The sequence below is a fragment of the Argiope bruennichi genome, chromosome 8, assembly GCF_947563725.1.
Source record: "Argiope bruennichi chromosome 8, qqArgBrue1.1, whole genome shotgun sequence".
Lineage (NCBI taxonomy): Eukaryota > Metazoa > Arthropoda > Arachnida > Araneae > Araneidae > Argiope > Argiope bruennichi.
In genome coordinates, this window is record NC_079158.1 from 6,258,483 (window position 1) to 6,546,840 (window position 288,358).

Genomic DNA, 288,358 nt, shown 5'->3' on the forward strand with positions numbered 1-288,358 from the left:
AGGTAATTACTTACTCTTCTGCTTGCGCACATTCCACCAAATAAAAACTGTAGTAGGTGTCCAAATTTTTTTACACACTGTAAATTAAATATTCACATCTTTCTAATTATAAATAGTGGGGATTTTTCGTTTTTGCATGAAAATAAAGAAAAAATTGTTAAATAAAACCTTTCTAAGAATCTATTAGCCAGGATAAAAATATAAAAGAAAATTTACAGAAAACGACTGCCCTACTTTTTTTCCGCAGTGTATTATTATTTTGTAATATTAATTTTGTAATTTTTAAAACATTATGCGGTTCTATTCATTGTGCAATGCATTTCACTTATTTTCTATTGATATCTTTATGAATTTAGTAGCATCAGAAGAAAAACCGTCAATGTTTAAAAATGGGGCCACTTGAAATTCTTTTTTACCATTGCTTGCTTTAGAAGCTTTGTAAGTATTTAAAGCTATGTAAGCTATGTAAGTATTTATTCATTGTAAGTATTTTAAAAAAAACCCTTTTTAAAGCAATTGTTAAAATCAGGCCTTACACCGAAGCTTTCTTTCTATACAAATAATGGAGAAGTAAATTCGTTCAGATACATGAGGTTCCTTTAACTGGAAAAGAAATTACCCGCTTAAATATTTAATGAAACAGTGAAAATGGATTAAGTGTCATTTATAACAATAAAAATATTGCTATAAAATATCACATTCATCTTTTCTATTAGTAGTAATTACAAAAGTTGATCTTAGAATTTTTTCCGAAAATTTCTTCTATAAATCTATTGTTTTTAAATTTTATATTCGAGCTTAAAAGAATTTAAATACAACTTTTACCTTCTGGCATATCTTTAAATTTCAAAAATTAAATATTCAGCTGAAAGTGATTTCTGCGAAATTCAGCAGAATATTTTTTCCCTTTTTATAGTTTCTTATGCATGAATTGTTCAAAAATATTCACGTAATATGCGATTCTTTAACCATTTTTGCAAAACTGTATCTTAGATTTAAAATTTCGCCTTTATCAAAAAGCAACTAAATAAATCTTACGATTTGTGATTAAATTAACATGTTGAAGGTGTTTATGTCCCATTTGCGTATAAAGCACAATTTTTCACAAATATTAAGTTAAAAACTCTTAGCTAAATAATGTAATAGAAAGATAAATAACTATTAATCACATTTATTTTTACTTTTTAAAGAATTTATTTTATAATTACAGTGACCAGAGTTATCATTTATAAGCTTAGTGATAAATTTATTTTCTGAAATTAACTACTAGCTTTACTCATGAGGATAAAAATGTTCACAATTCTAACATCAGATGCAGATTATTACATGAAATTTTATAATGCTAGCAGATTGAAAAGTGAAGGAAAATTGTTTCCAAAATTCCAACTTCCCATCCTTATAAGTTAGCTACCATCTAGTAAAAGCAATCATTTGCTCATTTTTACCAATATGTTACTTTGTTCTGTAATTATTTCAAATATCCATCCCCTAATGTGCCGTAATATAAAATAACATAAACCTGAAAAGATTATTTTCATCTAGTTTATCCACAAAATTTAAAACTTATAGAATAGTATTTTTCTTTAAAACACGAAGCGAAATATTTCAACTTTTATCTATATTATTATAGATTTTAACATTTTGGAGGCCAATATGAGAAATGAAGCCAATAAAATAAATCCTTTATCAATCTTACTTTCCTTTCTCATCAACTGCAAAACTTTTGTCTCGAAACATTTAGACTTGGATATAAAAAGAAAACTCTTCTCTCTTGAAATCTTAACATTAGATTAACATTCAGTTGCTGCCATTGTTACATAATATAAAGAAACATGAACAACGGAATTGGGCTGGAAATTTTGTTTGCTGCTGGAACTGGAAAATCTCTTTAAGAGGCGTATGTAATATGTATGAAGTCGGCATGAATTTTTCATGGCTTGTCAAAACTTTTACGTTTCCCTGTTCAAACCGTAATAGGTGGATGGGTACAATTCGTTGAACAATATTCGTAAACTATTGAAAACACGCGATCATATTTTTCCGCATGTCAATTTTCCTTTTATCTCGAGAGTTCTTCGGAGATCACGTTTATCATAAATGACGATTTATGTTTTGTACTTACGCATGCGATTGTTATAAAAATAAATGCCGTGCCGAAAAAAAAATGAATACAATTCTAAGTAGACTCTATTGTATTCCTTTTACTCTCATAAACTTGTTTGTAATAAAAGTGAAAACAGAATAATGGTAAATAGGCTTCCTTATATTCTACTTGTTGCTGAATAAATCTGTGAATAAACAAAATACACTGCTGTTTTCTACTAGTGAGTACACACTTTTCATCTGTTTACTGCTCTGTATAAATACGTTTAGTAAAGGTTTACAGTAGCAATATCTGTGCCCATTGGATGCTACATATTTTAATACTTTTTTATATGAAATCTTTCCATTAATGTCAAAATATTTTACAAGACCGTTAGCATATAAATTCGATTCCGCGATTTAATATAAGTTTTGTTTTAATATAAGAATTATGGATATGTTGCTGCTAAAATAAAAAATTCATATAGTGTGCAGATTATCTGTTTTTGTAGATGGTCACTGTTCACCATATTACTTAATTGATTCGCCGATTACCTGGATAATCTGAAAATTGGTCACAAGGTACATACAAATGAGCAATAAAATGAATAGTATAAGGGTTTTAGACATTTACATTTATATTCAAACAAACAGTTCCTTAAAATTAGGTTGAAGCAGTAATGTTATTAGTTAAAAAAATTAATTCTTTTAATTGTTTAATAATGTTTTTATAATAATCTAAGTATTCTAAATAAAATACCACACAAATTGTCGAAGGAAAATCTATGTTATTTATTACTAAATTTAATTAAAAAATCAACCTATTGCAAAAGATTTTTATGACAAATTTTGGTACATTTTAAAAAGGAAGAGAAAATCAGAGAAACTATAAGAATCTACTGAGTCTTAATAAGCGAATCATTACTATTACTCAAATAGATTTATCTGCTTTTGAGTTGTACTGGCTGAAAGCATAGATAAAACAGAATAGTCTAAATTCTTCTATTCATATTCCAAATTCATGCCTTAATTTACCAGCCATTATTGACGTTACAAAGTGTAAAAGTATTTATGGCCTCATGAAACAAAAAAAATATTTATGTTGATGCTTGTTTTAGAAATATATGATAAAACCTTTTTCTCCTTTTTTGCATTTTGATATCTTTTAATTCTATATAATATCTCTGACAAATAGTTATAATAATAATGTTAGTTTCTATCATTAACTGTACTTTAATGAACGATTTCTTAATACTAGAAACTGTATTGAAAGTATGCTGAAAACAAAATGTTTGACTTCCATCATTGAGCGATTTTAGATAATGCGCCTTTTTTGCATCAATAGCATTCAAATTCTTGCCACACAGTTCTGATACACGAATGATGGTTCACTGTGAAAAATTTGGAATTGCTAGGATGACCGCGAAACAATCCCGATTTAAACCCCTACATACATTTATGTTGCCGTGAGAAAACACTTGTAAAAATGAAACATCCACGAAATAAATTATTATCAACAGATTATTGCCTTACTATTTCACTTAATAAAGAAGAAAAGAGATAAGATCATTAGAACCACTTTATGCTGCCGATTTTAAAAATAAATGTGCAAAAAATGAATACTGGAATGGTAATTTAAAAACGTAATTTTGCTTTAAGGGTTATTTTCATCTCGCAGCTTTCATTGAAATCTAAATAATTCCCTTTTTTGCTTTCAATTTAGCATTCAACGTCTTTTAAATAAATGTACAAGACATTACTATGCATGAAAACTAATGTATTTAAAAGCGTCCGAAATTTTTATACCAATGCATGTAATAGATGAAAAACTAAATTATAATTAAGAACATGGTGAGTAGTTTTTGTCTGTAGATTTTATACAAACAAATATACAAAAAATTATCTTTCTTTTTTTAAATAGACGAAAGTTGCAATAAACATTACAATTCTGTAAATTATTTTTCAAAATTATTTCTTTAGAATATAGATAAAAACTCGTAAAAAAATTTGAATTAGGAATGAAAAAGGAATCTTGATATTAAAATGACTCAAAATTCATCCATTGTAGAATTACATTTGTTGTAGTCATACATAATAATACACATAAAAGATGCATTATTGACTTACTATTTTTCATCGATAAATATGACGTCAAGACTTGATTTATGGCACAGTTTGCTATCTGAAGGGGTACATAATTCATTGCATAATATGAATAAAGAACATCAGATCAATCGTATCATTTTCTTCGAAATACCCCAATGGGTAACTCATTCCTTCTTGATACATTTACTAAAATGGCAATATAATGTATTGAAAGAATATGAATTTGATAACAGGAAGAGAGAAAAAAACTGTATAGAATGAAGGGAAGCGAATAGCGGATAATAATAAGATTTTTTTTTATATCTGACAAATGTAGCATTTTTTCCAAGTGTTTTAAAATAAATCTTTATTTTTTTATATTTCTATAAAAAAACATAAGCAAAATGTAATAATTGCAAAATTTGAACAGATTTTTTAAGAATTTCCAAGTTTTAGAAACTAGCAAATAAAAAAAAAAATTCTTTGGAATTTTGTTTAGCTCTCTGTTTCTATGTATATAAACATGATAATTCGGAATCAGAACATGCTATATCTATAAAATATGTCGCAGTCTTAACAAATCTTTGCAATTCATGCATATAAAGAAATCTGTCAGCCCACATGAAATTTTAACATAATGGTTTAAATATACAACAGGGTGAATGTCATGCTGTTTCTTGTTTAAAATCGTTCACAAAAAAGAAGGACCTGGTGTGTTATAATACATTACTATTATGATTTTTTTTTCATATTTGTATGTTAAGCATTCATGACTAAATAACGGTAAACGGGAACTTAGCTAGCAAAATGTTTTCAAATATAAAATCAGAATTTTTAGAAGAAGCGACATTTTTAAGGATGTCAACTATTATGCAGGAGATTTCAATTTCAAATATTTAGTCGTGATAAATTTATGCTTTGGTCTTTCATTTTCACTGCCTTGTGGAGGGCGTTATGGCATGGAATTTAAATAGGTGCATTAAGGATTTATTCAATTAAAACAATCCACGACACAAAATGTCGAACGCTTCATAGAACATAAGTAGAGTTGCTTGACATTTGTTATTTTGTTATTTTCTCTCGTCTTGGGTGATCAGACGATAATTCGCAATAAATTCGCATATATATTTATATATACAGGATGTCTCAAAAACTTTGACCGCAGCTTTTATTCCTTAAATATTGATCACAGACATATACTGTAAATACAAAGTTGCTTAAAAAAAAGGCGCAAAATGTTATGATATGGATTAAAATTTCCAGGATTAACTTCAAAAAATACAAAATTTCAATTTTTATACGGACCCCGTACAAAAAATTCCCAGTAAGTAAAATGTGTCCCATCCTCTAATGAAGGTGAAGGTTTTTGAGACACCCTGTATATATTCATTTAACAAAATGATAATTCCAGAATCCCCTCTATTCCTTCAAAGCGTTACATTAAATTCAGTATCCAATGCAGTGAAATAGAGTTGCGTTCTTTTTCATGCCTTCTGTCCTTTCTTCGTGCTCAACTTTTGAAATGCAGTTGTAGATTAACCGTTCTTCTTTAACCATTAACGTTCGATTTGGTATTGATGGCATGGTAACGAAATCAAATGACGATCATTTTTCAGGCCAAATATTTAATTGCTAGTTGGGTTGGCATAAAACGTTGTAGTATTACTTGTGGGTGCCCTCTTGGCGTTACTTTTGGAATTTTTTTTTATGATGGAAAAAAATTAAATATACATCTATGCATATTTTCCCAAACCAAAAATTTCCTCAAGCATTACTTTTTTTACTTAAGAAATTTTTAAGTATGCACAAAATCAGGATGCACATCCTTTTTATGTTAATTCTGGATAGAAATATTTTAAAAATCATTTAACGTAAGCAGATATTTAAAAAAGGTCTTTTTGCATACACTATAGGACTGTAACCACAGCTTGCCATTTTCCATAATTTTGGGGGGGAAATTCAATTAAGTCAAAGAAAATCGAAAAGAAAAAAAAAAATTCTCCTTATTTTATCTCCGAGTCTGTTCTAAACAGAATGAAGGAAAGGGAAGTGGGTGGGGAGCGAAATCTCCACCGTTTTTCCCCGCACGAATCCGAATCTTTTGCTATTCCACAAAAGATCGAAAAAGAAGCTTTAATCTCGTTCGAAAGCAGAGAGTGTATTTGGGTTCTTCAGCTCAAACGGTGACTGCGGTTCATTAACGTAGCGGCCGCGAGAGCAGCTGCTCTTGAAATTACAATCACCTGGTTACAACAACCTGGTGAACTTGTCTTTTCGATTACTTTCGCTTTATTTGCACCTCACTTCTTTTTTTTTCTTAGATGAGATTTGATTTCCACAGAATAGGAATTTTCTTTCATTGATTTCTTTAGAGAGCTTACTTTCTTGGACTTGAAAAAAAGAAACAATTTATCCTTAACGTTTTTGGAGCGACGCCGTTATTTTCGACATAATTGGAGTGAAAATAATTTAATCCTGTTTTTAATCTTATTTTTTAAAACATATTTGATATCTATGTTACTTGTCTTTATAATATATCATCCATTATTTAATGATGGATACATTTTCTTTATTGCTTTGTATCCATGTATATATTCAGGTTCATATGTATGTATTCATTTCGAAATGTTTCTTCTATTCTTTTGTGTCTTGTTCTTATAATCTCTGTCCGTTTGTATTTGTGTTTTATTTTTGCTTTATGCATGTATTTTTTCCTTATAAGTATTTTTTACTTTATGTCCCTGTCTTTGAAGTCCACATACATCCTTTTTTCGTTCAGTTTTCTGTATACATTGGCTTCATCCACTTTATGCCTATTCAGTAGATGATTCAGGATCTGAATAATTTTATGTGAAACTATCCTCTCTAGAAATTTTCTCATACGGAATTCCTCGGGTTATGTTATTAATTAAAAATATATTTCTCTAACTCTTAGGGTATTTATTAATGTTATTTATAGTTTTCTGTCTTACTTTCCTCCTCAAAAAGCATCCATTTTTTTCTCCGACTTTTTTTAGTGCAGTGACTTCTTACAAACGTTCATTTATTTTTATGACGCAACTAATATAGTTTATTAAAAGAGAGTTAGACATTTACGGCAAACATCGATTCTCTCATCTTATTACTAATATTAATTTGTTCCTATTAACTCACTTTGATGAGCTGTATTTTATTAAAATCAAGAAAGCACTATTTGAAATTATGCTTGCGCAATAAGCAAAGATCATTCTGATTGGGTAGCTATGTTTGCAATCATGAGAATTTAAGTGCCAATATCGGTTTAGTGTTTAAAGTGTGAGGCTCGCTCTCAGTTTTATATTGATACTCACTCGACAATGGGGCGAGTAAGACTATCATCGGTAATGTATCTAGGAATCCTGAGCGTTTCTATGAAATAATGATTGCCTAAATGGGTGCAATGATCGTGGCTTGGGGAATCTGTCAAAGTCATAACCCATCGAGAATTTACAGTGAAACAACACTTTTGAAATTTTTCTCGAGAGTGGTGATGAGGAGATCTTTTGAGCATTCTTAAATGAATTCAAAATGAATCGAGTGATCAGCATTAACATTAACAATATATATACTCAAACACTTTAAAAAGAATTCACCCGATCCAGTCCACTACGATGACACATACTCTACTACAACGGTTTCATATTTTGTTTGAATTCTGTTTATACATATTTTTAGTTTATTTTTTCATTACTCTGCATACTTCAATTCTCAGCAATGATTTCCATGAAATGACATTGGATTGACTGCTGAAGAAAAATGGGATTCTTACCATTGATTAATAGCCAAGAAAAAAATGGAACTATTTATGTCTGCTGTTAGAAAGAATTAGTTTGTCACCTTTGACTATCTACTAAGGGCAAATGAAACAGTCACCTTTGACTATCTACTAAGGGCAAATGAAACAGTCACCTTTGATGAATCGTCAAGTAAAATTATAGTGTGTCTTTTAATTATTTAAAAGGATTATTATATGATGTCAAACCGGATTGACAGTTGTGTTTTTATTTACTTTTTACAACTAAAAAGATTGATATCGAGGGACAACAAAGACGATATATGCGTAGAGTTCTAATAGTTACCTTTTACTATCTTCTGAGATCATCGTGCTGGTCATCTAAAATCATATCTTGAGAGACGGCAAGCATGTCGTTTTTTGTTCGTCTGTTGAAAAAATAAATGGGCTACCATTGAGTCTAATTCTTCCTCTTAAATTACTATATCATTTTTATCTATCTAAAAATTTAACACTTACATGCAGTTTTAATCAAAATAATTAGCTGTCTGATCATGAATGTAGTGCCGGGTACACTTGTTAAAACTGATTGTCGGATAACATGTTATCATGCTGTTTGTGAAACAATATGTGTTAAAAATTTGAAATACATGTTTTCGGTTTAATATTATGTAAAAATATCAAAAATGTGCAAACAAAATTATTATAATGTAATCATCATTTCTTTACATGATATCCAATTATTAAATTGAAAAAATATGACCATGTGCAAACATAAATTTGTATGAATTTTAAAATAATCAGATAATAAAATCAGAAACAGCCAGAGATTACAGTTAATCTCTTTTGTACAAAGTGATATTTTTTGCCTAGATATTGTTTATGAATTTTTTTGCCGAAAATGTTTGGTTATTTTCGTTATAAATTTTATTCACCATAGAAAATGAATTAAAATTTTTAAAATTCAATTATTAGAATATCTTGCTAGATTAAAAAATTGGGTTGTTTTCTTTATAAAAATAATTATGGCTTTTTCTTTTGTTACTTTCTCTTTCTCTGTTGTGTCCTGAAGCCATTGTGACTATTTTCCAATGAGAATTAATTAGTTAGTTTAGCAGGAAGCGTAAATGTTGATGGAATCCTAGAAAAATTAGTATAGGTTGCTTCCAAACTATATTTTAACATTTTTCCAAATAATTTAGCCTATTAATGTAATTTTATAAATATTTAAGTCTTATGAGTATAAAGTATGCAAAATATGTTAACGTTTTAGTAGTAAACAGATTCAAAGCAATAGTAATAGGCATAATAGATGATTAAAATTTTATGAAAATATTAAAGCATAGAGAAGAAAATCTTCATTAGAAATTGAATTTTGTGTGACGCAATTTTTCTTTTAATTATGTATATTTTATTTTGTTGACTAATAAATGTTAAATAATAAATGACAATTAAATCGTTAAATAATAAATGACAATTTTAATAGAACATTAAAAATTTCGAAATTAGGATAAGTAATAGGAATTTTTATTGACATGTAAATACAATGAGTGTCTTAAATATAAATAAGTAAGATAGTGATATTAGTATGCAAATATAAGTCACTTTTTTAACAATAAATATTTATTCATATCAAATAAAAATGTATATTGAAATAACTCAGTGAAATGCTTGTTGTCTGATTCACTGTTGTAGGGCAAATATAACCAATAATTGAGAAAATGCTTAGAACTCTTCCCATAAAAGAGTTTATATAATAAACATCAATAAGTTAAAAAATGCTATTAAAAAGTTTTAAAAACACACGTTGGACACTTATTTTACACGAAGAATTGGTTACTTAAGGATTCATCCGAACTGAATGTACGTATCAATAATTAAAAGTAGTTTTTGATTTAGAATGTCTCGACCTTCAGACCCATTATTAACGGGATCCAGATTACGATATCTTTATGTGGTATAAAAACTGTTGGGTAGGATGACGGTTCAGGTGTTGTTTCCATTATCTAACTGTGATTGAAAGCTATGATAAAATTTTAAAACATGAAATGAATCTAGCAAACGACATCAATAGTTATTACGTGAATAATATTGAATTGAAATTGATAGCGGTAAGAAAAAAGAAAAGTAATGTATTTTGTTATTATTCTTTCTTTGGTTTATTGTAAAATACTGTTTTAATGGCTGAAAATACTCGGGCCAGGTGCCTCCCTTTCGCAGTACCATTAGAACATCTTTAAACCTGGGCGAAACATTTACCAGAAAGAAAATCGATTTTTCTGGGGGAGAAAATAATTTACAAACCTATAAAAGCAAACTGAGATTGAAGATTTCGGTGGAATTTCCAGCAATCCATCAACATCATTGTTCAGTTCTTTGAAAAGAAAGCAAAAGCAACTTTGAACCTTGATGTTTTTTTGAAAGCTTTACTAAGCTTTTTAAGATTATTTTCGATTAAAGCAAAGTTTAGAAAGAAATCCCATTGAACAAAAATTTTGGTAATAGGAAAACCATGTGACGTGTAGATCTCATATATTCGTTCCATTCTTTTCAAAGTATTTTAAAATAAGCATAAACAATTTTAACATGATATTGTGTTTAAGCTCTTCCGTTTTCGGTACATTGCATGTGACGAAATACAAATACCGCTCAAATAGTTCTATACGCCCGATCATGGAGCCTACAATCGTAAAATAAGGCACATTGTTTCTTCTTGGGTTACAATTTTTAGTTATATTTTTAATGAAATAAACTTTTAAGACTTTTCTTTAGTCCAAATATATAAATGCCCAAAAACATTTTAAATCACTTTAAAATTAAAAAAGGAACTTACATTATTTCATTATTTCTATCCATTTTTCTTTACTTTTAATTGATTTTTCAAATATTTCAAACCCTATTTGAAACAATGCCTTTCATCGTTATACATTCCCATTGTTAACGTTACGATAAAATGTTGCTTTCTTTTGGTTTTAACTTCAAAACAGAGTTTTCACCTTCAGTATTATTAGCCTGATAATAGTTTACTTTGCCTTTCTTTATATAAATCATGACAAAATAGTTCCGCAAATAATGAAAAGCTCCTGTAATCAGGCGATGTATCAAATGTTAAACATTGTAATTTTATGATGTTTGCAATTATAGAATCCTTATCCTTCGTATTTCAGTTGTAATTTTATTTTAAAAAATTATGAATGCTTCAACTGTTAAATTAATTAAAGTAGGTGCCATTTCGATGTGCACGTGAGGCGGAAATTTTGTGGAGATATGAATATCATCCTCTCCAACTTTTCACACCACATTACGGAGAGGATTTTCAACATCCTGTTAAGCATTCACCCGTCTCACATAGTTCTTATCTTCTTATGGAATCTATCTCTTGGTTTGATTTCAAGAATAAATTTACTTTTTAATGTTTTCGTCCTATTAAGATTCTGTTTAGAAAGAATGCAATTTGTTCTGTTGCATTTTACGAATACGAGTTTAATGATAATGAAGGAAAAATTTTTTTAGCTATTGTTATAAGATATTTGCACTTAATTATTTCAAAATGAGCGTGCATCAGCTGCAATTTATTTTCTTATGTGCAGTGCATCATACAATCATAACTGAATGTTTAATGCTATTTATTTGCAGATATCCTAAAAAGTTTGAATGAAATTAAAGTAAAAATCTAAAAAAAAAAAAAAACAAAAAAAAAAAAAAAAAAAAAAAAAAAAACATCTTCTTAATGACTGGACTCTTTTGAAACTATCCTTTTATCATGCATTCACTCGTTGCAAAAAAGATCATTTTATTATTTTTTTTTTTTTTGTAGCCGTGTTTAAAGTTGAAAACAGCGCAAAATGAAATTTGAAATATTTAATTTGAATGAATCTAAAAGAACAGAATTTCGAAAACAAAGATAAAAAATTGTAATGAATCATTATTATGAAATCAGAATTCGCTTCCGTTAACTTTTAAAAATAATATCATATATTCCTCTGTTCAGCTTTACATACATTTTTTGATTTCCATATGGTTCTTTTGAACTTTTCAAAATAAAAAGGAGAAAAATTTAGTTTAAATTTGAATCAATCATTCAATAGATGCTCCTATGAATTTCACCAAATTTAAACATGAAATGCCTTTCGATACATTAATGAGTATTGGATGGAGCAAGCTATTTTATGCATAAGAAAATATTTTATTTATCATTTTAAAGATTCATTTAAATGCTTAAATAATTTTAAATATTCGCACTTGTAGGATGATTTCTATTTTTAAATTACTACATTCTGTTAGCTTTATAAATAATATTTGATTCAAAACTGAAAACATTAAGCTATTACATTTTACACTATCCACAGGTGACCAACTAGTTTGCCAAGAATATTGGGTATATTTGTTTTTAGATAAATTTTATCTATGATATTGACAAATTTTTTGGCATTAAAATCATGTTATTTTGTCTTACTTAAAATTGTCTACGTTTTCTGCGCATCGTGTACGTGGAATTTTCTAATAGAGTAAACCCCATAACACCATAGCGCAATTAAAATCTAAATATTCGGTTTGTCTATCTGCAGACTATTGTTACTTCACATTTTTAATTGCTTTGTAAATTTAGAAGATATTAAACCTAATCTTTCTTTAGCATTCAGAAACAGAAAAGAAATTAAGCAATAAAATATTTGATCAAAAAATGAATATTGTTGGGCATTAAGCAACGAAAAAATATGTTTAGAAGATTGCCAAATGTTAGAAAATATTCGCAAGTCTAGAAAATATATCAATAAAAAGATATTTTTTTTAATATATATATATATATATATATATATATATATATATATATATATATATATATATATATATATATATATATATATATATATATATATTTAATTTGATGTCGAATAAAATGAATAAACTGAGTTTTGGGTATCAAGGGAAAATTGTTCACATTTCTGATGCATAAATAATGAATGGAGAAATGCAATTTCATGCAGAATAAGTTTTTATTCCTTATTTTAAATGTAATAGTCTTCGAAATGTGTACTCGTATCTTTTATTATTTAATTCCTACTTCTTAAATGAACGTTCTCGCTCTATTTTGTACTTCGAAATCATTCAGTCATTTTCCTATGTAATTAGTATGCGTTTCATTTGAGATTTGATTATCAAAGGACAGATAAAATGAATTGGATCATAAAGGTATCTGTTTCCTAAATATTCAGAATAATTTCTTGCTTATTCATTTGCTATACTCTTATTTAACATTAAACATGAATGTTGAGATTTAACTATATCATGCTCAATAAATCTAATTCTAATTCAATCTAAAATTTTGTTCTAATATGCAAGTTCTTTTCATAACCAACACAGTATATTACCGTTTTTTTTCTAATCATTTGTTTGAATCCTGTTTTCAAAATTTATTAAATTTAGTTTATGAAATGTCAGAATGACACGATGAAAATAACTATGCTTGCCCAACCGCGTCTCTTATATCTTTGAAACTGAGACATTGACTTTTACCATTGTTTGGCGCAGCTTCATCATAAAGGGTTCTTGAACCAATGAATCCTATCAAACAACCACACACCATCCTAAACTTCGTTGTAACGGTATATTATTTTCTATTTTACAAGATGGTCTGTGAACGCCAAAATTTAACTGCCCGGTTCATTTTAAAATGCATAACTGAAATACTATTTATGGTAGTGAAGTTTTACCTTGAAGATTGCTATTTTCTGTCTGAATAGATAAAACATGATAGAAAATATTTCTTGGAGTAACATTTCCCGTCTGAATAGATAAAACATTTGATTTAGGCGTAATCGTTCTTATACTTACTTATACGTTTACAGAAGGTCTCATTTTTTGTTTAGTTTTCTGAATGTTCTTAGTTTAAAACATCTGAATTCTTATTTGCTATCTGAACTATTGATTCTAAGCAAATATGCTATTTCAATGACACGATCAGATACCAGATTTCATTTACCTAGCTTTTTAAGTTTTTTTGTTCATCTGTGCTGAAATATAATGACCAACAAACATGAGAGTTGAGGCCCCATGTCATTTAATTCATTTGTCTCTTCCTTTTTGAATTATCATATTAAAAAGCAAACTGACATAATATGAAAAATTTGGAATATATTTTTGGACTCTACAACTTGGTGAATTCATTAAAATCTTGAGGTCGAAATTTTTGACAGTTCCAATCTACCCGAAAGTAAAAGTTGATTCATTTAGCTGTATTCTAAAATCAACTGAATATCGAATGAGAAGCCACATGATTATAATGAATACACATTTCGTTACAGCTGTTATTCCGAAATATTAATTGTAATAAGACAAAAATGCAATCACTTTATTTTCATTCTCAATTATTTTGCGTCATTATTCAAACACTTGCTAGTTTAAAAGCAAAGGAACGTATCCCAGTTAGGAATATATTTATTGATAAATGAATACTTTTTCATACATGGATTTTCGCATTTTTTCAAATCCGGGCGCATTTAACAAGACTTCCTATTCGATTTCGACTCTCTCACGTGACTGAAGAGAGATCTCAACATTCATTGTCCTAGAAAATAGACTCGATCTTTTTATAGCACGCCGAAAATGTAGACCAACACAGAAAAGTATGCAATCGATTTTTGGCGTCTGCTATGTTTTGAGAGGTTTGGGCGTTGACTGAGCGAGATTTATTTTTTAAAGAATTATCAGAAAACCAACGAAAAATAAAACCTCCAGCAATAAACGGAATGAATCGCAGTAGATTCAATAGCTCATTACGACATTGTTTGAAATCAGGATGAAAGACGGTGATGATTTAAAGAATGTGACATGTCTCCACGTTGCCATGACAACCGATGACGCTGTTAAAAGACCTTGGAGTAGAAATAATACATTGATGTGGGATTAGCTGCTAGATATCTACCTATACATGCCTAAAGAGGAAATAATGTAAACAAACAAAATAGTATCGATTGTTTCAGCGTTCCTAATATCTAATTTATTAGACAGCTAAATATTTTCATTTGGATTCATTTCCCATGGACTAAGTGAAGTAAGTCATTTTTGTAATAATGCGACTTTTAATGATATTTTTGAAAATTCTTTAGGCTATTAAACTGAATATGGTGTTTCAAAGAGTATCTTTTTGTATAAAAAAAATATGTTTAAAACTAGACAAGCATTTAAAGGACTGTGGTTTCCCAGATATTTTGGAAATGGATTTGATTACCTTTAATGGAATGAAAGTTATTTTCCCAATGTATTATGAATTTTATTCTGGTTACGTAATATATCAGTTTGCATACAGATTTAGATGAAAAATTATTGCTAATTGTTATTTATCATTTTATAACAGCATTCAGATTTGTTTTCTGGGTATTATTATACAGAGAAAGCTCTCCATTATTAATAATAATTCAATTCATTGGAAATAAATGAGCGATATAAAATGATGCAACAATGTAACTAGCTACATTCTAATGTTACTAATAACATGAAACAAATAAAAGAAATCTCAAAAATTAATTGATTCTATTTATTGTCAGAACGTTTTTAGAAATTATCAAAAAAGCAATAGCATCGAAATAATAAAATTAAAAATGAAGTTAACTTATTAAATTTATATTTTTCTTTTTCATGACGTACTCGATTATGTTTTGTTAAATATTCAGAATTTTTTAAAGGCATTTTTCGTTACTTCTACTCTTGCTCTAACTATATTAATCCGGTTCATTTTTAAAATTTTTATAAAAGTAAAAATTCAAACTTTCCTGCTATGACTTTGACGCGAATTACCGAGGAGGCCCTCTATGTTTGGCATCGAAATTATGAAAGAAGAAATGTCATGTTTTCGCACATGCGCAGTTAAAATTATTTCCTATACAAACTTTTAACTTCCTTTTAATTCAAAAAATTTTACCTTCAAATTCTAATGTAAAATTTTGTTAGTATACTGTTTTGTATCCTGTAAGTTTTGCCGAATTTAGTGAAAAATACTTGCATGCCATGAAGGAAAACATTATCAAAAAGCATATAAACTGATAGAAGTCAAGAAGCAATTCGTCCTGCTCTTTCTATTTCGTTTTCTTTCTAAAAAATTAGAAAAAAATGGATAAATTGGAACTTTTTTTATCATAATTGCACTTTCACTAAAAATTGCATGTAGTTAAATGAAGCATTTTAAAATCAAAATAATTTCAAAAAACAATAATAACCAGATTTTTTTTCTTCAAAAATCTGAACAAAAAGTATTTTTTATTGTATTGATCTACGTTGTTTATTTATCTAATTTAATCTTTATATTTTTTTAAAAAAAAGAGAAAATTTACTAAATTTCAGATTGTAATAATTTTCAATAACAGAATTTTTTTTATGTTTTCATTTGATAAATTGTCTAAAGGATGTTTCTGTGTTTGGTTGTTTTGTGTGTGTGTGTGTGTGTGTGTGTGTGTGTGTGTGTGTGTGTGTGTGTGTGTGTGTGTGTGTGTGTGTGTGTGTGTGTTTATATTATATTCTTCTGGAATAGTTAAAAAGAAAAATTCTAGGATTTCTTCTTATAAAGAGGATTTGAATTAAATGTAAATAAATTAAGCTTTGAAATAAAAGTAAATGTATTTTTTAAAGTATTGTTCATTTAATATGTTAGCTCATATTTACATTTTCGAAAAATCCGCATTAAAAAATTATTGGAAGAATTATTAAATGGATGAAATAAATTGAATATTTATTTATAATTTTCTAATAAATAAAGATATTTATATATTGGAATCCATGGAATTTATCAAAACAAAATGCAGTAAAAGTTCAGATGATTTATTTATTTTCAAATGAAGCAAAAATGAAATGTCAAATATTTCCAACTCAGATAAAGAAACGGATGAAACTATCAAGTTTTTTTTCTGAAAGAAATGTATTTTTATGCATGCATTTTTCTTGGAGGGAGGAGGGGGGGCACTAACAAAATGAAGAAACGTGTTTTCTTCTCATCTCAGATCACATTTGGAACTATCAAAATGTTCTTTATTTTTATCGTTTGCAATCTACTTTTCACCGAAAAAATGTTTTGTCGCCTTAATTTTTTTTCCTGCTTGAGCTGCTTTCATAGATAAAAATAAATAGATAAAGCAATATGCTTCACTTAGTGAATAAATACTAAAAGCAACAAAGAAAAGAAGTTCGTAAGTGAAAGAGAAAACCTTTTCTCTCTTCAGCTTCCTGCTATTTCTTATTGTTCGATTTGTTGTCGCCCGATGAGATAAAATGGAGTCAGCAGAGAAAAAAATCAGTCTAGAGACACGTAACTGATTTCTTTCATTTTTATTATTTTTTAAAGAGAACTTCTTTCGAGTTCATATTTTCTCTACGTGCTTATACTCTCAAGGAAATACTAAGAACAATGAACAATAATTCTTCCAAGAAAATTAAGTAAGGAAAATTCTCTATAGATGCTGCAAATCATTGATTTGAGAAGAGAGAAATGTGTGAAGATAAAACAGGAAGCCAGTGAGTTTGGAAAACAACAAGGAAATAAAAATTGTTGACGTAGTTAGGTGAGAAAGAGGATGAATAAAGTAGCAATGTTGACTAGGGACAGGAATAAAGTGGATCCCTCGACTATTTTTTGAAAATATATTGGTCAAAGAAGTTTTAGTCAGGAACTTTATTATTATTTTTTTTTTTGAGGAACAGTCTCCTGGAATTCGTGACAATTATAACTAGTTAGTTGCGATAAGTTGGGATTATATTTAGAATAAGATGTTCAATGTTTGAAAATGAACATTTAACATTTTTTTAACTAAAGAATTTTCTTAACTCTAGAAGATGAGACAAGCTTTATTATTTTATTAAAGAACAGTTCATTTTAAAGAATAATCATTTCCATTCTTTTCCATTTTCCATACTTCAGTAAATTTACTTTAAAAGTTATTTAAATATTTATATGTTCTTTATTCGTAAAGAATGTATACAAAATTATTTAAATGAAATAATAATTATTAGAATGAGACACATTTGAAAAAACTGCAATATAACTTATGCATGATTTAATAATATCCATTAGAATTTGCGTTACATATCAAAGATGGTTATGTGGAAGCATTTTCAAACTGATCAATTACTTTTTTTTTTTTTTTGTCGTTTTCATTTGGAATTTCGAGTGGAATGAAATTCACCCTATTTTTTATCCGAGTATTTTTTTAAATTAAAACCTTTATCACCTCCTATTTCAATCCTCAAAAGTTTTCATGAAAAATATTCTTATTTTTTATTAATATTTTAGATACCATCGGTTATTTTTCAATTAAAATGTTTTCCTATTTTATAATTCAGAAATGAATTAGTTATTAATTTTACAAAAACGAAAACCAAAATCAAATTATGTTCCCTAGAAATGTTATGAATTTTTAAATGAGCCGAATATATTTATTCATAACAAATATCAAGCGAAAAAAAAACTAATAAATAATGTTTCCATTACAAAATCGACAGAGTAAAAGTTTTCGTGTCATCGATTTAAGGAAACCTAATTATCTTTAGTAATGCCAGCAAGAAGGGATAAAATATGGTTCGAATTAGGTAAAAACATTTAATAAAGGAATTTTATAGCAAAGATAAAAGGAGCAACATCGTTGAAACAACGCCTACAAGTAATGGAAACATGCATAACGTGATCTTTCTTATTCAACCAGTATAAAGTATTTAAAATAACTAAATTATAAAAAGCAGGGTTAGTAAAATCATACATTTTTCATGGATGTTAAATTCCAAAAATTTTGGATTTTGTGGATTTGTGGATTTTTTTATCTTAACAAATGATGAGAATTTGTAAGGTTGAGTCATGCAAGGCGATAGATTACACCAGAAGATCTATATCCAATCCTTCCGCGCGCTTGCATGCAAATTATAATAAAACTTTTTTTTTTTTTTTGCAAACTGCGCAGATTTTTTATTAGCCTATTACGCGTTCCATTCTGGAAAAAGAGTACTCAAGCAAATTTATAATGATGTTTTTTTTTATATATTTATAATAAATGCTCCTTTAAGAATCTTTTTCAAAGGCTCTTCTTTTAAGATAGCAGTTTTTCAAAAATTAAACGAAGTATTAAAATTAAATAAATTTGTAGAGTTCGCAGCTTCTTTTTATTCAGGTGAGTCCTCTACGATGGAGCGGTTTCCTCTAGTTTTAACATATTTTTTTATTTCACCGGAAGTTGATGCTATACTGAGTCTATAATCTCCTCTCCTGACGAAATGTTAAGACAGCATGAATGTGCTCCTGCTGTGACACAAAACGCTACTGACATATATGCTTGCATTTATCCTCGCATGCCATTGAGATGCTTCCCCCCTCATGTCGGAGTATGAGATCATGCCACTTACCAAGTACCTTAACATATTTTGACGCTTCAGTTAATTATATATTTTATAATTTCACTTTTAATTAAAAAAACATTAAATAAAGACCAGCCAAAATATATTCTGCATATGAAATTATGATTCCTTTTGCGGAACAACATTCACTAAGAGAATTTATTTTTACATTTTATTTTACTCGTTCAGGGAATAGCTAGTTGCGAGAGATGCTCGTTAAGCGAAGTTTCACTTTAATACTTTATTTCACATTATTCTTTTTCATTTACAGGAATTCTGTTCGAAGCTTATAACCTATTGTCACAAAGCAACCATTTTTCGAAGCTTATATCTTGTCATCTACGAATGTTTGCAATCATAGAGTTGAACTTTGATCAGAGGATAAATAGGACAGCAATGTCCCATGATGCATGAACTAATTAACTTCACTCGCGCAACATATCAAATGTTTAAGAAGGCACATCTATAATAGAACCTTGTCTTTTGGTGGCAAATGGAAAAGTCATGTTAGTTCTGTAGTTGATTTTTAAGTCTGTACTTCCAAAAAAAATGGATCCTAGTGGATCCAGTGGTTATGACATTGCATACTCATGCTAAATATAACTGCGCTTGCAATCAAGCTTCATAGTGTGTTATTCATTTCATCAGTTCCTTTTCCTCTAGAATGCACAGTGGCTCTAAAACTCCGCTTTTTATATTGATCAAGAAAGCATTGTTTCATCTCATATGTTTTCAAAATGTTGTTTTGTGAAAGAACATGCAAAAAACACAAATGTCTAATTATTATATATATTCATCAAAAATGTCCTTGTTTATAATCAACAATAAAATTAATTTTTGTGGCTAATCAGAGTGAAACATTCTCACATATTTATTTTATGAGTTGTGAATTGTAATTTCACTCAATGCAAGGCATCATGTATGAACCTTATAATGCTTTTCTGTCCACCTTACGTACCATTATTACTGACCAACTATTCAGTCTGTTGATCGATACTATGCTGTCACGGTGAGAACACAGGATTAATGGTTTATAAAGCGGTCAATATTGTTGAATTCGCATTATATGTCATTACGTATAAGAGCGCTTGACCACAGAACTCGTTCCCTCATCTGCGAACGGCTAACGACATTATATTATGCATAACGTAATACAACATTACCTTATTTGTAATAGCCCTGTAATAAATAATTTCAAACACCCTTATGAAAATCTTAAAAGATTTTAAAAAATGTTATCATTAGAAAATATTAGTGCTGTATGAATGTGTGGAAAAATGCTATTCATATGGATAATGATAGCATTAATATGCAAATGAGAGAGACATTGCAAATGGCAATAGTGCCATGAAATTTAATGGGCTTCCCTTCAATTATAAAATATATTCTACATAACTTTCTGCTTTTTTTTTAATTTTCAGCTACTATGCAGATAAAATAGATGTCACATCATGTAACTTTGGTATAGTTTATTCTTTGAATATAATGCTATGTAATTGCACGAAGATATATTGTATTAATTAAAATGGTCCCTTAAAGAAATTTTTCAGTGTATGGCAGCTAAAGATGCTTTAATTAAATTATTTCATAAACACAAATAAAGTGTTGATTTTAAAGTTTAAATGTTTAAGCCCAACTTAGGGGATAAATTGATGAAAAATTATTTGAAAATAACTTAACACGTCATTTGATTAATTATTAATGATAAATAACTTAATGCTTTTGATAAATAAAAAGTTGTCTAAAAATCTTATAAGAAAAAAAATTGGTTCGTTCTATCGAAAATATTATATTAAGTAATAAATTCAGTTCCATTAGAATGGAAAAAAGCATTCAATGCAACACTCTTGATAGTGCAATCTCAGACTCTTGCAAAAATTACAAATTGGTTTCACGAAAGAGCTCCTCAAGGTTTGACCCATATTTTCTTTCTTTTTTTTTATCTCTTAGTTTATCTCTTAGTTATCTCTTTATTTATGCGAAGTTTTGATCAACTGCTATTTTTAATGCACAGCAAAACTGTTTTACGAAATAAAATAAAACCGTTGAAATTCTTGTTAAACAGATATTTATTTCCACCATAATTGAATAATATAAAGTTAAAATGCTTAAATTTCCAATTCAAAAGAATTTATTTCAGTAGAATAAAAAAGGCAGATTTCTTAGTAAGTTCCAAGAGGGCGAGTTCATTTTCAACAAAATAACGCACGAAACAGGATTTTATGAAGGAATTGTCTTAAAATTTATCACATTGCTCGGTACTTCTTTACACGTAAGCATATAATATTTAAGACGTTTTCTGATTAAGTATGCAGCACTTTCATGCAAGAAAAAATAATTACTAACAAGAAACATATTCAAGAAATGTTTCTGAAAACTTGAAAAAATTAATTTTTCTTAGCAAAAGATTTGTTTTCGGCACTCTTGAATCTAAAGGGAAAAAATCATTTGCGTTAAAGGGGTCTTTTAGATTACTTTCTAGATTCTAACAAAATATGAAACAAAATGTTGAATTATAAATTTAAACTAGAAGAAGTTAAACGTATACTTTTGTTTAATTTAATTTCATGCGTTCGAATAAAATGCGCTGCATTATTCTTCATTCTTTGATTCTTATTTTTGATTTGTTTCGAAGAATTTTTCTCCTTTCAGTCTTCCTGGAAAGCTGTAAAATTTCTCTTTCGTTTCATATTCTGATGTCTTTAGACTTTATTTCCTGAAGAAAATGAAGGAATTTTCCTTTCTCGAATACATTGGACTGCGAAAGAACAAAGCGATGATTCTGTCTTATTTAACTAAGGAAAAATGTTGAATATTTCTTTTTCAAATACTTTCATTTATTTTAAACAACGCATCAAGAGTTCTTGCATCTTAAGAGTCGAATTATTTATTTCATAATCAAGTATATCCGTGCTCTTCCCCATGGAAAATGAATAGTTTGCTCCATTGCATTTCATGTAATATTCAGCAATCGTGGTTCTACAAATGAGCTAGTTTTTTAAAAAGAGATTTTGAAAACCGCTGCTATTTATTCCTAACTTATTTTTCGGACAAAAAAAAATGTTTTTAATCGTCAAATTATTTGAACAAGGGGATTTGGAATATCTAAACGTTATTGACTGCTTTCACGTCCCAAAGATTTTGGAATGGGTATTATTTGCCTGTATTTGAACACAATAATGGAAGAATGTAAAGATTTAAATGGATGGCCAGTCGCCCAAACTGTAGATGTCTGTCAAATTTTAGAGAAAATCAAACTACCTATCCATCTCCTCTCATGCGAACATTATGTATGTATAACCGGCTGGAGGGGTCTTCCCAAACCTTTCTCGCATAATAAAAGTGAATTTTAGTTTCAGTCGCGTTTTCTCCCACCCGCATGAAACCGAAATTTGACACAGAAGTACACAAAAACGCATACCAAATTCAATAGATTCATGACATTGTAGAATGATCTCATTTACATGCTTCTGAAAGGAAGGGCATTTAAACCGTAATTGGATTTAGCTCAACAGTTTTGGATGTTTACATTATAGTTGTTAAATCTGTGTTAATTCGATTTGTAGTTATCATGTTAAGATGGACATTCGGACAGCTGAGCAGACGGACTTTTTCTGAACAGATTTTGTTAGAAATGAGATAGAAATCTACACATGTCGTGTAAAGTTTGGCTTTCATCTGCCTAGCTAAAAGCATTTTAAAATTATTTTTCTTACAGGTGTATAGACAGAACATTTTTAAAACTGTGTATTTCGATTTCAGGGAGGTCTAAAACGTGGAGAGTTGACAAAATCTTAAATTAGAATTTTTTAAAGATTACAATACTTTCACTATACTTCGTTTATGAGAAAGTAAAAAGAACTATCAGCATGAAATTTGATTGATTAATGATTCATTTCATTTTTTCTTAAAAATCCTAGATTTTTATCAAATTTTAATTTGAAAAAGTCGATTTTCGCTAAAAGTGGTATTTTTAAAAAATTCTTTTGTTGGATAGACCAGTCTTTCAGGTACCCAAAACAAGTTTACTTTTATCTATCTCTACGTTAAGAAGTCAAGATATTAATATTTTCGTAATGATCAGTAAACCCGGAAGTGGGCATTTAAATAACCGGAAGCGCCGATTTAAAAAAACCAAAAACACATTAAAAATTTGTCTAAATACAAATTTAGTTTTAAATATGGAAAATGTTTTGAGCAGAAAAACTTAAAATGCCAATGAGAGTTTCAACGGTGTTTTGTGGAAATGTGTGCCTAAAGATGGCCTTTTTTGACTTCCGAACCTTCAGATTAGGGACATTTATGTCTGTAATACATTTTTACGAAGGTTTTTTAGATTTAATGAATATCCTTTAGGTTATTGGAGTATATCTTAGTGCAAATGCAATTAGAGTATTTGCTGATCTCGACAAAGTCAGAATAAATGAATCTAGACGGCATTCATTGCCAAATGCTAAAATTGCCAGAAAAAATGATTAAAAATTGAAATTTTTTAAAGAATTTGTTTAAATTTAAGCGATTTAATACCAATTTTCAAAAAATAGTAATGTTGATTTAAAATATTCACATTCTATTGCTAATCTTTATTAGTCTTAAATTCAGAAATATGGCTAAAGTCTGTCTACACCATGTTTTTCTAGAAAAAAGTGCTAGAATGGGAATATTTGAAATAAATATATTCCGTTTTGAAAGGTAAGATAAAGTAAAAATAGTGCATTCATTTTATCTCAGTCATGCAGATATTCTCCTTTCAGTGTTTCTTTGTAAGCCTCATCATCTTGGTTCAAATGTAAATAATCATTTGATTAAAAGTGATATCATTCATCTCATTTCATTAAAAATATAAATATTTGTGAATCTTTTTTGGCATATTGGATGAAAATTCGAATTTATGAAAGCAGATATATTTATTGTATTCAAATTTCACATGGATTTTAAAGATAGCCTAATACAACATGTTGTGCAGTGTGATACAATAATGTTGGGTGTGACAGTCGGATGTTTGGACAGTCAAGAACGCAAGTTATCCAATCAAATTTAAACATAAGTTTATTTAGAAATGATATTAATCTTTATGCTATGGACAAAAATATCATTCAATTAAAAAAAACATTTAAAGCATTCCCCATGCATTTATGAACTGCCGTATGTGAATCACGATACACCCTTATTGAAAATCGAAATAATTTATAATTGAATAAGATTGTTTCAGATTTTAATAATCAAATGCTTAAAAAGTTTTCATGCTTCACTTTTGTTTGTTTAAAAATATCTGAATAAAAGCTGCGAATATAATTATCATGAAATCAAGAAAAATCAGCATAGTTATATGAGTCATGATTACTTCTCAAGATTAAAGATTGAGAATCATCCATCTTCTAATTTTATCGATACCAGCATCTGCCTGAACCGATAGTTGTTGCGGATTAAATGAAGTAAAGAGATTTCGATTCGTGCCAACATCTACACCAAACGGCAGCAGGCATAGCTGCTTCCTCCTCTAATGTTCGCTGCGAAGCGACTTGACAATTTGGAATGCGTAGTAAAAATGCAGACTCCTCTCAGATTTCATATTAATAAAGCACGCAGCGATAGAAGCTCAATGAAACGCTAATGGCGTGTTTGTAGTCATTAAGTGCTCTCTTTAATCTCTTTCTCGTGTAACTGTTTGCAAGATTAATTTAGCCAGAAACGAAATACTCTCTCTGGTAAATAAGCAAGACGTATCTGAAGTTCTCTCTTAAGTCGGGATCATTACTCGAAACCAGAAATGCGAAACCAACTTGTGCTGCAACTATTCTCTGTGAATCGAGTCAACTGAATGGAGGAGAGGCCTTTCGCGAAAAGCCATTCCTTTCCCTTCAGCGTGTTTAAAGGACTTCGGACGATGTTCTCAGGAAAGGAGATTTCAGAGAAGTATGTGATAAAGAATTTTTTTTTTTGATAACATGTATTTACTACACTAAGAATGGTTTCAAAAGGAGCCAAACATTTTTAAATTATAAGAACATCAAGGTGATATTTCAGATGGCACCTCAACATCCCAATCGTTCGTGGTATTCAAAAGTGTAATAATATCTCGGTTTCGGAACTCCCAATTCAAAAGCTTTTACCAACCAGTTACTTCATATATGTGGACATGTGGCAAGCTAAATTTGATGCCCATGGTCATATGTCCTAAAGTGGAAGTGTTGTATAAGTTTCGGAAGGGGGTGCTGTCCCATGTGCCACTTTTTTTCAATCTGAATTAATGTATGAGTTCCGTCTCAAATGAGTCGTCTTATTTTAAAAACGGAACAATACTTCATAACTAAATTAAATACATCATTCAAATGTGGATGCTTGACCTTTGAATTTGAAATTCTCCAACATGGAAGACGAGAGACTACCACCCATCCAGTATAATAGCAAAAGATTTATGAAAAAAATAAAAGAATTCATTATAATTCTTGGCTGTTAAGGAAATACACATATTTCTAACAGTTGAAATAAATGCCCTAGATTAAAGTGGCATGAAAACATTTAACATAGGACATTGATTTAACCCAGACAGCTCAATTCTTTGCAAATTTAGAAATAAAATTTAACAGTGTGAGTACAACAGTTGAAAGTTTTTAATTGTAAAAAGCAATATATCTTTTGAAGATAATTAAGGAGTAAAACTATTGAACAAAAGACTATTGAAAAATGAAATGAACTGTTCTGTTTTAAGAAATAAAATGAATGCGGATTCTTTTCCTAGCTGGGTAATTGGATGCAACTTTCGAAAGCAAAGAATGGCCGAGTGAGGATTGCCGTTTGGGAAAATAGTAAATAATCTATTTCGCGTTATGACTTCATCCCTACTTACTTACCATTTATCAACATGACATTTCTCAGAAGATTTTTGATAAAGGGTTTAGGCAATTTAATATTGATATAGGAACCATATGGGACACAGATTAAAATAGAATACAAGTTTACAAAAATGCAAGAGCCTAATTGCCATGAATAATTATCGGGCGTATAACTTTCTTTTAACATATTATCTACCCTGAATTATTGAAAAAAGCCTTTGAAGACATCTTGTATAGTTAAATTGAATTTTTTTCCTTCTCTGATTTAGTTATTCATATCTCAATAAAAAATAAGCTATCTGTTAAGCTATTTTTAAGCAACAAATTTTAGAAAGTAAGCTCGTTAGAACTTATAACGATTTAATATGTAAACATTAAAAATAGTTTAATTTTTATGTTTTTCTACCTATGCAAAGAGCTGATTTTCACATCTCGAAAATTTTATTATTTCATACTTTTCAGAACGTCGAAATTCGTTGATTTTCCATTTTCTAGGATCACGAGAATTAGTTTTCTTTTTACTCTTTCTCCGTCAGATGATGCAACTAATATTATTGAGTCATTATTTTAGTTATGTAGCATATCTTTTAAACAAATAATTTCATATTTTATCATTTCAAGATGAGAGAACAGATTTATTACCAGATGATTCAAACTTCCAATATAAAAATAATTCATCTTTTTCATTTCCTTTTGTTTCTTATTTTTCTGCTTTCCGATTTTAACCAGTAAACGATTGTTAGAATAAAACTGAATTTATTTTTAAAGCAAAATATTTTTGTTGTACTTGTTGTATGCTACTTCTGATAAGGATTTAATTGTCCATGCACACCTGCCATCGAAATCAAATATCACATCTTCTGGCCCCAAACGATAAAAATATGAAACCTCCCAACCCATCGAAAATTAATGGTGCCAGAAGACGTATTATCACAGGCAGTTAAAGGCTCAAATGACCAATGGCGTTTTTCTTTTGACTGTTTTTACGCATGCTTTGCTTTATGTATGGTATTTTTTCAATGTTAATGGCTATCCGTGGTGATGGAATGGCACCTCTTAGCCTGCCGTTTATGACGAAATGAGCGTTTGATGCCGGACTTTAATTCACGGATGTGAAGCTCGGTGCTTCACTGAAACTGCGTAGAAATGTTTTTTCCATTGATGTTAAAGAGGCACTTCGCGCTACGGCCCTTCTTAAGGATATGCGGTATCGCCACCAATCGAATTATTGTGAAAACATTCCAGCAGGGTTTTAAGTTCTTGCACCTTCTCCTAATTAAACATTTTAAGCGCAACGAGTTCTTCAAAGAATCTTTATTTCAATTTTTCACAAAAGATTTATATTTAAAGTATATTTACGGGAAAGTTTTTTTTTGTATCATCAAAGCATATCCAACAAAATGGTAAATGACAATTAATAAAATAATAATTAAAAAATTATAATGATTTTTAAGACTCATTCTAACCATTTCGTCTAAAACGGATTTAATTTATGATCACATGATACACATCCATTGCGCCATTATCAATTTAATTTTATATTCCATTACCCTTCTGAAAGAAGTAAAAAAACTTATTTGTTGCAGCATTACAACTGGCGTCAATATCATCACTGAGATTTATTCCATTGGAACATAATAATTGGCTAAATAATATTTTGTCATCATTTTACTAACACACAAGCAAAATATTAATTCACAAATGTAAGAGTTTTGAATATTAATTTATCTACTGCACAGGAATTCCAAAAAATTACTGTTTATTGAAAGAAGCAAGAATAAAGATTTTTTTTACTGTATTTATTTATTTTCATGGTTCAAATTCTTTGTCATGTTTCAAAACTAATTATTAGAAATTCATTGTTAAATTCAATGAAACTTTAATTTTATTTTCTTAATTATTGAGTGAAATGTATACTTGCATTTGCAAAGTTTCATTAAATAAGGTATCCAAGTGTTTGAAAGCATTTTTTATCTGTACTGAAAGATACTAATTTGCAAAAATTAATTTTTCTATGGCTAAAGAAATTTCTATGGCTGGTAAACGATGGCAATGAGTAGAATATGTTTTTACGCTCATCTATAAGCTCGCAAAGTCTCATTTATCTATCCTTAAAATTTACTGTGATTTAATATTAGACAATTTTTCCATAAACTTGGGCTTTTGTTGCCTTTTTCAGGGATAATATAGATATTCCAAAAATTGTTAAAAGGATAGCATTTGCAAAATGTTACATTTATTAACTTTCATTAAATTTTGGAAAATGGTTAAATGATACCTTATTTGAAATGGTTGAAAAATGTGTTCAAAATAAACACCGTCAAAGCCTATACCAAATTGAATACTTCTAAGAATGCTTGCGTACATGTGATTCGGTTCATAATTTGTATCATCATGATGGGGTTTCGAATTCATCGGCAATGAACTGTTGCGTATGCAGGGGACGGTTTATGCACAAACGACTCACATGAAGGAACATCAGTCGTCGCCAAGTCAGTTGATGCAGGGTGAAACTGATCAGTGTTTAGCTAGCCTGCCCATCAATCGAAGGATTCAGCACCTAACCATTTTCTTACAGCTGACGTGTAGTGAGGAAGAGCGAAATCTAGCAGATGGGCTGTCATAGATCAAAGAGTTCAGGTACAATACCAACTGAACTGAAAACATCGATCAGTAATCGGTAATCGATATATCAACTGAATATATCGATTACCATCCTGCATACTGCTGTCCATGGAGGCAACCACTGCTGCTATTTGGATAGCCGTAATTAACTTGAAGTGTTCTGTGCACTATCGTTTATAAAATGATGAATTCTAAACTAACTGTTTGTGCACTAAAATGAAGATAACTTGGCAAATAAATAAGCTAATATTACAAATTCTGTTTAAATTGTATAAATCCTCGTCCTCCTCAAGAAAATAAAAATTCAGTCATTTGCAATAACTGAATGAATGTATTTTTTTCTTGAATGATGCTGAAAATGACATCTTTTCTACAAGTAGGCCAGCAACACAATTACATGCAATATAATCATCAACATTTCAAAACTTTCCTTATTACTAAACTTATCATTCCTTTGAGAAGTTAATATCACACGCACAATTACAAGCAAAAAATTTTGTTTTTCGGTTCCACATTACTTCTTCGCGATAACTTAAATTCTGAACTTGTCAAATTTCAATATAATGAGTATTTATATTGAAAATTGCATCTGATATATGTTTCCAACTCATTTGAGATAACTCCTAAATTTGAAATAAGCATATCTCAACAAATTCTCAGGATAAAAGCGTGAAACTGGGTGTGTTTATAAATAAATGTAACATTGAAGATTTTACTATTTGACATTATTGTACATTTCGGCGAAATAAAAATTTAATTTTAAAAAACTTTTTACTATCCATTTTTCTCACAATGCAAAGTGTTTTCATTCAATTGCTTACTAGTGTAATACTGTATTTGGAAGTATATGTCTAGATGCGTTTGTTCTAATTTTTGGGGATACTTTGTATATAGTAGATATTTATTGAATTCATAAACTAAAAATTGCATTTGATATTGAAGAAATAAAAAATTTAATTGATAAAACTTTTTTAAACAAAGACATGTACATAAAATATGAAGCGTATTAACTTAATGATGACAGTTTCGGAGATAAAGAGTTTATCAAGGGGCCAGGAAATCGGTTTCGGTGTATAATGTTTAAGGATTTGAGTCTTTCATCTTTCGCCAGTAAAACAGTCTTTTGAACTAATTAATTTTTAACATTTATCATTTTTTAACATTTTTAACATTTAATTATTAACATTTAACATTTATCCTATACCTTTGATAAATGAACATTTTTTTTTTAAGTTCCAATATTATAAAAGAAAATTTTGTCTTCATTTAGAAACAGTAAAAAAAATTACTTGTATTTTATATATAACACACTTAATATTAAAGTCATAATAATCACAGACCTGTTGTATACATATATGAAGAAATAGTAAAAGATTAATGTAAGAGTTTAGTTAAAAAATAATGTAACCATAGATAAGTTAAAGATATATTTAACTGATCAATATGATTAGATGAAATTTTATAGTAAATGGAATAAAAATTAAAATTGGTTTACTGAAAGTATTTTTTAAAATTTTCAACGAAAATAGGGCAGTTGTTTCAAAGAAGCATTATGAATATCCTTGACTGACAGTAGAACATTTATTTGACAAATCCCATCTAAGTGTGCAGTGTGGTTCACAATTGAATGATTTCATCTTATTAATACACAAGCTCTTCTGACGTGAAATATTTGATTGCGACTGCAATGATGACGAATCTTTCATGGATGCGAACTGCTGATTTTTGCAGAGAAAGAAAATGACCGTTTCTAGGCATTGAGGTCCATTAGTAAAAAAAGGAATAAAATAAACTATGCCGATATTGGTATTAATTGTTATTAATATATGTTGCATAACAAAAATGCTTCTTTAGAACTTTATCTGGTTTAAACTATAGATTTTTTAATTGTTTTATCATGTGATCGTATAATTGTTTTAATTGATAGTGAATAGCTTTTGAAAATAAGAAAGTAACCAAAGATCTGCAACACGTTTTCGAGTATAATGGCTATCTTTTTTCTTTTTTTATGAGTTTAATTTTGAATTTTAGTGTGCAATATGTTGGAAAAGATGGTAAGAGTAACAGCAGTCTGTAAGCATCGTGTATTAACCAGTCAGAGTGTTATAGCCTTATTCAAAGCAATCATTCTAGGGAATATTTATGTTTATATTATCATGGCCAAAATTGTTGTCAATATCACATACCAAATTTCATTTCTCTCACGTTGCTTGTTTTGATCATCCCATTCATAAACAGCTCGTTGTGCTTTAACGTTATCGTTTTTCTATAGTAATACAAACTTATCGATGACGTAAGTTTAATTCTATTCATTACCATTTTGGTGTGTATTTGAAACTTAGCTATAATGACCGCATATCCAATTTCTCTTATTTAGTTCACCCCCACTAATCCCGAGAGATTTATCAGAATACTACTATTAAGTTGTCATACTTATATAAAGAACTATCGAACAAATTTTGGGATTTAAAATATTCATCTCTTTTAAATCCAAAACCTGTCAACAAAACTGGAGATTCAGAAACATATTAAGGAAAGAAAAAAGATTTTTAAATCATTCGGGAGTACAACAATATTTAGAATGGAAATAATACAATTTTTCTTCTTCATACAGTAACAAAAATTCCAAGTTAAAATATTTTTTTAAGAATGCAAATTAATTTCCTTATGTCATTTTTGTGGGTTTATTTATTGCATAACTTTTGTTGATTGCGTAAAATATTGCTAGCAAATATTTTTATGAAGTTACAGGACTAGTTTAAAAGCAATTGTTCTAATTGAATTTTCATTAAATAATCGAACAAAGCCTTGTTAGAACATCAAATGCTGTTACATTTAATCAATTGTTCTTTATATCAATTTTTCAAGCAATGTAAGATATTTTTGAATTATAGTCTGATGATAAAAGTGGTGGCCAGCCCCTTTCGTGGAAACCCGATTATCCTGAAGAAAAGATTACTACCTGACAATTGCTGATGTTGATCCATATAATTTAAGATTTATTAAATTTTTACGGTATGTAATCGAATGTTGAATTAAATGCTGTAAACAGTTTGGCTGAAATCTTTATCCAGAAAAAAACTGTACATTTTATTTATAGATAAATAAACTTAAGAGACTTGATTTCGCTTTAATTCTTCAGCAATGAAACTGCTTTTAATGACAAGCATCTGATTGCCCGAACCTTTATAGTAGATATATGTCGCTGATTTTCGTGAATTCTTTCAACCAACTTTCTTTTCTTCACTGATCAAAATGACTGAAAGACAGTTTTCCTATACAAAATTTCAATGTATATATAATGCATATAATCTAATGCAAGCAGTGAAACCATCTCTCTGATATACTGAAATATGTTTCAAGTCTTATAAAAATGGAAAATGTTGTGTTTAAGGCACATTTATTTCAAGATTTTCCTGAAATTTCTCTTCCAATCTATCAGGAATCACCGAGTTGATAAAAGGCGTTTCTACGAGATGGGATGAGATTTGCCCGAGGATCGGCGGAGTGCATCTCATCATCAATTGCTTTCGTTGGAAGTTGCTTTTGCTGTCGCTTTTTGTCCAGCAATTTTATCGGACGTGAATGCGGAACAAAGAAAATATGCCTCTATTTCTCCTCTTTTCTATCTGTTTCCTAACTGAGAAACAATTTTTATTTCTTAAGAGAGATTATTTAGTTCAATATTTAGTTTTTCTAATATAATTTATAAAATGAATTTGACTAAGTGAGCGAACCGAAAAATTGCAAAACTATATGCTTTTAATTTAATTATATTTCGCTTCATTTTTTTATTTATGTGTGTACGTGTAAACAAAATTTTGCAGATGCTTGGCGGAAAAAAAGAACACTTTCAAATTAATTTATTTTACACGGGAAACATATTATGGACAAGAACGAAGTTATATGACGATGCGTCAGTCTACATCACGATACCCCAGCGAAAGAGTGAGCAATTTGACCCTTTACTGATTTTACTATGCGATGTATAAAAAAAATAATATTTATATATATTATTTATATATATTATTTATATATGTTAAATATATATATCATTTTGTTAAATATTGTGCACATTAGAAATAATTAAACAAAAGTAGTGGAAAGTAGATCAGGAAATAATAGAACATTTTAGATTGAAGTTAACATATGCTAATTTAAGAAGAAAAAAATTAAGAAATTATAGTTGAAATTTAATTAAGCGATATCCTTATATATATGTATATATTGAGAGAAAGAGGCGTCCAATTTTTATATTTTTGCTTGTTTATATATATTTATTTTGTTTAGTTATATGTATGTCCCAAAACATAAGTCGGCAGATCCTTCCCCAAGCTCCCGCGCCATACTAAGGAAGAATAATATATTATATTGCATTCTCTCACGTCTTCTATGCTTAAATATCATGTAGGAAACAGTATTGGCATTAGTCGCATGCAAGATACCACGAATTTCAGACCTAAAAGCGTAATTGTCGGATATCATAAAAATGACCGATTCTTAAGGGACATATCTAGCGAGTTAAACAATACAAAAGCAACAATGGATTTTGTGAATAAGAAGTTGAAGGTGAGTGAAGATTGTCGGAATGTGCTTCGACCCAACAGATCCACTGAACTAACAGATAGAGACCGACGAGTGCTGTCTAAAGAAATTCGGAAAAACTGCACCGAACCGATGGTCCACGTACTCCAAGAGTTCCGATAAGCATCAGGGGCTAAATATCATCCACAAGGAAGCACATTTACTTGGTTTCCACAGTCGTGCAGCTTTCCATAAGCCTTTGATTACAAAATCCAACCACATTGCTCGGTTAAGTTGGTGTAAGTGGCCAGTCGAAATTGGATCGTAGATGAGTGAAAACAAGTTCTCTGGAGTTATGAATCAAGTTTCCGTCTCTACTAGTCGGATGGAAGAGTTCTGAGTTTGGCGGATGCATGGAGAGCGCCTATCACCAGAATGCATTTTGTCTACAGTAAAGTGTGGTGGAGGTGGAATTACGGTCTGGAGATGTTTCTCGTGGTATGGATTAGAACCCTTGACACCAATTAATGGTAAGCTCAACACCGACTTCTACTCCACTATTCTAAATAAAATGTGCTTCTTACGACAATTTTACGAGTTGGATCACTGTTATTTCGAGGATGACAACACCACTTGTCATGTTGCGAGGTCCACCATGGAGTGGCATGATGACAATGGAGTAAATCCACTGGATTGGTTTGCTCATAATCCAGACTTGAATCGTATAGAAAACTTCTGGACGAGTTGGATTGCCGAATTAAGGGGTGCAGCAACTGTCTGAAATCGGTGAAAGAACTTGCATGTCTTCATGCAGAATGGTAGAAAATACCATTGTTCATCGTTTAAACACTTTTGGAAAGCATGCGCCGGAGGGTTAAGGTTGCCTCAAGTGGAGATTCTACCGACTATTGAATACGAATAAATTGTGTTTATCTTTTTTATCACAGGTGTTCAAATACTTATTGGTAGATAGTATATATATATATATATATATATATTCAAACTTAATTTAATCCTAATTAATTGCCTTATTTTAATCCTAAATAAATCCAACAAGAAATGTGCTTCTTCTGCCCACAAAATACGTAGTCTTATCTTCGTCATAGAGGCTGATGAACTGGCTAAAATATGCAACCGTAAACACATACTTCTAAATACAATGGAGACAGGCAGAGACATGAAGAACAGAGTACCGAAATACTAGTGAAATTCACCGTGCGTCTGCAGCACGATCTTCACTCGTCATCAGGGGCGTTTCTATAGCATTTTTAGTAAGAGTAGGAGACCAGAACTATCACATGTAAAATCAGTCCCTTCAAATTTATATACAAATCCCATGTAACGCGAGCGTCCTCATATCTGATGGTTAACGGTAATCCAATGCCTCTGCGGCTTTATCCATTCATGTACTAAAACTGTCCAATTTTTTACATTATATTCAGCAGTAAATTAATGTTGTTTTAGTAAAAGGGCAAGAAAGCAAGATTCGGCACTCAAGTCATGGTGCCTTTTTCTTTTTAGAGCGGTGACATGAGCCATGACAGTATTCTACGAGAGCTAGAATTCTGCATTCTTTCATACCTTTTAAATAAGAAACAGAATTTTAAATAAGAACTTGACTAGTTTCAGAGCAGTGAACACGGTGTGAACTGTGGCGTCAATGTTTTATTGACTGTTCACGGTTTCTGTTTTTGCTTTATTGCACTCCATTCAAAATTTTTATTTTTTACAATGAAAATTAGATGTTTAAGAAAACAAATATGCGTTGCTTTTGTAAAATTTCGACATTTCTCTGAAACCGTAACTTGAGAGCTGGAATAATATTTTCATAATATTTTGGAATGCGTATTGTAGAATACTCGCATTATTTTTTTTTCCTTTTACCTAGTATGGTATATTAGGTAGTCGTGTTATATACCCGCGGATTTTTTAAAAATCAATAGATATAATCTTATTACACGCAATTACTGAGATGCTATCATATGCCCTTTTCGATAGTCGACTATGCTAACTATCGCACGTTTTTATGAAGAATTTTTCAGTTCTGCATTCTATCACTTTTGGGCCATGAATTTTTGGGTACACTTTAGAAACGAAGCTATAATTTCTATTTGCACTGTTTGATACTTATGGATAAATTGTATTCTCCCCCTAATTGTATCTCTTTTTTATTCTTCGGGTTTTCAAGTTATTTTCTATAAACTTCTCAATCGTATTGAAAATTTTCGGCATATATTTCTTTTAAAATTTCTTTCCCCTTTGATGTAATAAATAGTACGACAACCCACTATTAACAATTTATAATAGAAGATTTATTTCACACCTTTGGTGAATTCAGTGTTCTTTCGGAATATTTTTAAGATGCATATTTTTTCCTGCGCTTTTTCTTGTACGCAATCATTACAAGCCATTACAATGTTATTTTTTTAATTTACTAAATCGTGTTTTAATATAATATCTGTTTAAATTTGCATCGAAAAATTCATTTTGTTTATTATTTTTAAAAAAATTGGGCTTTAATTTGGTAATATTCTTTGAGTATCGTAATTGTTCTCATTGTGATTGCTTTTACGAAGCTATTTTTTAAATGCTCACAATTCACAAACCAATAAAACTCTGTGGTTTAGATTTTAAATGTTACCATTTACCTTCTTGTAAACAAAAAAAATAAATCTTATTTAATAAATTTAATTATAAACTGATTCACTGTTATGTCAATTATTTGTACTTTATTTATGCTTGAGTAATATTTATAACTCAACATTACAAAATATAGCTTTTCTAAAGTTTTGAAGTCTATTTTAAAGTTTTTTTCCTCATTTTTTTCTGCTTCATTCATCTTTTTTACAGAGGCAGGTGCATCTAATGTCAGCTATAACAATACGCATTCACACCTATAAATATTTAGGAGCTTCAAATTTCACCCAATTTGCAAAGCGTTCCTCTGTGCCATCTGGCAGATAGATTCTGTTCCACGAAAAACACAAGGCGCGCAGTGCGAGCTTAAAGTATCACGAATGTTACGGAGTTGGATTTTATGTTTATTGCCTGCTTCCGAAATTGTTATGAATAAAAAGGTCTGCAACATTACACACAAAATAATGTTTTCTATCTCATGTATCTTTGAATTCCACTATTGAATGATGCTGATGGTGGATCCGAAATGCAGAATGGCGCGTTTCATAGCAAATAACCATTGTAATGAATACATTTCATTTTCAGGGAATATGATTCGGTGCTACATATTCCCATTCTTCCATATGCATTGTCGCCGATACAGAAATTTTAATAGCATAGTAAAAGTTAATGTTAATTTCATGTTAGAGCATAATGTTGTTCGGTGTAAAGAAGTTACGCAGACAATAAACTTTCGTAATTGTATGGAATACGAATAACGCGGAGAGTAAGACAAGTTTTCAAAATGTTTTGAATGGAAATTCTGCAGTAAAATGGGAAACAGGAAATCTGCAAATTATTCATAAAATGGAAGTTTCGTTTTCATTCCAAAATTTTGTAGAAATGGAAAACTAAGATTTATTATTCGCTTACGATTCTTTAAATATTTATTTGTGGTTCTGAAACGGAATAAAACTATTCTACTTTCATTTATAAAATTTCTACAGGAGAGTTCTAAAGATGAGTTATTTTTTTTTCATTCATCTCGCTAAATTTTCGGACAATAAATCCAGTATTTTATACTGAATATTAGAAAACACTTCTGAAATTTCGCTTTTTTTTACTTTTTACTTACTAATATACTATATAATAAGCAAATATTCTGTCAAAAACTTGGAGTCTTTTATTGTAACTGAACATCTTAAATAACCACGAGAAGGAAGTACCATTTTTTGAGCTATGTCTTTCTGTCTCTTAAGTATTACATGATCGTGATAAAATGCGGGTGATTATCGGCATCGGGAAGCGCATTCCATCAATGCGAATGTGAACAAAATAACTGGGAGACAAAAATAAATAGAGTAGATGAAATGATGCGCGTGCTCTTTAAATTATCGGTGTAGACTTCTGTCAAGTGTTAGAGAAAATTGATCCAACTTCTGATTGTTAGTCCGTGCATCTGTTCATGAATGAGACAATTCAATAATAGAATAAATTTGGAACATGACATTGTGTTCGTTGATTTGAAACAAATACCATAGATCTATTTGAAATTTTGATTCGATCCATAGGAGGTGGTCAAAACTTTAAATCATTTTTGTTTAGAAATGTGCCAGATACACAAACGTTTCAAAAATGACACATAAAACGGTAAGCTGTAAACTTCAATAAATATTTCTTTAAAGATTATTCTCAGGATATAGTAATAAATATATTTTCACAAAAATTTGAAACGAGTAACAAAAAGCAGTTTCAAAATTTAAACATGTGCATTTATTATCATTTTTAGCAACAAAAAAATTTATGTATTGAATCAGAGATATTTTTATAAATATTTACGAATAGGTTTGTTTTTTCGATCTATGTGACTAGTGAAAAATGTATTCGTTTTAATGTGTTTCTCTCGTTTCAGGTGGTGTTTACCTCATTTTGAATCTCTCTCTGTGTGAAGTCTGACATCTTGATGTGTACGGCAGCCGAAAAGAAGTTTAGTAATCGGGATGGCCACTCAATTCACGAAAGTAGGTCGCTTACGTTTTTTTTAAATCTGGTTCTACACGTTACGGGTTTATTTATACTGCAATTAAAATATTTTTAAATATTGCAAGGTATCAAAAAACAATTTAAAGTGTTATATATTTTGTGTCATAAACTTCAAAATTAAATAATAAAGCAAAATGTATCCTGTCTTGCTGTTCATCAAGAGCATTCTTTTTGATATATCAGAAAATTGATTTGTTAGAAAAATAAACATTCAAAACTAATGTATCGTCTTAACCCCATTGTTTAATCAAAAATTTAAAAAAAAAATTAAATGTTTTGGATACTTGTGTAAACTTGAGGAAATCATATGATAGGATACTATAGAAAAAGTAACTGCAGTGAGTCCATTCCATCCATGGATCATTTATTTACGGATACGCCATTTGTCAATCCAAGAGAACATGGGATCAGGAATGTAAATGTAGAACAGAGGCTCTTTGTCGGTAACAATGAAATAAAATAAAATAAGTCTTTCATGTATAAAAATTATAGCACAATTTTCATTTAAGAGTACATATTCATTTATTTGATACTAGCCGCCTTTGGCGACCCATTGGCAATTCGTTTTTGCGTGCCAGAAACACACAAGCGGAACATTTTCAACGATATATTTAGGCATTTATTACAAACTAGCCGCATTATAGACCAGCCGGTTCGCCAGTCTTAATGTTAATGTGTTATTAACGGTTTTATATTTGCTATCAAAGGTTATACCAAAGCCTTGCATGGTATGGTATGTAACAGTTATGAAATATTAACCATTGGTATGAATTTAGCTTTTTTTGCTGAATCTACAGTGTGCTCCTTGATGAATTTTGGGGCGAAATATTCGTGACATGCATTTAATAATATCGGAAAATCTCATTTGTGTTTGAGATACGTTGCTCCAACCGATTGAAACAAACATTTGACACAGAACCGTACTTGTGGTCACAAAATGACCTACCAAATGTGATATATTTAAGTTACTGCTTATTTGGAAATACAAACTGGCAAACGGCTAAACCCTTTTTGGATTTGGCTCAAAATATGATAGCTGTCTACATTACAGCTCTTAAGTCTGTCTACTGAATTTTATTCATCTCACTTTCTTCGCTTTATAGTTATCTTGTTAATTTATATTCGGTCATCAGGAGAGGCAGACTTTTTCTGAACGGGTTTTGCTCAACATTTTCTAAAAATCTACAAATTCAGTATAAAGACCTACATTCATTTTCATCCTTGTAGCTCAATGGACTTTTCAGCTATCTCTGTCACAGACGAAAAGAGAGGAATGTTTCAAAATTTTGCTTTTTGAACTCGGGGTGGTCTAAAACGTAGAGACTCTTCAACATTTCGAGTTCGAATTTTTTAATGATTGTATTACTTTCTTTATGCTTCGCATACGAGGAAGTAAAATCTATTGATGACCTTCTTTAACGAACTTTCCTGTGTTAATATGTTTTTATACGTATCCTTTTAAAAGTCCATTTGTCATTTAGTTGTACTACTGGTACACAAAAATATAAAATATAATCTAGGTTGTTATAATACAGATGAACAGTAATTATAATTTATTCAGCAACCTCAGTTTATTAGAAAAATCTACTGGAATGCTTGTTATCTTAATCAGAACATCGCTGTTTCTGCACATCTTTCACTGCGCTTAACATTCGATTGTAATCTCCCGCCTTATCAGTCCATCTCGAAAGACAGGTGCTCGAGACATCGCCTTTTGTACATACAATGGAAATATAATCGATACAATGGAAATCAAACTCCTTGGTTTATTTAGTTTTCATATATTTTTATTAAAATTGTCTTGTTTCAGTTATACAAGTGATCTTTCATAACCGATTTTCTCTCATTTCGTAATGTTTTGTCTTGCCGAGAAGAATACATAACTTTATAACTTTCAGAACTTAATAGATTAACGCATTTAAATAAATAGATCAATCGATTCAATATCTGACAATGAATATGTTATAAACGAAATTTAAGAATTCACAATATTTGCGTGTGCGTTTTTAAAGCAGTATTTATTTTATCTGTTTTAAACCAATTATTCGAAAAACAAACATTCGAAATTTTGATCGGAAATTATATGAAAAGGAAGTCATCAAAAATTAATTTACAAATAATTTATATCTGCACAGTTATCTTCTTTTAATAATTTCTATGTGACGGGATTTTTAAGCTGACTTTATTTCAATAAATTACATGATATATTAATCATAAGCAGAATACTTCTATTTAAAAGCAAATCTTTAAAGCCACGAACTTACAATTTGATATGTTGTTACTTCTTATTTTCCCGGGCGCATCTCAAATATGGGAAGGAAATTTTCTGGAATGGTAGTTTGCTTGTCTCCTAAGCTCCATCGGTAGTTACCCTCTACCGAGGATGGGACGAACCTCATACGGGAGAGGTTGTATCGTGAGGTCTCTTAGGATTCAGCCTCAGTTACCGCCAATGATGTCCTTGCGATCCGGTCATTCAGACTCTTCTGTGCGCCTTTGGATGAGTCTGAGTAAGTTAGTTATGATGCAGTTACTTCTACGGCAGTAAGTTCTCATTAAAACATGATTTTTGAAAGTTTTAATGAATTTAAATTTTTTACAGCTTTTCCTCCAAAATCTTTCAAGAATAGTTTTCTCTAAAAATCTATTTCTACCTCACCTGGAAAAAAAAGAAATTTTTCGTTTCTCAGTAATATTCATTTTACTTCCTTGCAATTCATAGATTCTTAAAAATTTATTTTAAATGTAGTTTTTAATAATGCTCTTTTTTTTTCTTTACTAATGTTAAAGTTAAAATAAAATATTACTTTTTTAGTCCACGAAGTAAGAGTGAAATTTTAATTTTTATCAACATAATAATATTTTCAGGGTGGTGTGCGTCCTGCAAATTTCACGATGTAAAAACTGCTGCGCATAAAATACAACACCTTATGCAGTCAAGGCAGACGAGATTAGGATAGATGAATCATGTCCAAAAGAAATATTTCTTCCAGTATCAGTATCAAATTTTCGATTTAGTAGTTGGCGTAGACTGTTTACTGTTTGAGTGGAGGAAACACGCAGATTGAATAATTAAAAAATGTTATTTGTCAAATTATTATATAAATGGATTATTTGTAAAAGAAATTCTATGAATTATAAAATACAAGGATAATATTAACACTTTTTTAAGCATATTTGGTAAGATTCCTGTTGGTTTCATTACCTTCCATTCATCATCCATACATAATACAGGGTTAGCAAAAAATAAATTTCTCACATCAAATTGCTCTAGAATGCGTTCTACTGATCTAAGTATATAAAGCCTGAACTATATAAAATTCAAGTAATACGAATGATATTTATTAAATAAAAATATTTAATTCTAAAATGAACCAATAAATAGCGCTTTAAAAAATAATATTTTTTTGCATGTATTGAAAAAGTGAAAGATCACTTACGTTACAACGCCTACCTACTAGCATTATTTTTTAGATAAATAGAAAGTATGTCCTGCACGAGTATGTGTTAATTCTCTGCAAATCATGCCTACGTTGCAAGAAAACACGGTATGTGTAAAATTGTTTCACTTGAATCAGCAGAACTCTGTTGAACCGTAAAAGAAATCTGCTGTGTGAAGCGGATGAGAAGAGGTTTAATGAAAACATATGTCCTACTCTATAGGATACAGAAATTTGAAACAGCTGGGCAATTTGTTTGTCATTCTTCCAGGTAAAGGACAAAAGTCTGTAGTATGTATGCTGTATGGTAGTGTGAGTATATCAATTGTTTCTTGTGCATTAGGTATGCTGTATGCCCTTGTACGAAATATTTTAGGCTGATTTTGCATTTTTGCCTTCATCCCTACAAAATGAAACATGTGAAACTATTACAGGATGGGGATTCAAAAGGTTCGTAAAACTTTTGAACTTTAGTTTCTAATTGGAATGCTGGTTTACGTCTTTTAGCCATGGAACATTTTTGAATGGACGAAGTCTGTTTTTGCTCCAATGGGCAAATTAACACATATATTTATAGAATTTTGGCAGCGGAAAACTCTCAGCTATCAAGAAAATATCCCTTGTATCCTGGAATGCTATCAGTATGATTGTGATTTTATCGACGAACCAAATTTTTTGAAAAGATAACCTTCTCATATTAATCATCGAGTAAATAATTGCTAAGAGAGCAGTTCGCAGATACAAAGATGTTCAGCCATCATTTTCTAATAGCATGGCCTCATACACCCCCTCACCGCCTGCGGCCTTTAGTTGAGGGATTTTTTAAAGGACAATATCTAACGTCCAATTTCAGAACTGTTTCAGCGCTATTTTATGGCAGATTTACTCCGGTCAACTAAGGAAAATAGGGTTCTGAGACTAAAGAACATTACTGAATATGAAGGAGGACATGCAAAACAGTTTTAATGCTTCTTTTTTACATTATTTAACACTTATAAAGCATATTAAAAGTTTTAGTGTGTGTGACAGTGCCACTTTTTAGCAAATTTTTGTATTATTTTTTAATAAATTTCTAGTAATTTTTTTTCAATTATATATAGTTTAAATTTTACCTCATTTGGACCGATAGGACGCATTCTAGAGCTCTTTGAAGTGGAAAACTTATTTCTTGCATACCCAATATTTATAAATACAAACCGCCTGTTTAGTCGTAGTAGTGTACAAACGGGATTACAACGTAGTCATGAGTTATGTAAATTAATGAATACTTTTACAAATTTGACAGAATATTTCATGTGTTTATTGCTTAAGTTAAACACGTATTAAAATTTGGAGCTGATTTGGCCAATTTATTAAAAAAGGAGTCTCATAATGTGCACTTCTTAGGGTGGATGCTTTAAATCTGCAACTTCAAGAGGTTAGGTCTTCTTTAAAAAATTTTTTAATTCCACTTTGCAGTAGGGATTCTCAATAAAAGGTAAAATGACTGCTCCTTTTTTATTTTCATATAAATTTATTTTTTATTCTAAATATTAAAATAAATATGGCATAAATTCTGATCTGATGAATATATTCTGTAAAATAATATTCAAAAGTAGAAAGTAGTAAAAGAAAAACAAAAATAGAAACAAATGAAAAAAAAAATCAAGTAATAAAAATTGCATGTTCTTGACAATAATTATTTAATGTCATTCTCAACTATGATATAACAAAAAATGGGCCATTTGATTGAAAATTAACATTACAAAAATCGCGTTTTTTTTTTTTTTTTTTTTTTTTTGCTTCACTCGATGTTAAAACGTAAAATACCAGAACAAGTATCTGAAAAGAAATTTAAAATTAAAACTAAATGATCTCAGGAAGGAAAGAAACTTAATTAGTTCGACTTCTCTTTTAAATGACATTGCTTAAATCTTTCATTTTGACTTTTCGGGAGTCTTTAAAGTGATGCACGCCTTGCACCGCATCTCTGTCTTAGATTCGGGATTTCGAGAGCATTCTTAACAAAGGAGCCCCTCTCCCTCTCTCTCGTTGATATTTAAAGGAAAAGCACTTCTTTCTCGCATAGGAAATCGATATTTGAATCCATTCATCGCCCATCATCACCAGGAATCATCGATCTTATTCCTTTCGAAAGAAAAATTTCAGCTAACTTTTCTGAAACTTGGATCATCCTGTCTGGAAGTCTAAACAGTGTCATTTCAGACCAACCGTGATGACGTCACTGAATGGAAATCGAATATCGGATAAAATGCTCCCCTCCCCGCTTTCCTTTTCTTTTCATTGATCAAAGAAATAAATAAAGTTTTAGTCATTAGTTTGAAATTAGAAGTTCCGAATAATGACATATGTTGTGCTCTCATTAACTGGATTCCAATTAATGGCTTCCTTTAGTGAGAATGCGAATACTAATTCTGATTTTTTTCATCATGTGCATCGTAAATAATTTAATTGTGAATTATTTTTATAATTTTAATAAGAAATATTCCTTATACAAAATAAGATTCTTAAATTTGCAATAAGCATTTAATAATAATGAGAAATACTGTTTCGAAAAATACTTCGGGGGTCGGTGAATTTGTTTTGAAAGAAAGTTAAACAAAAGTTTAGTCAAGAAAGAAACAAAAACTCTTGAAAACTATTTATTGTTAAAAAAAAGCGAAAAGAAAAAATAAGTTTGAATAAGTGCAGAAGCCAACGATTCTTTAACAGCGAAGAATTCACAACTCAGTATTCTCAGTGACATCACGCAAGATCCAAATGTCTTCAAATATACCAGTAACATCTAAATGAATTCTGTTAGCGAGCCATTAAGATGAGATATGTGACATTTTTTCCTAAGTTAAATTTAGAAACTTATTTGCATGCTTTATAACATAGCCATAATATATTGCAAAATCTTGGGCGGAACATTTCGTCAGACAAATGTGCCGTTTTTTAATTCTATAATTTATGCAACATACCAGCGGAAGGACATTTAGCCTTGAAAGATTTTAGATGCATCAGGTCCTTATACACGGTATGGGATTTTTACATATGGTTCATAAACAACCAATAAATTATTCCCTGCTCATAAAGAAAAAAGATTAAGGTGAGATTAATGTATTTTACTGAACTCTGTAGCTTTTGACAAGAATATTTGGTGATCAGAAGTGGAAAGAAATGCATTAATATCTGAATTATTTTTGGATACTTAAGCATTTAATGAATGAAAATGTGATGAAAGTTTACTTTTTAATAAATTTAAAAAGAAAGATCTGCTCATTCGACCACATAAATGAATAATACTAACTTCCGTTCATTTAAATTTAACAAACTCTCTATTTAATTTTAACATATCTATAAACATATAAAAAAAATGTAAGAGATCTCAAACATTTAAATCTTTCGTTAGGAGTCAAAACCGTTACAGTAATAAACGTTTAAATGATAAAAAAAATCATCTGAATAATTTTACTATCACAGTCATAGGCGAATTAAACGTCTATTATAGTATTTGAATCGTTCAGTTTATTGGAAAGTGCATTTAATTAATAATATATAAATGATTGAAGAATTTAGTAGCTTAACAATTGTTCAACCACATATGCTATGTGAGGAGGGGCCTCATCTTGTCGGAATATTAGTGTAATGACGCATCCAAGTTGCTGGAGTTTTAGAATCACAAAAGTTGGCGTGTTAAAAAACGTGCTGCGGTTACGGAATGGATTGTTGGTCCAAAATGGACCAACCAATGAAACCGATCCAAGCAGTAACATACAGTTATTGCAAGGTCATTTTTTGAACCTGGTGAGGATTCGCAGTGGACCAGATACGACAATTTTGGATGTTCACTATTCCTCACATGTGAAAGTGAGCCTCATAAGTCCATTGGATGTTTCAAGGCCAATTCTGTTCTATTACCATCCGTACCAAAAAAGTTAAAACGAACGTTTTAACTTACATTTTCGGCTGGTTTTAACTCCTGCAAGAGATGGATCTTGTACGGATAGGCTTCGAGTGCTTTCCGCATGCACCTCCAAACTGTAGTGTATGACAACTCCAGTTGCCTTGATAAGGCGCGAGCACTTGATGTCCCTGCTGTGTTCGAATTGGCTTACTCAACGACAGAGCTTACGACGTCTTCAATCACCTAAATTATCCGTGTTTTACGTCCACGGTCTGCTTTAATATGAAAGCTGCCTGTTCCGGAAAAAATCATTCGCCTCAGAGCCCAAAGTACGCAAAAATGTCTGCCCTCATTATAAGCAAAGCGTTTTGGCAGCGTAATGTGTAATAAGCCGGAGCGTGCATTGTTTGGCAGCAACGCACGCTCCGGCAAAGAGAGAACCATCGTCGTTGCCTAAGAATGTTCGGAACCTATACGCCCAGTTTTTTATCCGTTTTAAATAACCTTTTGTTCGCCTATTATGCATTTTTTTTTCTCCCGTGCAGCTTGCAATATCGAACATTCGAATTTCCATTTAACTTGCGAAATTTATGACAGATACCTCGCATTCTATCCTTTATTGTTGGTGTCATGTTTCATATTCATTGCCTTAAAGAGATCACAGCTCCTCATTTCACCTAGTGGTTTTTTTAAATAATTATTTTTGTTACACCAATCAATTTCCAATTGCCTTTAATTGAATTTAATTTGAACTTCATTGACTTTAATTTGAATCATCTTGTATGTAGACAGATAGAAATGAAAAGCAAATATGCTAAAAATACAAAAAGAAATTATGTATTTTTTATTATTAAATTATCTAAACGTCTTAGAATATAATATATTCATAATTATTATAACTTTCCAAATGATAACTCACTTTTTAACTGATTTTAATAAGAAATTTCTATAATTAGCTTTGATTTCCATATGAATCAGTTGCTCTAGATTACCCTTGCAACCCTCTCCTATGAAAAGAGCTAGTTTTTTTCAAAAGGAAATCTACAGTTAGACCACCAACTAATTCCAAGTATTGTGTTTTTCATTATATTTAAAAAATTTTAATTGTCCATGCTGGAAAGAATGAATCAGAGATTATCCTTTATGAAAAAATAAGCTGTTGGTTCATATTTTCATTATCAAACATTTAAGAAAAATCTAGGAGGACATATTTTTAGTAAATAATAAGAAAATTATTTTACTTGCTTATGGCAGTAAAAAATACTCTGTAAAATAAGCTTCAAAAATTTTTGTTAACTAAAAATGGATTAATTGCTTTGCAATTAAATTGTTATCATCAAAAAATAACTTTTTGATTTTTAAAATAATCTAAAAATTTATCCTTACATTACAATTGTTTCGGAAGTGATAATGAAAATTCATCAAACTTTTGTGGAATTTTTAATTAATATTTCTGTAATAATTATTCTGAGTGCTCATTTCCATCTCCCAAATATGGCATACACATTCGCGTACACATTCATCTTTATTCCTTGTTCAGACGGTCTGTATTTACCATTCAGGTTCATAAAGATTCTGAAAATTATTTACACCCCCTCAATAGATACTACCATAGCTACAATAAATTATTCTGATTCTTTTTTTTTTTTTTTTTTTTTTTTTTTAATGTTCGACCTACCTGCTGTGCTACAGACGGCGGGAAGCCTTTCCCAAAGATTGGGGAACTTTGTGTGCTTAAGAAATCTGAGTGAAACAACGAGTATTGTAAATAATGGCAAAATGTTAAAAATATAATATTGTGAATACATTTTTAAAAAGAAAAGAGTCTGTTCCAGAGACAATGACCAGAGAATATTTGCAGAAAATTTCTGAAAGTCTTGTTATGAAAACCGTTACATCATCTTAGACTTCATCATAGGAGTCTGTATATTTCTGAGTTAGAGCTCTTCCCTCGTCAGTTTTGAGCACGCATAGTTTGAAATGGCTAAATCGTTTTCTGAATATGGAAAAGATGTACGATGCCTTGTGAAAGAGTTTCAGATTTCGGACAGATGCGTCAAAAACTAGATACTCAATTCCGCCAAGGATTAGCAACACATGTAGATTTAGCACACTTTATCGAGATACAAATATGTGATATTTGGTGTAGTGTGAAGAAGGGCTTTGTGATTCAGATGTCATTTCTCTCACCTGAATAAAGTTCCATTTTCGTGTCTATTATATCCATAGATTTTGTGGTGTTTCTGAGGAGGAATTTAATATCCTTGCAGCATTGAAAAGAAGACTGAGAAATCGTTATTTGAATTTAATCATCAATAGCTCTTAGCAAAAATCACAAATCTCTTTATTCTAATCAGTTCAAATATCTCTTGCAATGGAACTAATATCTATTCCTCTGATTATTAGGTAAATAGTTTTATTCTCTTGTCCGGTCACCGTATACCCTGTACCCAAGTCATTCATCTTGTGTATGATGGATTGAATCGTTGTCCTTGAAGACCTAATGTAAGCAGAATTTTGCTGCTGGTTTTAGAAAAATGTTTCCGTATGTGGAACTTTGCCTAGATTGGTTCAATATTGTAATGTGAATATGATAAAGCATTAAGGCCAAAAGGTGGCAGGTTAGTCACAATGATGTTTATAAAATTATCTTTCACAGTAAATTATCTGGGGTTGCAATCCAAGAAAGCATATTTACATTTACCTGTCATAAATGAAATTTTAATAATAGTTCTTAAACTGTTTTAAGAAAAGTCGCAGTGTCCTGAGAGACTAGAGGTGTTTGGCTATAATTTTAATTTAATATTTAGCTTAAGCAGTAGTCCAGAATGCAATTCTAATCATTAGTAGCTCTAATCCATAAGAAATGGAAAGAGTAAGACAAAACAAAAGCAATAAAACGATCTTGAACGCAGCAAATGTTGGTTCAAATAGAAAAGATATTTGGCTATGTCTCAAAGGATATGGTTCATAAGGATTTCTTATAGAGGATAAGAAGAGGAGACATACAGTACTTAAAATACTATACTTGGTTCCCTATATAATGTGCTGATTTGAATTTTATAATAATATTGGCAAATACAATAATTTGTGCGCAAATATATTTTTTGGTAAATTGGATCGAAGAAACAATTTTTATGGGTTTTTTTTCCCTCTTTCCTTTAAAATTTAGTTTTGCGAAGTTAATCCAGATTGAAAAAGTTAAATGAATTATCAATACTCTATTACAAACCTATTAACATCATTTTTTAACCACATGCATTATTAAATGTATTAACTGTTCAGATTTCTCAACTTCGCCAACATTTTGATTATTAGAAAAATAAAATCATATTCTTGCTTCTTCACCAAAATTCCCATTTTAAGAATTTTCGTAAGTGTTTTTCTGCCATGTCATCTAAAGATCTAAAAAATTTGTTCTAAAGATCTAAAAAAAGCTGTTATTTGAATTTGTTATGAGACTGTTATTTGAATATGTTATGTGAATGAATTGAATTTGTTATGTGAATGTGAATTTGTTATGTGAATGATTTTGTGAATTTGTTGCTAAAAATTTAAAGAAAGCTGTTCGATAGCTGCCATGAAAAAGAAATTTTCAAAAATATTGAATGTCATGTCAAGAAAATGGTAACTACAGTTTTGCAGGCATTTGGACTTTATCTTGAACTCGGGTGCATTCAAAGTGAAATGATCATAAATAATTTATTTCTCTGCGAGATGACAATATTACATAAAATGAGCAGAAAGAAATTATAAAGCTTTTCAGTTTTTTGTCTTATGCAGATTAATGTTTAGGTAAGCAAATATCCTTAATATAATTTATTGAAATAAAAGTACAATTCCGATAGTAGATGAAATCGTGTATTTATCCTCCAATTCAGACACGATATTGCACATGTAAGTACATTTATATGGTTAACAAAATGTCATTTTTAAGAAACTTCGTATTTTAATATTTTACTCTCAGCTTCAAATGGTTGGATTTTAATATGGCATTAAATTTCTATTTGGTAATTTTTGAGTTTACTTTCAACAATAATTTAAAGAATCATTTTTGAAACTATCTTCACCGTAATGGCACTTCTAACATGAAATGCATAACATGCCATCTGTTATAGCAAATAATGAGACTGAATGTAAAAGGGCCCAACATTGAAGTATTTGTAGTATTTTAAGCAGTAAATCCATACTAAATACTTTTAAAATTTAATCTCCTCCTCCTTTTAAAAAAATCATTTTGCTAAGTAGCTGAAATCAAATACTCAGCAAGATGGCGTAAGTAAAACAACAAACATAAACACAGCAGCGGTTTATTGATTGTGAACTTATTTAAAATTCGCAGCATCTTTTTATTTACAATATTTGATATCAGAAGGTAATCAACTTTTCTTACTCATTTATATGTAAGCGACTCAAAAATATTTGACTCTGGTAAAAATTAGGTTTATTCATGAGTAAATACAATATAATCCTGAATTTTGAAGCACTTATTCCCTATAGCTATTGATAATTATTGTAAATGAAAGTTGCTGTGAATATCGACTGCTTAGAGATCAGACAGGTACGGTTGGTTTGGATGATGTAATGTTAATTCGTGGTGTGACAACAGATTCGATGAACTGAGCGCTGATAACGAATTCATGGAAACGCCATTCTTATCTCATTGCCTTTTTTCTGCCTTGCATTTAAATTTCTGATGAAGTTTACTGTCGATAATTCATTTATGTGTTGGCAAGTCTGATAATAAGAACTATTTAAGATTTATTTCTATTCTGAAAAAGCAATTATTATTAAATCCTCCACATAAATTCCTTAACTGTAACGAGCTTTCTTGTCGCCTCTTGCACAATGTTTGATTTGTTTTTCCCCAGTTTCATTTTACGACCATAATATAGCTGTGGGGATGCAATTCGGTGATTGATATTATTCGCAGTGTTTTAATTTTTCTTTTAACTTAAAGCTTAAATTAGCTTTAACTTTCGTTAAAAACAATCTGCTTTAATGTATACAGAGTATGGTATATCAGAATTTTGTAAAAGTTCACTAATACTTTATTCACTTTTGCAGACCTCGTATCAGTTGAAAAAAGTGACAACAGAAGTACTGCACCTTGCTCAACGAGTGTAAATTCGTTCCCGAATCGTACTAGTAATACGTAAAGCATTCGTTAGGTGAAACGGTTTTTTTCCATGTTAAATAGGAAATTGAATTGCGTCTCATTGTAAAACAAATACTGACACAGATTTACAGTGATTTAATTTGTTATTTCTATTTCTTGCTTTTTTTTATAAGAAAATGGTCTAAAGACATATGTCTAACTATGTTTCAAAATTTGGAGAAAATGAGATGCATCATTATCGTTACATGAATTTACAGTGCACATAGCTACTGCCTTATTAGGATGATGCTTCTCAGAGTACCATGTAATAATTTCTCATGCTTTGAGCGTTTCCTTATCTCACCGGAAGTTTGCTGCTCTGTGGCATCTTATTTATTCCTCTCCTGACCAGATCTACTCCGCAGATTTATGCTGTGATACACAATGCAGCTCCATAAACTCTTCGGTAGTTCTGGTTATGATTTTTCACTAACTCATCGATGCCATTTCCATCCATCCCTAACCCCATAATTTTGTCCAGAGACAAAATCGCGTTGATTATGGCTAGACAGGCAATTGCTCAAATTCTTCAGGGTCGCATTCGACGACTTTATCCGGCCAAAACTTCTTCCACATAGATATAAGGGTTCTTTTTAAACAAACGCTCACACAGACAAATACAAGCCAATCCAGCAATGTAATGTTAGGGAGTCTCCTCGTCGTTTGTAAATTATTGAAGAACAATATCGCTTCTTAATCTTTATACTTCTTACATTTTGCTTTGCCCGCTGTGCGAGATTAATGCCAAGTAAGGTTTGTTAGCATGCGATAGTGACAATTGGGAATTTTTCAGCGCTTCGTTAGATTTTCTTTTGGCTGTTAATTTCGACCAGCGATTCTCAAGATCAGATACGCACATCTCTAGGAGAAATGAAGGATTAGTTATGGGTGTCAGAAAGCAATGTTGCTGGTGGTAAAAATTTCAAAATATAAAAAATGAAAGCGGCGAAAAAAAGAGTAGAAATGTTTGGTTTTTCCAAGTTCATTATACCCCCTGGGGTTACTTGTGTTAAGGGAATGGAGAATTTCTAGTGTGGCAATTGGTTCTCGCTGCCCGGTAGGACAAAAATAGGGAGTTGGCTACCCTTTATACAATATGGGCTTCTTAAGTGGAGATTGTATCGGAGCTGGAGCTGTTACTGTCTAGCTATCGTAGCCCCCGGAAATTCAGATTGTTTCAGTATGCCTTCATGCGCGTCAGAGTAGTCAGCTATAATATCCCAAAAAATGTCCCTATAAATGTAAAAGTTGTGCAAGTTTTGAAATGTGTATATTGATAACATGTAACATAGAAAACTTGATTCCAGCCAAGACAAAATGTTATATGTTTGCAGGGATATTTTTAAAGTTTGCTTCTAATTTTACAAAATTAGAAAAAAAATTTTTCAGCTCTATGAAACAAGTTCAAGCTCATTAAGGTTGCTTTTTATTCATACGACTGATTATCACGAGTCATATTTGTCCGATATCAGTTTAAATTATGAGAAATTATTTCAATGTAACTTTCTTTTCAATTTTTACATTCATCTAATGATATTATTAAAAAATTGAAATGAATTTTACAAATGCCTGTTAGTTCATCCTATTCATTTGAGCTTTTAGCTAATCTAAACAATTAACATTTAAAGAAATTTTAAGCAGAGTCATCCTTGAAGTGTGGAGAGATATGATTGCGGAGAGTATACTTAAAAATGACTTAATTGAAATCACTCAACAGAGAGTAGGTACTTAGTAAGTAAAAGGTGTGAGAGAAATAAAAAAAGGAATTCCGCTGATATATATGAATATTACAAAATTCATTTTACTCTTTACCATCTTTAAGATATAAGAAAATTTCATCACCAACGCGTAGACGTATTTAAAAGCTTGGGAAAATTAGCTAACATATTGTTAAAGTCAAAATAAAATACTAAATTATTTTTACTGACTAAATTAAGTTAACATTAAATCGGAATTATTCCTTTCATTAGGATTAGTGATGCAGTTTGTAATTAACATTTTTTAAATAAATTATTGTTTTTAAAGTCTAAAGAGTTTTGGTTTTATTTCTGTTAAAACTAATACATCCCAAATATATATTATGCTGAAAAATCTGCTTTTTTATGATATTCAACTCTTGTCCTTTACCTGGTATTATTTTTTAAATGATTCGGGTTGACATTTTATTTGATATTGTGATCAGGTCGTCAATGTTGACTCTTTTCTTTGAAATGATTTTTTAGACTTTTTTCTGTACAAGAATAATGAAAGACACATTTTATACATTCACACATTTGAAAGAAAAGTACGATATCAAAAGTAAATAATCAATTATTATAAAGAATGAGCTTGGGCTCGTAACCTTACAGAATTCATGATGGACACAATATAACATGTATTTGCATTAAGGTTTTTTTTATCTTTCAATGAATCTTTTCAGGATCTCACTAGGAAATAGAAATGCAGTCATTTGAATTCTCAGAATCGGAATATTTGGATATGCAAATAAAATCAATAAAGTCTTTTCAAATTATTAATTTTAAGTAATAGAGTTACAGATTTTTTAAAACCAATAATACATCCCTGAACACTGAGCTACTGTTTCAGTGAATTATTTCATTTGACATCTGCGTACCATCTGTATAGAGAAATATCTTAGTAAATGCGGAATACATGCTTATTTTTATGATTCATTTCAATAACGCAGGTGTGAATTTGCTGAAAACAGATTGCTACACGCTGCAAACAGAGAAAATGCTTAATACATTCCATCGCTTTGCATTTTTCTGCAAGAGTAAATTTTAAGAATTATCTTATGCTGAAATGCATCGTATTGGTAGTTTTTTAAATATTTCCGGTTTTTTGAAATATTTATGTCGCTTTTGAATACTTTTTATGGAGCTCATTAGCATGGTAAAAGTATCTATAAAGGATTGTATGCCATTTTTTGCAAAAGAAAAAAAATCTTGTTTGTTGTATGGATGTTTTCGATGTCATTTCAGAATTGAATACGATTCTGATGATAGTTGTAGATTCTACAGAAATTTGCTTAAAATGTGTCTTTCAATCCATAGGCAATAAAGCAATCTAAAATTCTGTTTGACATTCTGCGTTTCTGAAGAAAAATAAAAAAAAATACTTTAATTCTGGAGAATATGTAGCAGATGAATATAATTGGATACCTTGCGGGGAATTCAAAATTTTATCCGTGCTATTTTGTAACTAATTGGGCAATATGGAATATTTCTTCTTTCTTTGGTTATGGGACGGTGCGAATTATAAAAGAGAGGAAACCTTATTGGCAACAATTTCAGTCGTTTTTTTCAACCTGAGTCATGAATAGTATGGACTGGTTTTAAAACCGGTTAGCTTTTTTTTTACTAAATAATGCAATTAAGGAATCATCGAAAGTGAGAATAACAAAACTTAATGTATTTGCACATTCCAGACGTTCAAACTGAGACTATTCATAAGACTTACAAAAAGCGAATGACAAAGTGAATTTAAAAAAAAATTTTTTTTTGGTGATTCCGAAATGCTTGGAAAATGGGTTTCAATGAAGCATTCTTCTTGTCATAACGCTGTTATTAAGAGTTCTAAGTGCTTATTGAAATCTTTATTATCTCTTCACATTCCTAACTTCCACCTCCCCCAGGCTATAATAATCGCTGATACCAACTCTAATACTATTTCCCTTTAGAAACTTCAGTGATATGCAATATATAACTAAGCAAGAGTATAAAGAATTGTTGGATAGAGTAAACCATAACATATTATTACACATATTAATTTGAATAATTATATTCATAATGTCATTCTGAAGAGGGCTGTAGAAATGGAACAACGTCTTTTTGCATTGTAAATCTTCGAAAAATTAAATCTCACGAGTTAAAAAAAGAGCTTCTAAAAGCTATAAAAATACTAATACGCCATTTTTTTTTTTTTTTTTTTTTTTTTTACGTAACTACTAAACATCGATAACTATAAATTTTCTCTTTTTTTATATTTTATCTTCAAAATTTCTTTTGTATTTTGATTTCCACTCTGTCGCATTTCATAAAAGTAATAATTTCTTACTGCGTTATGCACTCCTTTTCAGCCGGCTTGTATTTATAAATCTGTATATTCGATACTTAACGCTGACGAATCCCTTTCTGAAATGTGGCTCTTATTTCATTAGAAGTTTCAGCCATGAATGTACAAGTTTTAGTAGGCAAATGAGGAGATAAGGATGATTGTTTTAGGTCTATAATGCAACTGCTAATGATTGAATGAGAGGCATATGATTGAAAAGTTTTTCCTTTTCTGATTTATATGCCACATAAATGTGCAGTTTTTAAAATTTTTTGCATACATAACACATGTATTAAGAAACACTTGTATTATAATACAGAAGAATTTATATCAATAATTTATCATAATGTCCAACAGTAATTTACATTAAAACAATTACATGGTAATCAAAAATAAAACAAAATAACTGATTTAGTTTCTTTTTTTAACATATTAATAATGAAATAGTAATAATAATAAATGATTGATATTATGGAAATAATTAAAAATTATTAATTTCGTAATTTTTTTTGTCTTGGTGAAAATTAAGAATACAATAATATTTTTAGGGATTATATTTAATAAAAGTACCAGATTTATTTCGATTTTTTTTGGTTGTTTAATGCATATTAAGAATAGAAGAAAAATACTGAAATATAATGTTCATGCTTTTCATACACTTTCCCTTTAGTTCTTATGAAACAATGAATGATCCGAACTCTCCATGATTCCCATTATCAGAATAATAGAGCTCTGTGAAGAGATCCCCATCTTCAAATCTACCAACAGGATTAGATGAATAATCGTTTACCTTCAAAGGAAAAGTTCGAGCACCTCGATTGTTTACGAGCTTATCATTTCTTTTTGTTATTGAATAGCTCAGATAAGGATGTAAAGGATGAACTCCGAATATAATTACCCGAGAAGACAAACAATAATTCATTTCGCTTCATTCCACATTTATACAAATTGGGCAATTAGCCTAAATACACAAAGATCCGGTACAAGCATTAAATTATTCATTCTGTAATGAATGCACAGCGTACCGGATAAATTAAATTTTAGTGCACCACTCTGGGGTTGTGATAGCCTATTTCATATTTATAATGCATCGGAAGGCTCGCGATAGATCGTGTTTAGAGCAGTTTACAGTTATCAAATATTGGAAAATGCTGATTTATTGAATTTTCCCTCTCTTCCAGCAGAAAGGGGAAATGTGTATTAACTCGTGCATCGCTGTTTCAGCATTGGTGGTGAACTAGGAAATTCCTTATCGGAGGTTGAGACTGATAACACTCTATTGATGAGTAAGAATTAATTGAAGAGAGTGTAGGTTAGTTTGGGACAATATTAACTGTTCACTCGCTTTATAGCACCTGGAAATTGTAGAGAGTTTTTAAATCAACAATATGCAGGACACACTTTTTTCGAAAGTCTCAAAATTATGTTTAGTGTCTATTTTTTTTCCTTCAAAATTCATCTTGTTTGTTGTATTTCTACGTTTATAGACTTTCCTCAAATCAAATTTTTAAAATTTCAGTATGTTTAAGTTATCTTGACGGTGACAAAGATAACTCTGAAACACTTTGGCCTAGATAGAATTATGTATATGGTTTTTACACCATATTGTTCAACTTTTATCAAAATTTGAGAAAAATCTATTCAGGGCTCGGCTGTTCGAATATAAGTTAATGCGATAACGATAAAACGAGAGAGGCAAGATAAATAAAATTCTACATGTATAGATTTAACATCTATACTGTAGACAGCTATCAAATTTTGAGCCAAATCTAATAAGAGGTTGATTTCTCGTCAGTTTGTAATTATAGAAACATGTAAAGGTGATGATTTGAACACTCAATGGCTTAAATATTATAAGTTTGGTGTAGGATTTTGTGATCCCAAGTGTAGTTTTGTGTCATACTTTTTGATTTTGTCGGTTTCGGTACAAGCACATATTCAATTTTCTGATACTATCAACCTCATACCAGAAATTAATCGCCAAAAAATTCAGTAAAAATGCTAAATTCAGCCAAAGGTTAATGTTTTGTGATTATTGTACGCCAATGCCATACAAGGCGTTCACTGCCTTACTCAAAGCCCACAATTTTTTGCCGCAGGTGAAGGATGACACTTTTTTCAGAGAGCCATTTTTGGGGAAACCAAAATCCCGCTGATTTGAAACGATGCCTGAACACCATACTTGAAAATTACAACAATCTGATAAATAAAATAATAACTTGAACTTCATACCAAATTTATAGATTTCTTTTTAATCTTTGATGAAACATGTCTGTCTTGGGAGTAACTGAGGGTTTATGTACAGGTGAAGACAATGAAATACAATCAGCACCATAGATACTATAGTACGTAAGAGTTTTGAATACTACAAAATTAAATCCATTCAATGAGTTATTGGCCTGTCGATATTATCATTCTGCTTGTCATGTATAAGCAAACACAATAGCTCGAAAATGCAACAAGCTTCAATGACAAATTTTAGTGTGTGATCCCTGAGACCAAACTGATGAGCCGTGTTTCATTTTGAACTATTTTTTTTTTCAAAAGATAAATTGTCTATTCACGTCGTATGAATACCATAATTGAAAAAAGAGTGATTAAAATTTCGCACGTGGTCAGTCTTGGTGCCGAAACTTTCTACTTTGCCTGCAACCAGTTGGACGAGAAACAGCCCAAAACATTCATTCGATTCCTTTAAGAATATTTCAATGCCGAAGGCATCATATCGTGTAAAGTCAAGTGAGAACACTCCCACTGATTTTCTTTTATTTCATTTTATATGTATATGTTTGTATCTCCTGTATATCTAACTTGATCGACTATTTTCCTAATGATGATAAATTTAAAAATAGACTTGTAAGTATATTTTGTATTGCTTTTAATTGTTGCAATGGCATTCGAATAGTTCTTGTTGTTCAAATATTTGATCTCATTGTTAAGAACCAAATATGAACATTTGACTCCCTTTTTTGAGATTTTAAGCAGTTCATTTTAAAAGCATACTTTTATTGAAATTTTTAATTAAAAAAAATAAAAACTGGAATGACATAGCTTAAGAAGCAAACCCGTAAAGGAGATTTTCTTTTATAATTCAAATATTTTTAAACCCAGTTACTCTTTCCTGTAATACATTATTGTTTGTATGAAAAGTAAAATTCTTAGCTTGAAATTTTATTTTATTATTATAAAATACTGATTTTTTTGTGGTAACAAAACCCTTATAAGATATTATGTAAAGTATGAAACATATTTAGTAGTATATGCAAAAATGAAATGCTAGCAATTTTATTTGATATTCTTATATTTTTTATTATTAATATGTTATACTAAAGCTTGATTTATGAATTTGAAGAATTTTAATCATTTTCTGTTTCAAATGACTGGTAAACTGACAGAGATAGAAACTAATTATTTGATATATTTTAAATGAAACAAACTTCATATGTGAATTTGAAATTTAAAATTTTATAATATTATTGGATAAAATGATTTTTGTAATTGCAGCCTCTTAATAATTATTTCTTCATCACGGCTAATTTCTAAGTTGCCCTAATTTCATATTGTTTGGAAATGCAGGAATAAAGATTAAGATCACTTACTGATATGCACGAATAGAATGCATTTCAATGTTTCTGTTCTTCAGAGTATGTCAAGTTATTGGCTAATGATCGAAACATCTGTCATATTTTGAAAATTAATCCTTTTAAAACCGGCCAAAATACGCAGAAGCAGTAAATATCAATATTTAATCATTGCTATATCACCAAGATAGCAAAATATATTATTATGTCAAAATTAAAATTCCATGAATAATTGGTGCAAATATCGGAAGATTTAATAAGTATTTATAAATTTTCCATTCAAAGTAAATAGCTAAATATTATAAAAACATGTTTTAATATTTTTTTTTCTTCGTCGCTATAAGAATTTATCAGAAATAACTTAAAACTTTGAGCTAAATTTCCTAAAACGATTATATTCATTATTCTATGAATGCTCATTTTGGAGATCACCGAAAATAACAGAAATTCCATTTTAAGCAGATTTAGCTGAATCTCTTTCTCTTTTATAAATTTATAATTACCTCTGAATATTTCTTAAGACTTTGATACTTTTATGACTTATATTTAGCTTTATAAAGTCTAAAAATATATAGACAATTATTATGAGTAGAAAGTGAGAAAATTAATTATTGAAAGTAGTAGATAAATTGTGAAAGTAACTAATAAAATCTAATAAACTAAAATAACTAATAAACTAATAAAATCTAGACACACGTAACTGACTTCAATGAAATTGATGACATCATATACCGAAAACGAAATACCACAAGGCAAAAAAACATAGGGATTTTTCAAAATATAGCCTTTTTTTATGTGTTTCTATAAATTTCTTGAGTTACATAACATATATTATCTAGTGATTCTCTTATGAGCCGTCAGGACTCATAAAAACTGCGATATAATGAAGAGGATTGTGACGTTTTGTAGCTTGTATTAGCCATCAGCAAAATTGGACTTAAATTATCTACATGAAATTGAATCTTACTTGTCACAAACATTCTCCTTTTGTTTTCTTCTTTTAAAATGACAACGAATCTTTGCAACATGAATAACATCCTTAGGATTTCTATTTTAACTTTTCATAGAAAAAATGTAATAAAATTTTGAATCTTTGTTGTCGATTCCATTTATTCATTACTGCAATGAGTTAAGCATCAATGCAATTATTTTTTTCTTGCTCTAATACAAAAATAAGTCGTATAGAAGAATATTTAATTTTAATATTCAGAAATGAGAAAATTTGCATTTAAATAAGAATATTTAATCACTCCTTTTTTTATAGTTTCAATACTAACAAATATCGGAAGACTTCACGTTAATATTTCTGATGCGACGTCTTCAATTTTGCACCCGTTCTGCATATTTTGTATATGTTTTATTTATTGACGTTAATTTCTAAAATCTATTTATTAATGGAATTGATCTCGAATCTTTCCTCTTCCTAATATTTTGTGAAAGAACGAATAGCACAGTAGCTATTTGCTGAAAGCACTATCTTTCTAATAGCCAAAATGAGTATGCATGTATATATGCAAGCGTGCATGCATGCGTTCTCGCGCGTGTGTGTAGGGGCTCTACAGAACAGGACATTTGAATGAGAGCTATCGAATGTGGTACAAATACATTTTGTGGAATAAAAATGTATATTTCAAAATATGTATTTTTTAAAATTTTAAAGAGAATTTTAACTTATTAAAAAATTAAGTGAAGCTTTGGGGAATATTGAATGCATTTTTCGGTGACTATTCCAGAAAATATTAATCCACAATAGGGATTTTTACTCCATTTTAGATATCAATTGAATTTGAGTGTAATATTTTTCTGTCATTTAAGAATCATTTTAAACAATAGTAAACATAAATATAAAACTCATTTCAATCAGCAAACTCTTTAATCATCCCTGTATCTATCGTCCTGAACGGGAAATGCGCGATGCGTTGTTGATTCGAAATCAGAAGTGGCATTGCTCATTTTTTTTTATCGTGCGATAATCAATGGAACGATTTGTTACAATATATGTATATGGTTCCTCAGAGCGTATTAATAAATCACAAATCATTGTTTCCTCTAAAAAGTATGAATTCTATAGCACGAATAAATATAAATATTTTATGTGTGCATTTATGTTTTCCTCCTTCATTTTCCGGTAAACATGTTTTAAAGTGAATTTTTTCATTTTAGGAGATGTTGATGCTCTCTCTGTTGCTGGTCCTTCCTTTCGGTTACTTCAGTTTAACGAGTGCAGTCAGTGCAGGTGAGGCTTTTGAGTCTTTATACAATAAAAGAATCTACTCGTTTAGTTAAATGAAGAGTTGAATGACTATTTTACATAGAAACAGTTTTTAGAGGGTCATTTTTCCTTCATGCCAACGGAAAATAATTCTAAAGAATTTGTTTTTCTATGCCAAAAACTTTAAATATTCGGGAGAAAGTCGAGTCCTCAGCTGAATCCATGTATTTATTTTAGAGTAGAGCAAAAATTCCTATGAATTTAATACATTTTCTTCAAAAATGAAGACGCATGGAGAATTCAAAAGCTATGCAAACCTAAAAAGGCTTGCTTTTTAGTTAGAGTCATTTAAAACACTTTTATTCTTTTGAACCTTTTAAATATTCTTTTTATTTTACAACACATATGTTGTATGCTTTATCTCTTTCCCTCTCTTGACATTAATTTCTTAACCCTTATTGTGGCAAGATTGCTTTTTTGAAGAAAAGCAAAAAAAAAAAAAAAAAAAATGTATATAGGTAACTTCTTTACGCTATTAAAAACATAAAAAAAATTTTTAAAAATCGTTTAATAAAACTAAGTTAAAAATTATTTTATAGTGGTAGTGTATTTTTTGTGTAAGTTGTATGTATGGTATACTATACAAAATGAACATAAGGGTTAATGAGGCTTCATTTCATAAATGTTTTGATAGTAAGTAAAAAATGAATCGTGAAATAGTTTGCTATAACACTTTTAGGAGAATACTGTCTTTGAAAACCAAATAATTTTAGTTTCTAGTTTGCTTTCCTGTCTGTATTAAATTTTAGGCAACTGTTAGTAGTTCGCACTGATTACATTCACTTCATTTAACAGAAGAATAAAAAAGAATTTTCAGAATAGATTTCAAACATTTTTTTAGTTCAATTTGCTGCTTTATTTCTTTATTACTCCCAGATTCGAGAAACAAAAGATTTTGAAAACCCTATTATTTAAAGTTGTATTGGAAAATAGTAGAAACGAGGAACGGATTGCATTCTCAGTTCATGAAACTTCATTGCTTTTATTTAAGACTTAAATAATTCTGAAAGATTCTAAGCAAGTACTAATATTTTAGATGTCAATCAATGAATATACTAAAACTATTCTTTTGTTCAATCAAGGGATTCTACCTGTATTGTCTCATTTTTAGAGACTAGGCGAAGGAAAGACGAGGAAGAAGAATTTCATATCACCCATTTTATGCGTTCAGTGTATTAAAATTTGTAAAACTAAAGTGTTTTAGCCTGAAAAATCGATATAATCACATGGTATATATTCAATTTAAGTTCATCACCTCTCTGGAAGAGGCCACAGTTGTTTTTAATGCCGCTATGAATAACCCAGAATCAATGAATGATCTTTTCAGCCATTTTCATTTTATCAACTCTTTAATACCATTGATTTGAAAAGTGCAGTAAGTTGACCTGAAACATATTTTTCACTCTCCTATAATTTTGTTTTAAAGTTGGCACATAGTATGCTTTTTTTTCCTAAATTCTTGTTTTCTATCAGCATTATGATTTTGATCCTTTTCAAAGTATTGGCCTACACAAAAGAATTTTGAAAGACCGTGCTTGTAAAATAATAAGAAAGGATGCCTCTTTTTTTTAAACCGCAGTAATGTATACTGGAGAAGTATAAAAGATGAATCCTTCATTGCCTGTGGTTTCTCTTAATTTTTTGGTGTAAGCCAGTGCTTTGAGAAAGAGGATTAGATAACGATAATAAAGAAAGAAAATGAAGTATTGGTGCCATTTTATTTATAAAAAAAATCTGGATACGGATTTTTTCTCTTATTTACGTTTTCCTTTTAATAAATTACAACACATTACACTGCTATGTTAGTTAATGAACTGAACTATACATCTGCGTTGTCAGATAAGGCTGTTATGAAATACAGATGGCAGTTGTTTTAAAATATTCGAAATGCATCGGTTTTAATTTTCACTCAAATAATCCCTTTAAAGAGAAATAATCTTATAGGAAACATACGAAATACGCATAAACGTACCCGCTTCAAGTCGAAATCATGTCATGTAAACCAACGGTCTTCCCAAAATCTCCCTCGACGCCCTCTTTTAAAATGGTGGATCATCGGATGGCATGAACGTTATAAGTGTTCAGATTTTTATCTTCCGAGTTTTGTGCAGGAATGTTTTTGCGCTTCGTAGTGTAACGAAAGTATGATTTGTTCGCCATTTTTTATTTCCAAAATTTGATACAGGACTGCCATTTTAATAATAAGATCACATAAAAATCCCATTTTCTTATTCCATTGCGTTTTTGAGTTGTCGCATTTATATGCATGTTAGACCAGATCGAATGATATATTCTATATAGTTCAAATCGTTTTATATCTATGTTCAAAAACGACACATTTCCGAAAATGTGTGGGGGTCGCGATGGCCTGGTGATAAGGTCTCGGCTTCGGAACCGGAGGGCATCAGGCTAGAGACCCGATTCCACCGAAGAACCGTCGTGCAAGCGGATCTGGTGCCCAATAAATCCGTCGAGGCCAAACGTCTTCCCTCTGGTGTGGTGTGGTGTGGAAGATTGGATAGGGGTGTGCCAGCTCAGGTGTCACAGTCGTCATTTGACCGCGAAATGACGAGGTGTTGCTTTTAAACGGGACGTGAATATAACTAAACTAAACTAAACACAAAAATTGTGGTTTTGGAGTTGTCTGAAATATGGAGATTCATCAAACTGTAGGGTTCGCATTTTTGATAGTTGTAAATGTTTTCTCTTTATATACTGCATGAGAAGTACAAAAGGGCGTGATCTTGAAACACAACATAAGACAGCATGAAATGAGATGACGAGCCACATCAAGTGAACTCGGTGTACCAAAAAATAAGAAATGCTTTGCTTGCTTTCGTTAACAATTTCTCCGCCGACATTTCAATCTATTTTGTTTATGCTTTGCTTTACACAAAAATACCAAGAACCGTCATCCGGCAGCCTTCTGAAGGGCATCGAGTCAGTCTGCAATTGTACTTCCTTTTATTTGCTTTGATTGTCCAAAAATGAAATAAGAAGTTTTCTTAGGAAATTCCGAAGCGTTTTAATGAAAAATTCATTTTAAAATATTCTAATTATAAAGTATATCTAACTAAAAGAATTTTGCACTATTAAATCCATAATCTGTAAATTTAGATGAAAAGTTTAAATGAGTGAAAAACACGTTTGGGACAGTATATGAATGGCATGTTTCATTCTGCGAGAGGTACTGCAACTGCATCATTCCTCGATTCATTTTAATAAAGTTTTGCTGATGCAGTTGAAATGGCAAACATTATTAGCACTGTTTACGTATTAATATATATTGTCACATTTTTCAGGAACTCTAACACTGAATGAGGGGTTATTATTGTTACTAAGAAGTTACTATTTACCTCGTTATTTCGCGGAAAACACTTTCAGGATCATTTTTTCGATTATTTAGGAATTGATATTTTCTTAATAGTGCGTGACAGTTGAATTTCCAAAAGGAATTGATTCGTCTATTACATTTAGAAGGGTCAAATTTTAACAGAATTTTGCACAAAACATATAGTTTTATTAATATCACTAAAATTATAATATTTTCCTAAACGCTGATATCATTTTGAATACAGTTTAATTTCTTTTTTCTCAGTTTTTATTTCTGAAATGCTTTAAGTGTTAGTGAGTGGTTTCTATTAGTTTATTTATTGATCGTTAGTTAAGTAATGAATGCACATTTATAAAATGACAAATGATGCACTATAAATAGAAAAAAAAGAGCATAAATGGATCTCTTATTATTCTCTTTAACATTCATTTAAATTTCATAAAATTAAAATATCTCGATACTTTCGATGATTATCTTATAAGAAAAATAGAAACCAATCCATTCACTTGAATATCATATCGAAAAGGATTTTGGCTTAAAGGGTTCCTTGCGAAAATATGTGAAATCTGAACTACGATGTGACTTTTGGAGTGAAGAGGGACCTTGATAATGAAGTTTCACTAAAAGAATTGGTTTAGTTTTTTGCGTCCCGTTTTGAAGATACATAAGGCCTATTCCAGAATGAACCTCACCATTTGGAATCGTCGTTAGATAATGAAGTTAATACCTGAGTGGGCACTGTCTACTGCAATTATCAACACTGTTTCCACAAGAATTAGACTCTTTACGAATTTAACGTGGAGCTTGGAATCGGGTCTCAAATTGGCGAGTTTCTGACTACGAAGCTGAAACTTTCAAGTCGACTGCGGAACTATTTCGAAAGCTGAATACGGAATGAATTATAAATTCTTCATAAAAGCAAATGACTAATATCATCGGCCATTTTTATAGTCCTTCCAGCGGTTCAATTCGGGAATTTCTTATATTTTATGATGTATCTTATTCAATCAATTTTTTTTAAGTTTATTTATATCCATTAAAACAGATCTAAATAAAAAAAAGAAAATGTAAGCCTGCTTTTATAAAAAAATTTAGCTTTATTTTTTTAAAGCAGTTACAGATTATCTTTTTTAAAGAACTTTTTCTGTAATTTAATTTTTTAAAGAATTTACTACTGCTTAATTCTTTTTAAGTTTATTGCAATAGCAATTTTTTTTTACTTTATTCAGAATATTTATTTAATAAGGATTAAACAACAGCCAAATTCGGGCAAAATTATTCTTATCTAATGCTTTAAGAATTTTACTTACTTCAGACTTTTAGAATCATACTTAATTGAAGAATTTTGTTAGATTAGCTGACAATAGTGTGCTCACTTTTCGAACACGATCAAAAAGTAATTGCAAAGATCTGAACCCTTCCAGTTCCTTTACCTCAACCCGTGCTGCCTTTTGATTCAGAAGAATCTTGAAAGAGAGGAAAGGGTGCGTGAAAAAATCGATATACGAGACGACTGTCAAGGTCGTCGGCACTAAAAAGTAGGACGGCGAGTTTAGTAGTACAACGACGAAGACCAAGAACCATTAGCCAGAAGTCACGTGGCCACGCGGTTTTCCGGACAACTCCTGGAAAAAGCCCAAGAGAGCAATTTCGCAGAGATATTAAATTCATAAGCCGAAGACTTCGCGAAATTGTTATTAAATTTCGATCGAATTGTTTCTAGAGAAAGCAGACTCAGTAGTACTTCAGCGGGCTGCGTTATTAAAGATGCGGGAGGACTTAATATTGGACGACGGGCATTTGTTTATACCTTCCGTCACTCTCTCGGAGCTGAAAGGAATTGAACAGTGAAGTTAAGAGTGAGGAAGCGACGGAAATGTATTGCTTTACCCTCAACGGAAGTTTGGGATTGGATTTTGGTTCGAAATCGCATAATAATGGCGCCATGTGGGGAATAAATTTGGTATTAAAGAATCTTTAAATGATTTTCAATATTACTCTGCTAATTTGGTGGATGAAATGTTTTAAGTTTGTGGCACATTTTTCTGTGCTCCTGCATTTTATTGATTTTTTCGTAAAGGATGCTAATTATAATCTCAATTTGTTTATAACTTCTTGAAAGAGTTTACATTTATTTTAAGAATTGAATGTTGCAGACGAGAAGACTTCTTTGGTGTTGTAATGCTCACGGAAATAAAAATGTTGTTAGTTTCTTCTTGCAATTACATTTTCTTTAAGACAGTGCTATTACAATAACGTTAAAAAAATAATTTTGGAAGATATAATAGTAATTTCAAGACAGTCTTAGAAACTGTTTAAAAGTTTCTATATATAACTTTTATTAATTCTATGCTATATTAAGCTGCATGTACATTTTATATATAAATTTCAATCTATACTTACATAAAGCTCGGGAGGGGGTCGGGAGGTCAGGAATGTGCACATGGGGTCCCTTTTTTTGAATTTTTAATTAGAATTTTAATTATTAATTAAGAACTAACTTTCCCGCCAAAAAATTCTTTTCATTTTCCCCACCGCCAAATGAGTAAGCGTCAGTTTTTTTTCCCACGCTAATAAGGCTAGGCTTGATATTTTTTGGCCGATTATTTCAAACGATTCTGTTTATTTTCTTAATGTTTGATGCATTTAAAATTAAACATTGTTAATGAATCGATCTTTCAGATTCATTCTGAAGTACTTTTAACAGAATAAAAGAAATTAAAAATAAATAATAAATAAATAAAGTAATAAAACAGAATAAAAGAAATTAAAAATTTCTAATCTGCATAGCGTTACCCTAACTGGCGTAGAAAAATGCACGCATTTGCGTTACCGTAACTGGCTATGAAAATTCACGCATGAGCATTCTGTTCTGATTGTTGACAATTATTATGAACGGATGCGGACTTGATTTAAATTATTTTTAGGTTAGTTGCATGCTTTTGTAATTAAATTGTATTAATGTTAGTTATATATTTTTTATATATGCTTATAGTTTTAAGTACATCGTTTTTTAAGTAGTTTTTTTAACCTGTTTTCAACCGATTATTTTAAATGATTCGTTTTATTTTCTTAGTGTTTGGTAAATTTAAAATTAAACATTGTTAATTAATGGATCTGCTCATGATGAATCTGAGAAAATTTTGCTGACAAATTCTTGAGATATTACATAAATTAAGAAAGATATTCTTTAGTGTCCATAAAGTTTAAACGCTCAGTGACTCTGTTTTCAGTAATCATTATAAAAAAATGCTTTGTTTCAGTAAAAAATATTATTATATTAATTGCAGATTAATCCTTTCCTATTTTAATTTAAGGCATACATTCTACGGGAGCTAACAGAAAATTAGAGCGATACATATACATATACATATTAAGATTGACGAACCGGCTGGTCGCCAAAGGCGACTAGTTTATAATAAATACCTAAATATATTGTTGAAAATGTTCCGTGTGTGTGTTTCTTGCACGCAAAAACGAACTGCAGACGATTCGTGTTTTGCATTAGCTTACCATATGGCAAAAACGTAACTGCTTTCCCACTTTCATACTGTTTCTCTTAAAATACGCGCACCTAAACGCTATTAGGATTTCAATCTCTGTATTGATAACGAAATTCACCACGCAAGAATGCTTTAAAAATGACAATGTTGGTCTTACAATGATGATACATAATTTAATATTCGCTTATCAATATATATACTGTAGCAGTGTCATTTATCCATTATCCATTTATTGTTAGATTTTCAAAATTGTTAAATAGAAATGGAAGCTTTTCTTTTATTTCAGTAAATGTTTTAGTGCATTCATCAGATTTAGACAAAAGTACGTATAAAATAGATAAAATTATAATTAGTGAGCTTTGAGAAAAAAATTGTTAGCTTTGAGAAATAGTATTGCGGTTTTTTCTGGCCACCCTAGTGGATAAAGAAATACAATGAAGTCAACTTCCCCCGATTGGTGACGGGACACGCCTTCTACTGGAAGGGCTGTATCATAGACGGTGATGACCCTTGTGACTCAATTTTAGTTCCCGCCAAATGCTGACGCGGCATCCAATCATTCAGATTTTTCCGTGTCTCTTCGGACGAGTCGGAGTAGCTGACTATGGTTTCCAATTTGAGTTTTTTCTTTTGAATTTCTACAAATGGACGATGGAATTTCTGAATTCTATCCAAGCTATTGTGTTGACCAGGTTGGAGGAGTGGACCAGAGTATTAGATTTAATATTTCAAACATATGCTTCTAAACATGAACTGAAATATAGAGAGCAACAGAAAAAGAAATGGAATTGCATTAATTATTGAAATGCATTTTAGTTAGTTAACCTCAAGTTAGAATTTAAACACTTAATTCTATTATTGGTAATTTTGCTACATTTTCCTTTCAGGTTACTTATTTCAGGTATGCGGTTCCAGTTTCAAATTAGGCTGAAACAAACAAAGTCATATGGAATTATATCAATCTGGAGGCTGTCGCACAAAATCAGCATTTTGTGGGACTCAATATTGTGAAGCAATTGTTAAAATGATCATTGTGTACTTTAATGACACTCATCCCTTATCGGTTTCTCGTTGTTAATAAATGAATTGGTTGAGGTTGCTTTCAAAACAATTTTATAATTCGACTATAATCAATAATTACAATAAATTATATTTTATCATTTGTTTTCCGGTATATACTAAAAATGAATTCATTGTTGTTTTTTTTTATGCGTCTACTCTGTTTAGTGTTTGTTACACGCCTATTGATCTCAAATCGTCTATTTATTCCTAAATATTAAGATTTGGAATCAATTTTTTTTAATTATCACTTTATCAAATGATAATGAGACTCATTTTTCCTTTTCATAGATAATACTGTGTCTACTGCGGGCATCGAATTAAAAAAAATTATTTAATGGAGGACATATTTATTTGGACATTAAGTATTTGAAGTATCTTTTGCATTGTTATATGGGTTAAATATCTTAAAAAGACTTAAGAGGTTAACAAATCTTCATTCCTATTGATGCAAAAATGAAATAATAATTTGCAAAGAAGGGAAATGCATTTAAAACAAAGTAATTATATAAAAATGTTATTAAATACTTAATCATTTGAAAATAGAAATACTCTCCTAGTATGCTCCAATAAATGTACAAAAGTTCCAAAAGTGTTTTGATCTTCATTATTTGAAATTCAAATGATCATTTGCAGCAATGGGTAGGGCATTTCATCCAATTTGCTAGAAAGCGCGCAATTATATAACGAGCGAATCATTTTGGAATATATATAATATGACATGTTTCTTTATCGAAATCACATAGATGAAATCATGAGCATACTCTCTCCGGGTTTAATTCTTAACATTACTCATTCTGCTTCGTATTCCCCCCAAATAGTGTATAAAATGTTTATTTAGTGTTACAACAGTGTGCACATACTCATGTTTCAAGAGTCCCTGGCCTTGCTATACTTAAGGTGCGGCAGCTGACTAATCCTCCTCACTTCATAAAACGGGTGGCGTGGAGAAATTTCATCGTCGCCTCATCATCCGAAAGTGTGAACAATCATTAAATTTGCGACCCATCATTCATCTGGAGTAACTTCGCAATCCAGTCCTTTTCATTTCAAATTAAATCATTGTGAGATGTTTCCGTTTGGGGATGATTATTAGGTGTCTGAGTCATCGTCGATAGACTTACATTGACTTTTTAGATCGAACAGAGCAGAGCGCAATATTGAAATATTCGCATTGACGTTGGGACGTTGATGCTGAAATGAAACTTGATTGGGTTTTAATCAAGAATCAACCCTATTTGGGGATTTTTGTTTACTCATAAATGATTGGCAATTAAGAGGAATAATATGGGTCACTGCCAACACAATACACTTGTGTCATTTTTGAAAGTGAAAATGAACTAATTATGATTGTTACAGGGAAAATATTACAGACTGATATTTCATTTCATGGAAGGCTATACTTTTTTATATGAATCGGGCCGAATGATGCTTTATAGCATATGTAAGTTGCTAAATGGAGTTGTTAATAACCTTTTAGAAAATATCTATTTATTTGCATTTTAAATTGTATTTCTGAAGAATTTATGAACTATGAAAGAATGAAAGGAATTGAATGACTATAGTAGACAAGCTGTTTATAAATCGATCAAGTATTACTATTCAGTTTACAATTTGATAAACAAGCTCAGGTTTCGAATCTTTACACATGCTTCCTGATTTTTTTGTTTATATAATAGAAGAAGAAAGGAAATCGAATAAGAGAGCAAATACGTTGAAATGAATAACGTATGAAACCGCATTTATGCCGAAGTCTCTTTTATAAAGGCAGAAACGGAAAAAGGATTTACAAAAATGATTGATATTTTATTGTTTGTTTGTTTGTTTCTTATGGCACTTGCCACTGACAAGCCCACTGTTACGAAGACAGCGATTTAAGCCTGAGGGGGAACGTCTCTTATTTTTTTATAGCAGCGCCAACTAGGGCCAAGAGTACGACTTTGCCACTCACGCATCACTCATTCGCTTGCACAACCCCTTTTTACAGGAGGGCACATTCACACATCTCACAGATAGAACAACAGAAGAACAACCATGCCCAAACCGGGACTCGAACCCGGGACGCCCAGATCACGGGGAAGACGCGCTACCCCTATGCCAGGACGCCGGCTTGATATTTTATAATTTGAATTAATGTTATCGGAGGGAAGCCAAAATTCTAAGAAGAGTGATACCTCAAAATATTTCCGACGTTCTGCTTCACATTTCTTCTACTTTAGAAGGGTGGTGGAAAGCAGCTATCTGTTAGCAATCTGAGAATAACAGTCCAACGACAACGGCATATTCAATCTTAAAAAGGGCAAAAATAATAGTTTAAAATCATGTGGATCTGCGCAAAAGTTCTGCTTTTCCAACTTGAATAGAAGAAATAAAAGATCAAAATATTAAGTTGCGTAACATGGAGTTTTGTAATGAATAGATATTCGTATAACTATGTGTTAAGCACGTTGGAAATAAATCCATGCATGTAATTGAATCCCAATAAAAGAGACCGATGTCATTTCTTCAAGAGCTCAAATTCAAAGTGAAAATCGATAATGAAGAAATTCTTTGCTACAAGGCCCTTCTCCTAAAAACTCAAACACTGCGATGTATGATTTCTTAAGGTTTCAATCAGTACCTTGTTTATTGTCATTCTTCAAGGAATATGGAATGACATTGAAAATATTTGCTTAAAAATTATTTTTTGAACCCAGTTATTGACGAAATTTACTGTATTATATCTTCAGAAGGCATTGTACATTTTTTTAAAAATTTCTAATATGCTAGGCATATAATTTCCTAATAATATGTCCTAATTTTTGTAAGTATTAATATTTATTATCATTTAGTAAGAATACTATCTTTCCGTCTTTACTTTGGAAAATTATGAGAATATTTTATCTTTTAGCATTCAAAAAAGTTTCTATTGGGATTTATTTTAAGGGTTTTTTTATATTAACGTTCCCCTCTCAAAAGAGATGAGAATTATTTTGTGACGAATATCGAAATTTTAAACCGCCGTCAGATGATGGGAGATAAAACATGGGCTGATATTCCACCGTAAACTTCCATAGGACACCGACATGAAGACACGTGTTTCTCGATGTCATATTTCATTAGTACTATGCCCACATAAACTATGGATATTTCACGGAATCGGGTTTTGAATTTAGAAGCTTTCGACACCGAAGCTTAGACTTTCTAACTAAGCCACCGCGACCTTGTTACGGCTACTTCAATCAACAGAATATCTATTTGAGAGAAATACTCGACGTCAGAATTTTGTAAATAGAAAACTGAGACGAGCTTTCAGATAGGGTTCCCATCGATTCTAGAAGTGCAATGTTTCAGCTCTGTCTAATACCGAGACGTAACTTATGAACTTGCTCAAAGCATTCTATCGTCTGAGGTTTTGAGAAAATAATAGTGATTTCTTTCTGCATGTTATTCTGCTTCCTCTCCGGGAGTGAGTGAAACGCGACAGATCAATTACAACTGAAATCTTAGAAAAGTGCTCATTTCCATTGAGAAAAATAGTGTGACGCTAATCATCAAAAAGTACAACTGAGATTTTGTTTCACCATTTCTGTTTAATTCTGTATGATATCCGTCATTTAGAAACAAATAATTTTAGAGTAAATAGGAATTTGGCAAAATTAATTTTAATGTAGTTTTCCTGAATATATAGTAATGACGACGTCTGTAATTATTTTATTACGTTATTGTGCATTAGAACAATATTTTGAAAATTAATTCCTTTTCTTACATCTGAAACATAGTTAGGAGCTTTGATTGTTGAATTTAGTTATATTTAATTCAAGAAAATGCAGAGTTATGATATACTGCAGGATTTCTGTATGGTATTACTTTTTAATAGCTATAAATAAGCAGTAGTAACAATTTGCTAACGGTCGTAAGCCATATTTCTTTTTTATGGACATTTCATCTTTCATTAAATCTAATATTTAAGAAACCACATGAAATTAATTTTATAAATCTATTACTTCGGAGTTTTTGAAAAGTCACCTTAAGTTCGGTTTACTGCATAAGAATTAACAAATTCTCAATTCCTAAAACCGAAGTCATATCTCGACATATATCTTATATGTCATCAAACTCTTATATGTCGGGGACGAAGAAAGGGTTAACATTCATTGAATTTGTGACGGATAATTTGTTATGAGTCTCTTCGGAATTCTACCACTTTTCGTTCCAGAACTTTCCTAAATTGATATGTTGTGGGGCTTCCACTTGGTGAATAATGAGATCATTAAAAGTAGGTCTCCTCTGGCTTTTCGCAGGCAGCGACCAGTGAGCAATATTAAAACGTCCACGGAATCTAACGGGACAATGAAGCTAAAATACGGGCTGGGAATGAATCAATTATTAGCCTTCACGTTTCCACTGTTTCTATTTGGGAGGGTGTGAGCGGAATAATGTGGTAGCCTTTCGCCAAAACCTGCAATCATTTAGAACGGAGAATGACAAATTGTGACCATTAAGGTGGAAACACGGAAGATTAAACACTTTATTTCTTTAAATTGTTGCTTGCTGATGAAGAGGTTTCTGCATTTGGATATAGACTAGTGCTTTTCTTTTAAAGATTTATGTTTGTAATATTGCAAAAATCTATCTAAAAGGCTTTCTTAAAAAACACTCAAGAATTTAGTTTTCTTTACTTATCCTTTACTTATAAAGTTTATCCTTTACTTATAAATCCTTAAGTTTATCCTTTACTTATAAATTTCTTTGGAATTTTGAAGCTCTATTCAAAAATAGACGACTGATTTTTCTTCACTTGAAGAAGTAAATATCAATATAGGAATTAATTATTCAAATAGCTGTTTTTACAAACTAATTCAAATATATTTGTTGCATATATTTCTTGAAACATCTCCGAATATTAATCCGTTAACTTCCAAATTAATTAAAGAAATAGCTTTCTATAATATTTTTAATTACCTTAAAACTCCAAACTGAAAATAGAGGAGAAGTAAAATATTATTTAAAAATAAAACTTTTGCCTTTGGTGGAAACAAAACATACTATTCAAGATACGGGGTGACGGATTGCGTGAAAAAGAAGTAGTTCCAGAAACACCGGTAGATTTCGCTGTACAACAGAAGATATGCTAAAAAGAAACAAATAATCACAAAAAAATGTGGCATGGATTTTTCCTCTCTAATTTCTTTAGCTGAAATGAAAAAAAAATGATATAAAAAAGTGTAGAAACTGAAACTGTCATTATAATTGCCATTTCGGACTGTAAGCACAAAAATTCGCATAAATCCTTGGTTAGCTGATACTGTTCTAGGCATAAAAGAGGTAAAGCTGGGAAAATGTCATTCTTATCAGCGATGATTTCGCGCTTTGCTTGTGAAATTATATTATGAAAACCAAGGAAATACTGCAGTTGCATTTCGTGAGTTTCGTTGACTTGGGAATTTACGCAAAGCACCAGCAGGGACGAAAACATGCTCGAAAATTTTGCTCTACCTCAAATAAAACAGAGCCAATGTCTTGATTCAATTACCTTTCTGCAAGATGAAGCGCTTCCACACGTTGCACTCAGTGTACAACAGTTTCTTCGGTAACATTTTACTAATGATCAAGTAATTAGTCGTGCGTTGTCGACAACCTAACCATCTCTTTCTACACGTCTTAATCCTTGCAATTTATGGCTTTGAGGATACTTAAAAAATCTTGTTTATCGAGGACGTCTGGTAACCTTGGCAGATTTGAAAGACAGTATCACTTTGCATGTGAGAAGCATCTCAATCGACCCATTAGAACCCGCAGTTGAACACGCTGGAAAGCTTCGGTAAGGCCCTTGTGATTGATTGTTTGATAAGTTCGAATAAAATGTGTTACAAATGTTTATTTTGAGTCTTTTCAGCCTATTTTTTGTAGTATAGCGCCATCTATCGTTTCGTTCTTTCTGCAAATAACTTTTTTTCGGGTAATCCGTCTTCCCATGTCTTGAATGGTATGTTCACCCATTTTGGAGTAGTTCGCTGTATAGAGGGCTCAGAGTAGGGGTGTTTTAATTTTGATCACCTTGTACATATACAGAATTTTGGGTTCGGCACATGTTAGAATAATAATGGAAAAGTAAGCGTCCTCGCAACTCTGAAGTTAAAGTGAAACCGGAGTTCTAGTTATTAAAACATAATTATTTTTATTCTACGGATAAATTAAAATTAGTATTTTTAAAAACGTTGCAGCTCACTGGCGAAGCCCGCATTTTCAATTTAGAAACAGGTTTGAACTTCCGATAAATCATATCCACTAACATTAATTTCTAGTAGCGGAGGGCATTGTGCGAAAGTCTGTTTCACATTCCCTGAGCAATGGGCACAAATCTTGCACATCCCTCGGCCTTACTCATCCTATATATAATCCAGTGTTCATGAAATTGCCAGTTATTGCCCATTTCGGCAGACTTACAAGTACGCTATCTTAGCGATTTCCCTCATCCACTGCTTGCCATGTAACAGCTGACGGTTTCTCGCTCTCTCAAACAGGAAGCCATGAGAAGTTTCGTCGTCATTTCATCATTTTAACGTATGGATAGTCCTTAATATTTGCGACCGATAACTCTTTGGAATCACTTCACAAAGCTGCTACTGTTCTTCCCAGGGTGCTTTTAAATTAAGTCGCCGTGAGAGATGATGTCATTAGTTGTGGGCATCTATTGGCTCCTATAATCAACTGGTTGGAGCGAAATATACAAACGTCCACGGAAACTCTCTCTCAATAATGAAGCTAAAATAGGGTATTCATTAAGTATCGACATTCGGAGCTCCTGAATTTTCTATTTGGTCAAATGTGAATGGCAATATGAGAATACTATGGCGGTCTGCCAATAAGTACACAATCATTGTACGCAAATAATGACAGGCTGATTTTGTTTCAAGGGAAATATGGCCGATGAAATTATTCTTACTTTGGAATCTACAAAATTTCTATCTGCGATTATTAAATTAAAAACGTGAATTTTCTTTTACAACTTTTGTTTTTTAAGAGTATAAATTACCTTTGAGAAGAATTTACTTTTCTTTTTCCGGAATAATAGATTTTTTTAACATATGCTTTTTCTCAATTGATAAAATAACCATAGTTTTTTTCTTCTTATTCACTGAGCATTTCTCTTATACTTTGCTGGTCGGATCTTTTAGTTTTATGTACCCGCTAAACAGTTCCTTTTTGTGGATTCATATTTAAAAGCATGAATATATATCAGGGAAAAATATCTTATTTAATTTATGATTTTAAATCGGCAGACGTAAATGAAATGGCCATATGCTTCAAACTACAGTTTTAAATTACTGTAAAAATATGAACAAGTCTACTAGCATAAAAATACGACGATGCCATCGTTGTAGATGTAGAAAATTCGATTTTGTCAAGGCAATTCAATGTGCGTTATTTAAAGTGTAAATTATATTGGTGGAATTCAAACTTAACATATTATATATAAGAAAATTGATGTAAAAAATAGCAAATCGCAAAATGCTAAACTTTTTTCCCCAAGTTAAAGCAGTTGTTATTCTACAGGCTTTTAGAAAATATTTAAATAAATTATACACTTATGAAACGAAAAGGATTTAAATTGTGTCTATTTTTTTTGATATCATTGAAATAACATCTAATAGAATAACATTTTTGTATACTTTCTATATAATAACATCTTTTGTACATTTTCTATATGATAACATCTGTTGTGTATAAATAGAATAGCATAACATCTTTTGTATTCTTTCAAAATTTTGCTCCTTCCACCCAGGCCACCAATCCACCCATGCTCTAGTAATCACTTATCCTCTGTCCATCATGAGAAAGGTAAGGGGGGGATTTCATTGTCACTTCATCACATGTAAGTGTGAATAGTTAGCTTAAAAACATTATTCACCAAGAAACCAATTCTACTACTTTTCCTTCCCGGGCGCTTCCAAGAAGAGTATTTAATAAGCTAGTAAGCGTACTCAGTAAGCGGACTTAAATAATGATGATGTCACTATCAGTATGCACCACCTTAGAAGACCAATCAGATCTTTCCGATAGACCAATGGTAATAGAAGATCCACTGAAACTGTCGGGGCATTGAAACCTAAATATTGAGTAGACATTCATCAAGAATTAGCGCTTCTAATTTCATTCTTTAATATGTAGCATTTTTTAAGCGTTTGTTGAGAGGAACCGTCCATGAAAAGCGCAACAGAACGCAAAAAAATCGTAAATTATGACATTCATTATAAACATCTTGTACTTTTGGAAAGAAGTTCTGTTTTGCATACATGCTACTCTGGTTCCTAGAAGGATTCATATCATTAACATTTAGAAACAGAATTATAAATTTAATTCTAAAAGCATTATAAATTTCCATTTTTTAGAAAGTTTCGACCTTAGAAAATCGAAAGATTTCAATAAATTGGAGTTGTTGTTGGTTGAAGAAACTTGAAACATGCACTCTGAAATTGCTGTTGTCAATACACTTTTGGACTCGGAAGTTTAAATCAAAATAATCACCATGTTTATAAATTCAAAAATGAAAAAGTTCTGATCATTCCAAACACCATTTGACGTCACTTTTGAAATCTTCTGAACGAAAATTTAATTTTTCCCTCTAGTTTGATGTTTGATAAGAATGTTTTAATGAGTACTTTTTTCAGTCAACTTTTTGAAATTGCTATGTAGTGATCGATTATTGAGTATTTTTTAATGTTTAAATGAAATATAATAAATGTATACTTGTAAAGTTCAAAAACCAATCATTCCACTATATTCCACTATTTCCTGGAAATAGATGCAAGTATCAAATATTAATCTTTTGAGTATACAGGATGTTGCCGAATTCGACCGACAAATTCAGAGAGGTGATAGTAGGAATCAAGAGGATACACTATCACCATTCAACATAGGGCTCCAAATTACGTTTAGTAAGTGAAAATCGCAAAAATGTAGGAAGTCCGAGAATTGTTAAAAACTGTAAAAAATTAATAACAAAATAACAAAAGATGGTTCAACTATGATTTTTTAAAATTAAAACCATATTCTTAAAAGTTTTATTTCATGCACGTAACATACCGGTTTGATGTTTCAGGGGGTCATAGTTTACAGAAAACGAAAAAGTAGTTTAGAATTCTTCTCTACAAAAATATTAAAATTTGAAGAAAAATAAAAGCTTGAAAATGTAAGAAATTTTATACTCTTTAATTAGATATAATCATGTAGTAGGAAAACTAAATAGTTTTTAAGATGTTCAAGAAAAACTAAAATGAACACCAGAAAACATCTCTGCAACATCCGTACCAATGCTTGCAACCGGTTTTGCAAAAATTCGAAAGATAAATTTAGTGAGGTGGTAATAGGCATTAAGGAGATGAAAAATTACTAGGAAACATAGAGTCGCAGGTAACATTTATTCAGTACAAATCGCTAAAACAGACGGCGAGAAATCAATAAGCCTGGCGAATAGAATGGCCCTATGAATTCAAAGAGTAGGAACAAGGTAGTCAAGAAAAAGAAGCCTTTTCGTCCGTAAAAATTTTGTTCTTTCGAGGAAAAAAAAAGCAGCGAACAGGTACTCATTAATGAGTATTGCAGAATTGATAATCTTTAAACTTCATTCACAAACAACATGCCATATTTCATGAATGCAACTGAAATCTGCTGGTGCACCATCATGCATTAACCAAATGTTCTGGCGTAATATTGTCGATATTCCCTGCAGTAAATCCGGTGGGACGTGCTGCAAGAAAACAAGGTACTTTGAGCCACTGAGAGGTTCAGGCAGAAGATAGGGTCATAATATATTATATCTGAGAATCCCATCCCAGATGTGAATATTAAACGTGTGCTGTACGTTCGATTAGGTAGTGATGTGAAGATTTTTAGATTACTAAAATGCACATTGTGCGTGTTGAAGATGCCTTTTCTCGTAAAGCAGGCTTCATTTGAAAATAAAACTATAGCTGAAAATTGTGCATCTTCCTGTGTGGCATCAAGCATACAGCCTTCGAAATCCACTCGAAGTGGGTAATCATCATCGCATAGGAGTTGGACTTTCTGAAAGTGGAGGGGGTGCAGGTTTTCTGCACGCATAACCTTATCGTTTCGTATCGAATACCCAATCCAACTGCAACTGATCGTGTGGTTGTTGTTGTGTTGGTAAAGCTTTTCAAAACTCTATTTTATGAGTCAGGTGTGTGCAGATTGCGATCTTTTCCTGCTTTGGCCTCGTTATATTGAAGGATCATATCTCCCATAGCCATCGATCATTTTTTTGCAAACGTGGTATGGTGTGACAACGTCTCCTCGGATATTGCCCTTGGTACATTGTTTGTACTAGATCTCCATTGCCCTCCTCTTGGTCGTAAGTTAAATGTATATTCTTCATTCGTGAAAACTGACATGGTCTTTGCGAATAAAATTTAACGACCATCAATTCTACAATGCTGATTAACGAATACTTTCACGCTGCTTTTATTTTCCTCGAAAGCATGGAAAATTTACATACGAGAAGGTTTCTTCTTCTTGACTACATTGTTCCTAATACTTGCATTTGGGTTCTTCTACTCGACTATCGTGTTCTTAATTCTTGCATTCATAGGGCCATTCTCTTCACCAGGATCATTGATTTCTCGACGTCTAACCGATTCTAATTCCTACGATTATCACCGAATATACGTCATCTGCGCCCTTATGTTTTCTGGTAATTTTTTATCTCCTTAATTCCTCCTATAAGCTCTCTGAATTTATATTTCGAATTTAGCGACATTCTCTGCAAAAATCGGTGCCGATGTTGCAGCGATGTTTCCTGATCCCCCTTAAAGTTTTTGTTGAATATCTTAAAAACGCCTCAGTTTTCACACTACATGTTTATATCAAATTAAAGAGTATAAAATTCCTTACATTTTCAAGCTTTTATTTTTCTTCAAATTGTAATATTTTTGCAGATAAGGGCTCTAAACTACTTTTTGTTTCCAGTAATTTATGACCACCTGGATCATCAAATCGTCATGTTATTTACATTGAATCAAACTTTTAAAAATGGGCTTTCACTTTAAAAAAAATTATAATAGAAACATCATTTGTTATTTTTTTTATTAATTTTTTTACAGTTTTAGAACTTCTTAAATTTCTGCTCTTTTCACCTAAAAACGTCATTTGGGTTGTATGGTGATTTTTTATCCTCATGTTGTCATCACCTCTATCGGTCGAATTCGACAATATCCTGTATAGTATGTCCATACAAGTAGTAGAAAAATGCTAATACCTTTGAATGTTAATAAATTAACATTCAAAGTTCAATAAGGAAAATGTTAAGAATGGAAAGATTAGTTTTCTTAATTATCCGAAAAAATAGTATTTCCCAAAACCGGGTAAAACAATAAATTGAAAGAAATAATGTAAAATGTTTGATGGGAAAACTAATTACAGGAAACAAAATCAAACAAAGACATTAGTCTTAGAAAGACTGGGAAATAAAAGAACAGATCAAATGAAAATGGAATAGCAGCTACAGAATGAAATACCGTGATTAATTTTTTTTAAAATCGTAAAAATTACATATTCTCTTGATCCATTAGTTTACCAAGCAGTGGATACTTTGATCGCATACGAGTGAGTTTTTAACTGAGATTAAAACCAGTTTCGAATAGTAACATATTTACTATCGAAAGAAAAAAGAGGATATTTCTCAAGAAAACAAACGCCACTGTTCGCCAGAGCTTTGCCAACTTATTCAGTAGGCGAGTTGCAAGCATTATCATGAAACGAAATCCCTACACAGCGCGCGGAAACGTTTCTGCCACTCCTGTACACGAGTCAATGACAGTGAGTGTTTTCCCGTAGGCATCTTTATCTAGCAATACCATTTTCGAAATCCAGCATTTTTAGACCTTAAAAATCGAATGGCATCTCGTTACTTTTATTTAATTGCAAACATGATGCAGATGTGGATGAAATGACGATTGGTTGCCCGCTCGATGATTGTCGACCGATCATTTGTGCATTTCATCTGGTTCTAGGGTAAGTCTATTCCATGACTGGGGTTGTATTTTTTGACATATTTACACAAAATCCGTTTTTGACATATTTACACAAAAATATACTAAATTATAATCATTGTTTCTTTTTCAATTCATTTCTTTTTTACATTAAGCAAGTAGTTAGAAAACCAAAACGCTATTCGAATTTCACCTGTTCATTTTTTTAAACAGGAAATCATTTAATAACTTAATAAAATCATTAAAATAATTAATATTAAAATTGATTTATGGCAAAAAGGATAAAAATATGTAAATCATCATTTTATTTAAAGGACCACAGATCGGCAGAAATAAAAGATATATCTTTTCAAAAAACCTTTTTATTTGCTATACACTATAGACTAGACGGAAAGAAATCGACGTTGTTTACTCTTTTAAATTTATTTATTATTTCTGTTTAAAATGCAGAATTAGGAGTATCGTGCAAAATATTTCGTACGAGCTGCCAGGCAACAGCTCTTACGAAACACCTTCGCTTCTGTGAGGAGAAACTATTTATCTCACGACATCTGATTAATCCTCCATTCATCAAATTGCAGGTGATGAGAAATTTAATCGCCGTCTCATCATCTGGAAGTGTGAACAGTCATTGAATTTGGGGCTGATATTTCGTGAGGAGGCACTTCTCAACTCCGGCACTTTCCATCCCGGCGCACTTTCATATTAATTTGCCGAGAGACTTCCACTTCGTGAATGATAACTTCATTATTGGCGGGCGCCCACCGGCTCTCCGAACCGAAATGGAGGGCACTATTAAATGCCCACAGAAAATGTCTGGACGGTGAAATACGTTCTCTGAATCAATCAAGTATCACTTTCAGAGGTTTTCTGTCGGGTCGACAAATAATAGTGGAAACGAGTCATAAATAAGGGAGATTTCCATTGCGAGCCGAAGCTAAATAACGAAGGCTGGGACCGTTTGAGGGATGCACTATTGAATGGACTTACCATTTCTAGTTGAATGATATTTTGAGGGTTTATATTATTGAATTCATTTTGTTATTTTATCATTTCCGAGGCTTTTAACTTGATGTTTGACACCCTTTACAACACGATCCAGTTTTCAGAAAGATTACTTTTTAGTGGATGAACGACTTTCTGCAGCTTTTCTTTTATGAAACGCAATTTTTTTGTCTTCATTTTGATTATGTTCGCTTGGAATTTTAATTAATTAATTATATAAACATCTTTTGAATGGTGTGCGTATTATTAACTTTGAATCGGGACATTTCTTTTCTTTTTATATATATTTTTTATTTTATTCTGTTATAGTTAATAATTTGTAACAGTAATTAATTATTTTTATTTTTTGATGTATTATCCCTTTTTTTATTTTAACCCTCCCGTTCTTGTTTTATTGTTCTTTTTTTTTCTTTCAACGAGGTTAACCCTTTGCACTCTGATGTCTCCTCTCAGGCACCATTTAAGACGGTGCATCATTTTGGCGTTTTATTTATTTATTTATTTTGATTATTAAGAATATCTACAGAATGGTAAGAAGATGTAGACTAATTTTACGGGGAAATTCAACCCAAAATAATTATACATATTTATTTTTCATGGCTTTAAACATGTCTCTCTATTACATTAATAATTTGGCGTCGAATGACTTCTCCGAGTTAAAAGGTTAAGTTCCACAGATTTTTAATCTTTGGATTAAATGTCGTTTAATGGAAATTCCTGAAATATTTATCTTTGATGAATTTGCTTGGAATCGGTTGTTGCATTCATTTATAAAAGTTAATTTCTTAATGAAAAAAAGTATCAAAGATTTTGAAATGAAACAGAGAATCAAATAGCCGACTGAAACACATTTTTAAAATTTTCTGAGTTGTTATGTAATTAGTTTACTAAGCATTATTGGAAATGCAGATGTAGACACAGTCATGCATGCGCGCATACAGTCTTTTTTATATCATACCTGATAAACAATTCGCAACCAGTGGACAATAATGTATTACTTATCTGAGGAAAAACATTGAGACGCGTCTGACTTTTCACTAATTGATATGGAAAATATGTATTCCGAATGGCGATTGGCGTGAGAATTTCTGTCATAAAAATATTTTTCGAAGAGTAGAGAGTAGAATTTGCGCAATTCATATTGGATAATTTCAGTCCAACAAATATCTTCTAATAAAATGACGAATTTTTAAGTGCATGATGTACTGTTTAGAAAAAAAAATTGTGGTGTTTGTTGCATAAATAGTTACCGTCCATTAGAGGTTGTAACACAAATCACAATTCATGATATCAGCGCTTTTCAGTGCTTGACGAAATTCACGGTTATTTTCAGTTATAATTAAATCAAAGAAGAAATTAAATCAAAAATTTTAATTCCTCTTGAAATAAATAAAATGAGTTGTAAGAATTATTTTGAGAAAAATAATAATAAAATACTACCTAATATTTATTTGTTAGATATATACTTCAATTTGACAGAGTGCTCTGGGGCGATATTCTTGAAATTTTAATTAATTATATATTAAGCAAAGCTTTAGCGTTCCTCCGCGATAATTTGAGAAAGTATTACAGTCACAAAAATGATTTGTTGATTGGCGTAAAAATCAAAAATCTTATTCAATAATGCTAAATTTCTGCCATATAAATTTATTTCTCTTTTTAATTAATTTTTAAATATTTTAAGCGCATTTTACAACAATATATTTCCCTATTGATCCGTTTTTATTATTACTACGAATATTTCAATTTTGTTTTTTTTTTCCTTTGTTGATGATTAGGATACGAAGAGTCGATTTAGTTCCCCTTGTTGAGTATGTTTCTGTAATAAATATACATTTAATAAAAGCTCTGAAATTTTCTTGTACCTGCAGCTAAGGTTTAACTTCAGAAACAACGAAATGTGAAACTCTTTCGTAGCGTGCCTGTTTTTCGAACACTGCTGTTCTTTTCTGTAATGCTTTTGTCAGTTCACATAATTTGCAGGCTTCACAATACTTTTACAAGTTTCTACATTCAACCGCGTTTTCTCAATTAAGTTCGAAATTTCGCGGATGGCTCTACAACATATTTTCGCATTCTTCACCTGAGCGGAGGTGCTTCGCTTAATTATCTACGGAAAACTAGATGGTATTCTGAAACCCGTAAACAAATGTATCGATTTTGCTGAGGTAAGGAAAGAACGTTAATGGCTTTGAAATCTTAAGGCTCAAGAATTTACTGATTATTTTAGGGCTTGTCTGGAAAAGTTTCATTCAAATCAATGAAACAGTTCTCTCTGACTCACTCTCAAAGTAATTCATTTAATATATAAAAATCTCGTGTCACGGTGTTTGTGTTCGTACACCTCCGAAACAGCTTGCCCGATTTTTATGAAATTTTTATGTGTTTTTTATGTGTATTTTCTAGGTATGAGAATAGGTCGTAAAGTATGTTTCATAACGCTAGGTAATTATGGTGTCCCTATACCGTCATTCCACGCTCAACGTACGCTGATGAGATCAACGCTTGCTTGAAATCATCGCCAATGTGGCGTAATGTTGTAAAAGTCCAGCTAAAAATAAACATGCGCGTCCAAATGCTACAAGATCCATCTGCTGACACATTCTCGGACCAACTTATAGATATCGGTGATGGAAAAGTTGCTGTCTATGAAAATACTGGATGCATAAAATTGCCCACTTATTTCTGCACTATCGTCGATTCGCAAAATGCTCTCATTGACCTCATATTTCCCGATGAACACATACAATACATAAATCATGTGTGGCTGGCAGAAAGAGCCATTTTGACAGCAAAAAATATGCGTACGTCGAAGATTTAAAGATACAGAGTAGTTGCCAGGCGACTTGGTATCATACAAATCCATCGATACAGTTTGCGATGCTAACGAAGCTGTGAATTATCCAACAGAGTTTTTGAAGTCACTGGATTTGCCAGGTATGTCAACCACACCTTCTATAACTGAAAGTTGGATCTCCGGTTATCTTACTTTGGAATTTGAACCCATCACAGTTGTGCAATGGCACGCAATTGGTCATTAAAAGAATTGATGAAAAACGTTATCGAAGCCACCATTTTGAATGGCAAATTCCGAGCTGCCACGAATTCCAATGATTCTCACAGACGTGCCAATTGATTTCAAACGAGTTCAATTTCCTATTCGATTGGCATTCGCAATGACAGTCAATAAGTCGCAAGGCCAAACGATGTCTATTTGCGGCTTAGATTTGGGCACACCATGTTTTTCACACGGGCAATTATACGTGGCATGTTCTCGCGTTGGCAAACCATCGAGCTTATTTGTATTGGCTAAAGACGGACTGACAAAAAATATCGTACACTCAATTGTTCATCAAAATGAATATTGATTTTCTTTATTTCATTTTTATACTTTAGGATAAAAATATATATTACTTTTTTTCACTTTACGTTTAACTTTTAAGAGATCAAACAATATATATGTGCGTTACGTTAATGAAATACATTGTATTGAGAAAAAAAAAAGGTTAGTGCTTTTTTTTTTATCGGCGATCATCGTCTACAGCTCTCCCTTCCTCTTTCTGTCATAGATCCCATCTCCACACACTTACAATACACTCGTTATTTTTTAATAACAACCAAAATATTCACTAGAAATAATTTATATGGCGGAACAACGTTTGCCAGGTCAGCTAGTTATTCCAATAAAATACCTCTACTCTCACTTAGAGGTGTTCACCACCAACAACATAGATTTCGAAATACATACATTCCATTGATTAATATTTAGCAAGCGAGTCAGCATATTTGTATAGTAGGTATTTTTGGGTCTTATGCATATGATTTCAGAAAATATTTTAACGAAAACGAAATTTTTAATTACATCATATCAGTCAGCATTTTTCAATGTGTAGATGAAAACTCTAAATAAGGTTATTGCAATGATTTTCAAAATGTCTTTTTTTTCATAGTTTTTAATATTTATAAACAAATAATAATTAAATATCTTATTTCTTTTTGTGTTGGAGAGGTATTTTAAAGTTTTTGTCGCAAATTGAAAGTTATGCTATGCTTATGTATTTAAGTGTAAAATGTTAAATGTAGGGAAAAATATTTTTTTATTATATTTGACTATTATTATTATATTTTGACTATTAAATTACTAGCTTCCTGAAGGTGAAACGTTGAGATTCTCTACAACTTTGGTAGATTTTATTTTATCAGCTACTTTATCGTTATAAGCTACTGGATGAGTAGCTCAATGAGTTGTGAGATGGAATGGGAACTGAAATGTTTCTTTATAACGTCATTGTGTTATTGGGGACTTTTTTAAATTGTCGGTGAGAACTTCGTGTGGTGTCACGTGAAAGAAAGTTTATGCCCATCGATATGTGTATTCCAAGAATGCATCTTCATTCCTTAGGGGGATATTTTTTGATATGATCACAAAATCTTGAAAATACATTACGAAAAGATAATATAATAAACTACATAATCATTAATCATATAATCAATTTATAAGCCATTCAATTATTATTACATGAATTCAGTACGCTAATTTTATCCATCAAATGCTTAACTGCAACTTTTAAGCCCTAAAATTATCCGTGATTTAAGCTAAAAAGACTTCAGTAGCAGCTTTTATAAAATGATGTTTATTCGGAAAGAAAACTGCTGGCATTAACGCATTATTCGTAATAGTATCGACTTCAAAAGTTAAGAACATTACAACAAAACGGAAGGGGGGGGGGAAACCAAAACCAATTTTTTGACTTCAGGGAAAATAAAATAACCAGCCCGATGTTTGCCTTCTAAAAATGTTTACGTTGCGCTTTATTAGCACTTTCTGTCATTTTAAGGGATGTGTGTAAACATTTAAAAATGAAAGCGTCGCAGCCACTTTTTTTTCATGATATTTCATATTAACATTATATCAAAGATGAAACAGGCGCTATTTGGTGTTAGAATTTTAACACAAACGTATGCATCGCTTTTTTATTTTATTTTTTACTGACGGCCTCTTTTCTTCTCATATTACAGTATTTCGTCATAAATGTTTTATTTTGTCATTATACGTTAACTTCCAACAATGCAAATAGTTATTCTTATGATGACTGGTTATGATTAATCCCTTTTACTTTTACTTCTTATTAAAATTATTTATATTTTCATTTGAGATGGATTGCATTCTGTGTGTGCAAAGAATACCATAGCATTTCAATACCCCCATTACCCCACCCTACCCTAAAAATGCGCCTTCTAGAATGGGTGAAGGGCTTCTTGTTTCTCAATACAATCAATTGTTTCTTTTCAGCCAAAGTTTTAAAAGTTTATCAATACTTTATTATTAATGGTTTAAATGATTCCATCAATTTATAAGCGACTCAGTTTGACCATTTACTAGCTCAATTTAATTTAATTTCCCGAATATTTCAATTAACATGTCTGTTCCTCAATGTATATTTTATTGATGATATAGTGCAATTCAAACTGAATTCCTTTGTAGAATAGTGGCCTACCGTGAATGCAGGTATGGAATCCAAAATACTGTTGTGCACGACTAAAGTTGGATATCTCTCTGATATTTATGTGTTTGTATCTGAACAGGGTTTAAATTATTTAGGTTTCATATAATCAAATCTAGTATAGCTTTAAAAGCTTAAATGTTTGACTAACCACTCCCGAAATATATCCCAAAATCATGCTATACCAATGTGAATTCGGGGGATGCAAAGTTCATGAAAATGAAATGATTAGTAAAGGCATTTGTCCATTTACGGAACGGTAAAAATTCAAACATTCGCTCTTGTCTTTCGCAGTCATTTAATCGCTGCATCAATTAGCATTAGCAATATTATTCATTATTAATAGCAACATGAGCAATGTAAGATATGAAAGGAAATTCATTAAGTTTAAAATATTAATAACTATTATAATCTCAAATGAAACGAAAAGCGAGATGGTGCGTGCGACTCTTTTTACATAGTTGCTGAAATTTCGAGGCTGCATTTTCCTCAATGATTGAGATGATTTGCAATTCCCACGAGGAACATCCTCGGTCGACTGGAAATTTTATTATAACCCACCTATCAACATTTAGAAAATGGTATTTGCAAAATTTCTAAACATAATTGAGTTAAAAAATATTAAAGAAAGTAAAATTGAATGATCTTAAATTTCACAGAAACGGACTGAGGCTATCTAAAAATGAAATTGGTTTGGCAAGATTTAGAAATCTCAACCATATTGTTTTTTATAATAGCATGCCAAGAAGCCTGGGTGACTGCTGAGATAAGCAATGCCTTTATTGTATAATCTTAATTGAGTTCAGTATAATCTTAATTGTATAATCTTAAATAAGTTCTAAAATTTTCAAAAACTTGTTTCCAAAATCAAAATTTTTCTATTATACAATGAGTGCGATATTTTTTAAATAACTCGCTGTGGGATAGAATTGAAGATAGCTCTTTCTAACAAAGGGAATATACTTTTATGGAAGGACAGATAACTTTATTTTTTAAGGAAAAAAATAATTAAATAATAAAATAAGGAAGCTTTAGCATGATTTATGACTCTGGTGTACAATATGTCCTTGACATCACACGACCGGAACTGACAGTGAAACAGTTTAATTGCTATTGAAATAGCTGAAAGTTGAAATTATTTGTATTAATGACTTGGAAGCAATAAAACTTTAACGCCACAGCAACAAACCCAAGTTTTAAAATGTTGCGTTATCTTGCAACCGTTCATATTCTGCTTCTATTGCAGTGATTTGTCTCCATGCCACAAAAAGCTATTTTTCGCACATTTAAGTGGACGGAACGGTGGTGGGAAATTTGTAAATCAGCTGTCTAATGGTGGGTAATACCCTTCATAAACCTCTAAACAATTGCATTAAATGAAACCAACTTCGAAAAATCAGATTTTATTGTGGATTTTTAAATACGGTGAGGGCAACATAGACAGGATAATGTGATCCACATCTGTTCAACACTTATGATTGGTAGTCTGGCGCTTGAAATATATAAAATGTGTCTCCATTTCTCTTTTTCGAGCAATTTTACAAGAGAAAATTGAATTTCAAAAACGATTAACTTGGAATAGTGAAGTTACGCCACTGATCCTTTTTCTTGCAAGGTTTTTCACGGAATGATATCTATAGCAAAGTAACTGTCGACATACTGAAAATGGAATATATTAGAATGTCGAACCATGCGATAACGGTATAGATTGGAATGATCATAATTTGAAAAACTAAATTAAGTGTAAAAGAATATCTAAACTAAACATAATTTATTATGCAGTTTTGTAGTTTGCTTATGACGCATGTAATCCTTTGCGCTCGGATGGATCCTCTCAAGCACCTTCATAACGATCCCGCATGCTGAAGTTTTATTTATTTACTTTTGATTTTATTATTAAAATTATCTTCAGAATGGCAAGAAGATATAGATTCATTTTTCGGTAAAATTCAATTTAAAACAATTATATTTATTTTTAGGAATAATAAAAAATTCCTTACATTAAGGGAATGATTATCCCTCGAATTACTTTTCCGGGTTAATAAAAAATCAAAACATGGTAAAATTCAATTTAAAAAAATTATATTTATTTTTAGGAATAATAAAAAATTTCTTACATTAAGGGAATGATTATCCCTCGAATTACTTTTCCGGGTTAATAAAAAATCAAAACATGGTGACACTTTTTTTGTGTCACCTTGCAGTTTGAGAAATATCTACATACTTTATCTGTTGTTTAGGGCAAAGAAATATTGCAGCTTATCTTTATTAATTTTTCAAAGTAATAAATATAAATCAAAGGTTGGAATGATGAATGGAAAAATAAAAGAAAATTACTTGGATAGTTAATGAAACGTTGAAAATAAACTACTGCTTACGTTTGATGAGTAGCATGATGGTGTACCAATGAACTCTTATGATGACCCCCTCATTTCTTGGTTAATCATGCTGTGAATATTTTTCTTTCATTAACAGTTGGACACCCCCATATATATTGGATGTAGAATGAATGATAATAAAGGCACCACAGAATATGTAATAGCATAGGAAGGTTCATTCTCTGTCTCCGAGTGACTTGAAATGAGAATTACTTATTTTAAATCCGTATTTAAAATAATGTTTTAAATCTCATTTGATAGTCACGTTAAGATTGCGATACTTTCCTGTTTTTATTTAACTTAACATCTTTTACGGATATAAATGATTCTTTTTTGTTTTCGTACTGATGGGCTAAAGTTCCGAAATTTTGTACTGTAGCGTTCTAGAAGACAATAAAACGGTTTAATATTTTCAAAATTTAATTATCACTTAGTTGATTATTTTTAATTAAATAATAATTCTGAATAAGAAATAATCCCTAGCAGACAATCTGAAAAATATTTACCAGATTCTTCATTAATTATAATTATTAATTGCGAAACTATAAACTAAAAATGTTTTAAAAACATAATATTAGCTCATTATTAGCTCAAGTTGAAAGTGTCTTTTATTAAAAACTTGGGATTCAAAACAAAAACAAAAACATTGTATTACTGAAAATTAAAAAAGAAAATTACGCCATAAAGAATTTCACAAGAGAGAAAAATTATAGGCATTCATTAAATATTAAAATAATCTATGATTATTGTTAAAATTAAACTTGACGTACGGTTTTACCATCAGCAACTGCACTTTTACGTTTATATTTTTCCACGATTTTTACTAATTTTTTTTCTTTAAATTACTCTAATTAAAATGTGATTTTTATAAAAATTTTAATTATTTCATAATGAAATTTAATTTTTACAATAATTACTACAACAAATTTTTAAGTTTACAATTATTTAAATTTGAGAATGTCTGAAAATTATATTGAAAGAATTGCGATCAAATAATCATTTTATATTTTTGAAAGTAACAGATATTTTCATTATTCGGACTTCAACTAACGTTAAGAATAGATATTTTGAAATTAAATTCTATTTTTGAATGACTTGGAATTTTTGAATGACGTATATGACTTGGAATAATTCACTTTAACTGTAGGAATGATGGAGAAAAATGGTTATAATAAATTTAAAAAAAAAGAATATTTAACGTCAAAAATAGAATTTAATTTCGAAAAATTTCTATATTTATTCGAAATTTTAATAGTTAAGTTCATGCACATGCGCAGAATTCATTCGTATTCTTAGCATTGAGCTTTTAGACCAGATTGACACCGTATATAAAATTTTACTGGACAGCCGTAATAAGAATCTTAGACCTTTCAGAAGCGGTCGGGTTACGAGGCTTGGTGGCTGGATCGGCAAAGTGCGGAACTTTCTTTTGCAGGTCTTCAGTTCGAGGCTCAAAGAGGACAAATATTTTTTTATATTCTTTTTTTTTTATTTGTTATAACCAGTTTTCTCCATCATTCCTACAGTTAAAATGAATTATTCGAAGTCATATACGTCAAAAATAGAATTTAATTTCAAAAAATTTCCATATTTATTCGAAATTTTAATAGTCGAGTTCACGCACATGCGCAGAATTCATTGGTATTTTTAGCATTGTGCTTTTAGAGCAGATTGACACCGTATATAAAATTTTACTGGACAGCCATAATGAGAATCCTAGACCTTTCAGAAGCGATTGGGTTACGACGCTTATTGGATGGATCGGCAGAAAGTGGCACTGAGTTTCGCATGTCTTCAGTTCGAGGCCCGAAGCCGACAAATATTTTTTTATAATATTCTTTTTTTTAAATTTATTATATCCAGTTTTCTCCTTATTCCTACAGTTAAAATGAATTATTCTAAGTCATATACGTCAAAAATAGAATTTAATTTCTATATTCATTCGAAATTTCTATTGTCGAGTTCACGCACATGCGCAGAATTCATTCGTATTCTTAGGATTGTGCTTTTAGACCAGATTCACACCGTATGTAAAATTTTACTAGACAGCCGTAATGAGAATCCGAGACCTTTAAGAAGAGGAATGGTTACGAGGCTTGGTAGCTGGATCAGCAGACTGTGTCACTTAGTTTTGCAAGTCTTCAGTTCGAAGCTCGAAGCCGACAAATATTTTTGTATATTATTCTTTTTTTTTAATTTATTATATCCAGTTTTCTCCTTATTCCAACAGTTAAAATGAATTATTCTAAGTCATATACGTCAAAAATAGAATTTGATTTCTATATTCATTCGAAATTTCTATTGTCGAGTTCACGCACATGCGCAGAATTCATTCATATTTTTAGCATTGTGCTTTTAGACCAGACTGACACCGTATATAAAATTTTTCTGGACAGCCGTAATGAGAATCTGGGACATTTTAGAAGCGATCGGGTTACGAGGCTTGGTGGCTGGATCGGCAGAGTGTGGCACTTACTTTAGCAGGTGTTAAGTTCGAGGCTCGAAGCCGACAAATATTTTTATGTATATTTCTTTTTTTTAAAAAATTATTTTGGTCAGTTTCTTAATCATTCCTACAGTTAAAATGAATTAATCCAAGTCATATACGTCAAAAATAAAATTTAATTTCAAAAAATTTCTATATTTATTCGAAATTTTAATATTCCGAGTTCACGCACATGCGCAGAATTCATTCGTATTTTTAGCATTGTGCTTTTAGACCAGATTGGCACCGTATATAAAATTTTACTAGACAGCCGTAATGAGAATCCGAGACCTTTCAGAAGCGATCGGGTTACGAGGCTTGCTGGATGGATCGGCAGAGTGCTGTTCTTAGTATTGCAGGTTTTCAGTTCGAGGTTCGAAGCCGACAAATATTTCTTAATATTATTTTTTTTTAATTTATTATAACCAGTTTTCTCCCCCATTCCTCAAGTGAAAATGAATTATTCCAAGTCATATACGTCAAAAATAGAATTTGATTTCAAAAAATTTCTATATTTATTCGAAATTTTAATAGTCGAGTTCACGAACATGCGCAGAATTCATTCGTATTTTAGCATTGTGCTTTTAGAGCAGATTGACACCGTATATAAAATTTTACTGGACAGTCGTAATGAGAATCTTAGATCTTTCAGAAGCGATCGGATTAAGGGGCTTGGTGGCTGGATCGGAAAAATGTGGAACTTTGTTTTGCAGGTTTTTAGTTCGAGGCCCGAAGCCGACAAATATTTTTTTATATTATTCTAATTTTTTTTATTTGTTATAACCAGTTTTCTCCCTAATTCCTACAGTTAAAATGAATTATTCCAAGTCAGATACGTCAAAAATAGAATTTAATTTCAAAAAATTTCTATATTTATTCGAAATTTTAATAGTCGAGTTCACGCACATGCGCTGAATTCATTCGCATTTTTGCATTGTGCTTTTGTACCAGATTGACACTGTATATAAAATTTTACTGGACAGTGGTAAAGAGATTCTTAGACCTTTCAGAAGCGAGCTTGTTACGAGTCTTGATGGATGGATCGGCAGAGTGTTGTTCTTAGTTTTGCAGATCTTCGAAGCTCGAAGCCGACAAACATTTTTTTATATTATTCTTTTATTTAATTTACTATAACCAGTTTTCTCCCTCATTCCTACAGTTAAAATGAATTATTCCAAGTCATATACGTCAAAAATAGAATTTAATTTCACAAAATTTCTATTTTTATTCTAAATTTTAATAGTCGAGTTCACGCACATACGCAGAATTCATTCGTATTCTTAGCATTGTGCTTTTAGACCAATTGACAAGGTATATAAAATTTTACTGGACTGTCGTAATGAGAATCCGAGACCTTTCAGAAGCGTTCGCGTTACGAGGCTTGATGGATGGATCGGCAGAGTGTGGCGCTTAGTTTTGCATGTCTTCAGTTCGAGGCCCGAAACCGACAAATTTTTTTTATAATATTATTTTTTAATTTTTGTTATAACCAGTTTTTTCCCTCATTCCTATAGTTAAAATGAATTATTCGAAGTCATATACGTCAAAAATAGAATTTAATTTCAAAAAATTTCTATATTTATTCGAAACTTTAATAATCGAGTCCACGAAAATGCGCAGAATTCATTCGTATTCTTAGCATTGTGCGTTTCGACCAGATTGACACGTTATATAAAATTTTGCTGGACAGCCGTAATGAGAATCTTAGACCTTTCAGAAGCACTCTTGTTACGAGGCTCGGTGGCTGCATCGGCAGAGTATGGAACTTTGTTTTGCAGGTCTTCATTTCGAGGCTCGAAGCCGATATATAATTTTTTATATTATTCATTTTTCAAATTTATTATAACCAGTTTTCAAAAAAAGAATTGCATTTCAAAAATTTCTATTTTTATTCGAAATTTTAATTGTCAAATTCGCGCACATGCGCAGAATCCGTTCGTATTCTTAGCATTGCCCTTTTAGACCAGATTGACACCGTATATAAAATTGTACTGGACAGCCGTAATGAGAATCTTAGACCTTTCAGAATCGCTCGGGTTACGACGCTTATTGGATGGATCGGCAGAAAGTGGCACTTAGTTTTGCATGTCCTCAGTTGGAGGCCCGAAGCCGACAAATATTTTTTTTATAATATTCTTTTTTTTTAATTTATTATATCCAGTTTTCTCCTTATTCCTACAGTTAAAATGAATTATTCTAAGTCATATACGTCAAAAATAGAATTTTAATTTCTATATTCATTCGAAATATTTATTGTCGAGTTCACGCACATGCGCAGAATTCATTCGTATTCTTAGGATTGTGCTTTTAGACCAGATTCACACCATATGTAAAATTTTACTAGACAGCCGTAATGAGAATCCGAGACCTTTAAGAAGCAGACCGGTTACGAGGCTTGGTAGCTGGATCGGCAGAGTGTGGCACTTAGTTTAGCAGGTGTTCAGTTCGAGGCTCGAAGCCGACAATTATTTTTATATATATATTTTTTTTTTAAAAATTATTTTAGTCAGTTTCTTTATCATTCCTACAGTTAAAATGAATTATACCAAGTCATATATGTCAAAAATAGAATTTAATTTCAAAAAGTTTCTATATTTATTCGAAATTTTAATTGTCGAGTTTGCGCACAACCGCAGAATTCGTTTATATTCTTAGCATTGTGCTTTTAGACCATTTTGACACCGTAGAAAATATTTCACTGGACAGCCGTAATGAGAATCTTAGACCTTTCAAAATAGCTCGTATTGCGTAGCTTGGTGGCTGGATCGGCAGAGTGTGGCACTTAGTTTTGCATGTCTTCAGTTCTAGGCTCGAAGCAGACAAATATTTTTTGATATTATTATTTTTTTAAATTTTATTATAACCAGTTTTCTCCATCATTCCTACAGTTAAAATGAATTATATGAATTCATATATGTCAAAAATAGAATTTAATTTCAAAAAGTTTCTATATTTATTCGAAATTTTAATTGTCGAGTTCGCGCACATGCGCAGAATTCATTCGTATTCTTAGCATTGTGCTTTTAGACCAGAATGACACCGTATATAAAATTTTACTGGACAGCCGTAATGAGAATCTTAGACCTTTCAGAAGCGACCGGGTTACGAGGCTTGGTGGCTGGATCGGACGAGTGTGGAACTTAATTTTGCAGGTCTTCAGTTCGAGGCGGCTCGAAGCCGATAAATATATTTTTATATTATTATTTTTTTTTTAAATTTATTATAACCAGTTTTGTCCCACATTTCTACAGTTAAAATGAATTATTTAAGGCCTTTTACGTCAAAAATAGAATTTAATTTCAAAATGTTTCTATATTTATACGAAATTTTAATTGTCGAGTTCGCGCACATGCGCAGAATTCATTCGTACTCTTAGCATTGGGCTTTTAGACCGGATTGACACCGTATATAATATTTTACTGGACAGCCGTAATGCGTATCTTAGACCTTTCAGAATCGCTCGGTTTACGAGGCTTGTTGGCTGGATCGTCACAGTGTGGCACTTAGTTTTGCAGGTCTTCAGTTCGAGGCTAGAAGACGACAAATATTTTTTTATATTATTCTTTTTTTTTAAATTTATTATAACCAGTTTTCTCCATCATTCCAACAGTTAAAATGAATTATACCAAGTCATATAAGTCAAAAATAAAATTTAATTTAAAAAAATTTCTATATTTATTCGAAATTTTAATTGTCGAGTTCGCGCATATGCGCAGAATTCATTCGTATTCTTAGCACTGTGCTTTTAGGCCAGTTTGACAAAGTATATAAAATTTTACTGGGCAGCCGTAACAAGAATTTCTATTCCTTTCAGAAAAACCCGAGTTACGAGGCTTTGTGGCTTGATCGGCAGAAATTGGAACTTAATTTTGCAGGTCTTCAGTTCGAGGCTCGAAGCCGAAAATTATTTTTTTATATTATTCTTTTTTTTAAATTTGTAATAACCAGTTATCTCCCTCATTCCTACATTTAAAATGAATTATTCCAAGTCATATACGTCAAAAATAGAATTTAATTTCAAAAAGTTTCTATATTTATTCGAAATTTTAATTGTCGAGTTCGCGCACATGCGCAGAATTCATTCGTATTCTTAGCACTGTGCTTTTAGACCAGTTTGACAAAGTATATAAAATTTTACTGGGCAGCCGTAACAAGAATTTCTATTCCTTTCAGAAGAACCCGAGTTACGAGGCTTTGTGGCTTGATCGGCAGAGTGTGGAACTTAATTTTGCAGGTCTTCAGTTCGAGGCTCGAAGCCGAAAATTATTTTTTAATATTATTCATTTTTTTAAATTTGTAATAACCAGTTATCTCCCTCATTCCTACAGTTAAAATGAATTATTCCAAGTCATATACGTTAAAAATTGAATTTAATTTCAAAAAATTTCTATATTTATTCGAATTTTTAATAGTCGAGTTAACGCTCATGCGTAGAATTCGTTCGTATTCTTAGCATTGTGCTTTTAGACCAGATTGGCACTGTATATAAAATTTTACTGGACAGCCGTAATGAGAATCTTAGACCTTTCAGAATCGCTCGGATTACGAGGGTTGGTGGCTGGATCGGCAGAGTGTGGCACTTAGTTTTACAGGTCTACATTTCGAGGCTCAAAGCCGAAAAACATTTTTTTATATTATTCTTTTTTTTTTTTTAAATTTATTATAACCAGTTTTCTACCTCATTCCTACAGTTAAAATGAATTATTCCTAGTCATATACGTCAAAAATGGAATTTAATTTCAAAAATTTCTATATTTATTAAATTTTAATTGTCGCGTTCGCGCAAATGCGCAGAATTCATTCGTTTACTTAGCATTGTGCTTTTAGACCAGATTGACACTGTATATGAAATTTTACTGGACAGCCGTAATGAGAATCTTAGACCTTTCAGAAGCACTCGGATTACGAGTCTTGGTGGCTGAATCGGCAGAGTGTGGCGCTTAGTTTTGCAGGTCTACAGTTCGAGGCTCGAATCCAAAAAATATTTTTTTTATATTATTCTTTTTTTAAAAATTTATTATAACCAGTTTTCTCCCTCATTCCTACAGTTAAAATGAATTATTCCAAGTCATATACGTGAAAAATAGAATTTAATTTCAAAAAGTTTCTATATTTATTCGAAATTTTAATTGTCGAGTTCACGCACATTCGCAGAATTCATTCGAATTCTTAGCATTGTGCGTTTAGACCAGATGACACCGTATATAAAATTTTACTGGACAGCCGTAATGAGAATCTTAGGCCTTTCAGAAACAGTCGGGTTACGAGGCTTTGTGGCTTTATCGGCAGAGTGTGGCACTTAGTTTTGCAGGTCTACCGTTCTAGGCACGAAGCCGACAAATATTTTTTTATATTATTATTTTTTAAAAATTTATTATAAACAGTTTTCTCCTTCATTCCTACAGTTAAAATGAATTATTCCAAGTCATATACGTCAAAAATAGAATTTAATTTCAAAAAGTTTCTATATTTAATCGAAATTTTAATTGTCGAGTTCACGCACATTCGCAGAATTCATTCGAATTCTTAGCATTGTGCTTTTAGACCAGATTGACACCGTATATAAAATTTTACTGGACAGCCGTAATGAGAATCTTAGACCTTTCAGAAGCGACCGGGTTACGAGGCTTGGAGACTGGATCGGCAGAGTTTGGCACTTATTATTTCAGGTCTTCTGTTCTAGGCTCGAAGCCGACAAATATTTTTTCATATTATTAATTTTTTATTTTTTATTATAACCAGTTTTCTAGATCATTGAAACAGTTAAAATGAATTATACCAAGTCATATATATTTAAAATAGAATTTAATTTCAAAAAGTTTCTATATTTATTCAAAATTTCAATTGTCGATTTCGCGCACATGCGCAGAATTCATTCTTATTCTTAGCATTGTCCTTTTAGACCATATTGACACCGTATATAAAATTTTACTGGACAGCCGTAATGAGAATCTTAGACCTTTCAGAAGCGACCGGGTTACGAGGCTTGGTGGCTAAATCGGCAGAGTGTGGCATTTAGTTTTGCAAATCTTCAGTTCGAGGCTAGAACACGACAAATATTTTTTATATTATTCTTTTTTTTTTAATTTATTATAACCAGTTTATTCCCTCATTCCTACAGTTAAAATGAATTATTACAAGTCGAATACGTCAAAAATAGAATTTAATTTCAAAAAGTTTCTATATTTATTCGAAATTTTTGTTGTCGAGTTCCCGCACATGCGCAGAATTCATTCGTATTCTTAGCATTGTGTTTTAGACCAGATTAACACCGTATATAATATTTCACTGGACAGCGGTAATGAGAATCTTAGACCTTTCAGAATCGCTCGGGTTACGAGGCTTGGTGGCTGGATCGGCAGAGTGTGGCACTTAGTTTTGTAGGTCTTCAGTTCGAGGCTCGAAGCCGACAAATATTTTTTTATATTATTATTTTTTTAATTTATTATAACCAGTTTTTTCCCTCATTCCTACAGTTAAAACTTATTATTTCAAGTCATATACGTCAGAAAAAGAATTTAATTTCAAAAAGTTTCTATATTTATTCGAAATTTTAATTGTCGAGTTACCGCACATGCGCAGAATTCATTCGTATTCATAGCATTGTTCTTTTAGACCAGATTGACACCATATATAAAATTTTACTGGACAGCCAAAATGAGAATCTTAGACCTTTCAGAAGCGCTCGGGTTGCGAGGCTTGGTGGCTTTAGTTACAGTGTGCCGCACCTAGTTTTTAGGTCTTCAGTTCGAGGCTAGAAGACGACAAATATATTTTTATATCATTCTTTTTTTTTAAAATTTATTATAACCAGTTTTTTTCCTCATTCCTACAGTTAAAATGAATTATTCCAAGACATATACGTCAAAAAAAGAATTCAATTTCAAAAAGTTTCTATATTTATTCGAACTTTTAATTGTCGAGTTACCACACATCTCAGAATTCATTCGAATTCTTAGCATTGTGCTTTTAGACCAGATTGACACGTTATATAAAATTTTACTCTACAGCCGTAATCAGAATCTTAGACCTTTCAGAATCACTCGGATTACGAGGTTTGGTGGCTGGATCGGCAGAGTGTGGCACTTAGTTTTGCAGGTCTTCAGTTCGAGGCTAGAAGATGACAAATATTTTTTTATATTATTCTTTATTTAATTTATTATAACCAGTTTTCTCCATCATTCCAATAGTTAAAATGAATTATTCGAAGTCATAGAAGTCAAAAATAGAATTTAATTTCAAAAAATTTCTATATTTATTCGAAATTTTGATTGTCGAGTTCACGCACATGCGCGGAAATCATTCGTATTCTTAGCATTGTGCTTTTTGACCAGATTGACACCGTATATAAAATTTTACTGTACAGCCGTAATGAGACTTTTAGACCTTTCAGAATCGCTCGTGTTTCGAGTCTTGGTGGCTGGATGGGCTAAGTGTGGCACATAGTTTTGCAGGTCTTCAGTTCGAGGCTCGAAGCTGACAAATTTTTTTTTATATATTATTATTTTTTTTTAAATTTCTCATTACCAGTTTCATCCCTCATTCCTACAGTTTAAATGATTTATTCCAAATCATTTCCGTCAAAAATAGAATTTAATTTCAAAAAATTCTATATTTATTTGAAATATTTTTAGTCGAGTTCAAGCACATGCGCAGAATTCATTCGTATTCTTAGCATTGTGCTTTTAGACCAGATTGAAACCGTATAAAAAATTTTATTGGACAGCGGTAATGAGAATATCAGACCTGTCAAAATATCTCGGGTTACGAGGCTTGGTGGCTGGATTGGTTAAGTTTTGCAGGTTTTCAGTTCGAGGCTCTAAGCCGCCAAATATTTCTTAATATTATTTTTTTTTAATTTATTATAACCAGTTTTCTCCCCCATTCCTCAAGTTAAAATGAATTATTCCAAGTCATATACGTCAAAAATAGAATTTAATTTCAAAAAATTTCTATATTTATTCGAAAATTTAATAGTCGAGTTCACGCACATGCGCATAATTCTTCCGTATTGTTAGCATTGTGCTTTTAGAATAGATTGACACAGTATATAAAATTTCACTTTACAGCCGTAATGAGAAATTTAGACCTATTAGAAGGGATCTTGTTAAGAGGCTTGGTGGCTGGATCGGCAGACTGTGGCACTTATTTTTGCAGGTCTTCAGTTCGAGGCTCGAAGCCGACTAATATTTCTTTATATTATTATTTTTATAAATTTATTTTTACCAGTTTTCTCCCTCATTCCTACAGTTAAAATGAACTATTCCAAGTCATATACGTCAAAAATAGAATTTAATTTCAAAACCTTTCTATATTTATTCGAAATTTTAATTGTCGAGTTCACGGACATGCTCAGAATTCATACGTATTCTTAGCATTGTGCTTTTAGACCAGATTGACACCGAATATAATATTTTACTGGACAGCCGTAAAGAGAATCTTAGACCTTTCAGAAGCAGTCGGGTTACGAGGCTTGGTGGCTGAATCGGCAGAGTGTGGCGCTTAGTTTTTCAGGTATTCAGTTCGAGGCTAGAACAAGAAAAATATTTTTTTATATTATTCTTTTTTTTAAAATTTATTATAACCAGTTTTCTCCCTCATTCCTACAGTTAAAATGAATTATTACAAGTTGAATACGTCAAAAATAGAATTTAATTTCAAAAAAATTCTATATTTATTCGAAATTTTAATTGTCGAGTTACCGCACATGCGCAGAATTCATTCGTATTCTTAGCATTGTGCTTTTAGACCAGATTGACACCGTATATAAAATTTTACTGGACAGCCATAATGAGAATCTTAGACCTTTCAAAAGCGGTCGGGTTATGAGGCTTGGTGGCTTTAGCGGCAGAGTGTGGCACTTAGTTTTGCAGATCTTCAGTTCTAGGCTCGAAGCCGACAAATATTTTTTTATATTATTATTTTTTAAAAATTTATTATAAACAATTTTCTCCATCATTCCTACAGTTAAAATGAATTATTCCAAGTCATATACGTCAAAAATAGAATTTAATTTCAAAAAAGTTCTATATTTATTCGAAATTTTTGTTGTCTTGTTCGCGCACATGCGCAGAATTCATTCGTATTCTTAGCATTGTGCTTTTAGACCAGATTAACACCGTATATAAAATTTTACTGGACAGCGGTAATGAGAATTTTAGAAATTTCAGAAGCAGTCGGGTTACGAGGCTTGGAGACTGGATCGGCAGAGTTTGGCACATAGTTTTGCAGATCTTCATTTGTAAGCTCGAAGCCGGCAAATATTTTTTTATATTATTATTATTTAAAAATTTATTATAAACAATTTTCTCCATCATTCCTACAGTTAAAATGAATTATTCCAAGTCATATACGTCATAAAAAGAATTTAATTTCAAAAAGTTTCTATATTTATTCGAAATTTTAATTGTCGAGTTACCGCACATGCGCAGAATTCATTCGTATTATTAGCATTGTTCTTTTAGACCAGATTGACACCATATATAAAATTTTACTGGACAGCCAAAATGAGAATCTTAGACCTTTCAGAAGCGCTCGGGTTGCGAGGCTTGGTGGCTTTAGGTACAGTGTGTCGCACATAGTTTTTAGGTCTTCATTTCGGGGCTAGAAGACGACAAATATTTTTTTATATCATTCTTTTTTTTTAAATTTATTTTAACCAGTTTTTTTCCTCATTCCTACAGTTAAAATGAATTATTCCAAGTCATATACGTAAAAAACAGAATTTAATTTCAATAAATTTCTCTATTTATTCGAAATTTTAATTGTCGATTTCACGCACATGCGCAGAATTCATTCGAATTCTTAGCATTGTGCTTTTAGACCAGATTGACACCGTATATAAAATTTTACTCTACAGCCGTAATCAGAATCTTACACCTTTCAGAATCACTCGGGTTACGAGGTTTGGTGGGTGGATCGGAACAGTGTGTCACTTAGTTTTGCAGGTCTTCAGTTCGAGGCTAGAAGACGACAAATATTTTTTAATGTTATTCTTTTTTTTAATTTATTATAACCAGTTTTCTCCATCATTCCAACAGTAAAAATGAATTATTCGAAGTCATATACGTCAAAAATAGAATTTAATTTCAAAAAATTTCTATATTTATTCGAAATTTTAATTGTCGAGTTCGCGTACATGTGCAGAATTCATTCGAATTCTTAGCATTGTGCTTTTAGAACAGATTGACACCATATATAAAATTTTACTGGACAGCCGTAATGGGAATCTTAAACCTTTCAGAAGGAATCGTGTTTGAGTCTTTTTGGCTTGATCGGCAGAGGGTGGCACTTAGTTTTGCAGGTTTTCAGTTCTGGGCTCGAAGCCGACAAATATTTTTTTATATTATTATTTTTTAAAAATTTATTATAAACAGTTTTCTCCATCATTCCTACAGTTAAAATTAATTATTCCAATTCATATACGTCAAAAATAGAATTTAATTTCAAAAAGTTTCTATATTTATTCGAAATTTTTATTGTCGAGTTTGCGCACATGCGCAGAATTCATTTCTATTCTTAGCATTGTGCTTTAAAACCAGATTGACACCGTATGTATAATTTTACTGGACAGCCGTAATGAGAATCTTAGACCTTTCAGAATCGTTCGGGTTACGAGGTTTGGTGGCTGGATCGTCAGCGTGTGGCTCTTAGTTTTGCTGGGCTTCAGTTCAAGGCTAGAAGACGACAAATATATTTTTATATTATTATTTTTTTAAATTTATTATAACCAGTTTTCTCCATCATTCCAATAGTTAAAATGAATTATTCGAAGTCATATATGTTAAAAATAGAACTTAATTTCAAAAGGTTTCTATATTTATTCGAAATTTTAATTGTCGATTTCACGCACATGTGCAGAATTCATTCGAATTCTTAGCATTGTGCTTTTAGACCAGATTGACACCGTATATAAAATTTTACTCTACAGCCGTAATCAGAATCTTAGACCTTTCAGAATCACTCGGATTACGAGGTTTGGTGGCTGGATCGGCAGAGTGTGGCACTAAGATTTGCAGGTCTTCAGTTCAAGGTTCGAAGCCGACAAATATTTCTTTATATTATTATTTTTAAAATTTAGATATAATGAGAATCTTAGGCCTTTCAGAAGCACCCGAGTTACGAGGCTTGGTGGCTTGATCGGCAGAGAGTTGAACTTTGATTTCATGTCTTCAGTTCTATGCTCGAAGCCGACAAAAAATTTTTTATATTATTATTTTTTTAAAAATTTATTATAACCAGTTTTCTCCATAATTCCTACAGTTAAAATGAACTATTCCAAGTCATATACGTCAAAAATAGAATTTAATTTCAAAAAATTCTATATTCGAAATTTTAATTGTCGAGTTCGCGCACATGCGCAGAATTCATTCGTATTCTTAGCATTGTGCTTTTAGAGCAGTTTGACACCGTATATAAAATTTTACTGGACAGTCGTAATGAGAATCTTAGGCCTTTCAGAAGCACCCGAGTTACGAGGCTGGGTGGCTTGATCGGCAGAGAGTTGAAATTAGTTTTCAGGTCTTCAGTTCTAGGCTCGAAGCCGACATTTGTTTTTGATATTATTATTTTTTAAAAATTTATTATAACTAGTTTTCTCCATCATTCCTACAGTTAAAATGAATTATTCCAATTCATAGAAGTCAAAAATAGAATTTAATTTCAAAAAATTTCTATATTTATTCGACAATTAAAAAGTACAGTTCACGCGCTTGCGCAGAATTCATTCGTATTCATAGCATTGTGCCTTGAGACCAGATTGACACAATATATAAAATTTTACAGGACAGCCGTAATGAGAATCTTAGACCTTTCAGAATCGCTCGGGTTATGAGGCTTAGTGGCTGGATCGGCAGAGTGTGGCATTTAGTATTGCATGTCTTCAGTTCGTGGCTTAAAGATGACAAATATTTTTGTATACTTTTCTTTTATTATAACCAGTTTTTTTCTTTATTCCTACAGTTAAAATGAATTATTCCAAGTCATATACTTCAAAAAAAGAATTTTATTTCAAAAAGTTTCTATATTTATTCGAAGTTTCAATTGTCGAGTTACCGCACATGCGCAGAATTCATTCGTATTGTTAGAATTGTGCTTTTAGATCAGATTGACACCGTATACACAATATATAAAACACCGTGACACAATATATAAAATTTTACTGGACAGCCGTAATGGGAATCTTAGACCTTTCAGAAGCAATCGTGTTTGAGACTTTTTGGCGTGATCGGCAGAGTGTGGCACTTAGTTTTGCAGGTCTTCAGTTCTGGGCTCGAAGCCGACAAATATTTTTTTATATTATTATTTTTTTTAATTTATTATAAAAAGTTTTCTCCATCATTCCTACAGTTAAAATGAATTATTCCAAGTCATATACGTCAAAAACAGAGTTTAATTTCAATAAATTTCTCTATTTATTCGAAATTTTAATTGTCGATTTCACGCACATGCGCAGAATTCATTTGAATTCTTAGCATTGTGCGTTTAGACCAGATTGACACCTTATAAATAATTTTACTGGACAGCGGTAATGAGAATCTTATACCTTTCAGAAGCAGTCGGGTTACGAGGCGTGGAGGCTGGATCGGCAGAGTTTTTCTCTCAGTTTTACAGGTTTTCAGTTCTAGGTTCGAAGCCAACAAATATTTTTTTATATTATTATTTTTTTCAATTTATTATAACCAGTTTTCTCCATCATTCCTACAGTTAAAATGAATTATTCCAAGTCATATACGTCAAAAATAGAATTTAATTTCAAAAAAATCAATATTTATTCGAAATTTTAATAGTCGAGTTCGCGCACATACGCAGAATTCATTCGTATTCTTAGCATTGTACTTTTAGACCAGTTTGACACTGTATAAAAACTTTTACTGGACAACCTTAATAAGAATATTAGGCCTTTCAGAAGCACCCGAGTTACGAGGCTTGGTGGCTTGATCGGCAGAGTGTGGCACTTAGTTTTGCAGGTCCTCAGTTCAAGGCTCGAAGCCGGCAAATATTTTTATATATTTTCCTTTTTTTTTAAATTTATTATAACCAGTTTTTTCCCTCATTCCTACAGTTAAAATGAATTATTCCAAGTCATATACTTCAAAAAAAGAATTTAATTTCAAAAAGTTTCTATATTTATTCGAAATTTCAATTGTCGAGTTACCGCACAATTGCAGAATTCATTCGTATTGTTAGAATTGTGCTTTTAGACCAGATTGACACCGTATATAAAATTTTACTGGACAGCCGTAATGAGAATCTTAGACCTTTCAGAAGCGCTCGGGTTAAACGGCTTGGTGGCTGGATTGGTTAAGTTTTGCAGGTTTTCAGTTCGAGGCTTAAACGCCGCCAAATATTTCTTAATATTATTTTTTTAAATTTATTATAACCAGTTTTCTCCCCCATTTCTAAAGTTAAAATGAATCATTCCAAGTCATATACGTCAAAAATAGAATTTAATTTCAAAAAATTTCTATATTTATTCGAAAATTTAATAGTCGAGTTCACGCACATGCGCATAATTCATTCGTATTCTTAGCATTGTGCTTTTAGACCAGATTGACACCGTATGTATAATTTCACTGGACAGCCGTAATGAGAATCTTAGACCTTTCAGAATCGTTCGGGTTACGAGGTTTGGTGGCTTTATCAGCAGAGTGTGGCACTTAGTTTTGCAGGGCTTCAGTTCAAGGCTCGAAGCCGACAAATATATTTTTATATTATTATTTTTTTAAATTTATTATAACCAGTTTTCTCCATCATTCCAATAGTTAAAATGAATTATTCGAAGTCATATATGTTAAAAATAGAACTTAATTTCAAAAGGTTTCTATATTTATTCGAAATTTTAATTGTCGATTTCACGCACATGCGCAGAATTCATTCGAATTCTTAGCATTGTGCTTTTAGACCAGATTGACACCGTATATAAAATTTTACTCTACAGCCGTAATCAGAATCTTAGACCTTTCAGAATCACTCGGATTACGAGGTTTGGTGGCTGGATCGGCAGAGTGTGGCACTTAGTTTTGCAGGTCTTCAGTTCAAGGTTCGAAGCCGACAAATATTTCTTTATATTATTATTTTTAAAATTTATTCTAACCAGTTTTCTCCCTCATTCCTACAGTTAAAACGAATTATTCCAAGTCATATACGTCAAAAATAGAATTTAATTTCAAAAAAGTTCTATATTTTTTCGAAATTTTAATAGTCGAGTTCACGCACATGCGCAGAATTCATTCGTATTCTTACCATTGTGCTTTTAGACTAGATTGACACAGTATATAAAATTTTACTGCACAGCCGTAATGAGAATCTTAGACCTTTCAGAAGCGCTCGGGTTACGAGACTTGGTGGCTGGATCGGCAGACTGTGGCACTTATTTTTGCAGGTCTTCAGTTCGAGGCTCGAAGCCGACTAATATTTCTTTATATTATTATTTTTATAAATTTATTTTTACCAGTTTTCTCCCTCATTCCTACAGTTAAAATGAATTATTCCAAGTCATATACGTCAAAAATAGAATTTGATTTCTGTTACAGCTTCACTCTGATAGATGGCATATCTGTCGAGTATAAAGTTCCTATTAATTCTTTCTTTGTATCTAAACGCTTAGAGTGTGTAAGAACGATTCTGTGAACTAGACGTGGCACCAATTGTGAGAGGTGTTCTAATCTGTAATAGTCTACATGAAGTGGCACAAAAATGTGTCCGAAAATAAAATGGTGTTCACCAGAAGGAAATGAGTATTATTTGAAGAGAATTACATTAATTGGTCCGTCGACTACGCAGTATTGAACCATCGAGAGTTTTGAGAAGTCTTCAAGTGTTTCTGTTTTGCCGCGTGTGTTTACTTGATATTGTTCTCAGTGATTTCTGAATCGTTAGAGTGATCTCCAATGGATATAAAGTGTAAATTCCTATGATTGGACTATCCGATGATTGGATTATCATGTCCACTTTGGTTTCAGGGTAACTGTGAGTACACTTTTGTTTTCCAAATTTGTGTATTAGTTTCGTTTTTATGAGTTGCATATATTCAGAGTTCTCTTTTCAAAATGCTTTCAAAACTTAAAAACAGTGAATTAATTGAAGTTGCCGAGGAACTAGAAATTGATATTCCTTCGGGTGCCAAAGTAATTACTATTAAAGATATAATTAAAAAGAGCGAGATCTATAAAGATAATTATGAATTCGTAAAAACTGTGGTTGAGTCAATAATTGAAAAGAAAAAAGACTACTAGAAAAATGAAGCACATAAACTAGAATTGGAAAAACTTAAACTCGCGCAAGTAGAAAAACAACTTGAGCTTGCAAATTTACAAAAAGATGTAACACAAAAGGTTGATGTGACAAATAGTGATTCCGATTCTAATTTTAGTTTAGAAAGTTTGATAAAAAGTGTCAAAACTTTAACTATGCCAGTTCCTACACGAGCAGAGTCGTATAATTTATTTTTCCAATCGATTGAACGAGCTTTCAAAACCAAAAATGTCCTAGAACAATTCAAATCAGAGATCCTATTAAATATTTTAGGCGAAAAAGTTACCAATTTAATTATATATTTAAATGAGGATGAATTGTGTATGTATTACAAATTAAAGGAATTATTGTTAAAAGAATTTCAATCCACCCCACAAGAAGTGTTAAATAATTTCCGTAAAGCGAAGAAACGTCCAAACGAAAGCTATATCCAGTTTGCATCGCTACTCAGTGCAGCATTTGATTATTATTGTCAGTTAAGGAAGGTAAATGATTTCAAAGGAGTTTGTGAACTCATGATTTCCGAAAAAATATTTGATTCATTAGATCGTGAACTACAAATTCATATTGGCGTGAAACAAGGAGAATCTTGGTATGTGCCACCAGATTTGGCCAGGCATTGCGATATTTATGTATCTTCAAAATTCAAAAACGATAGTAATGTGTTTTCACGACCGCAAGTTGTAAACCACTCTCAAAAATATCGTAAAGAATACAGTCCACAAAAAGCATTCGTAGCGGAAGTTAAAACTCCGAAATGTGTAATTTGTAAATCTAATGAAAATCATTCCCTAAATATATGTCCTGTGTTCAAAAATATGCTTGTTAATGAGAGAATTGAGGTCGTTAAAAATAAGTAATTATGTTTTAATTGTTTAAATCACCATAAAATATAACTGTTATTCAAAATCCAATTGCTCCATTTGCAAAAAACGACATAACACTCTTTTGCACTTGGGAAATACTCAAAGCGAAACTGAAACTCGTTCTCAAAATGCTAACGCGGGATTAAATCCAAGGTCAAATGTATTCGTTCCGAGAATTAAAAATCCTAGTCATAATTCTTCACAACTGACAAATGAGTCACCTGCGAACAGTACGTATTCATTAACTGCTACCAACTTAAATCTAAACAAAATGGTTTTATTAAGTACTGCAAATGTGATGATTCAAAATAATGTAGGAATGTTTATGAGTGCACGTGCGTTACTGCATGTTGGTAGTATGAGTCATTTCATTTCAAAACGGTTAGCCGATAAACTGAATTTGAAAAAAGAAAGACGAAACATCGTGGTTTCTGGACTAAATCAATCTTCTTCTGTTATTAACTCGATCGTAAAAACGAAACTTTCGAACGTAAGCAGAAGCTTTGAAAAGGGAATTGAGCTATTGGTAGTGCCGCATATAACAGATAGTATCCCCTCCAAACAATTTGACATTGATACGCTAGAATTAGATAGTTTCAATTTAGCGGATGTGAGTTTCAATGAACCTGGAGAGGTAGATATTTTATTAGGTGCCCAAATATTCTATGAACTTTTGAGATTGGGTCAAATTAGGTTTCCGGGAACAGACATTGTTTTTCAAAATACTGTATTTGGGTTTGTTGCTACCGGAAGTGTTCCAATTGAAAACGAAACTACTGTTCATTGTGGGTTGGTAATAGAAGATTTGGATGCAAATTTAAGGAAATTTTGGGAAATTGAAGATGTTGAGGGGGATAAATTACAAAATGATGAGAGTTTAATATGTGAAGATCATTTCATGAAAACACATTTCAGAAATGACGATGGAAGCTATGTTGTTAAAATGCCGTTTAAAATAGACCCCCCCCCCCATGTTTAGGCGAGTCAAAAAGAATTGCTACTAAAAGATTTAAATCACTTTGGCAACGTTTGAAGAGAGAACCAGAGTATAGGCAACTACACAGCGAATTTTTAACTGAGTATGAGAATTTGGGGCATATGCAGGCAACTTGCGAAACTCCAAGGTATATTATGCCTCATCATGGCGTTTTTAGGCCAGAAAATAGTACTACAAAATTACGCGTTGTTTTTAACGCAACAGAGGCAACGTCATCTGGACAATCGCTTAATGATAATTTGTATTCAGGATCTGTTGTCCAAAATGATTTGTTTGCTATTTTGTTGAGGTTTCGAAAACATTCTATAGTTTTCACCGCTGATATAAAAAAGATGTATCGTCAAATTTGGATACATCCGGATCAGTGTGGTTTACAATGTATTTTATGGAAGGATTTAGAGGAAGAGAAATTACGTGCATTTAAGTTGCTCACTGTTACCTACGGAACCAAATGCGCTCCTTACTTGGCGACCAGAGTACTAAAACAAATATGCTGTGATGAGCAGAACAACTATCCTTTAGCCGCTGCTGCTGGCAAAGATTTTTACGTCGACGATATACTCAGTGGTACCGATGATTTATCTTCTGCCATTGAACTACAAGACCAGTTAATACATTTGCTAAAATCAGCTGGTATGGAGATTCACAAATGGAGCTCAAATAATTCTGTTTTGTTACAAAATGTTCCAACGTCGGACCGAGAATACAATTTCGATAATCCTAACTCAGCAACTTTAAAAACTTTGGGATTACTATTCAATCCTGAAAAGGATACATTTAGTTTTAGTGTTCAAAAAATTGTGAGTCCTGCAACAAAAAGAACAATACTATCGGACATATCCAGATTGTTTGATCCTTTAGGCCTCTTAGGACCTTTGATAATCACAGCGAAGATGTTCTTGCAGAAGGCGTGGATTTTGAGAATTGATTGGGACGATGAAGTTCCCTTACACTTAAATAGAGAGTGGGAAAAATTTAGTTCTGAACTGAGTCAATTGAAAAATTTAAACATAGATCGTCATGTGTTATGTTCTGAAGCTCTGAAAGTAGACCTGATAGGCTTCGGAGATGCTTCGAAAAATGCATATGGTTGTGCTGTCTACACCAGGTCTTTGTCAAGGTCTGGTGAAATTAAGGTGTCACTCTTATGCAGCAAATCTCGAGTGGCTGCCATCAAAGAAATTAGTATCCCACGTTTGGAGCTGTGTGCAGCGGATCTGCTTTCCAAGCTTACCGTTAAGGTTCTGTCATCCTTGCAACTAGACATTCATGGAGTACATTTGTACTCGGACTCCACTGTGGTGCTTGCTTGGATCAAAACTCCACCTACATCGTTGAAAACTTTTGTTGCTAATCGAGTCACTAGGATTCAAGAGTATACTAAGAACTTCCAATGGCATTATGTAAATACTGCTGAGAATCCTGCGGACTTGATATCACGAGGAGTTTTACCTTCAAAGATCCAACAGTTAGACATTTGGTGGAATGGACCGTCTTTTCTTTCATCTAGTAGCTGGCCAAACTTCAATGACGATCCTGGTGTCTCAGATGATGAATACTTTCTTGAGGTGAAAAGAACTGCAAAGAACTCTGAACTGAATAATGATCCTATGATTAATCTTTCCATTTGTAATAATCCTAGTTTTTTACAGTGTATATTAGATTTAAGTAATAATTATAGTAAAATTGTTCGTGTTTTGAGTTATATTTTCAGGTTTGTCAAGAACCTAAAAGAAGCAGTGAAGACAACAGGCCCACTGAATGCTGAGGAGTTCAACTACGCAGAGATATTTTTAATTAAAAATATCCAAATACAAGAGTTTTCTAAAGACATCAGTAGTCTCCAAAAACACCACTGTGTGCCTCCTGGTAGTAAATTAAAAACTTTGAATCCTTCCTTGGATTCTAAAGGATTATTAAGAGTCGGAGGACGGTTGGGTAATAGTAATTTTAATTTTAATAAAAAGCATCAAATAATTTTGCCAAAAGGCCATAGATTAACTCTGATTATAATAGAACATTTCATAATAAATATTTACATGTTGGTGCTTCTTCTTTGCTATATCTTGTTAGAGAAAAATTTTGGCCTCTAAATGTACTTAATAGCTGCAGAAAAATCGTTCATCAATGTATCATTTGTTTCAAAGCCCAACCAATTGCACCTACTCAAATCATGGGCAATTTGCCCAAGGAAAGAGTGTCTCCAGATTTTGCTTTTAATTGTGCTGGTGCCGATTTTTGTGGGCCGTTTTATATAAGAATAAGGCTCAGCGTAAAGGTGCTTTACAAAAAATTTATATTTGTATTTTTGTATGTTTTTGTTTTAAAGCTGTTCATATAGAAATTGTTTCAGATTTGACTTCTGATTCCTTTATAGCGACTTTAAAACGATTCAAGGCTCGAAGAGGTAAATGTGCGAAACTGTTTTCAGATAATGCTAAGAATTTTGTAGGAGCTAATAGAGAAATTAAAAAACTTCATGAAATGGTTAGAAAACCAGATGAAAAGCTGGCAGATTATTTAGCTGCAGAAGGCTTTCAGTGGAAATTTATTCTTCCTAGATCCCCACACTTTGGCGGTCTTTGTGAGGCAGCTATAAGGTCATTTAAATAACATCTAAAACGAGTTGTTAAGGGAATAAACTTAACTTATGAAGAGTTCATAACGGTAATTGTGCAAATTGAGGGAATTTTGAATTCTCGACAACTTTGTCACTTATCAGCTAACGAGGACGATTTTGAGGTTCTTACTCCTGCACATTTCTTAGTAAACATGTCTTTAACCTCTTTAAATGAGCCTGATTTAAAAAACTTAAAAGAAAGTCATCTCAAGAGATGGCAAAAGGTAACTAGACTTGTACAATATATGTGGAAATTTTGGCATCGTAATTATTTAAGTCAATTACAACAGAGATCGAAATGGATGTTTGACAAAAATAATGTAAAATTAGGAGATTTAGTGTTATTAATCGAAGATAATTTGCCTTGTTATAAATGAGCTATGGGTAGGATAGTTAAAATTTATTTTGGTGATGATAAGAAAATTCGTGTTGTTAAGATTAAAACGCAGTCTAGTACTTGTAAAAGTGCCATTTCTAAAATTTGTGTATTGCCTATGGAACATAATTAATTTGTTATATTTAATTTTTTTGTAAGTTTTGATTTGTTATTTCTTAGAGATATTTATTATTATGTTTCTTGTGTGTTTTTTACTAGATTTGTCTAAAAGTTGTAATATTGTTTATGTTATTCAGCATTGTAATCTCTTGAAACCCTGGGTTTCAATGTGGAGAGTATGTTACAGCTTCACGCCGATAGATGGCGTATCTGTCGAGTACAAAGTTCCTGTTAATTCTTTCTTTGTATCTAAACGCTTAGAGTGTGTAAGAACGATTCTGAGAACTAGTCTTGGCACCAATTGTGAGAGGTGTCCTAATCTGTAATAGTCTACATGAAGTGGCACAAAAAATGTGTCCGAAAATAAAATGGTGTTCACCAGAAGGAAATGAGTATTATTTGAAGAGAATTACAATTTCAAAAAATTTCTATATTTATTCGAAAATTTAATAGTCCAGTTCACGCACATGCGCAGAATTAATTCGTAGCATTGTTCTTTTAGACCATATTGACACCGTATATAAAATTTTACTGGACAGCCGTAATGACAAACTTAGACCTTTCAGAAGCGATCTAGTTACGAGGCTTGGTGGCTGGATCGGCAGAGTGTGTCACTTAGTTTTCCAGGTCTTCAGTTCGAGACTCGAAGCCGACAAATATTTTTATATATTTTTCTTTTATTTTTTAAAATTTATTATAACCAGTTTTTTCCCTCATTCCTACAGTTAAAATGAATTATTCCAAGTCATATACGCCAAAAATAGAATTTAATTTCAAAAAAATTATATATTTATTCGAAAATTTAATAGTCGAGTTCACGCACATGCGCAGAATTCATTTCGTATTCTTAGCATTAATGACTTGGAAGCAATAAAATTTTAACGCCACAGTAACAAACCCAAGTTTTAAAATGTTGCGTTATCTTGCAACCGTTAGTATTCTGCTTCTATTGCAGTGATTTGTTTGCATGCCACAACAAGCTGTTTTTCGCACATTTAAGTGGACGGAAAGGTGGTGGGAGATTTGTAAATCAGCTGTCTGATGGTGAATAATACCCTTCATAAACCTCTAAACAATTGCATTAAATGAAACCAACTTCGAAATATCAGATTTTATTGTGGATTTTTAAATACGGTGAGGGCAACATAGACAGGATAATGTGATCCACATCTATTCAACACTTATGGTTGGTAGTCTGGCGCTTGAAATATATAAAATGTGTCTCCATTTCTCTTTTTCGAGCAATTTTACAAGAGAAAATTGAATTTCAAAAACGATTAACTTGGAATAGTGAAGTTACGCCACTGATCCTTTTTCTTGCAAGGTTTTTCACGGAATGATATCTATAGCAAAGTAACTGTCGACATACTGAAAATGGAATATATTAGAATGTCGAACCATGCGATAACGGTATAGATTGGAATGATCATAATTTGAAAAACTAAATTAAGTGTAAAAGAATATCTAAACTAAACATAATTTATTATGCAGTTTTGTAGTTTGCTTATGACGCATGTAATCCTTTGCGCTCGGATGCATCCTCTCAAGCACCTTCATAACGATCCCGCATGCTGAAGTTTTATTTATTTACTTTTGATTTTATTATTAAAATTATCTTCAGAATGGCAAGAAGATATAGATTCATTTTTCGGTAAAATTCAATTTAAAACAATTATATTTATTTTTAGGAATAATAAAAAATTCCTTACATTAAGGGAATGATTATCCCTCGAATTACTTTTCCGGGTTAATAAAAAATCAAAACATGGTGACACTTTTTTTTTGTGTCACCTTGCAGTTTGAGAAATATCTACATACTTTATCTATTGTTTTGGGCAAGGAAATATTGCAGCTTATCTTTATTAATTTTTCAAAGTAATAAATATAAACCAAAGGTTGGAACGATGAATGGAAAAGTAAAAGAAAATTACTTGGATAGTTAATGAAACGTTGAATATAAACTACTGCTTATGTTTGATGAGTAGCATGATGGTGTACCAATGAACTCTTATGATGACCCCCTCATTTCATGGTTAATGATGCTGTGAATATTTTTTTGTTTTCGTACTGATGGACTCAAGTTCCGAAATTTTGTACTGTAGCGTACTAGAAGACAATAAAACGGTTTAATATTTTCCAAATTTAATTATCACTTAATTGATTATAATGAAGTTGAAAGTGTCTTTTTTAGCTCAATTAGAAAGTGTATTTTATTAAAAACTTGGGATTCAATACAAAAACAAAAACATTGTATTACTGAAAATTAAAAAAAGAAAATTAAGCCATAATGAATTTCACACGAGAGGAAACTTATAGGCATTCATTAAATATTAAAATAATCTATGATTATTGTTAAAATTAAAGTTGACGTAGGGTCTTACCATCAGCAACTGTACTTTTAAGTTTATATTTTCCCACGATTTCTACTAATTTTTTTTCGTTAAATTACTCTAATAAAAATGTGATTTTTATAATCATTTTAATTATTTTATAATTAAATTTAATTTTTGCAATAATTACTACATCAAATTTTTAAGTTTACAATTATTCAAAGTTGAGAATGTCTGAAAATTATATTGAAGGAATTGCGATCAAATAATCATTTTATGTTTTTGAAACTAACACATATTTTCATTATTCGGACTTCAACTAACGCAGAAGACTTTGGCCATTAAACATTTTACGTCGCCTTCCACCAAAAAACACTAAAAAAAACTCATTTCTTTTTCCTTCGGAGTTGAATCTGGAATTCACTGTGATTGTAACTTCCATTCGGTACATGATCATATCTGAAACCGGAATCAATTTTAAAGCGGGAACATGCACTCGCTACATTTGTTTCCAAATGATCCAAACACTGCTCTTGGTTTTCCTTTACAACCTACACCAAAAGAAATATTTGCTGTCAGTCCCAACGACAAAAGGGATTAGGGACAATACTTCTATCTACTCGGGAAACGCTTTCTCTTTTTACGGTCTATATCCTAACTCCGAGCCGTAAACTTTTATGGTCGCTTACACTGGGAACAAAACAGCACGGTGCTACTGGTTTTTGTTTTGTTGCAGGGTTTTCTTTCCCTCCGATGCTATAAAGCGGGCAGGAATGCTTCCATCAAAGGGAAAGCCAGACACTGGATTTGCAGCTGGGAATAGAAGTATACTGTGATTGCAAGAAACCCGTGCAATGTATATCCTGGCCCACCGCTTTGGAGCATGATTTTGGTGATTAACTCGACCTTACGGACCTAGATGGCGCTCTCTGTTATCGACTGCCAAAATAGATCCGCTCAGAAAGGGATTATTATGTGGATATCGGGTAGAGGATGGATTGGGGCGGAAGGACAGGGTAAATCGGTCATTTTCTTTTACGGATTCATCTCCCATATCCATCAGAGGAGATAGGAGGCAAAATATCGGAAGAAAGAAAACCTATGCTTTTATATTCCGCTTTAACGGCACGCTGTTAAAACCCGGAAGATCAATAATTGTAAAATAGTTTGCACTCTGTTTCAACTCTTTCCCTTTCGCTCTTTTGAAAAGACATTTGTGACACTATGGAAAAAATTAAAAATTTAAGGATAAACATTTGTCTGTGAAGCTCTAAGATTTTTTTTTATTTATTGTGTCTTAATTCTACTTCTTTAATATAATATAATCATTAGATTAAGGATTAGAGAAATTAAAAAAAAACTTTCATTAAGGGGCTGAGAGGCTGGAATTTTTCTCTATTCGAGTCATTGAACAGTAAAGTCTGCATTTGACTTGAAACTAATCCTTTCTAATTTCTTAATTAGCGAAAACAGAGATGAGATGAAGCGATATAAAATGAATGGTTAATAAAACGAACAGTCTTGTGATTAAAAGATTACAGCTCAAATTAGATTTACGTAAACGCTTCTAAAAATACGAATTATTTTAATATGTAAGTTAACATTTATATAAAAAGGTTTTGACTGCCTATATAAAAATTAGACTGTGTTGCTTAAGAGAATGTGAAAGAAACAACTCATTTCAGAAGAAAAACAATTTCTATTTAATAAGTGTTGTTAACAATGAATATATTCTGATTCATTATATTACACATTTAATGAAATCTATTTACAGGATTAGTAGTTAAATACTCATTGGTAGGCTCATCGAGTGGATACTCAGCGGTTAAGCATAGAAAATCTTGAATCGATTTATCCGCTGCACTTCCGTATCTTTGGAATATTTATTCTAGTATCTTCCTTCTAAAATGAGTGCAGCAATGGAATAGGTCCACTGCTCAAGTGTGAATAGGTCATTAGCGACAAAATGTCTGAGAAACGATTATAAATGTGTTTAATAACAGTTACATAGTGCAGCCATACCTCCTGCGGAGCTGAGGTGGCCGGTGAAATACTTAAAAACATTTTTTATCATACTCTCTCAAAGGTTGGAAGGATTCTCAAATAATAGCTATCATTGCAGTACCATCCCGCTCATCCTTCCGCGGCATTTAGTTACTAATAATTTGTCAAAAAAAAAAGATGTTGATAAATTCCATTTCCTGTTATTATCTGGAAACTTTACCATTAAACTTTCTTTTCCACCCACGAGTGGCCATCTGACTCAATGTCATTCTGATTAGCCCATGCAAGATGCCCTGTGGATATTAAATTTGAATGATGGATCGAACTTGACTGTGACATCCCGAACGGAATTCGGCATTTGAAGGAAAAAATTCAACACAAGAAATTCCGCTTCTTAATAACTCTGAACTTCATTAGATAGCTTCATGGTAAAAATGCATTCATTTTTCTGTCCTTTTGCCATTTTTTTCGATTACGAAAGAAAAATATTTTAATCGCAAGAAAGTCGATCTCGAAAATTCGATGAATTTGCATGCTTACTTCATTGAGTCGGAACAAGACAATCCCTTTTTGGTTATTTTGAAACTCTTTCAGTTCATTAGAACAAACTAGACGGGTGGAACTTCAATTTTCAGTGAAATTGAATCTCTCGATGAAGCGCTGAACGGTATCCGCCAACGGGAATTTTGCCTCTCTATCCTTATGCTAAGAATTTACGCTGTCTGTACAACAAATAGGGCACATAGTTATAAATACAGCAAGATACAACGCAATAAATACAATAAGAGAGGTCAATATGCTTTTTTATTATAAAATATATTTTCAAAGAACAAGTAGCTCAGTTTTATAATTCTTTTTCCTTCTGTCTAAGAAGACACATTCGAAATTCGATCTGGTACACTCTAGAGGGAAATACAAGCTGTCGGTCCACAGTTGTCGAAAAGTTTTCTTTCTATTTATTTTATTTTTATCCTAGAACTTCCTAAATAACACTTCTTTTGGAATGATCTGTTATTAGTTCTTATCTGTGTTTCCGTATAGATATTGAACTATACACAGTAACGAAATAAACAGACAGTATGAGCGGCAGTCATGAAATCCTAGTAAGAACCTGAAGAAAGTCAAAACAAATTAAAATATTATCTAAGTATAAAGTTAAATTAAAATAAGGATATGAATATGATAAAAAAGGCAAAATATTAGTAGTGAGTATCAAAAGGCTGTATTATTGATCATTTTTCCAACGTTAAATAATTTGTGCAACATCAAATATTCTTCTGAAACTCATTTTCATTAGTCTGTGGTTATTTTTCATTAGGCTGTGGTTATGAGTTGACAGCTGCGTCAACTCATCGGTTTTAGCAAATAAGCACTTATTTCGTGTCAGGTCCGGTTACTTTCGGTTGTGAGAATTCTTTTGTTTGTTTTAAAAAAATAGGTGAGAATTTTTTCCTCCCGTTTTTAGTTTATAATATATTCTGTCCCGCTTTCTTCAAGTGTTTGCCTCCGTGAACTTGCTTCTGATTTATTTCTGCAAATAGTATTCAACGATTAGTTAAATCTTTTTATTTCTTTTTATAATTACAGGGCAATCAAAAATTAAGCAGAATTTCTTTAAAAAAAATAGAAAATCATGTCTTTTTTTTAAAGAAAAGATATGATTCTTTTTGATTTACAGAAAAAAATAAATGAAGTTTAGAATGAATCCATGTTGTAAAACAAATCATGAAATATAAGTAAGTTAATTAAAAACAATATGGATCATCTCGAGTTTCAATAAAATATGTTCAATAATACCTGATAATTTGTATGGTTGTTCTTTTTTCCCCAGCTCTGCTTTTCAAGGAATTTTGAGTCCAACTACGATTATTATTTTAATTTTATTTTTTTAGTTTGTTTGGGGGAACTAAATAATTGCAAAAACACTAACCAACAACAAATTTCTTTTCCTTTTCATTTAATAAACCAAGAAGAATGTAAAATGTGATATGGATTTTAAGGCCTGTTTGGGGCAAAAGAACACCAATAAAATTGTGAATTGCGTCATGGAAAATCACTTCTATCGACTAAAGTTCTTCTGTGTTATATAAAATGAATATATGATATATAGTATGCTAAACATATGAATTTAAAAATATTTCTGAATTACGGCTTCCTTTTTTAGTGAAAAAAAACTATATACGTAGTTTAAAATTTCCGTTGTTGCAATCGGATATTTACTGCAATTCCATTGAAGTACGTTTATATTTAATTATTATTCAATTTTAATATTTTAATTATTATTATTATTAAATATTGAAACATTCAGTGAATTTTTTTTATCTCAGTTTAACAGTGTGAAAGAATGAATAATGTCTTCAATTCAATTTCCTTTTTGTTTTTGGCTCGAACTTTTCATTTATAAATAAGCTTAAATAGTTTGAAGTGGTTTCGTTAAAATTTGTATTTCCCAAGTTTTCATTATTTAAAATTTTAAATTGAAATTTGAGTGACTATTAAATTAAAAGCGAAAAATATGTACTTAAATATAGCGTGAAAGAAGTTAATCCATCAAATAATTTTACCTTTTTTTCCCCAAGCGAAATGAAAAGGTAAGCTACCAGAATAAATCTGTCATTGACAGTTGGCGAAGACTAACTGAGAGTAATTCTAAAGAAACGCAGGAAGATGAACTATGCAATTCTGGTTTGATGCGGTCTTTACAGCCTTTTCTGTATTGTCATTTGATCTGCATTAAGGTGCGTTCACCCGAGATCAACTGTTGCACGCAGTATTTGTCACTATTCTACTGTCGGCATTGTCTTATTGTGAACAGTTGAGACAACATTGTCTGGACAAAAGCAAAAAGTTGTACCAACGGGAAATCATTAAAAGGTTTGACTACATACCGATCTGTTCATTCAAGTGCGATCACTCAAAAACAGCGGCAAAGAAAAATTCTGGATCTTCAAAACTTATAGATGCTTTGAAACTTAAATCCAGTCTTTAAAATTTTCTTTACAATGCATCAAAGATAAAGAAAACACTGACATTGGGGATATATTCTCAGTAATCTTAAAATACAGTGAAACTATTCCCATATAAAACTGTGCAAAAATTGCGAAAAAACTGCATCACCGTACCAACCATTTAATATATCTCGATTTTAAAAAATATTAAATATTTGAATAGAACGAAATTTTTAATCCTATTGATTATGAAACTAAACTTTTAAACTCCGCTTTACACGACTTCGATGCGACGCGCTAAATCAATCATGAAGTAAACCATTGCTTATAATTTTTCTTCCAAAATCTGAGTTCTAATCCTGCGTGATGTGGGCTTTTTTTTTATCGCCACTATTCAATAAAATCTAGATTAAGAATGCTCTAATAGCTTTGATTCTGAATAGAGAAAGAAACAAAATGCCGAAAACCTTATTAGTGGTCACAGCTTACGTCGCAAGAAAATTTCCAGGAAAAAAAACACTTTTTTAATAAGAAAAGAAGTACAAATTTCATACTCTTGCCCGGTATGTATTAAGCATAGTGAGAAAAAGTGTGTCAAGCAGACCATAAAAATAAGATATAAACTCATTATTTTACGCGTTTATGATCACATAGAATTTGGGGAGAGGAGGATCTTTTTTTCTCCCTATGTGGGTTTAATTAAAGAAGCCCAGCCGCAAACTCGGGTAATATTTAGTTCAAACTCGTTATTAAGTCTTTTGTCAGCGAGAAACTCAATAAGTTTCCATTTCCTAGTAAACACACAATTGTTTTTAATTAGCGAAAAAAGCTGTGAAGTTGACTTTTTTAGAAATAAAGCTTCTCTCATTCTTTATCCTTTATCTTTCACAAGTTTTATGAGTAAAAATAAATATGCAGAGAAGATCCTTACAAATAAAAAAGAGTATTTTTATTAACAACTCATTTAGCCATATTTAATGATTCAATTTCTCTTATAGGAGAAAGTATCATTATCTTGCGAAGAAAATTTAGAAATGAATGAATGCGAAAGTACTTTTGCTTTCTTTCGCTGTTGTCTTTCTCGGTTGTTTTTGAATTGATTTAGATCCACACTCTTTCCAAAATTTCCCATGAATCGAATGAAACGGAAGATTTAAGAAATGACATTTTGGTGATTTCTATCTCTTCTTTGTGCAGAGTGTACACCTTTAGTAATAGTAATAGTAAATAGTAAGTATGTTAATAGTAAAACGTTCCTTCATTTTTGAATATGGATTAGTTTGCCATGCATTTCCTATATTTTGCTGTAAAATACTATAAAAACTGATGTAGTAATTTTTGAAATGAGTCAGATATTTTTTTTCATCTTTGTTAATAACAATGAAGTATGAATATTTTCAATTTCTTTTTTATAATTACATTTTTAATAGAATTATAAATGCCTTTCTAAACTAATAAGGATGACAACCGGAATGGTTTTCAACTCGATAGAGAAAAAATAGAGAATGAAAAATATTTTCAATAAGAAGATTTTCATTTAAAAATAGAATTGCCCGTTATTTCACTATAATTGTTTTACACGAATAAAATTTGTGCAAAAATAATGAAATAAAATAGTATAACTTTCTCATACATTATCATTATTTAATAATTATTATAGTTCTGTAATTATTTGAATAAAAAATTTTTATTGTTGTATAGTCAAAATATTGTTTTGCAAATTTTAAATTATTTTAATTTAAGAACGAATATTAGTACTTTTGTTTTATTACCTTGTTAGACCAAAATTGCATCTAGGGTATCATAATCATAATTTTCCATTTTTATGACTCTCAAGTTGCAACAATTTAGAATGTTACTCTGTTATGAACATCATATTAATTTTTTTCCGCTTTATTCATCTTAATGAACAATAACCCTTATTATTGAGGGCAGCGGACTTAAAGCTAAATAACCTTTCACCTGGTCTAGGAGTTTGAAAAACTTCTTCCTGGAGCGTTCTCCTTCACGCATGTTATCATCAGTTTTAGTTTGGGAAAAGAGCTTTTTTACCAGTCAGGATCGCTTTCGACGCCGCATTCACATAGTAGCCTGCTAATTATTGAATTTTCCGAATCTCCGTCGTGACATCACAGGTAATGATTCTGAAAATATTAAATAGTCAGGTCAATAAATAAATAAATAAAAATAAATTATCATTTCAATAATACTGATTTTGTTTTATTGGATTTTAATAATTTTTTTTACAAATGTTAAGTGTATTTTCTACAATACATTTAATCTTTAAAGGGAAACTCAAATTGTTTCCATTACTGCTATGAATATATCATCCTGGCTTTTGTCTCCATTGCTGTCCCCATTGTCCCCCCCCATCAAGATACGAAATTTCAACTCATTTTCTCATACTGAAATATGCCTCAATTTATAGTTAAACTTTCGCTGCAGAATCAAGCAAATGCGAAAGGTTTTTTAAAGTTTGCTCATTTTTTTACTGCTTCTCTTTTCTGAGATATAGCCAAAAAATTACCAGGAAATATTTAGCTCAATGAGCAGAGTGATGTAAGACTTTTGAAATAGTATGAGTTACATGACTATCAAAAATTGAAAGTAAAAATATTTTGCTGAGGAAGCCATAAAAATCAAGTTGGGTAAAATATTTAATTAAAATTTTTAGCTATCTATAAGCCCGACGAAACAGCTGTTCGCCTACGTGGCTAATATAAAAATAAAGCGAAATTTCAGTTCGTGCAGCAAGTTCACTCGCATCAGATTCAGGTGCACATCCGCTTCGTAAGCTATAATTTTTCGTTTTAAATTGTATGATTCACATCATTTTAGTTATTCGTTCATTTCTTCAAGCTCTATTATTTTCGCTAAACAGTAAAACTGAGGGGGTAGAAAGCATGTATGAAATTATAAACTTGTGATTACATTTATATGATATTGTGTTGTACAAATTTCAACTTATTAAAATAAATCGTTCGCAGTAATCGGTTACACTTAACGAATTGCTAAATATTTGATTTATGATGTCCCTGTGTGTTTTCTTTTATTATTAGCTACTCTATTGTATAGCCTATTTTGATGTTTTAAGTTTTATACATTCCTGCTCCATGAATTATCAAAATGATTTCAGCCATGGGAACAAATATTTCATCCCTGGCAAACTTGAAATTATGTTCTTTACGTTTTTGTATTTCAAAATTAAAGAAATTGAATGCTCTTCTTTTTTTAAAAAAAAAAATCTTTAAAAAGTTTTCTTCAATTTGATTTAAAACGATTTCATGTTCATTTGATCCAAATCTTAAGCGATTGTGTCGCCATCTTTTAGATAAAATATCAACACTATAAGCTTGAGTAGATTGTATAGAAACCACAAGAAAGGGACGAAACATATTATAAATCCTGTAAAATTAAATATTACAGGATTATAATATGTTTCACATATTATTCAAGAATTAATATACGAATTCATGAAATGTAATAGGAAAACAAAATTATGTGAAACATTTACATTATTTGCTACAAAATCATTCGTTCTATTAATTCTTGAATTTTATTATTACCATTCTTTATATATAAATAAGAATAGTATTTTCAATTAAAACAATGATTAAGATGGATTTAATAAATATTTAAAAATCTTATCTGAAATTTTATGTTCTTATTTTATTTTCGATATTTTCTTTGTTTGATACTCTTTCGAAACTTTAACTTCAAACTGTAACTTATGTGTGTATAATTCTTATTGATATGTCCATTCTTTAAGACGATTTTGCTATGTTTCAAGTTTTTAGGAAATTCATAAAAAATGGCACTTCTGCAAACAGTTTTCTAAACATTTTAGTACGCATTCATCTTGCAAAAATCTATTTATGATACTTAATTTGTCATACTTTATTTTTTATAAGTTAAAAATGAATAAATTTTTCAAGATATTATTTTATACATAATTTTTCAGGAACTATTTTAAACTTGATCCATTCTTAAGAAATCTAAATTATTCCTTGTTTCAACTGATAATCTTTTTTCCCTTTCATTTAATAAAAAGTCCAGTAATATTTATTTTTTAATTTGAAGACGAAGATTTTGTTTTATTGTGCCCAAAGAGTTATTAAAATTCTTGGTTGGTCTAATTCCATGCGATTAGCATTCAACTATTTTTCGAAACAGACGGGGAAAATTTGATCAGTCGTCGAAGATATTCTTGAGTCAGTATTCAATTTTCCGAAGGGTCAGAGCACTTCCAAAACAAAGTATTTGACCATCGGCGGAAAATTAAATTCATTCAGCCTGTATACGGAATATCATAAAAAAACTAGCACAAGCCTGTATTTCCTCAATTATTGCAATTTGATATAAACTTCCGATTGCAAAGTTTCATCAAATAAGGTTACGAAGAAATTGAAATATTTCTCTTCTATAGATAATAACAATGAAAAGACACAAGAATTAAGTTTTTATAAGGCCACCATCGTCAAAAAGTGTCCCGTAATGAAATATTTTTCTCGCACTCATCTATATGGCCACAGCTTTATCCTTGTATCTGTAAAATGTTTTGAGATATTAAAAAAATTCTTTCACTTGCACCACTTTACCATCACTGCGACCAGTATTGTATCAAAACTGCCGCTGTAATTGTTTAAAGACAAAGACTTGACAATTATTTATATATAATAATACTTCCGTGCTGAAAAGAATATGCATTTCCGAAATAAACGTTTTCATCTAAATTTTTGATTAGCCTGTCTCAGTAAAATAAGGATGTAAATTTTGTGGATAGGAACATGAAACTTTGCACATGCAAGGGAAGTATTTTATTAATGGACATTTTTACACAAATGGAAAAGTATAAAAAGTAAATTTTTTAAAACTTCTTACTGTCAACCTCCACAAAGAAGCAATTCATAAAAATGTCTTCATTATTTAAAGAAACTTTATGTTGGGATATGCATAGGTTCACTATTTTTGGATAGATAGAGACTTGTTCTTCTTTTAGAGATAGCCTGAATATGTTTTTAAATCCATCCTATCTCGAATCCTCGAGTCTGCGTGCAATGTATGTAGGCAGAGTCTGTATCACGCAAAAAGAAATAACTGAAATTTAATGACGGTTACAAAGCAGAATTCTGAAAGAACTGAAAATCGAAAATGGTACGTGTCTATTTGTTCTAAGATAGTATCATCAGAAAAATAATAAACAAAAATGTTTCCTTTCAAAAATATCAAAATGGACTTTCGCAACTGAAAAGAAACAATAATACAAGGAGAAATTCCATTCTTTAAAGTGATTTAAAGAAAAATGAAGCTATTATATGAAATACCCTAGCAGGAAATACTTAAGGATTAGTTAACCCATAATTATTTTTATATTTAAAATTTACTCTTACTTTTATACTAGCGATAACATGCACAAATGATTGTTTAGCCAATTTGCTGTAAGAAAGACATGCCATGCACTCTGAAATGCCTTTGTCGCCGAATCATTCACTCAGGCGTGCTGCATATATCAGTAGACAATTGCCACTCAAGTAAAAATGGTATTCTCGACTCGCAAACGTAGATATTTTGCCGGAAAACCGTTTACAGGAGCACAGTCTTATGTGGAAAATAAATTAATTTAGAATATGTCAAACAATTTCCGATTTCTATAAGATATCGTATACTTTGTGCGCTCTCACTGCGTTTTACAGAGGCTCGACTGTGAATTTCTTGCCAAAGCAAGTGGATGATATCCCATAATTAAATAAATGAAAGTATTGTTACTGTATTTATGGTATATGGAGAGTGGATATATATATATATATGTATGTATATGTATGTGTGTGTGTGTGTGTGTGTGTGTGTGTGTGTGTGTGTGTGTGTGTGTGTGTGTGTGTGTGTGTGTGTGTGTGTGTGTGTGTGTGTGTGTGTGTGTGTGTGTTTTACCTTTAAAGCTCGAAAGCCGTTAATGTGTAGATTACCTATCTAATCTACAGATTAACTGATCTGCTCCGTTAAAGTGCGAAATCAAGATTAAAAAAGTCAATGTGTATTTAACCAGGTAATGTGTAAATTAGCGGCTTCCGTTCGTTAAAGTTCAAAAGTTTGTTTCTTTACTTTTAGTTTCGTTTCGTTTCGTTTATCATGTTTCGCAAATTCATTTCATTAATTGTAATGATATGTTAAACCATTTGATTCCTGATATTATAGTTTCTCAATTGATTGATGATAGATTATATCGACTAATTGATTGTTTGCATGATTGTATTAATCTGATTCTTCAGATATCAAAAAATAAATAAATAACATTAGATCAATTTCCTTAATTGCAATAATATTTTAAGCCGTTTGATTATTTGTATTGAAGTTTTTCAATTGATTTATAAATGATTCGATTGTCGAATATTCGAGTGTAGTAACTTGATTCTTTAGATATCAAAAAATAAATAAACAATATTTTATTTAAGCGTATAGATAATTCACTGGAGAGATCGGTTTACAACCAGTTCTGTTAGGTGTTGGTGGGTGCCGCGTCAGTGATCTCAGAGCTAGGCGAAAAACTGGCGACTTTGGCGACAGAATAGATATTACTAGAAACTTTGAGAATTTTAGTGATTCAGCAAATAGGAACCGAGATATGCCTGATTGGTCCAGAACCTTCTCTGCCCGCCTCCCAGGAACTATAAAAGGCCGGTAGTCTCAAGCTGCAGTGAGCAGTCGTAATCATGAAACGAGCCGTCGAGAGATATAGATCTAAGATCTCACTATATATATATATATATATATATATATATATATATATATATATAGAGAGAGAGAGAGAGAGAGAGAGAGAGATAGAGAGAGAGAGACAGATATATAGCTTTATTATAAAATTTACAGTAAAACTATGTCACAATGTGACTTTTGTGTACGCAGATTCCACGAATGGTGCTCATTTGCTCGTTTAAATAAAAAATGCGCCTCATCGCTCAGCAGAATATTCTAATGAAAAGTGTCATTTGCATTCATTTCTTTCTGTAAATCTTAAAATAGCCCTAGTGTTGCTTTACAACGGGACGTTAATATAACCAAACAAAACTAAACTCTGTAAATCTTAATAAAAATGTTAGCTGAGTTTCTTCATATCGCCCAGTGGTAGCAGTTCTACCTTTTTAATCTTGTCTGGATATTACAGAAATATGTCATGTATCGTGTTTTTATTCTGGAAATAGACAATGACTGATTTTTCACTAGGTGAAAAGCTTGGATTTCAGTATGACGACTGGCTTGAAAAATCTACTATAGCATTAACAATAGTCTCAGCTCTAAAATTTTCTACTTTTTTTCAGTTTCTTCCGGGAAGAATGTTGAGTCTTCGTGTGTCTGCAAATCGTTTTGTGAATGATGCAATGTGTTAACATCTCACATTTTCCTGTTTTCGAAATTTTCACAATGCTACTGTAGTTATGTTATTATTATTTTGATAAATCAGTTTTATGAGAAGAGCATTTACTTTCAAAGTTAACTTTTTTTCACAAAACATGTGAATGCTTTTCAGCAACAACAAACTTGTTCAGTATTAAATGAATCACAGGCACACTGATATGAAGCGCACTTCATTGTTTCGAATTTGCGGCATCACTTCCACTACGCAGTTTGTATGAGATTTTAATAAATGCGGTATCACCTTCTGTATTTTAAAAGGAAACTAATTTAAAAACTCGATTAAACTATTCAGATTTGCTTCAGTATTGAAAACAATTTTAAAAAATCGCCTCAAGTACTGACACGTCGCTGTCCATTGCTACTATTTTTTTCCAATTTTCAATGACTGAATCACTCTTATTTCATGTGCGGGAAATTATGTTTCGTTTAGATATGCAGAACCGGCTGTAGTTGCTTTTAAACAGGCGAACTTTTTTTATAATCACAACATATATTTAAAAGTGTATTAAAATTGTTTCTTAGTGATATCCAGCTGAATAATGACTCGCCTGAGTCGATAGCTATTGGTCCAACGGTTCGCACTAAAACGTATTTCCAATGAATTGTTTATTTTGTCATCATACAAGTAGCAGTGTGTAAATATTAAGCTCTAAATCTTATCCTATTTGAATATAAGTTCTGAAAAAGTAGCCAAAAAATCACTGTAAAATAATAATAATTTTTGAGTGTATTATTCCATATATCGGCTGGCACAGTCGTTTTCTTTGAGATTACTTGAAAGCCACGGCGTTTAGCTCTTCAAGAAGATATTTTCGAAAGCGTCTTCAATGGACAAACCGGAATCTCTGTGATTCCCTCAATGAAAGATTTCAGCCATCTCTTATCTCCCATTGTGAATGACCCTTGAGACATTTTCAATGTACTTCTTGGAACTAAGAAACGCCTGCTGTCCATTTACTTTTGTGCATTTGTAATATTCTATTCTTACAACCCTGTGACGCAGACTTTTCCAACTCTGTGTTGCAACATGATTGTCGTTGAGGTTTCTACATGTTGCAGCCATCGAATGATACTACGAATTCAAATCAAGTGATTATAGTTTATGAAAAGAGAATAATCAGTATTTCATTAAGTTTAATCTCGAAATGAAATATAGAATAGATTATCTGTCACTATTACCTTCAAAAGCAATTCATGTGGAGCTTTATCCGTCATTTACAACTTAGTTGAATAATCTAAATCCTCTTCTCTTGACCAGGTTGCGAGTGCGTGGTGTTTGACAACACCTACTCGAAGGAGTACGGCATCTTCACGTCACCCAACTGGCCCGTTCCGTACGACGACAACATTGACTGCTTGCTGTACACTTTCATAGCAGGGGAGGACGAAATGGTGGAGATTAGTTTCGACGAGTTCGATCTACAGAAAACGAATCTAGAGTAAGTTATCCAACCTTGCTTTTAACGAGAGCAAAAATAACGAAACGAAGTGAAAGTTGCTAGCAGGCAAATTTGCATTTCGCTCCGATGAAAGCGATTCTATTTAAATTCCCTGTCCAAAGAGATAGAATGAATCACTTCTAGTTTTGAATGGAAATGATTTTCATAAAATAACATACAGGTGATTTATATTTTTGAAGTAAATTTTAAGTACATATACATTTGAATTTTTTTCAGACAGTAATTTGTAAAGAATATAGCGAAATTTTTTGTAAAGTAATAAAAAACATATTCTTTAAGAATTTTGAACTTTTGCGCTAATTTTTCGTTTAAAAATATATTTAACTTCGTCATGCAATTAAAAAAATTCTGAAGATAATATTCTAGTGCTACCTTCTTAAATAAAATTTTTTTAATTAAAAAACAATTTTTTTAAATACCGAATTTGCTATGAAAAAAAAACGAATCAGTAAAATAGAATTCCTTTGTTAATGGCAGCAATTTTTTAAATGTGCCATTTTCTTCTGCAGAAAAACTCTGTAAAATAGCGATTTCTCGAAAGGATAAATGCCATATTTTTACTTTGATGTAGCGTCTAACCAATAGTTGAAAAGTTAAATCGCAGCTGAATTCTCACTGGTTAGTAAGAGAAGGTCATGGGTTTCCTTTTCACGCTACTCTTAAACTGGTATCATTTAACACGCTGTTAAGCGGGGTCCTTCCTAAGCAGAGGTGGAAAGTTTCGATTTTAATCCCCATTATTCTGAATCTTTACGAATAGCTTGGCGTCTCAGGAAAAGAAGTTTGCTTTCTCATATTATGTCGCCTTTGGGAATCGGTCCTGGTTTATAACAGCTTGAATAGACGAAATGATTATTTATATGCAAACTTTAATTATTTAAGATTATTAGAGAGTACATTATAAGACTACCGCGCTGTGTTAGTGGTAAGTAAAAAAACATTAAACATTTAAAAATAACTATTTTTGTGAAACCGAAAACATTCCTGATGATTTTGAACGCCCACTTATGTCATTCCGAATGACATAAGCAGGTGTGTTATGTTTTAAAATGTTTTCGAATATTGAAGAGAAATCTGTCGGTGGCATTGAATTTACTATAAGTATTACTTACTTGGCTGCGTATCCTTCTTTTCTCGAGGTTTAAAGAAATATTTTTAAGAAATTGTGCGTCATCATTATTAAAAATGTGATGTTTTTACTTACTTAAATTAGATCAGATATTTTTTACTAGAGCTTGTAGTAAAGAAACAATTGTTTATGTGTTCAGTGCAGGATAGGATGAAAAGAAACTATATTTATATATGAAGTGTTTCAGATTCTAACGTCCCTGTTAACCTTAAAGTATTTTCTGATAACAACATACATGGTCCCATACTTTGAAGACCAACAAACAATTATAGGTCTTCCTTGTCAAGATTATTATTTCCTCCTATGTTTTCATTCAGACGAATTATAAAAATTATACATAAAATGTAAATTTACAATCTATGCACACATATGTATTATTGTACATACATGAAATATAAATATAACGTATATTCTGTTCTGCTTTATGTAAACAGAAACTCACCGTATAATTGCTCTTTAGTTTGAAAACTAAAACTTATTTTTTGTAGTCGAAGACAAAAATTTGTTTCTTGTAGTCACTTGAAAGTCCCCACTTGAGTTTATCAGATGTCATATATAGATTAAAATAATAATGAATGTTTAAAACGGGATATGCCGTTTGATTAGAAGGTTAAAGAAGTTCCTAAGACAAGGAAACAGATAAAATAAAACTGAATTTAAGGAAAAATAAAAATATAAATATTTTTTGATTAAATAAGAATTTTAAAAAATATCATTAATTATTTAAAAACCTTTTGGTTTCAGGTTTAAGGTGAATTTAAAATCTTCCATTGCATAATAAAATTGGAGAATTTGGCCGAAATAAATTTCAACCCCCACCCTCGAAGTTGAAGTAAGACTAAATTGCGTTGTCTCCATTTCAGATGTGTGTTCGGCGATTTTGTGAAACTTTTTCTTCATCTCGACGAGCCATCAGTGAACGAGAAGACACAGTACAATTCCATTTTGTGTGGGAAAATCATGGATATCGAACAGACTCACTACTCGTCAGGGCCCGCTCTCATATTTGAATTCCATACGGACTGGAGGAGAACGAATAGTACGGGATTTAGTGGAACCTACAGGTTTCTCAGTAAGTCGGATTTCACTTTTTAGTTAACTTAAAATCAATACCGAGTAGTTTATATATATATATATATATATATATATATATATATATATATATATATATATATATATATATATATATATATATATATATATATATATATATAGCACTACAATGCAGAATATTCACAAAGTTGTAAAAGTTGTAGGTCGAAGTCGTCATACAAGGTCGTGTAAAACGTCTACATGACATATTATATATTTGATTTTAAATTAGAAACTCTGTACAGCGATTTGGGTTTAATAGAATAAAGTTCGTGCTGTAATTTTAGAAAATTAAAAGGGATATTCTTTACATTGATTAAATCTCTATAAGCACAAAATATCAAAAAATATCATTAAAAAATCTTCACGATATTGTTCAGAACTTGGATATATCTTAACAATATTTTGTCTAGTAGGGATATTTTTTTAAAATATATTATTAAGAAATATAATAGTAGTTAAACATTATTTCTATTTGTATATACTAGAACTACATAGCTCATTTATATTATACATTGTAGCTTTCACAGTATAATCTATCGTCCATGTATAACCAGTAATATACTGCATTATTTTTGATTGTATCATGTTTATATTGAAATTGTTAACGAATGCTGATAATGGATGTAAATTGTTGGCCCTTAGATTTGTCAATTTTTTACATTTGTAAATTGTGAGCACTTACATTTTTTTTTTTTTAAATATTTATTGTTCAGAACATAAGCTTTCCATTTCTCTTTAATCTATTGCCTATGCCTACAAGTACACCCATCACATGCTGTGATAAAAAATGTTTCAGTTCAAGAAGGATATGAGTTTAAATATTTATAGTTACAGAAATCTTATGAGTGAATAACAAAAAATAATAATGGATGCATTTCTAGGCTGAGCAGAAGATGTGGATATTTTTGCTATTAAGTGATCAAATTTTTAACTCCTTTAGAAAGTTTATATCTTTGCGAAATCTGCAGCCATGTTTTCAAGTAAAAATAAATATGGGAGACATTTTGGGCGTGGGAGTGATTCACGTTTGAACCGAATCAGGCAATTAAAGGCACGGGATTGAACGGCTGATGTTGTGTACTTGGAATGAATGATGAATGCATCAGAATAGTTATAAAGGAGTAGGTTTAATTGTTTATTATTATATTCTATACAATATATTAATAATATTCTATATATAATATTAATATTCTGCATATAATATTAATATAGTAATAATTATTAATAATTAATATTAATATGAATTGATATTAATTACTATTATTATAAATCTATATAAGGGTTCATGAATGATTACTTACTATTCATTACAATATATTGTATATTTACATTTCATTACGATATTCCTTTTCGATCCATTGATTCTTAATTGGAAATTGCTTTAGGATATTTATATATATTTTATTCTTATTGATGCAGTAAAGAATGAAACAAAGCTAGGATATCCAGCCTTAATAGTGCTCTATTAAAGATAAATAATGCCGCATAAAAGATCTTGTACTATTTCGAATGTGATGCTTATGGGTAAATCAAAAAGTTAAGTTTTGCTTATTGATATTATTCTCATATCCATAAGGGTACGATTAAAAAAAAACCTTTTTATTTGAAAATTATTAAGTTTATTTTGTTATGTATATTATTTCATTTTTTTTTTTACATTTTAAAAGGCATTATTGGCAGCTGCAACATTTCTTTCAACATCATTTATAAATCTTCTTTATTTTAATAGATGAAATAGTTTTAATATGTCTCCTCGGTTTTGATGACTTAAGATAAGAGACGAATTATAGTATTTCAATGGAAAATATACTATCTTTATATTATGAGCAAAAGGCTTTATGATTTGCAAATTCATTCATTTTCTATTTCCGTTGCGCGCTTGTTAATATAAAAAGGTGATAAAAATGAAAATAAGATAAAATGAATGGACTCAAAATAATTCCATTTTCCTGAAATATAGACTTTTATAATATTTGTGCTTTAACTGAATTTAAATTCGTCATATTGATACAAAGTTCGATAAATGAGATCAGATTATTATTATTATTAAACAATAGTGGCTTGATAGATTTTTGAGAGCGATGCGTATTCGTAAAAATATTACAAACAAATTTCGAGACTTTTCATTTATATATTTTTCTTCATGCATGTTAGTCTGAAGACCCTTCATGTGTACTCATTCATTCAGGAATACTCGAAGCACTGTGGAAATCATACAAAACGCAATAGACACGGCATTATTTCAATGTTCGTCAAAGTCATGTAAAAGAATATCTTGGAAGGAAAATAACACATGAATTTCTATTATTAAACTCCAACAGGAATTTAGAGAAAAAGACCTCTCTGCTCTTAAAATTGTCAGTTTCATTTTCATTTAAAATATAAATAGATACAGTTTCATTTTTTTTGGTGTTTGGGGGGATTTTATATTGTTGAAATCTAAGTGCAGTAATGTTGAGAAAGCGATACACGTACAGTACTTTTAAATAACAGCTACACATGTAAATAAATATTGCAATTTCATTAATCCAGTTTTATATTGAAAACTTTCTTTCATTACCATGTAATATAGCTTTACAGATTCTACAACTAAATCTTGAAATTTCCGTCTGAATAATATGGACCATTAATGAGCATATAAATTCAAAAAGCATTTTAAATATAGTTATACAGAAAATAAATGATGTACATTTAAAAACTAAAAAAGAGGGATGCGAAAGGGCAGAAATGAATGATGGATTGGATGAATGACTAAAGATACTATCTTTTGCGTGAAAAGTGTTTTCAAGTTCTTTCCTCAAAGCAGGGCATTGAAAACAAAAAATAAATACGGCAACGTTCCCGAAGAACTTTAAAATGATCCTGATGACTTCATTTCACAATCGAAGATTTTTTTAAATATTTTTAAAAAAGGAAAGAAAAATTAATCCTAGCCTCCATACAGATTATAGGGTCAAAAATATAGATCCTCACGGTATGTTAAAAGCGTTACTAATATATAATATGTGCAAAATCCATCTATATTGCTGTAATTTGTTGTATTTGCATAATTGCTTTGTTATCTCATTTTTAGGGAAGGAAACAGCATTAAAATGAAAAGCAAAGCGTATTAAAATTGGATATCTTTTGCTATTTTGCCATTAAAATTTGAAGATAAAAGACATTAAGATTTTTAACAATTTATTGCCTTTACTTTTATTACTTTAAATGTTATTTATATTTAAGAAAATGCCTTTCTTTTCATTTTTAACTTCCTTTCTTAAACATCGACGATATTTCAACAGCTCATATTAAATATATCCTCATATTAATTTTAAATTAAATTGAAATTATTTACATAATTATAAAAAAGTAAATAATTAAAAAAATTTTTTTTTAATGTATAATTGTATCCACTCAAAGAACGTCCAAATTATAATTGAAGCAGTTTTTTAAAAGAATTCACGGACTTTTTTAGTTTGAGAAAAATCCTTTAATCATCTGCTGCCATCTCGAGAGAAAAATCAAAACTAGACAGTATCAATGATTTAGCTTTCGTGCTGCCCTCTATGTGTCCACTTTTTAATTATAAAAGCAGTTTTAAACAAAAGGTTAGCGAAGAAGTTTTTAAAAAATAATGTTTTATCTGTATGTCCGAGACTTAAATTTGTAATTCTAAGCAAACAATATCCATATAAAATTTGAATAAAAAAATGAGAATCATTTATTGGCACAGAAAAGCCCAAGATGCGGAAAAAATTTCAAAACATGCATCACCAATAATTTTGAAAGATCAATTAACAATCAAATTTAAACATGCATCAAAAGAAATAATTTTTTTTTCTATTAGAAACTATAAAAGCTATATTTTATCAAATTACAGATTCATTAATATATGAGGAAAATGATATATCACGCTCAATAAAAGTCATGGCTCACTAAGAATTTTTTTCATAATAAATTAAGATATTTAAAGAAATTTATATTTTTTCTGCAATAAATGACAGTAAAATATTTCAAAAAATGAGATGTAAAATATTATCAAAAAGACACAATGTCAGGCACAAATACCATTATATTATCTATAATTAAAAACATTGTTCATAAATATTGTGTCATATTCATTGAATTTTGTACGAATTTAAGTTATAATTAAGACAAAAATTATTCATTAAAGCGTAACATTAAATAATATTTAACTGTATATTACATAAATTATACTATCCGAAGTGTAAATCATTGAAATTTTTATAAAAGCCATTGGAATATAAACATAGATGCTTCCCTGCTGTGTAACTATTTTATTAAATATTATTGTTTTAGTAAATGTTACTGTTACTGTATTAACGTTTAGCAGTTTTACTGTTAAATTGTTTTTGTAAATATTCAAGAGTTAATTATATGTATTAATAAGCAAAATTAAATAATATACATGAGAGCAAATGACAGCATCAAAATGAAATTACTGAGCGAAGAAATGACAGTAGAAAAGATGCAGCTATAGATTAAATCTCATTGCTAAATGTACGCACTAAAATGTACTATAATTTCATTAACATCCGAAATGTTCCTCTATGAATGAAATTCGAGTGTTTTCATCTATGGAGTCATTATTTGTTCTCGCTTGCTTGCACAATCAAATCATCCGGTACTTCTACAGGCACCGGTTGTGTTGGCTTTAAGCTTTCGGCAACAGTTTGTGGGGGCGGGCGCTCAGCCATCACCACCACATCAGCACTTCCAGGATTGGCAACTCCAGGTTCATTACTTTGAATGAATGCTCTGTAACCATTTTTATCTGCAATGTAGTTAACTAAACGGTAAACTCCAAACGCGTCTCTGTATCCGTAACTTCCAGTTACGACACCAGCTTCGTCTTTGCTTTCTTGTCTGTGCTGATCTGTGCCTTTCCCATCATTCATATCAAATCCGAACTCATATAGTTCCTTGTCGCCTGTGAAAACATCTCCTTGGGGCGGGACACTCTCAGGAACCGTACTAGATTCTGATACAGGAGCAGGCAAGTTTGCTGGTCCTTCGGGAGGTGGCAATTCTACGGCAGGAGGTGGTAAATCAATAGCAGCAGGTGGTGCTGGAACAATTTCTGGCATGCGATCCACTGGTGTTGCAGGAGGAACGGATGGAGGGACTACTGGTGGGACCCTTGGTGGTAAGGGTTCAATAGATGGCACTGGTGGGCTTGGTATTAATCGAGGAGGAAGAGTAGGAGGTGGAATTTCTCCTTGAGGAAGGGGAAATAAAGATGGTGGTACAATACCTGGAGGAAAAAATCCAAAAGGAAATGGATTGATTGGGAGAGGAGGTCTAGGTATTGATTCTGCAGGAACAGTATCAACAGGTGTTGGAGTACTCGGTGGCACGTCTGGGGAATTCAGATCAGCATTTGCATCGGATCGGATAGGCACTTCTTTAGGTCCGAGATTTTCAGTCCCAGGTTCCCTATCGATGTATGGTGATCGAACAAAAATGTCAACTTGTGGATTGCCTTCATCAGTAGGTATAGCTGCCGGAGGAGGGGAGGGAGGATATAATCCATAAGGAGGGAGTGCATAAGGAGAAAATGGAACAAAACTTTCTTGATTTCTGCCATCAGGTGTGTTACGTAAGGAGAATCCTGGTGGGGGGTATCTCATAAGAGGAAAGGGCATACGACCAAATCTTTCGTGAAATCCAGCATTTGGTAGTCTGTAGAAAAATTGATCAGGTGAAGATGCAGAAATGTTCATTTTTTCACTAAGGTCCTGTAGTGTTAAAGGTTGCGCATCATTCGCTGAATTACTTGGTATGGAAAAGCGTGTATCTTCTGATACCTCAGCAGGATTCTGAGCAGGATAAAACATATATGGAGAATAAGGGATGAAGGGTGCGGTCATTTGATTTCTTGAAGTATCGGTCGGCTTTGGATACTGGTCAACTTTTTGTGTCAAATTTTCTGGAGATTCTTTTTGGCGTCTCGGATTTGGATCAAAGTCACGCGTATCCTGCATTCTCTCTCTTGTGTCTGCATTCGGAATTCTAGTTCCGAAAGGCGGCTGCATCATGGGCATCATCACTGGACCCCATTGGTTTGGAAATAAAGTTGTGTAATCGGAAGTAGTTCTAGTATTTTGTTCATGTCGCCTTCGTCCGCCATTCTGCAGGGTCGTTCTTGCAGGAGAATCAGCTGTATCCCAGTCAATGGCTTGAGTTCCCGCAGAAGATCCTTCAGTCGAATACTGGGTCTCAGATTCTGTAACGCCTTGTGACGAGCATTTCAAAATCGAAACAAAACACAGAACTAGAACTACGGTGAGCTGCATGGCTCCAGCAAATTGTTAAAACACTCAGAGTCTGATGAATGCGAGCGACGTGACAGATTGCCATTGTCTTTATATACCTCCGCCTGATGCATGCGTTTTGTTTCCTTCACCTTCGAGTGGCTCCGGAATGAAGATTACTTTTAGGGTGGATGGAATTCCATGTCATGGGCGTTCTCAAGAGAGGGAAACACCCGTGAAGTCCATATATTTGGAAATTCTCTGCTTTTTTTCTTCAGCCGAGCGATCGGCGTTGAAACAAAATTGTTATTTATGCGTCGTGTTCGACGTGAAAGTGGAACGAGGGAGCATTGTGTGGCCGTTTGATTTATCGACACTCTTAGAAGAGGCTGAATTTACTTTCTGGGGCATTTTACTGTGCTTCTTATGAGTTTTTCTTCGATTTCTAGAAGGGCTCCGAGGTTGTACTTTACGATTGGATTTGACAGACCAGTTAAAATATGAATTATTCGGAATGTGTCTTAAAGATTTCCAAACAGCAAAACAACCGTCAGGAATGCTTTCAATAATTTAAGCAGTTCCTATGTGAAAAATTCAAAATAACTTTTGAAAAAAATGAGTTTCAAATGATTGTGAAAGAATCAATAAAATTATTTTTTGGTTAAAAAATAAGTTATTCGATTAAAATAAAAATAATTTTCAATTTGAAAAATTTGAAAAAAATTCTTTTTTAAAAAAAAATTATGGCCAAATATAAACATAAATAAAAAAACATATAATTCTCGAAAATTGCAAAAAAAAAGTCCTCAGATAAGCATTTTTTATGAGATTCAAGAATTTACTTCATTAATAGAGGCGCTTAACATTTTATAAAATATCTTAATATAATGTATTACTATATATGAGTAATATCCAAACATTAGTGTATACATTTAATAGATTGAGTGCTTCTTGAATTAGAATATATTTAGCACATAATATATTATTTTGAAAATTCTTCGAATACAATTCTTCCAGTAAAAAAGGAGAACGTATGCCTGTGTAAGTTGATGCTCTTCGGGATTGAACGTTTGACTTTGAGCTACCCAATTTAACACAGATGCACTTTGCATGGATACTGATGTACCTTAGTATGAATTTTTAATATTTGAGTTAGAATTTTAATTATGTATAAAAATTTCTATATATTTCTACATTTTCTGTAAAATTTCTATATTTTCTACTTATAACTGCCAAAAATATGACAATAAAATAAATTTTAGATTATTTTGAACTTCAAAAATCACCTTTTCAGTGATATAAATTTACCTGCTGTACATGCATTTTAAAGAATTTTTTTTTAATTTTCAAAATATATTCAAATTTATTTTACAATATATATTTCACTATTGTGAAAAAAAGTAAATCTTTTTTTTTACTATAATTTTTACATTCTGAATTTTTTTATCCGCTCATCACGATGAAAGCAGACTTTTTCTCACACGCTGAGTAGATTCCTGTTTAACGTATGCTCTTAATATACTTTTTGAAATTTTGTTATATTTTGAATGAAGGTTGAAGTGTGCTAGTAAGCAGTGATGAAAAAGATTAGGAAGTGGTGTGTTTCAATAGTTCCAAGAGAATGTTTTGCTGGAGGTTATATTACTTCTGTTAGAAACTATTTAAATTTTAGATGTAATTATTAAAAATTGGGAAAATGTATAACGTTATTAAAAGAACGGTGTACATTTAAAGTGCCTTCTCGTATGTCCATGAAAATTTGAAATACTATCCTTAGGAAGTTATTAAAAACAGGATACATAAAATATTGTATTGAAAAAAATATAGCCATCTTCGATTTCTCCGTACTAGGTGGATGCCAAACGCAGCTTGTTGTCTCACGTTTTTCTGAAGAATTTCATTGTAGCAAGGAATTTTTAAAAATCACATAGGTTTTTAAGTATTCGTAAACAATCTGATAACATAAATAACTATTATAACACTAAAATCGATACATTTAACAATGCAATGAAAACGTGACATTTCAGAAAGAAAAATACTTCCATTCACGAATGCGATGGATTAGAAATATTCACGAAATTGTTTTAGAGAAATGTAAACGTAATAAAAAGCAATCAAAGCATTCTCTTCGATCGAATCAGGCTCCTGTCTTTGTCATCAATGCTCACGGCACCATGTCCACGTCCAAAAAGGCAGCCATCGTGTCTGGAGAAGGGTTTTTGACCTGGAATTGAACCACAGAATGGCAACTTTCAGTTTTCGTTCTTTTGATTATTGAGTTATAATTTAAGAAACCTTGACATAACAAACAGCAAATAAAATATTTATGAGCATATCGATGCAATAAATGGCGATGTGATAGTTCATAAATGGATTTATTTTGCCATTTATATATAAATATTGATATAAATTCATTTTATTTGTTTTTATTTCAGTTACTTTTCTCCCGTGAAAGCACATCTTTTGTGATGCCATGAATATTACGAAATATTTTTAATTATTTGGTGGATTTAGAGAACTTATGATGACAGGAAATTATGTCAATTTGTCAATGTCTTAATTATAAAATATTGATCTATTTTTAAATAAGAAGACAGATTTAATATTCTAATTTATATCATTTTACGTTTTAATAAACATCATGAATCTGAGGTATCTTTCTTTTTTTTTCCCATTTTCATTTATTTTTCATTCAGATTATTTTTATTTCATCTATTATAAAGCATTAAAAAAAAGGTATTATTGTATATATATGTGTGTGTATGTGTGTGTGTGTGTGTGTGTATGTGTGTGTGTGTGTGTGTGTGTGTGTGTGTGTGTAAATGTTATGAAATGTTGATTATGTATAATTGTCAGTGTTTATTCATAATTAGAGATGAATGGTGATTATATTTAATCACCGGATTAATTGTATCTACCATACATATGAAAGTGTTATGTAATTGTAAATTCATATTCGATCGTGAATCTCAACGTTTCAGCACTTCATTGAGTTCTTTTTTTAAAACTATTTCTATTTCTGATACTTCTATATTCGGCTGTTTGAAAAAAAAATTAATTTTGAATGAAAGAATTAGCAGTAGAAGATTTATTGTATGCTTCTTCTACCAAATTGTTGGAATATGCAATATTCGAATAGAATTCATCATCAGAAAATCTAACTCTCCCTCAGTGTGGATAAAACACAATAACTAAAAAAATAAATAAATAAAACGATTTTGATGAATGAAATTTAATATAACGTTTTATGCTAACATTATAGATCTGTATTAGAGCTGCAGTATCTAGTTGATAAGGCTACAAGTTCAGAACCTTACACTTCCAGATTACAGATCAGATTCTACCGAAAAAAGGCAGTGTAAGCGAATCTGATATGCGCTATGACAGTTGTTGCAACTCAGTTTTTGTTCTTGTTATCTAACTACGGTTAAAAACTACGAAGTCCTTCGGAAAGTATCCCTGGTTTTGCTTTAAAAATTGGTATTAACTTTACAAAATTTCAGATTTATATCAAATTTTGATCTAAATCGATTACAACAAGATAGCTTTGTTCCTAGGATCTGATTGCTATAGAAAGTACATAAATACAAAAAGTGTGCAAATTATAGATGTATACGAGGGTGTTAAGAGACAAAACACACAATTTTTAAAAATTTCAATATGCTTTAAACTTTCAATGCGGAGTTGATATAGAATCTGTCGCAGAGGATTTAATATTTGTAACTAAAAATATTTGAAGGATATTGGAATATCATTTCTTTTACGAAAACCCTTTTCTGAATTAATAAAAAGCCTATATCATTGAATAAGTGCCGGTATATAAGAAGTATCAAAAACTTCTGCAAATGCGTATACAATTTACATTAAAATACGTTGTTTGTTTAAAATATAAGTTTAAAAAAAAGATATTAACGTCATAAATATTGTGATGAATAGAAAATTCAGCTATAAACGAATCTATATTGCAAGTATTTAACAAATGAGCCTATAATACAAGAATATAACACAAGCCATTTTTCTTCTTCTGTCAAATCAATCCAGTCGTACGTTTCCGGACCCACAAGAGCTTTCGTCTGCCTGAGTGCACATGACAGTTATGTATTCCGTGCTATTTGTTTTGAATATTAATAATAAATTTAAGAACATTTTACATATTACAATATTTAAATTAATTTTAACGACAAAATCTACTATTTTCTATTAAAATTATCATTTTCATAAATGAATAATCATGGCAATTTCCTGACACATTTCTTTTTTCTATTTTACAAAATATTTTACAATTTAAATTTTTAGACATATATAATTTCTTTTTAAGAATTGAATATTCTTGCATCAGTTATCATATAAATAATTAGAGGCTATATAAAGATAATATATGAGATATATAAGATAATATTTTCTAGATAATTGTTTTATATTTATAATAGATAATTATTAATATTTATAATAGATAATTATTAATATTTATAATAGATAATTATTAATATTTATAATAGATAATTATTAATATTTATAATAGATAATTATTAATATTTTCTAATATAATATATAAGATAATATTTTCTATATAATATATGAGATTAGAGGATAAGATACGTGAGATATTTACCCAGATATTTTTTCTTACTTAAATATTTTCTTCGGAATAAATTTTGTGAATGATGAGTGGGAATTTAAAATAGTAAATGAAGAAATTTCATTCGGTTTTGTTTTGTTTTAAAAAGAGTCCCATTTTTTTATTGAATTGTTAATGAACATTTAATGACAGCAATCTTTTTTAATGCAATGTCCTATGTCAAATTATTTAAAAGAATTCGAATAAAGCGGAAACAAATAGGCATATTCGCTTTCATGGCCAATGAAGTACACATTTCATCTCTTCACAAAATAATAAAAAAATAACCATTAAGCTTAGCTTCAAATTATAAATGTAAATAAATTTTCTACTGCATTTTACTTCTCTTTATGGATGATGTTAATGGTTGCTTTATATCAGTCAAAAAAGTGCCGTTTTTAACATTTTTCTGAAATATTCGTCTTTTAAATAAAAATTAGATAATTAAAGGCAATTATTTATGAATAATTGTTAATGATGCTCCAATCACGTTTGCTAAATATCAGAAGAGAATAATTATGAAGTCTGAATAAAAGACTAAAAAATCGCTGCAAAAAATATAATTTTGTTAAATGCTCTGAAGACAAAAGTAATTTAAAAAAACAACTTACTTTTGCCTAAAAGTAAAGGATTTATTGCTTAATAGTATAATCCAGGTATTAAGTAATTAATTTTCTTCCGATATTAACTTCAAATATAAAATTCCCTGCCAACGGTTTACAAAGTGTTCAAATTTTCTCTAAATTGTGTTTTCCTGCACAAATTAGTATTAATCATTTGGTAAATATTTGTATTGGAAAATTTTCACTTCTTTTATGCTATCAAATCACATTGCAGTATTTTTATTTATTAAAATACTAACAAGAAGTTTTAAAATGTCTCGGTGTTGGGGAATTCATTTTGTAATTTGAAACTACCGATGGATGAGTGAATGAGATTTGATGAGTCTTCTCTCTTGCATGCAAGAAAAACTTCTTGTTTAAAGAAGTTTTTCTTTCAAATATTGTCTTAAATTTCATGGAAAATCGCATAAAAATATTAAAATTATTTTTATGTTTAATTTGGAGTACCTTATAAATTATTTTATCTCCAGGTGTGTTTTTTCTGAAAAAATTGGGAAATGAAACAATATGAAAATAAATATGACTAAATATTAGTAATATAAGCAAATATTTAAAAAATACTTAATAAAATTTAATAGTTCACTTTAATAGTAAAAAAAATATTACTGGTCAAGTAGGGACTTGAAGCCACTACTGAATTCATCTTTATTTTATATTATGTGGCCTTTGGCCCTGAAATATTGTTTATATTTAATTTCGGTTTAACTGCTTAGAGATAATTTCGTGTCAATGATTCCAACAAATCCTAAAACTATTCTGTTTTAATAGTCTTAAACTTATTCTGTCCATTGAGTTCATGAACTTTCCTGATGATGATCGGCCCTGCGAAACCACAGCGCTGTTCAGAGGCCACTTGTCGGGTTTTCACTATTCTAATTTTAACGGCATTGCCAATTCCACTCTTCATTCGCCTTTTAGACGATGCAGATATTAAATAGAATATTTTCTTTCTTAGCCTTCAACAAGGGAAGAAACTTCCGCGATCAAAGGAAAACGGTTTAATATTCAGGCCAGAAATGTAATTCGGCAAAATAGAATTTTTTAAAATAAAATCACGAAACATTTAAGATTATTTATTTAATGCAATTACTTTTTTTAAATTTTGAAACGGTTTAGAAGCCAATTTTAAGCCTTAATATTTTCGGTAGTTATTGTAGGAAAACCTCAAAATTCAGCTTAACTTTGAATTAATAAAAAACATTTTGAATTTAGTGAAAATACATATGTGACAATCTGATAGTTCTGGATGAAATGGTGAAACTTTAGCCCCCACAGAGAGAATGACAGAGACATGCATCTTTATTTATTATTCGAAGGGGAGATCACGGCTAGAATAATAATTTTTGGAAAAATGCTTCGATTCAAAATATATTCAGAATTTTTTGATGACAACTACTTTTTATAGCTTGATGATTCATTCATACTTATGTATCAAAAACCATTCATGGAATTTATTGATTTTAACACCAGAAATATTTTTCAGAACTTGCCGGTTATAACAATAGAAACAAAAATAATTTAAATTTATTTCACTTTTCCATTATTTTATAAATTAAAATATACAAAAGGTTTGGTAATTATTATCTCTTGGCATAGCGATAATAAATGTTACTAAATGATTTACAGCAATGATAAAATTATTTAACTAATCCTGATTGCAATGAACACAATCAAATCATGTTCCGCTTGTCATTACGAACAATTTGTACCCACATTTTTCAGATGAAATATTGAATTCATTTTTATGCCTTGTCAGTATTTAATCTGCATGTTTTAAGTTTGTTTTTGATTCTTTCGTTCCGAGGTCGGAATGCCCAGGTTCAAAAACCGATTTCACCGAAGAACCGTTGAGTGATTGATTGATCATTGATGGCTGTATGAAAAATTCGCGTGTAACTACCTTTTCGGATTACAAACATTTTCGAATATTTTGCATACTAAGCAAATAAGAACGAGATATATTCTCAGTGAAAAATTTATAAAAATATCTGAAGGTTTAACAATAAATTATTCATAAACTCAGTTGATGAATACCCTTTAATATTCCTCCTATTTGAATTATCCTTATATTAATAGAACGACACTATTAAAAGCTCCAATGAATATTATTGGAATATGCCGTAATAATTTTTTAAATTTTGTACATCGATTGCTCTATACAAAATCATTAATTCTTAATTAATTGAATAATTAAAAATCATTAATTAATCGAAATTGCTTTCAACTACCCAACTTTGTTCTACTCATTTTTAAAAATCATACAATGAGTTTCATTTCAGAAATAACATTTGGATCAGTAAATTCATCAGAGCAAAGCGAAGGAATTCATTTGCGAAGAAGAAAGTTGAGAGAAGAGTGGACTCTTTTTCGCAGTTATAACTGAAGTGTTACAGTTTTCCATATTAAGAGTTCATTTACTGCGCGTACCCCATTTATATAAATTGTCAAGACCTATTGGCAATAAAAAGCAACATCTGTGTAAAACCTTTACAGCATATAAGCAATTTCAAAACATCGGAAGCAGAAGATTTTGTGTGGGTTCATGAAATTTAAATAAAATTGTACTTTGGCCTATCCAATAATCATAATGTCATAATTGTTTTCGATGCCTTATAATTGATGGGAAATCTTTTAAAATGTTCATTCGCCAAATAATGATTTGAAATCGAAAGAGTTTAGAGATTTCAAAAGAGTGCAACAAAGCTGTCTGAATCGGGACTTTCCATCTCGCTTCGAAGTGAGGACTTTGTGTATTTAAACTTTATATCTCGTTGTATTGACCTGGCATCTTAAAGTGTGAAACAGTCATCGAAAATCTTTATCTCATGAAATTTTATCTGTAGGAAATCTGTATTGAGCCAAAGATTTCCAATAACAACATAATGGTTATGGAAAACCTTTATCGATCTGGGAGGCGCGCTTAATGTAAATAATGATTTTCCACTTATTAGTGTCGTCATAATAGATCGGGCAGTTTGGCACGACCTCTAAAGGTTTTCTGCCAATTTTGCACCTTCACTTAGGGTACTCTGTTGGGGGTAATGAAGTCAGGAGATTTCCTCCCTTGCAACCGAGCTATTGAATAATGACTCTCTTATTTTCTGTTGGCGTTTATTCTGTAGGTTCATTGTTGTTGAAATATCAAGATAGCTTTTTTTCTTACTTGCTTAGAAAAGTTTGCATTCAAATCGGACATTATTTAATTCTTTTTCTCTCATAGTATGAGAAGATAGTATTGAAATGATCTCGTGACTTTTTCCAGATAAAATTTAGATTTAACACGTTAAATTTGTTTACATGAAATTCTTAGATATTTGAGTATACTAAATATTGCTGAGAATACTATTTGAGTATACTCAATACTACTAAGTATACTATAGTATACTCAGAGTTGCTAGTGCCAGTTTAGTTTTAGCTATATTGACGTTCCGTTTAGAAGCAAAGTTAAGGTCATTTAAAATGAACTTCTATTTTTAAATCACGATTAGAAGAACAAGGCGAAATTTTATCCTGCAACCCCCTTTCCAGTTTTCTGCGCCACACCCATGTGTGAACATTGACCCCAATGGGGTAAATATGAAATAAACCGGCTTCTATGGCTATCATTCATTAAAATTGGAATTCGAACCTGCAGTTCTCGACGCCAAAATATTAGCATTAAGCTACAAAGAGTTTTTGGGAGCGGACATGAATGAACAAAGATGAAGACGTCAGAGTGATATTCACATGCAATAAAGAATCCTTGCATGTTACTGGTGATTCGGACTCGGTGATTCAGTCATGTATATATACATGACTGAATGCAGTGACTCGAGGTGCGAATCATTACAGCTACTGATTATTTATCAAAAACAGAGGCAAGCAGCATAAGATGCGTATCACTATGAGTGGTGGATGCATCAAATAATCATTATTGTAATTTTTGATTCAAAATGAGTGGCCATTTCTTTCCTTTGCAATGTCCTGATGATATGTGATTTCTTGCTAAAATGTTACTAAAACATTCATCAATAAATATACTTAAAACGTGTTCATTTACGATATGCAGAGTGAATTAGTTAAATACGTAAGAATATTTGCCTGAAATGTTTACGGACAAATTCTTACTACAATGTAAATGAATGTTACAAAAATATTTTCAAACTAATACAGGACAAGCAAAATAACAGGATGCATTTGAAATAACAACAAACTTATTAGTTCTGAGAGGAAAAAAAATATTGACCAAAAATATGCATGATAGCATTTATTGATATTTATGAAAATAAAATCCCATTTTTCAAATAATATTCAATTCCATTTATGTCTTAAGTTTTCACGTAATATTTACGAAAACAGCTGCGCGGATGTCGTTACTCTAATTCATTTTATGCTTTCCGAAGTATGTTCTTTTAACCCTCCCGCTGCGTAATTCTTTTATCAAAATAGGTTCAAGTATTGCGAAACGTTTCCTGCCAGACATCTTTGAGCATTGAAAAGTACCCTCAAAATGCTGCAAAGCTGGCTTGTATATTTCGCAGAATCACGGACAACAAACGCTATCTGTTTCCCCAGGTCCACAGCTATATAGACGAAAATATGCATCCCCGCGGAAATCGCGGATGTGCAAATTTTTCTACTTCTACGTTGCCCGCGGAAATCGCGGGATACGCAGCGAGAGGGTTGATGGATAGAACTAGATAAGTTTGTTTCATTTATGAACTCATTGAACTAGATTTACTGAACTTAAGAGAAAGATGGTTTTTAGAGAGGAAACAAAATCATTTCGATGGATTTTGAATCTGCACAAGGCGTGAGCTGAAAGGCTGCAATCGTTTTGCCGCCTTCCTTAAGAAAATTTTGCCTTCACGATCGACACTTGGAATTTTAAAATGTTCAAGGCCAAACATATCTGCTTCAAAAATATCTAATTTAACAACTTCACTACATACTTGCGAAATGTCAACTTTTATTATCTATATATCTTCTCTTAAGAGTTATATTTCTTAATGAATTCTTGAAGTAGTTGCGAATGGAGATAATGATGGATGTGAATTTAGCACCATTTAATGGAACTGTTAATGAACCAGCGTCTTTCGTTCCTGTGTTTCACCCGTTATGCGAAACATTTTTATTTTTTCTATAGAAATCCATGTAAAATAGGACAATGCGTTCCATTCCGAAAAAAAATACTGAAACAAATTTATAATAATGCAATTTATTACCTATAAAGCATGTTTTTTTCATAATAAAATAATCTAAATATATTTGTTTTTGACTACACTTCAAAATTCGGCGGAAGAATGCAGCTTCACAAAGTCTCGTAGCTGTTGTTCCTCCAGCTCATCGATGTCATTGCTATCCACTTCTTACCCATAATCTTGGTCAGAGAATATCTCATCGATTAATGCTCCACAGACACTTTCTCTCAACCTCTGAAGTCGCATTCGACAACACTATCCGCCCGAAACTTCTTCCATGTAGATATAAGGACTTTCTTCAAACACGGTGCCACGGTGTATATTCGCGCTCATTCTGTGAAATGTTAACCGTTAAGGGAGTCACATTTCTGTATTTTGTTTTCTTTATTATACAAATCATTGCGAAGGCTCACTAAGCAAAATTTGACTCTATATAGAGCATGATTTTATTACAAATCAACGACACTCGATTGCTTCAGAAACCACGTTTTTTTATGTGTCAAAGTTTTCCAAACGAGACTGCTATTTCCAAAATTGGTTAAGCCTTTTCAGATTAAAACGTATGATCATTTTTTAAGGGCAGATGGCTCTTCCTCAAAATAGACTGTTTTTTTTTTTCGTTGAAATTTAGATTCGTTTAACTGGAGGCAACTACATACCTGCAGGATGCAGTTGAATCGGTCTCTGCAGTTGTTTGAGTTATAAACATCAGAGAATTGCGATACTCATTATCTGAACTAAGTTACAACAGGCCGATTATGCAGAACTGAAACTGAATTGTATCAGTTTCCAAATAAAAAAATGTGATTGGTCCAATGTACATTTTTAAATTTGTTTCATCTCAGTTTTCTAATAAAACAAGCATATTTACTATTACTTTTAATATTACAGATAATATGACAATGTTTTCTGCCACAGATGTTTTAACACTGTTTGTGGATAATAGTATAGTCACATAATGAGAGTAAATTGTCATTTTTTAATGCGTTTACTGCCACAACACACACCCGTGGATCAGATCATGATTCTAATGAGATGAGCCCTTTTTTGTTATTTCTTACCTGTAAGAATCATAGGCGAGTCACGTGAGAACCAACACGTTAAATATATTAGATGACCTCTTTTTTATCTGTGACGGAGAAGGTGGTATCTAATAATATAGGAGTGAATAGCATGCGATTCAAGCCAGATCTAACGTTTTTCATTTATATTAAATGACTCTTTTTTTTTGTTACTTCGGACCCGCAACAGAGAAGGTATTGCCTAATTAGAAAGAAGGAGTGAATCACAGGCGATTCACGCAAGAGTAAATGTGCTAATAAGCAATCAGTTGTATCGGAAAGAAAAAAAAACTAAAACTAAAATAACCATATAAATGAAAATCATACGAATGATGATATGTCATTCATATTGTAATTCATTTTTTTTACTATGTCTCTTATTATGAAAATAATTTTAAGGATCAAAAATATTTTTAATTGATTCATTTTATGTAGACTGGATTGATTTTTATTCATTTTTTGCAGAGTTGTATAATTATGTAAGCTTGAAGATTTCGTTAAATATAATTTTGCTGGTTTGATAATAATAAATATCAAAATAATTAAATCATTAGTAGTTTACAATAATTGTAACACATATCTATTATTACTTCTGTGACCTCAATCAAGCGGAAGAGAGTGATGACAGTCCATTTAGAAGGTTCATTTCAGAGTTATCAAAATATTTCAAGTATCTGGAAGACAGCTTTGTAAAATTCGAATATTTGCCATTATAACACAAAATTTATGATAACATTAAGAAAAAGGGTGATAATTAAGACAATATAGTCGTATTATTAAAAATTAAATAATTACAATTTTAGCAAGAATTGCCAGTTTTATATATATGTTTTAGAAGTAGCGATATGTCCTGTAAATGCCGCAATCCTAGTTATTATTTGTATTTAATGTATGGGTAATAAACATATAATGACTAAAAATGAAGAAGAAACACTACGAAATTTTTGAAGCAAATCATAAATTAAATTTATTAAATAAGAATGCATTCGAAGTACACGGAAAGCAATACGAAAGTGAAAATTTTTTAAGTAAACCGAGAATATGAATTGTTCAAAGAATGTTACTAAATAAGATTTCATCCAAAATGCCACAAAAATATTTCCTCCAATATTTTTATATCAACAAACAATTGCTTCGATAAGCAAATAAATAGACTGAGTGCCATACATCATCCCGTGACATGAAAAATTATTCTCCGCCATTCTCTAGAAAGAGTGCACAGTTCGAGATTCTCCAACAGTATTTGTCTTGCTTTGAGTTATTTGATTTTTCTCAGATATTTATTCGAGATATCGGAACATAATTCAAATGTTCTCCGCATTCAGTGAATGTCTGGTCCTGCATCCATCTGGACTACTCAAGATAGTAGCCATGAGATTTCACGAAAAAAGAGGTCAAATCGTTTATTATTCAAAGAAAGCCCCGATCTGTGGAGACGAGACGATATGGATATCGGTGGATATATCTATTTTTTCTTCATTTACTAATAAAGTAGGCAGTTACATTGTAAACATGAGATTCTGAAAGAAAGAATACGTTGCGCATGTTTCTAAGAGTCTAGGTTATGTTTGACATCTACAATTGAGGTCGCGTGGCCTGGTGATAGGGTCTTGGCTTCGGAGCCAAAGGATTTTTCCACATATCCGCCTCTTAAGCGAGTCTAGTGAATGTTAAATCCGTAGGAACCGAATATCCTCCTACTGATGTCGTGCGGAAGTTCGGAAATAAGGGCGCCAGCGCAGGTGCTCGTCATCTGACCACTGTTCAGAATTACCAGATCTGTCCTAAAATATTCCTAACGTTGCTTTAAAACGGGACATTAATATAACTAAACTAAATTTTCGCAATTAATTGAGGATAATTTAATTATTCTTCAACAAACATGGTCATTCCTTTTTTTATTTCGGATGTTTTATTAAAAAAATCGTTTTTAAGAAATTAATAATTCTTGATCAATTTTAATCAAAATAAGGAATTTCAGTTTAAAATTTTCACTCTTGCTTTCGTTTATAAAAATTTGTATATTTGTAGATGTACGTTAAGGAAAACATGTGTATAAGTTCATTAGTGAATGGTTTTAAAAGTGCATGGAAAGTTCATTTCGCATTTAGTTATGGAGAAAGCATTAATAATATAGTATAATTTTATTTACTGTTATTATTTTTTTATCTTCTTTTCTAATTTTATACTAGTAAAAATAATTTAAATTATGGATGAACTTTAAAAATTTACCGCAGACACCTCTGAAACAGTTATTTGCGCAAAACCTTCTTTCCTTAACACAGTGGTTCTTAACCTTTTTAAGCTGCGACCCAAATTTAAGAAATATATATAAAAAAATCTTCAATCCTACGATGATGATTTTTTTTAACTTACAAATTTTTTATTTATTTTTTTAATAATAATGATAAACAAAAGTACTTTTCGATCCAAGGAAAATGTAATTAATAATCAAGCGTTTTTAATAATTTTTATTGACCAAATTAAAATATATTTATAACTTTTTGAAAATAATTGACATTTTAATTTATTCCTAAATAAAAAAAGAAATATCAATACATATGTTAAGTCTTTTAAATTTTAGATGCAAGTCATACAGTTTTAATGAGAACCTGGTGCTTGAATACATTTTGAAAGATCTTCAAACCTCGGTTGAATGCTTGTCAAGGAGCACCTTATATCTATTTCAGGATTTAACTTGTTCCGGTAATTGTTTTTGATTACACACAGAGCCGAAAACCCAGCCTCACACATATATGTTGTTGCAAAGGGCAATAATACTTTTAGGGCTTCTTTAACAATTATTGGCTTTTCGGTTTTTAATTTTAACCAGAAAGCACATAAAGATTCAGTGTTTTTGTAGAAATTGTATCGAAATGCTTTGTCACTTTGTATTTCTATTAATTGTTCTTGAAATTGATTAATATTAACAAATTCATTTGATAATGGTATCTTTTGTAATTTCTTTGAACTTTAATCTCCGCACATGATATGCGCCATGTCAATGGCAGCAGGTTTTATAAGTTTTTCAGCAATATTATGGGGTTTCTTTTGTCTTGCAATATGCCAAGCCACATGAAAAGAAGCAATTGTAGCTAGTTTGGCAGAATTTATAAAACCACTACTACTTGGTGCATCCAAACGCTGTCTTTTTAAATGGGCTTCTTTTCTTCCGAAAAAAGTACGATCTTTTCCCTCAAAGGAAAAATTTTTATGTTTTGCATCAAAATGTCTTTTAAGTTTGTTCGGTTTCATCGATTCATTACTTAATTATGATAACTGATATTTTTTGATCTTGTTAATCACATTCATTTTCGATTTTTGATATTTATTCAAGTCGTCATTTCTAAAATGTCTGAAATTTGGTGTATTACTAACTTTTTTGGTTCGACTCAGCGAGACCCAAGAAATATGCTTCGCGACCCATTGGTTAAGAACCGCTGCCTTAACAAATCATATTATGCAAACGGATGTACATTGTGAGATTAGATTCTGAGTTGCAATGCAGCGCTGCGTCAAGTTTTCTTCTCAGCGTGAACGCAGTGGCAAATTTAATTATTTTACGGCAATATTCATTTTTAAGACTTCCTTTCTTATAAAATGATAAATTTTGTTTCGCATTTCAGCACGTGTTAATAAGTTGATTTATTGATAATAGATTTTTTTTATTTATTTAACTTTTTGAATATGTATTTCTTTATTTATCCATTATGACTCCAAACTGCTTGCGATCCACGTTTATTCACAATATTGTTTAAACGGATGTGCAGCTTTATGATTATTTACGCAGTAAAGCACAAAGGAGCTTGTCCAATTGTATTTGATAAATGTTTAATATCATGCCATTATTTTATCATTCGGAGATTTTCTTCAAAATTTATTTATTTGGAAACTAAGAAAATAAAGTTTTTTAATCGACGTTATTGCGATCCCTTTTAACATATGCAGCTGCCTCGTCTGCCAAGATGGAAACCCGTAACTGCTTGCAGAGACGCGCTCATTTATCCTGAAAAAAGAAAAAAAACTCTAAAATAATTGTATTACATTATTGATAGACTGAAATATTATGTGCAGTATTAAATAAGTCAGTAATTAGATTCAAATACTGGAAAAAGGATTGTTGGAGCTCCTAGAAGCCTACGCTTCCGATTGCCTATACATCCCGATTCATAATTCGTTGTTTTCTTTTATATGTTACTTTTAAATGTTCAGGTTTCTTTTATACCTTATTTTATATTTTATTTATGAGGTTTTCAAACTGCGGAACTGAATTTTGAAACAATTTTACAACTTTCGCATTTGTCATCTGTAAGTGCAAAAACTCTCAACGAATTATAGAAAAAATTTATTTCATAATAAAAGGAGTTTTTTTGTGTAAATGATTTTCAGTCAAGAATTTTTCGATCAATAACGATGTTGAATAAATCAGGAAATTTATTTGCCTCTTAATATTATTTTTATTTAAAAACTTGAATATTATTTTTAAATAAATCACGTCATTACTTTTGAGTGTCAATCCAACAAAATGAATAGCAATGATCTTATTTCTTAAGCTGGAATTTCTTTTGTGTAATCGAAAAAGAAAATTTCATTTGCCTAAATAAATATTTCTTAATTTCATAAAAAATGTAGTTGGCTGATTCGTCATAAAAATTCTTTACACTTATAGTTTGAAAGCATTTCCATTTTTATTGCTTAAACCGAATTGTTAAGGATCTTATTTCCAGCTACAGAATAAACTCAGAAGGAAATATGCAATTCTAAAAAATACTATCGCAAGCAATGTAATTATTTCATAAAAATTTAATGTTAAAAACACAAACTAATGTTTTGGAAAACAAAGAATTATGACTACGCTTGCAAACGATACCATTTAACAAGAATATAACGTAAAATCCTTATTATAGCTTAGAACGAAGACGAGAACTTGCTTTAAAATCAAGATATGCATAAAATCCATGAGTTGCCGAAGCGTTAACTCGCAGTTTCATATTTTTTTTTCCTCCAGACAAATCTAATTGCTCAATAAAAAAGAAAAATTACGAAACGAAATTACGCGAAAAAGGATCTTCTTTATGAGTTTAGACAGAACTGAAAACAGCGTGGAAGTTATGTTTGTTTTCAAGGACACCTGTCCTTAATAAATCTCGCGCTTCCGAATGCAAATAAGAGTTATTACTTTTGCTAAGGTCAGAATATATGCAAAAAATATGGAAGCCATTCATTTGATTCATGGCTTAACAAAGAGTTCTTTTTTTATTTGTACACATAATTTAACGATGAAATCATTTTAAGGAATAAGCAGGAAATATAAATATGGTTGATTTTTGTTTTGAACAGAGCTAGCTGCTTCTATATGCAGTGTTACTTTTTTCTTAATGGAAATATATGCTAATGATATATATAAAAGAATGAATATTAGACTGACTATAAGAATTTATTAGCCTTTTGAAGGGCATTGATTCTCTTATTTGGATTTCTCTATGCTGAAAGGAATGTTACTACACTTACCGCTCGTTATAAATTAATCATTGTGTTAACCTTGGTTATTAACTCGTATCATGTAGCGCAATTTAGACATGGCTATTTCTTAGATCGCATCAGTAGTTTGAGCATGATATTCATTATAAACTGTATACTATCCGTAAATAGCATGAAGCAGCAATCATTCAAAACGTTCTGTTTAAATTACCGAATTTGATAGAGTTACTTTTTCAGTTATATCTATATATGTATTTAGCTTATTCCCTCAATCAAAAATATTTTTTGCTAAATATCCATTTTTCCAGCTGATCGATTCAACAGATCATTCTAGTCTCAATGAATTCGGAGTTCGTTCTGCAGCGCAACTAGGATGAGCGTAAAAAGCGCCATTATTAGCGGGCTCAAAAGGCGCAATTATTTAAACTGCGTTTAAGAGAAAACACATTTTTAAAATTGTTATTTTCCAGATTTTTAAAAATTAAGAAACATACGAGAAACAGTCTTTTTAAAAATCCTCAAATAGATTTTTAAAAACAAAATTCATAAATAATTTTAGAATACGTATATCTGATGTACAAAATCCACTGATGAATTTGAAATCTCGTTGAGGACTTTTTAATAATATTTATGACTCAATGATGAAGTAGTTTATGAAACCATCTTTAAATATTGAGAGAGGAAGATCTGTTAACTTCAGACGACGGCGTGCTTCCTTTTCTCATAGAATACGCGATGGTAAAATATTACTATTTTCATATTCATATTCATTGGATTTTCATTTTTTTTAAAGCTCGAGACATATAGTTCGAAATCAATGCTATTCCTATTATCAAAGTATTCACTAAAGCACAAAAGGAAATGTTTCTACTCATTTCTAAAGTTTAAAAGGTATAAATTTGAAGTTATGCATTTTTGCTCTATATTTTCTAATTTTATAAAAGTTTTCATGCAAACTTTAATACAATTACATATTGCACAAATTTCTTATTAAAGTTTTTAAAAATGGTTAAAATAATAATGTATCAAATTTTTAAGAAATAATAAAGTTCAGTAAAATGTCAAAATCTTTCGAAATGATTTCGGAAAATTGATTTAATATTTTTTCGATATGGTCTTATGATGCATTTTATATGATAAAACCTTCTGTATTTTATGTCCATTCTATGTTATCAATAGTAAGGATGAATAAGAATTTGTGTGTCTGCTGTCTGTCTACTAGTACTTTGTAGAAGAGATCCTTTCAATTAAAGTTATCGTATTTGGCGCAAATATACTTCGGAAAGTGGGAACACGCATGTGCATTTTAAATCTATTTTTTTGAAATTTAAATTGGAATTTGAATGAATGAAAATGTAATGGACATTTTGGTAATTTTCGGAGAACAATTTTGAAAATGGTATTGCATATTAATAAGTTTTACATCATCTTAAATTTGCCACATTTTTTATTTCAATGATTAATAGAAATGTAATTATAGCGCCATTTTTCTGAATTTTTTAAAACAAACAAAATTTTATAAAAATATTTTTTAAATGAACTGCAACGTTTGCTTTCATTTTAAAAATTTCATTCAAATCTATTTCGTTGTTTCAACAAATATTTAAAACATTTACTTTTCTTCTGTAGTAAAATATTATAACATTTCAGATTATTATTTTAATTCAAAATTTAACTCTTTCCTAATAATCTATTTGAAAGTATTCATCTACGAGAGTCATTGAGTCTTATAGGTTACTGCATCTCCCTCTGTCTGTAGGATTTTAAGCATAAAGAAATTTTTTTTTTCAGGCGTAGATTTGTACTGTGTTATTTTTTTAAGTGCACATGAAGGAGACTTCCATAACTTTAGGAGGCATTCATAACTTTTAAATTGATAGTTAATAGGAAACTTCTTTATTTTAAGAAACTAATTACTTATATAAATTTATGCTATATATTTACATGATATAACTAGCTTAAATATGTAATATATGTAGGTATTCCGAATATTTTATGAATGCAATAATTATGATAATGAACGTAATAATAAAATTATAGACGAATTTCATTTTCCTACATCTATTTTATCACTCCTGGCTGCAGCAAGTCTTTTTTCATACCCGCCTTATTCTGAATTTATATCAATTGATATTTCAGAATTATAATTGGCATGCAATATATTTTCATATGAAAAAATGATACTTCCTACCGTCTGCTGCCTTTTTTATTTTCAAGTCATATTCATTTGTGTATTTCATAAGAAATCATAAGTATTTTCTAGATCTATGAGTAAAAGCATCTGAAGCAGTAGATCTGCAATTTATTTGTGGGATATAATTATCTTAAATACGATATTTGAAATTCGTCTAATAATTTGGAATAATTATAAATCAGAGTAAACTGATTCTTGACCGAAATAATAAATAATCGTATTTATATTTATTAGAAAATCCTTATGAGCAAATGCTTTTTCTAAAATTAAATATAAGAGCATACATCCATTTCATTTGATGAACATTTAGTTGCATAGTCTTATTTTATTGATACGACAAAATATAATTTTAGTGATAACGCAGTTTTATGCGTGCTGTTTTGTTCTCATATTTTTCGATTTATTCATGATAGTTTTCACTCATTACCGTTTCAGTGCATCGATAATTAAATAACACAATTGACTGACGAATCAGCATCAGTTGCTGGAGATGGTATTGTATTATTTTTATTAGTTAAAATTGCTGTATATATAATTAAATAGGTTTAGTTGCAGTTTCAATCTTAACTCTGACTGCCATATTTTGAGGGGTTCAAGCTTTGTTTAGGTATTTGTCCTAAGTGCCATTTTATGCAAATACGCTTCTCTTAGATATTTGAAAGTATGATATGTTTTGAGTTTAGCCTGCGTGATTTTGAAGAGGATTATTAAAATATTTTTCACGTGTACTTCCTCTATTAGATCTGTTTCATTGAAAATTTGAATGCTTATACTTTTCAATTTAAAATTCACTTTAATAGAATTATTGTTACAATATTGTCCGATATTTATAATGTCTTTCAATATCATAAGGATATCATAACAATATTTTAGGATATTTTATAGGGCATATATCAAATTTTATTTGTTTTGTTCTTTCACTTTTGAGTTGTTTTTTCCATGTTCTAAAATGTTTCTGTGATGTTAAGACATCATGCTAAAATGAATAAAATACCATTTATCTTCAACTTCTCTTTTTGAGAATTGTTTCAACGCACATAGATGGTCAGAAGACAAATGAATAAAATTCGAAATACATTTTCAAACTAAGGAAAGTTTGAAACACTTAAATTTTATGAAATCTCAAGAACAAATATTTTGTTAGTAAAATTTTCTTATTTACAGTAAAATTAAAATGCTCTTTTAATAGATCTAATTTAGTGATTATGAAATAACAACATTTTCATTTTTTTAGTTTTCTAATTTTTTTTTTGCATGCGTGTCGTTAACATTGATATATAAACCAATTTTCTTAATTTCTTTGATTCTTCATATCTTTTCATGTATCCGAAAACGAAGCTTAAATATTTTCTGATTGTCATTTAGTAGTATAATCATTAGAAATCATTGATGTATATACGTTATAAGATACATTTACATATTATTAGAATATATCGTCTCAGTTTCTAGTTATAAATATGCAAATATTTTACCTCCCAGTTAGACCAATGCATTTCCAATTCTTTAGTTTACTGGAGCATATCTGGTTTGTCAGGTTAAAGCATCATCCCACGAGAGTGGACGGATTATCATCCCCCCTCCCCCTCAAGATCTGAAGCTACAGATTTATTCCAAAATAACTCTCATATGTTTCAAGACGGATGTTAAAATTCAGGATGTTCAATAAAAAAATTGCTATTGAAAAAAGAAATTGGAACTGAGAAGCAACAGAGCACATTGCGAGGTACATTTTAAATTTTAATGTACTTTCTCTTTTCAGTATATCAGTTATTACATTACAGATAAATATCACTGCAACTATTTTCCACGGAAGGCACAATGAATTTTGGTACGAGAATTTTCCGAGCTTCGGTGAAGTGGATGTATGGTGAGAAGAATCCAAAGGCTCAGCTGCAAATAACGACCCATTACTCTATAAGAAAGTACATTAGCAAGAGAATTCGCAGAGGGAAGCTTCGCTCAACTATTCACGTCTCTTGAATTGTTTGCTATTCCAAACTGCCGAATCTCTTAGACTGAAATCGACTACCGACTGACCCGATTTTTTATAATTTCCGTGACAGGGCAGAGAAGCCTCTTGAAAGATCGACATCACTTGAGCTGTCACGGTTCTGTTAACATGAATCTTGCAGTTTTTAGAATCTGCGATTTTATAGTTAAATTCGTTACAAAACGATGGCCTTGACGGCAAACTTGCCCTTGGCATGCATCAGAATTGTATGTAAAAATATTTTCTTTACTAAGAGACTTGCAGCCATGAAAAACGATATTACAAATTCATAATAATAGGTTGAATATCTCATCTGATATTATATACCAATTCACTTGGCACGCAAGGGATTACTTGATATGAGATAAAGGGTTCCCCACCACCACATCTTAAACTCGCCGTTTGGCCCTAAGTCTCAGTGGGTAGGGGAAACTCGAAGCAATATTGGACTTCATGGATAGCTTTTCACAATAAATTAATCAAATCAAACCAAACGCTTTTTTCTTTTCTTTTCTTTTTTTCGGCATTTTTCAGGAAGGAGCTTTGTACATTCCTATTTAGATTATGAACTCATTTCTGGAAAAAGGATTATCTGGTTAATTAATGAGTTCTATAAAGTGCATCTGCAGGTATAAATCAGATTCCAAATATTGTATCTAAGTCAACTAGAGATCGGCGATTAGAAAAGGGCGATTTAAATAGTTTTTATAACAATAGACTGGAAAAACTGTTATTTTTTGTCTTAAAATTTATCTGTTATTTATCAACCGTTACTTAGTTGTCCTCCTGTTCTCTGATTGATGATGTGTTGACTGCGTAGCATAGAATGAACATCTTGGATTCTCATTCAGGTCACTTTGTAATCCTACCATCATCCCATTTATTTTCTAAATTGCTCATTTCGCAATGAGATTACAAAGAAAAAAAATATTAAAAGGCACTGCATAAAATCTCTTAAGAATAAAAAAAAATATGTAAAGAATTTATAATTTGATTCATCATGATTTTTTAATGATTGATAAAGGAACTGCAATCAATCGCTGAAGAAACATAATTTTTAAAGACTAATTATGGAATGATCAATTTGGAGAAGAGGTTTTCTTGTAATTATTGATTATGGGAATGTAATCCTTTGTTAATAACCATTAATCCATATATTTCATGATGATTGAATATGTAAATGTAATATTAAAGAAGAACTAACAACATACTTGGGAAGAATATTTAAATGTCCCGAGATCCATTCTCGATTGCAACAATAGGACTATTATGTAAAAAAATACTGAATATAAATCTGAATGTAATGAGTATAAATCCGAATGTATATGATGTAATATTGCAAGGTGTATTCATATTGAGTTTTTGGTAATTTCAGAAATACAAGTTAATAGAATTAATCGATATGCAATATACATAGCCATAATAAACAAAAATTACCTCAATACATAAGAAAAATGAGATATCTAACAGAAGAAAAATAAAATAATGAAATTGAAAGAGTAATTTTACGTAGACATTTGCTATTCCCTGTAAAAAATATATCTGTAACTCTGCATTGTTATTTCGTTTTCTGGGATTTTTTTTTTGTCATTTATAGAAATCATTTATCTTAAAGGAGCTTTATGCCCATCTCAAAATAAAGCATATATCAAAAATTTGCATATAATATATGCAATAATATATGCATATATTATCTAAAGATTCTCATAATTTGTCAAAACGAAGAATATGTATGGTCTTTGTTTGCCAGTTACTAGATCTAGTAATGTTTCCTCATAATCAGAATAACGTGACTACGAACAGCCGTTCCTTTCTTTTGAAATGATTACATTACATAAGGAAGAGGTCCAAATGTAGCGTCACGTGATACTCCTGTTCCAAATGTATAACTCCGGTTGCTTCGTTTTCCTTTATCCCAAATTACCCGAAACCTTTCTTCGATGCAATCCAAAAACAAATTATGTTTCCTCCAGTTATTTTGTCCACGTAATGAAAGATCTTTTTACAGCTGAGACAAATGTGAACTTTCTTCTAATGCAAAAAAAAAGAGAGAGAGAGAGAGAGAGAGAGAGAGAGAAGAATAAGGAAAAAGAATAAGAACTTTTTCCTGCCGGAATTTCCGATTCGTCACTAGGAAAGTAAGGAAGAAAAATCAAAGGAAGCGAAAGAACCATTTTTAGTTTCTAAGTGGTAAGATGAACTCCATTACGATTTCAGTCGGTTAAGTTGTTCTTAAAGTTCGTTTAAAAAGGCATTTCTTGTTCTTAGCATTAGCAATCCGACTTAAAGACAAAAGTTTTTTGAAAAATGTGTACAGCGGACTATTTCGGGAAACATTTTAAACAAAATCTAAAATTTAAGTAACCTAAGAGCTTCAGAATTTACTGTAAATGTTTACGATTATTTTCAATGCCTTTATGCTATTAATTTGTTTTTAAAAACTTATACAAAAAGTAATTTTTATAAATTATTTAAAATTAAATATTTAATAAATCAATTATTTTGACATGGCATATCTGGCATTTTGAAATTTTGCTGTAGAAACATTGTGGCAAATTCGATATTTTTGCTTTCTTGAGTCTATGGAATCGATTACTCTAAGTATCTTTCCACGCAAGACCAATAGAGTAGTGACACTTCGAAAACGATTTTTAACACTTTAATGGCGGCATGTCTAATAATTAAACGCGCGAACAGACGCGCCTATGTCGTCAGGCGTCGTCAACATTTTTGAAAAAATAATTTTTAAAACTCTATTTAAATTTACGAAATAATTCAATATGTCCTAGCATATACATAAAGCACAATGGTCAGATCATGCACATATTGTGTTAAAATGATTCGTTGTTCCGGATGTTTCACATGCTATGTGAACGACCATTAAAGTGTTGATACGAAATCCTATCAGAATTGGCATGGCCTGGAGTGGAAGGTTGGATATTCAACTCGGACTCATTCCCTCCACGTCACTTTTAATACTCACTCTCTCTTTTAATCTCACTGTATATCATCTGATGGACGATGAATCATGTATAATACAGTTTTTGCTTTCTTTTAGGAGCACATAATCATCGTATATATAATTGATAATACGAAAATTACAAAATGCGCTTCTTTCTTTCTGGAAGTATAACCTTTGAGAGTACCTTAAATCAGTCATTATAAAGGGTACTGCGATGGATCGTTTGAAAATAGATTGGATAGATTCGGATGCCCTTTTCTGTAACTGAGATGATAAAAGTTTTCTGAGTAAATAAACAAATATACGATATTTCCATGGAGCATGGAAAGTTGATATCCTTTCCCGAGTACAAACTTTCTGCTATTTCTGATGTATGAATATACAGAAACAAAATTACAGAAAGTTTCAGAAAGTATCGTGACCTTGAAGTCAAATATTAGCCCAGCATTTGAGCTCAAGTTGTTGTAACAGTTTTCTTTAAAACCAAAAGAATGCAGGTTTTCAAAGTAAATAAGTATTTAAAAATGTTTCAGGCCGTGTTCAATCTCGCAATGTAAGCAGCTTCGACATCAACACCTATAAATCAAGCTGACTCACATACTTGAAAATGTGCCACCTGAAAAAGCAAATGTCGTCTAATTATTGAGAGATAATTTTGGAAATGGAGTACCTGCATTATTATCTGTTAATTATTGCTATTATAGCATGATCTAAAACTAGGAAATCAGCTCCAAACCTTTAGCTTTGACCCTTGACACTAATAAAATTAAACCGAATTCTATATAATTTGCCATCATTTCTGAAAATGTAAGACTTTCAATGTATTTGGATTGGAAAAGCCATCTTCGGTTTGCTACGTCATCTATTTATTTGGAAAATACTATCATTTTAAGAAACTTAAATACCATTTCCATATTAAACAAAATAAATTTAGAAATTTTTATCCTGCACACAAATTTAAATGTTGAAAAATTCTCATGAGAATTAAAAAAAAAGACTCCCTTTCTTTTCATTTCGTTTTTTTTTTTAAGATATCTGACATACTTATCTTTCACTAAACATTTAGATTTTTACAAATAATTGTATTATCACTTAAGATGACATTTGCAAATTCACAAATTGTTCGGAACATTATAAATTGTTATATCTTCCTTAGTTAAAATAATTTAGATTGGCAACCATCTTATCGCGTAAAATTAATTTTGCTACTATCATGTATTGGAAAAGAACAATTTAATTAATATCTTCATTGCACAAAGAAAAGCATCATCTTTGATAACATTTATCTAAAAACTTTCTTCTCTCACATTAATAAAATGCACAGATTTATCTGATCAGTGTGTTTCGATAAACGTGTCTGAAATAAATGAGTCTGTCGAATGCTTATTGCAAAATAAAAAACAACGGAAGACAACCAACGACGTAAAAATAGATTAGAGTGATGGCTCTTTAATACGCCTTTCTCGTTAGTTTGTTGTTTTTGCCTCGGTTTCAGCTCTTTTGATTTGAATACTAGAAATTCCTTTACGGTTATACAAGTATTTGATATTCAGTCGCATGTTCTGAACATTTGCAACATTGTTATCTCTATTTCGAGATAAAATAATGTCAGTTTTATTCATTTTTTTTCTCGAGTTAATGGATTCGTAAGTCACAGCCTATACCCTATGTCTGTTCAGATCATGCCCAATAACTAATTTGCTAACATTAGTTAGAGACATTTGTTTCTAGTTAAAAAATGTTCTAAAGAATTTTAAGAATTATATTTTATATTGTTTGAAATGATAAAGTTAGTTCTGAAAAAATTAGAATATCTAAAATTCCCAAGTCTTATCAGTCTTATTTAGCAAAATACAGTTGACTCGATAAAACCTTAGAAAATCATTCTTCGGAAGCTAAAACTAACCAATTTATGAAGTCTTGAATATTATTATTTTAGACCATTTCTATTGCCGTCTCAAGAAAATTCTGTCAACAATACGTAATATTTCGAAGCGGATGTTGATTAGCCAACATTATTCAAATTGAAACTTGATATTTCGCTCGATTTTTTTCGCAAAAGTATGGCAAGGTTTATATTTGAAATTTTTGCGTATCAAAAATATTTTACAAGATTTGAATATATGTTTAAAACCCTTTTAAAAAAATATCTTTATTTTTTCAGATACAATAATTCACTTATGAAATATAAATTAGAATTCTTTACGAAATTTAGCTCATATTTCTACCTGGAAACTCAATGTTAAATTTCTTATCAAGCCAGAATGAACTTATACCACATATATCTTTCTCAATGTGACTCATTATTTGTACTAACCATAGTAATAACGCTTAATAATAGTAGTTAATATGAAGAATTATATTTCGTTATTAATAAGAACATAAATTCAACTTACGTCGGTTCCGTTTGAATCCAAATGCAAATAGTACATGCACTCAAACTGATTATAATTCTTACTGAAAAAAATAAAGTAAGATTGTATTATTATAAATTTCAAAGAAAGAAAGAAAAAACGGGAGATTCTATTGTAATATGGAAAGTCATTTTAGTTCCTAATTGTTGTAATAAATTGAGTTATAAGACCAGAATATTTCCAGATAAGAAATCTGAATCTTATTTTCCTTTCCTCTATATTTCAAATGGATGAAAGAAGGCATAAATGCATATAATTACTTTCTTGAGACTGCAATAAAAGCGTCTCATAATAGATAAAAAGATATTTATAATCTCTGATAATTAATATAATTAAAGAATAATTATTAGTATTTACATCATTTTAAAATCTGATGATGATTATTTATTACCCAGTATAATATAATGCGTTATCATTTCTAAAATGAGAATTATGGGGTCATCAAATGTAACTGCAACTATAAACTGCTCTCACTTGAGAGTTCCGAGGCAACTTTTTGCTGTTGAATAACACTGATATAATAAATAGCGTTCAGGACATTTTGGGTTTTTTTATTTAAAATTTAACTTACTTTGAAACTGTGATCTCTTTTTGCCAAAATATTTGATTTTTTAGAAAACAGATCAAATAACGTATATCTTTTCTAAAGTCGACGAAATGAATAAGCTGATAGTACTGAAAGGAATATCATTTTCCCAATTTATTCTGCCTATTTATTTAAATAAATTTATTATTTTATTCCATTCGGTTTCACTATTGTTTTCCATTATTAACAATATGATTCAATAAATATTTTCGCATGAAATTTTTAGTATGAAAACTGTCCAAAGTTGCTATGCGTCCATTTAACAACTGGCGACAAATCAGGAATTCGGAGAATAGTATCTGGCATAACTCTTTGCTGAGGAATTCATTTTTCATTCATCTTTGATTATCAGTTTTAAATTCGCGATGCAAGTGTATTCGTATTTTTTGTATTTTTTTCCACTTAAAATAGAAAATGAAGCTGCAAACATTAAAAGCAATAACTTAAAAGGAGGCTTAGAATAGAGTAACAAGTTACTTTTGACTCCAGAATTGTCACATACACAAACGGCGATCCCTTTAGGGATTCTTTGCCAGCGAATCGAAAGGGGTTTACCATATAGTTTACTACAAAAGTTTAATAAATATAAATGAATGATAATACTCTGTAATAATTGCATGTATCATCGTGATGATTATGTACTGCATGTATTATCTTTCACGATGGACTGAATCTGAAGTGAGTGATTATTCATTTCCCAAAATATGTTGGTAAAAAAAAAAAAACTAAACCGTCATTTTTAATTTTCTAAATTTTATTGAGAAAACCGTCATTTAGAAAACACTGGTTTTGATACTAGAAGTTCTTCACCTTGAATAAGGAGCGAAACTCTTCTTCTTATTCGTAAAGACGGAAGTGGTAAGCAACAATACCTTTCACTTTTGATTAGCTTGGTCAATGAAATGAATTTTTGAACGAAACATAACTTACGGTGCTTTTTCAAATTTTGCATCTCTGCCTATTTTTAAAATAGACATAAAATATTGCTTTTTATTTTTTTTAATTTGATTTAAATTTTTTAATAATTTTAATTTAAAAAATTTGCTTTTTGTTTCTATGAAGAGATTACGAAAATAAATATATATTTATCTTTAGAAAAGTTTATTATTGTAGTCAAATATAAGAAGAGAATTCTCTCAATAAAGTGTGCATTTTGACAGTAAAGGTCATTTTTTAAAAAGTTCATGTTTCGTTCCATCCACGGACTCGGATCAAAATTTGACGCGAATTGACAATTCATTTTTAAGTTCCGAATACGAAATTCTTTTTCTCTAACTCATTGGATTCAATCATCATGTTCCTAGACAGATAGACATATAGATAGACAGAAAATTGTCTTCAATTTATTAGATTTCATGGAACTTGTGATCGAAATTTAAATTGCCATTCAAGCGCACCATTCCAGATTCCACACTTTTTACAATTTAATAGTCGTGTTTTTAAATTTTTTCCAGACCCAATAAATAGCGCTAATAATGCATTATTACCGATTTTGTTCAATTGTCATCAATATGGCATCAATCCAATTGTTATCAAAATGGCACCAATAAAGAAAAAAGAATTATTATGTCCTTTGGCTCCGTGAATATCAAGACTTACTTAAAGGACAAATTGTTTACAACGCGAGTTGAAACTATTGAAGCACCGAAAATCCGGATCACATATACACTGGAATTGCATATAGTGTGGGAAATGTAAACGAGAATTGAAATACTGATTGGACAATCTTCGAAAGGGTCAATGGTCTATTAAAGTTGATCACTTTGAAATTTACTGACATAAGTGGTTTTATCAAAAACTTATTAATTTAAAAACTTATTAACTTAAAAACTTATTAATTAAACATTAAAATATTTCATGATATATAGAAACAAAATAATTTTTTATAATTATTATGGTTACAATATTTTTTTGTAAATAATATAATAATAATGTAACAATATAATGTTTTGTAATAATGTATTATTACAATATATATTATTAGGACAATTATTTTGTAATAATGTGACAATATTTTTGTATTCAGGAAAAGACTTAGCGCTTTTTTTTATTAAATTAAAATAATTAAGTAAATAAATAAATAAAATCCAAGTAATCTATTTAGTGCTTTATACTATCGGTTTTTATGCGTTGGTTTCAAAATCCATTCAATAACTTGGATGAAGTGACAAAGTTTCTTCGATTTATATATATGTGTGTGTGTGTGTAGTTCAAAAATACACTACAGATATTACTCAAAAGACCCTCATCACTCCTTTTGAAAGCATTTTATCATTCGTGACGAAAGCATTTTACAAGGAATGAAGATGAAAGTTTCAAGTAAAACTGTATTCCAAGATATATGAGGACGGCATAGGGATGGGCCTATTTCACTTCCGACCGTAATCCAGTTGTAAGAGATGGTGAGCGCGATTGCAACTTTCGATTTGCTTCTCGAAAGGCAGGATAAACTATAAATTTTCTTCGCTTTTCAGATTACGCTGCATTAGCACCATGACATTCTCCAGAGATTAATTTCTAGTTGCGTCTAAACGTTACCTATATGTGTCGTGGTATAACAGCAAAAAGCAGTCCCGCATGACATAATCCACTGAAACGGCCTTCTGTCACGTCTCCGTGGCCTTGTCTCAACATGCCACACAGAGCTACGGCGGGGGAAGGGAGTGGACCTTTTCGAAAAATCGCAAACTGCGACTGTGACTCGTAAATCTCTCACGGGTCCCGATTTTACGAGCCTCTTTACCGCGAAGAGTGGGGGCGCCACCTCACGACCTTTTCCTGGCCGATGCCAGATTACTCGAAGCGATACTTACGAAAATTCTTTCTTCTTGTTCGTTTTTTTTATTTTTATATCCTCCCTCTTTTAGTCTTGCCTTTCTTATTTTGCTTCGGTTAGGTGTACAGAGCAATTTTTGCGAAACTTTTCTTCGTCTATCTATTGTTTTCCTTTCATCTTCTGTTGTTTTTTATTTTCTTGATTCTTTTTTTAAGACCGGAGCTTTAAATATAAGACAAGACGCTTTCTTACTTAAAGAGCCCGAAAGAACTTGCCTTCTTTTATCTTTTATCTAAATATATCTCATCTCACAATGAATTTTAGTGTTTTAACCACCAGAGATAAACGAAGTGCGCAGATATTTATAGCAACCACGCGATTCTGCCTGCCATTGCATAAAGTATGTGAAGACTATAGTTTGAAAATGATACTGGCTTGTTTTATTATGAAGTAAGTCCCATGTTGGAAGCTAAAGATATATTTGGCAACATTTCAATTATTTAGCATTTCATTTTCTGGCTGTACAACCGCTGCGTCAGTCCTAAGTAGTTCCACTATTAAATAATCACTCAACTTTCCTTTTATTTACCTTTTCATTTAAATGTGATGGCTAAATTCATCTAAAATGAGAGTGTAAAAATAATTTTCGAAATTTTTTCTTCAAAATACTCATATAAAAATGTTTCTTTCTACTGTTACATTATATCTAACATGTCTATATGTTACATTATGTAGTAAAGATATATATATGTAAGTTCACGATTTTTGTTGCACATAGTGCTCAAATAATATGATAAATGGGAAATTTAATTTCGGAACATTACAACTCCAGTCTCTTCTCTTTACTTCCAATACTGATGTCATATATATATATATATATATATATATATATATATATATATATATATATATATATATATATATATATATATATATATATATATATATATTGGTTGCAGCAGAATGCAAGTTTGAAGACATAGACGATACGTTGTAATTTTAATTTCGTTTTATTCTATTCCGAGTGGCAGGCATGATTACAAGACGCAGTGTGGCACAAAAGTAGAAGTATGAAAAAAGCGAAAAAGGGACGAACAAATGATCACTTGTCTTATATAACATAGGATTTCTGGCCAGGCACCATTTCAATACGCGTGGTGACCTTTGACACCTTTTCAAGGGCCTTTGACACCTTTTCAAGATATCACTTTCTCTTGATACGTAGTAATGATGGCGCATTATTTTTGCAGAGGCATTAATTAAACCGAAAGTAGAATTGGATCACGAAATAAGAGAATATTTTAGAAAGAAGTTACGATGTGCTAAATTAAGGTAAAATCTTGGAAATTACGTTGTATTAAATAAAGAGTTTAAAATATCATTACACACACACACACACACACACACACATATATATATATATATATATATAATAGTAATAAAAACCAAGTTAATAGGGAAAAAAAGTATCAAAATTAAGCTAAATAAAAGAAAAATTCGGCCTGAATATTTTCTCAAGGGTCACCCTCAGGCAGGGATTGAAAAAAAAAGATTTTTTTCTGTGAGGAATACAAACTAAAATGCCCAACTTGATTTCTCGTGAGCTTAAAATCTCCTGAAATTAGGCCTTTTGAATCAGAAATAATTTTTTAGTTGAGATTCCGAAATAATTTCATTTCGTTTCCAAAATATTTTTAATTTTAGATTGTTTATTTTCTCGTATATTAGGTATGTGAAGAGAAAAAAAAATAGATAAGCGTAAAGAAATTTAACTTGCAATCATCACGCCGTAGACATCCTTAAATCTAAACATCATTCACATAGGCTAAATGGATGAATTGGGCGGAAAGTATTCACTTTTGAAATTCGGATGTTATCAGATTTGAGATCAAAGATGTTTTTTGGGTGTTTTTTTTTATTTATTTATTTATTTATTTTTTGTGAATATGAACGTAATAACTTAACAGTGCAATAAGCTGCATTAATGATGTGTCATGTGCAGTCGTGGCGCAAAAGTTGTAGAGTAAATTTGGAACTCGTTAAATTATCAGGATATTTACCAAATGTTTACACAGCTTTCTTCACTGTATTATATATATATATATATATATATATATATATATATATATATATATATATATATATATATATATAAACAGAGCACTTGTATTGTGGGTGAAGTATAAGAATGGTTCTGAAGAACTGTTGGCTTTCCTTTCTAGTGATGAATGTTTTATTCTACTTTTTATTTCATGCGAGTATAATGCGACGTTCTTACGCTTAGAAGTTACTATTTCTTCACATTTTTTTCAGAAGATGCGTGCTAAAGCCAAGGCTGTTGAAGTCTCTTCGCATGCGAAAAAACATTTCTTTCCAGGGAAATTTCTGAATTGAATCTACAGAGCAAAAAACCAAGCATATTTATATTCCTCTTAAGCAGAAATGAAATGAATTATCCTTTTAGTGTGAAAATGTGTTAGCGTATGTTGTTTAAAATGTTATGATCTGTTATCTTTGCGGATTCCTTCTACAGCGCGCTTATAATACAGTAATAAATTATTTAATATAGTGATGAAATGGAAAATTGTCAATAATCTTCATGCATTCAATAAAGATGAATGTGTATTGGGCGTTCTACACAACGAGACCATCTAACCTAGAGATACCGAACTTGACCCATATATAATTTGAAGGATGGAAATGTGTACCTTGGAACGCATTTTTCAATCTTTAATTTGAATTTTTTAATTAATGAAATAGTAAGGAAAATGTTGGTGTTTCCCCACGATCACGCCCGAAAATATGACACTGCAAAAATATTTTTTAGATCATTTTCAAATTCAAAATATTTATCGTTCTAATAATACAATTATTTTAACACGGACATTCCTTTTTTTAGGTTTTATCAAATTGAAAAAAAAAATATTTAAATACATTTTCTAACAATTTATCTCCCACAATATAAATATAAACCTGCTCTTAGAACGCTTTACGACCCTAGGAAAAATCATTTTTTCTGAATGTGTTTTTTTATTACGATGCCAAAAGCTCGAATCAAAAGGTTATCACTTACCGCAAACTAAACCTGGGGTCATTTTTAGCATGTATCTGCAGGGAAAGAAAGAAATAAGAAGCATGATTTTTTGTTGAAGAAAAGGTTGACGATGAACTTTTAATATACACATGTATAATTGTCGCAATAATGTTGTTATATTTATGGTAAACAAGTTATATGAGCAGGATATCCCTCTAATCCGGTCCCAATAACTCATTTTTAAGCAGTAAATATTAGATACTATACATTTAATAAGAAAATTTATTAAAAAAGTATAAAACTATTATCTTATATAGTTCGAGTTAATAAATATTCTATAAATCAGGAATTTTAAATTTTAAATTTAATTTCTTTGTTCCTATGAGTCATATTTAGAAAAATATTCTTCATATACTAACACTTTTTAAAGTTCCATTCTTTTGAGGATAAAACTGAATGAGTTATGAAAATTTGATTGTTTTTTTTATAGGATCGTCCCAATATAGACTATTTCATGGAACGTCCAGAAGAAGACCGGGGCCGATCTCACCTCATAGTTAATTGGCTTAAAATAATGATATTGTTGATTGTCCTAAAATGATGATATTCAAAGTTTCATATCTCGGTCAGATTCGGTCGCCGGTTAAAACATTTTATGGTTTAAAGGTTAGGGTGTCAAGAATATTTAACTGAATATGATTCTTCAGGACTAAAGCATTGCAAAAAAATAAGACTTTATATTATTTTCAGGAACATATTTATTAATTAAAACAAAATAAAATGTCTTCATTTTTTGTTATTTAAATCCTTTTAAAGGTAAAACTAAAAACTGAATTTTACGATAAATCAGAGAAAGTTTTGTATAATAATTCTTTGAGATAATACATAAATTCTAAAAAGTATTCTGTAATCCACATAAGTCTTCTGTGTTGAATAATTCTGTTTTCTTCTCCGATATTTTAGAAAGAAACATATTTGGTTTACACTAAAAAGTTTTTGTATTAATTGAAATCTAATCACTTCCACTTCAAATTTTAAGAGTACCATGAACAGAACGGTGTAAGGCTTCTGTAGTAGTTGTATTACTATCAACATTTGATGCCTAAAAATATCTTTTCAGTATGCTATTAGAATCACATTAGTAAGTCTAATAGCTTTCACTGCTATTAGAATCACATTTATTTTCTGATTTCACCAAATTATCTATTAATCCCTTCTCTATTAGGATTAAGAGAAAGCAAAGAAGGATCATCTAATGGGATAAGTGGCCCGAATGCCAGGCTCAAACCCTAGCAGCGAACATGTTAAAGGTTTTTCATGCTTTGTATGAAAACATCATATTTCCAACGGAATGAATTCATCTCAAATTCCAGATGAATTTACATTTCATCTGTAACTTTTTGTCACATGCATTCTTACGACTGACTAATTACGTACGCCATCTAAGATTTAACTGGTATTTGTATCGGCTTGGTGCTGCTGCGAAATACGGCTAGCAGTAAATACAAGGGATGTGATAGATTTGTCTCCAAATTAGTGTTGTGAATCTCTGGGAACTATGTTACCGTGAGCTGGACTCCTGTGGTATTTAAACGGACGTTCCTTATTTCATAATTATGTTTAGCTGAGGCCTTTGCTGATCAGGTCAGACATGCGGAATGCGCCACACTGATTTAGGTTTGGAATCCATTGTGAATTCGGCAGGAAAATAGGGATTATGATGCCCAAAACAAGACGTGATTTAATGTAAGATAGCAAGCGCGATTAGTTAACATTTTCATGTGATTACTGCGTCACTTGAATTGAGTCTATTACCGTTTGAATGCATCAAATATCGCAATTCAATCACTAGTGGGTTAAGGCATGGCCTGTCTGAGGAACGCAAATTGGAAGAAAAAGACTTAGGTTCTGTCCTTTGGCTTTGCATTTAACAAGCATTCTAGAAAAATGGACCGATTGATATGCGCTTCAGAAACGCTTGCAGCAGCCAGAATGAATGACTGAAGTTTACTTCATTTTCTTCTGAACGAAGACACAAATGCAGCTTCATTTTGTCAGGAAGGTATCTATCCCGTTTTTAGGAACTAAACCATCTTCTAAACAAGAGCTGCTTAGGTACTCCAGTGTCCATTGTGATGAATAGAAGATATCATACTTCTCTTTTCTCATGTGTCCTTGCCTTCCGCATTTGAAAAGACATTCGAGAAAAAGTAAATAACCACCATACCTTGTAGGATCACACCCTACGTACTTAATGAGATGAAATCCATGTGTAATTATCCTTTGAATATTCTGTGCCCAATACCTGAGAAATGACATAAGACAGTATAAAAATTATAGAAAGCTATGTCAATATTCATTAAGGTCATCTCAAAAAATTTATGCAGTTTTGATATATTTTATTCAAATTTTAATTTAATTCATATAAAATAATACTGTTAATATCAAACATTTGTGCTTTTTTTTACTAGAAGAGGGAAGATGCAGCCTTCCCTTTAATTAAATCGGCTAAATAATACGGAAACATTTACTCTGAAACTTTGAAGCTATGATTTCATAAAAATTCAACCGAATTTCAAATGTTTCAAGATAAAAATGTTTTTTTCTTCTAGCTGCAGCACTGAATGCAAGCTATAAATCTTCTCGGAAATATTGCGAGAAACATTTATCTCCCTTATTCATCTTGAAGAGTAGCTTTGATACATTTGTTTCTGGTTTCTTTCATTTCAAATAATGCAAGGCACTTGCAGAAATATTGTGAAAACCTATGGATATTTAAATTTTGATAAAAATACTTTATTTTACTTTAAATAATACCAGATGGAATGCGTAGAATGCGTTATTCGATGATTTATATTTAAAAGAAATAATGTGAGAGCATTTAAAAAAATGCATAAAATATTCACCACACTATTTATTGTAGTCTACCTTATTTGCATTTGAAAATTTGCATTTCTGCATAATATTTAAGATTTTTTGAAACGTGATTTTATGAATTTAATTAAACTTTCTAGAATGAATAAAAACTGTCAAGCTTAAAATGTAAATATTAAATAGAAATTCTCAATTAGAAAATATTTTATCAAGTAAATACTTTACGATACTGTAAATTAGAAAGGAATATGAATTAAATAGAACCTATATTTCTCAAACTAAAGATATGCATGTTAGTATGCTTCGAGATTATAATAGTTCCAGAGAATAATTTAATAATTAATTAGTGTTGAAATATCTAAATGTTATTTATAATGTAGTATATTGAAAGCCTAATTAAACACGTTTTAAATATAAGAATATTTATGGCTTGGAACATTTCAAGTTCTATTTCTATAATTTTTGAAACCTTGATAATCGTTATTACAATAAAAATGCTTTCTAAATACATTGACCTAACATCTAATTCTATTAAAATTAAAGGTAGAATAAAATAAATAAAAAGAGTTATCTTTTAGAAGAGTATTAGTTAAGATTATTTTACAGATTTTAAAATTAATTTTGAGTATAGTGTAAATTTAGTTATAAAATAGTTTTAAATCAAACGATTGAATAATCAACTTCTCGATACATTTTTCCATCTCAAATGTTTTTAAATTCATACGCAAACGATTTTTCATTCGAATCATTAGAAAATGTCAAGCATATTTCATAAGATCATTAGTCAATGTGGCAGAATATTTCAAAATTTAGGAACTGAAATTATCATTCTACTAACTAATACAGCATAAAATTAGGATAAAATTTTAGATTGCTGAGATGCAGATTGATATTTGAATGAATTAAGTTTGATTTTTAGTTCTTTCATGCCAATTGCTTATCTTCGGAAATTAATATTTTAAAATAAAAGAGCCTTTAAATATGTAAATATAATTTCTGGAAATTTAATTTGCTAAAACTAATTATTAAACTGTACTGATAAGCTTCATTTTTTACATTTTAAGAAAAGAGAATATCCATTTCATGAATGAAAATCATTTTTCTATTAGTAGAATAAGAATTTTATTTATGTGTAATCTTCCTTCACCTATGCCTTAACAGGCGAAATATTTTACACGCACATTGATTCCTTAGAACACTGGAAAAATATCGCCCAGCAATAATTGTAATTACAATGTAAAATCTTTAATAAAATTCAAAGACATCGATACTCATTGGAAAACTTTATATTTAAATTTTGTTAAGAAAATTTCAGTGAAAAGGTTTCAAATTTTCATTGTAAATTTCAGAGTAGATGTTTCAATTTTATTCCAATTTTACATCAGTTCTGATACAACATTTTCTTTAAAATTTATTTCATATTTGGGACTATGTTTAAAATTCTTTTGCTACTGAGTGAACGCTAAAAAAGAGTGGAAATATTACAGAAAACTGATGAGTTACTGATATTTTTTAAAAAAATAATTCCTCTCTGCAAGCTGGAAGGCAAAGGTAGATTTCCTTTCATCAAAGATACTATTTCCGAATTCCTTTCGTTCTTCAGACAAAAACTATTGGGAATGGTCTTTCCGAAACGTTCTCGCATACCTTCCAATTGATTCCCCTTCTTCACTTGGACTTTCAGATAAGGTCCCGAATATCTTGAATAACGTTTACTAATGCCACTTAAAGTAATTACAACTTACAGATCTGGAAATAATTACAAAGCGATCTTTGATGTGAGTCTACTACTTTTACTAAATCCATATTGAAAATAGTCTTTTTGCAGACCTATTCACACCAGAATTTAGCTACAATTATAACCATGCGACAATATAATGTCCTTATTTGTTTAAATCATTCCGTTTATGAATGATCCTATTTAATTGCATGATAGAGTAATAGAGTACTGGCAGACAGATAGTCAATTTCTTGACAGATTTGGTTCAAAATATGATAAGAATCTTTTTTTCAGATGCCAAACTTGTGCACCGAATTTTATTTACATAGCTTTTTTGCATTTTGTAATGATTGAGTCGATTTGCACTCAAACAGCCAGAAAAACCGACTTCCTCTGAACAGATTTTGCTCAACATATGACGGAAACTTCAATATTTGGTGGGAAGACTATATAAAAAGTTCCATATGCCTACTTCAAAGTGTTTTTGAGTTATCTTTGTAACTTACAGATAGCCTGACAGATAGCCATAATGGCAAAAATATGTTTTTCGGACTCATGGAGATCTGAAACGAAGAGTTTCATTAAAATACTTGAAGTTTTTGACTATTACATAATCTTCTCTATATTTCTTATGCGATAAAGTATTGAAACAATCTTAGATATCGCTTATATTACTATCAAACAATTTGGTATTTATTGTAAAAATAATAATATTGAAATACAAATAAAATAAAAATTATATACGAATGAAGTCTTGTTACAAAATTTATATCATTGAAAAGCTTTGAAGCCTTTGACAATTGTCAAAAGATAGTATTATTTGGCAAGAACTAAAAACTGCACTTTAAATATATTTGAAGAAATTAAATATCGTTTGCAAATGTTCTACTTTCAATTAAATGCAAACAATAACTTTTCATGATAAAAATTACAAATTAATTTTTTATTTACAAATTAATTAATTTTTTATTTATATTACAAATTAATTTTTTATTTATATTGGAGGGAAAAAATCGCCTACTTTTCTTAATTCATATTGGATGTTAACTTACGCTCATTTAAACATTTCAATTATAATTATTACCTGGAGTAAAAAGAAATATATCAGCAGTTTTTTTTAAAAATTCTTCGATATTTGTGTATTGATTGCATGTCATTGCAAACTTTAAGTTTAATCGCAAATCTTTGACGAATATAGTCAATAGACTAATATGATATATTTGGCGATCTCTTTTGGAAATTAGACGCTATTATTCAATGAATAAAAGTATCCATGCATGAATTAAAGCCATAATGATTGTCTTTCATAATTACAACATTTTTTAATGCAATATATTTTCAACAACGAGAGAGGCATTAAACCAAATAACCATCAAATGAACAAAAGCTCTAGAATAACAAAGTTCATTTAAAAAATATATATAATGAAATAAAAAAAAGATTTTAGAAATTTTTAAGCTGATTGTTTTTACGTAATGCTACCATTAAATCTTTCTCTTCTTTGTTTTTATTTAATTAGCTTTATTCAAGCCTTTTATCTTTACTTCATGGGCATTTGAACAATTTCACATTGTAAAAACGAAAGAAAATATTTTTTTTTCAAAACTGGCAACAAAAATTGTTGATGTTAGAAATAGTCAGGCCTTGAAAATCTGCAGAAATTTTCTCAAAGTCGTCTTATGAGAACCATTACAATAGGTAGTCTTCCTGGAAGTAATCCACCTAGAAAATGTTTTTCTTAATTTATTCATAGAAAATCGGATTTTCGTTATAATATTGTCTCGATCGTGCTAGCACTTCAAAACGAGTTCCTTCCATATTTTTAAAGGGTATGCGTGAAAGGGATGCTTGTTATGTTTTTTTCTGTAGCGATAGTTCAATTCATTATGGTTTAAGCTACAGTGGTGTAAATCCTATTTTCTTTATTTTCCAGAAAAGAACGTATTTTAAAAGTACAATATAATTTTGCAATATTATTGTTTTAGGGGATCTCTTGGATCCAAATTTAACACATGAGTTGAATTCGACAGAATGTGTGTAATCAATTATTTTAAAATAATTTTTTTCTTTGAAAAATGGCTTACAACATTATAACTTTAATCTTTCTATAAATTAATATTCAAATTTCTTTCTTGGAATATCAGCATTGAAATAATATTATTTAAGAAAATTATTCATGATTTTAACTTTCTTATTATATCCGAAAGATATAAGTGCAAATAACTTATTTTAAAATAAAAATACATTAGAGCAATGTAATTTTTACTTCTTCTGCCGTACGTTTTCTTACTGCAATAATTAAAAAAATTTAACCGCATTTTAAAATAATTACTTCCTTCATTTCATATGTACATTGCTATTAATGAGATCTAAAAATATTGAATGCCATTACAATTTCTCACATTTTATATTAATTAAAGGTTTAACTAATTAATTTTTTATATTATTTTTCTGTATAAATTTTTATTACAAACAATGCAAAACAAAATCAATCACATATTATTCAAAATTTATTTTTGCGAAATTTGAAATTGTTATAAACAGGCGGTGTTGACGTTTCATGGAAAGTCCAATAGATGGCAGCAGAGCATACTTCGGAAAGCTATGGATTGAATTTGATTTTGCTTAAGAACAGAAGTATTTGACATATGAATAGTAAATAAGTAAACAAAATTCTGATTGAAATGCGTGACAAGAAAACTTGCCATTGTGTGGAGGATGCAAAATTTTGCAATCATAAAAAGTAAATTTGTTTGGCTCGCTTGAAGCAGATGTGAAAACGCAAACAGAAATTCAATTTATCATTCTGTCTATGTCTAGCTGTTTTCGCAATATATTTGGAATAATTGATAGAAAAGTGGAAAGGAAACTATTTACAGAGTTTTTTTCTTAAAATCTGTAAATAAAATATGTAACTGTGTTCTTGAAAATTCGATCCCTTTCATGGTTTTTAAATCGGTTGGTAAAAATAACAGTAATTATAAAATTTGTAATTTAACAGTTTTTGAATAAATTATATATAAGTAATTGTAGAGATAATGGATGGATTTTGAAATTAGCAAACAATTTAAATATAATTTGTTGAAAGGTTTTCTAAAAGATGAAAATTTGTATTACTTTTTTGGTTCAATTCATTGTCAGGTAATAGAAAATAGATATAATTAGTACAAGCTAAGGACGTATAAAAAACGCTCTTTTGATTTTATTTTTATCAGTTCATGATAATCTGTAATTTGAAATAATCAAAAGAAATTAACATTCTAAGCATTTTAACATTATATTTGTACGAAATTTATTGGACCGTTGAATAAGCTCATTTCCAACGTATGTATTTAATTTTACACTTCTGTGTCAGAAATATAGGGAAAGTATTTGTTTAAAAAAATTGAAATGGGTATTTTGGCGCATCTGGACGTTTTAGATCTCCTTTTTTAGCATTATGTCTATCCACCCGTCGGTCTGTCTGTCTGTGACAAATATGACTCAAAAAATCCTTTGAGTTGGAAGGATGAAATTAGAAAAATAATATTTACACCAAATGTGTGGATTTCTATGAAATTTTGAGCAAAAGCAGTTCACAGGAAGTCTGCCTGTCAGGCTGTTCGAATATATTTTAAAGGAGCAATTACAAAGCAAACAGTTCAAGAATAGTTCTATGTTAATTTTTTTTTTGTTTTTGTTTCAATTGACTGGAAACAGTATGCATCTGAAATAAAAATTCCAATTTAGGATATTATTAACCTCATGCCAGGGATGGATCACCAATACACTCAACAAGGATCACACAATAAATTCAGTAAAAGTGCTAATTTCCCGCCAAAAATTAATACTTCGTAATTATTGTACACCAATGCTATGGAAGGTGTTCTCTAGGATAACACTTTTATTAGAAAGTTTGCGATAAAGTTTTGGGGAAACCCTTCCTGCTGGCGAAGCCACTATGGAGCAATATCCTACATTCATTGAAGTTGTAACCATCGTTTCGCAACTTAATTTTCCGAACATCAATTATATCATACTTTTTATGCGTCTTTGGCGAGATATTCGTCAAGTCGAAACCTGAGTATGACAGGCGATCCTAAGTTCACTAAAACTGGAAGAAAAATCAAGACAACAGGGGGAATTTCCCTGTTGTCTATTTTATCTGTTCTAATGGCTTTTCTTTTCATCCGAAATCCTTCTAGAAATGTTCGATATTTTAAAGAGATTATTATCAACGGTTTGAGCCCAGTCATATATTATTAAAGTATTAGTTTACTTGAATCAGATCGTTGTGATCCATTGTAATATTACTCTGTAGTTTGAATTTTCTGGATGCCTCTTCACTTTTTTATATAAAAGATGAATGACCTTCAGCGACTTTTCCTCTCCATCGAGACCATTGATTGATTTTAATATCAATTACATTTGCAACAAACTAATTCTAAATGCATAGCTTGATATTCAAGCATTCCTTCTATAGCAAAGCATTTTTAAACTTTGAGATGGATATTACAGCAGCATTTTTTCACTATCCTCATGAGTACTTAGTTCATTTTATATATGAACTACCAAAGCAAAATCAAGAGACATGAAAAATGTCAGCTTCTCTTTCTTCATTTTTACTCAAAATGCATTATTGTTTGTGGAACTCAATTTCGCTGAGTAACATCGTGTTAATTGAATTGAAAAATGATGAAATATTAAAATCCAAGTAGGATCATCCAATTTATTTCCAATAATATGTTAGTAGATTTAATTTATAGATTCAATAAAAATTTTAATGGAAAAAATAATAAAACTTTTTTTAAATTTTAAATCTTAAAAATGCTTTAACAAAACACATGTATAAACATAAGAATACTGGAAGAGATATTTTTAGAAATAATGAAAATGGCAACAAAGTAAAATAGTGTCACAGATAATTATACTTAAAAATATTCTTGCAAAATTATTAAAATGAAAGAAAAATTATTTTACTACATCAATACGGTTGGGAAGTTTTATTTTTATTTTGATATGATATAATTCTAATTTTGGGAATAATAACATTGTGGAAAGTACGGTGGTAAAATTTTAAAAAGTTTAGTGATTTTTTTATTAATAAAAATTTTATTAAAATTAAAAAAAGGCTGAAAAGAGTATGCTCTATGCCTATTGTATATTCGTATAAAATATGTTAACTTTAAATCCCATCGGCGAAAATCACCAATACACAAACACGCATTCACTTTTTTTTATTAATAGTGGGTATTACATTGCCTGATATTTGCTTACGCTATGTTAATATTTTACAACGTGCTGTTGCTATTCCTTATACAGCATTATTACATTCAAAAGCAATTGAAATGCCAGCATACATAAACCTTTACATATTTTCTGAGTTATCTTTTGATTCATCGTTGGTTCTTTAGTTACAGTTATAGATAGAAGTAAGAAGATTTTAATTTGATTGCCGGAAGCACTTTTCATCCATTAGAGAAATCGGTATGTCTTAAAACGCATTCATAAATAAAGCTTCATCTAAAGTTTTGAATGATCAATGATTTTGGTTGCACTTACTAAAACTTTTCAGATCATTTAGATGAGTACGTAATATTAATTATAACAAATGTATATGAGTACTTAAAATTGCGAGATTCGCAGTAATAATTAATATGATGTATTTTGAAACTAGACACATTCATACGTTCCGATCGTTGTCATTTTTTTATATAATTTACTTTTAACACTTTAAATTTTTATAGTTTAATTTAAATAATTTTTTAGAATTTTTAAGATTTTATAAAGGTTTCTATATTTTATAAAAATTATTTTAAAATTATTTGTAAATGGAGAGCACCATCAAGGGGTTAAGATCCAAAGTAACATTCTATTATGCAATGCGTAGGCATGTGAAATCTGCTGGTGTTGTCTGGAAGTTTGAAAAGCAGGACGCCCAATCATATAAACTTATTATCATCTAACCAAGATTAAAAATTACAAAGTGTGTTCCAATATAGTGCGTGACTTCTAAATAAGACTGTAGTCTAACTACATTAAACTGTTTCACATATAAAGGGAAAAGTTGCGTGTGAAAGTAATAAAACAGACGATGCTGAAACATTTACCTAACTGAAACTGACGTAATGCTGAAAAACTAACTTAAACGAATACACACTAATCGATCAATAGATTCTGATGTATTTCCGTGTTTTAGAAAAAAAACAAAACAAACGAACTTACTTTTAGTTTCTTCGTCAGCTCGTCTCTGAACACGATAACTAATAAACGGAATGAGCCACGCAAATGAAATTTACTGTATTGTTTTCGTTCCAAAATTCGTTATCTGTACCAAATGTTTAATAAAATACGTGAAAGGAAAGTCTGCAAATCCATCCGGCCGCAAGCATGCAAATAGATTATATTTGGCAACTCTTCAATAAATGTTGGACCAAATCCGTTGTAGATAACTTTTCCACTGCTTATGTGAATATCCAAACTCAAAAAGAGCGACTCGTTAGACAAATTATTTGAGATCTGGTCATGATTCGGAACTTGTAGATATTTTTAAAGTTAATTGAGGATATATGTAAGTAAAGCGATACATGTGCATCTCTCTGACACTCTGAAATCCAATGGGCAAGTCCAACGTCAATTAGGTAAATATGCGAACATTCATTTCAAAAAATGGATTTCATTCATTCTGAAATTCAGTAGCAGGTAGGCTAATAAACCATATTGGCAGTCGGAGTTATTTTGTTTTCAAGCATGATTTCTCTAATCTCTCTACAATCTCCTTTAAAATGGATTACATTTTCATATAAAAGACCATTTTGTAGAAGCAGATCTTTTCAACCATTTTTAACACATGCCCAAAAAAGAAAAACCGATAGAAATTTCAGAATTTTTTTTCTTTTATTTGACATGTTAGCTGCCTTTAATACTAAAACTGTTTTATTATACAGAACATGATAGATAACTCATTCAGTTGCATGGCTGTAGCACATATGCCTTTGAATAAATTTAGCTTTTTCGCGAATCACCATAATTCTTCCATTTGAAGGGGTCAGATTCAGTCGCGAAGGGTTACAAATCACATGCAGTGGAGTGAATGAGTCGCGCCGGTAAATAGGGGCAGAATAACAAATTTGGAATTCGAAGGAATTTTTACGACGCAGGGTTGGTTTCAGAAACCCATCATAATAGTTATATTTCGGAAGATAAGTCAGAATGGTTAGTTGGTAGTTGACAGCATGTCATTACGATCGTTTAACTCAGATTCTTTTTCAACGTTAAAAAGGAAAATAGATTTTATCTCTGAGCGACAAAGGCTGTCATAAATTCTATAGCTCCTATTGGAAATGTTAATTCATTTTTTTATGCTGACGAATTTTTAAATATTTGAATTGTATTTTAATAAAAATAGTCATAAAAAATTTCAAAAAAAGATTAAATAGTAGTAGCACGGTTTTGTATAATATACATATATACTGTCACATATAAAGGTAGTATACTGAAACTAAACTCATATATATATATATATATATATATATATATATATATATATATATATATATATATATATATATATATATATATATATATATATATATATATATATATATATATATATATATATATATATATTGATTGATTGATTGAAGTAGAATGCAGATAATAGTGAAGAGACTTGGTATTTTTAATTCCGTTTTATTCTATTTCGAGTGGCAGGCATGATTATGTACAAGAAAACACAGCGCGGCACACACAGAAGTAAGAAAAGGGGAAAAAGGGCCAAACAGATGATCACTAGCCTTATATAACATTGGATTTCTGGCCAGGCGCCAATTCAATACACGTGTGATCTTTGGCACCTTTTGAAGGGTAAAACTATCACTTTCATTTAATACGTAGTACTGAAGGCGCATTATTTTTACAAAGGGATTAATTAAACAGAAAGTGGAATTAGATCACGAAATAAGAGAATATTTTAGAATGAAGTAACTATGGGCTAAATTAAGATAAAATCTTGGAAATTAATTAAATTGAAATTAGAATTAAAATATCATTATACATATATATATAAGTTTTATACGGGATTTGATAACGACATGTTAAAGGATTGAAGTACACAATTTTGATTATTATTTACGTTAAAAATAGAAAAGACAGGCTTATACGGAATCTGAATGATGTTAAATTATTCAGATTACGTAAATAAATAAAAGGTCTGAATAAGTTAAAGATCTGAAACACGTCATTTTGAATATTGTTGCAATAATTAAGCAGAATTCATTTGCATAAAATTTTGTTCCACCTTGAATTTAAATTCTTTACTGTGTTCCATTGACTACGCATTATTTTGAACTAAATGCGTGACCATAATTGCACAAAAATGTTTTTTCTTCTGACAGTGAATATTTTTCAGTTTCTGAAAGATAATTTTTTTATATTCTTTAAAATTATTAATTGTCGAATGAATGACCTAACTTACATATTGGCAGTAAATTTCGATTCATCTGAAAATTTGATAATCGTACCAGACATTGACCTAGACAGTTCGAATTGGTGGAAATGCTGTGTACCGTTAACGAATCATTGCACTAAACCATTACAGACTCCTTTAAATCAACAATGAGCTTAATTACCTTAAAATAAACGATTGATGCAAATTTAATAAAATAATTTTGAAGAATCAGTACTGAGTTCTAGCTCTGAAACTTTAAGAGTTGCAATTTTGTGAAGCTTTCGTATAAGAAATTGAAATGTTATTTTAAATAGAAATTTTTTTAAAAAAAAATTAAACCTTTGAAAGTATTCTTTTAATAGTGCATATTTTAAACATTGAGAACCATTTCATAGCACCTTCTAAATAGTGCAAAGGCATTTTTAACCAAGAACACGAATATTATAAAAAAATTATAAAAACCTGATATGTTGAGAGATAAACATTAAGTAAATTGGATTACATTTATTATAAATTTTTGCTTTTTATGATTTCTTAAGACTTTTTCTTTATTATGATGAATTTCATGGAGAAGATGAATTAGTTCTTGGTGAATGAAGTACATAGCGATTAAAAGGATATAATTTATTTTTCTTACGCTATTGGTTTCACTTTGCACGCTTAATATGTTGTTTTGATGTTCTACTTGATAAAAAAAAATTGTTTCTTATATAATAGGACGCTTGTAAAAGCTTGTGTTCAAAACTCTTCGTTTTATCATTATTATTATTTTTTTTCTTTTTTGGATTTTAATATATTTTAAAATTCCTCAACATGAATATTATGGAATCTTACTCTAAAAAATATCTGAAATTTATCATCACGAAATGCCTACTGTATTTAATCGCAATTCCATTAAATGAATCTGTTAACCTATTATTAATGTCTGAAAACATTAAACTATTTTATTCTTATTGGACAACCTGAATTGTACAAAAAAATTTAATTCAAGCACATGAGTAAATGAATAAAAATTCGGTAACAAACCCTCATAGTCACAAAACATAAAGGAATCAGATTATTGATTATTATTAAGATTAAGATTGAAACATTATTAAGATTGAAAAATAACGAGAGTCTCGCTTCAAATGGACAGGAACATTTTTTTATATCCCTCTTGATTAGGCAAAGAAATTTCAAATAAGGAATTTGTATTTTTTTTTCTTTAGTTCTTTATTTGAAATTTTCTCTTACCAACGTAAATGACCTGGAAGTTTGAGTTTCTCGAACACATTCTAGAATGAGAATTCTCAAGCAAACACTATTATTCTACATTTGCATAGACACATAAAAATATACTATAAATTTCAAAAATATATTTTTATTGTTTCTCACTATATATAAATTAAAAAGGAACACATAATCTCCCAGCTAATTTTATACAAATTTCCATTGCAATTTGAACTACGTCCCTTATAAATCAAAAATTGAAATGATATTACCTATAGATGAAGGAGGATATCTGCGAATCGACGCTGTTTTAAATACTCCAGCGACATTTCTTCCGATTCTTCTCTATTATTTATTACGAACATACCTCCATCCATGTTAGTGAAAGTTTCCAAAAAGTGCAAATGTGATATTTCTTTCATTTATAAAATAGATGCTGAAGATGAAGTTTAAGCTCGAAAAGAAAAATGAAGAATTCCAAGTCAAGTATATATTTTTTTCTTTTGTCGTTTCTTTCGATTTTCGTTCTTCCCACATTCCTTTTATTCGATTTTCCAAATAATATTTTCCGCCACGCGAAAAAACTTTTTTTGAAAATAAAGCCCTCATCACCGTAATAGCCTGCCTGGATTCTTAATGCTTGTCTATCGGTGTCTATCGCCATAATGACCAGTTACCAGAACAAAGCAATGGAAAAAAGCAAAATTCCAATACGATGACAAGTCTTTTTGCGAATTTAAATTTCCAATAAATGCACATTTTTCTCGGAGTTTCCGTCTAATGGTTCACGGAACGACCAGGAGTTAGGAATGAAACCCCAAGAATCGATTTCTGTTTATAATCTTTCTGTGTTAGTAGAAATAAATGATTCTAAAACCTTTGGGTAATGAGATATTATTTTCTCATAAAATCGAAAAGAGCACAAAACGATGGCTGTAATCAGACGATCTGAGTGCGTTTCGTCCGCGCTTTTTGAGACTGCATTTTTTTTCTGCCGATGGTAAAAGTTTATGCTGCACGAATTTTTAATTTCTTTATTGTTTCGTCCCGCCTTTAATTGCGTCAAATGCGGTACAGCCTGGTTATTTTCTGTCCATATTCGTAATAAATCTTGTACTTGATCACAATAATGAACGAAATAGATAAGCTGTTAGTTTTATATATTTCAAGTTCTCTCCAGAGAATGTAAAATGATTCATTGAATCGCGATATCGCTACTTAAATGAATCGAATAATATCCAACTACGAACTCTAAGCATTTAGCCTTTAAAACAATAGGATATTTGAATAAATGCAGTTATATTTACGAAATTTCATAGAATTTTTCTTTTGTCACATATATTCACATATATTTATAATGTGAAATGGATTAAAAAATGGGAAATTCACGAATAAGAATTATTTATAGTAATAAATACAATCTTCATAAGAATGTGTGAAAGACGTTTTATGGTGAAAACTAGTATAAAATGATAGAACAAAAAAAATGAAAATTCAACAATCTAATATAAGTAGTGTATTTTCCAACAGTGGAACGACGATTCATTTCCTTAATTATTACAATGAGACTTATCTCTCCAATCATAATATTTTATTAAATGATATAGAAAATTATATAAAAACACTATTGCTTCTGCAGAGATTCACAGTAAAAAGTTAAAATGGAAAAATAATAAAAACTTGACAAAATTGCAATAAAATGTTAAAAAAATCAAATGATTGTCTCCAGAATGTCAATGAGTAGAATATTTCTATTATGTTTATCATGCACATGCAATGCTTTATGCTTTGATCTACAAAATTGAGTGATATGCTTATTTTAGAATTTAGAAAGTTTTATAACAAGTTTAGATGAAACTATTTATTATATGGAGGTTTCGATACAAGCATATATTATATTAAAATATGAGAAACTAAATATTAAAAATTTCTCAGATGCCGAAACGGAATGCTGAAAACGAAAAAAAAAAAAAAAAATCTTTGCCTGAAATGAAGTATGCGATATTAAGCTTTTCTAAACTTAAACCTTAAAACGTATTTCAAAATTTACAAAAAAATGTATTTTGATGATACTTATTTAATAATATAATAATAATAATTTAATAATATTTTTTGTCTCATTTTCAACAATCGCTGACATTGTTGCCCTGAAGTTGAAATTGTTTTCATTGTTTCATCAACTATCTGATGGCGTGATTTTCTTCCACTGCTGTAAACTAAAGAAGAAGAATTTTGTTTAATATCTGTGTAGTTTATGGAAAAAAACCCGGAGCTACAGTATTGTGAAATTTGGAAAATGGATGACCGATATTTATATTTTTAATCGTGATATGATGTCATGAGAGGGATCTCCCTTAGAAAAATGTATGTACATATTGAAAGGGGCCTATGTAAAATAACACGGCTTTCATGCCTGATCATTTGCCAACATTATGAAGTCATATTGATACGATTTAAATTAAATTAAATTCCTGACAAATAGCTGATCGCTAAAGGCGACTCGATTTCCTTCATCGGTACGAAAAGTGCTCACTCACTTCATTCACCTTACTCTAATAAGGAGATTTAAAATCTATGAAAATCAAAAGATACAACCTGCCATATTTAAACCAGCTTCTTTGAAAGAGTAAGTATTTGCACCATAAACGGAAACATAAAACATTTTTGTGCTGCAATTATTCCAGAAGTTGCAAGGTGACACATCTCGATTGGAAAAGTCCATGCACACAATAAACAGAGCATATGATGGGATTTAAAATAACATTTTTTTTAATATTTGACAATATGAGAGAAACAAAACATAAAGTTATATCTAACGATCTAATTGAAATGAAATGTACCAAGTACTGCCTGCGAACCAGTACGTCGCCGTATGCCACTGGATCGGTAAGAGGACTCAGGAATGCTGCGTGATCTGGCATCAACAAGGAAGATTTAAAAATTTGCAATGCGTCCTGTCATATTCAAATCAAAGTCTTTGAAAAAGTAAGTATTTGCACTTTAAGCTGGCATATAAAATGTGTTTTTGCAATCATTATTTCAGAAGTTGCAAGGCAAGCATAAGTACTAAAGTTCGACATACATTTCGACTATTTAATGAAATGTTTGAAGAAATGATTCATCTAAAATAATAAATAGCGGAAATATCACAATGACCTAGAAATGGACCCCAGAAAGGCATGTGCAAATTTCATGTCGTAAATGTTTAGTCATATAAAATTATTTTGTTGAGAAAATCATTAAGGAATCATTTTACAAAATAGTTCATTTTCAGCAAACATTATTCCTGGTAGCTAGTCACCAAAGGCGGCTAGTTAAAAATAAAAATAAAGTTCAAATTGAATGACATATCTCTCCAAATGCTGGAATTGTCCAGTGAAGAGATGAATTATCTTCACTTGAGAAAAACCCAACTCATTTTCCCTACACGGGCTTGTGCCTATAGCATAATAGAGACGGCTTAATTACGTTTTTTATAAATGAAGCTAATCCACCACATAGTTTCGGATCGTTTTTAAAAGAAACTAACTTTTACACGGCTCATCTAAAAAGTAAAATGAATATGATAAAATATTGAATAACTGATTAGAAAAATGGGGTGAGAATTTATACGCTCTAACAGACAACATTGAAAGCGTCCCCGAAGAAGTATTATATAAGAAAGTACGGTTTAACCTCTTTTTTCATCGCAGAAAATAAGAAATAAATTTTAAAACCTTAAAAGGGTTTGGAAATATATAAATAATGATATTTCGTATTTTATTTATGAAATAATTAAAAAATTTTTTTTTAATCTAGTTAGGATTTAATTTTTTAATTTTTCACAGTATTTGAATTAGATGTAGTCTTTTTACATTTTAAGGAATATATTCTTTTCCTTCCTTTCATTTTATTTACAGCATAAATTTAATATTTAAATTAGTACATTTGTTTGAAATATTTTTTTTTTTTATTTTAATAGAAAATTCAACTTGCTGAATCTTTTTAATCATCCTGTCCATTCATTTGTTTGGAAATAAGGAATAGCCTATGATTTCCACTTTTTTAAAAATGTTTAAACAATCTATTCATCAAATATGTTACATTTGCGAGCATTCCAATAGCTGTATGCTATGAAAAATGTGAACTAAATGTAATTTATGTGTCCTTTATAGAAAGTATTAAATTCGAAAAATTTTAATTATGTTAACATGTGTATTTTCTAAAATGTGTTTTGAAATATTTGTTAATTTCTAAAAAAGCATGTACTATATCATAATTTGATGAATAATCCATTTATCTAACTATTGCTTAGATATAATATAAAAACCGAGAAAAATAGTCTCGTTACTTAAATTCTAACAGCTTAACTTATAAGATTATCCCTTAATGCATCCAACACTTTACTGCCATTTAAAAGTTTGACTGTGCAATTTATTCTAATTTGAATCCGAGAATTTGGAGAACAAAATCGTCTTCAAAAACCCTTTTTTCAATTTTAGAAATTCTTAATGCCCTAAATATTCATTTTCAAGAACTCGATGACGATAAAATTCTCCGCAGAAAATCCGAAATCAAAACCACTCTTTTCGCCCTTTGCCATACCAAAATCTTTTGGTTGAGCCGCCTTTAATCCAATGACTAGACTAAGATCAGACTCTGTTTTATTTATTTTATGTCGTAAGCAATCATGTTTCAAAAGACTTCAAAAGTTTTCGTGTACTTCTTCAGCACTTTTAAAGAAGTAAAAGTAATATGGAACTTTTAAAAATAGTTAAACGTTTCGATGCCTTTTCATGCAATTCGTATTAAAGAACATTTTTAACAACTGTATATATATTATTTGAAAATTCTAAATGAAAAGAAAAGAGATAGGCAAGATGAGATATAGATTGTTTAATACAAGTAAACAGTTTTTATAAACTACTTGTCAGATAAAAGTATTATCTTAGAGCCTTTTTTATATTAGTTAATGAATTGATCTTTAAGGACGTTCAATGGAATTTTTAAATTTCAAGTAGATTATTGAAAGGTGGAAGTTATTTTTAAATTGTACGATATCTCTTTATCTGAATTTGGAATTCCATAGTAAGCCTTTTAATTAAAATATTTCGTTCAAGTTCTAACTTGATTTCTGTTAAATAATTTTGTGAAGTTTAAATTTTTATGTAATGTTAATAAAGATTGTTATTTGAGTGATTAAAAGAAAAGTGAGGTATTAATAACGAAATATGGGAAGTGGAAATCTTTTTCATCTATTATTGAGTTTCTGCCGTTAAATAAATTTGCAAGCATTTGCAGTTAAAATGGAATTAAAATATTAATCTTTCGTAACATAATTTAATTCGTTTTTATAATAGATATAAATATTAGTCACAAATATTATAAGTTTTGCGACTTTTGAGAAATAGTTAAAAGTTTAGATGAATGAATACACAGTGTGCACGAACTCAGTTTTGATTTAAAAGCTGGAGATTAGCATTATATAGAGAATTTTACAAATTCAAAAGGTTGGAAATTGATTAATTTATTAGTTCTTATTCGCTTAAAACACAAATAATGCAAATGATGAAAATACTGAATGTTTAGAAGCTACGTTAACCAGAGATTGTAATAGCCTGTATTCCAGACTTTTTTTCTGCGCATCACATTCGCTATTAAATAAATAAAAGCTTAATTCATATATTTATCAGACAGCCGAATTATTGTATGTTTTGAATAATTAATAATTAAAACTTCAGGTAGAATGAACTGAAATATATTTAAAAATATGAGTGAAAAATAAATATTCGTCTATGATTCGAAACGCTTTAATAAAAATCCATATCTTAATAATTAATGGTAATTCGTGGATTTTAGGTTGCCTTTATATGCTTTGCATTCTCTACGTTGCAAGTATGATTTTTAAAGTGAATTCTCAAGAAACGCATGAATTTGCTGAAATTACAGCCATATTTTTAAAATTTTAAGGAAACATATAGTTCGTTACCCGTCGTTCTGGGCTAACGACGGATTCGCTTCTCAGCTTTTATTATTCCATTTATTATGGTGATGCCTATACATAAAAATTCATTACTTTGCAAAAAGTACTTTTTAAACATTTAAAATTTAAATTTGATCTTATTAAGCAAAATGAAAAAAATCCTAAGTTTATAAAATGGATTTTGTAAAGGAACGAATTCATTTTACGACTACGAAATAAATACTTTTACAAAACATTATTTTGGTAAATGGATTTTGTTAACTGGCCGTGCAGTTTTGGGAAATTTGATTCGTCTTACTAAGGTGAGCATATAAAGTAAACAAACTAATCACTTGTATCCATGCAAATGATGCAGAAACGTTTTGTACTATATTGCTATGTATTTGGTCAAATTTAAAATGGCTCATGTTTCTTGAGTTTAGAAAGTTTTAGGTCATTTTATAAATATTTATAAAAGTTTGAAAAAATTTGATTCATCTGGGCTGAAAGAATTTTTAAAATTAATAACTTATGGCCTTTTGAATATACTTTGCATATCAAGGGTTATTCGGTTCGGTAACTGCATAAACATATAATATAAACATGCATTTTACTATTAAATATAAGGAATGCCACAGTTTAATTTAGTAGAATCTTCGCAACTACTTTTCATTTCTCTAGAAATGTTTCAATTCTATTTCTTATTTATTGTTACTGTTTCTCCAAATAATGATGTACTACGGTTTTCTACCGCCTAATCGCACAGCAATCAGATTATTATTTTTTGGAGGGAGGAATCACTAAATGATGAAACCTCACTGCGTTCGCACATCATAAAATTATGCGTTTGCGTTTCTATTAGCTATAAGAAATTATTAATAAATTTATTGATAAAGACAAAAGCTCTTCATCGTGGCAAGAATTCATGCATTTTCCATTTGAATTTGTTTCTTTTACTCGGAAATATGCCATTCAAAAATAGCAGGATCGTGTCACATCTTCACAACTATGTCCCTAACTTCACTCCATGCACATAAATGCTTAATAATTTAGTTCGATCAGTCCGACTGGATCTCCCAATGAATGATTGATTTTAGAAAGGCTGCATTTGATTTAACTTCTCATTATCGAAGATTTCGGCATACATTCGAAACTGCGTTGGCTTAAATTCATTTTGTTCAAACTGTCTGACTTAAAAAATATCTGGTCTCAAGTTTTTTTGATAATTCAAACATATAAGAAATCCAAATGTGAGCGCTGTTTTCGAATGGTGATTAACAAAATGTGGCTTGGTCTTGAGCAAATAAATGCGTTTATTTAGTGACCTCTCAAGTAGCTTTTGATAAGCAACAAGACATTAGGTGCACGGCAGAATATATTCAAAATCTATTCATAAAATTTAGTTGCCCTAGAAAGAATACAAACTTTCAATTTTCAGAACTTTAGACTTGTTTGCGTTTAAAAAAAATCATATAATAGTGAACTTATATACTAGTCAACTAATTGCGTCACGCGCCCGCCTTCGCTACTTTGTTTTTGGCAATATCTGAGCAAATGACGCCCACAATGTCTTGCATGCTTTTCTTCATAAAAAAAAAAAAGAAATATTATTACAAATGCAATTATTTCTTCATTTTTGTTAATAAGTTGTACAAAAAAAATTGATGAAATATTCTTGACAGTTGATTTTTGTATATAATTTTCCTTGTCCCATTAAAATTAAGACATGTTCGTTTCGGCATTCAAGCGATTCAGTAATCGACTATCGCAGTAAGCATTTTAGGAATTTTTCTCATATCATTTTTTTCATACCATCATACGGTTTTATACCTTTCCCATGCACCAATCGGCCGAAAAAACATTTTTCTTTAGAGTCAGCTATTTATTATGCAAGCAGTGTTACAGGAATTTGAGGAAACTTTTGTTTTGTCAATAGGTCAACGTATGAATATAATTAATTAAAATGATAAAACTCCCAACAGATGCATCGACGGTTGTTCCTGTGATTGATTGAGCCTGGGGACAGAAAGAAAAAATCATGATAATGGTTGCATGCATTCAGATTGTGCATGGAAAAACTTTTTCTGAATGCCGTAATATCCACTTTGAAAAACACATAACTGTACTTTATTTCCTAAGGCAATAACAAAATTTAAAAAAAAAATGTCTGATTCTACACACAGTTTTAAAATTAAAAGTGTGTGACAAATGAATAAGTAAATGAAGTTGGAAACAATTTTTCGCATTCGAAATTTAAAATGTAGCTTTTTCGCTTAGTATTCGCTAGAGAATCTATTATTTATGAGAAGTAAAGTAGATCCATGTAGTATATTTAAATATTGAATTGAAAATGCGTAATCATTTGCAAACATAAATGAAAGCACACATGCTTTAGGAAAACCAAAAACTAGTTTATTCCTTTAACGACATTTTAACCAGAACCATTAATAAATTTTTGAAGTGCTCAGTTGAAGTTAAAGTGACAGAAAAAATGAACAATAACTACGCAATTGTGAGCTCTATAAAAAGAAAATACTTGCTTGACTTCTCTCGACTGGATGCTCAGAAAATCGAGCTGCGAGGGCTTTTTCTTTGTTTTTTTTTATTTTATTATCCTGTAGAAAAGCAAATATTTATTTTGCTCCATTTTTACTCGACTCAGTCAACAGAACACTTTTGAAATTCCTTTTGGGGTCACAAATATTACCTTTTGTTTTTCAGAATATTCTAGTATTTACTCGTAATAAGAAGAACTAAATTTCAAAAAAGTATTGATGTAATATAAAAGTGTTTAATCTTTTGCAGGAAAATTTTATTTCCTTCTATAAATAAACGGATATATTCGTGCTCCGTATTACGTCATATGCAGATCCTGCAAGCCCGAAATTGTTCTCTTCACTTGAAGGTTTGCGATTTGTAGGCGTCATTTAAGGAACGCAAAAAATTAAATTGGCCAAAGTTACATTTTTAGAATACACTCAAACGAAAACTTTTGTTTTCCCATTTCTAAAACGGCAAGGATATCCACACTGCTTTATGGTATGTCCATGTATAACTAAGCCTGGAATTGCCCATTTGAGTTTTTAAGAGTCATTGATGCGATTTTACCAAAGTAAATTATTTGCTTATTCTTGAATTCATGATTAGTAGACATTCTAGGTAAGTAGACATCACATTTCATTATTTCTGTTTTTGATAACGCACTGCAGGAAAAAAATCTTATCTTGAAATATTTACCTATGTTTAGAAAATATACGTATTTACGAAATTGGCAATATCATTTAAACTGAAAATAAAAACACAGAAATAGATAAAATGCAAACGAGAAATTCTGCGTGTTTTATGTTTAGAGTTCCGAAATATATTTTGCCATGAAGAATGGAATTATTTAACGCTGTATTCATTCGACAAGCGTCGCTATGCTACCACTAAATTGCACTCTCTCTAACATTTCATCACGCTCTCACTACCTTCTGTCAGATTGTGACGTCTCTCCTTCCTCGCAGGAGAAGTGCAGTGCATGAAATGAATCGGCGTGCGTCATGTAAGGCACGAGTGGGTCCCATTGCATCAAACCCACTTCAATCCTCCTCCTTTTTGAGGAATTTTGTTGGCTTCTCCATTATGCGATATATTTGAAGAATCATTTTTTTTTTCTTTTGTAGTGGACAGTTGCTTCTTCTTTCTGAAGATAAAACGAATCTCTTAAAATTAAAAATAGAAACTTATAACCAATGGGATTCTTGCTAAATTATAAAGAATATTAATCCTGATTTAAAATCCAAATCTTTACCATGGAATTCTTACCTTTTGTTCCGTGTGTGTTTAAAAGTTTATGCGATTCAATTTTAGTGCACTTTTGAAATGTGAATTTTGTTGAAAAAAATTTACGTGAAAATTGAGCAATATTATCGATGATAATTTAAAATTACAGAAATAAAGGATGCAATTTCATAAAGCTTTGGCAAGGTATTAACGAGAGAAATATTTACAACATAATTAAAATAAAAAGGAAAATGAAGAAAGCATTGCTACGGAAAACAAAAAAAGAAAAAGGATGGCTGGTATATAAAAAAAAAGAAAAAAAAAGTAGATAGACAAAACGAGAAGTCATTCAAATCAGAAAGATTTGTTTAGATTCCAAGCTGCAAAACAAAATTGTGATATTATAAATGAAGCTAGCGCATTGAATACTAACAATGTTTTCCTTAAATTTGGACTCAAGAAATTGTCTTACCACTGATATAAAGATGAAGTTTCGGGTGCCATCCAGCTGAAAAGACGAGGAAATAAGAGGCGGGAGGGGAAACCTTTATTTCCCTTTAAATCTTAATTATTATTGATAGAAAGACTATTCGAAGTAGATGAATAATTGTCTCACCATAATTAAAAAAATTGTTTTAATAAAAGTTTTTGGTAGCTGGCAGTTTTAAAAGCGAAGACTCTGTAATCGCACTCACTCAACCATAAAATCATCGCAATATAGATTTAAATTTAGGCGCCATGGCCCCACGAAAGTCTTGGTTCCTAAACTCAATTCCATGAGTTATGAGAGAATAATTATAATTAGCTTTCATTACGGAAAAAGAACCAATGGTCACCATCCAACTAGAAGACAAATTGTCTGAAAAATAAGAATACTAATTTTTTTGTTTAAAACTTCAAATCAGGAATTGATATAATGTTTAATAGCTTTCGGATGAATGATGTTCCAAATTTCTTATAAATTACGCTTTTATCAAATGAGTTTTTTTTTTTGACTTTATTATTATTATTTTTTTTTGAATCCAGCTGGAATGGTCTCCCAAACATGTTCTTGTATACTCTTTAATAATGATATTATTACAAAGAACATCTTGTAATAAATACATAGTTACGATATATTCACCTTCGGCGAGAATTTAGCATTTTTACTGAATTTATCGGGTGAATCTTGACGAATTTTTAAGGCCATTCATCCCTAAATACGATTAAAAGTAAATTAAAAAAGTAAAAAGATGCGTGAATTAAATTTGGGTTTTAGATGCTTTTTTCCCAAACTATTGAAACAAAAATTTGACCCAAATCTACACTTGTCATTACAGAATTCCATTTCTAAATCCTTATTTTATATGTTGAGTGATTACATTTGCATGTTTCTGAAAGTACAGACTGTCAGATGGCCCCCCTGTTTGTTTTGGTTCAAATTTGATAGTTGGCTACAGGTTGGATGTTAGATGTGTGCATCGAAATCGATCCGTCAAGCTCTCTTCGTTTCTTAGTGATCTTCTTAATGTATATTCGAACAGGTAGACAGACAGATTTCCTCTGAATGGATTTTGCTCAAATATAGATAATAAAATGATAGGAATCTACACATTTGGTTTAAAGACCGGATACCACATTTCATTCGTTTAGCATAAAACGTTTCTCAGTTTGTGTGTGTGTGTTACGGACATTTACCCAAAATATTCCTCTCACTCAGGAAGATCTAAAATAGAAACATTCGTCAAAATCTCGAGTTCGATTTTTTTCCTTTTTTTAACGATTGCAAAACTTTCTCTACACGAGAAAGCAATAAAAAGTCGTGTATGATACATAATGGAAAATACATAGTCACCAAATGCACACACCAAGCTTCATAAACTATCAAAGTTTTCTTAAAGAAAAGTTCCTTTTAACGCAAATGTTGCCTTGTAAAGGCCCAACAAAAGACAACGGGAACAAATGATCGCCGAAAGTCAGGATGGATCGAGTTGCCTTAAAGCTTCTGCCCTCTAAATTGGACCTCGAAGCGATGACGGTAGCAATTCTAGTAGTTGCAGTAACAAGAGTTTCGGTTGTTTACTTGGATTTTAGAACAAGAATATTTGGAAGCTGCGGATATTTCTGAACCTCCAAGTGCGGTGGCAACATTCAAAGGAGCGGAAAAGCTGATGTGTGCTGCTCGAAGCGGACGCATTGCAGAAATGTAACGAAATGTTATATTTATAGAAATACTTTCTGGCCAATAAAGGAATAAAAATGTTGAAATACTGAAAAAAGAAAAAAAAGCAAGAAACTTCTTTTCAAAGCTCAGAAATTTATATCCATTTTAAATTTTAGTTGAAATGGAATACTTGAGATAATTATGATTACAGATTGATCCAATAAATGAAAATCTTCATGAAATTAGTATTAAAATCCTTTTAAAAATAAAGAATTTTCAAATTCGTTCTTTAAAATCTAAGAAAATATTAATAAAACTAAAGTTGAATAAGGTAAGCGTAACCAAATGAGTCTTTTTAAATTATATAATTCATCAATCCATTCGGGGAATTCTTAATTCAATTCTCGTCAAACGTTTTAACTCATCAAAACGTTAAAACTAAATGTTTAACTGATCAAAAGCTAAATGTTTTAACTGATCAAACGTCTTCCGTCCCTCTGTTTTCGAATTGAAATAGTTAAAAAATAAGTAATAAAACCGTAAATTCCATTTCTCTGTTTATTTTTAGTAGTTAAATATCTCCATATTAACTAAAATAATTTAAATGAATGAATATCATTTTTGGTTTAAACAAATGCTGATAAATCGATCATTTATCTTCGGATTTCTGCTGCGATTTTGTTACGACTACGGTATTTGTATTTCATTTCTTCCATGAATTTTATATTCAAAATGCTTAATAAAATGCTATTCCTATAAGCTATTTCTTTAAGCAAAAATATTTCATAGATGACGGATTTTTTTTGTATTAATTATTTATATAGATTCTCGTCTGTGTAAATATAAACTTCAAGCAGTCTTTGAATATACACTTAAATCTTCCTATATCTTTCACTTCTATGTTTCAATGCATCGAAATCCTTGACTTTAAAAATAGTTTAATAGGACTAAAATTGTGATGAGTAACCCGCTTTATTTCTGCGTTTCTGCTGAAAGATCTATCCATTTATCACAGCTGGTTGAGGCAGCAACATCAGAATCAGGTGATGCTAACCGTTATTTTGCTCATTCGGTAGACTTGGGGAAATGTTTTTTCCCTTCAGTACATTTTTTTAAAAAAATATTGATGCCGGTGTCACATAAAAGAACGTTGCATAACGTATAAGTGGGGCAGAAGTTTCTTGGGGGAAAAATCACGGAATCTCCCTACGATATCAAAGTAGGATTTTCTTTGTTTCTGTTTGTTTTCCAATCATCCTGCCCATATTGCCGTAAACGGTTAACTTTGCTTTCGCGAGTCAGGTTGCAGCGATCCTTCTCCTCTCGCCCGAAAAATATCGGAGAGGGAAGGAGGGGGGGGGAGAAAAAGTAATGCGGACGTACGTTTCCACTCTCAATCAAAAATGTCATACATCCTATTTCAAGTTCGTCATTGGAAGTAGGGAGACTGCATTAAAAAACCTGTTCCCATTCCACTTTGAAGATCAGATCTGTGGAGAAGGGTACCGCAAAGGGGTTTTTAGCAGCAAAAGCAGATAATAATCTTTGCTCAAAAAAAAGGTTCCTTTTCCTGGAATGGTATATATGTAATATTTGATTTTGATATTCGAATGGATGTTGCCTTCTCTTCCCAAATAAGGTTTAGATCGGAAAAAATAGTCAGAATTGAATCAGAGCACGTTTTTGAATGTATCGGAAGAAATATTTGGTTTCTTGAAGAGAAAAGTATGAAGGAGTCTTCCTATTAATGCGAGATACAAGATATTGATTTCAATTTCTTTTGATGCCTTTCTAGAATATAAATGTATGTCATAGGTACGTTTTTTGTCAGGTATTTCAAGAAAGAAATTAAAAGTATTATGTTCAAAAGACTTTTTAACATATTAACGAAATGTTGCATTTCTATTTTAAAAAATATTTTTTAGCAACTAAGGAAAGTAAGAATGTTATAAATAACCAATTTTGATTCTTTTATAAAATCAATAAATGAGTGAATAGTCAGATTCACATCCCCTGATTTAGACAGTTTGGAAACAGACCTTACCATTTTAAGAAGGGGTCCATTCGCAAAGAATGGTGTCCCAATGACAATCCAATACAAGAAAGTTTGTTCCTCGAAAATATATTTGATTCGGAGTTCTATATTCATCGACATAATGAAGGTTCTCTTTCAACATTGCGAATATTAAATTGTGCAAATATTAAATTTTACAAGAAGGCGTAAATGAATGTTGTTGAACAACTCGATGGTTGTAATTCATTTTTTTTTTCATTTAGTATTATTTTTGTTTCTATCTTCTTCTAACTTCATAATAATAGATTTTTTTTTCAAAAGCGACAAATATAAAACAAAATATCATTTGCATTTTTTTTTGGAGAAACTTATACCATCTTTAGATTTACTTCTAAAAGATTATTTAATAAGTAGCACTCAGTTGCAATTATATACATATATATATATATATATATATATATATATATATATATATATATATATATATATATATATATATATATATATATATATATATATATATATATATATATATATAATGTTTTATGCCTTTTCATACCAATTATACTTTCAAACAATTTATGCTGTTTAATTTTAAAATAATCTATAATTATATAAAGCTCAATGTGTATGTGTGTGTGTGTGTTGGCGCTCTAAGGCCAGACCGTTTGACCTACAGCTCCCAAATCTGGTACATGTATACCTTGGATGTCGGAAATGTGCACCTGGGGTCTCTTTTTTTGAATTTTTAATTAGAATTTTAATTATTAATTAAAAACTAACTTTAAACCAAAAACCAACCTAACTTTTAACCAACCTAACCGAACCTAACTTTTAACCAAAAAAATCTTTTCATTTTCCGCACCGCCAAATGACACTAATGACAACGCCAAATCCCACACTAATGAGGCTAGGGTTAACATTTTTCGACCGATTATTTCAAACGATTCTGTTTATTTTCTTAATGTTTGATGCATTTAAAATTAAACATTATTAATTAATCGATCTTTCAGATTCATTCTGAAGTACTTTTGAATTAAAACAAAACAGAATAAAGTAAATTAAAAATTTCTAATCTACATCGCGTTAACCCAACTGGCGTAGAAAAATTCACGCATGCGCATTGTGTTCTGATTATTGACAACGAATTTTCAACTGATTCGGACTTGATTTAAATTATTTTTAGGTTAGTTGCATGCTTTTGTAAGTAAATTGTATTTATGTTAGTTATATATTTTTTGTATATGCTTACAGTTTTAAGTATATCGTTTTTAAAGTAGTTTATTTTAACATGTTTTCGAGCGATTATTTTAAACGATTCTGTTTATTTTCTTACTGTTTGATGCATTTCAAATTAAATATTGTTAATGAATCGATCTGTTCATGATGAATCTGAGAAAATTTTGTTGACAAATTCTTGAAATATTACAAAAATTAAGAACGCTATTCTATAGTGCCCATAAAGTTTAAACGCTCAGTGACTGTTTCCAGTAATCATATTACAAAAAATACTTTATTTCAGTAAAAAACATTATTATCTTAATTGCAGATTAATCCTTTCCACTTTAATTTAAAGTATAAATTCTACGGGAGCCAACAGAAAATGAGAGAGATACATATTACGTTATGACTGTAGGCGTTTATAATATTATGAGTGAATTATATGAGTATCAAAATTTGAAGTTTTAAAATATTTTGATGAAGAAGCTATTAAATTAGGAATTGAATAAAATATTTAATTATTAAAATTTTAACGAACATTAAGAGTGGCGAACCGGCTGGTCGCCAAAGGCGGCTAGTAGTAAATAAGTAAATAGATTTTCCTTTAAAAATATGCACGGGTAGTGTTTTGGCCTCATGCTTGCAAGTTTGGGAGATTTATTGATCTAGATCATTTTTTTTCTGTCATAGAATCGTTTTTTTTTATTTGTAATATTTCAAAATATATTAAAATTCAAACTATATCTGAAATGATGCGTTCTTCTGTTTTCAAAATACTGACTTTTACCTTAAAAATGCAATTATTGATCAACATTTTTATATGGATTTTATAAGTTATGTTTTAATTGTAAAGTCCTATTATTTTTAAAAATTAAAAGTCAATAGCTTTGCATATAAAATGTAAGTCATTTAAAATAAATCTCACTTCTCTTGAATCTTATTTGAATTTAAAAGAAATGCTAGCTTCAATGACGTCAAATACAGAAATAAACAAAAAATCATTAAAGCTTTTGAAATGCCAATTCATTAACTTTGGAATCAAAATTGAAACCAAATTTCAACTGAAAAAAAAAGTTTTATTTCAGCGACTTCATCTGCTTGAAATTTTCACTAATTGAGCATCCGCCGTTCGGAATTGGTTAGCAGAAAAAAGTAATCATCCCCTTTTCGAACATCGCATTCGAAATAAAATTAAATTCTTTCTCCTGTCTGTTTTGATTACAAGAATTCTGAAACATATTAAAAGGAAACTTCGCATTCAACTTCTGTCTTCAGATCAAGAGTATTCTTTAATTGTTTTTTAGAGACTAACATGGCGGACTTAAAAAGAAATCATAATTATATCGTAATGAAATTTACTTGCGCCTCGGATTTTTTCCTTGGAAAACGAAATTTCATTCGTCAAATGGGGATTGAGAAGAAATAAGGCTTAAACATAAAAGGACTCGGCCCCGAGAAAGAACTGGAGAACGAAACATAAAACCTCTTACATCAAGTGTCCTTCGAAATCTAATCTTCTATAAAACTTGCAAAGAATGAAAGGTGCATTAAGATCAAGGGAAAGGATTGGTTAGAATATTAATAAAGACTTTTCATCTCTAACTGGATGGCAACATATCGATTTATTTGACGTTGAGGTACCTTCATCTCCCTTTAAAAGAACTAGAAAGTATTCTTGTTGATTTGTATCGGTCGAAATGATACATTTTCTAAATTTAGAAGTTTTGGATTTCCTCTCCATTTGCATAATGGTTAAAGTTTTATTTTTACTTCAGAATACGAGGATAAAAAGGCAAAAAAATTTATTTAAAAGTGGAAGGCTCTGATTAAAATTTTATAATGTTCCAGTTTTCTGACTGAAAATTTTAAAAAAACTTGGGGAATTTTTTAATTTGTGGAAGATGATTATTTATAATTTCTATTATTCCAAAATTGATTTCTTAAAAGCATTCACTCTAGGATTATTTTTAATCAACAGAAAATTAGTTTTTTTTTAAAATAATTCCCTTAGTGGTGAGAAATGCAAATTTTCTAGACATTTTAATATCACTTTCTTCCGAAAAATATAAAGCAAACAAAGAAATAATTTTTAAAAAGTAATTGAAAACTGAATCATACATTTTAACTTATATAAGGGAATATATATGCTTTAATTTTTGATATTAAATTTTATTGAAATATTTACTCAGTCTTACATTATTGATTCCTACAAACCTACATTCTTTTATTTATTCTACAACTTCAAATTTGAATGCTTAAAAACTGATAAAAATAATTAAATTAGATGGCACAAAATCTTCCTTGTGACACAACATTTTCTTTTTAAAACTTGTGATGTAAGTGAAATATGTAAATTTGCTACATAAAAAAAACACTTATAAAACAGGGCATTAAATAATATTAGGTGGACACATGTAGAAAAATATGAACTTAGAATTAATGAAATTCCAAAAGAGATTGCCACCTTCAGAATATTCAAATCAACAAATAGAATCCTTCATTGATTTTCTTGTGCAGTTCAGTTTTATGTTTGGAATGAATATCATGCTTTCTCAAATTCTAGTTATTTTTAATCATGTATGTGATATTTAGAAATTCATCATTCAAACTTTTCTATTTTCTTTGCGGAAGTGATTATTAAGATATGCCTATTAAAAAAGCCACTTTCACCAACATTTTGAACATGAAATAAAAGTAAGGGAAATCTCAGAAACGGTAAATATTTAGTCCCGGATTATTATAAAAATTGATGTAAACTCCATTGTATTCATTAAATTTTTAATCTACGTTTCACACCATTAAAGTTAATAATGTAAATAAGAATTATCATGTCTTTAAATGTCAATAAAAATTGTTTGTGGTCTGAAACCAGCAGAAATTCCCATTACATTTCGGATACTTTTTTTATGCATAATGGAGTGAAACATCTTAAGTAAGTTTTATTCATTAATGCATTGTTATATCTTGGTTTCATTTCAGTTCTGTTTATTTCATTAAAATATTTTTATAACATATCAACCAATGTGTTATATATTCTGATATATGTAGCAAAAATCTTTCCTAATCTAAAATGTTCAGAAAATGGAGTTTTATGAGAATATTTTAGCTAGAAAATTTGTAGAGAGTGAAATTGATGACATCATTTTCCTTCTAATACATTTAACATGCACTAAAATATTGAAAAAGGAAGAATTTATTTGTGTCCTGATATAATACTGGAGACAAAAATAACTTATACAGTTTTAAGTGAAATGAATTACTTTTTATTTATTATCCAAATCCAAACGGTATATCAATCAAATCTAACAAACAACAATTTGTTGGCGCAAAAGATCCATTTGAGCATCCAAATTTCTTTAAGAGAAAAAAAAAATCAAGAGGTAATATTGTAGTGTTAATTCTTTTTTATCCTTATTCAGTTCAATATATTGATATATAAATCATCTTATATCAAATAATGAAATATTGTATGTTCTTTTTATATATTTCGTAATGGCAATTCAACAAGAAAAAACTATGCAAGTATAGTAAAGGAAGGCTAATGCCATAAAAATAATGTGTTTTTCTATTTAATTTTATTAATATTCTGCATATGTAAAAAAATAATAATTATATAATTAAATTTTATGCCACTTTAAATTTTTAGATGAATTCATTCCTTATTTAATACTATCATATAGTATGCTGTTATTCCAAGTAATGACAATAAATTAAAAAACTATAATAAATTAATATATGCGTATATTTAATGAATGATGATAAATAAAACCTTATATTATATGAACTAAATCCAGCATCGGATGTATCGCATTTTGAATCAGGATTCACTGGTTCATTAATGAACCGTTTTAAAATGATGCCTTGAAACGTCTAAAGAAATTTATTCTGTTTTTAGCGTATATATTAATGGTGAGATTTGTAGTGTTACATAGCGTTCTTTATTCTTGCAGAAGTCTTTCAAACAGATGGCTACTTGATACCTGGCTCTAAGTGCAACTATGAAATATCTCCAGAACAAACCAACAAAACAAGGGGGAAATTCTACTCTCCCCAATATCCGAGCAATTACCCTCGAGATGTCACGTGCCATTACAGATTCACTGCCACCCCCAACAATCGAGTGAAGATCGTCTTCGAGCAAATACGTCTACAGAAAGGAGATCTGAGGTAAGAAACTTATTTATGGATGGAATGGAGCATTTTTGTGATTATGAACTGAATGAATTATGAGATATTGTGATTATTTTTATGATTATGATTTTTGAAGAAATTTGATTTTAAAATATTTTAAATCGCTACTTTAAAAATGTGATAACAGTTAGTTCTTTTAAAATATTTATTTGAAAAGGAATGAATTGAAATTGAATCCATTAAATTTTTCGCCCTTTTTATTCTAGTTGTCTGAACAGTCCGGATGTGATCCTCGTCTACGACGGATCCAACAAGAGTGCTCCCATCATAGGACATTTGTGTAACACTAATACCTTCGTGGAAGTCGTCTCGACGGGAAGCGACCTGTTCATAGAGTTCCACAGCAGGAGTCACTTCCCCGGACAAGGGTTCAAAGCTTCGTATCTTTTCGACAGCAAACCACCACCTCCCCCCGGCATCAACGACATCGACGTGCCTTATATGGGTAAGAACAGACTTTTAACCTTTTCATTACTAATAAATGATTTTTTTTTGCTTGATTTGTGATTTGGACAAAGAAGCAATAATATGCATTTCCTTTTTCCCCCCAATAATTCAGAATGAAAGTCTGTAAGATGATTGTAGTCTTGTCTTTTCGCAATAACATCATCACAAATGTGATAATTCGCATTGCCAGGTGGATTCATTTATTATCCACTTGTACCGTTTATTTATAAACAAATAACGCACAGATTAGATGCACGAGGAAGGTAGGGTATGAATGGTGTTGCAGTTTGACTGGCCCATGCCACAGAAAAAATGTAGGCTGGTATCGCCTTCACACGGCTTGTAAGAATATTTTCAATAACCTGAGATCCCTAAAATTGACCAAAACATAAAACTGGCCATATCATATCTTATTTCTGCTAATGTTGAATATAGAAACTTAAATTCTATAATATATGAAATATCTAATACTATGTCCATGCATATTCTTTTGTACTTATATGGGGATGTATTTGTATACCATCTATTTGATGTATTTGCATACCATATATAGACATCCCACTTTATGCATATATACTTAAAGTGGGATGTATTTGTCGATGAGATAGAAATGTAAAATTTGAGAGAGAGGAATGACTAGCTCACTTGCTTAAGATGACACGACAGTGTTTTGCTCCAGAACGTAAACAGATAAAAAAAAAGTGTGAAGTTACATTTAAATAATCAGTAGAAATTATTTGCATAGAAAACAATAAAAATAAAAAAATGAGTTAAAAACGAAGCTGTTAATGTTAAAAAAAAGAAAAGAAAACAGCTTTTTATTACAAATTTGAACATTAAAATCAAAATAGTAAATGAATGAGGCAGTGAAAACAATACTATAAAGGAAATTTAGTCATTAATAACATAAAAAAAGGAAAGCCCTAACTATTTTTTCAAAATTACAATATATTATAAATATGCTTACAATATAATATCCGATGCTTGGATTATAATATCCAATTTATTTCGAATACTTTTAAATGCGTATTACGTTTTTTTTTTGAATTTTGAATTTTGATTAAAATATTACTTTCTCCTTTATGGTATAAATGATTGCTTCTAAGAACATTTTTGTATGCATATAAATTAAAATATTATCCATTAAAGAGTTTTCTAATTTATGATAATAATAGCATTTTATCAAAACATTCCATTTCGTACTGAATACATTAAATTACGAAATAGATTTATTTTTATTTTTAGAAGGCATTGTCTTAATATCTATGCTTCTTGATAAATTATTTAAAGACATTAAAGGTATTCATAAAATAGGGAGTTACTTAAAAGACGAGCAAATACATTTCGTGCAAAGGAATTAATCGAAAATGTGTGTTAGAAATGTAAAAATGTATTAGTAAATTTTTTCTCATTTTTATATCACAGTTCCGCAAAGAAATAAATATTAAATTCGTGAAGAAACCGTAATTATCACAAAAGGAGAATCAGCGTGGCATTATGAAATAACTTATTTGTCTTTTTTCCATCATAACAAGGACATTTCACGTCTTGACGTTTATCCTAAATATACCCGAAGAGTCATCCGCTCTCTCTTGCGGAATGAGTGACAGCGGCTTGAAAACGGTCAGAAATGCCTCGATTTCTCTCAAAGCCAAGCGATGCGTGATCTGTCAAAAAGTTCTTTTGAATGTCCCGAAGTAGATGAAAAGGTCCATTCGAAAACATCCCTTCGTTTACCATTCTAATCATAAAGGAATCCACAAACCACTTTCCTATGTAACTAGATCTGAAACTACAACGGTACTTTTGAAAGATGAAACAAGGAAATAATAATTTTCAATCTTGGATCTGTACGTTTAAATTTTATACCTTTTTATAAGCCTGAATTTTTTTCATGATTATAAAAATGGGAGGAAAGAGTATTGAATGTACAGTTGGGAACTACCGATGATTTCATACTTAGCCATTAAGTCATCGGTACTTTCAGAACACAATTATAAATCAATCGCTTCTTCTTGCTTGAGTTGCATTCCATGTAGGAGAGGCGCTATTTGGCGAAACACTTAACGCGAGAAAAACATAATTGAAGTTATCTAATATTTTTAATGAATTATTAAATCGTTAATTGCATATGAAAATTTAAAATGCATTTTGAAACATGACTTAATGATACTGAAAGTAGAAATCATATGATTTATCAGGAACCTGAGAATGTAATGCAAACACAATGACATGTTAAGTTAAAATACATGAGCAAATGAATTCGATATGAATAAATATAATGAAGAAGCGTGTCATCCATTCACTAAAAATTAATATTCATTGTGAATGTGCTTACATTTCCTGTAAATTTAATACTGCTGCAATACTGGCGTTCTTATGTTATGCTTATCTCATTCGCCCAGAATAACGAACTACACTCATGATGCATTATAGAAACCGAAAACTAAGCGTTGTAACGAGTCAGATTCGTGCATATGTAGCGGTACCTTGCGTGCAAATATCATTTGAGCTCCGTGTATAGCGATTGATTTTATACTTTATCTTTCTATATCATTACAAAATAATTTACAAAATAATTTATTGAGCCAAGTATGAAAAAGTGTAACAATCATTTAGAAGATTATCGTGATAGTGGCAGATGGATGATTTTAGTTTTTTTGCAAAAACGTGTTAGACGCTTATCATACGAAAATTATGATAATGATACGAGAATTATAACTAATGCATCAGCAGGTGAAAAAAATTCTATTTATTGGAATTGGGTTTCTACTAAAATGTATTGAAATGGTGCTACGTATTCTTTTATATTTCTCGTTTTTTTTCTCCTGTATATTATATCTCACTATTTATACATACTCTTCTAATCAGGTTTCAAGTGTTTTTTGAACATCCCATTCCCATATTATCATAAAAATAACTCAACACAACTCATCCGTAATAAATACATAAAAATATGCGCAAATGGATTATGCTATGACCAAGTTATGCTTAGACCATTGATAAAAAATGTATCACCTGAAGTGCATTATAGCATGATTTAAATAAAAAAATTATATTTCCCCGATTTATTGTTCTTTTAAAACTCGATGCATTTTATATATTTTGCATGCGTTTTCATGAATATTTTCTTTGAAATCTATCTTCACATAATCAAGAGTAAACGTTCCCTTTATTAATGAATCTTTCTTTTATCTTAAAATCCCGGCTTCTGCATTCGTCAAGAAGGAAATTCGATTTTTATTTCATTTCCAATCATCTCTCATTTAAATACTATGCCTGAGATGAAAAAAAAAATCATTTTCTCCAGCATAAAAAGATTCGAAATGAATTCCTCCCAACAGGCAGAAAGGAAGTCCGATTTGTCTTTTTTCTGTACAGAAAATCCTTTTCTAAAGAAAACTCCCCAAAGGAAAGAAATGATATCTGCATTAAGTATGCGACTTCTATTGATTTATCGAGAGAGATTAAAGAATTGTAAATAAAATATGAGCGCTTTCAATCTTTGTCGATGCGCTCTTTCAAAGCATTTGAAAAGAAAATTCAGATGTAGCTGCAGATTGGCGACGAGAGCACTTGTCCTTAATGCAGGAGCATCAGAAAACGCACTTCAAAAGGAAATTATGTCCTTGTAGGTGTTCAAGAGGAGATAACAGAAACAAGCTTGTTTATCTTCAATTCATTTCGAGAATCTTTGAATAAACTGAATTTCGAATATTTTTCTTCGGATGTTTGAACGGGGAGCTTAAATTTTGATTAAGGCACGGGATCAGTCACGTATTGGACATGGATGCGAAAGGGAAGTATTTTGTCACATCGGGATCGGGGAATATTTGAATGTTCATTGAGTGAAGATTTTGTGATAGTTGAAATAGAAGCACGTGACCTATTTGTAGACAATTAAAAGTGTGTTTGAAATAAAAGTTGTTTTTAAATGGATAAAATATGAAGTATGAATTATTATATTTTTCTTAAATCAATATTTTAATTTTCGGGGCAGATAAAGAATTTTCGATTACATTTTTTTTTACGAATTATTCATTTACTTATGATTTTTTTTGCATTAGAACATAACTAAAATACATTAAAAATCTTGATTAAATGCATTTTTTTAAAAAACTTTATATAAAGTTGAGTAGTTCTGTAGAAAAGTTTAAAATGCTCTATTTTTTTATTTTTTTTCACTTAATGCATATAGTCAATAAAAACACATTCTGAAAAAAAAATCCGATATTATTCTGTTTTTTTATTACGAGTGTAATTTTCAGGAATTTACATGTTTGCGAGGTAAATTTTCTTTAAAATTCTGTTTCCTTTTGAAAACCAGATTCTTTTTTATCTATTTGATGAACTTCAAAATGTATATAAACTTATTTTAGTGAGTATCCTTATTATAAATTTTGTATAGTTTATTAAATTCTGATACACTAAAAATTCTAAAACATGTAAATTTGAAAAAAAAAAAGTAGGAAAATTTATTGGACATACATTTTAATTTTACCTTCTTTTGAATTTATCAATTATTATTTTATTATCCAACATTTTAATGTTCTGTCTGTTTATGCTCTATAAACTATATATGTTTCACCATCCAAAAATACATATTGCAATTCTTCATCATTCCCATTTGGAAATTTCGAAATTTGTAACATATGCAGTAGTTTTGTATCCACTTCCAACTTTGTTCTTTTCGTGCAAAGTTTCAGCGCTGCATCATTCACTTAGCTCTAGGAATTCATTGACTAGCTTAAAATTGAATTTCCAATTTCCTTCAAGAATTTCGTAAGTTTTAATAACTGAATCATGATTTTTCAAAATTTCAACATCATGGTCAAAATTTCGAACTTTTTTTTGTCTCATCTTTATTTTTCATCCTGCTTTCTGTCTTATTAATCTGAATTTTTTCTTCAGATCCTAAGATTTCCAAAGACGCCTAAATTGAGTTATAACTGGAATTCATGCTACAAGGAACAAAAGAACATTATATAATGAGTCTCAGAGAATATTTGACTCACATGTAACATTTGACTCATATTCAAACATTTGCTTTTCTGCAAATGGCTTCGTTCCTTTAATGAATTTCTATTGCAGTGAGAATCGGCGAAATAGTTTTCTTTTCCATTTTATGAACCATATCATTGTCACTTTTTTTATGCAAAAGATTTGCATAATTTTTATTCAATACATACAAATTTTAATTGATTTATAGCGATTGCTTTTTAGCTGAAAATCCAAGAACTTAGGGAAAATTTATTCAGTGGATCGAATTTCGATGTACAGAAGTTCTATTGATTTTCTATTTCGAAATACTACTGATTCGATATTGCAGTTTGCTGAATTTCATTAAGAAAGATGCACAAGAGCTTATCGGATTTATAACATTTAGTTGACTTTTTACACTACAAATTTATTAACTGAGTCATTGCTGCTGTCTATTTTACTCTTGCCCTTTATCGACTGTACAGTACGTTGAACTTTGTCTTCAATAATCTTCGTTTATCTGTAAAATAAAGAACAAGTCAAACAAGCTCTGACTCAGCTTATAAAGCAAAGAATAACTATATTGATTTCATTTTTAAAACATTTTAATCAGAATTTTTTCGGAAAAATAGTGTCCCATTTTATTTTAAAAGACAACAACAATTTTATTTTAATTTTTGATATTTAATTTATTTAAACTGTCATATTTTCTGTAAAGGTTTACATTTGCTTTTACTAATATTAAAGATATAATAAATTAAAAATTATTTTCCAAGCTCAAAAGAAAAATGGACTTTACATTTCTGCTGTTATTTTATAACATGCACACTATTTAGTAAGCATATGCAGTAGATTTATTGAATTTTGGTAAATGCAAAAGCCATTTCGTATAGAATACTACGGTTATTGTAATCTAGCCAAATAAAAGTAAACGAAGACATTATTATGGCATTATGCTTCAGAGTAAACGATTTAATTTTTTTTCTTTATATTTTTATAATTCGTTGTAATTAAAATATATCAGTTGAAGAATTGCAACTATATGCAATAAATATAAGAAATATACAGAAAATAATTCAAAAATTAATATTGATGTTAGAATTTGCTAAAATCAATCTATGACTGATGTGTTTGCTTAATAGATTTTTTAAAAAAATGTTTTCGCACATAGCATAAAACATCTAATGTATTAAGGGTCCTATTAAAAAATTAATAAAAGTTCATTTTAGAACAGTTAAATTATATACGATACTAATCTGTATTGCTACATTGTTTAATCTTCATTTAGCATAAAGACAGGTTAGAGAAGAGAAATAAATTTCGTTTCGTAAAATGAATATTTAATGGAATTAGAGATATCTTTCTGCAAACCAACAGTTTTATAAAACCTTTGACACATATTGGAAGGAAAGCTTATTTTTCACAGCAAATCATTAATTCGACCGATTAGTTGCAGCTTTTGAACTTCCAAGTCGTTTTATTTATAGACTTGATTATTTCTGATGATTTTGGAGACAATAAGTATGTTTCAGACATTTTAAGTAGATGAAGGTCGATATCAGTACATGAATTATTTCGGCGTTTTAAATTTAAGGTTATTTGCCTTCTTGTAGAACATTAGTATTTGATTGTTAAGATCTGAAATTATTTTTTAACTAACATTTGAAGTAAAGCATGTACTTCAAATGTGCTGCAGCAACTTAATTTTCGAAAACTACTGCACGTTTTATTAGAGAATAAACGATATGATTTTACAACATAAGCAATGTAGTCAGTAAATAAAATTCAGAATCAGAACAAGAACGAGAATGTACCAAAGCCCACTTTATGTGAAATCAGCTTCATATTTAAAAGGAAAGCAAGTTTTCTTTCTATATCAGATTGGTCTTAAAGAATTTTTATATTCTTTGCACTAGATAGTTAGCACTTGCCAAATGATTTACTTTTAATGTTTGCAAAATGTGATGCCTGAATTAATTATTCAAAAAATGTGAGTTAAACTCTTATGTTGCTGAGACATTGCTAATGTGATTCTGAACTCTTCTGTTTTGTTAATCATATATCCGCAATGACCTTTGTATTATTGGCAGCATTCCTTCACATTTTTTTGGAAAATCAATCTTAATTAACAGTTGAAGTAATGATTCTCATTGGAACATTAAATTAGATCACATATTCATCAATTTCATATCAGTTTAGTTGAAAATAACTAATGATTCGTCATTAATTTTGATTTAATAACGATAATATGTATTTTTGATATTGAAATGTGGAACTTTAAATAAAAATTAAGATTCTTAAAATTGAGAAATAATTCATTCTTTATCTAGAAATGACTACTACTATTTCTAATATGTACTACTTATAGTCTTTTACATAGAAGGTATGGTTTTATTCACTAACTATACTCTTAATCCCCATCGTCCATTAACGGAAACTGCACTTTAGCTTTGCATATTGTAATCAGGCTGGTTTCTACAGGTTTTCGGAAAATAAAGTGAAACACAAATGTGGGCAGTTTTTCTTGACTGCACTTCAAAAACATAATCTACAGCCATGAATTGATTACCATTTCAAATTTCAATCTCCTCCACTCTCAGATGCTGTCACTTGGTTGGGGACACAAAAGATGCCCTGCATTTTCTTTCACACAGATGTAGCTAGAATAGAAAGACTAAATGTCATTGGAACAAACATCACCAGCTCTTTATGTTTTTGAAACAAGATTATATTCAGCTGCAATTGACTTATAAAGTATCCTTCCGAAACTTCAACTTCCCATAAGAATAACTTCTTTGAGAATGGAATTCGATTCTAAAGTCTGTATGATTAAGGCACTGCGGCTGACGACACCTCACAACAATGATACTTCATAATCCAGAAAGGAAATATCTTATTGTATAATTTCATATCTGTAAATGATTTACTGTTATTATTCGTTACAAAATTAACAAAAAGAATATTAAAAATGAATTTCGAGCTAAAATATTTATTTAATGCTAAGGCAGAAATCGATGCATTTAATTTCACAAAAAGTGCAAATTAATTACATCCAGTTAATAAATAACTAAATGTACTGACGCCACAGTACATGCGCTAGACATATTTCTGGCATGCTGGTGTATATTTTTTATTACAAATCAAATAGATTTTTTTTAAATTTTCATGAGTAATTTATATTAAATTAAACTAAATCATTTAAAATTTAAAAATTATCAATTTACGAGTAGAATGCTTTTACTGACCAAACAGTATTGACTAATTCTCATCTAAATAGAAAACGATTTTAAGTAAATTAGACAAGGTTTAAGTTAAAAAGACTAAAAATATAAATTAACTTTTTTCTGCGAGAATTTAAATTATATTACACCAATAAAGGCAATAAAAACAAACTGTCATTTAATCAATAAAAGAATCAACGGTAACTTCAAGATGAACTTTGATTTTCGTATTCGAACTGGTGGAAAGTGTCTTACGCACTTTAAATAAGTTAACTTGAATTAACTTCGTTTTAACTTTCATGAATTAATTTCGTTTTAATTTCAATTCATTCCGATTTTTCATTTATGGACGCTATGTACATTGGCAATTATATATTTCTAAATTTTATAAATAATTTTTAAAACTTCATTTTAATATGTAAAAGTTTACAGTTTTACAGAGCAATTGGTATTTTAAGATTGTACAAAATGGAACATAATTCTGAAAAATATGTTCAGTAAATAATTTAACTTAAGTTGGCTAGGTGTTATACATAGAAAGCAATAAATGAGACCAATTATATGTTGAAATGAATAAATGTATAACCATTTTACTGAACTATGTGCTACATATCGAAAAGCTTTCTTCAAAGCACTAATGTATTAGTAAACACTTATTTTTTGAAACTCTCGTTTCATTAATAAATGCGTATAAATTCTTAAACTATTAAACGAGGTCCTAAATATGTAAAGGATTTTCGGAATTTTATGGAAAACTTGTCACTTCCTTTTGGATTTAACAACTTTTTCCTTTCAAAAATGTTTTCAGTAAGCATTCACGTCGGAATGACTTCCGCCCTGTCAATGATCTGGAATTGAATTAAATGACGCCGCGATAGTACGGATGTAGAAATTGACACTGAACCCTAATGACCGTCAGCGACTATTGTGCAGCTCTTTCTGTTGGAGGTATGTTCTGTCCTAGAAGTGGAAGTAGCTAGATCGCATAAACTTTATATATCAACCAAGAAAGCAAGAATCCACACCTTACTAAAGGCTTCTCATTTCCATGGCAGAAGTATTACCCAATAACACTACTATGTAAGATATACACTTCAATAAAAAGGGGCACGTATGGAAATAATCTCGATTCATGGAACTTACATGTCTGCCGAGGAATTGTAAATCCGGCGTAGCATTTCTCATGGTATGTTCATATTGCTTAATATGGAACCCTAAAACATGATGAAACAAATATGACAGATGGCAAGCATAAGCATATTGTCTAATCATTTACATCCTTTCATGGCCTTTATGCATTCCGATGGATTTGGACAGTTCCATCAGGACTGTGCGAGACCCCACAGGTCAAACGTTGCTACCAAAGGGCTTTAGGAACTCTCTTCTCTTTTTAGGTACTTCCATTGTTCACTATAATCCCCAAATATGAACATTGTTGAAGATGTCTCGCACATCTTGCAATGTGCTGTTCGTCACCATCTCGCACTCCAATGAATTTATTCGATATCCTGCAGGATGAATGGTGTAAATTTTCACTAGAAAACCTTAAAGCGATAGCCGAATCTACGCCATGTCGTGGTACGGCATTTCAGTGTGCTCGAAGGACCCTAAGACAGGTGTACCAGTTTTTTAGCTCTTCAATATATACCAACAAAACAAATGAACATAAACGCACGAAGTGTCACCAGATATGAAAATATAATAAACGGAATAAATCTAATTTTGAACTTGTTCTAAAAACAAATTGAAACTCTAATGGCAAGGTGGCAGATCTACAATCTAAATATTGGTTCAAATGTAAAGATTAGAATCGTAATTAAAACAAGGTTTTTATTGAACAATAAGAACGTAGATTTCAGGTATCTGTGCTATTTCATTTATGGAATAATATAACTTAAATGTATTGTTCAGTATCTCTTAACAGAAACGAAACAAGTGGTTGGATAATAATGATGCCAACTTATGCATTTTGAATTATCTCTGCTCAAACTGCTGTTGCTCACGAAAATTTCTCTAATCTGAGCATAAAAGAATGCAAAATTTTCGAGCAATTGCAATTCTTACTGAGCATTCTGTAATTATTTTGGCCGATTGTTATTTCGAGTTCCGCACGTAGAATCATATTGCAATTAGTGGCAAAAACTGGAATTAAATTTTACAAAAGCAACAATTCTTTTATCGGAATAGTAAGTAGATTAAATTTGCTACATTTGGTAAAAAAGATCTTTGATAACCAAATATCGAAGGTCCTGATTATTTATTACAATTCTTAATTTGATTCTTTTCAAAAATTGTTGACCAATTGCAGTCCATTACCATTTTGTATAAATAAATTTTTACATGTCGCCCATTAATGCTAAATCGTGAAAAGCGAATGTAAATTCAATTTTTGAAGGCTTTAGTGTGGTTAAACATTTTTATATGGGAATGTGGATGATTTTTAAGATGTTCTTTTAAAACGAGCCTCTGAATAAACACATTGAAAGTTAATTTAGTATAACCACAAATAATATCAGTGAAATATAATTGATTGTAAATTTATTTTGTCTGCGAAATGAATCGTTAGACGTCATATTATTCATGTATTATTGTCCAATACAACATAAAGTATTGTCAATTCTTTCAATCCATAGAATATTTTATTCACATTTTAAATAATTTTTAATGAACGTATAAGGCAACTAAAAAGACGTAATTTTAGAAGAATATTGTTGTTGTTTTTTATTTTAAGCAACACATTATAAAATTCATTTCAACTTACTGAAACCCTTGTGAACTAATAGAAATTTATTTCTAAAGTAAATTGAAAACCGTTGAAAACAATTTGAGCACCAGCAAAATAATTCTTATTTCTTTCTTCTGACGTGACTTGTTGCCACCTAACAAAGAAAGTTTTGTTTAACGTTTCGCTGAGGGTAAAAAAAACGTAACCTGGCCTGAATAAAAACACAATCAAGAACAAATTCGGCTCTCAAAGAAAAAGATACTAAATGTGCAGAGCCAGTCCAACAGTTCATTTACTTTCTAGCAAAGATTTGGTCTTGAAAGAAAATTATTTAAGAGTAAAATGCTTTTTTTTTAACATGGCTCTCTTTCAATTAAGACTACGATGTATTTTTTAAATTATTCAAAACCTCAGCTGGCGGTTTATTCTGGTGATCACATTTATCATTTTTAACTCTTAGTTAATAGGATATTGAATGAAAATAAATGTAAATCTACCAATTATCTGCAAAAATAATTTTTTTTGTTTACATAGACGAGCATGCACATTTCTCTTAAAGCGTAAAAGAAAATAACATTCGAGCTTTAAATGAAAAAGTAAAGGTTCAGTTCGATAAAGAAATATTTTCTTTTGTTTGTTTTATTCCTTTAACTTGTTTCCTTTAAATATCTAAAATATGATAACTTTGTGTTTAAATAATTGAGATTTTAATAGTATATTTTTTCACTGAAAGAATTAAGTGGTAAGATTAATAAAAAGTCTTGTAGCTAAAGTATTCTAAAAATAAAATCATATTCTCTTGTTAAAGAAAGAATGAAGAGAGTAACGCACAATTGAATGGTTTATCGGTGAGATTAATGCATTCAGATTAAAGTTCTGTTTAAATTATTCAAATAATAAAGAAGAATATGTGTCTCGACGTGTTTTCTCTCTAAAAGACAGACCACTTAACCCAGAGTTATCAAACTGCAGCACTGTTAAACGCTGGAAATCGGAAATATGCATCTGGAATAGGCTGTTTAAAAAATTCATGTTAGAAATTTAATTAGTAAAAAAAATTAAAGAATTGCAGGCATTTTGCCCTAATAACTTCAAAAGTGTTGCAACAACAAAAAATTGCATCTTCTTAAGATATAAAAAATTATTTCTTTAATGATACCAATTTAATTGTCATGCGGATTTTTGCTTGATTTTTCGCAATTTTTTAAAAACGTTTTGGATAACTTTTCAAATCATTTTCCATATTTCGTCAATTACTTAATCATGTGATTTTCTACCATTGTTGAAAGCTAAAAAAGAAAATTTCTGTTTAGGATTCGTATCGGTTTGCATGAGGATTTAAACAGCCAATTTGCAGTGAAACAAAAATTTAGAAGCTATGTGCTTAATGTGAATTGTGATGATTAACGTCGTGGGACTCGATTTTTCATTTGGATAGTTTGCATGTGCAATACACAAAATACATGCACGGTCCATGCGGCTAATGTAATGCTTAAAAATACTTTGTTGGCCGAATCAGGGTCATCACATAATAAAAGTTTATGCATCCAAATTTGGAAGAAAAATAAAATTTCCCTTTATATAAATTACATTAGTAAAGCTAATAAATGCAACCTACTGGTAATTAACTACAATATTCCGCTTTCGAGAAATAATAATTTAGTGCCATTTATAATCTTTTGAATAACAATAATATGCTAAAATTATTGACGTTTTGATTGATGAATTATTTTCATTTATTATCTAGTTTTTCACTAAACAACGTTTGTTGATATTGTCGATTGCATAAGTTGCTATTATGCAGTAGCATTAGTTATATTTCTCTATTCTTAACAATATAGTAATATTTTGATTATATGTATAGAAAGTCTTGATTTATATGTATAGAAAAAATTCCAGCATAACGTATTTTTGACAATCAAGCAGTGCAAAACAATAGTAATTAAGAAATAGCTGTGACTAGCAACAAACTGTTAACCATAACAGTTTTTACATTTTATTGCTATTAAGAAAAAATGTTTTAATGTTCAAACAAAGCTAACATCAACTGTGCTAAAATCTTAATTTTTTTTCACTTTTAATTCTACAAACATTTTTATGACTTCTTTTAAGTTTTTCTAATCAACAATTCTAACGACAATCACTAAAATTGCAAAATCTTTCAGTCGATTTTTCGCCCATTCGAAAGTAAAAGTCTCTTAATTAACTTTTCACGACTTCTTGCACTAATAGTATTGTTAGCATTATTTTTAAGACATACTAAAGTTTAGGGAAACATTTAATTTGGTTGTTAATTTTAACATAATGTATAGATTTTCTTTTTGTGTCCGAATGCGGACAATGTGCTGAAATTTCCTCTGCTAATTCCACCCCATTTATGTCAACAGAATCCTCATCAATTAAATTACAATTCAAATTAATAGAACTGTCGAAGCAATAAAATGAATGAATGTCTTGTTACTATACATATTATTAATTCAAATAATTATATCTATCCATCTTTTAAATTCAAAGCTGATACAACATTTTATTTTCTGAATAAACAATCTTTTTGGATGAATAAAATATTCCTTTAATTTAAAATTAGATTAACAGATTGAACAATGGATGAACAAACAACAACGTTTTAGTGAAATAATTGCTTATAATGCATTTTAGAGCTGTCTGCCGATATTGGATCGTGAAACTCTGATTGAAACACAAATTTGGTTCAGTTTCCCCTGCAAACTTCTATGAAGGCGATCTGGCACCTGTAAACTGAGTTAAATCAGTCTTCTACCATAATATATCTAAGTTAATATGTCCAACAGATTATAAAACGTCGCTTTTCCAAAAGCCAATGACCTCTGTGCTTTGGTTGATACTTCTTAATAAGTATGAGTAGGACTACAATAATAGCAAAGGGATGAAAAATATTGTAAATGAATTATACATTTCTGTGCAGGAATTATCCGCTCATAGAAGTTTGCGGGAAAGAAAAGTCAATAATTATTTCGTTGTCATGCAGCAAATTAATATAGCCTCATTCGGCTAAATTTTGACTTTTTGTGAGGACACTCACTTTTAACAAAAATTAGCTTGATGTTTGCATAATTTAGTTTTTCTAATTCGATACTATTTAGTAGTGTTCGAGTAATTTTTTTGTTGTCAATGATATAATTTATATTTTGACACCACACGAATAATACAATATTCCTTTTTTCTCCCTGTAGAATCAATCCGAAGAACTACAGACTACCTCACCACAACGCATGATCCAGGTACGTGGGATTTTTTTTTCTATATAAAATAAGGAGGAGACACGAAATCTCGTAGATTTTCGTACCAATTAGTATTTCACCTTTAATTATAGTAGAAAAGAGCGATATTTAGGTATTTCTCTATTTTTGCTTCAGGAGTGATAAAGACATTTTTATACATTCCGAAGGTAACAATTCAGATGGAGCATTTAATAATTTACAATAGGACCAGATAAAGAAGAGAACTGGAAGTGAAGGATGGGAATTTCATTTATTGTTCTTGCAGGTTAATTATAAGTTATCTTGAAAGCAAATTTTATTTTATGTTTTAAATTTCGTGGCATTGAATGAAGCTGCACCAGTATCGCTTTTACGCAAACAAGCGTTTGAAACCGCGCGACACACACACAAAAGTTAAATGTACGATGAATAATTTTTTAGTAATCATTTATTTTTCTGTAAAGACCTACTATCTTTATGAATTATTGATTTAGGATGAAATTCTGAGTTCAATAAAAAGTTACAGTTTAAGCTGCAAATCTTGGCAAAATTCTTCGAACGTTTTAGTGTCTTGACCTTTTAATGGCATTGAAGTTGAATCCAAAGATCAAAGAGTTCATAACAAATATGTATTAGGAATATCCATTATAGAATATGTATTAGGAATATCCATTATAGAACATGTATTAGGAATATCCATTATTCTATGCGGAAATAATATTTCAGAATTAAATATAACTGGATACAGTACAGCATACGGAGATCAGCTATTTAAAACTAGGATTCTTCAGTCATTGCAGTATATTGTTTTATTCGATAAGATTTGTTTTTCTTAAGATAAATGAATACATATTTTCCTAATCGTTATGAATATTGCTTTCATGACAATGCGAGCCTTTCATATAAAGCCAATTTTACAGAAGTTTTAAAACAATTTGTGTTTATAAAAATACTTTAAAATATTCATTTAAAATCGAGGTAAATGGTTGAAACCTAAATGACAAGCATTCCTACGAAAAATTCTAAAAATATTATTTATTTTATGACGAAACAGCATCGAGTATTTCAATAGATAGCTGTGTTAGAGAGCGAACTCATCTTTCATGAGAGAAAATCGTGTGCGCTCAAACAATTTTTACGAATATTCGTTTCGTAAAGCATTCGTAAACATGAAGAAAACTAAAGCTCTAAATTTTCGTTCGTTGTACTGAAAAAAAAAATTGCCATCGCTCAGATCATACGTACACGTTTGAAATCGTCGTAGCGGAACAAGCTTTAAGAGAAAAATAAAAATACAGTGAAATATTTCTGAGTAAAACGCCATTTTTCCTGCAATCAGCTACGACTTTTATTAGAAAGAAGTCATGCGTCAAATCGAATTCTTTAAGGCCTGTGGTTTTGAGGAAATGAGAACTCCAACATTGGAGTTTTTTGGGTGTTTTATATCCGGAATTTCCGAATGTTATTTGATACGTATTAATTTCGAGGGGCTTCCTGGATGTTTCAAACAATGACTTCATTAATTTTTGAAGAAGAGGCATTTTTGAAAAGGGAAGCAAAATAAAAGTAAATAAATAGATGGGAAAAAGGAATTTGCTAGTTGTGAATAAAAAGTTCACCCATTTTTATGAGGATAAAATGAAATAAGATCGGTTCATACCACTTTTAGAAAAATTTTATTATTTTTTTTAGTTTAGCTTTTACTTTACCTTTGTTTGTTGAGAAAATTATGTTACTGTACTTTTATGAATTAATGATAGCAGGAAAAAAAGAATGCCTATAAAAGAATAAACAAAAGCAGATAATGTAAACAATAAAAGTTCAGCAAAATTAAATCCAAATAAAGACAATATTTTTTGTTCTTTATTTGAATGCAGGTAAGACAAAGCATTCGGTGAATATTTATGAAATGTTTTAATTTGGTTAGAAAATAACACTTTAAAAAAGAGTAAAATGATGCTCATTAGTAAGCTACTCAGAAAATGAAATATTACGTGGAAAAAAAATTCACTTATTTTGTTGAGAAAAAATTATTTTTAAAAAATAGGCAAGATAATTGTAAAATAATCAGGTGGTTTTTAGCAACTTAAGATATTTCTATTTTTTCATACGTTCGCTATGAACATTTGTAAATATCGGTTTTCGCTACTTATGCAAATCATGCTAAAAACAAAGAATTTTCTTCAAAATACATATTTTACAAAAATATGTGTTGGATGGTTTAATCATCAGCTTTTAGAAATGAAACAATAGAAGAAAAATTCATATTCAGCTTAGGAAGCATAGCTGTTTTGAAAATAAGCGATGGGCAATGGAATTTCTAAAATAAGGTGGTGAAATAGATAGATAAGGCGGTAATAGATAACTGGGTAGTCTAAATAACTCAGGATATATATATGCATTTCTATTTTTAAGGTATAACGAAGAAATTTTTAAAAAATGATGGCTTAAACTAATAAATATAAAAAGCTTTTGAAATAAAAATTTAAATTTTGAACTTAACGATTTATCGTTGCATTTAAAGATAAAAACAAATTTTTATCAAAACCTTTATGGTAAAAGTAAACATCGTATGTACTGGAGGGGCAAACAGAGAAGTGTATTAAATAGAGAAGTAAATTATAATCAATTTTATGATGTTTTTTTTTTAAATTTTTATGTTATGAAATTTATGCATTTTTTAAAATTCTGATTCATTGAATACCTTCTCCTATTAGTTTCTACTTTTCACACTTTTATGAATTTTGTTTTGTTCTTCAGATATTTTATTAAAATACTTTTCCTTTTTAATACTGATAAAATCGGTTTTTGGCATTCTGTATTTATTATTTTCTAGCTTTCGTTCGTTATTTTATATGATATTCATTGTGGCTTAAAAATGAAGTAAGATATCAAAGTAAGGGAATCAGACACAGACACGCTGGGTCGTGATGACCTCTATTAAATTAGAAGGGGTTATTTTTCCCATTCATATTCTACACAAGGCTGGATCGTGAATTTGTTTTCGGTAGATCGCGATAATATTTTGAATGCACATGCACTTACACAAATTTTCAAAAATGTTATTTTGCTTAAACGTTTCAGCCAGCCAAATGGTAGTAAGACAACAGAAAATATCGCAATGCGCAAAGAAGCGATTTGTATTAAATGAAATGAAATAAAGAAATAAAATAAGTATTTTTTTTTTCCAATTTGGGATGGCGTAAATTAAGGATTGGGCTTTTGCACATAATACACCCGTCTGCTCACTTTTTGCTGCAACCATTGTCTTCAATGAACCCACTAGTTGGAATTTTTGAATAGCGCCACCTATTCAAAAATTCTTTTTCATTATGAATGTTCTATTCAATTTGTATACACATTAATTTTAAATGTTCGTTTCGTTATCATGTGCATAAATTTTAACTACATTTAAAAATTATCGATTTTCCTTCCTCATAAAAGTTTCTCTTTTTCCATGAAACTGCTTTTGGAAAAAACGCAACCTGTTCATCACGGAAAAAATTCGATTCGCCGAAGATGAAGAAAGCCGCTATAAACTCGATTTATAAAAAAATGTATCGCAATGTTGAGAAATGTGGGAAACCCTGTTCTTATTCGAATTCGCATTATAATAATATTTCTATTCTAAGACTAACTTTTTTATTATTTATCTTTTTCTAATATTCTAAGCTATTAACTATTCTATTAACCTTTTGTAATCAAAATGATGGATATTAAAACAATATGCGCAAAATGGATACATTTAAAATAAATTGGAATTTAATAACATTTATAATATATTTTAGCTTTCATGGAATATTCAAGAATTTCTTAAATTAAATTTTATTTCAATTACACTGTAATATTTCTTGAGTTTCAATATATATATATATATATAATATAATATAATATAATATATAATATCATATTATTTACTACATTGATGAAACGGTGTTAAAACATTTTTTTACTTTATTCTATAATTTATTTCATTATTCATGGTTACACATATTATGCAATATGAAAATTAATATTTCTCTAGATAGCACCATTGATGATAAAGGTTTCAAAAATGAATAAAATATTTTGAATTTGAAAAAAAAAATAGCTGTGTTAAGTTTCGGTTTTGTTGTAGATGAGTAAATGAATAAAAGATCTGTTAAAAGATTTCCTCCTTACAAATAGGAAAGAGGCGACGTTAAGTAAAATCGTTTAAAACTGGAACCTCAGAATATACCTTAAAAAAAAGGCATCACATTGTGAAATAGTATGAATGTGGACACAAAATGATTTATGTTTCTGAAGTAATATTCGGTAATAATATTTGTGCTATTTTAATATGAAAACTTTTATTCATTTTCAACGTATTATAAATGAACATAAAGTAAAAGAGATTTATTTAGTTTATTATTAGAGATTTATTTAGTTTAGAATTATTGGAACATACAAGTTGATACAATTTCATTATTTAATTTTTTTATTAATTTATAGTTATCATTACCAGTAAATAACTAAATATATTCTTATCAAATGAACTGTAATAAATAACATGAATGAACTTGTCGCATATATTTTTGTTCTGTTTTCCGTCTTCTTCGATAGTCGTGAGAACAATCCTAGAAAAGAGTTCACTGATACAAAAATTATTAAGGATTAATAAATTTATTCCACCGTTGCCTCATATTTAAAAAAAATAATAATGAATATACTTTAAGTTATTGCGTTCTTCTACATTTGTAGACTTCCAAACGGCAAATGCATCAATAAATGGAAAGGTTTATTTTTCATTTCCTTGTAACAAATTCAACTCTAAGCATTACTTTTGATTTATACTCGTTTGAAAAATTAATATTGCTCTTATACAATTTAATTCGAATCAATACTTTTGCACAATATTTCGGATTTCTGACTATAACCAGAACAAAAATTTCTTTACACTTCATCTTAAGGAAATGATGGATGTGAAAGAGGATTGGTGAAAGACTTTAATTACCGAGAACGAAGAAAAAACTGTAACTTCATGTTCATAATGTAATAAATGATATTTCGCTGCGGGTGGTGAAATGAACATCGCTATTAAAGACAGAAAATCACGCCCACTCTCGGGGAGGGTCGAAGTTGACAGGAAAATCATTAAAACGTTCCCATTGTTGAGTATCCCCATCGAAAAAGGAATGGAGAGAAAAAGAAAGAAAGAAAGACGATGAGAGAGTTCCAGTTTCGATTTTAAATATTGAGAGAAGATAGATGACAGAGACGGTTAGAAAGTCACTCTTCCAGAATAGAGGCCGGAAAATCACCTTTCCTTCCTTTCCACTTTTTAAAAATCATTTTTGTTTTAGATGGAAACTTTCGCTTATTGTGCTGCGGACGGATTTTGAAAAGAGAAATATTATATACTAGCCGCCTTTGGCGACCAACCGGTTCGCCATTCTTAATGCTCGTTAAAATTTTAATAATTAAATATTTTATGTAATTCCTACTTTAATATCTTCTTCATCAAATATTTTAAAGCTTCAAATTTTGATAGTCATGTAATTCACTCTAAATAATACAAAGTCCTTCAGCCATAACATAATATGTATTTCTCTAATTTTCTGTTAGTTTCGGTAGAATTTATGCTTAAAATTAAAATGGAAATGACTAAACTGCTACTGATAATAGAGTCACTGAGCGTTTAAACTTTATGGGCACTGAAGAATATCTTTCTTAAGTTATGTAATATCTCAAGAATTTTTCAACAAAATTTTCTCAGATTCATCATGAACAGATAGATTCATTAACAATGTTTCATTATAAACGCATCAAACACTAAGAAAATAAAATGAATCGTTTAAAATAATCGGTCGAAAACAGGTTTAAAAAAACTACTTAAAAAATGATGTACTTAAAACTGTAAGCATATACAAAAAAATATATAACTAACATAAATACGATTTACTTACAAAAGCATGCAACTAACCTAAAAATAATTTAAATCATTCGTTGATAGTGGTTTATCATGACAACAATCAGAACAATGCGCATGCGTGAATTTTCTTCGCCAGTTGGGTAACGCAAATGCGTGAATTTTTCTACGCCAGTTGGGGTAACGCTATGCAGATGACACATTTTTAATTTCCTTTATTCTGTGTTATTTTAATTCAAAAGTACTTCAGAATGAATCTGAAACATGGATTAATTAACAATGTTTAATTTTAAATGCATCAAACATTAAGAAAATAAACAGAATCGTTTGAAATAATCCGCCGAAAAATATTAACCCTAGCCTCATTACTGTTGGGAGAAAAAAAACTGAAGCCTTACTCATTTGGCGGTGGAGAAAATGGAAGATTTTTTTGGCGAAAAAGTTGGCGGTGGGGAAAATGGAAGATTTCTTTGGCGGGAAAGTTAGTTTTTAATTAATAATTAAAATTCTAATTAAAAATTCGAAAAAAGGAACCCCAGGTGCACATTCCCGACCTCCAAGGTATACATGTACCAAATTTGGTAGCTGTAGGTCAAACGGTCTGGCCTGTAGAGCGCCAACACACACACACACATTGAGCTTTATTATAAGTATAGATATAGCTGATATACTCAGACAAATTGGTGAAGAAATGGCCTTAAATCTGTGCTAAAAATACCAATATGAATTTTAACTAAATCTGATTATTCACATTATTTTCCTTTGTTAAAGCTATGTGAAGATTATTCTGCTGTGGATCTAGGTATCACAGCCATCAGTTGAGGGATTCTGACTACTTCATTATTTAATCATATTCTAAAATTAAGATCTACGTCCTAAAATAATCATAGGGCTGATTGAATTTAGAACCTTATAAAACTAACTAAGGAAAGATTGTGAAATGGATGCAGCATTCGACAATACTGTGCTAATAAATTGCTTAACATAAATCGAGGAATGCATTCATTAGTAATTGCCAGATTATAAAATAAAATTTTATGATAATATATTTGTAAATAAAAGTATATTAAAAATTAAGCCGAATTTTGAAGTGTTACTTATGAAAATAGTATCGCACAAACATAAATTTTGCACTGTTTCGAATTTTTTAAAATTGTCTTTATAATGATGTCAATTTTATAGTCGTTCATATTCTCATCTCATTCTGACCTGAGGAAATTCTTCCTGAATTATAGAATTATTTTAAGTCCAATTTCCAACCATAGATTACATCGTTGCGCCGAAGTTCAATTCGTTTGCATTGTTTCGGCCTTGCATGATTTTCTTCCATTGTTGAAAGCTAAAAAACGAAGGATTCTATTTAATGTCTGCGTAGTTTACAAGTCGAATGAAAAATGAAGTTAATAAAAATTAAAACTTATTTTAATATTACCAATTAAAGAACTGTGCATATTTCCCATTTTTAAAAAAAATTTCATTGCCTAATCGTTCATGATGGATTTAATGGATGTAATGGAAATCGATTTTTCTTCATTGTTCCAACAAATTTTAATCGCTTTATTGAATTTAATATTTAGGCTTATAATTTCTTTCAGTTGTATTCTAATCGTTAGTGTTAAATTATTAACTCGATTATCATTTATTTTTGAAGAAATGCGGAAAGAGAGTATGAATATAAAATCTATATTAATTCTTTGTTACAGTGAAACAAATCTCCACTAGGATAATTTAATATCAAAATAAAAGTGTAAAGTTATAAAAATAATTACACGGCTTTAATATCTGTCATAATTTAATGCTTAAAAATAGAGTGCAGGAGGAATCATCAACATGGAGTTATTCAAAAGAGATTGAAGGAAATTCGATATATATTATTAATATATATTATTAATAATATATATAATCGATATATATAATTAATATTCCAGGCGAATCAGCTGGTTGCTGAAAGTAGATAGGAAATAAATACGCGCTAAAGTGTTCACCAACAGTTTGGTATTTCTGACATATGATAGAAAAAAGAATTAAACTAACCAGCAGCATGAGGAGCTGACATTTAATAAAGTGGTAGTTGTTTAATTAGTTTGTTTTGTTGAAGCAATAGTTATCGTCTTAAATGGCGTATCTTCATCCCATTCAGGACCTCCTACCTTTTCGAAACTGAGTGTTAATCCAAACAATATCATAATGTTTTCTAAATGAATCCACACAAATTATTCTTTTATAACCATCCAGTGTCTTTGTTATTAATATCAAGTCATGCAAATAAATTTTAAAAAATGACCAAAAGTATTTCAAAAAAAGTGAAATCGAAATTCACCCAACTTTCCACAAAAAGAACTTGGGAGGAATTGTTTACATTTCAGAGTAGTGCACATACAGATATAGCTCCTTACATACAGATTATATGAAGTGAGCAATCTCAGCTGGGACATTGGATTGAAACGCGATAGACCAAACCATGGAATGATTCGCCTTTTACAACCACGCATTAGGGGGAACTGATGCGGAAAATTGGATTTTCCTTTTGCGAGGATTTAAGCAAAGAAGATGCAACGGCCCATGCTCCTTTCTTTTTTCCCCTCCCGTCCCAAAAGTTCTGTACAGGCATACGTCGATGCTCCTGACATTGCTCCTAACACAATACCTGGACTGACGGCTTATTAGTTTTGAGACGACGTCTAGACATGGCGCGCTTTACTGTAATGCGAGAGTCGAGATTTCCAGACATACTTTTCGTTTTTCTGGCATTGTTCAGACTTCCTTCTAAGATCTAATATTGCATTAAACTATGCAGATTGAGAAGTGTCGAGGGGGGGGGATATTCCAGACTTCCAGATTGTTAACCAACTTGAGCATTTGCTTGCAAAGAAATTTAATTTACTACATCACATATTTTGAGTCCACTAGATGTTTAGATATCTATTCCCGTTTTGGTTGTAGTTATTGATATTAGGCCGCAAATAATTATGTATTGCCGTGTGAGAATGTAGCTTTTACGGACTTTTGGTTTAAAGAAAAAAAATTTGGAAGCTGCTAGTATCTAATTGATTACTTCATTCCTTCGATTTTTCAGGGGCCATTCGATTAAGTGTTATCAATTTTGTTAAAAAATACTTCTATATATACGTAAACATATTTTTTTTAAAACAGAATCGTGGCCGAAGGCAGAGAAGACACTTACGAATTTTTAAAACTTCCCTTTTATTCCATCCCGGGAGGCATAATTTATGTATTAGCAGAAACGATGAAAACATTAATACAGAACGACACAAGAACGAAATGAACAAAAGCTACTGAAAAATGTATCTCTATGATTATATATTGTGAGATTTTCATAAGGACTTCTCTACACGTGTCGATCCAGCAAGGGAATCATAGGGATCTTTTAAAAAGAATTCGCTTGGCTGACAGTTTTTTTATCCCTTCACTCGGAGAATGTGATCTGCCGATTTAAGCATTTTTTTAAAAAAGCTTCTATTGAATTAATTAAATAGAAGAAGTGAAATGGGATCAGGAAAAAAGAGAATATTTTAGAATGAAGTTAATATGTGCTAAAGTGTTTAGATATAAGGGTACGTTTTGATATCATTGATGATGATTTTACACTAGAAATAAAAAAAATATATAACTTAAGAAAAATCCTTATATCATTAATTTTTTTAAAGTTTGGTTTTAGAAATATTTACACAAGCAAAAACACATTCCATTTATTTTTCAAAGTTTCTGGCTTCTTGATGAATTCAAAGTAAGAAGAAAAAAAAAAAAATGTCTGTTTTTTGCTTTGCATCAAAGTGCTCAGAATTTTAAAAATAAAAATCGTCCTTAATTTATAATTAAAACTGAATACTTTATTCTTAAACATTAGTAAATTTTCTCACATGAGAGATAAATAAGACAATAAAAGAGATTGAAACAATGAAAACGCAAATTCAAACACTCAGCTCTACTTTCATGCGTTTCTTCTTTGATTTCATTTTTAATGCTTCAAAAGTTATTTTTTCATGCATACATTTAATTTTATGATATATATATATATATATATATATATATAGATAGATAGATAGATAACTTTATGAATTTGTTTTATCTTTTAAAGGAAAAAAACGATGATGTGACGAAAAATTCAGAATATATTTTATTATTTTCTCATAATTAACTTTAGCATCTTAAGATGGTTATACAATAATTCTCTAACGAGACATTTATTCATTTACAAGATCTGGATCTTTACAGAATCGCCTTTCACAAATGAATTTATAACTGCTTTTATTTTTCTGAAAGTAAGTTCTAAGACCTAGTAGTCGAGGAGATCTTAGATTTTAGCGTTTCCTTATGCACTAATGGAAAGACTCAATAAATAACAAAATTTCAAATGAAATACTGCTTTCTTAATCTTCAACAGAAACAAGTGAAGTGAATGCGTGTGCCTTTTGTCGGAGAGTACTCGTAAGTGAAAGAACTGAAAGACAGATGGAAAATGTAATCCCATTTAAATGGTTCGAGCACGTGACATTTTGTTGTTTTTTTATACCATTTCTGGGTATTAAAATTCATCGGAATTATTTCTACCCGAAAAATATTTACCAGAAACACACTGAACATGCTTTCGAGTTGAAGTAAAATAAACAAGGCTCATCCCATCGATTTGTTTAAGTGAATTCCTTTTGATTAAATCTCTTTGAAATTTCCATTAAAGTCATCAGAATAATCCGGATAAAAGAAGCATTTAAAGAGAATCCTTCTCTCGGAAATTGAATCACATCTTCCAGAAGCGATAAAGCAGGGAAAGGTTTCTTCGGCAATTTTGTCTTTTCTTTAAAGTAGGTTCTATAGTGAGTGAATTGTCATTTAGAATGTCGCATTGCAAGAGTTTGTAAATTGGTTTGTCACTTGCCATCATTCTTTCAAGTTCATTTCTTTTCTCATCTCTCTCTTTCCTTGCTTCACAGCTGACGAAAAGTAAATACAAAAATTCTTTGACATAAACTAATAGAAAATTCGATAAATTACTTTTTCTCTGCAATAATAGAATGATCCTACAAATAAAATATGTACACTATTGATGACGGGTAACAATATGCATTTACTGTACTCACATCTAAACATATACTCTGTTTTAAATAATAAGCATTAGAAGGAGTGCTTTACTTCTTTGTTTCTTTGTTGTTGTTTTTTTATTTCGTTTACTGTACAACAATCAGAAACTTACTTAATAGAATTAAAGAAATAAGCTTTAGTTATAATGATAAAAATGAGTTTTGTAAATGCAAAATATATTCAAATATCCATCTGTAATTTACACTTCATACCCCAAGACAACTTATCAATTTTTGTTTTTGTTTCACTTTTCGTATTTCAGTTTTCATGTTCAATTCAGATTAATAGACATATAACAAACACAAAAAAAATCTGTTCGTTAAAAAAATTATGTTCTGCAGATTATCTAATTTTTTTTATAGAACCATTACTCCAAAACCTTAAAAAAATATATGTACATTTCAAACAGAAATTATATTGGACAAGTCACCTAAACCTATCTGTATTACTATTTGAAAAATTTATAACGATAGCTATTCTCAAAAATATTTTTAATTTTCTTTTTTTTAATATTTTGAAAAATATCATCGAATGCTTGTATCATAAATAAAAAATTAATTTATTAAAAATTTAAAAAGAACATCAATAATCCACGTAAATTTAAATTAAACAGAAATCATAAAATAATTGTTGTTTTTTTTTCTTCAAAATTTACGAAAATAAAGAAAATTTGTAAAAGAAATAAAAATTTGTAAATTTGTACGATTTTATTATGCCAGATAGAAGGATTTTGAAATATATTATACTTTTTTGACTTTAATAAATTAATCACTATAAATATTAAGAAATTCCATTTTTATCAATTTTAAGTGTCTCTCATAAATAATGAAGCATATGAAATTGGCATGACAAAATTTAATAAAATAAGCCGATAACCAACAAATAAACTGGAAGAATATCAAAATAATGTATGGTTATTGAAAATACATGTATATAATAAATTTAAAAACTCCAGCAAAACATGAAATATCAAATCCATCTTCTTACATTTCTCAAAACCAGCTGAATACTATTAATGAAATACTGTACAAAATGATTCGTTCTTATTCTACGATGTGATGATAATTGTCTTTTACATAAAACGCAGCAAATTTAATCGCATTCATTGTTTCATTTCAATATTTTAAACAGTACGCATTAATATTTGTGAAAGTAGTTGAATTTTTTCTTTTTAAAAACAATAAGCAGTTTTATCTATGAGGATAAATGAAACACGGAGTAAAAAAATAAGACAGCTTAGCAAACCAATCTAGTTCTTACTAAACCTGTATAATCTCTTCATAGAAATTTTTTGAAATGCGATTTTTTTTCCAAATTATAAAATTTACTTCATTAATTTTAATTTAATAATTGTGCGATTTTATTCAAGTGTACAACTGTGAGTAGATGTACAACAGTTCAAGTATACAACTGTCAAGTTGTATACAGTGTCAAGTATACAACTGTGAATGGATGTAATTAAACATCATTGCATAAAATGGGTTTCACAAGGATTTAAAAGTTGAATATTTTTGAACATTTATGTTCTTTTTTACTTCGTTTTATTTATAAGAACGTATAATAAATAGTTTCCCATTGTGCAGCAGATAAAATAATTTATTTTGGTAAATGTATATAGCTGCGGGCTTTGTCACTGGAAAGATTTGGACCCCTTAAGGGTAAACTTTTAAAGAAACTAATGAAAAATATTTCCTCTTTTTCTCTTTTATTTTAAGCAAAAAAAAAAAAAGCATTCAAATAAATCATATGCAGTTTACAGTTAAATCAAGTCAGTTTTCTTAGAGATTTTTTTTTTAAAATTCTGGGATTTCTTGTGATGCTGTCATCAAAATTGTTTTGTATGCAGATTAAAAACTCTGTCTTTTAAGAAATATTTTTTTAAACAATTTTTTAATTTTTAAAATTTTTAGGGTTTTTTTTTATTTATCCGATGAAGGAGCGTTTATTGTTGACCTTGAATAAAATGATGCTAAATGTTTGTAATAAAGTTGGCATGGGTCAGTGACATATGCTGTCAATAATTGTCTATATAAAAATACTATAATCGACCTTCCCTATGGGTAAAGTAAGAATCCTAATGTGCTGTTTAGAAATTAATCTATGATCCTTGTTAGAAATATTTAAAAAAATGGAAAATATAGATCATCTTTCTTAGTGATGTAAATCAAGCGTTATGTGTAAATTGGAAAAAAAGTGAAATATATATTCATTAGTGTATTAAAATCTTGACATTTTGGAAACTTTATAAGATTTCACATTCATTTTTATTAATTAAATAATTAAACTTTGATGTGTACTATAATTTTATCTAATAATTATTTAACTATTTGAACAAATTTTACAATAATAATCATTGAAGATAACTTTGTCAATAATAATTATAATGCCAGCACAGAAATTCAAAAAAAAAAAAAAAAAAAAATCTTCAATTCGAGTTTACATTTTATAACTTTTTTTTTCTTTTGAAAATTCCTCACCCCGTTACAATTTTTTCATTTACTGGCTTAAAACATACAATTTTAGATGATCTGCAGAGCGAATGATACGCCTGCTGTGATAAAGGTCATTTGAACTTACGGAACTGGCTATTAATCTGATTTTCATTTAATTTACCCAATCAAATGAAAACTGGTAATTATACGAAACCTAGTTTACCTTTCTGGGGATTTTCCTTCATTTTAAATATGAAATGATTTTTAAAAAAAAAATTATTTAGTAGATTTAGTAAAATTATTTTTGATTAGATCGAATCACTGCATCTGCTTCCTTATTGAGAAAATATTGGAAAATCTTCCTTGTTAGAACTTATCATCTATATATATATATATAGCCGTTGTTATCTTATTTAATAAGTCCATGAACTAATCAGAAAGTGGAAAAAAATTTTCCTTTTGAAGTATTTGATGAATATCTTTTAGGTTTTATATGTGAGCTATTCCAAGCTAGGTTCTAAGAAATTCGTTCTGAACTTTCAAAAGAATTTGTCTGTCTCAAAATATATTGAGCAACTGAATTAATTAAATAACAAAATAAAAATAATTTTTAATATAAAAGACTTTATCCTAAATATTTAATAAATTTATGAGAAAGCAGCATTTTTGAAAACTTTTGGAGAATCAATGAGAAGTTTTTTTTATTGATTCTCAATATTCTGTATTATTAACTCAGCATTCTGATGAATAGCATAATCACCATTTTCTGCAACAGACTCTATTGAAAAGTTACAATAGGAAATGCCTTAACCAAATCCTTTTTTGAATGAAATAATTTTGGATTAGAAGATTGGAAATTTACTACTTTTATACATCTTCAATGTTTGAAAGAACATTCTAATAAATCATTTTGATCGTTACCAAAGGAATGACTTTCAAATCAAACTTTTCAATGAAATACATAAAAAGGTTTTTTTTTTATACAAGGCTAGACATAGTTTTACATATATATTGAAAGTAAATAAAAGAATTATATTTAAAATTATAAAATGTTGTTGGAAGCTGTTTTAAAATATTTTAACATATTAGTCATAATTTGGGAAAAGCTCATGGAACAGTTTTATAATTAAAGCTAGTTATATATATATATATATATATATATATATATATATATATAAGCTTATGAAAATTTGCTTACCTAATTATTTTTCTGTAAATATTATGATTTACTTATAGACATTCTATAAGTTTTCAAGTTACTTTAAAAGTTACAAATTTATAAAATTATTTTTAATCATGTTATTCAATTTATTTTTGTAAACTAATTTTTTTAAATATTTCTATTAAAGAATTTCTGTATTTTTCAGCTTCATCAATAATTCGATAGTTTATATCCTCAGAGAAGATATTTTGATGCTTAATATTTTTTTTGAATTTCAACACCTGTCTGTTTCAGAAACTAACTTTTAATGAAGAGTACAGTTGTTAGGGATAATATGATTAATTATTTTGTATTAACAATAGCCGGCAATTATTCATACCAAACATATATTAAAATCAGTTAATATGAAAAATTACTGCAGTTAGTATGAATTATTTATACTTACAGAATTTATAATTGTTACTGTAAAATAATTTCATATTATTGAAATCTTATTTATCTATTTTACTGGGCAGAATAAAATATTATATTCTGCAAAATATATGAAATTAGTCTTTGGAAAGATTTAAAATGAGAAAAAGTTCAAAAGTTCCAAAATATTTTATATATATATATATATATATATATATATATATATATATATATATATATATATATATATATATATATATATATATATATATATATATATATATATATATATATATATATATATATATATATATATATATATATATATATATATATATATATATATATATATATATATATATATATATATATATATATATATATATATATATATATATATATATATATATATATATATATATACATTCATATGTTCACTATCCCGTATCGTATACCTTAGAACGTTGTCTCTTAAATACTAGTGGGGGAGGGGGAGGATGAAATCCATTTCCACTGCAATGATTACCAGCATAACGATATCGCTTAAAAAACATGATAAGAATGAAGATGTAATACGAATTATATGGATATTTATTCATTTAGAAAATTTTGCATCGTTTTCTATGAAATTAAATGTTTGAACAAAAGTAAAATTCATAAAATTTATTCTTAATTAGTCTATTTCAGCTTCAATTGCAAGATATATTTAAAAAAAAATTAATTTTAAATATATTTTTGTATCATTTTTGAAATCTCAATTTTAAAATATAATTCCGTAACAAAATTTAAAATTTTCTTTTCTACAATTTTTAATTTTTTTTTGTTTGTTATTTTGAAGAAATATGTTAGAGTTTTGTTGAAACTTTCAAATACTTACGTATTTCCTCATTAATTCTCCTGATATTATTTTTTTTTGCCATCATTTTCTTCTAAATGTATAAAAATTATTTCTACAACAAAATTTAATTTAATTTTAAAACACAACAATTTTTTTTATCGGTGCAGCGTTGCACTGTATAAGTTAATTGAGTTTTGAAAAAATGCATGGTTTACAAATTAACTATGCGACTTTTTAAAAATATGCATAAAATGAAATGAATTACGAATAAAAATGTTATTTCAATTCATGCAGGTTTTTGATGTTTTTCCAAAATGTATCTTTCTTAATAACTGCTTTAGTTGAATTTAAGAATGTAGCCACATTTCCATCAATTTTAATATTTAATATTTACAAAATAAAAAAAAATTCGCAATTTAAAATTTTATTCGTAATTTTATATAATGCATATAAAAGAGATCATATGTGAATACTTCCAAATGATTCAAATATCAAATTTATTTGTTTAGCAGCAAAGAATTCAACATTATATTCTGTGAAATATCTGAAATATTTCATGCCATATTTCTGAAGAAAAAAAAAATCCGAAAAGAAATTCTCTACACGTCACATCTTTACATCCCATATCATTAACACACATAATATTCCTAGATATTAAAGAAGAAAAGAAAATTTCGCTTTTTCCTTTAAAGTATTTGGCAACGCAACAAAATCGTTTGCTCCAATGTGGCGAGAAAAGAGAGAAAAAAGTGAAATAAATATTAAAAAAAAAAAAAACGCAGAAGAAAATGTAATTTCATTTTCCGTTTGTCTTTCGGGAGGACAGTGTCATTTCTGACAAGCGTTAACGGCAAATTTGAAACTGAAACCAGAACATCGAGAAAGAGAGGAAAAATGTAAGGAATAAAATAAAACAAAAATTGTACGAAAAGAAATCAACAAGAGGGGGTAGAGGAGAGAAAAACAAACACAGAGGATCGCGAATAAAGTACATTTCTCCCCGCTCAACTGTGTTCGAAAAGTATGAGTAGAAACTGGTTGTCGCGGAAGGAAGTAGTTCTGCAGCGGACACCTGTTTCGCTTTGAGCCCAGACACTCGCTTTCTCGGATGGATACGGATGCGAACAATAAACGAGATGACACGACGAAGAGGGGACGAGCTCAAACCCAGTTTTGTATGCTTCACAGCCTTTGTCTCCAAAATATCATTTATTAATTTCCGTCTGAAAAAATTCGTGTCTTAAAAATTTTCGGAAAATTGACTAGCTGAAACTAAATGGTTTAATTAATTGAATAATTTATAAAAGGCAATTAAATTCCATTTATACAATATCATGTGAAAAAATTATTTAATTCTTGCTATTTACAAATAAAAAATAATTTCTACATCTGTAAATACTGCCAATGACACTGTTTCTAGAATTTAAAAATGTATTGATTGTTAATACATCGATTAAATATGTAATTATTTGTATCAACCTCTTAAAATTAAATTCTGTGGTAATGAAATTCTTAAAAGTATGTTGAAATATATTCTACTAAATTATAGATTGGCGACATTACTGCCAAAATACAGTAATGTGATTTAATTTGTATTTCTTAACTTTTGAATGTTTTAAAATTTAAAATTAAAAAAAAATTATTGTGGCAAATAGCAGAGAAATATAACTTGAAATATTTTCATAATTTGAGCTAAACAACATTCGTTTGAAAATATTTGGACAGGAAAATCAATAATAGCATGAATTAAGTGATAAAAATCTGTGTTACATATATTTCCTTTCACATAAACTTTTTCATTTAAATTCCTTTCCCCTAGAATAGCGAAAAAATTTATTGAAATGAGGGGAAAGAAAACCCTTCGCAATTTAATAATTTCTCGCTCTCTCTGCGATTCCACAGTTAAGCCCTGATTTTCCTGCAAAAATATTAAATGACTCAGACTTTGAAAATCTTCAGAAGCTCGCTTTTTATTCAAATGCATTGCGACATGTAATGGTAGTAAAAAAATTATACGAGTCTTTTAAAAATATTTAAAATATACTGAAAGATGAAGAATATTCAAATTTTGAGACGAATATGTCACATAATATATCGGATTAAATATATGTAAGTCAGTGCAATGACAGCAGCAACTTCTGCTCATATATCCTTTATCAGAAAATAAAAGGATTTTCATATGAATATAATTCTGTCACAAGCACTTATGTAATACTAAGATGGAAGTTGATGAGCATAAATAAATTCCTTATCTGGATCAGTTAAAAGGATGATATTAAGCGTAATAATAGTGTCATATTTAGTGTAATAATTCATTACCCAAAGGCAATAGAAGCAAAAGCATCGATAAATTTATTGTTTTTTTTTTTTTTTTTTTTCATTTTGATAAATGAAAAAGAAAATCCATGGGAAACCATTCATAGCAGATTGAGATTTCCTAATGTTGATTACTTTAATACCTAGTTCATCTCTACTATGTATTAAATTTAAAAGCATTTTTTGCTTTTTTCATTCAAATTCATTTATCGGACTTTTTGTGTCTATCTGATAAACTTCATTAAAAATGAAATATGCTATCTATCTCCTGGCGGTATGTCAGTGTTAGTAGTTAATCGGTATATCTATTAGATCAGTGTTCAGTACGAGTTACGAGTGAAATTTATTCTTTTATAAATTATTATTTTTGTTTTTAATAATATCATCCAGTGAAAGCGTCGGCAATAACATTAGGATGCACAAAAAGTCAAAGCTTTTGATATTGAATAAAAAAATTAACGAAATTAATTTCATATTTATTTAAGAATCTTTCAAATAATTCTTCGCTAAATGATGAGTCACATACCAAGGAATTGTTTCCAAACAAATTTCTTTTCACAATTTTTAATATTGTATTTGAAACGCCGGGAATCACTTTAATCAGTATCCTATAAGCCGAGTTAGTTGTGGTGGTGAAATAGAAAAATCGGTTTTTCTTCAAATTCACAGATTAACAGACTTTAGGTGTTTCAGTAGCATATTTGCACTATAACACATGTAGCACAGCTCAAAATGTGTTTTAATTCTCTCTGTTTCTCAATGCGATAAAAATAATGAGTCTTACAAGCACTTTTCAAGCTTTTTGAAAGCTGTTTAAAGTTAGGCAATTGTCGTGCAGGGTATTATGACTCATTAAATCCTCAAGCTAAGAGAAATTGACAGGAGAATTGTAACTGAAATCATTTTTATTTACTTATCTCTAAAGAAAGAGAAAGATTTGTCCAAATCTTGCACAGGGAGGAAAGGAGTACTTTGTTGGTTAAATTTCTTTTTTTTAATGTTTTGAAAGAGAAGAACCAAATAAAGTTGAGTAATACACGATTCATTTAAAAACAAGTTATGAAGCAAAATGACGTTGATTAATCCGAGCATAAGTTACTTTTTGTGATGATATCTAAAAATGGGGGGAAATGTATGTTACTTAACTGTAAATTTTTAAATGCATATAATATTTGAGCATATTTTCTTTTCTTTCAAAGGTAATGCAGCTCATGATTCAAATTTCGGAACATAAAAGAGCGCATTTCTTCTTGATCATGTAGTATTTTGATGACTAAATCGATATCATATAGACTTAGAACTTACCAATCAGAAAAAATAGAAGTATATAACAATTATGTCTCTAGAAAATCATTTTTTTTAAATAACGAAGAAACTACAGAATTAAATAGTATTTGACCAAAAATTGATTTATTTTTCATACAAAAATATCTGCTACTCTTAATTAGATTGTTTATGTGATACGATATTTTTCGTGAAGAAAGGAATCAGGCTTCCTTTCAGAAAGGACAACTTTGAGTGAAACTATTCGAAAGATGCAGGAGTTTCAATGACGCATCACAGCTCATGTTAACTGCAGGAGAGACTACATGGAAAATGAATAAAGCAACAATAAATGACGTGTTCTTATATGACGATCTAAAAGATCCATGAAAATAAACATCAAAATCATAGCATCATTTCAATTTCATAGTTTTGCTTCTCAAAATAGCGGTTATTATTTTCTATTTAATATGCCAATTAAACTGAAAGAAACTAAGATCCTATATAGAAATGTTTGAACTAATGATAGGCATAAACGACTCCAGCACTTTCTACGGTAAACGAAGACTCTTTCCCCTCGCATCGTTCTCTTTTACTTCAGCTTACAAACACAGATTCTTTAAATGGAAAACCGTTCAGCAAAGTTGTTATACAGGTTACTGATGAATGATTAAATGATGTCGGAGAATTCGGAGGCATACCTCAAATCCACATTCAATTACAAATCGAGATCAAAGAAAACTCCGCATATTATAACAAATGTAGTTAAAGGAGGGTATTCATTCAGTTTATATTTGAAATAAAAGGAATACGAAATGGAACTATTTTCCGAAATAAAAGGAATGCAGACAGAGCCACTTTTTATACTTATCCTTATACAAAGCATAAATGGAAAAAGCGAAGTAATCGTCCGAAAAAATTCGATCACAAGGTAACATGTAGCAGTGGTAAGAGTTATCTTTTTGTCTATGCATTGGGGGAGGGGGGAATAAATTAAAAAAAAGCAAGAGGCTCAATGGACAAAATGTGACCCTTTTTTTAAAAAAAGTGTCAAAGTGTGCCTTCTCATATACGAAGGGTATGAAAAAGTGTTACAATATCCAATAATCGGATCCCCAGACCTTGTGAATCTCCGCGTTTTAGACCTCCCTCAAAACTTATTTTTGGAAAATATCCGCCTGTCTGTCCGTGACAAAGATAACTTAAAATCCCTTTGAATTAGACGGCAGATATTTAATGAACGGTCTTTATGTCATCAATGCACTTTTTGTACGGTCAAATGGGTAGATTTCTATCAAGCAAAATTAAATTAACTACAAAAGTAAGAGAGCTAATAGATAAAATTCTTTACATTGTTTTGTCATTTCTAATGTAGACAGTTGTCAAATTTTCAACCAAATTCAACAAAGAGTTGGCCGTCTATCTGTCTTTATTTTGAGAAGCATGTAAATATATTTATAAACGAAATGATTTAAATATATCAAATTTAATATGTAATTTTGCGATTACAAGTGTAATCCTACTTTAAATGTTGGTTTCAATAAGTTGCGAAAAACAAGTCTAAACACGTCGCATTTCTTTTTTCGGATACTGTTAACCATATGACAGTGATCATAGCCTATGATCATACCAAAGATTATTATTTCGTAACTATTGTGCGCCATTGTCATGCAAGGCGTTCTCTGAAATGAGACCTTCATTAGAAAGCTTGCGAGGAAGGTTTCGGGAGACGACTCCCGCTGGTTTATCGCCTCAATGATGAATCTCCAAATGTGCCAAGGAGTTGATTATTTTTGTACTAGTCCATGCGAATGCATTCATTTAAAATTATAGCAAGGTGGAAGGACGTACTCAATCTATCAAATGATTGACATGTTAAGATGATAACATAAAAAAGCAATAAGCCTTCTTGTCGCTAACCAGACGAAGGGAAGCAAAATGCATAACTAAAGGCATGCTTGGTTTTGTTCGCCAAAGTACAGGAAACGGTAAGTCGGGAGGAGAATAATGAAGCTGTTCATAAAATTGTATAAATTATATAAAGTTTAATCTAATTTGTTTTGTAACGAAATATCGAGGCCGAATGAGAGTATGATGTTGGATTTCAATTCTAATGATGGCTATTTCATTTGTTGCTTTTTCTATATTTACGATAACCCTATTTTTCACATACCATTTTGCAAAACTTTTATCATTTCTGAACAAAGGTATATGGAAAGTTAAATATCAGAAAGGCATATGAAAAAAAGATGGACGGTTTATGGATTTTTAATGAATTTTGTATTTTATTTGAATGACACTATATTAATCAAAAATAACTTATGAAACAGTGAATAAATCTTATTAATAAATTATAAAAATGCATTTAAGATAATCAAATATTTTTAATGTAAACCAAATTCAAAATATAATATTATGTAATACTTATTCGGAATGACCCAAAATGGAGGACAGATTCCTACTTTGTCATTTAATGACCAGTCACCGGTATTTAATTATATACATTTAGGTTCAGGAACTTCTCACCCTACGTCCTTGTATTTTTAATCACGGTGACATGGTCCACGACAGAATTTTAATTTACAGAACTAGTTAAATATAGAAGAGAATAAAAATAGTGCAGGTGAAAAAGACAGTGGCGCATCAATGTGTAATTTAATTAAAATACCTAAATCACGAGGCGACCTCTCACGATCAGGAGCAAGAAAAATATTTGCTGCTGCTGCAACGGAAACCTGATATCCGTCCTTTAGCTTTTAACAAAATGTCGAGATACGAAGATAAATTGACGTTTGGGTATTTAATGAGCTTGCTTTTTTCCCCTTCCCTCCTTATTTCTTTGAAATGTTTATTTCGTTAAAATGAATGACATAATTCCACTCTTCCGAAAAGATTATTCAATTTTTTTTAAACTTTTACTGGAGAAATCTTTTGTCCGGATTTTTACATTTTGATCTGCAAGTTCTTTTTCTTAATCGGCTCTGAAAAACGAATCGGCCTGGACAAAAGATTGGAAATCAGTAGCTAAAATGGTTTTGTTGAAATGAAATACATCTAGTTGAAAAGTAACTGTCAGAAAGTGATTAATGCTTAAAAGATTAGAAACAATCACGTCATTTTATTTCCTTCAGTATTTGTTTGATATTTTATGCTTCAATCACTTAAAAATGTTAGTACTCAGGCTAAATAAGTATGATTTTCAAAATTTCCGATGATCTACATTTAATAGATTAATTTTTTAGATGCCAGTTAGAATTCATTTCATCTGCTAAGCTGATGGAATTTCATGCAAAATGAATGGAACTTCAATAATTGACTGCCATCTTTATTTCAAACACTTTATCTAAATAAATAACTGCAATCTTAGTTAAACGAATTCCTTTATGAAATAGAATAAATTCATGAGTTGTGTCACATGAGAAAGTTTTTATGATTAATCAACAATTATTTGTAGATTAACCGTCTATGGTGAGTTGCAAGGAATATTTGATGTGTTAATTTCATTAATAACGGTAATTGCACCTTTTTTTCTTTTACGTATTCAGATCAAAATAGCCTTTTTGTCTTTTGAACAATTTACAAAACTTTTTGGATTTCATAAAACAATACATTATTATTATTGTAATATTGTAAAATTCTAAAATTATTTTATTTCAATTTGCATTCAACACGGCTTACTTATTTATGTGCTGTACAGCTATTTCTTATCTTTTTTAACAATTGTCCACTAGTTTATTATAATTTGTACTTGAATTTCCATTAGCATACATTGCTTATTACTATGACATAATGCATTTGAAATTCATGGAATTTAATCTTCAACTTTGTTGATTCCAACACTTTTAAATTAGGAGCAGTTTCAACCAAAGTTACATTGTCATTCGTTGCTTTCATATTAAAACAGAGTATAAATTACAAACTATATTTGAGATGTTGAAAGCATAATGCCTATCCTTGAATCATCAAAATTTTGATAGAATCTGTATCTAAATTGATTTGAATTTCTGCATTTGCATGGATTTCGCGTATTTTATCATTCAAAATTTGATGTTTTTCTAAATTATTTTGAGTTAAAATATCTTGTTATGCTGGTTTCAAGCCCTGTTCTTAAACTTGTAAACAGAACAAAAGCTTCTTTTTAAGCTATAACATTATGTATAAGAATACCTTTATTTCCATTTGTTAACTAAATATTCTTTTCTTTCTATGCAACAAATATTTGACTAAAAGAATATAATCTACTTCTAACATTGGGTTTTTTTCGCATATTTCATGGATGTTGAATTAAACTGAAAACTATTTAATGACATTTCATAGGTTTTCAGAATGACCTACTCAAAACATGAATCGAAACTTCTTTCAGTACTTCAAAGCCTGACATGCATAGAGTACCAGTTATCAACGCAGTATTAAACTCTTTTTCATTTAAAATTTGATATTTCCAAAAATGTTCCTCGAAAGAAATAATTTTCGTATCTCTTCCGGAAATCTTCGAAATGGATGCTTTTAATTCAGACGAAGAATACAGTTGATTAAACGTCTGAGTAGCAGACTACAACCAGTGCGTTGTTTTCCGTGTATTATTCATTTTTTCCCATGTCGGTTATATTTAAAATTTCTTCGAAAATAATAGATTGCAATGGAGCACAAAAATTTCCCCTTTTCAACAATTCGGTTTGTCAAAAGAATGGATTGCAAGTAAAAGGAATGAGCGGTCTGGAGGAAACTTTTTGCTGAAGGAACTTCTAACTCTCTGAGGTATTTCAGTTGTTTCTGAACAAAAAGAAAACATCACCAAAAAGTTTGATTTCCAGTTCTTTTTCGTTTTTAATAATAATCCTCGTGTAAGTGCTCCAGAAGTTTTTTTTCATCCAGCTGCTACGAAGCACTGATATTACGAATTCAAAACTCCTGTTCGAAACGTAACAGCCAGGGTAATTTTCTTTTGACCTGAAACCCTTTTCATTACCCGATCGATCTAAGAAAACAAGGCAAAACGCATCCGAGGCAATTTTATTCTTTCCAGAATTTTCTGATGGCAGCAAAAAATTAGAATGTTTCAGTTTTAGTATCTTCCCAAATGAGAATATCTGCGGGTTATGGTACGCGGCGCAGTCATTCGAAATTCTCTCTTTTTACAGGTTATTAACTGACTTTGAAATTATATCTTTTCTCTCTTCCCCTTTCTAAATAATTAATATTTTTGATGCCAGGGGTTTGGTTAAAATGCGGGAGAATTCTGTTGGAATATTTATGCTATAATAGTCTTTTAGAGCAGGGATGCTATTTTTTTATATTCTATTTTATTTTGACTCGAATAAAATTATTTTTTTCTCTGGAACCACTTCTATTTTAGTTTATTTTTATCTATTCTTTTAAGTTCTGTTTGTGAAATGTGCAAGAGGATTTTATTTAATTTTGTTTTAGGAATCAGGAATTTTGTTTTAAAAAGTGACAAAATTTCCCATGAATTAAATGTTCCTCGAAGTCAAAAACATTATACTCATAAAGTATCTGACTATTAATCGATGATTCCTAAATAATATCTAAGAAAGCAAAATTTTGGTATAGCATTTTCCTCTCACCCTTTTATAAAAATTAGATTTATAATCAAAATAAGATAAACTTTTCTGTTACAAAAAAAATATCTATTTAATTGTTCTTGGTGTGAATATCTTTTTCATAAAGAAATCACTAAACGAAAAGATTAGATTTTACATTATAATTGGATACATTTGCTTGTAGAATAAACATATTGGACAATATTTTTACTTTACTGCTCGGCAATATAATAAAAATATTACTCAACTGTAATAGATAAAATTTTGAAAAAAAAAAGATTAATTACTAATAAGATGTGTGAAATTTTAAACTAGATTTAGGTTAGTTTCCAAATTTGCAAAGCTTCCTGTTTCTATGAAAATAATTTTCTTTTCGAATGACAGAAACAAATTCTCTGTTGAGCTCGAAAAAGAAATGACACAAAACATTTTGTCATTTTGTTTAATTCCTGATTTTATTTTTGATTAGCGTTATAGCAAAATAGAAATCAAAAGTCAGAAATATATGTTTAGGAGCGATCATTCATACAATCTATTAATTTTTATCTTCATTAGAATCACATAAACATATGGATAAATTCGTTTCAGTGATCATCAAAAAAAGGAATCTAAAACACAGAATGTTAAGGGAAGCAGTTTTTGTTTAAACATAATATATGGTGAATAAATGAAAAACATATTCAGTTCTCACTAATCTGCTCAGATCACGAGATATGCAAAAGATAATTTTAATGAATTGAATGATTTTTTTAAAAATATTGATTCAAAAGAAAAGTGAATTTAATTAATATATGGAAGGAAGGAAGGTTTTAATACATATATAAAAAATTCTTACCAATGGAATTACCCACAGTTTTCTGAATTTAAATTTTTTATTAATGACTAATTAAGTGAGATGAGAAAAAAAAAGAGTTATATTTTTAAATACTGAAATATCTTTCATGAATCGAAATATATTCTAAAACATTTACCACAGTTTATCAGAAGTTTTTGAAAAAAGTTCATTATTTCTGATTAGTTGGCAAAGATTTGCAAGCCCTATAGATTTCTTTTTCGAATAATTTGAGCATCTTGCAGGTAGAAAATGCATGTGAGTCAAAATGGCATAAGGCAAGGTGAATTCAGAATCCCTTTGGTGGACAAAAATGAGATCGCGTGAATTGACCTCATTGTTTGAATAAAGATTACTTATTTATCTTAAGCAATTTATTTCATTCGCAAATCCCTGCACTCAGTTTTTTTTTAAATAAATCAATCTAGAAATTAATTTGAAAATTAAAAATCAGTTGGATATAGGTACTTCAAATGTTTAAACATTTTTATATAGATAGAAATAGCAATAATTGTGTTAATTCTTTATTGCTATTACTCAATTTAAATAGAATATGTAATAGAATATAAATAGAAATAGAATAATTAAAAGTTTTAAAACTATTTGAATGGGTTAAAAATCATTGAAATATTTGAATTTTACTCGATATTTAACGAGAAGCGGGGCTTAAACTGTCTGGCTGCTGATTCATGAAATATTTCACATTGAAATAGAAAGTTCCAGTGAAAGGCGGACCCAATGGAAATAAATGTCAATCAAACTTAAGCATATATTGGATATAAATTTTCCAAAGACAACTAAATAATGGCTTTTTAAACTTTGTAATACAATTGCAAATTGCATTTATTCCCCAGTGTGATACAATATGTTATATTATGTAATGCTTTTCTAAGATGTCACGATCCTGATAAGTTCACACTCCACCCATCGATCCAATAACATGGACGAATTTGTAGAAATCCCCTTTCGTTCATATTAAACCGGAAGAAAACAAAAACACTCTTTTCAGCTTTTATTTATTTTCCATTTCATTCCATTTTTTTTCTCTCCTCCTCCTTCTATTCCTATCATTTTTTTTTGTTCATCTCTCAACGTAAGCCTATCTCTCCCTCTCTTCTCCCCTGACACACCCAGGGAAGGAAATTTCAACATGCTTCGAAAAATTTGATACAGTTTTCGGTAGAAAATCTCATTGAAGCTTTTTGTTGCTCTTCAGACCTCTTTCGCTCGTCCCTTTGTTGATTCTAAGTTGTTTTTCTTTTTCAATTTTTTTAAATATATATTTTTTTTTATTTCATAAATGATTGAGAGCGAGAGAGTCGGTCTGCTTGAAGAATCTTATAGGTAGACAGAAAGGCACCAAGAAGCTACTACACCCCCAGACAGGCACTAAAAAGAGAAACTTCTAGTTGGGACTTTTAACCTCTTTGAGCATAAAATACTTCTAGTACCACATGGGCATTTTTATCTTCTTCTGTAAGAACCAGGAAAAACATGAAGCATATAGCTGTAGAAAGGAAATGCAGTTTTAGGTATTTCATACATATTCTGGTATATGTGTTTCATAAGTTTTTCTTCCTGAATGCATGAATAAAATCGGTGCAGGAAGTGGTCGATTTTTTCAGCTTTGTGATAAGATCCCTTGAAATGCAGAGATGGTTGAAAAGAATTGTAAATGATATTGATGATAGCATTGAAAAGTGGAAGAATGAGTGTAGTGTATGAAAGAACTACTTTTTTTAGAATTACAAGGAACTAAGAGTAAAGTCACAAAAGACGGCTTGTTATTATAGAATATTCAATTATATTCATTTTGGAATTGGTACTATATGTTTCTTGTTTAAGATGCTCTTAGTCTGCGTGAATGTATAAAAGTATCACGTAAAGAATAATAGCTCTCTTTTTTAATTAACGGAGCATTTACAATACCGAATGTCGCACATTTAAGTACACGTGAGTTGTTTCTGATTTTGCAAAAACTGTCAGAACTAAGAAAGTAATCATTTGAAAGGAATTTTTAAGTAAAAACAGAAAGAAGTATTCAACCGTTTGAAAATTGCACCGAAAAAAATTGATGACGTTTATATCAATTAAAATATTGGAAAAAATATTTAATTTTATAATTTAATACAATATGAAATTCATCTTCACGGAAATTCGTTTACGAAAACTAAAACTTTCATTTAATAAAAATTATCTAAAAATTACACAATTTTGGAAATAAAATACTTGTAAATCTGTATTGCTACCTTTGAAAAAATACTTCCTACATCATTATACAGATAAGCACATAGTATCATTTGTCCTACAGAGATCTTAATTCTTAATTTTCTTAATAATTAAAATTATTTGATGAAATTAGAGAAACTTTTAAGAAATGAAAGTATTCCACGATTGAAAATTACATTGAAAAAAGTAATGAAATTTTTAGTATTACAGACTGTATATTTATTATTTTCTGCAATTAAATTGCTATTGATAATAATTCTAATATTAATAATATTAATCTGTGCGTGATTTATGTTCAAAGTTAGAAAATAAATAAGATCTTTCTTCGTTTATATAGGTGATTTAAAATAGAGTACTCAAAAAAAAAATATTAACAGAAACGTCAGAACAGAAAAGACCAACCAGATGAGTTTGTAAATACAAAAATGACCCCTTATAATGCATGGAAAATCTTTATTTGGCTCTCGAATATTATGTCTTTAACCGCCAACTTTCAGAATTAATTTTTCAGGACTAATTTTTAACTTTTTAAAATTGTGCTCGTTTCAGAACAGATGAAATCTTTCGAGAGTACCCGCATTTGCATCAGTTTCAGCGATTGTCATAGAGAAGTCCGTCATTTCAGCATGCTTAAATTATTGAATGTCTTTCCACCGATTCGTGTCAATCTGTGCATCCTTTGGTAAAACTGTATCAGTATGGGAAATAAAAAAGAAAGAACTCTCTTGAATACACTCCATACCCAGTCGGAGCATTTAAACAACCAATCTAAATTTAATAATAAGCGATATAAATTTAATAATAAGCACTCTTGCTTATCCGGCTTGCACCTTTGGTCAGGCTTCAATCCATGATTGGATTGTTTTTCTGTTTTCTATTTTCCAAAGTAATTTGTATGTTGCAGTTGGAATTGCCTTGTGCTACGATATTTTAAAAATTCCAGAACCTATTTTAACTCTTTCTAAGGCGATGGGAAGTATGCTTCCTACCAAATTTATCAATCTTTGCATGAAATTATGTAGGTTGACATAAGTTCTGACAAATTCTTTTTAGTAAGTCAGAAACTTAGATGCTTCAATTCTTTATTCTTACATCCTTAGTTTCAAATGCAATAGTTACAGAAAGATTGCATTAGCATGGAGATGGTGTAACTCAAAACATCTGTACCACTGTTTGAAAGCATTAGTTTTGTCTTTCGAGAACTTCCATAAGTTTTGCAGATCTCTCAGTTTTAAACATTTGTGCAGGAAAAGAAATTTTAAAAAATCCATTTAACAGACGAAATGCGTGATAATTTCAAATTCACTGATATTCTTTGTGTCACCAGGCTTCCCTGCACATTTCTTCTTTCAATTTGTAGTAGGAAATTCATTACGAAGGCCTAGTTAGAACCGCAATTTGTACATAATGGATTAATAAACAAATAATTTTAATTAATTGAACTGGAAGCTATTGAAGAATTAATTTGTATTAGGTAAAAAAAAATATTAAGCACGAATTCTTTCTGCTATTTGCTTTATGGCACAATTTTTTTATATATCATTTGAGCCGAAAAGAGTTAACAGCTTATGTCCATCGCTCAAGCCATTCTAACCCTGCAAAATGCTTATCTTCAATCTAGCCTCATCGCCGGATGACAAATCTCCTCATACGTTACTGAAAGGTGAATAAATAGTATATTTCGAGAGTCATTCTCCCTTCCTGAATATTTCAATTAGGCGCGACCACTAAATTTTGAGACATAACTCAGGTATTTCAGTCTAGGGAGTTGAGTGTTCCGCTATTAAATATTCATGGAATTCAGGGGGAGCTTATTCAAACAACTGTGAGATGCAAAGTCAACTCGCATCCACTCTAATGAGTGACAAGTGCTTCCAGTGCTGCTGCGCCGACCCGGATGAGATTTCCGATGCGTGCTGTTTGATGTCAAGATTACGAGTTAAGACTGCGATTTGCGTTTAGATCGAATATTGACTCATTATTGGATATAGAAAGGACCGGTACGGAAAAAGTGTATTTATAAGGGTTAAAAATGGTGAATATGGACAGTAGATAAATGACGCAGATTCCAACGAAAATAGCTAATATATTTCTATTCTTATATTTAGTTCGCGATTTTTGAATGAGCTGAAACAATGGAGTAACATTTTCGTAATGTTATTTTTGTTGAAAACGTATCAGTATACAGAAATTTTGGCAGCGCTGATATAAATATTCTAAGTAAAAGCGTTTTAATTCCATTCTCAGTATAAATTCAGTTTTGAAGAATGTTTAGGAATGGAATTTAACTATCATAATTAATTTTATCATATTATTTTCAGCTCCCACCTTTTTAGGACATTTGTTTTGACCTTTAGAATTTTGAGAAAATATTTTCTGCTTCGTAGTACACTAATGAAAAGGCATTTTTTTTAATTACTCTCTCTCTTAAATTATGTTCTGAAAATGGTGTCAAAAACTCAGCAGTACAGAAATTCCGAGCTCTAACAGATCAGAAATTATGTAATAATCCAATTATGAAATTCTGTCTTCACAAACAATTTATATAAATAAAAGTTAAATAAAATATGTAATAACCTTCTCTAATCATCGGAAGAAACTTTTTTATAACTAATAAAATGATCAAAATCACTTTTTTCTAATTTTATTCGTTAAAAAATATTCTTCTTTTTCTCTCATAAAAGTTGAAGCATTTCTTGTATAAAGTGAAACAAATAACTCTTTGACTCCGCTCAAAACGTTTTGTTTTTCTCATCTTTCAGAAACTACTTTTTTTTCGAAATAGTTTGGATCCTTTCTGTCAAGCCTTTCTTCATATACCTTAAACGAAATTTTCTTACAAAAAGTTATTTGATCTTATTTCTCAGGAATTTTCTTTAAAATAACAGGAAGGAAACATGAAACAAATTTTATTTTTACGAAATCGTATTGGATTCAAAATCATTGAATTCTGTTTCAAACATAGCAAATTTTTTCTATAAGCCGTGCGTTCAGAAAAATTCTACAAATGATTACAGTTTAAAACAATATCTATGTGTCAAACAAATCGAAATTTAAGTTAACTTTATAATTTTTATTTTTCGGCAAAAATTCTTGAAAGTAATACAAATTTATATTATTTAAACATTTAACTGTAGACATTTTATTTTTAAGTGACTTTTGATTTTAATCTGATAATATATTTAATATTTTTAATGGTAAGAGGAAGTTAAGATCGTATTTTGCTTTTAATCTGATAATATATTTAATATTTTTAATAGTAAGAGGAAGTTAAGATCGTATTTTGATTTTAATCTGATAATATATTTAATATTTTTAATGGTAAGAGGAAGTTAAGATCGTATTTTGATTTTAATCTGATAATATACTTAATATTTTTAATGGTAAGAGGAAGTTAAGATCGTATTTTGATTTTAATCTGATAATATACTTAATATTTTTAATAGTAAGAGGAAGTTAAGATCGTATTTTGATTTTAATCTGATAATATATTTAATATTTTTAATGGTAAGAGGAAGTTAAGATCGTATTTTGATTTTAATCTGATAATATATTTAATATTTTTAATGGTAAGAGGAAGTTAAGATCGTATTTTGATTTTAATCTGATAATATATTTAATATTTTTAATGGTAAGAGGAAGTTAAGATCGTATTTTGATTTTAATCTGATAATATATTTAATATTTTTAATATTAAGAGGAAGTTAAGATCGTATTTTGATTTTAATCTGATAATATATTTAATATTTTTAATAGTAAGAGGAAGTTAAGATCGTATTTTGATTTTAATCTGATAATATATTTAATATTTTTAATAGTAAGAGGAAGTTAAGATCGTATTTTGATTTTAATCTGATAATATATTTAATATTTTTAATAGTAAAAGGAAGTTAAGATCGTAGTTAGACTAAGTTATAAGAAAATCCAAAAATAAATAAAGCAGAAATTAAACCGGAACCAAAACTATTAATATTGTTCAAATCATAAGGAAACGGTCTTTTGAATAGCTTGGAAAGATAAATACCATCATTAATATAACTTTAGCAGTTTAAATAGCTAAATAATAGAAAGTAAAATTTAGCAAAAAAAATATTGATATCTTAAATAACTGCCCTAATAGAATTAGCATTGCTTGTTCCATTCTTTATCACATTATCTTCTTTTCGCTTTAAAATATTTTATATGAAAAAGCATTAGGCTACTCCATATAGGAAGTAAATGCATATTTCAAATCTTGGGATTCTCTGAACTGTATGAACCCATGAAATTCAAATGTGTGTATTGCATTTTCAAATTGTGTACGTAAAACTGAGATTTCTTCTTTGGTCTTTTCTAAAATTATGTTAAATATTTAGAAATTATTTCGTACATTAAATATTGCATACTGTTATTCCAGTATCTCAGATAAACGCGCTTTTGATGACGCTGCTCCTTTTATCTTGACATTTTTGCCAAACAAATAATTTATGCGAATTGTTCTCTATTTCTCGAATGCAAATCAGAATTTTTCAGCCTCACTGCTTTCTCTTCCTATGATCCTTAAATTACCATAAATTTTGAATGAAAATCAAATATTCGTAAATAAGTTTCATTTCTAGGATCTTTCCTAACTACATATTCCAACTGTGAGACACTTCGAATGTGGTTTCTGAAGAAATAATTCAGACAAATATCCACTCAAAACGTTAACAAGGGATATTCTAAATTATGAGTAAATCTGTATGAACTGAAGCGGGTTTATAATATTTAAGGTAGAACATACATCAAAGGGAAATATTAAATTCTAAAGATGTCTTATTTTGATTCTTTAGAATTTATATTTATTTATTTATTTTGAATTTTCAGATTTAACTCCAGATTTAATAATCTAGTGTTTGAACTTATTTTCTGTTTTTATAATTACCTCGGCCGATAACTTTTGTTTCCTTTACACCATTACAATGAATGTTTTATCTTGACTGCTACACATATTCCAGAACGAAACTTATCAAATTTCTGTTTTCCAAACTTGAAATTTAGTTTCAGCATTTAGTCTTATTTAAGGCATGCTATTGTTTGCGAACGGATTCTAAAACCCTCCACGATTTTGTGCATGCGTTAGGGCAAATTTAATTCGGCAAAATAGGGATGAGAGGAAAGATGAAAGGCGGAGATGTTTACATTTAGCTATAAAGTTAATTCCGGAAATACGCACATCCTTTAGCGTTTCACCTCTGAATAAAATAGATTCGTCGAAAAGTGGTCGTCTCAGGATACTGAAACGAACAGTAGAAGAGTGAGAATTTATATAAAAAGCAATATACGTTTTTAAAAGATATGCATTATTTTTTAAAGCTTACCATTTTGATAAAGTCATTTATTTATAATGTGTTTTTATTTTTTTTATAAATTAATGCATTTATTTATGAGCGATGCAATATTTGTAAATTTTATCAAATGGCTGCATTGTAAGGAAGTTTTAGGTGAAGGGGAGCTTCACACAAACACGCATTAAGAGTATACCATTTTTATCTTGAAGCTACTTTGAAAATTCACGCCTTTCAAAGCTATACGAGGCTTACCAAAATTAATATTATGATTTTAAACCAAACCAAGAGAAGAGGGCAGCACTTAGTATTCCACATAAAAAGGTAGATTGCCTTTCGTGGACACAGTTTATACTATTCCATTCGTAATGACAAATCTTCAGTGGAATATGGATTTGAAGCTGAAAATACCGTCACGCGAATTAAAGGCTGTTCCACCAGATTCGTATAAGTTGTATCATAAATGGAAAGGGTCATTCCGAGCAAAAATACTTAGACATATTTACTTTTGAATGCAACAGCAATAATATACTTACTCATAAAATACTTACTTTTGAGCTTGTCATCAAAATATTTTATGTAACGATTAATTGAATATTTTTTATTAGCATGTTAAATAGGGAACTTAGTAAAAGAACTTTGCACCTTGATGAGAATTATACCTCGGCCGTTAACCTTTGCTTCATTCGCACCAATACGATATTTGTTAGCTCACACCACATCCACATACAAGTAATCTTATAACTTTCAAAGCCTCGGCTCAAGCCTAAGATTCAGACGGCCTATCTAATGAGATGACCCCTTCTTTACTGTGTTTCAATTATAGTAAAGAAGAGGTCATATAATTAGAAAGATAGTTTGATACAGTTAGAGAGTTGGTGTGATCCACGGGTGGCAGTCAACGTGTGAAAGCGAAATTTTACTACCCTGAACAATGGATTCATGACGAAGGTGTTTTGTTTTCTGATTAGGGGGTGACGGGTTATCTAATTGCACTGTATCTGACGACTTTGTTTCCTTTTTACTTTCTGGTGAGTGAAAAATAGAAATAAAAGTACAAACAGATACGCATGTGGAAGAAGATTGCGGAAGGAACTCTATATGAACTATGCAAAGTTACTACTCAATTTGCTTTAACCATAATAATATATATCAAATAATATGATGCGAGAATAAGAAATGCAATATATATTAATTGCATTCCTTATTCTCGTAGCGTAGTCTCCGAACAAATTCCGGCTCAAGATTCAGATGATTCGCGATGTTTTAGAGCTCTTTAAACTCCAAAACAATTATTTATGTGATTGTGATTCTACGGAAGGGTGTGAATGAAATTTGACACGTGATTATTATGTCAATATTATAGGTGTACATACAATTTTAAAAGGCAACAGTCATTAAAAGTGTGTTCATCTTTCTGTCAATACTGTGTGCATATAAACACGATCATTCAACGATGAAAGGTTCAGGATATAAAATTGTAGATTTGCCTCCAATTTTAACGAATTCCGTGACAATACAGTGGTATTTTTGTGTATATATGAATTCAGGACATCAAACTTAAGAGATTAGTTATTATACTATTGTGATAGTTTGGATCTTGCGAAAACGTTTCAATAGGCATCAACGTTTGAACAGTGTTGAGATCCAGATCCAGAACGCGTTACTCGATGCTCTTCACTATTCTTCAAGGCGCGCTCTATTGTAGCAACCGAGAGGAGACGCATTCGTCGATTTCTTACAAATACATCAAAGGTATCAAATTGAGCTGATATTGATTCCAATTTGAATGGATTTAAAAATATAAATTAAAATTTCGAAACGATAATTTAGGGAATACAGGACATTTCATAAGGCATGTCATTAATTAATATTACAGGCAGATAATATAAACAAAAATAAAGAGTTTTTAGAATAAAATTTTAGATCGCATAAGCATAACTCATCAAGATGCTTATCTGCGAAATAATTAAAATGGAAGGAAATATTTGATAGAATGCACAATACAGTTTAGCAAAATGCAAATGATTGACAAAACTTTTGCTTGAATAACAGTACGCGAAGCGTGTGCAATTTCAGAAGATAAATCCCTTAAACATTTATCTTTATGTATTTCAAAGTTTTGTTGTTAATACTACTTTCCATTGTATTTATCATGCAGTGTACGGCCTTTAATAATCTTATTCTTGCATTTATGATGATTATTATCTGAATTATATAGTCCATTAATCCTGCACTCCACGCTTTACTTTGAATAACTTTTTCTTCTTAATTCACTCTCAAAACGCTTTATATGATTGTTGACAGACGTATTTATAACCAAAAGTTTTATTGTAAAAATGACTTTAAAAAAATCTAAGTTACTTTTAAACGACAATTTGGATCATCCCAAAATTCAAATGAACTTCAAACTTTATTTTGATGAATTGTTTAATTTTCCTAATATTTCCTTAGAAGTGTCTTAATAATTTTCCTTTTAAATTCCTAAATCACCATTATCGTAACTGAAAACATATTTTAAACATCGGAAGGTTTTATTTTTTTCCCAATGAATTCGCTTCGCTTGAAGAAAGGCATACTTAACGCAAGAAAAAGTTAAAGATAAATATCCATTCCCACCACTCCATAAGTTCTTTCTGAAAATCTGATAAATCGATGGTAGAGAAATCTCGAGATTATTTTTCCTGTAGCCATCAGAGTTCTTAGCTGAAGAAAGTATTGAACATTGACATAAAACATCTGGTTGACAGTTTGTCGATCATTTCTTCTACTCATGTAAAGGATGTCACTGATTTTCTTATTCTTTTGGGAGTTGCGGTGGAAAGGCTGACTTTTCTGTGCTTTTGTTAGAAATTTACTATGAATTTCGATGCTATCTCAAAAATCCAAATGTTTTTGTTAATCATGAAGGAAATGTGGAATTATTTTTATAATATTATATATTTATGTGCTAGCCTGTACATAAATATATAATATGTTGTAGAATAATCTATAAAGAAGAATAGAACCGATGTAAAATATTAATACTTTTTATTTTCTCGTAAAGGAAATATAAAAAATATGACTTTAAGTATTGTTATTGTCCAAAAATGCAACCTCATGATTTTGAGGAATCTCCACATTTGAGATTTCTCTGGAATCGAGAAACCATTTTCGGAAATTTTTCTATTGATTCATGAACACGATAAGTGCAAAGTACGATGGGCGATGCATTTATTTGGTAAGTGGTGTTTATACCAAAACTGCGGATTTCTTTCAAATTTTCAGGGCATTTCAATCCCAGAAAGTCAGTCTATGCCCATCTGTGATCGTGAGAATACAATCGCTCAAAAGCCTCGCTAGTTATGATATGGCTAGATCGTCAGAAATGAAGATCTATGTCAAATTCCGAATTTAACCTATTTACTGCTCCATCAGTTTGTGTTTTATGTGAACGAGATCACTCGATGACGTCATAAATTGAGTAAGCAACATTTGTGTGTCATAGCTGACTCTCCCTCCCCCGAAAGCATACGGAAAAATCAGAATGACCGGCGGCTGCTGCACCATCGGCCAGAACTATGTTTGAGTCCTGAGAGCCATCACTGCCCACGGCACAACTCCTCCCTTAGGAAGCATACTCCCGCCATTGGGATAGGGTAGCTGATTTCAACTCTTTCTGTACCAACCAGCATTCTGGAAGCTTCTCATCTCAATATTCGGTGCTCCAAAGTGGTTCAACAAATTTTGGCTTATAATCTTTGCATAATCGTATATCTGATGAACATTTCGAACCAGTCCGTCGAATGAAGAAGTTTAAAGGGCATATTCTGTTTTCCGAATTCAAATATGACTCAGAAAACGCGCCATAGTATATGAAAATCGCAATAGGTGAGCATTCTCCCTGGTTATATTGCGGAATGGAGAATAATGAAGAGAGAAAGTTAAGTTTTTAATTTATATCATTAAAATTTCTTCAGGAAATCTTGCGAATTCCGCTAAAATAATAATTCAAAAATTACAGAAGGGAAAAAGATAGTTTATGAATTCGATAATTTTTTTAAGGAACTCGATACATTCACTATTTTTAGAACAACTAAAGCATTTTAAATATTGATATAAAAATCGGGTGAATTTATCACAACAGCAGAAATCGAAATACAAATTAATAACTGAAGTGAAAAAGCAAACTTCACTACGCACACCCAAAAATTGAAACAAAATTTGAAGAAAATCTGATTTTAAAAACATATGACCTTATAAAGTCAATAAAGTACTTAAACTGAATTGTCATCTGAGAACATATTATCGATTTTATTAACTAATATATTTTTTTTATTATTAGCACTTGAAGCAAAATTCAAAATACAAACATTCTTGAATAAAAATCCTCCAAAACCGCCAACTCTGCCTAAATGATATTACTGAAACTTTTTAAAGCCTCCAGTAAAACTTCTAGCATCTCTTTGAGAAATATATAGTCTTTTCAATCCAACTGAACATCCAACTGCTGGGGGACATTTTCCAGAGAACGAAAGACAATAAAAGCGAGTAATCGTCTCTCCACACAAATTAGATCATTCCAAAACAAATACCGCAGCCTCTATGCTTCTCTTTGCAACTGTTTTTAAATTCTAAAAGCATTTCTGTGGTGTTGAGTCATTGCGATTATTTCCGTTGAAACGCGAAAAGCATTGGAACAATAAAGTATTAGCTTCCTCTTTTAAATGCGTTCTCTATTTATCCAATTATAATGCCTTTGCAAAAAAAATTAGCATTTAAAATACATAATATTTTTTTCATCAGAGAAAAAAATACTTTGCATTAATTTAATAATCTTTATAGAATACGAGTTACTCCTTTCCGGCGAATAATACAGGAAAGGTACATACCTTAGTATACGATCTCACTTTGCATTTATTTGTTATTACTCAATATGAACCAGGTATTAATTAATTATAATTTATACATTATTAGAGATTTTTTTAAAAAGTATACAAATTTGCGATAACTTCTATCTTTCGAATTTTTAATGTTATTTATTAGAATTAGTGCATATATTTAATTAAATTATTATTTTGGTATTATTTTTAACTGCTGAAAAGATTTTGAAAGACAATAAAAGCGATACAAAACTTTTACCCATTTTTTAGATTTAGCAGTTTCCCACTTAATTTGCCGATAAACGTATGCCACATTGCATTATGATATAGAACTCATCTAGAGTTATAGATTTCCGCGATTTTCTTTCAATACTGCAGAGTATGAAACAGAATCGAAGAGGCAAAAACTTTGGAGTCAGTATCAGATGGAATCAATTTAATTAAAATTCTTTTAACTAAGCGATTTTGTTTTAAAAAAATAGTATATGAATTAAATGTTTACTTACGTTTGAATTCGATCTTTTTAGTGTTTACTAAATTTTTCTGTTTAAACATTTTTTTGCTGAATATGATGCTTTCATTTCTTTGAAGATTGTTTGGCTATATATTAAAAATCAGAAAATGTTTTTATTAAATTAAAACAGCATATTTTTAAAGTTAATCCTTCAAATGTTGATTAAAATTTTATTTGATTATATATATACATAATCTAAAGTATATATATAATTGTTGTGCATTTAATAGAGTGATTTTTGTTATATTTAAAATCTTAATGTTTCTGGCAACTCTCTATCAAGAGCTTGTATACAAATTTTTCTCAGTTGTGAAAGAAATTTCAATAAAATGCGCCTTCCGTTCTCTAAAAATCCAATTTTCATATGTCTAAATAATAATTATCATATCTCCATTTAAAAAGGTAATTATGTTTCATTTTCTTTAAAAAATCACTGAATAAATTGAACCGATTCGAAGCGCATTTTAATCCGTTTATTTTCCAATTCGCTGTGCCAATTCCTTCGCTTTTCCAATTGGTGTGAATTCACCAATAATGCATTCAATTCACAGAAATGGTAAAGCGAAGCTCATTAAAATATATTGGTTTGGAAGACCCGAATGTATGTCCATGACGTCATTTTAGTAGTTCATTTTAAAGGAAACTTTTAATGACTGTACATTGCCCAAATTCCTATGCATTTTAACCAATGTATTCATAGTAAAACTTTCGGAAACAATGAATTTCTGACACGAATTTTTGCTTAATAGCTCTTTTTTTAATTCTCACAGTATTTTCATCATTTTTCTCTCCTAAAATATTACATTTTCCTTTAAGTTTTGTTTCCCTTCAGTGAATAATGGAATGTGAAGATTCTTCCGAAAGAAAATCGTGACATGATTTTAAATGTTTGTTTGCTAATGTTTTCTTTCAAATTGTTGAAATACTCAAAGCTTACTTATAATTAGCTAAAAGTATGAGGTAAATTAATGTTACTTGTACGGATTTCCTTTTAAGCGATTTAAAATAACGATTCCTACTCCTTTTTTTTAAAAATATAATTTTGAGTGGTTAAATTACCTGCTCACTCATCATGTCTCCACACATTAAATTTGAATCAACAAACCTATGCAGTCCCCCATACAGAAGGAATATTCAAATTCATGTAACCTCCTATACATTCCAGGAATATTGTTTACAATTTCTCAATGAATGAAGTTCGTATTCTTAATACGAATTCTGTTTCATGATAGAAATTAAGAAAACGGAACTCAGTTTTATGTTATTAAGGATACAAAATTTTTATTGCAAAGTAGTAAAGAGTCTTCATCCTTCTTTGTTGCTGTTTTAAAGTGAGGCGATGTTTGCTTATAAAATGAATTATTTTCACCTTATTTATCTTTATTTTTACTTATAATAAAAATGTGTTTATATCGACGTTCTATAGGCCAGTTTGTGCTTCCAGACTTGGCACATTTATACTTTGGAAGGTGTAAATGTGCAAGTAGGAGTCGTTTTCTTAAAAGTTTTATTAGAATTTTCATTATCTGAAAATTCATTGAACGTTTGCCGTTTATCCGGCATAACATCAGAAAATATTGTTGTAATGACTTTTGACTTTGAAAATGATTTTTTGCATCCTCTTAAAATTCAAAAAATTCTTTCAAAGTTATCAGTTCAAAATATGTTTTTATTTTCAATGAATTTTTAAATAAATTTTAAGCATATTTTCCAAAAAGAATTATTTCACGCAAAATAAAAATAAAATTTAGCCTACATGATTGTATTACGTGCACAAGAAAAAAAGGAGTCTTTGTCAATGTGTTGACAAAATCTTAGAATAAAAAATTAAATGAATTCTTAATGAACATTTAGCCTAGAAAATTGTAATTTTCATCACGTGCTTAAAAAAATGAAATGAAATGAACATGAAAATAATATTTTCTCGACAGATAAGTGCAAGAATACGATTTCTGATACCTTTTAAAATACCTATATTATTAATTCAACACTTATTATTATTAATTCAATAATTACGTAATATTTAAGGAAAACATGGTTATATATATTTATATAATATGTATGTGTGTGTGACATTTAGAGATTGCAATACCGATATACCGGGATACCGAATACCGGTATTTTGAGCCATTTGTACAATTTTGTACAAATGGCACATACAGCACATACCAGTATTCACAAGTTTAAATACCGTTTTTTCGGTATTTACTAGAAATTTTTAAAATTGTCTCCACTACATGTTTAGGGATCGCCAACATAGCAAAATAGTATACGTTTTAGTTTTTATGTCTCCCTAACGGGCTAAATTAATTAGCTAATTAATGGCTTAACTAATTGCTTAAATCCAAATTAGCGAAACATGGATTATCCCTGACAGAAGATATTGTATCCATAATGACTAATGGAGCAACAGTTATGTAAAAAGTTGGAAAGTTGACTGACGCCAATCAGCAATTGTGCTATTATGCTCATAGAATTCAATTAGGTGTAATAGATGTATTATACCAAAAAAAAAAAAAATAAAGAACAGAAGAATCAAAATAGTATGGATATAGAAACTTTAGACCCGACTTTGAAGAGAGTTGTATTGACAATGAAGATAATGACAATGTAATTGTTGAAGAAGATATTGCTAATGAGGACGAAATATTAACCATCAAGAATTGCTTCCTATAATTTATAAAGTTCGAAAAATTGTTAAGTTTTGTTGTTGTATTAAAACGATCCCCTATAAAAAATGACATATTACAAAAATATATACTACCTGAAAATAAAACGGAATATATGTTAATATTAGATTCTAAAACAAGTTGGAACAGTTTACTCCTAGTGATGGAACGATTTTTGAAACGGAGGAATCCAATCCAAAAAGCAATGATCTACTTAAAATTGTAAATTTATTTTTCAGATAGTGAATTCGACTTCATATCCAGAACTGTATCAGATCTACTTCCAATAAAACTGGCTATTGAGGCATTATGTCGGAGAGATTCTAATTTATTAACAGCTAATGCAACAATAAATTTCATGTTGCAGTCACTGAAAGGACAGCACACATCACTATCTGAAGAATTATATATTACATTCAAAAATCGCACAGAAGAAAGGCATACCGAAATTGAAAATGTTTTATGGTATTTACATAATTATAATAATTTTAAAAATGGAAAGGAAAAAGAAGAAAAGAAAAGAACCAATTCAAATCTGATTAAGTTTATAGTGAATTTTCTTAAAAATTTTTTACTCACAAACCTATCCACATTCAGATTCGGTACAGTTATCGAAGATTATGTTGACACTAATGTCGATAGTGAAAAGGAATTCTCTTGAACAAAAATTAGAATTAGCGATAAATAAAAAATTTCAAAGAAACAAAATACAATCCAGAAATCAGCTATATCCAAAACCATCCGACGAGAAATCGATTTATTTGAAGATGAAAGATTTAGAGGTAAATACTTGGAAAAAGTATAACAGCACCACCAACTAGCGTAGATGCTGAAAGAGCACTTTCGACAGCTGGTCATTTTTGCACAAATTTATGTTCCAGTCTTAACGACAGTACAATTGATGCATTATGTTTTTTAAGATCACATTTAAAAAATTTATAATAGTACTACAGACCGAATAGTAACATTTACACTTGTTTGTGATTTAAATAAATAAGATATCCCTTTACTTTTTTGTGATTCTTTATATAATATTACAATTTATAAGTTACAAATTATTTTTTGTGATATTTACACTCTCTAATAAAACAAAAAAACACCTGTGTTTTCTTTCTTTTTTCTAAAATTTCTACTACCGGTATTAAAACCAGTATCCCGGTATTAAGATCTAAAAAATACCAGTATTGAAATTTTATTCCGATATTGCAATCCCTAGTGTCAATGAATGCTCTTATGAGGAATTATATATTTTTATACAGATTCTCAATCTAACGGTTCTTATTTAACAAAATTTTCTTGCTGCACTAACATTTTAAATAAAAGGAATGGTCCACTCTATTGCAACTAATACTGGGTAAGTTATGAAAATTTGAATACTACTATTTTATAAAATCTCTGTTTTAGACTACACCACTGACCGTCTGCAAAAAAATTCGCCTGGAAGTGCCTGGAGTTTCCTGAAGGCTGATTAGTCTTAAGATTATGAAACTATAGATTGTCTTGAAATAGTGATATTCAAAACTTCATAACTTAATCAGATTTGGCCGCAAAAGAAAGAAGCGTTCTTCGGATTTGAAAGATGAAGCGTGTCAAGAATATTTCATTGAATAAGATTTCCAAGAATCAAAGGATTCATTTTTCCAAAAGTATATTCATTGATTGATACAAAATCAAACGTAATTATTTACATCACTTGAATCCTTTTCAAAAGAAAACAGAATTTTATGATGAATCAGAGTAACTTTTATTTAATAATTCTTTTGGATAGTGCATAAATAATTAAGCAAAAAAACTATAGGGCGCCTTAAACTGCGGATCAATTCTGTTCTCTCTTCTGATATTTTTAAGAAACATGTTTAGTTTCAAAAAAATTTCAGTTTTTGTATTAATAGAACTTTAATCTCTTTCAATTCAGTTTAAGATTGAAATTTTATAGATGATGAGGTTAGTGAGATATTTTATAGTGCAATGAACTTGTGGCTTCTATAATAAAATGAATTATATGACTATGAAAATTTGAAACTTAAAAAAATATTTTGCTGAAGAAACTATTAAGATATGAAGTTAAATAAAATATCGAATTAAAAATTTTAGTGGGCATAAATCCCGGGACTCAGTTCTTTTCCAAAGCGGTTAGTTTGTAATAATTTCGACTTACATCGTTCATAAAATTATTTCAATTCTATAAAAATTCACTTTCCGCTCTATAATGAGCATAAAATTTATTTTTTCATTTTTTGAATCCTACATATAATAGTTGTGTCCTCTTTAGTATAGTAAAGACAACCAATGATTGTGCATTCATTACATAGCATTCGCGAACAATATTTACAAAATATCGATCTTTAACTTGAATCTAATATGCAAATGTTGCCGTTTTTTTGTTTTTGTTTTTTTGTGAATTTATTTACCGGTTTTTTATTTATTTACCGGTTTGCGGTAAATAAATAAATATCAGAAAATCGAATATATGTTTTCGATATATATTTTTTTCTTTTCGATTGATACCAAATTTCGACATAGAATTGCAATTGTAATCAGAAGATCATATACCAAATCTCATTTATCTGGACTTTTGCGTTTTCGAGTTATTGCGTTCACATACAAGCGAAAATACAGACCCATAGATGGTCCATTCCCTTTCGGATTCTGTACAAAATTTGATTTCAAATTTTAAATGAAAAACTTGTGTACCAAATTTTATCTATCTAACTCTATATTTTGTTGTTATCTTGTTCACTTGCATTCGGACAGACAGACTTCCTCAGAATGGATTTCGCTTAAATTTTCGTAGCTATCTACAATGAAAATGACCATATGGTACCATAAACATAATTTCATCTGCCTATCTCGAAGTGATTTTAAAAGATCGCGTTCACAGACAGAATGACCGACAGACGACATAATATAGAAACTCGTTTTGGGATTTCGGGGAAGTCCGTAATGTGGGGAATCGTCAAATGCTAGAGTACACATTTTTTCACTATTACAATATTTTCTCTTTGTATAATTTGTACTAGAGAAAGTAAAAATACTTACACTTCTGTGTTACAATGATTTATTATTTACTCTTGGGGTATAATACCACTCACTTTTACTGTCTAAATCTTTTGCCCAATTTCGGTTCCAGCATCACATTCGGAAACAGGGAGGCATCTTTCTGAACTTTTAAGTGCTGCAAACTTCCTTTTTCGCTCTCTTTTTCGTTTATGTTCTCTCCAATGGTCAGGCCTCGGAATCGCTGACAAGGTTGTCGAAAGCAGCAATTAAGTGTCCCTTTTAATCACTCAAATTAAAAAATAAATGCCGTTTTATCAACACCTGCAATTTTTTTCAATATAATATAATAATTGCAAAACGGTTCTTTCTTGAATAAGAAAATTGTAATTTAAATTTCCATCTCAGAGTCAGTTTGTTTCGATTATTTCAAAAGCTTTTTTTTTTCATAGAAAAAAAAACAGTCGAACTAACTAATTTGCAGCCATTTTTTTTAATGTGACAAGTTTAAAACTGAAGAAGCTTACGTAAAAAAAACAAAAAACAAAAACAAAAAAAACAGCACGATGGCAAAAAGAAAGCATACTTTTCCATTTCATAGAAACAGTGGCGCTTCACTACGAAAATAATAAAACGGAGACCGACATCCGTAGTAAACAATTAATCCACCTATGTAAGAAATAAGCCTTTTAACAAATTTTTTATGCGTTTCAATCAGTTCTTTTTCTTGGGCATTTTTTACCGTTTTTAAAACAGAAACTTTCCTTTTATGTATTTGCTGACTTTGAGATCAAACCCTTTCTGAACAATGCCAGTACGGAAGAGCAGTGTCTCTTTAAGATATTTAGATTTTTTCCCTTAAGTCTGCATATGTGTTTCCTGTGATGTGCACATATCTGAGCTTCATTTTAAGCAAATTAAAGAATTTTTTTTTTCTACATACATATGCATTTCGGGAAACGTTTTCTTTTGAATTCGAATGCTCATTAGAAAGTCGTGTGTCTTTTTATAAGACAACTAAAGAATGATAAAGAATAAAAGAAAAAATTGCATAAAGAAAACGGACGAAAATAACTTGTATTGCATGTTATTCTTGTGAAAAGAGCGGCACTTAAACAAATTTCGTGCATAATTTAAGAGTTAGGGGGTATCAGTGAATTCACGGTTGCAGTGAAAAACTCACGTGAGTGACGTTTCTAAAGAAAATTTGAAACTTCTTTTCAAAGCCATTTTATTTATTTAAGAAAGGAAAAGTCGTATCTGAGATCCATGCAATTACAATTTTTTTTTTACTGTGGAAGCAACTTTGCTTTTACAGGAAAAGGAAGAAACATATTTATTTTATATAATTTCATTTCATTTTTTTCTGCACAAAAATAAATCATAAAGAAATCTTTAAAAAGGTGGTATGGGGAAAAAATTGGAAGATCATAGTCGTTGTTTTCAAAATTTGGCAATCTTCGAAAAATCAGGTGCAAAAGTGTGATTAAAAAGAATTTTAAGCTTCTGATGTAAGCTTTCATGAATAGTAGAGCGCACTGCATCGATTCAAATTTCGAATTCCTCCCGCGATATGCAGAAAAGAATGTGAATGGTACAAAATATCGAATGTACTGTTAGATGGTAAGTGCAGATATTTTTTTCAAATATTTTATAAGACCCATTTCGATTCCATTCACTTAACTATCTTCCTTGAATTGAAATATATACTGATAAGCATTGTCATAAGCTGATATACCCAACAGATGCTCAGAGGAATGCTTTAACTCTTCGTGCATTTTATTGATAAAAGCTTTAACTTTTAAATAATTGCCATATAAACTTTGTATATAACTTTAACTTTTCATGCTTTTTATCGATAAAAGCTTTTACTTTTAAATAATTGCCAAAAACACTTTATGGCACAATTATTCTATTCCAGTATTTGTAAACAAAAACCGAGATTTAACTAAAAAATCAAAATAGAAAAGATTAGAATTATCTTATATCAAATTAGGTGCTGAAAGCTATGTTGAGCTATTTTTAATGTAAAAAATTCTTTTATATGAATTCTTTTAATAAAGAAAATCTTTTATTGTCTGCTGCTAATCTGTATTTTCAACTAAGAATGAGAAAATCGACTCCACATAGAACTTTATTATCTTTTTTAAAAACTTATGCCAGTTCCAAGGCAGTTTTAAAAATTATTGAAGCTTTTTTAATATGTCATTGGCAATATTAAACAAAGATATAAAAATTAGTCCAATAACACATGCGTGGCAATTTAAATGTGCATTTGCAATACGAAATATGGAAAAAGTTATTTTCCATCTCTGTTAAAAGCTAATAGCAAAGATTTGAACCGATTCTTAAATTGCAGTTAACTTCAAAATAATTTTCCAATTAAAAATATTTTTCGGTATCAATAAAGAAAAATCAAGCTTATTTAAATATCTCTTTGATAAATAAGCCTTGACTAGTTTGAATTTATTTCACTAAACAAGTTTTAAGCACAGCCGTGTTGCACGTTCTTCGGCTGCAGAGACAATTTTTTAATTAATAAGTAATTAACCCATTTGTATGAAACCTATTCTAAAAGCCTCCATATGTTTCATAACATTGGTGCTGAAGAAATCCCGTTCGCTAAATACAAGAATCCGCATTTCGCTTTTGTTTATACATATCAATGTTTATCTTGCTGTGATATTTTTAATATGATTTCAATTAAAATTTTAATTATAAATCAATAATCTAACAGTATAATTGTTACAAAATAAGTATAATATTATCACTTAAACAATTGTCTGAACTGTAAAAGTTCAGAAAGAGTTTGTTTAATTAATATTTGTAATTGCTCAAAATTTAAACATTAACTTCGCTATTTCTAAGCCTTTAATTTAATAAGATATGCATTCAAAATATAAAATTCAATTTTACATAAGAAGTTTGATTTTCAAAAAATAATGTTTAATATAATATGTCAACTTATTAGACAACACGATTAATATTTATCGTGTAAATAAATATAAAGAATAAGTTTAAATGCGTCTCGCCTTAAAAAGGGCAACGTCTACTCTTGAAGGAAAGGAATATGTACGAAATATTTTTATATAAAAGTTTTATAAAACTCCAAATGAATGGATAGTGTTAATTCCCAGGAAATGTCTGTAGATATATCAAAAGAAAAAAAGCGTTTTAATTTGCAAAAAAGTTGATAACATAAATTTCTGGGGAATATGCGATAAGAATTTTAGTAGAATAATGATACAAAAGAAGCAATGAATTAAAATTCAAATTTTAAAGTATAAATAATTGCAAACACACCTTGTAAACATTCCGCTTAGAAACTCCCGATTGCAATTGAAAGTATTTTTGCAATTATATTCATCCTGGATAGTTAGACTATTTCATTTTAAAGGTAAGCAAATTCATTCTTAAGAAATTTACATTTTAATAACACATAGACTTAAGGATGCATTTCAAAACACTGATCTTAAAATTTGCATTTACAATATAGCTTTACAACAAAAGCTTTAAATAGTTTTTAACTTGAACGTTACGAATGACTCGCCAGGCATTATCCAAATTATTTAAAAGAAACTTTAACGTTTTAACAACACGACTGTATCTCTCTATTTATATACAAAAATTGTTGTTCGGAACAACAATATTCACTTGCAATTTGTGTAAGAATTTCACAATTTTTTATTTCTTTTCTCACAGAATTCCCTCTTATAAGTTGCACACATTTTGATAAAGCTATAATAATTACATTTACGTATGTTAACCTTCTACAAATTTTTCAAACAGTTTTCGCTTTCTAAAACGAAACTGCCTTTCACTGATTTTTATGTCATTTCGAATGGGTTCGTACCACTTAACTTTAAAGTAAATGATTCGGTAACCGTTTTAATTCTCAAAAATAAATAACATTAACATAAGCAAACAAAAGTAAACGATTGACGAATATATATATTTAAAAAATTATAATTATTAATGCTTGCTAATGTCTTCGCCATCCCTATGAAAAATGCTTTTAAAATGTTATAAAGAGAGAGAATTCAACAAATATAATTTCATTTTAGTAGGCCCTGTATTTCTTTAAGAAATAAACTACAGCGTTCTACGTAGCTCTAATAGTTTTAAACCTTGGCTGCAGAAAGAAACTAACTATAGATAATTGGCGTTTGAATTGCAACTTTTTTCCGCTGGTCACTTAACTAGGAACGTGAATAATTAAGAATATTTTGCCATTGTTGACTGTTCATTCAAATTTGTCTGAACATCTTTAATTTTATTTTAAAAAATTAGAAAAATAGCAAATTTCATGCATTATACTGTTTAATAATTTTTACTTTTTGTACTTTAAAAATGTGTGTATGCAATCAATAAATGTATCCTATCACTCACGCATTCTCACTTCAAGTTCGCGAACGTACAGATAGGCGTGAAAATATTACAGTTCTTCATCTATACATAACTTTAGAGGACACTCTCCATGTACACAAATAAGATAAAATTATCTTCATGGCAAAATCTCTACAATTATTCGTCAATGAAAAATAGTTCAATAAGTATCGTTTCTATAATTGATATCATGCAAAAAGGAATTTTCATTCTGTTTAAAACTATCATCATTCATTATCTATACTTATAATAAAGCTCAATGTGTGTGTGTGTGTGTGTTTTGGCGCTCTACAGGTCAGGTCATTTGGCATACAGCTATCAAATTTGGTACATGTATACCTTGGAGGTCGGGAATGTGCACCTGGGGTCCCTTTTTTTGAAATTTTAATTATTAGTTAAAAACTAACTTTCCCGCCAAAAAAATCTTCCATTTTCCCCACCGCCAACTTTTTCGCCAAAAAAATCTTCCATTTTCCCCACCGCCGACTTTCAGTTATTTTTTTCTCCCAACAGAATTGAGGCTAGGGTTAATATTTTTCGGCGGATTATTTCAAACGATTCTGTTTATTTTCTTAATGTTTTATGCATTTAAAATTAAACATTGTTAATTAATCCATGTTTCACATTCATTCTGAAGTACTTTTGAATTAAAATAACACAGAATAAAGGAAATTAAAAATGTATAATCTGCATAGCGTTACCCCAACTGGCGTAGAAAAATTCACGCACTTGCGTTAACGTAACTGGCGAAGAAAATTCACGCATGCGCATTGTTTTCTGACTGTTGACATGGCAACCAACGGATGATTTAAATTATTTTTAGGTTAGTTGCATGCTTTTTTAAGTAAATTGTATTTATATTAGTTATATATTTTTTGTATATGCTTATAGTTTTAAGTACATCGTTTTTTAAGTAGTTTTTTTTAACCTATTTTCAATGATTTAAATTATTTTTAGGTTAATTGGATGCTTTTGTAATTAAAATGTATTTATGTTAGTTATATACTTTTTTGTATATGCTTATAGTTTTAAGTACATCGTTTTTTAAGTATTTTTTTAAACCTGTTTTCGACCAATTATTTTAAACGATTCATTTTATTTTTTTTAGTGTTTGATGCATTTAAAATTAAACATTGTTAATGAATCGATCTGTTCATGATGAATCTGAGAAATTTTTGTTGACAAATTCTTGAGATATTACATAAATTAAGAAAGATATTCTTTAGTGCCCATAAAGTGTAAACGCTCAGTGACTCTATTATCAGTAATCATAGTATTAAAAAAATGCTTTGTTTCAGTAAAAAATATTATTATATTAATTGCAGATTAATCATTTACACTTTAATTTAAAGCATAATTTCTACGAGGGGTAACAGAAAATTAGAGAGATACATATCAGGCTATGACTGAAGGCCCTTATAATATTATGAGTGAATTATATGACTATCAAAATTTGAAGTTTTAAAATATTTTGCCGAAGAATCTATTAAAGTTGGAATTGCGTAAAATATTTAATGGTACGACCGGAGTTTAACCTCCTGCTTGGAGCAATTTTTAAAAATCGCCAACAACGACCTTGCGAAATGTTCAAAAGCAAAGGAGCATATGTTCAATTATAGTGCATAATAAAGATTGCCAGCTTTGGAGCGTTATCGCAACTTGGCGAAGAAGGGGGTTAAACTCCGGTTCAACCTATTTAATTATTAAAATTTAAACGAACATTAAGATTGGCGAACCGGCTGGGCGCCAAAGGCGGCTAGTTATTTTATAAATTGGAAATGCAGAAATCTGTGTTTTTGGAATTTCCTAATTGCTTTGCGTTCAAATGGCTCGTTGTGAATCAATGATATCATTTTCGTAGCTATTGAAATCTTGGAAAAATTCAGAACTATTATTGATGAGTTTTAAAAAACAAATAAAGGCATGTTCAACGTTATTTTAAAAATAGCATTATATGCTAATATTGACTTTAAAAATTTAGGTAAATAACTCTTTAATTCTCTTTTAAAAGAACATGGAAACTCCTTCATGAAATTATAATAAAAATTTACAGTAATGCATCCAAGAAAATTCCAAACTAGGAAAAATTGATAATATGCATCAAAAGAAATATATATCCTGTTTTCGTTTCATCTTGGACTAAAACACAATACACCAAACCGTTCTTTTACCAATACTCGGCCGATTTTCAAATCTCAGTGGTTCGAAAAGATACTTTGCTTATGAAGTTGTTGCCGTTTTATAGAATAGCATACATTTAAACAACTCTCAAAGAACTTTCCGGACATAAAAAAAAGAGCTCGAGAGCAAGAAAAAGCTCATGAAGTTATCAAGCTCTACCCCTTTCACTTCTTATTCCTTCTAACCCGTCTCGTTTCAGCCATTAACCCAACTTACAGAAATCTCGACATCCTTTCTCGTTTCCGAGAACCAAAATCTTGGTTGTTTGAGGAGAAGGGGGGGGGAGCTAAAGAAGAGAAAGAATGAAAAGAAAAAATAATAATTGTGAAAGTTTTCTTTGTGATCGTGACTAGTAAAAAAATTTCGGAGGTATTTAGGAAAAGCTTTATTTCTTGAGAAGAAAGGAAAGAAGGAAAAAAAATGCTATATATTTTGTCGAAAAGCTTTTATGAGAAATAATGGAGACAGTTTAAAGCTCATCGTGTTTCGCTTCGAGTAGATAATAAATGAGATAGAAAAGCAGGAAAGATGATGTGATTTCTCGATCGCAAAATAGCTTGATGCTGAAGTTCATGCACGATGACCAGCGCCGAGTGAAATGGCTCAAGTCGTCCAGTTCGCAATCATTACATCCAGATAGCTCTTGGACACAAAAAGAGAGTAGGGGTCAATAGGTCTTCATTTTTTGATGACTGCATACAATATCAAAAAATGCTACATGAATAGTTGAAAACAAATTAAAAAATTTTATTGTGCTGATTTTAATGAAAATTCAGCGCAAATTGTTGTCTTCTAAAAGTCATTTTTTGATATTTGTTACAGAACAACACAGAAGCTAATATTTATCGAAAACTTTGTTGAAGCTGTGTTTGTTTGATTTGATTCCCTAGCACATTAATTTTTTATTATTTAATTCTTAAAATATCTTTTAATGAAAGACGTATTAATTATCTAATTATTTTTCTTAAAATTCGCCCATGAGTTTTCCAAGTTTCGTAACAAGTTCCAGAAAGATCTGATACTCTTATAAATTCTGCATCGTAATCCCATTGGGATTGGATTCGTTCTGTTCTTAGTGATACACATTTGATTAAATGATCTGGACGCTGCGAAAGCAATGTGGTGGGGAAGTGGTTGGCTCGAATGGCTATAACCGACAAAAGTATAAAAGTAACCAAATTTATGCCATTATTTCCTTGCTCGCTCGGCGGAAAGAATTGAGTGTGGTTAAATTCTGCTTTAGAAAAAGAAATGATAACAATTTTATATAACAAGGGTAAGTCAACCAACAACATATAACAAGGGTATATGTACGTAACATAATTTTGCAGATGCGTGGTAGAAAAGAAGACACTTTTGCAATATAATTCAATTCATTTAACCACGAGGGGTACATTTTGTGCATGGGTCAGATCACTTATAAAGAGACGCCTCACTTTACATCTCCACACAAGAGTAAAATGACTGAAGTTTTCCCTTTCGTCATTCTACTGGGAGATTCTTACAGGGATTTCTTTGCCATCTTAGATTTCTTTGATAGAATGCCATAGGCGTTAGGGATCGTTACCCCTTTGCTCGGATTGTGAGAATTCACGATGGCCATCCATTTAGCGAGCGATGTATTAGAAATAACTAAATAAAAATGTGGGATTTGAATCAGAACATAGCAAAAAAAGTTTAGAATTAAGTAGCACGGGCTAATTGAAGAAAAAAAACATAGGAAACCAATCAAGATTTAAATTAGAATTATGAAATATCATTACACACGCGCGCGGGCGCACGCAGACATGCACAATATACCTTTTATTTAATATCTATTAGTTTAAAAATGAATCTTAACTTAGAATGATATATTTTTTAATTTACTCGAATGAATATATGTTTTGGGATAAAATTCAATGATCAGTGTAAAAATATAAATGGAAACCAGCACTCATAACTTTTTAATTCATATTCATTTCTAGTTGTTAACATTTTAATGAGTAGGGCAAAACTTCGGCAATGGACGGTAATCATGAGATTTAACAAACTGGAAATTAATAATTATTTAGAATAATTAATTATTAATGTTAGCAGGTAATTAATCTCAACTGTTATTAATTCAACATTGATTACACCGAACAAACCTATTCCTTTGTCACACTGTACAAAGAGTGTGCGGCAGTTCTGTAGTAACCAGCTGTTAATAATGATTAGTTTGAATAGGAGAAATAATGACATCACCGTTATTAAGACTTTTCAATCTCACTGATTTCATGAATGATTTTTCGATTTGTTTAAATTAATAATTGTGTTAAAAACATAATGAAAACGTCAGAAATATAATATTTTCAAGCACATTAAGCATAATTTGCAAAAGAAGAAAGTAACATACTAAAAATTAGCAGCAAACTCATTAAATTAATTATTTAAGCAGTTCTTTAATGACCTTATTAATGATTTTAAAAATCATATCTTTATAAAGCGCACAGTTCATATTTTTTCGAAAAGCAAAACGGCTTGTTAGAAAACATCCTTAATTAATAATTCGGTATAAGAATCATGGTTAATATTTTCTGGGAAATTAACATATAAACTGTTTAGAAGATTTAATCGTATCTTCAGAATAGTTAAGACTTATATGGATTATTACAGATTTCATAAGGACTATTTTTGAAAAAAAAAAATGTTTATACAAATTTTGTTTTCAAAAATTTCTAAACTTTCTCAGATATCGAAATTCGGAATTTGAAAAGCATATGCGGATAATCTCTTGATTCTTGTCAAGTTCCACAAAACAACTCTTGAAAAGTATGCCCAGAAACTTTAATTCTGTGTTCAAAATGCTCAAAACTAATTGCAAATTGATATTCTACTCATAGCGAGAAGATATTTGTGAATAACCTTTTGATTGATATCAAGTTTCGAAAAGCAACTCTTGAAAAGTGTGCATAGAAATATTGTCTCTATGCTCAAACTGTTTGCAGATTAATACTCTCTTCATAGCGAGAATTTCGGGTAAAATATGGCAAGTGAACGGTACAACATTTGAGATAATATGTAATTGCTGATATACATTATTACGATTAAAAGAAGGCAAGATCATAGTTGAATACTTTCTAATTACTATGGGGAATGATTTCAACTCCCTTAAAATCTGTGATAGCGTTTGGTATCACCGGAGTAATCTACTTTCATATACTTTCATGGTTTTCATTTTGGCTGGGTAGGATTTTATGGGAATTAAATGACAACATGAGATTTCTACAAATTTTAATTAATTCATTTGGTTGCAATTAATTAGTTAGTTAAGCTAAAGAAATGAATAAATTTAATTGTGAAGTATTTAAAAATTGTTTCATTTTAAATTTCATTGTAATTCTTTTTACCAACAAATGATAATTTGGTCAGAAAGGGCGAATATATTTTTACGACTTTCAATATTTCTTGAATATTCTATCTGCTGCGTGTTTGAATTTGATCTAATATCTATTTCCAAAATTGATAAAAAATTGTAAAAATCCAAAAAAAAATTTCTTTGGTTGTATTTCAAATGTTTACTGGATAATGATGAGCAGAACTTCGTAGCGTAGATTTTGCAATAATCCTGAACAAATTAAAATAAGCATCGATATTTTGATGGATATCAATCAGTGTTTCAAATCTGTTTCAACCAGAAAAACAAATTTTTATATCTTGTCCTTTTGTGTGTATTTAAAGAATATAGTCCAAACATGTGATGAGATCCACTGATAAAATATGGCATGGCGTCTATGAATCTACAATGTATACATATCGGAATCATATTTTAAACCAAATATATCAAGGAGAAGTGTCTTTCATTTAAATAACACACACTCACTGCACCTTGTAAGTATACAGAACTAACGAAAAATACACCTTATAATATACGTGATGTCTTTCAAAAATAAATGAAATTTTTTTTAATTGTATTTATTTATTTCCGCGTTATCTAAACTTCGAGGGAAAATATTAAATTGAGTTTTTTGACATTATTATATCCACAATTAAATATATGAAAATGCACAACTATTTTTTTTTATTTCACTTCAATAACGTCGGAGATATATTGCGTTTAATTCGAAACTAAGTTATAAAAAATAGAGTTGAGATGGTGATTCTTTCTATAATTTAATCTAATACTTCTAAGAAAAAGAAATTAGTAGAATGAGGCCTTAATCCCATTAAAAGTGATGGGCTAAAAGTATGTAAAATGAAATGAAGTAAAAAGCCTTTTGAAATGTGATGAACGAGTAAACGAATTTGTACAACTATTCCATATTGTTGACTATTTTGAACTATATTTGATATTGTTCTATATTTGTTTTTGATTTGATATTGTTGACTATATTTGATATTCCATATTGCTGACAAATTTGAGTTTTGTTGCCTATGCTTCTCCAAATATATGGCGAAAATTAAAGTTCATATTTGAAAATAACAAATTGAAATTGAAATTCAACATTATCACTGCATTCGGTTTCATTTAATTGAATCTTTTTCATGTATGCTCTTATATTTGTTTTGAAAAATCTTTATTTTTAAATGGCCCTTTTTAAAAAATGAGCTCCCACTATATCCTACTAGCTACATCCTGATTTCATGCCACTTTTCCCTCTTTCTCTCAGCATTTCCGGCAGCCACCATTTACCTTTCAGACATTTGGTTAGCGATTTTCTTGGCGCGGATTTTTTAACGTCACATCTTGTTTTCGATTTGTTTAGCTTCTCGTGCAATTGAGTTGGCGAACCCGCTGCTATGATTAACGAGCGCCAAGTAATGGGAGATACGTGTGAAATACGATCATAAATTTATGGCTGAGTCATATTTTCTCTTTGAAAGAACAGTAATGAACAAAAAAGAAATATGCTTGCAATGTATTTATGCGACTGAATTCATGAAGCGGCGTGAGATTTCTTCCCTTTGCTGCAACAGCGATTTTTATTTCGTACTTTTTCTTTCTTTCTGCGTTTAAAAAGAGGCGTGTGTTTTCCATTGCAAAACGGATTTTTCTCCGCCAACCCGCGAAAATAAACACTGGAATACCTTATAAACGAATCAGCGAAATATGTGTGGATTGCGTAAAAGGCGTCATGTGATTTGCATTCTTGTTTAAAAACTCCAGAGGAAACATTTTCTGTTAAATTTTAATTTCAGAAGGTATACTCAATGGGATAACCCACATTTTTTTTTATTTCTTTAATGAAATTTCAATATATGACTTCTTGTTTTGAAACTCCTCTTTTAAAAAAATAAAGTAAGCAAATAATACAAAATAATAATAATAAATTGAGTGCATTAAATGTCCCATTAGTACAAACTTTTTATGCAATATAATGAAGTGTTATTTATTATAGATGCGTTTCGGATTAGCTTGAATCAAGTTTTCAAAAATCCGAATCGTTTTCTTTTGGGATTTTTCCCTCTCACATGTCAGATAATTCCAGTTTATACGTATGTTTTCTTAAAATTGCATGTATGAGATATTCCTTAGATTTAATACAATTTTAAAAAAATTAATTAACATTTATATTTAATTTTTAAAATTTTAAAGATGTGATTTAATACAAAAAATTTATTCTCTTAAAAAAATTATTTTTCAAAGCTATTATAACAAATTTTAGACGTCGGTTTAAATTTCTTGCATATACCCTTACTTAATAGTAACGAAGGGGGAAGAAAGAGAATTATTTGATAAAATGTGCTGCGTTTCAAGGAAAATGAATATCATAAAAATGATGAAATGTCATTCTAAAGTACGATGCGTTATTCTGTATTCTTAAATTCGCACACTATCGTGAAGATACTACAGCTACATTGTAAAGCATCTCGTGCTCACACCAACGAGTAAAACGCAGTTACTGAGTTTATTAAACGTCTTCTATGATAAATTTTTCATCATCTTTTCAAAAAAATAAGAGAATGAAGTCCTTCCCTCCATTTACTTGTATTTCATTCCATTTTTATTACGATTCAAAATATTGAATAGTAATAAAAATGAATGTTTTTGAAATTAAACTCTTTCAAAAGGACTCTATGTGAGATTAATCCTTTAACATTTAAGCTGCTTGTTTTCTCTGCAATTTAACTAGACTTTTCAATCTAATTTGATAACATACTACAAGTTTAATTTTAAAAAACTAGTAGAAATCCCAATTTTTAGTTCAAAACATTGGAGTATGAAAACCTTTACAGCTTGTTTCGTCGTTTGCTTGGCTGCAAGAGTCATCGCAATTTGTGCGCAGTAATTTTTACGTCGAGCAGTTTAAAGAAAGAATGACACTCTGAAAACAAGCTCATGTTAATAGCCTTATTCCTTTCATTTTCTGCATTTTTATAAGGCAATTTTAAATGCATACAAATTTATAAAATTATATCAAAATAATATAAAATGCGAGATATTTTCATTAGATTTGAAGCAAAGATATGCAAACAAGACATCAAATTTAAATATTTTTAATGTACATTTATTTATATATTAATTAAATTTTATACAATGAAGACCAACTCCAGAATTAATCAACTGATACTATAAAGAAGACTTGCATGCAATAAAATTGGCATAATTGAAAAGCTATTTTTCGGATTTAAAGTGGCATGCAAAAATTTCTTTTTTCATTTCTCTTTTTGCAATAATTTAGTATGGAGCTTTTGAAGAGAAAACGTTAAAAATCTCAAATCATCTTTACCACATTAAAAATATATGGACACATTTTGTTGAATCTTTTCTTTGTGAAGACTTATTGCTTAAAGAGCTACTTCTTTTCAAATGTCATCATATAGGTTGTTGTTGTTGACGTCAGTGCGTAACATAAAACTTGTCGCATTTTCCAACATTTACAGATTGCATGCCAATCTGCATTGGCATGATACTTTACATATCTTTATGAATTACTTAACGTTTTTTTCCAAAATATATATGAATAATCAATTTAAAAATATCATTCTTCCCTGATCATTAGGCACACGAGAAAAATAGTAGGGGATTAAAATAAACAGCAGGGCGTATAGCAACTGTCTTGATAGCTTTCCTTTGGAACTCATCATTCGTAGATATTGTTTCCGATATTAAAAAAATAATAATTTTTTATATGTCAATTCGTATAGAATTGAAACACCACAGATGGATGGAGCAAAAATTAGGATTCAGTTTTTTAATTTAGTTTCAAAATAGTTTATTATATACTTATATGATCCTTTACCATCGGAAAGGTTAAATTTGTCTATATTTACAAAATAATAAAGATAAGACAAAATTTTAATTTAAGTTTTGTTAAAGCTAATACTTTATGCATCTTATAAATCATATATAAGTAATACAGAGTTTACACAAAATATTTTTTGAAGTATACGTCACAGATACATGATTTTTTAAAGCATGCAAAATTATTATACAGAACTGAAATGCATAAAATCGGACGAGTTTTATGTCAATGAAGACAATTTTAAAAAGCGTTTATGAGTCGATAAGAAACATAAATTCAATCCTACAATGGCATAAAAAATAATTTATTTTATGCATTTCAATTCTAGATGAAGAAATAAGAGAACTACTCATTCAAAGCGTAAATACAAAAGAATCCTGCAGCCCCGGCATCGAATAAACAGGAAAATACATCACGGTCCCTGCATGTTCTGCCGAACTCCCAGATGTAATTGAATCCTGCCATTTCCTTTGGATAAATGTCACATCTATTTCATCCGTACGCTCGTTATAAGCTCGCTTACGGTCTGATATCAAAGGGAAGGAGTTAATAATTCAGTGGCATAATCAAATCATGCCATATGCAGCGGTGGGCAATAATAATTGAAGACTCACAGTTTCAAATTCGACTGCGATCCACTGACATATTGAAGGCGAGGTGTCGCGACCAGACAGATCAGCTTGCTCGAAATAATTATAAGCCGCTACGGTTATGGATGAGCTCTGACGTTAGGGTTAACCTCTGCTGAGTGCCCGGTGCTGGTACATGGTGTACCATAGCGAGGGGGCTTAATGATCAAAGCTGGCTCATTCACAAACGATGGAATTCTCTTTCTGTGAAACTCAATTTCGAATGGGCGTTACAAGTGATTGCAGGGGGAAGTGGAGTTGAAAGCTGGCCGCTCTAATAGTCGAGAGAATTTGTAATTACACAGATGCAAGATCAAAATCCATTCCGGGTGTTGCCGTAATGTATGGGAGTGCGAATGATGTTTATATCTCTCGGTGAAGCGCAGATGAATGGAAGGGATTGTTAGCATTATGTTTTGGGCATATTTTATGAGTTCTGGATTTTTACAAGAAATTATACGTTAATACCTTTTTTCCAGAAGTCTTAAGATTTCCCTAAGCGCGCAAGATTTATTTTACTTCTTACCATTTTATTGATAGCGATTGTATTCTACCTGGGTATCACTTGTGATGATTTTATTGTTATGGGGAGGGGGGGGAAATGGGTAGTTGAAAACAAAATACAGATCGTATTTTCTATTGACATCAACATATTTTTAAAACAGGGAAATAATTCTTGGTTTTAAAAAAAATGAATTACACATACCTATAATTTTACTATGTTATTATCCTATATATGATTCCGAGAACTGGTATTGTAATCATATTAATGCCTTATCCGATTCCAGTTTTTAAATTTGTTTCAAAAATTCTTGATAACATCAATATTGAAACAACGTCCGTTTCGAAATCTAATCTTCTTAATACTATCGGTTAGAAAGAAATAGAAGTGAAATGAGTGTTAGTTTTTGTATTCCCAAATAAATATCTACATAATTGCGAATAAATAAATATCCTTCACCACATCAATATTAGTAACGTCTTTCCTGAATTAAAAGAAAAATTCTGAAATAAAGCATTATTCTAATTTGCAGAAAGTTTACTATCACCTCTTTCTAATGCAATCAACTAGATTAGAAATAACCAGAAGAATTTCTGAGCTAAACTTCTAATGAGCATCAAAATAACATTTTTTAAAATCTTCACAAATCACCAGCAATATTTTTATTATATAATTTACCCTTTTCAATCAATTCATTTCTGAAGCATATGAAATATGAAATGTACATTTATTTATGTGAATTTGGTTATGTCATATTAATTTCGTAAATATTCTTATTATTATTGGTGAGTTTGCTTTAATTTCTTTATAAACAATCGAAAACAAATTATTTGAAATAATATCCATTTAAAAAACTCACTTCGTCACACATTTTGTTTTATCAGATTGGAAATTATTCAAATATTTTGCAGAAAAAAAGTCATTGACATCTTTTAAGACGGAGCTTACGAAATTAGAGTAATGCCAATAAATGCAGCTGTTTAAGATTCCACTTTAAGCAAAATATGTATCCATAGAGCAAACTGCTGCATATTCATTTGACGCGCGTTGACAAACATTTCAGTCCGTCCATACTCGAAATGAAAGCAGCTCCAGTGCTTCTTTCCGAAGCTGCACTCTCCATTCGTCGCTGAAAAACATTCTCCTAATCGAATAAATGAAGCGAAACGTCAGTTTTGGCGCCAAAATAAAAATATGACGAGTCGAAAGAACAAAGAAAGATTGCTTCAGTTCCAGCGGATGAGTGTGTCCTGTGTTACCTCGTGATTGTCTCCTCTGATTTAGCTAATTTGGGCTTCGGGCTTTGACAGGCAAAATTATATGCAAATTAGGAAAGGAATTTTCGCCCGGCAAGAAATGTTAAGCAATTTCAAGGAGAGGCAATTTCCATCGTCACAGTTAATCTGTGAAATATGGAGAGAGTTTAGTAAAATGTTATTGCAGTTTGAGAAGATTTTCTTTTCTTCTTCGGCGGCTAAATAGACGCGGAACAGATTGGTTTTGATTACACGAAAGCTTTTCTATTGATTACTGACATTAATAAACGGCTAGTTAGATATTCAGCAGTTCTATTATCTTAGAAAATATGCAAACATTTCCTTCCGCCGTGCACAAACAAGAGACTTATTAAATATATTAGCAATTAGATGAGTCATTTTGATTAGACAGTCTCTACTCTGTTTGTTTTTGCGTATTTTTATCGAATAAGTCCTTTAATTCGTTTAGCATAATTTTGGACAGATATGAAGTAGTGTAAATATTTAGATTTTTCAAAAACTAAATTATAAATTCATTTTTAAAAAAGAATATTTTTAAGGTTACAGAAATTGCATATATGTGTAGATAGAATAAACGTAAAAGAAATTGTAAAAAAAATGTATTTTCTATATCTATCAGTGATAAAGATAAGTGAGCTCGTATATGTATGTGTTGGTGCACTACAGGTTAGAATATTTGACGTAGAACTTATATCAGATATTCTTTCAAATATCTTACCACAAATATTCTTTGAAGAATGGGAATATGCGCCTCGGTGTGATTTTTCTGAAATTTAGATTTAGATTAGATTTTAGAAATTTAGAAAATTAGATCTTTAGATTTAGATAGAAATTTAGATAATAACTAAGAAAGAATTAAAAATAAATTTGGTATTTGTATTCCTTCATGATAACTTGCAAAAATATTATAGTATAAAAATAATTTTTATGTCATTATAAAACTTGAAAAACTATCTTTTCAATGACCATTTCTTTATTGTACCAATTTTTATGCCATATGTTTTTTTTTTATTTTTAATTAATTTGGAAAAATTAATTATAAACACATTTTAATATGATATATTTCATTGATAAAATGAGACTCAAACCGTTTTCATTCTTGCCATTTTTATCCTAGATTTTTTCCCTTTGTTGATGATCGGGAAATGAAGATAGGGTTTAATTTTATAGGTTTAGTAAATTTCATTATAAGATTTACTTTTTTTTAAAAATTGCAATTTTGTTATATATAAAATTGTAGTTTCAATCTACGCTAAAAATCCATTTTTTAAAAATCGAAAATCAGAATTTTTTTTGTAATTTTTTATCATGAAGCCTTTTTTTTATCTTTTCAAAATCATTATTATTTTATTTCTATAATAAAGAGAAATAAAACTGAGAGCACTTAAATAACATTACATAGCTGAAAAAGGAGCTGTAAATAATTTCATAATCAAGCGTTTTGTATTATTTTTTTTAGATTTTTTAAAATGCATCATCTTTTTTATTTCATTTCTTTCATCGTAGATTAGATATTATTTTGGAATATTTTTAGTATGAATTTCTGTGCTTTTGATGACATTTAAATAATTCTGAATCATTAGAATGTCTTTATTTTCCCCTGAAACTGTAGACAATAGATACATGGAATATATCTTAATTATGACGAATATTAATTTCTGATAGTATCTTTAAATTAATTAGCATACATTTTCAACTTGGGAACTGAAGAAATATCGAAATCTGTTGTTACTATCTGCATTGTAAATCACAATATATGCTCATTAACATGGAGAGAAAGACAAAAAAAATTCCGAAATTGAAAATTTAAGAAAAGTAAATACATTTAGGAAAAAATAATATTCCGATCTAGAAAGCTTTGAGGGGAAAAAAACTTTTTTTTCTTCTCATTGTCAGTTTTAAACAATTTAAACCCATTTGTATTAAAATCTTTGTTTTCCTTCAAAACGCTCCATTTTTCAGACTCGATTATTAAATACTTATCAAAAATATCACTCAGATTGTCCAGGGAATAAACTAAAATATAATCGAAAACATGAATCATTATGGAAAAAATAGACCTCTGACTTTAAAATTCTTGAAATATGCAAGAATTTTGAGTTATTCTTAAATTTTTACATCAACCCCCAGCCAATTTACAAATAATTATATATACATATATAGTTACCGAATGATATATCATTTTCATCGTTTGTGTTTCATTCAGAGTGTTTGAAAAAAGTTAAAATTTGCCACAAAATAAAAACAAATATTTTTCTCTAATATTTAAGAAAAGTTATAAGTAAAAAGTTTTAATTTTTTTTTCAGAAACGTTATTTGAAAAGGAAAAATAAAACTTCATATATCATTTAAATTTTTTTTAAAAAAAAGTCCCCGAAAGTAGTCAGATTCGGTAACTCCAGAATCAAGTAATGGAAAAAGTGTTAAATAAATTGTTAATGTAGAAAGAAATTAAAGAAAATGCAATCTCCATTTCGGTGTAAGGCTTCTAAAGTATATGAACTATAAGTCTCTCAAAGTTGGAAGATAAAAATATTTGACTGAGGTAACCATTGAGCCCAAGTTACACAAAATATTTAATTGCAATACTTCGCATCAATTAATCCCGGCGAATCAACCGGTCTCCAAACGCGGCTAGTACCAAATTATGTTTAGGAATTTGATTAGTAATTTTTAGTGCATAAGTGTATTTAGAAACAGAAATTAATTGAATAAAAATTTTTTCCTACATGTATTTATATTAACATGTTATTAAATTTTTAGATTCGCCACAACTTTTCAAAATTGCCATACAATTTTAGCAACTGACTTTAGATTTGAATAATAAATTTATGTAAATTCAAATACTAAAAAAAAAAAAAAAAAAAAAAAAAAAAAAATGAAAATTTAAAACATAAAAAAATATTTAGTGAAATATATATATATATATATATATATATATATATAAAATATAATATAAATATTCATTATTTTTGCAAGTGAGTGTGTGCTGATAATTTAATTTTGTCTTTTATATAACTATAGCTTTATTACCTGATATACATTCAAACTCATTCTACGATTATTATAATTTAAATAGGAATCCGAAATAGGAATAAGAATTTGTTGTTGGTTTTCGCTTTCCTTTTGTATGATATGATATAGAATTCGTCCATTGTGGTATACATTCGTCCAATTGGAGGTACGTCCCACTGTCGGGACTTACCTCCTGCACGCATAGTTGGCAGTGATGGTCATTAGAATCAAGGCACTGTTCTCACTTCAATGTTGTCAGGATGATAGTAATTCAATTACCCCGGATGTAACGTGGTATTAGGTGGGTCCTAGTTTTTGTGGTTACCATATTGTTACATTTATTTCAAAATTTGGCTATGTACAATAAATACTTTTGGTGTCCTGTTGCCTATTGGTGAGGATACAAAAATGTTGATGGATCCTTCGTCTTTGATATCCCCACATGTAGTTGCTCATGTGAGAAGCACTATTCGACAATATTCTAATAGTGTTTAGAAACAAACAATATTCGATTCTTCTTTTCCAATGTATTGCGATGTATCCTTTGCTTTCTCTGCACCTTACTTTCAGCAGCTGTCGGATTTAAAATCGCCGCTCCTTTCTTCCTTCATTATTTGGTATTGCAAAAGCCTGCAATCTGTCATCAAAAGTTCCCTGCTTAATTCTTTCAACGGTTTCCGACGTTGAAAGAATGGGAAAGAAAGGGAAAGAAAGACGTACCTCCAACTCGTTTCTCAGTTTTGTATTTTTCCCTTCTCAGCTTATTTATTTTGCAGCAATCTTTTACGCATTGTAATAAAATATGCCTATTTCTATCAATTACGTATCTATAAAGTAAATATTTGGAAACTTTAAAAAAATATATAGAAGTCATTTGATTTTCTTCTTTAGACTAAAAGAAAAAAAAATTCCTCTGTTTCTTTAGAAGCCTCCTTCTTTCGTTTCTCAACTCGTTGAACTGTATCCGTTTCATGTTTTTTGAGTTTGCTTGTGTCATGTTCCTGTTATGTGTGTGGCTTTTGATTTACGACAAAAGCGTCGATATTTAGTTTTATGTATTTGAATAGCAGGCGTGCATGCACTATTAATAAGAACAAAGACTCCATGTCACATGAACTTTATCAAGAAATGTGAGGCATATTAGTTAAAGAACTATTATTAAACCCAATAAGAGCATTTACAAATTAAATGTATGCCATTTTAAAATGCTCTCTTTTTGTGACATACGAATTCCTAATATTAATGTAATAAATATAGTAATTATGAAATAATCAGCTGTTGCCAAGTAATTAGAAAATCAATTCATTCATTTGTGAGAAATAATCTTTATTCAAAATGAGTCGCCTCAGGCGCCTAGTGGGTTCGCCGGGAGGTTTCGAGTAAGTCGCATTTTTATGATTTCCTGATTCCGCCAAATTCTCTAACATTTTAGCCATGTTATTTTAATTGTCTAAATTGCTCTTTTTATTGCGTACATGAACCTCTCCACTGTAGACAGTACCATAACATCACAGCGCAATTAAACGTAACGTGATAGATGGGCAAACGATAATATTCGGTTTATCTATCTTCTAAATTTCTTCTTTATTTTTTTTGTTTACGTCTCGTAGACAAAATAGATATTAAACAGAATTCTTTTTTCTTTAGCTTTAAATAATAAAAGAAAATTACGCGATTCAATATTTGAAGAAACAATGAAAGTGGCTTGAGTTTCAAGTCAACATTGTAATCTACTGTTGGAAATCAAACTAAAGCATATTTTTAAAAAATTGCAAAAATTCAGCAAAATTTTCCACTATTATTAAATTGGTATCATGGAAAAGATAATTTTGAAAAGATGTAAAATTAATTTTTGTGTTATAATATTTTCAGAAGTTATCTCAGGAAAGAGCTAAAATTCAACTTAATTTTTAAGTGATTAAAATTTGAAAAACAAATTGCTCCTATGTGTACATTCCCCATTTACAAGGTGTATATGTACCAAATGAGTAGCTGTAGGTCAAACAGTCTGGTCTATAGAGTGCCAACACACATTAAATGCACTTTCATTTTTATCATTTGTGTAGATATATAAATTGCATTCATAATTTAGAATCTTCGAAAATTGTAGGTTTAAACGTAGCAATTGAATAAACTCACTATAACATTTGACCTCGAATTATAGTCAATGGTATTAAATGAAGCAGATTCAAATGCCTATATTATAAACGTTGCTGCTTCATCGTCAACGAAACCTTAACATATTTAACATGATTCTCATTTGAGGTTCAAATCTTCTATTTATTATACGATCTCTAATCGGAAGGCAAGTCTTGCCAACATATTGAAACATTTATTTGCGTATCATTTGTTACATAAAGTAGAGAAAAATCAATTAACGAGCTTAAAAATAATCTCTGCTTTAAATTCCAAATCATGGAACATTTTTATTACGTTAATAGTTGTTAAAAGTCACTGTATCTGTTAGTGTTCTGAAATCAGAATAACAGCTGGATTCATTAGAGATAACAATTGTGAAGACTTAAGGATAAATATCTTGTATTTTAGTTTAGAAGAAAAATTGATTTTCTATCACTTGAATTCTCAAATTATATCCAAAATTTATCAATTTGAAGCTTATTTTTCGATATGCTGTGTTAAACACATAACTCTTATATATATATATATATATATATATATATATATATATATATATCTTTTGGCTTTGTGGAAGAAGAAAATAAAAAAAATAGTTCTATATAGTGAGATTGAGTTAAACAAAGATAATTAACATTTATTCATATATGAAGGAAATAATTTTCATTATGTATCTGGAGAAATTTCAAAATTTCACAGTCACTGATCCAGAAGCAGATAGCCAGTGAACTAGCCTGATAATCTCGAATATGAATTAGAACACCGTGCCGTGGAAATTAAAAAAAAAAAAAAAAAAAAAAAACCCGCTCTTGGTCTGTGTTTTCTAATTTTCTTTCCATTAATGAAAGCAGTTTTCGAGGCAATGACTTTATATACGTAACATATTTATCTGTTTCTTAAAAGGTGAATATTTTTACGCATGATTTACATTTATTAATGGAGTGTATGAAACATTCGCATCCGAATCTTATAATTGACTGCTTGCAAATATTTCTTTTATGTCATAAAATAATATTTCAACTATTTTTATTAAATACATTACTTAAAAAATATGGGGTTTGAATCAGAATAAAGTGATTAAAAAACATTTTTTTTATTAAACAAGAATATCAGGAAATCAAATGCCAAGTCAAAAGTGATATGTTCGATCAACTGAATGAGACGAAACGCAGTTATCGTTATTGAATTGAAACATGCGAAACTCTGCAAGGTTTCTCCGAAGTTCCTGTTCCTTTGGGTCATCAAGACCACCACAATACACTAAGTAGGGTTGAACAGGATCCGATTTTTTGGAAGAATCGTCTGTCATTCTTGCTCTAGAACTTTGAAGAAAGGATGCCGAAGATCTGACTTCGAACGACTTTTTTCGACTTTTATTTTAACCTACTTGTTTCATTAAAAAAAACTATCTTTTCATATTTTTTTGTGAATTATTTCACCATTATTATAAGCTGTATATAAATTATAATAGGTAATTATTCGAAATCTTTATTTATTTCCTGATGAAAAGAATTTGAACCGATTTATACATTTTTCAGTGTGAAAATGAAAAAATCTCACGAAGACAATTTAGTTAAATACCTATTACATTTCGAAGAAACGTCAAGGAATGTCATAATGGCCATCATAATTTTGAACCATAGTCTGACGATAAGAACAACGCTTGAATCATAATGTTCCATCGCCAATCCCTACTACCCGGCGAAATTTCGACTCATTACTTTGAAAGAACACATGGTGCATAACGTCACTGAAATTTGTTTCGAAGTTTTCACTTCAGAAGGTCAGATCTTATAGGAACAAAACGGCTAAACATGTGTGTGTGTGTGTGGTTTAGTCAAAACTTATGAAACCTTTTATAAGGGTTTTAAATCCTACTACTAATTAAATATACTGTAGATATAAATAAAGAGCAATTTATATCACAAAATAACACATTTTGATCCATTCATTGAAGAATCACTTTTATATTTACTAGTAAAACTCATTATACAGAACAGAATGATATTAAATATGAAAATTATAAGAATTTTGATGGTTTATTCATTCTGTTGTAAAAATTCCAAATATATATTCCAAAATTGTCTAAGTAAAAAAAAAATTCTAAAAAAGTTGTTGCTAATTTTCTCTAAATTACTTAGAGTTTTAACCAGTTGATCCCGGTATTTTCTTTTATGCATTTTAGCCGAAGTACTTTTGTGATAGAGTTTGGCTGGAACTATAAAACTGAAACCCAGAACCCACTGTCCGGCTCATTTCGAATTTTACGGTTTCTTTTGAGGTCGATATAAACCTTTCAAATTATTTCGTGACCAGCCTTCGTTTCGGAGCAGAATAATAAAGTTAGAATCACCCTGTTTCTGCTCCTGGAGTTTAGGCTTTATACTGAGGGTCCAGCTTTTTTTTCCTTTCTAGAGCTCCAGGAAACAAATCAAGGTTTTTTAAAAAAATGTAACCATAAATAAATTTCAAATGCATGGTAAATTTTAATATGTTTTGATGGTCTATGTAATAGTTGACACTTTATGTAAAGAGTAAAATGGATTAAATGCGGATACAAATGATTATTTTCATTCCTTTCAAGATCTTTATAATACAAATAGGCCCGAGCAGTTGTTACTTTTATTGAAGTTTAAATAATAGTAAAATAAATTCTATATTTAGAGAACGTAAAATTAAAAATTCTCTAAACATATTGTCAGAAGAAAAAACGTAATTTTTGAAGATTAAGTTCCTTATAAAATGACAGTTTTCTCCCAAGGAGGAAGAGAAATATGAATCTATGTACATTTCCCAGAAAACCAGCGCAATAATCATTTATAATTTTCTCGTATACGAAGTTTAGATAAATTATTAAAGTCGTCGAAAACAATCGAAATCGGTATTTTGTCGAATCTCTATGTTTCAGATTTCCCTGAGTTAGAAAATGTCCATTTCTCTACGTCTGTCTGTCTGTGCAAAAGATTACTCAAAAATAAGTTGAGCTAGCCGGATGAAATTTCGTATATGACTTTACATGAAATTTGTAGATTTATGTTAAATTTTGAGCAAATTATTCAATGAAAAACTGTCTGAATGTTTCAAATCTTATATGAAACATTCTGCATAGCTGCAAAATGAAGTGAGCTATATAGATAAAACACGGTATACAGATTTAACATCTATGTTGTCGACATTTGTCCAATTTTGAGCCAAATCCAATCAGGGGCTGAATATCTGTCGGTCTGTATTTTCAGAAGTATGTAAAGGCGGTAAAACGCAACGATTGTATTAAATTTGGTATGTGATTTTGTGACCACACTTGTTCTGTAATTCTGTTGTTTCCATCGGTTTCAAAACACAAATCGGTTCCTAAACACAAATTCATCTTTATTAGAGAGTATGCGAAGAAAGTTTGGGGTGACCACACCGTCTGGATTTTTTTTAAAAATATTATGATGACCATTTTACAATTTTCAAAATTTCACCCATTTCAGGACTAGATATTTTTGTAAATAATTTATCAATATTATTGGAATCAAACAAATATTAAAAAAAATATTAACTTTTAAATGACTCATTAGACAATACTGTGTACTACAAATGCAATTCTTTTCGCTTAATTATTCATTTAGAAGCTATCTTTTAAAAATGGGCTATGAAAAGTAGGAATATGATCTAGAGTCTGATTTACAAAATTTATATGACGAATTGTCGTTTTAACTAAAACCTTAAAAATTATAGTATGTACAGCGACATAAACTTACCATTCATTCATCAATAAACTTTCATACCAAAATTATTTTGAAGCATTTTTATTTCATTTTAAAGATATTTTTAACACTATATTTTTATTTAAAAAAATGTATTAAGGTGGTTTTAAAAGAATGCTCACAATTTTTTTTTATAAAAAAAAGTGCACATGTATCTTTTAATTCTTTAAATCTTTTATTATATATATCCTCATATTTAAGTTTCGATGAAAACAATTCGGCTAAGATTGTCTTAATGCCACCAATAAAATTTTACAATTAAGATCTGCTCGTAAGCAAATATACTTGACTTGAAATAACTAAAGTGAATGAATACTTCCAATGGCTATTTAAAAAAGGATGAAAGATGTAACAATGGATGGAACAATTACTTTATTGCATTAGAATTACAAATTCCGATCATCTTTCACTTTCATCTAAAAATATGTTTGAGCCGAATATTTCGCAAAAAAACAAATCTCCATTTATTGTTTTTATTTAAAGGAAGCATTTGTCAAACAGATATATTGTCTATTAAGTAAAGTGGATTTCATTCGCTTTATTGAAACTCATCCATCTGTGTCAACGGCAGCCATTTTTATACTGAAATCCATATCTGTAAGAGGTGGGGACAGAGACATCAAGACGGAAAGAAAGAAAAAACATGATCCTTCCTTTCGACATCTTAGAGAGATAGAGCTGCTACTTGAGAACTTCTGGTTTTGGCAAATGTGACACTAAATGCTATGAAATAAGTAGATTGTTTTCACAACGAAATATTTCGTCGGGGTGCTTATGTCGTCATCTGCTTCGGAACTCTGTGGTATCAAGTTGATCCAAAGCTCTTTCCTACGCAGATCCTTGTATTTTTTTTCCACTTAGCTTCAGGGAGGTATGTTTGGAGAAAATCTTGATTTCTGTATCGGGTAAAATTTCATACTATATATAATATTCTTACATTCTTTTTTAACGGGATATTACTTCGTATTTGTTCATGTATCACAAGGTTATTGCTAAATTCTTTATTTTTTTTTCCTTTTGTTTATTTAAGTCGAAAAAATTGTCGTAAGAAAGATTATTTACTTGAAACAGGGATCTAGGGCCTTTATAAAAATATAAAATTCGTAACTCATCAGAACATTTATTGACTCAAACTGCATAAAATAAAGTTCTTTACTTCATTCGGACCTTTTTATCCTACTATATGTGTGTGCCAAATGCTAACTGTTTGAAACATAATTGCTGGGACCCTATTAAAACGGATACCCCTTTATACAGAAAGCATGTTTTATTTAAATACGCAGAATAATCGAACTTCAATTCTTTTTTTAAAGTTCACATAAACCTCTTCCTTGCACTTATTTTTCTAGAAAATATTATGTTTCATGTTTATTTCATTTCTTCAGAATCATGCTGAAAATTAC

General features: G+C 30.1%; 2 protein-coding genes across 2 annotated transcripts; one reads left to right on the forward strand and one right to left on the reverse strand.

Moving 5' to 3' along the window:
* Positions 1–14,776: 14,776 nt before the first annotated feature.
* LOC129981428 (dorsal-ventral patterning tolloid-like protein 1) lies at positions 14,777–221,552 on the forward strand. Its single transcript, XM_056092268.1, has 9 exons — positions 14,777–14,972; positions 37,802–37,910; positions 60,217–60,289; positions 127,771–127,951; positions 129,965–130,173; positions 202,638–202,854; positions 203,085–203,323; positions 217,464–217,511; positions 221,515–221,552. The coding sequence occupies exons 2-9, from the start codon at positions 37,890–37,892 to the stop codon at positions 221,550–221,552; spliced, it is 1,026 nt and encodes a 341-aa protein (XP_055948243.1). The 5' UTR covers positions 14,777–14,972; positions 37,802–37,889.
* LOC129981337 (uncharacterized) lies at positions 133,976–136,597 on the reverse strand. Its single transcript, XM_056092131.1, has one exon. It carries the CDS (start codon positions 136,493–136,495, stop codon positions 134,786–134,788), a length of 1,710 nt encoding a protein of 569 aa, XP_055948106.1. The 5' UTR covers positions 136,496–136,597; the 3' UTR covers positions 133,976–134,785.
* Positions 221,553–288,358: the final 66,806 nt, after the last annotated feature.

Bases quoted from the DNA above. Each gene is read 5' to 3' on its own strand.
- LOC129981337 (XM_056092131.1), bottom strand. From the start codon at position 136,495: ATGCAGCTCACCGTAGTTCTAGTTCTGTGTTTTGTTTCGATTTTGAAA.
- LOC129981428 (XM_056092268.1), top strand. From the start codon at position 37,890: ATGGCCACTCAATTCACGAAA. The intron at 127,952-129,964 runs GTAAGTTATCCA...TCTCCATTTCAG, and splicing joins CTACAGAAAACGAATCTAGA to ATGTGTGTTCGGCGATTTTG. The intron at 130,174-202,637 runs GTAAGTCGGATT...TTATTCTTGCAG, and splicing joins TGGAACCTACAGGTTTCTCA to AAGTCTTTCAAACAGATGGC.